Source organism: Lissotriton vulgaris, unplaced genomic scaffold, assembly GCF_964263255.1.
Source record: "Lissotriton vulgaris unplaced genomic scaffold, aLisVul1.2 SCAFFOLD_922, whole genome shotgun sequence".
In the NCBI taxonomy this organism is placed as follows: domain Eukaryota; kingdom Metazoa; phylum Chordata; class Amphibia; order Caudata; family Salamandridae; genus Lissotriton; species Lissotriton vulgaris.
In genome coordinates, this window is record NW_028254908.1 from 236,945 (window position 1) to 525,302 (window position 288,358).

At 47.1% G+C, this 288,358-nt stretch overlaps 1 protein-coding gene across 1 annotated transcript; it reads left to right on the plus strand.

The window, feature by feature from the left end:
* The first annotated feature begins 40,126 nt into the window (after positions 1 to 40,126).
* Positions 40,127 to 174,310, plus strand: LOC147659375 (E3 ubiquitin-protein ligase TRIM11-like). The gene is made up of 6 exons (XM_086951791.1): positions 40,127 to 40,545; positions 49,633 to 49,728; positions 70,767 to 70,997; positions 111,547 to 111,569; positions 135,747 to 135,871; positions 171,273 to 174,310. The coding sequence occupies exons 1-6, from the start codon at positions 40,132 to 40,134 to the stop codon at positions 171,785 to 171,787; spliced, it is 1,404 nt and encodes a 467-aa protein (XP_086807917.1). The 5' UTR covers positions 40,127 to 40,131; the 3' UTR covers positions 171,788 to 174,310.
* The last annotated feature ends 114,048 nt before the right edge of the window (positions 174,311 to 288,358 follow it).

Genomic DNA, 288,358 nt, shown 5'->3' on the forward strand with positions numbered 1-288,358 from the left:
CCAGTCTCCCAAAGAGCTTCTGGGATATATCAATAAGACTGATTGGGCGGTAGTTGGCTGGGAGCAGAGGGGACCCCTTTTTGTAAATTGGGACCACCTCTGCGCCCAGCCAAGTATCCGGAACCTCCATACCCCCCAGGATGGCGTTAAATATCAATGTGAGGTATGGAGCCCATATCCCTGGTTCTTGCTTAATTAAGTCCCCAGGTACCCCATCAAGGCCGGGGGCTTTTTCAGCGGAAAGCCCAGCTATAGCCGCCCTCACCTCTTTTTCTGTAAAACGGTTGCCACATGTGCCTAGACCTGGCGTACTATTTGAGATGTTGGGAGACCTTTCTTCTGCTGAGTACAGTGCCTTAAAATGGCTCTGCCATAAGCTGGGAGCAATATTAGGCTCGATAGCTGAGGATAAATCCTCTGTGCCGTTTGAGACTAGGCGCCAGAATTTGAGCGAGTCTCGAGTGGTTAGTGACCTCGAGAGATTTTCCCAGTATTCCTGGTCCCATTCAGCCCTCGCATCCACCAAGAGCTTCCTATAAGATCTTCTCCTGGCTTGTATTTCCTCCCTATTGTTGCCACTCTTGATGGCAAATAGCAGTTTGGTCTTGGATTCCCTGCAAGTAGCATTGTACCAGGTCGTCTTAGCTGGGGGTCCTGATCTTTTTCCCGACTTTGAGAACAGATCTAGCTTTAGGGTACTAATTAGCTCAGCATGTGTGTGAGCGAGCTTTTCTCTATTAGCTGGCCCTTCCGCCTCTTTCCCTATCTGGAAAGCCTTCTCCAAGTGCGGAATAATCCTTGCATATAGTTTGGGTAATCTGTCTCCCCTAGTGACTAATTTCTCCCACCTGACTTTCCTCCGGTTATTTTCTAGTAGGAGCCCTGACTTGTCATTATCGGTGCCGGGCATAGTGGGCTCGTTCCCTGGTGAGATGTAGGAAAGTTCCAGGGCATTATGGTCACTATCCCTTCTCTCGATGATTTTAAAATCAACTACTTGTGGCCACATGGATAGTTTAACGAGAATGTAATCTATTCTCGATTCTCTGCCAGTTTTGTTGTAAGTACAGGTACTAGGTATGTCTGATTTACAGCGACCATTGCAGGCCCTTAATCCTTGGTTTAGGGTGAGGGCAGTAATCTGCAAGGCCAGGGGGGTCCAAGCTCTCGGGGGAGGTGCCACCGTCACAGGGACGCACCAACGTAAGTCTTCCTCAAGAGAGGGGCCATCACGAAGACCTGATAGTGGTTCATACTGTGAATTTAGATCACCTCCCACCAGGCATGCAAGTTCCCAGGGAATACCGTCAAGGAACACAGAGAGTTGCTCTATGGTGCTGGATTCCTTGGACATTGGTACCGGCCTGGAATATGTGTTTACAACCACCAATTTCGAGGAATTTGGCCACTCCAATAGGACAGCCAAAATATCATCTGAATCTGTTTCCAGGCAATTAGCCTGGCAGCCTAAATCTGTTGCTATCCATGTCGCGAGTCCTCCCGATGGCCTTCCCCTTCCCCCCCACTTAGCAGGTTTAAAAAAGGCTGCAAAACCCTGAAGTGAGATTTCCTCACGCGCCCAGGTCTCCTGAAAAAGTAGAATGTTTTTAGAACTAATAAAGGAGGCCCAGTCAGGAGAGTCAATCTTACTGGCTAATCCTGCAACGTTCCACGAAACCAGGGTTAAGGGGCTTAGTTTGGTAAAGGATAGGCCCGTAGTGGTGTTATTGTTAGATTCCCTGATCTCCGGAGTAACCATCTGTATTGGGGGTGAATGAGCCGGGGCAAATATTAGATTAGTATGGGTCGCATTTGGAGTCTCTGGAGAGGACTCCGGAGCTAGATTTAGTTCCAAAGGGTTGTGTGTCCCTGTGAGCAGAGTGGATAGTGAGAGTGGGCTGTTCCCCATCCCTTCTAATGCTGGCAGTTCACACCCCCCATTATCCATGCGTCAATCCACCATTTCCAAACTGCTATATCTGTTATAGACAGGGAAATGGGCTAGATAATGCATTCTGTGGGGCCCTTGGATACCTCTTGTAAATCCTCCCCAGCGGCCCCTCCTCCTTGTGATATTTTCCCAGCCTTCATCTTCCTCAAACGGCATGAAATGATCAGTGGGTCTTCCCCTATAATTGAGAGGACCGCTTCTCTCCCTTTGACCACTTCCCCATTCATCCAGTAAGTCTTGGTGATGTCCCCATCTTTGATCCTCCAAGATATATGGACTTGATGGATAAAAGAATGAGAGAGGGTTGGATGTTACTGGCTTGGTCATCAGAGTCCCAGGCACAGATGTAAGCAGCAGTGCCCGGTTCTCTGAAGGTGACCAAGACACAGTCTCCCCTTACTGATTTTCTGGAGTATCCCACCCATGTAGCCCGCCTAACCACAGAGATATCGCTGGTTATTCCTCTCGGAAGCGGTCTATATGTGGATAACCAGCTAATAACTTTATTCCTGAGTGATGATATTGATTCTATTGTTGTAGTTTTTAATTCCGGAACCCCTGCCAAAACTAGCGTGTAGGGGGCAGCCTCTGGAGGGAGGTTGACAGGTTTTGGTTTACGGTTGTAGTTGGGTTTCTCTCCCGTGAATGTTTGGTCACTCTTGGATTTAGACTGGGTAGGAGCAGTGTCTTTGGGTGTTGGGGTAGTAGTCGATAAAACGGTTAATGTTGGTGGCATTGGTGGTGATGCTTTGTTGGAGTTTAGGTTGGGCGGGGGTAGAGGAGTTTTAACCGAAGTGGGCGCTGGATTATGTGCGTCGGTGGAGGGTAAGTTATTCTTTGCAACTGTGGATACGTTACCCTTTTTGGACTTTGGATCAGGACCCCCTTTTGCTACTTTAGCTGAATTAGTGTCAAGTTTCTTTGAGTCAGCTAGTTGCACAGTGGATTTTTCAATATTAACTAGCCTGGCCTCAATCTTGATCAGTCGAGCTTCAAGGGGGCTCAATAGTGATCTAAGAAGTACACCAATATCCTCCAGTGTGATATCATCACCGGAGTTATCAGCTGGGGTAGTGGTTGTGGCCATTGATGGTACCTTTATAGTATGGGTTATGGGGGTAGTTGTTGTGCCCTGCTTTTCTGGGTTAGGAACTGTAATGCCTCCCTTTGCCCCTTTTCCCCTAGAAGGTTTAGATTTTGGGGATTTTGTCTTGTTAGCTTCTTTGGTGGGGCCCCCCCTCTTTTTTTGTATGGCACCTTCCCTGGTCCCCCTATCTCTATCGAGGCTAGACTCTTGGGCGTTGACTACCGTAATTTTTGGATCAAGCGGTAAGGGTGAAATTACAGGTGATGTATGTGGCAGTTGGGTGTTTGGGAGGGCCATTATACTCAAGTCATCAAATTCACTTGGGGCCTCGATTGTTAAATCGGGGTCAGTGATATTTGGGTTAAGTAGATGAAGTGTTACCTGGTTGGTCTTTTCTTTTGGTATTAGTTCGGTCCTCGCCTCCGGTGTTCTAGCTTGAGCCATTGGCCCAATTGAAGATCTTCTGACCCAATCTATTTCTTAGGAGATTCTTCTTTCCAAGACCTCAATTTCCTCAATTAACAGAGATCCAGCTTTAACAAAATAGTTGTCAATGGGGCCCTTTGCAGCTCCTGCCGCGGCTAATGTAGATTTGCTTCTGGTTTCTCTGGTACACATTATTCCGTATGAACAGAGGACCAGAAATGGCAATTAAAGAGGGGGGGCCCGGGCCGGGCTCTCACGTGCTCGAACGGCCTCAAACGGCCCGCTCTTTGCCCGGTCTTCGCCCCGAGCTCCGTCACGCGCGCGTCCCGCATCGCGGTAGTGATTGGGCCGGTATAGTACGAGGAGGCTGGGGGCGTGGCCGCCGGGGGAAGAGGCACCAGCTGTGTGAAGAGGAGGATGCTGGTCCTCGCAGTCCCCCGGTAGGCTCCACGCTCTGTACTCTCGCCAGGGGGCTCGACCTGGGCCGTCCTCTACTGGGAGCGCGTGTGCTCTCCGCCGACTGCGGAGCCGCTCACACCAGGGAGAAATGGCCTCAGGGAGCAGATGAGCGGCACCCGCGAAGCGGGTGTCGCGAAAGGTAGCGGACGAACAGGCAGCAGAAGTCTGTAGCTAACCACGTAGCAAGGTGAATTCGTAAATGAGGCACCCACTCAGCCGGTGTTCCCAAGCGCTGATATTGCTGGAGGCTGGGGGCGTGGCCGCCGGGGGAAGAGGTACCAGCTGTGTGAAGAGGAGGATGCTGGTCCTCGCAGTCCCCCGGTAGGCTTAATTTAAAACTAACAAGGGCAGTAGGACCTGATAATCTTCCAGCCTATATAATAAAGTCCCAGCTCAACTGGTGGGCTGATTTTTTATCCCATATGGTTTTAATCATCCTGGACACAGGAAAAATCCACAAAAATTGGAAGGGTGCAGTAATTAGACCAGTGCACAAGAAGGGTGATATGAAATCCCCGAAGTTATACTGTTGCTTTGTTGACTTCCAGGCCGCGTTTGATTCTGTGAATCGTAAGTATCTTTGGGACTCCTTGAAAAAATATATAATATACAGGCTTGCTAGCTATAATTAAAGAGTTACACAGAGGAAATTGGGCTCAGGTTATTAGGGACGTGGTGGGGTCTTTGACACCGAAAATAGCAATAGAGAACGGCCTGAGATATGGCTGGGTCTTGGCCCCCTTACTTTTCGCTATATTCCGAGCAGACTTACATGCAACCTTAGAAGTCGACAGAAGCGCCAGCACGAAAATGGAGGGCAATAAACTCTCATGCTTACTGTATGCAGAAGACCTGGGGATTCTCGATCAGACCGAGCTAGGCCTCTAAGGAAACTAAACACGTTTAGAGAATACTGTGAGTTTTTAACTGTAAATATGGAAAAATCCTAATTTTTATGTTTTGGGAAAAGAGTCACTAGATTTAGTTGGTTTCTGGGCCCTAAGAAATTGGAGATTGTGTGTGAGTATAGATATCTCGGGGTCTGGTTCGATAGTGCAGTAAAATGGCATACACACTTAGAAGCTCAGAAAGCAAAAGCCTTTACATCGATCTGTGGGTTGAAACAATTAAATCGAGAATACGGAGATATGTCCCACAGACCGTTGTTTAAAGCATATGCAAGCACTATATGGAGCTGAAGTCCTTTACCTAATTGGAAAATGCTGTTGGGACTTCGAAGAAAGGAAGTGTTTAAAAACGTTGTTGTCACTACTAAGCTCAGCAGTGACTCAAAGAAACTTGACACTAATTCAGCTTTCCAGATAGGGAAAGAGGCGGAAGGGCCAGCTAATAGAGAAAAGCTCGCTCACACACATGCTGAGCTAATTAGTACCCTAAAGCTAGATCTGTTCTCAAAGTCGGGAAAAAGATCAGGACCCCCAGCTAAGACGACCTGGTACAATGCTACTTGCAGGGAATCCAAGACCAAACTGCTATTTGCCATCAAGAGTGGCAACAATAGGGAGGAAATACAAGCCAGGAGAAGATCTTATAGGAAGCTCTTGGTGGATGCGAGGGCTGAATGGGACCAGGAATACTGGGAAAATCTCTCGAGGTCACTAACCACTCGAGACTCGCTCAAATTCTGGCGCCTAGTCTCAAACGGCACAGAGGATTTATCCTCAGCTATCGAGCCTAATATTGCTCCCAGCTTATGGCAGAGCCATTTTAAGGCACTGTACTCAGCAGAAGAAAGGTCTCCCAACATCTCAAATAGTACGCCAGGTCTAGGCACATGTGGCAACCGTTTTACAGAAAAAGAGGTGAGGGCGGCTATAGCTGGGCTTTCCGCTGAAAAAGCCCCCGGCCTTGATGGGGTACCTGGGGACTTAATTAAGCAAGAACCAGGGATATGGGCTCCATACCTCACATTGATATTTAACGCCATCCTGGGGGGTATGGAGGTTCCGGATACTTGGCTGGGCGCAGAGGTGGTCCCAATTTACAAAAAGGGGTCCCCTCTGCTCCCAGCCAACTACCGCCCAATCAGTCTTATTGATATATCCCAGAAGCTCTTTGGGAGACTGGTTCTGAATCGACTACAGGAATGGGTAGACGAGATGGGCATTCTGACTCCCTTTCAGGTTGGATTCAGACAGGGAGTGTCCACAACAGACCAAATTTTTAGGCTGAACCTGCTATACTGGAGGACAGCTATAATCGAGGGCGGCACCCTGTATACAGTCTTTGTAGACTTACGTGCCGCCTTTGATTTGGTACCAAGACTGAAGTTGTGGAAAGTTTTGGAGGAGTTGAATGTCCCTGGAGATATTTTGGGCATCCTGATGAGATTGCATCATAACAACTATGCCCGCGTTAGGTGTTGCAGAGGAGGCAATCTAACCGAAAGGTTTCCCGTTCGCAGAGGGGTAAGACAGGGTTGTGTGCTCGCACCGACCCTGTTTTGCCTCTTTGTGAACGGGATAGTTGACCATCTAACCAGGATTCCCAACATCGACGCCCCAAAGCTGACTGGCAGCAGGGTGCCTGCAATCATGTTTGCAGACGACACCCTGCTGCTGTCCAAATCCCCTATGGGCATTCAACGTGTCCTGGACGGGTTCTTACAGTTCTGTCTAGATCGGGGACTTGAAATCAACCCACAAAAGACCAAATATATGATCCTCAACCCGAAGCCGCATAATCGAGCCCCACCAAGGTTGGGAGAAGTCCAACTGGAACGGGTGTACACAGTTGAATACCTGGGGATCACTCTCAATGAACACCTAACGTGGTCATCCCACCAGTCGAAAGTGAACATCAAACTGGCACAGTTGGCGGGTGGCACTATGAGACTGGTGAATAAATCCCCCTTCCGTCCACTTAGCCCCATTATTCACATCTATAAAGTCCAAGCCCGAGGTGGTGTCACGTACGGGGGTGAGCTGTGGGGGCACATTCCATCGTCCACATTATTAACAACTGAAAATAAATTCTTGAGACAGATGAGAGTCTCATGGTTAAATGAAGCTTGGTATCCGTATCTGGATACATTACCCAACTATTGGTTTAGATGCGAAATCTTAAGATTAAGAATTGACATCAATCCTTGGCTGGTAAATGAGAAAATAAAAGCAGAAAGGATTCAGCCTGATGGAAACTGCAAATGTGTGTTGGGAACAAATAGCGATATTTTGCACATATTAGTAGAGTGTGTCTCAGTTTTAGCCCAGCGGAAATTATTCCTATGCCCAATCTTTTTAAAATATGAAATAAAGACACAGGACCAGGCAGTAGCATTACTTACAGAGATGCCTAACCTTGAGATTGCTATTGCACTTGGAAACTATATTAAAGCCATACAAGATCTCTTGTAGGGAGTAACAGAAGGTGTTTTAATGGTTTTAAAAGCTGAAATTTATTAATATGCATTTTGCTTTTTTAATTAATATAAAATTAATTTAAAAATGACTTTTATCAATGTTTTAGGATTGAATTGAACTGGATATAATTACTATTCTTTTCGTGCCATCCTGTGGGATATTTGTGCTGCTACCATTTTGCTTATAGGTTCTAATTTTAATGGAATTGGTGTATGAAATTGCATTGTTTTAATATCTACAAAAGTGTTTTACAATTGTTTAAAGACTACGGTCTAAATAAACGTTACTTTTGACTTTGACTTTGACAAAACGGCAAAGGGTAAACACCTAAGTTGTTAATAATTAACAAATCCCGGTTCTAAAAAGGCTTAACCGGTTCAAAGTAGGAAGTTAACAAGACCAAGGGGGATTGCCCTGTCCTGCCTCTTTCTGTTGCTTATGGGTGCAGATTGGCCCGCCCTTTGCTTGAACTTCACCCGGGCGCCTCCCGCACGCATCCCGCCAGCGGGACTGAGAGGCAATTATGTAGGTGATACTGGATGCAGCTGGTGGTGCAGCAGGGAGTTCTGGTAGCTGAAGTCCCCAATGGCTGTGAAGTGCAGTGGCTCACCCCCTATTTGGCTGGTGTTATCCAAGGAAGAAGTAAAACCAATTCCCCAGCTTACGCAAAAGATTTGTGAATATAGGTATTCCCCAGCAACAATGCTCTGGCAAGGACGAATTCCAAAGAAGTTCTCGAGTTCCTTTTTGGCGAGGTAGGAGAAGGAGCACACTCTGCTGTGGTTTCAATGTAATGCGGGTTGTGTGAGCAAGGGAGGCGGGGAGCAGGTGTCTGGAGGGATTGTGGTAGTTCAGGCGGTGGTTGAAGCAGGCTGGTCCTTGGTTATGAGGGGCCTTGTAGGCTTCTACCAGTAAACTGAATTGGCATCTTTTCTGGTTGGGCAGCCAGTGGAGGTTCCTGAGCTTGGGGGTGAAATGAGTCCATTTGTTGAGGTTGAGGATGACTCTGGCAGCTGAGTTCTGTATAGTCTGGCTTCTCATCGGAAGTTGGGTGGTAATTCCTATGGAAAGCGCATTGCCATAGTTGAAATTGGCTAGTGATTAGGGCTTGGATGATGGATTTTCTAGTATCAACAGGGAGCCATATGAAGATGTTTTGAGGCATGCAAAGGGTGTTGTAGCAGGCGGAGGTGACTGCATTACCTGGCGTTTCATGGTGAGTTTGCTGTCCAGGATGATGACAAGCTTTCAGGCATGGTCTGTCGGTGTGGGTCTGAGTTTGGAAGACCACCAGGCATCACTCCACAGTGGGGTGTTGTTTCCAAAGATCAGCACTTCAGTCATGTCTGTGTTGAGTTCACAGGCAATTAGTATTCATTCATTCCGTTACTCTCGACATGCAGTTGTGGAAGTTGGTCCTTAAGGTAGAGGGGTCTGCTGAGAGTGAAAGGATGAACTGGGTGTCATCTTTATAGGAAATGATACTGAGACCATGATTTCTGATGATGTTGGCCAGGAGCATCATGTAGGTGTTGAACAGAGTAGGGTTGAGGGATGAACCTTGCAGGACGCCGCAGATGATGCTTTTGGATTCTGATGTGAAAAGTGGCTGGCAGATTCTCTATGTTCATCCTGTGAGGAAGGATGCAATGCATTTAAAAACATATCCCTGGATCCCAACATGGTGGAGTCTCTTGATAAGGGTGTGGTGTCATACTGTGTTGAACGATGCTGAGAGGTTGAGTAGGATCAGAGCTGCTGTGTCTTCCCAGTTGAGGAGAGTTCAGATGTCGCCAGTGGCAGTGATCATGGCAGTCTCAGTGTTGTGGTTGGCGCGGAAGCCGGTCTGGGAGGTGTCCAGTAGGTTGCTGTTCTCCAGTGTTCAGTGAGTTGTGGGTTGATAGCCTTCTCGAGGACTTTGACGGGGAACGGGATCAGATAGATGGGGCAGTAGTTCTTGAGATCGCTGGGTCAATGGAGGGCTTCTTGACGAGGGGTCTGACCTCCGCGTGTTTCCATTGTTCGGGGAAGGTGGCTGTGGTAACAAATGGATATCACCAAACCAACATCAGATGCTTCCAAAAAGTGGCAAAATCTACTAATTTCCTTTTACAATTATGTGGTTATTGTGAACCATTTGGAATTATTCATTCACAACACAATAAGGCACGCTTACCTGACAGACAGATGGTAGTGGGTCTGATTGCTGTAGCGAGAATGTTTTCCAAATCCCTGGATGAGGTACTTTGGATCATTGAGGAACTCCTGACTGCAGCTGTAATGTACCATACATATCCATATTTCAATACAAATGATAACGTGAATCATTTACATGTATATGTCATAGTTTTACACTTTCTCCCATAATTGTTGAGTTCTGTATAGGTTGCCCCATGACATATCCTTCCTGCAAATACAGTGACCTCTGCTCCAATTGGGCAGATCTAATCGGGCTGCATTTGGAAATAAATAGAAGAATTCAACAGACAATACCGACAAATTATGATTATGTACAACTTGCATTTGCAAGGCAACTGTGGTGGTTACTAATTCATGCACATTTTAATTTGCCATATACCAGTGTAAAATTAATTCACCAGCAGTGTTGGAATACTGTTTGTGAAAAAGAAATTGGAAGTTAACATTTCCATCACATAGGATTCTGGGACTTGTAGTGCAATAGTCAAATAGACAAAATGCGACACATGAGAGTCTAAATCAACATGAATATTTCCACATACTTGAAATGACTTCCCTGGTCACACATGCCATTTATAGTACACATTTATCAAATCAAATCATTGTTTCAATCATCACATATTACCCGGCACTACATTAAGGTAATCATTCGCAGGCAGCCTATACAGCAGGTGAAATCCTTCTCACGTGGGGTGGGACGGAGACGGGGTCAACTTTGTCCACTACGGAGAGCTCTAGCCACCTCTATCCTGGTGAACTTCTCCTTTATCCGCCTTCTCTCATCCTGCCACTTCTTCTTGATATTTGTGATATTTGTGATCAAGCGGACATACTCCCCCAACACACTTACTGAAGGAGCCAAGGGGCAGATGTATCATCCGTTTTTTTTTGTCGCAAACGCTGCGATTCGGAAAATAGCAGCGCTTGCGACAAAAAAAATGAGATTTGAAATGTATGATTCAAAAAGCCTCTCAATATTAAGGAATCGCTAATTTAGCGATTCCTTAACATTGCGAGGCTTTTAAGAAAAGGCAAATTGCGATTTAATATTTGAAATGTATCAAGCATTTCAGTGTTGTGATTTTTGACTAAGAATTCGCAAATTACCATCAACTTGTAGTTGGTGGTAACTTGCGAATTCTTTTCAAAAAGCACTTTTTTTACATTCTAAAAGTGCCATATGACGCTCATACATGCCCTTAGGGCATGTATGTGCGCCATATGCGTACACATATCAAATTCAGGGGTGCAGCAGGGTGTCCTTAAGACACCCTTGCACCCTTGAAATTATTCTCAATTTGCGATTAGCTAATTGCTAATCGCAAATTGAGTATAATTTTACATTCATTCCTATGGGCCTCCTGGCCCATAGAAATGAATGGGAAATTATTCCTTAATTGCGATTAGCAATTTGCTAATCGAAACTAAGGAATTCTAAGGAATCGCTAATAAATAGCGAAATTCTACATACATACCATTTTGCACTTCTCAAATAGCGATTCCTTAACAATCGCTATTTGAGAAGTGCAAAATGGTATCTTGATGCATCTGCCCCCAACTGCTGCCAAAGGGCTGCCTTCTGTATTGCACTGCTGATATATGGAGGCAGCCAGGCAGCTTTTTAAAGTTCATCACTGCAAAACTAACAATCAACTGGGTCTCCTCCTAAGTAAAGTTCTTCTTCCTCCTCACATTTAGCATGCTGATGGCAAGCCAAGGGTCAGAGCAGGCAGGTAAAATGTAGGTGTGGAAAAACCAGAGCCTTGGACGTGTACTGCTTTTGTGTGGTTTGTAGAGCAGGGTACGCCAGTGGAATTAATTGACTGCAGGTATATGAAATTAGACTTATTCGACCTCAAGACTGGAGAGTACACCCTGAGTTGGGAGATTGCGCACTCTGGGCAGAGATTTATCTCTGAGTGCAGAACCTCCCTACTTAGTGCAGAATCCCTCTCCTGAGTGTGGAACCTCCGTTCTAAATGTGGAACCAGCAAAGAAACTACATGTAAATTCTTTTGTGAATACTGAAATGTAATAAAGTTAGACTTTTAGTCTAACTTAACCTTTGTAAATTTGCCCCTTAATGTTTAATGGTTTTAAAGAAATGCTACATATTGCAGTGTAATTCTTTAAGTTTTATTACGAAATATTGTATTTTACTTTTATTTGTATGCAGTAGAAATACATTAAATTATTTTAGTAGTATGGTTGATAATGAGAAATATTATAAAAACAAATTGTTGTTTGTTTGTACCAATCATATTATTCAATTCGCTTTTTGTATCATAAAGTCATGTGACAGATTTTCTAATTTTATTTGTTTAAAAGTTTATTTATTGTTTATACTTATATACGTCAAGTTAAAAATAAACATGTATATAAAGTTAAGTATATAAACCTTTCTAAACATTTTTGTAAAAAAAAAAGTAAATTATATCCCAAGTATGTTGTATATTTTCAACTTTAATTTTCCATTGTTTAACAGATTTTAAAATTTTTGAACTTTTTATATGCATTTTTCAACTTTGTTTTAAAATATATATTTCCAGTATGTATTGGTTAGATGTATATATTTTATACTAATAATCAATTTGAAATTTACATTTTTTAATATTTTATTGCAACATCTTTTGACATGTTTTACATGTTTAACAATTTTTAATATTTCTTGATACATTTTTACAATGTTTCTTTTATTTCTGTCGGGAGATAGTCTTGCTTTAGTAGCACTTAGCAGCCATTGTTTTACTGCTAGCTTTTGTAACCTATTTGTTTTATTATTATTTTTTTGATAAACAATGGTATTGATTTTTGAGCAAACAAATAACAACATGGCAGATTTGAACACTGTTCTATGACATTTCAGAACAAATTTGCATTGGTTGGATCCATGTAAGCGCATCAGTCTACAACCAGAGTACATAAACATTATATTTGTGTATATAGGCGGGTCTCGTTTCTAATCAATCTAACTCATTTGTCCATTTGCCCCAGACCTTTTAGTACTTATTGGGGGATCCCCGGGCCTCAAATAGGGGTTTTTCTTGTGCGACGCACCAGTCCACTCCCTGGTGCCATTTGGTTATACTTGGAGGTTTAGATATGGGTTGAATTCATCATTTTTCTTTAGCTCACTTCGCCACCCCAGTTCAGACAAAGCTATATGCAAATCAGTCTTGACCCTGTGCCTCATGGGAACAGAACAGCCCGATTTGCCAAGCCATGTCTTCCCTGTACCGCAAACAAGCATCCTGGGACTGGTTTCAGGCTAACAGCCCTCATCAGCCAGGCTAGCTTGAATCCAATGGCAAAGTGAGCAAGGAACCCACGTCTGGGCATACCCTGCCAACTTAGGGCAAACAAAGCAAACACAAAGACATGATGGACGGAGCGCTGAAACTTTTCAGACACTCACCCCCAGTCACAGATCTAGGTTGAATCCATTATCGCTCTTTAGCTCACTTCGCCACCCCAGTTCAGACACAGCGACATGCAAATCAGTCTTTACCCTGTGCCTCATGGGAACAGTCCAGCCCGATTTGCCAAGCCATGTCTTCCCTGGACCATAAACAAGCATCCTGGGACCAGTTTTGGGCATACAGCCCTCATCAGCCAGGCTAGCTTGAATCCAGTGGCAAAGAGAGCAAGGGACCCACGTCTGGGCATACTATGCCAACTTAGGACAAACAAAGTGATACCAAAGGGGATGATGGATGGAGCGTTTGAGCAAATCAAACACTTACCTCAAGTCAACTGATCTGGGTTTAATCCATCATCATTCTTTAGCTCACTCTACCACCCCAGTTCAGACATGGCCATATGCAAATCAGTCTGACCCTGTGCCTCATGGGAACAGTACAGCCCGAAACAAGCATCCCAGATATTTGAAAGATTGTCGCCTAATGGGGATGGATGTTTTCCAGTCGAATCATTCCCTGGAGGGATGAAGGGCACTATGGTCAATGTTAACGGTTTGAGCCGGAGTCCTGAGATGCTCTCAAAGGTTTGGAAGTCCCGAAGACATCTAGGGCATGAATTGGCTGGGTCTGCCAGGAACCGCAGGACATCGTCCGCGTATAAGGCGATTTTGTTGATGTGGTGGCTCCCCCAAGCCCAGCTCTTGATCAAGTCATCCGACCGAATAAGGCATGCCAGGGGCTAAATTGCCAGCGCAATTAGGAGGGGTGAGAGGGGGAAGCCCTGTCTCGTGCCTCTTTGAATGAAGATCGCCTTTGACAGGGCTCCATTGGTGACACTCTGGCTTTGGGGTTAGAGTGGAGAACCTGGACGAAGCATCTGAATTGTTGACCCAGGCCTATTATCTCCAAGACCTCTTCCAGGTAGATCCAGTCGACCGTGTAGAAGGTTTTTCAAAGTCTACAAGGAGGAGCATCAGGTAGGGTGTGAGAAGTCGACGATGCGCAAGAGCCAGGTGGAGGCTACGTGCTTGCATGAAGCCGCAGTGGTCCGGGTAGAATAGGACGCAGGCGTTGGGCAATATAATGGCATAAATCTTTACCTCTGTGTTGATTAAGGAAATGGGGTGGTGGTCCACGCAGGATGATGAGGGTGGTTGGGTTTTGGGGATCACCACTATGGTTGTCACGTTTGTCTCAGTGGGAAAGAACCCGGTCTCAGCAACGTGTCGATACAAATGAGTAAGGTGTGGGACCAGTAAGTCGTGATAAGCGGCGTAGTACTACTGTGGGAAGCCGTCCGGCCCTGGCGTTTTCCCAGCTTTCAGCGAAGAGATTGCGTTATGTATTTCCTCTGGGGTGAAGGGAACTTCTAGGTCTGCCTCCTCAGTCTCCGTGAGGCAGGGGAGCCGGACCCTTGCTTGGCTTAGCATGTCTGGGTGGGAAGCTTCAGGATTATGAGCCGAGTACAGTTGGGCGTTATAGTCTGCAAACGCCTGTGCGATTGCAGGTGACGTGTGCTTGGTGCTCTCTGAGAGCTCACGGACTCTGGGAATTATTTGGTTGGCCAGAGGATAAGAGACCAGGCTATGCAGTAGCCTCCCGTTCTTATCACCCGAGCCATATATTCAGGCCACAGAGGAACACCACAGCATCTTGTCCGACTCTAGTGAAATATATAGCCTCAAGCCGCAGGCCGCACCATGCGCCACCAGGGGGACGAACAAGTAAGGTCCACTGTCTCATTGGGTAGGCTGCGGCGTGTCTCGTGCCTTCACAACAGTCCCCGACCCACAAGGGGGTCGGCAGTTGGGGTCTGCTCAAGGCAGCGCGGGGGTCACGAGTCACCTCCAGTATCCTTGAGGGCCGATGTGCCAGGCCGCAGGCGCCCGCCAGTCCCCAGCTTCGGTGGGTGTGCTGTGGCCTGTTGTAGGCCTCTGGTGAGATCCCCAGGCGTAGAGATGATGCACAATGCTGGTGGGTCACAGCGGAGGCTCTGGTCGGCGGCAGGTGGGCGCTCTGGGGATTTCAATACCTGACTAATGGCGCCGCAGTCGGAGATTGATTGCTGTCGTTGGGGCATAAATGTGACTGCCAATGGCTGTGGATTGTGGAGCGGATGACAAAGGGGTCTGGAGCACTCTTAGAGTGCAACCGCCATCTTGACGCTCCAAGCCACGCCCCATTTGTGTTATTTTTTTCCCGACAGCGTCACAGTAAGGTGCTGCTTCAATGGAACAGGAAAGTCCTTTTTAAAGGTTTTTTTTTGTCTTTTGAGGTTAAGGGTTTTGGAAGGATGCATACAAATTAGATATAGTGCTGTTTGTTGGTTTTTCTAAATGTATATGTATTAGTGTAACTGTTGCACACTAATTTATAATTTTGACTATTCATATAGTACTTGATTAATATATCCCTATGTCATGAAAACGTGTATTATGTTAGATATATTTTGAGAACTAGCTGTTATGTATATGCATGTTGGAAATGCAATGTGTTTTGAAAGCAGGTTATTACAGGTTTTTGTCAATAAACATATGTCATGGGAATTGCAAGCTTATGTTTTTATTTTAGGTAATCATTTTTGTTTTATTTTGAACCAATGCTTATTCCTTTGAGATCATTTTTGGGGGGTTTGTTGGAGCATTTCTTTTTTTCAAACACTTTTTCTGTTGTTTTTTTATGGTGTCTAGATACTTTCGGATTGCTTTGAGGGATACCTATTGAATTCATTTTATTTTAGAATTTGTTTGGGACTTTTGGGACAATATTGTTCCCATTTTTGGTGGATTTATATTTTGATTACATCTACAAAACAGTAAGTTTTATTTGTTTAGTTTTTCTGAGGAAAATGTGATATTATATTGTTTGTGTGAACATTAATGTGATTGTTATGTGGAATAGTTTTATTTACATGTTGCAATTATGTTATATGATGGATTGAGTTTGTTTTTAACTTTTTTGGTTGGTGATGGTTATATTTAAACAATGTATATACATTTATTACATTAGTCTAATTTGATATTGGAATTTTAGTTAATATTTTGACAGATGTAATCAAATATTATATTTAATATTTTAAATGAGAAAAAGATATGGTATGTTGGTTTGTAATTTGTCATAGTTTTTGAGAACTTTGGTAGGTTACCAATTATTTTCTATTAATCTTTTGGCTATAATTTCTAAGTAATCCACTCCTTGCTATTTATGAAGAGTTTGACTTTAAATTGTAGCATCTTGTAGATTCTTTTGGTTTATTTGCTAAGTTTACTGTCAATTTGGCTAACAAAGTGCTCCATTCGTAGTTCTTGGCAGCTTTTCTCTTTTTGTAAAACTTCTATCAATCTGTAGAGTGTATGCTTGGTTCTGCCTGGTGAGTAATGGAAGAGATTGTGCCATCCTTTCACTGTGTTGTTTGTTTTGGCTTCTTGTGCCAAAGTCCTGTCATGGATATTCAACCATAGAATTTGGAATTTGTGTTGGCCTCTGTGTGGAGAGTGATGCAATCTGCCGACCCAAATGTATTCGAAATAGTCCATTAGGGGACCAAGTTTGTCTTTGTTTTATTGGCAGAAAGGGCTTTCAACTTGTATATTGTTGTGGTTGACTACTTCTGTGACAGGGACTTAGACTAGTGCTATCTTTTTTTTTTTAAATTCAACGTTTGTGAAATATTCTACACTTAGTGCAGATTTTTGGAGGTATCTCCATACACTTTGATTGAACTTATAGTAAAAGCCTTGTATGGATGTGGGGAGGGGGGTACATTTTAGAATGTTTTGAATTATGGATTACTCAAAGTCCATGAATATTTTTGGGGGTAGTTGGTATTTGTTTCATGTGTTATATTGCCTAGGAGTTTGTATTAAGTGCTGCGTTGTTTATTTGGCTGTGGCGATGTCGGGCGCTGAGGAGGCGTTCATCCAGGTTTCGGTGAGGAAGGCGACGTCCGGTGCTGTCGCGTCGAGCAGGTCCCAGAGTTCTACGGCGTGCCTGTGGACGGAGCGGGTGTTCAGCAGGATGCACCTCAGGTGGTTGCTGCTGGTGCTCGGCTCGGCGGGGGTGGGGCAAGTCCGGAGGCAAGTGAATCGGCAGGCTTGGCAGGCGAAGGGGCCGTGGGTGCCTCTCGGGGTGGCTCGGTAGCAGGCAGGGTTCCGGCCGGCGTTGAGTGCGTGGAGGGCGGCGGCGTTGTAGGTCCATCAGGTAGTCTTGCATCGGCGGGGGCCTGGGGTCCAGGGCCTGTAAATTAAATACTGCTAGTGAGCCTGCACCACTGATTGTGTCACCCACTTAAGTAACACTTAACCGTGTCTTAGGCCTGCAATTGCAACCTGTGTGCAGTTTTAAACTCCCATGTGGACCTACCAAAATAAACCTTTTGCTGGGCCCAATCTTTCCTTTTTAATACATATAAGCCATGCCTAGGGTAGGCCGTTGACAGAACAAAGGGCAGAGTACAATGAATTAAAAAAGTAGGACATGTACTTTAAGTTTTACTGTTTTCACACTGGATAACATTGGAGTTACCTTATTATATTTTATGTGTAATTTCCAAATGGGAACAGGTACTCAGTCCATGTTTGGTGTATTTTGAATTATAATGAAAAATCCTAACTTATGGTGAAGTTGGCTATTAAATTACAATTTTGAAAATGCCACTTTTAGAAAGTAGACATTTTCTTGCCCAAGACATTTGGTGTCTGCAGCCTACCTCTGGGCCACATGACTGAGAGTAGTTGAAATTTGGGTTTTGTGTATATCTCCTAGGCAACCACATCCAATAGGGAGCTTTGGTGTGTCTGGATGGGCCATCACTGGCAGGATAAGAGGGAGGATCTGGGCACACCCCACTTACATTTCAATATGCTGTATCCTACCTCCAAACAAAGGAGTGTATACCCCCTGTAAGTAGTCTGGAGCCAGGCCAGGGAGCACGGGACACTAATGCATTTCAAAGGCATGCCTCTAGAAGATTTTCCCCACTTTAAAAACATAACTGGGCGTAAATGCTGGCCCTCAGACACCAACTCTATAGTATCCTTTTGGACTTGTGGATACTCTGCAAAAAATAAGCACTGCTCTGATTCTGAAAGGACTGCTACTCTGCTGAAATGCTGCCCTGCTGTGCTGACTGGCAGCCTGCTACCCTCTTGCCTGGGTGAGAAGGACTGGACCTGCACCTCTTGAACCCAGAACCCCAGAGTGACTCCAAGGGCTAGACCCCTGGCCTCTTGATCTAAATTCTCAGGGACACAACAGGCTTCCAACAACCTTGCACCTGGGCTCTGCACTCTATGTGTCTACCCTGCCAAGTGGTGCCACCTCTGTCCTGGACCCTTAGAGGGCTTAAGCAGCTCTGCCATCCTTTGTGGGTCCAGTGGAACTGACGCATCTCCTCTGTTGTGCAGCGCAAACCCATGCGGAACCGACACATCGCAACTGCTGCATGTATTGGACCTATCGCAAAGACCTGTACCGCCTTCCCAGCCCATTCGACATTGCCACCTCGCAGGCCCATGCATCCCTCCTCGGTGACTGTGTCAACGATGCCAGTCTTCGCATCTCAGCCTCACAGCTCCTCGGAAAAGACGTATTACCCCGACTGCATGCTGCATTCTTGATAAAGGACTTTGTATCACAAGCCCCGTTGTCAGGATCCCCCACATCTATGCAGGCCTTTGCATCGCAGCCTCACTGCATCTCCGAACCGATGTCTCACTTTGGCTGAGTGACGTATATCTTCAAAGCAGAACCTCTCAATGCTCCCAAATCAGGAATCAAGGTATTCTGTTCAACGGGCCTAACTACGTCCTTGTAGCTAGCCCAGGCTCCTCTACAGTCTGGCCTAAATTTGTCCGAGTCCGGCGCAACCAGATATCCACAGTTAGCGCTTTGTGCTTTTTGGCTCTATTTTCAATATAATCTTTTAAATTGCATATCTCCGGTTCTACTGATTAGATTTTTGTGGTTTGGTCTTGTTTTATTCATTAAAGAAAGTTCTGTTTTTTAAACTAGGTGTGAGACCCATTTTGTGTGGTGTTTTCACCGTATTACTTTTTGAAGTGTTGCACAAGTGCTTTACACATTGTCTCTAAGTTTAAACCTGACTGTTTTGTGTCAAGCTAACAGAGGGTTAAGCACAGTTTTTTTTTTTAATGGAATTTTATATAGCGCAAACTTGACCCGAAGGTTTAGGGTATCAGAGCGCTTTACATAGCACCAGTTGCGTTACAGGAGGGCACATTCATTTTTGTTAGGCACAGGGAGATTATGTGATTTGCCAAGAATCACAGGATGTTCAGCGTCATTGCTGAGACTCGAACCCGGTTCCCCAGATTCGAAGTCGACCACCCTTGCTGTGACAAGGATTGTGGATGCTGCTTGACCAAGGCTTACACCCCAGTCAACTAACAACCCAATTTCTTACGGTTACCACTCCATGTAAGGGACCCATAACTTGTCAACAGTTTGTAACTCCAATTGTGGTGGCGGAAAACTGTTAAATATTATTGTAATGAGCTATCAGGAGGGGGTGCCCTTTTGTTAGACCTAGCAGCCTTGGCGTGGGTTGCCTACACTCTTTCCCCCTAAAGTCCCCAGATCTGTTCCCTCCTCCCAGCCAAACTCCTTCGGGCCTCACCCCCGAGCCCCGTGTGGAGCCGCATCCTAAGCAGCGACCCCGGACCCCACACATTCAACCAACCCCGGGGAAGGGAAAAAAATGACAGTATCTCCAGAATAGCGCCCCTTCCACAGGTCCCAGAGAACCACATAGTATAGATCCATAGCACCCCCCAGCAAAGGGAAACCCGGCCCTGTAAAACACCCGATCACCCCCAACGTGCTCCGGGCCATGAGAAACATAAGGCCAGAAACCCCCAGCCCAGTCATCCCCTAGCCTGGTGTTAGCAGTTAGGCGCTAGTGAAGGGGGGTGGAGTTGTTTCGGCAAGACACCCTGCCTCCCCCAAGGCTGGCACCGCTCCCCGCTGGCCGTCTGACACCCCTGCCCCCAGCTGGAGAGAAGCCAGAGGACATCTGGCAGGAAGCCCGGGCCGGAAGGGGGAAGACATCAAGGAAACCCCTGGCTGATCAAAGAACTTCAAAGGGGAGAGGCTCTATAACTGAAGCCCCTCTCCCCATTGGCGGGAGTTGACCCTTGGGAACCTCGAGAGCCCTGCTGACGTTGTCGCGGCTCTGTCGACTGAAGACACGGACCCTCCAGAGCCCTGCTGACGCTGTCGCGGCTCATGCCCTGATACCTCTTGGGTACCCCGGACCATCGAGAGCCCTGCTGACGCTGTCGCGGCTCATGCCCTGAAACCTCTTGGGTACCCCGGACCATCGAGAGCTCTGCTGACGCTGTCGCGGCTCATGCCCTGAAACCTCTTGTGTACCCTGGACCCTCCAGAGCCCTGCTGACGCTGTCGCAGCTCATGCCCTGAAACCTCCTGTGTACTCCGGATCCTCCAAAGCCCTGCTGACGCTGTCACGGCTCATGCCCTGAAACCTCTTGTGTACTCCGGACCCTCCAAAGCCCTGCAGACACTGTCGCGGCTCCTGCAACTGGGTACACTTGGTACGTCCTGTACCCCTGGCCGCAACGGTTAGTGTGCCGCAAGACTCGCCGACCCGCCGGTACGTCCCGTACCCCTGGTCACACCCGTTGGTGCGCGTCGAAGTCTCCCCTCTGCTGGTACGCTCCGTACTCCTGCTTGCCCTGCCAGTGCGCCAAAGGGATTTCCACCTGAGAGTACGGCCCGTACTCTGGCCTGCACCCGCTGGTGCGCCTCCTACCTTCTGCACCACGAGTACGACGCGGACTCTGGCACGCACCCTCTGGTGCGCCTCCTATCTTCCGCACAGCGAGTACAACGCGGACTCTGGCCTGCACCCGCCGGTGCGCAGCTCCACTTCCCAGGTAGCCGGAGACGATATTCCAACCAAGAGGGGCGAGTCGTACACTGGGTACGCCCCGCACTACAGCACCATCGTACCCCGTGGCTCAAGGATTGGGAGTCGTTCGCTGGGTATGCCACGCACAGAAACCCCGCATAGTGTCCGGCTCGAGGATTGAGAGCCACTTGCGGGGAACACCGTGAACCAATCCCCCCTCGACTTCCTCTGTGGCTCAAGGATTGAGAGGCGGATGCCAAAGACCCTAAAGACTTTCCACCCCTATCCGGAAAGACCGTGAGTACTGCCCCCAGCTGACCAGGCCGAGCCTGACGGAATTGTCCCTACGAACCAAAGAAGAGCCTCACCCTCCATTTTTTCTATCTGGTCAAACGAGTGTACTGTTGACCCTGAGTTTTAAGTGTGAGATAAAGAACCCTTTAGATATCCAACAACTGTGTGGTGTCTCTTTGTGGTGTGGAGGGATCTCACTCGCTGTGTGCCCGACAAATGCTTAGCCCTCCCCTCTGAGGGTCGGACTCTAAACACTCGGCAACGTTCCGGGAGAAGGTGGGTCCCTCGGCGGCCAGAGGTAGATACCCCTGACCTCGAGGGAACCACCCCTTTCCTACACCTTTTTTATTACTTTAACACAACTATGGCAAATTAGGGAAAGGGCCCTTTCCCTATGCCGTAAGGGCTGAGAGGGAATTTCACAAAGGAGTACAACCTCCCGTGTATACAACACTAAATCACAATAAGTACTCCTTGGGTATGTGGATGTGCACCACGTTTTTCTCTATAGGTAGCCCTACTGAGGGACCAGTGGGAAGTCCTAGGATGAAGAGACCCACTAAGGAAATGATTCCTTTTGTTTTAATTACCCTCACACACCGTAGTGGCATCATGCTTCATCATCGGGTCACCCTGACACCTAAATGTCAGGGTGGGCTCAAAAGTTTTTCAAGGAGCTCTTTGTGATAATATGACCAGGGGGAATTAAAGATTAAAAAAACCACAAGCAAATCCCGGCATCCCTTTATTTTTTAATTGGCTTGGGTTGTTAAAAATGTAAAATAGGAGGTCAAATGGGAGTATTTATGGTCCTAAGACCCTAAGGCCAACATGTTTCAGTCCTGCAAGGGCCTCAATAGGTCAGGTATGTCGCCTTAGGGTTGATACCTTGCCAAGAGAACAAGCATTTACAATGCAATGGTTTCGCCTTTGGAAAAGTTAGAGCTATTGGCATTGTAAATGACAAAATGTGTATTTATGTGTTGGTTTTGAAAACAGATAAATAAATGGCATTGTCATTTACATTGTCATTAGCTTAATCTCTGCAGTCACTCTGCAGTCCCTAGCACTCCATAGCACTCCCTAGTCACTCTGCACTCCCTAGCCCTCCCTAGTCACTCTGTACTCCCTAGCACTCTGCACTCCCTAGTACTCTGCACTCCCTTGCGCTCTGCACTCTCTTGCACTCTGCACTCCCTTGTACTCTGCACTCCCTTGCACTCTGCACTCCCTAGCAGTCCCTAGTCACTCTGCACTCCCTAGTCACTCTGCACTCCCTAGTCACTCTGCACTCCCTAGCACTCCCTAGCATTCTGCAGTCACTCTGCACTCCCTAGAAGTCACTCTGCAGTCACTCTGCAGTCCCTAGCACTCCGCAGTCACTCTGCACTCCCTAGCACTCTGCAGTCACTCTGCACTCCCTAGTCACTCTGCACTCCCTAGCACTTCCTAGCACTCTGCAGTCACTCTGCACTCCCTAGCACTCTGCAGTCACTCTGCACTCCCCAGTCACTCTGCACTCCCTAGCACTCTGCAGTCACTCTGCACTCCCCAGTCACTCTGCACTCCCTAGTCACTCTGCACTCCCTTGCACTCTGAACTCCCTTGCACTCTGAACTCCCTTGCACTCTGAACTCCCTTGCACTCTGCACTCCCTAGCACTCTGCAGTCAATCTGCACTCCCTAGCACTCTGCCGTCACTCTGCACTCCCTAGCACTCTGCAGTCACTCTGCACTCCCTAGCACTCTGCAGTCACTCTGCATTCCCTAGCACTCCCCAGTCACTCTGTACTCCCCAGTCACTCTGCAGTCACTCTGCACTCCCTAGCACTCCCCAGTCACTCTGCACTCCCTAGCACTCCACAGTCACTCTGCACTCCCTAGCACTCTGCAGTCACTCTGCACTCCCCAGTCACTCTGCACTCCTCAGTCACTCTGCACTCCCCAGTCACTCTGCACTCCCTAGCACTCTACAGTCACTCTGCACTCCCTAGTCACTCTGAACTCACTCTGCACTCCCTAGTCACTCTGCACTCCCTAGTCACTCTGCACTCCCTAGTCACTCTGCACTCCCTAGTCACTCTGCACTCCCTAGCAGTCACTCTGCAGTCCCTAGCACTCTGCAGTCACTCTGCACTCCCTAGCGCTCTGCAGTCACTCTGCACTCCCTAGCGCTCTGCAGTCACTCTGCACTCCTTAGCACTCTGCAGTCACTCTGCACTCCCTAGCACTCTGCAGTCACTCTGCAATCCCCAGCACTCCCCAGTCACTCTGCACTCCCTAGCACTCCGCAGTCACTCTGCACTCCCTAGCACTCCCCAGTCACTCTGCACTCCCTAGCACTCTGCAGTCACTCTGCACTCTCCAGTCACTCTGCACTCCCTAGCACTCCCCAGTCACTCTGCACTCTCTAGCACTCCCCAGTCACTCTGCACTCCCTAGCACTCCCTAGTCACTCTGTACTCCCTAGCACTCCCTAGTCTCTCTGCACTCCCTAGCACTCCCTAGTCACTCTGCACTCCCTAGCACTCCCTAGTCACTCTGCACTCCCTAGCACTCCCTAGTCACTCTGCACTCCCTAGCACTCCCTAGTCACTCTGCACTCCCTTGCACTCTCCAGTCACTCTGCACTCCCCAGTCACTCTGCACTCCCCAGTCACTGTGCACTACCCAGTCACTCTGCACTCCCCAGTACTCTGCAGTCACTCTGCACTCCCTAGTCACTCTGCACTCCCTTGCACTCTGAACTCCCTTGCACTCTGAACTCCCTTGCACTCTGAACTCCCTTGCACTCTGCACTCCCTAGCACTCTGCAGTCAATCTGCACTCCCTAGCACTCTGCAGTCACTCTGCACTCCCTAGCACTCTGCAGTCACTCTGCACTCCCTAGCACTCTGCAGTCACTCTGCATTCCCTAGCACTCCCCAGTCACTCTGTACTCCCCAGTCACTCTGCAGTCACTCTGCACTCCCTAGCACTCCCCAGTCACTCTGCACTCCCTAGCACTCCACAGTCACTCTGCACTCCCTAGCACTCCCCAGTCACTCTGCACTCCCTAGCACTCTGCAGTCACTCTGCACTCCCCAGTCACTCTGCACTCCTCAGTCACTCTGCACTCCCCAGTCACTCTGCACTCCCTAGCACTCCCTAGTCACTCTGCACTCCCTAGCACTCCCCAGTCACTCTGTACTCCCTAGCACTTCCTAGTCACTCTGCACTCCCGAGCACTCCCTAGTCACTCTGCACTCCCTAGCACTCCCTAGTCACTCTGTACTCCCTAGCACTCCCCAGTCACTCTGCACTCCCTAGCACTCCCCAGTCACTCTGCACTCCCCAGTCACTCTGCACTCCCAAGTCACTCTGCACTCCCCAGTCACTCTGCACTCCCCAGTCACTCTGCACTCCCTATCACTCTGCAGTCACTCTGCACTCCCTAGCATTCTGCACTCCCTTGCACTCTGAACTCCCTTGCACTCTGAACTCCCTTGCACTCTGCACTCCCTTGCACTCTGCACTCCCTTGCACTCTGCACTCCCTTGCACTCCCTAGTCACTCTGCACTCCCTAGCCAATGCAACGGTCTTGCCTTTGCAAAAGTTAGAGCTATTGGCATTGTAAATGACAACATTTTTATTTATGTGTTGGTTTTCAAAACAGATAGATAAATGGCATTGTCATTTACAATGCCAATAGCTCAATCTCTCGCAAATGCGAGACCTATTGCCTATACATATATGTATATGTATGCATGTATTTATATAGATATACAGATTATATATATATATATATGTATTTATAGACACATACATATATATAAATGCATATACTTTGCAATATGTAGGTTTAGCACTTTATCCCCATTCCCCTCATTCCCTTATGCACTTTAATACACTCCACTTGACGCAGGCTTGGAACCAGTCAAATCTGTATATATTTGCACTTCTGAATCAGCCTTAGATCCTCCAGTCACTTTAAATACATCATGTGTGAAATTTACGTTTTTTTTAACAGATTTATCCTGGAATTGAGTATATGAAATTCTTACAAATAATATATGTGGGACTATATTGCACAATTATTGCATAGTGTTGTATTTCGCTGTATGCTGACTTGAAGAATGATTTTTTATTTTGATATACACACTATTTGCTAAATGTAAAAAGTCTGTATGTAGCACTAGACTCCTACAGACAGGAGTAGTATGTCTTTCATTTCTATGACACTCTTTTTTTTTAATTCAAATCTTTTTTATTGAAGAGTAAAGATGAAAATAAAAACAATACAATAAATCTTCCAAGGTACAAATGGATAGAATGTTGGCACAATGACACTTACAATAATCAAAAGCAAGTCAAGGAAGAGAAGAGAAGAAAAGGGGGAGAGAGAAAGAGAGGAGAAAAGAGAGAAAAGAGAGAAGAGGAGAGAAGAGAGAGGACAGGTGTATCCATAAAGCAATAGCAATCGGTTTACCCAGACCTGGTACGCTGTGCGCGCAACAGGAAATATACAGTAAGCATACACAATCAAACACACCAAATTCTATATAGATTCTATATAGCAAAGCTGACCGTTGAGATGTGCGTCATGGGGGCTCAAAGTGGGAGGATGACGCATCCAGGGATGACCAGAGTTTGTTGTTCGAAGGCTTCCAAGTGGCTGACTGTAGCGCAGGATTGTCCGCCCCTCTTAAGAAGGAAAGCCATTCTAGCCACATTTTAAAGTTGACTTCAGCAAAATTTTTCCATTTGTAAAGTATGACCTTGCACGCCAATGTCAACATGATATCAAGCAATTGTCTGTCATGAATGTCCGGCAATTGTGCTTCTAAAGGACCCAAAATGACATATATAAATTTCTGGATAGGTGTGATTCCAAGTACTTGCTGAATATATGTAAATATTTTACTCCAAAATGGTCGTAATAGGGAACAGTTAAAAAGCATGTGTGCCAAGTCACCAGGTGCTTCCTGGCAGTTCCAACAGTTAGGCGTATCCCTCAGTTTACATTTAAACAATTTCTGGGGGGTCCAGAACACTCTGTTCAACAACATATATTTCGTTTGACATAGGATCGGGGATACCTTGTTTGTTAGTGCGGTGTTGTGTATTACCTCCCAGTCTAACACAATGCCTGTGGAGTTAGGCTCTGATTCCCACTTACTTTCGGTCAACTTATGTGGCTTCTTGGGCAGGGGGAGGAGCAGTTTATATATTCTGGATACAAAATGATCAGCATGGTACAATATTCGGAGACGAGTCACCAGCCAAGGCAAGTCTGTAGTGAGGGGACGTTTGGAGATAGCGACTTTCAGTTTCAGGAATTGGTAGCATTCTATGGGTGGTAAATTAAATTTCTCTTGCAATGTCGAAAAGGGTAGGGGCCTGCCATTTTCATAGAGGTCATTCACTATATGTATACCCTTTGCAGCCCACAGTTCCCAGTAAAGGGTCTTCCCCTCTATCCGGAGCATAGGGTTATGCCATAATGAGAGTAGGGTAGATCTCTTAATCACCGAAGCAGTTTTATGGGACTGGTCAAGTCGGAGGAGTGCTCTTCTGGTATTTAGTAGAATGTATTTAGAGTGAGGTACATGGGCCAAGTCCATGGTGAGGAGAGCCGAGAGGGGTGCACGTGCCATTAACGACCGTTCGATAGTTAGCCACACTGGAGTGTAGGATGTAGCATCAACCAGACAAAGGGCCCCTTGCTTACAGAGGAAGGCTGTTTGGTAGTTCCTGAACGAGGGCAGGCCCAGGCCGCCCTTTTCTTTTGCTAATTGCAGCTTTTTTAGTGATATCCTGGCTTTTTTCCCTCGCCACAGGAACTCTCCGAACAACCTGTCTACCTTCTTGATGAATTCGTCTGAAAAAGTCACGGGGAGCATGCAAGCTAGGTAGTTAACTAGAGGCGTGCACATCATTTTAAGAGTCTCAACCCTACCCCACCAGGACAAATATTTTGGTGACCAGCAGTCTAGCAGCGTTGACATCTTTTTTAACGTTAAGTCTTCATTTAATTTCAGAGTCGTAATCAAGTCCTTCTCAAAATCTAAGCCCAAATATTTAAAAGCTTTTGGTTGCCAGGTGAGGCCAGATGATCCCAGAATTTCTTTGCTCCCGATGTTGTTTAGTAACTTAACTTCTGTTTTGTCCTTATTCAGTTTATACCCTGAAACTCTAGAGAACCCCTCAATTGTGTCCATCAAGGCCGGGATAGCCTCGTCGGCTTTTTCCGTCAGGATCAGCACATCGTCGGCGTATGCAGTCAATTTTACAGTGCAGTCATCAAATGGAACACCAGCAATGGCTTCATTATGTCTAATATGCCACAAAAAGGGTTCTATTGCTAGTAAGAACAGAGATGGTGATAACGGGCAACCTTGTCTCGTCCCTTGTTTCAAGCAAAAAGAAGAAGAGAAGGAGCCACCCGCTCTGACCTTAGCAGTAGGGCCGGCATACAAAGCCATTACAAGTTTAGTAAACGTCTCTCCTAGGTTAAAGTTGTGTAAAACTGCCTCAAGGAAGGACCAATCTACCTTGTCGAAGGCTTTTTCCGCATCTAGTGCGACAGCTACCGTGGGAGTTTTCAGAAGTTTTGCTTTTTCTAGGGCATGGGCTAGTACTCTGGTGTTATCACTAGACAGTCTATGTTTTAAGAAACCCGCTTGAGACGGGTGTACGAGAGTAGGAAGGACTTTTTGTAAACGGGCTGACAAAATCATGGCTAGCAATTTACAATCCAGATTAATCAGGGAAATCGGCCTATAATTATTTGGTAACGACGGGTCTTTGCTGTCCTTAGGCAGAACTGCAATAGTCGTTTCTGCCAATGTGCCCTTCACCTCCCCCGACTCCGTAAATTCGTGAAAGAGGTTCAGAAGAGGTTCAACCAAATCCGTTGTGAAGCTTTTATAAAATTTGGCCGTAAAGCCATCCGGGCCTGGTGCTTTCCCACATTTCAATCCCCTGATCGCTTTTTCCACCTCAGTAGCTGAGATCGGCTCATTAAGACTAAGTTGTTCTTCAGGCTTTAGCTTTCTATGACACTCTGACATCATGTGACTGGGCGGGCTGATTGGGTGTGCACTGCATTATAAAATCAAAAAATTCTAACTGGCTCACTTGCATGTGAACAAGGGCTTTTCAAGCCCGAAACGCGTAGTGCCCTCTTGCCTACCGACAATTTTGCAATAAAGAACCTGTGAAGCGCATTTGGTGGTCCGTCTCCTCTGTTACCTCGCCGATCTGACTCCCGTCTGACTCGGAAGTGGTGTTTGGAGTTTCCGCATATATATATATATATATATGTGTTTGCATATGTGTGCGGGTAGAGAGGTAGAGAGTAAAGAGTAGTAGAAAGAGAGGCTGAGAGAGAGGTAGAGCGAGAGGTAGCGCAAGAGTAATAGAGAGTGAGTAGAGAGTAGTAGTAGAGAGTAGTAGAGTGAGAAGTAGAGAGTATTAGAGAGTGAATAGTAGAGAGAGTAGTAGTGAGTAGTCGATAATGAGTAGAGAGTTGTAGAGAGTAGCAGAGAGTAGTAGAGAGTGAGTAGTAGAGATTAGAAGTGTTGTAGAAAGTGAGTATTAGAGTGAGTAGTAGAGTGAGTAGTTGAGTAGTTGAGAGTAGTAGAAAGTAGTAGTAGAAAGTGAGTAGTAGAGAGTGAGTAGTAGAGAGTAGTAGATAGGAGTGAGTAGTAAAGAGTGAGTAGTAGAGAGTGAGTAGAGTGTAGTAGAGTGTAGTAGAGATACACCCGGTGGCTCACAAGCACAGGACAAGCCCATACTCCCTGGAGGGGTGTCACACGCACAGGAGGGGCAGCACACGCACAAAAATGGTCTCATCTGCACAGGAGGTGCTCATATGCGCATGAGGGTTCATATGCAGGAGGAGCTCATGCGCACAGGAGGGGGGCATGTCCCCATCTCCTACTTCATCCCAGCAATAGGTGCCACATTATGAATTCTGTGGAGAGTGCGTGGGTGGAATTCATTTGGGCAAACTCAATCATCCACAAGTTTACAAGCTGCTAAGTCTCCCTCCTCCTAGAACTGTTGGAAAATATGCTTGGTAAATAAAGGAGACCTGATGTTTACATTGCTGCCTGGAGCACAGGCCTGCTGTCAATACTGGAAGAAGATGTACAACAATGTGCAACCCAAAAAGTGAAAAAATGTAGGACGGCTGACAGTAGGGTGCTCCAACTGTCTGCCGAGCTAAGTGCAGGTGTTTGATTTTCTATCCCCTCCCACAAAGTGTCCTTCACTAAGATCTAAAAAACTCCAGTACTGTTACCCCTGGAAGAGCCTCGCTCCTCTCATGGCCCGAAGACTGTAACTAATGGTCAATGTGTGAGTCTTTCTGAACCCTTTTTTCATTCAAAGTCCCATACAGCACTGAATAGCGCATGACAATGTAGAGGACTACATGGGTGGCGGCCCGCTGGGCTCTAAGAGAGAATGACGGAATAATGTACGCCTATCCCACCTGTACTCACAAGTAACTCCTACTGGGACCGGTATTCCACAGCTCACTGTAAGTCAGTGCACCATTTATTTATTAATAAATATGCCGAGGTCATATTGGATAACTGTTAAATATTCAACACTGATTTTCGGGTGTTTTTTTTTTTCGTCACATCAACGGAACACTGCCTTGACTTTGAATTCCAACATACTACAATTAGTCATGTTCGTACATCGGCTAATGTGTACAATGATGGAAGTGGAGCAGCATGAGACTCACAGTGGGGCTGAGGGAATAAATGTCAGGGGCTGGAGACTGGGCCTTGACATTCTGAGGTGACCCAGTGTTTCCTGATCAAAATTAACATTCAAGCGGTTTATCCAACGTAGAGCCTTTTACTCCATTTAACATGGTGTCCCTGATCCAGAAAACCGCAGTCTGCGATGAATATTAGCAAGGTCAGTGTCAGCGGATTAAGCAGGTCAGCTGTGCTTATCATTAGATCACTATTTTAACAAGAGATTACAATAAAACATAGTGCCATTAATTGTAATGCATTCCAAGCATTTCAACTAAGCACTCCCATTTTTACTGTAATTATCTTAAAACAACTCCTCCACATATTAATAAACCAAGGCTCCAGTAAAACAATATTAGCAGGACAGCGCGGCACAAACGCCATCAGAGAGGCTCCCTTGACTTAACTCTGAGCTGTGACAAAAGCGAAGTGTGCCCCAATGCAAGCGAGGAAATTGTTTCTCAGTTCCCCGGTTTGGTAGTTTAAACAAGGCCAAATTATTTATCATGGGCAAAATTAAAGTTGCAGGAGCTCCTTAGAAGATTATTGTAACACTGCCAGTGCAGTGATAAGTGCTGGAAGGCATGTGTGCAGACCGTGGAGAGTATGTAGGGTAAAAGTATTTTGCTAACGGCAAAATGCAAAACACAAAAGCCTATTAAAACAAGCCTTTGCAATGCAACGGTTTCGCCTTTGTAAAAGTTAGAGCTATTGGCATTGTAAATGACAAATTTTGGTTTTGAAAACAGATAAATAAATGGCATTGTCATTTACAATGCCAATAGCTTAATCTCTCACAAATGCGAGACCTATTGCATTTGCACACACACACAGAGCACAAACACACACACAGAAATGGCGGGGGGACGAGGAGCAAAACCAAGGCCCAAGTGATTGGTTCTTTCTGAAATGATAGTGATGAGCTAAAACGATAGAGACGAGCTCTATCACTTTAAACGTTGCATACTTACGGAACAAAATGTGAGCATATTACTGTAAACAATTACTGGTCATTGATGGTATTGCTTGTAAGGGCAGGCACTTTTAAAATAAAATAATCATCTGGGGATAGTTTCAAGTAAAGTCAGAATAAAAACAACAGGTTCCACTAGCAGCCTCACAGCTATGTTCACACGTGATCCTTTGTTCATGCAAATAACATCTGCACGGAAGAGGGCTACGTGATAATAATAATAAGTAATAAGGAGCACAAAAGGCAAAACATGAAAGTAAATAAAAATATAATCTGCTATTGTGGTGTATAATGAAAATATAAAAGTTTCAAATTGGGTTTTTTGTATAAATTATTCTCAAATATGGAACTTTTGACAACAAAGCATATTGTTATATTTTTACAACCCTCAACCGTAAAGTGTACTGGCTTAGTGGAGTAATGCCTCGACAATACGGGCCTGTGTTTCATCTTACAGTCACAGGTTCAAATCCGGTTATGTGAACTTTAGACTTTCATCCTTATGTGGTGGACAACATTAATAATTTCAAAAGGATGAATAAGCCTGTTGTCCAACTAAGGTTAACACAATGAGTACTGCTGTGAGAATTACATATGTTTTATATACCCAAATATGGCCACAGATAAATACACGTTTTATAAATAAAGAGTGCAACAAAAACTTGCCATTCTATTCTTTGTTTAAATTGCCGAAATTATAGATTGTGATCGGTAATTTAAATTTTTTATTATATATGAATGCTGCATAAAAGGGAGGCATGCTGCATTAGTATTTTTGCAGCTTAATGGGAACGGAGTGTTATAACAAGCAGTGGTCGGAAACTAATTAAAATGAATCAATCTGTGCTTGGTCTGTGCTCCACACATTGAAAAGGAAGTGATACCAGATCCACGCTGAGCAATTAGGAATCAGCAAATAAGACTGACAAAAAAGGAAACAAATAATAAGCAATGGGCGGGCTCCAAGCCCTTTATTGTAAGCAACATCCCTTGCAGCAACATGCATGTGCGCTGTCAGGTGAGACCTCAAAACTGGCTACCTTACCCATTCACACATAGAATCTTGAAACTGCAGAGCACTATCCATTGTAACAGAGGATTAGCTGTGTACAATAAGCAGTGACCTCCCCCTCTCCGAGTTGCTGCAAAGTACATTTGGGATATATCTATATATGTAATTATAATATCAAACCTTAGCTCTCAATATGCATGCATACACTTCTCATGTAAGGTTTTTGGGACTAGAAACGGAGGTTAGGAGGATAACAATGAGTTTTTCTGCACACAACCAACTCTCTTTTTATGTGATTCATGTACTCTGAAGTCCTTATGTAATATTCTATTGTAAAGCGCTCTGACACCTTTGGGTAAAGTTTGCGCTAAATAAAAACGCATAAACACATTTGCTCGCATCACTTTAACTTCTGGAGTGAAGTAAACCCGCATCCTCGGCTGTCCATAACGCGGGTGGGGTTAACTAGCAATAGAGTTCTCTTCCCATATTAAATGGGGGAGGTGTGGGGTCTTCAAAAATATTATTATTGTTATCAACCCTCTAAGAACTCTGAGTGTCTAACAGTAGGGTCTCTTGCATCCAGCTGCCAAGGAGGAGTGGAGCAGCTCTTTGGACACAAACAGAACCACTCTGTCAGCAACACGATCTCAAACGAATAGCAGGCCGACGCTACATACATCCCATGCTTGCATTAACCTACAACCCTCTTCTCTCACCTGCAAACGCCACAGCAACAACCAGTGTTGGACGATCGTTGCTGCTGCCGAGGACGCAGAGCGAGGGCGGGATGTTCATAATGGAGAGAGGACTAAGGAAGCCTCCTTTACATGGCGGCCATATTTGAGAGGGACCTCGTCCAGCTAACAAGCACAGAGCTTCCACGTTTACCCACAGTCTGAACTCAATGGTTAGCCAATCTACTAGAGTCCGGTTAACTTTAAGAGTACAGACATTTGCTTAAATATGCCTTTTCAAAACAAACTACGTACAGGGTAAATCGTTTAGTATTGCCGCATTCTCGTACATAAAATTACCACGTCTATTTGTTTTGCTGTTTTACATGACTCACGGTCACATTCCTTTTTGATGCACGGGGTTGGAGGGGGGGGGGGATTTTTTCAGAAACGCTGGATTTTGTCCTAGTAATTTGCCTTTTACAACGAAGTCCTGCCCTTATCTGTCCTCGTAATTCCAGTCTTGACCAACCTCCCAGTCCTAATGCAAATATCCACGCTCAGTTATTAGCTCTATAACCAGGAATCTACATTTCCGTTTCCGCCAATATGTGTTAATTCTTAACTATGAGTTATCACCCCAGCTTTTTGTCACTCCCCTTCGCGACAGAAATAGCACCCGCTAGTTATTATTCCAGTTTTTCTATATTTCTCCCTGCCTACCATACTAACATCTCTATCCTCTTGCCACCCAGCTATTAACGCCCGCCATTATGTTCTATTAACGCCCCCGTCTCCCATGACCCTCCCTTGCATCTAACGTATCTCCAGATGTTTACAGCCACTCTCCTATCAGTCAATAAAGCTCTATATTTTTTCTTTCTAATAATCTACCACCAATAAATCCCTTTTTCACTCGTTTCTCCTTATCCCTCTGCCCCTCCGCTGGCACTTCAAACTTCTCTTTCCTCTTACAGATGCTTTATTAATGCTTCGCCTGTTCGTAAATTCCACCTTTCAGTGCTGACGCCCTTAAGTTGGTCCTCCTCTTCTTTAACTGGGGATAACCGTTCTCGTTACTTATCAATGCCCCTCCTTTGGTCCTATCCCTGAATTTAACGTCCCTTCAGTCTAGTGGCCCCGCCCTCCCCTCCCTAAAGCCTACTTAGATGATCCCGCTTCTGTGCCTTGCGCGTGCTCAAAACCCCCGTAGCGCCGCGTGTTCCAGCCAGTTAGGTCACAATGCTCCTGCCATGCGCTGTCGTGCTGCCACAGAGACTTCACAGGACCGAAACGCCCGTCTGAAAGTAAACGAAGGACTATGGTACCGAAGGGCTCGTCTGAAGGTAAACGAAGGACTAAATTATGACAGAATTTCGTAAATGACAACGAAACAGAAGAAGGACAACAGCCCAACTTGAGCTGCGAAGAAACGTTTAAGCCATGTTAGAAATAAATCTAAAATGTATTTAAATCTACACATCAAAGCAAACAAGCACAACATTGAAAAAAATAAGTGTCCTAGAAGAAAAAACTTTATTTTTAAATATATTTAGTAAATATAGCAGTCTACTAATTTCGATTAGACTTTGAATATCGATATGTATTTACAAACCAAAAGCAAAACATCATATTTAAATTAAGTCAAATGAGCAAAAAGTGGATATATATCCTATTAAAATAATAAATAACGAACACACGGAAAGAGCCTGTGCTCTCCCCTTCCCATTGGCTGGAAGGTAAAATTCCAGCCAATGGGAATAGGAGACGGTGGGACTTAAAAAAAGACCCAGAAATGCCCCCGAATCGCGTTTTCACGGGGAAATCGTGATTGACAGCCAATCTCTTCCAATGGCTAGCCTCCATTTATGGAGCTAGCCAATGGAAGACAGAGGCGGGACGAAGCCCCATACTGTAGGATCATAAGATTTCGCCCTGGGCGGAGCACCTGCTTCGCAGGTGCTACGGCCAGGGCGAAACCTAACAAACATTTACAATGCAACGGTTTCGCCTTTGTAAAAGTTTGAGCTATTGGCATTGTAAATGACAAATTTTGTATTTATGTGTTGGTTTTGAAAGCAGATAAATAAATGGCATTGTCATTTATAATGCCAATAGCTTAATCTCTCATGAATGCGAGACCTATTGCATTTGCACACACACACAGAGCACAAACACACACACAGACCCACACACAGACAGAGCTACACACAGACAGAGCCACACACACAGACAGAGCAACACACACAGACAGACATTTTATGTGCCCAGACACCAACTGGTGGATAATATATTGTAAATAGAAGCTTTTTCGTTTCTCACAGTTTTTTCACGACACACATTGGCTTTAACCCACAATGTACTATGTAACATGCCTTTATAACCCACATTGGGTGGGTTCAAGACTGTATCTTGTTACACATAGACTACTACTTGCACTCCAAACTTTATTGGTTTGTAAATGGCCCACAACATAATTTTCAACATGCACAACCACACCTGTCTCCAGTTATTCACCTATTTCCATTCTATACACCGTCACATGTACACACAGTAACTCAATGTTGAATGTGGTGTAGTGGCTTACCTGTCAACTTTTGACCCAGGCGAAATAGGGGCAAATAATGGCACTTGACCAAAACCTTGTTGCTAGGTGATGTAGGTGAATTAACTCATCTCTCTTTGCTTCAGCCCAAAACCAAAAGTGCTTAGAATTAGGTTAATTGCCTGTATGATGCACTACATAAATACATGTGTATCAGGGCATAAATAACTTCAATGGTGATCTCTCACGAGTTCTATGCCCACAATATCTACACTGATTGGCAGGGCAAGACAGAATCTGTATCCTTCATCGTTTGCTTTTACACAATGAATGTCACTTTAAGGAAGCAGTAGCGCCGCCATACACTCTGCACCCAGGATAAATGGAGGCACCGAACCAGAGAATGGCAGGTAGTCTTGCACAGGCGGGGAGCTTAACCTATCGTCGGGAAACTCTGTTAACTCACTCAAGCCCTTGAACGCCACCCCTCCTCAACCGGCATACCCTAGCAACCCCACTATCTACGCCATTCCGATCATCACCTCTGTCAGAACAAAGCATCCACCTAAACCCCCCCCCGAGCACCCCCTCATAAGTACAATATCCCGATCACCCTTCAAAGCCCTAGTGCCCCCGTCACCAAAACAGTCTTGACAGAGCTGCGCTGCATGCTTCACAACTGCAGATCTGCAGTAAAACACAAACTTGAAATGTCCGATACCATCACCCTTCATAATATTGACATGCTCTTCCTCACAGAGACCTGGTTCAAAGATACATCTCACTCTATATTTGATCTCCTATTACCCACAGGCTACTCTTTACTTAGGAATGACAGAACTGACAACACGGGGGAGGTGTTGCAGTCATCTTTAGAAACACCCTCCAACTCAAGGCCTCTCCTAACAGCTCCTCCAAAACCTTTGAATGCCTTTCTCTTGAGCTTCAATTGCAACACCGTTCACCCCTCAGATTCCATGTCATTTACCGCCCGCCTCGTAGTGGCCCTTCGTTTATGGATGAACTCACCAACTTCATCAGCGACCAATACTCGCGAAGTGACAATCAGACCTTCGTGGGTGACTTCATTCTCCACTGGGGAGTACCGCAAGACTCCTCTGCGAACTCACTGGCCACTTTCCTCTCTACTAACGATCTTATCCAACACTGCACTGAATCAACCCATTCTAAGGGCGCAATCCTGGACCTTGTTATTTCTAAAGCAGGCATGCTTTCTACCACCACCCCAATTCATGTAGATTGGTCTGACCACCTTCTCATCCCATTCTCTCTTCAACTTTCACACTCTATAACTCTTGGCCAACCCAAGAGGGCCATCTCATGGTTCCGGGATGCTAAAAATATTGATGTCGGTCCCCTCTGTGAATCAGCTTTGTTATCTCTTCCAAGGCTCGACCTGAACCTAGATGTTGACGAACTCACCTCTCAAAGCCTCATAGTTCTTGCCGCTAAAATTAATAAAGTTGCTCCACTCAAAAGCAAAAGGTTAAGGCCCACTCCCTCAGCACCTTGGTTCAACAAATCCCTTTATGAGGAAAGGAAGCAGCTAAGATCCCTGGAGAAACAATGGAGGCAAGTGCCCTCCTCCGACAATTTGGCCAAGCTTCGCTCAGCAAGATCCAAGTACCACAAACACATCTTCCTTGGGAAAGCGACACACTTCAAAACCCTCTTGACTCCGCCAAAAATAGACCCAAAAAACTATTCGATCTCATCAAAATGCCTAACTGCTCTCCCCCAACCTCCAAGGTGGATGATTCTACAAAGAGAGCAGCGGATTTTGCTATTTTCTTCGATGAAAAAGTGAAATCACTTGTGGATCAGGTCGCTCATCCTACCCCTCCAGAGGAGCGCAAATCCTTAGCCATTTGGCAGAGCTTTGACCCCATATCTGAAGATGCCCTTCTCAAGTGCATACGAGAAACGAAGCCATCCAACCACTCTCTTGACCCTATCCCCAGTGCCATTGCCATTGACTTCTATACCCATTCCCTCTCCTATTGGACCACTCTGATCAACCTCTCCCTCTGGCAAGGCTCCCTTCCTGCCTCCTTCAAAACTGGGCAGGTCACCCCTCTTCTGAAAAAACCCACTGCTGATGCGAATGACCTCAACAACTTCTGCCCCATCACTAACCTTCCCTTTCTGGCGAAGATCACAGAAAGATGTGTAGCAAAACAACTCTCCTGTCATATCAAGGACAATGATCTTCTAGATCACTGTCAGTCCGGCTTCATCCAAAACTGCAGCACTGAAACAGCCCTACTGCAAGTGGTTGATGACGCGTTGAGGATACTCGATTCAGGGGGGTCCTGTCTTCTAATTCTCCTTGACCTTTCCGCAGCCTTTGACACTGTCAATCACAACACCCTCCTCAATATTCTTCAACAGAGAATGGGCATGGAGGGCACTGTGCTTAAATGGTTTGCATCCTTCCTTTCTGGCAGATCCCAAATGATCAAAATAGCGAACAGTCTTTCACCCCCTGTGGCGGTAGGTCAAGGTGTTCCCCAAGGCTCGATACTTGCTCCCACACTGTTCAATCTCTATTTAGAACCACTGGGAAATCTCCTAAGTAAATCCGGGATTCACTATCATCTTTATGCTGACGACACTCAACTCTACCTCAAGATTGCCTCTACTCACGATCTCTCCATCCTAAGCTCCACTCTCGACTCCATTCAAAACTGGATGTCAACTCATCAACTGATTCTGAATCCCTCCAAAACTGAATTCCTCCTCTTCTCCTCCTCACTCTCTCCTCCCCTGGTTCAATCATGGATGGATCAGATGAATCTACTAAACAATAAACCCGTCATTGTCGACAGCGCCAAATCCCTTGGTGCCATACTAGACAAAAAACTCAATCTAATTCCCCACATCAATTCCATTGCGAAATCAGCTCGATACCAACTGAGCCTTCTTTGGGGAATCCGTCGCTTCTTCGCGGAGCGGGACCTTATAACCCTGGTGCAAGCACTGGTCCTCTCCAGACTCGACTACTGCAATTCTCTTCTTACTGGCCTCCCCAAATCCCACTTGTCCCCACTTAAGTCTGTTTTCCACTCAGCAACTCGTTTCATTTATGGGGCCAAAAGAAGCGATCACATCACACCGATGTTATCTACCCTCCGCTGGCTTCCCTTTGAGGCTAGAGCTATCTACAAGACCGCTTGTATCACCCACAAAGCCCTGCACTCCTCTTCTCCTCTCTACCTGGCGAATAAACTGAAACTCTCTGGAGGTTCTAGACCTTCACGCAATGCGGAGAATCTACTGCTTGAACCTCCCACTTTCAAGAAGGAAAGAACGATGGCCCAATCCCCGGTAGCTTGGCTCCTTTCTGGTAAAGAATTGGCTTGGTAGTTTAGTCTGCCCTGTTCCCATGATGCACTGGGCCAGGGACAGACTGATTTGCATATAGCCAGGTTCTGAGCTGGGATGGGGCAGTGAGATAAATAACGGTGATGGATCAAGCCCTGATCTTTGGACTGGGTAAGAGTGGTCTGCTCAATTCAGACACTCTGTTCATCACCACCCCCTTTTGTAAATCAATTTTGGCCACTATAGGTGTGGCAGGGTATACTCAGACATGAGTCCCTTTCTCACTGCTCCATCAGGATTCAAGCAAGCCGGGCCGAAGAGGCTGAAATGCCAGAAACCGGTCCCCGGTAGCTTGGCTCCTTTCTGGTAAAGAATTGGCTTGGTAGTTTAGTCTGCCCTGTTCCCATGATGCACTGGGCCAGGGACAGACTGATTTGCATATAGCCAGGTTCTGAGCTGGGATGGGGCAGTGAGATAAATAACGGTGATGGATCAAGCCCTGATCTTTGGACTGGGTAAGAGTGGTCTGCTCAATTCAGACACTCTGTTCATCACCACCCCCTTTTGTAAACCAATCCTTTTCAGGCAACGCAGTGAGAATCTGGAACTCATTCCCGCCTCAGCTCCGGACCACCGCCTCCTCCCAGGCCTTTAAAAGGGACCTCAAAGCTCTCCTCCTCCAGAGACACCTCCAAAAGTAACTCTCTTTTATCTGAAGGAAGATCTCCCACTACTGATAATTTCTACTTCTCATGTCCATGGAAGTGCCTTCCCAGTGTGTTCTTGCGGTTAGAGTGTTTGCCTTTTATTGCAGTATTATCCATGTACTTGTGTTTGGTACCCTCTTGCAACTTGCACTCACCACTTTGCCCCTGTAACACACGGTTTGCTTCCTCTCACATGTTTTTTACCTTTGATACTTGCACAAGTGCCACTTTTGCCTTCGTAATCGTTTGTTCTTGTGCTTGAGTGTCTAACATATATTGCAGTATTATACCGCAAATTATACTCTATTTTCTCTTGTAGCCTGCACACTTGTCACTTTTTCCTCCTGTGCACTTTTTACTACCTCATGTATTTTTGGTAGCCCACATTTTTACTACCTCATGTATTTTGTTTGCTCACAAGTGTCACAATTACCTTGTCTACCTCATGTATTTTTGGTTTCTCACAATTTTTACTACCTCATGTATTCTTGTTTGCTCACAATTATCACTTTACCGTATGTAACGTAACGTATGCCTCTGCAATCTGTTGCTCGTGTAATGTTCTCAGTTTGTATAATTTCTGTTCCTATTGTGAAGCGCTCTGACACCTTCGGGTAAAGTCCGCGCTATATAAAATTGCATAAATAAAAAAAAATAAAACCGATGTTTCTTATCATGTTGAGGGCCTCTCTCTCCCACCGCAGACAGTCCAGTTGTTCTTTCCAGCCAATCATCATATGCTGCTTTAAAAAAGGCGCCAATGTCTCCTACCTGCTGCGGGTGTTGCCCCGCCCCACAGCAGCTATTACAATGGCATAGTTACAGCCAATCATAGGCTGTCTCGCAACCTTGACCCTACTGTAGCCAATGGGAGCAGCCATATTCTCAACCAATCAGAGTCCGCGCTGCCCTGGGGGCGCATTTGAAGGCAACGCTACACAGACACGCCCACTTTAAACAAACAGAGAAACGAAACTTAACTTTACCTTCCTGCATTTCTGGGATCATGGCCGCAGCAGCTCAAGGCAGGAATCTCAAAGACGAGGCCACTTGTTCCATCTGTCTGGAATATTTCACTGATCCGGTGATGATCGACTGTGGACACAACTTCTGCCGCTCCTGCATCACTCAGAGCTGGGAGGGGAGAGATGGAAACTTCCCCTGTCCGCAGTGCAGAGAAATATCTCCAGGGAGAAGCCTCCGACCCAACAGGCAACTCGGAAACATTGTGGAAATGGTAAAACAGCTTCACCTGCCCCCCGTGGACCCCCCACTGGAGAATCTGTGCGAGAAACACGAGGAGAAACTGAGGCTGTTCTGTCACGAGGACCAGACACTCATCTGTGTTGTGTGCGACAGATCCGAGGAGCACAGGACTCACCGGGTGACTCCCATAGAGGAAGCTGCCCAAGAGCACAGGGTATGTATGCGGCGGCGCTTATGTTACTTGTCACATTCAGGGATTGGTGCATAGGAGGCCCTAGAAGGGCCCACGCTGCGTGTCCCAGGCACAGAGTCGCACAGAGGCGACTGCAGAAATATTGTATTTATATCTGTCTCCATCTGGGGTCTCGAGGCACTGGGTGAGTCAATGGAAATGGCTGTTTAAGATCACAAGGCGTGTGTGTGGATGTTCAGCGATTATAAGTGAAGCCACCACTCCAGGAGTCCATACCGGGGGATGTGGATAATCACAAAACATTTTTATGGATAATAAGGCAATATCCATTGTCCTCATCGATGGCAGACAAAGATAAAATATTATGACTCTGGGTGTTCAGGGATCAAAGGTCAATGCACTCCTTGAACCCTTACCAGAAGCTACAGAAGAGCACACGATGAGTGTGTGTGTTGTGGGAAGCATAAACAGACAATAGAGAAAATGTACAAGGTCTGTCTATAGGACTTCAGGCAGAACTCGGTGGAAAGGCTGCCCAAGAGCACACTGTGTGTCTGGAGAAATTCGGGGATCACTCGCTGCTTTCTGAGGCCTCCATAGATAATTCTGCCCGAGGGTTAAAGTTGTGAAAACCTCATAGAAGGGACTTCAGAAGTGGGCTTGGCATGTCTGTCACTGTCCTGGATCACGGGTTACGTACCTCACGAACCACAGCAGAGGCTGCAGACGCGTACTAGGTCTGTCCGGTGGGGGCTGCCTTTACAATTGCGCCCAGGGGCAGAAGATGTCAAGTACACAAAGAAGGGGCTTCTAAAGACTCGATCCTGGAGTCTCATATCACACCCCTTGGGACTCATAGAAGAGGCTGCAGAAGTCTATACGGTATGCTTGTGGTGTATGAGCGTACCAAGACACTCCATTCATCCATACAGAGGGATGCACAAGAGCACACGGTGTGTCTGCAAGAGTTTAGTGATCACTCATTTCATTCTTTGGGTTACAAAGAGAATACCGCCCGATTAGTCTTGCTGTCACATGTTCACATCTTCACCTCCTCAGAGGAGGCTGCAGTAGACCACAAGGTATGTAGGTGGCATTATAGGCTCACACGGCTGCCAGGTGCTCAAATAAAGAGGAACTGCCCAGATCATAAGGTTTGTGTGTGTTAGGTGTTCAAGGATCATAGTCTCATTAGCCGGTAGAGGGAACTGCGGATGAGCACAGCGTTTGCCTGTTTGGTTTTACAGCTTGCAAGGACAGGCAGATCACCAAGTATGTCTGAGTATTCAGACACACATTTCCACATTAGTATCTGGAACCGAACAAAATCACTGCTTGAGAAGGAGCCGAATGCTGTCACTCACAGTGAAACCCGCCAAGAGATCGAGAGAGTGAGAGGGAGAGAGAATGCTATTAAAAACTAAAAGGTCTTGGTTAATGCCAGACCTAATTTGAGGCTCAATGCTTAAATAAAGTCACAAACCTGCACCCACCGTATACGTTGTTGCATTAGTGCAGAATCACACCTCTCACAAATTCACAAGAATTTACAGAAGTAGGGCAGGAATTTGTACTCCTACAAAATATTATGAACTGCATTTCAGCAAAAGCAAATATACATGTGTAGATTTGCTCATGTTTTCTCCTACCACTTTTCCCCCCAGCCCTTGTCAGGAGGAAATTTCCAACCTTCTCTGTATGTAAAAAGATTTGAGAAGAGCTGGTGAAAATCCATAAAACATACAAGTTAGGTTTGCACAGACGCAAAAGGTCATTCCAACCTTGGAGCTATTGCTTCCCGCTACCACCAGCCCCAGCACTTAGGTCTACAGGAATATGGTTAAATATGTGCAATGTGCTAGTATTCAATTCAAACTCTACTTACTATAGTATGAGCCTTGATATAATCAGAGAGACTATTATCAGCGCTCTTATTTAATGAAATTGCTGCCATAATTTGTTGCCGCACTACGTGTCACCATTGGGACAAGTGGATTTTTTTACAGGACAAGTAGAGTTATGAAAAAATGTGTCCCATAGGCAAGCAGATATTTTATTATTTCCACACCCCTGTAAGTATTATGCATAGATATGTGTGTCTACTAGACACCATCTCGCCGGACGTCGCCTTCTTAACAGAAACATGGATGAATGCCTCTTCAGCCCCAGACATCACCATTGCCATCCCGGAAGGCTATAAGATCATTCGCAAGGACCGTACCGGCCACACAGGAGGAGGCATCGCTATCGTCCATAAGAAATCCATTCGCATCTCAACCAGCTCAGACGTCAATCTCGCCAACTCTGAACACCTTCACTTCCAGATCCACACCGACCCCAAGACCACACTCAGAGGCACCCTCCTTTACAGGCCACCAGGACCCCGCGCACAATTTAGTGAAGACATCACGGACTTCATCACTCCACACGCGCTCCCCTCCGAGGATTACATCCTTTTGGGAGACCTCAACTTTCACCTTGAAAAGAATAACGACTGCAACACCACCACCCTTCTGGACAACCTCGCCAACCTCGGACTTAAACAACTTGTCACTACCCCCAACCACATCGCAGGTCACACACTCGACCCTATCTTCACCTCCAGCAAACATGTCTCCTTCAGCCACACCACAGCTCTCCTTTGGACTGACCACAGCTGCGTTCACTTTACCTACAACAAGCCCACATCCAACAACCACCCCCAACCCACTCTGCAAAGAAACTGGAACAAAGTCACCATCGACCAGATCTCATCGCTTCTTCAAAACCCCCCAGCCCACTCCTCAAACCCAGACCAAGCAGCCACCAACCTCACCCAATGGTTATCCAACAGCGCCGACATCCTAGCACCACTGAAAAAACGACAAATCAAACTAGGCAGCAAGAGGACCTCCTGGTTCAACGATGAGCTTAAGAAATCCAAGAAACTCCGTCGATCCCTTGAGAAGGCCTGGAAAAAAGACCCAACCACCAGCACCAAGGACGCCTTCAAAAACGCCACCCGATTACACCACCAACTGATCCGGAATGCCAAGAAAGCCGCTTTCAAGGACCGACTAGATAACAACGCCCACAACAGCAAGGAATTATTCAACATCGTCAAGGAATTTACCAACCCCTCCGCCAACTCCAACAACATCACCCCCTCTCAAGCCCTCTGTGACTCCCTAGCCTCATTCTTCCACAACAAAATTGCAGACATCCACAACAGCTTCGACAACCGACCCGAAGACCAACCCACCCAACCCCCTGCTGGACCCCCACCCCCCCTGAACATCCTCCCCTGAACATCCTCAATGACTGGAAGCCAATCTCCACTGAGGACACCATCCGTCTGATGAACTCTATCCACTCAGGATCCCCCACAGATCCATGCCCCCACCACATCTTTAACAAAGCAGACTCCATTATAGCACCGCACCTCCGAGACGTCATCAACTGCTCCCTCAACTCCGCTACCTTCCCGGAAAGCTGGAAACATGCCGAACTCAGCGCCCTCCTGAAGAAACCCACAGCTGACCCCACCGAACTCAAAAACTACCGCCCTATCTCACTCCTTCCATTCCCGGCCAAAGTCATCGAGAAAGCGGTCAACAACCAGCTCGCTGCATTCCTCGAAACCAACAAATCCCTCGACTCCTCACAATCCGGCTTCCGAGCCAAGCACAGCACTGAAACCGCCCTCATCGCAGCAACAGACGACATTCGAACTCTACTGGACAATGGTGACACAGTCGCCCTCATCCTCCTCGACCTCTCCGCAGCCTTCGACACGGTCTGTCATAGCACCCTTTTACAACGCCTCAGAAACGTCGGAATCCAAGGAAAAGCACTGGAATGGATCACCTCGTTCCTCACCGGAAGAACCCAGAGAGTCCGCCTCCCACCATTCAAGTCAGAGGCCACTGAAGTCATCTGCGACGTACCACAAGGATCCTCACTCAGCCCCACCCTCTTCAACATATACATGAGCCCCCTTGCGGCCATTGCACGCCAACACAACCTCAACATCATCTCCTACGCCGACGACACTCAACTGATCCTATCACTCACCAGAGACCCTAACACTGCCAAAACCAACCTGCATGAAGGAATGAAAGAAGTAGCCGAATGGATGAAGCACAGCCGTCTGAAACTGAACTCAGACAAAACTGAAGTCCTCATCCTAGGCACCTCCCCCTCCGCCTGGGACGACTCCTGGTGGCCAGAGGCCCTCGGAAAAGCACCCATCCCGACGGACCACGCACGGAACCTGGGCGTCACCCTGGATTCTTCACTCTCGATGAACAGACAAGTGCACGCCGTTTCTTCATCTTGCTTCAACATTCTTCGCATGCTCAAAAAAACATTCCGCTGGATCCCCACCGAAACTAGAAAAACAGTCACCCACGCTCTGGTCACGAGCCGACTGGACTACGGAAACACCCTCTACGCCGGTACCACCGCAAAACTCCAGAATAAACTCCAACGCATCCAGAACGCTTCATCCAGGCTCATATTAGACATCCCGCGTAAAGAACACATCTCTGGTCACCTGAAAAACCTCCACTGGCTCCCCGTCAATAAGAGGATTACTTTCCGGCTCCTAACCCACGCACACAAAGCACTCTACGAAATCGGACCCGAATGCCTCAACACACGACTGTCCTTCTACGCCCCCTCCCGCCAGCTACGATCCTCCAACCAAGCCCTTGCCACTGTACCTCGCATCAACAAAACCACCATGGGAGGTAGATCCTTCTCCTACCTGGCAGCTAAAACCTGGAACTCACTTCCCACTCACCTTCGCCTTACTCAGAACCACCTAGCATTCAGAAAGCAACTTAAAACGTGGATATTTGCCAAGTAATTCCCCACCCTTCTTCAAGCGCCTTGAGACCCTCTGGGTATGTAGCGCGCTATATAAATGACCTGACTTGACTTGACTTGGTACTTATGAACTAGTTATGTATGGCTGGTACTTAAAGGTCAGGATATGTGTGTTTGGTGCCTATAATTTAGTTATCTATGGCTGGTATTTATGGTCTGGTTATGTGTGACTAGTTCTCATGATCTAGTTATCTCTGGCTGATACTTAAAAACGGAATATGTGTGGCTGGGATGTATGACCGGTACTTATGATATATTTATCTGTTTTTTATTTAATGTCGGTCATGATTGACTGGTACTTATGATCTAAATATCTCTGTCTGCTATGTGTCGATATGATTACTCTTTGGGGTGGCGATTTTAACACTGGGATTTGTCCTCGGGCAGAATGTGGGCGGTGTGGTGTACACGAGGAGGAAAAAGATCCTATGTTATATTTTGTGCATTCAGGGAGGGGGGAGAAGTTTAATGACATAATGGCTCTACACGATTTGGGTTTGGCAAATATGTTGTGCTCCCCGCCTGTCAATTTCACCCATACATTTATCGGAAGGGGTTCTGAATTATTATATTGATTTTATAATTGTACCCAATTGTTACTTAACATGGACTGACAGTTTTAAAACCCATTTTAATATTTTGAGTGACCATTTACCTTTGAGTATTGATTTAGTTATACCGAAACAAGATAACTATCTGAAAAATAATATAGCATGGATGCAAAATATTGTCCTAGCTCGTCAAAATGGGTATTCCCTGCCATGGGGCAAGATAAACCCCAAGGAGGTCAATAAACGCATAGTTTGTAATACTTATGAACACATAGTAGCACGCTTACAAGATAGTATAGATTTTGAGGGCCTTTTCTTATATTACGTTAGAGATACAAAACTCGTTAAGAGCCCAAAATAAGGTCCCCCTGGCTTGGAACAATGGTTGGTTCGACTCAAAATATACCAAAGCCTACTCCCAGTTGAAAGAAGCACTACATAGGACAGACAGAAATCAAGAAGAAATTAGTGGCCGGAGGAGGGCTTATAATTTAGCCAAGAAAAATAGGAAAAAGGAACTGAAAGATCAAGCATGGGATACGTTCATAATTGAAGAAGGATTGCGCTCCATTGTGGCAGGCAGTTAAAGGTCCATTTTTTTTCTTCTAAAAACGATGGTGCTAGGGTTGAAATTGCAATCGATGAAAAAGTATGGGTTGACTTTTTTTTCGAAAGTATACAGTGTTAAGGGGAGCGAAGAATATTCGACTGGTGCAGAACAAATAAAACAGGAAGGCACGGTAGGCCTTGTCCCCATTGAGTTACATATAAGACTGGATGACGTTACAGCAGGAATAAATGCTAGTAAAGGATGTAAAGCCCCGGGCCAGATGACGTACCAATAGATCTATTTAGATCCATACCATCACTGTGGTGCCCGCTGCTGACTTGGGTATTAGAGGCGTACTGCGCGAGGGGCTTCATAAAGTCGTGGTCAGAATTGGTGATTGTTCCGATTTTAAAAAGAAGGGAACATGGTAATCATGCCTACTACCGACCTATTTCGGTTTTAGATTCGTTCGTTAAGGTAGCAGGCAGGATTGTGTTGAATAGATTACAAACATGGGCTAAGGACAATAATATTTTAAGTACGGTACAATATGGTTTTAGTCAGGGGTTAGGGACTATCGAACAGGTTTTAAATTTTACTATTCTGATGGGAAAGTATACTCAAGCCAATGAGGGGAAACTGTATATGGCATTTGTGGACCTCTCGGCCGCATTTGATTGTGTCGTGCATAACAGACTTTGGGAAATCCTCGTGGATCTAGAGGTTGACCCTCTATTAGTGCAATTCTTGAGACAGATGTATACTGGGGCATGTGCTAAGGTGATGTATGGCTTGAAGGGTGAATGCACTGCGCCTTTCCCCGTGGAGAGGGGAGTGAGGCAGGGCGGTGTCCTGGCCCCATTTTTGTTCTCCTTATATACCAACGCCCTAGAGGAGGAACTGGTGGCCAAGACAAAAGACCCTCCACAGTATAAAAATAAGTCGATTGTGTCCCTGTTTTATGCGGACGACGCAGTGCTTATGGGCAGGACCAAGATGGGCTTACAGAGCGCTCTTGCGGCATATATTTGTTTCATGGATGGTCGGGGGTTAAAACTCAACATCAAGTAAACCTTCGTAATGACATGATAGATGCTACTGATACATTCTCCTATTTAGGTGTTTTACTGGAACACACTGGCTCCTGGCACCCAGCGGTCAAAAGTAGGACTCTCCTTTTTAAAAGATCAATTGGGGCTGTGATTAACTTTGCAAAAAAAATGGGCAACAGACCTCCGGGGATCTTACTTAAAGTTTACCCGGCTAAATATATAAGTATTGCGATGTACGGGGCAGTAGTCTGGGGTCACTATGATGTATCCCCAATAGAAATTGTGGATAATATGTATTTAAGGTTCATTTTAGCAGATCCGCAGAGCACCTCCGTTTTTAAATGCCACAATGAATTGGGGATCCCTTATATCTCTGACATGATTAAAATCCAACCCCTGCTACTATGGCATAGAGTTTGGACGTCCGCAAATTCAGGGTTGAACAGGGAAATCATTGGAGACGCCATGAGCCTATGCTATGCAAATAAGATCCCCTGGTTGAACTATATCAGAAGATTTTTAAAACACTTGGGTAGACTTGATTATTTTACTCATCCTGATACTTTGAGCTCTATTTCCAGGAAGGACTTCAAACTGTTATGCCTGACGCACTTGGAATCCTTAAGAGTTGTAATGGAAATTAGGAAAAATACTGTGACTCAGCACCAGCTAATTTTGACAACCTTTAGTATACAACCGTATTTGGTTTGGTGCATAGGAGGGTACGACAGGTATGTCCTTACCAGATTAAGGTTTGATAATTTCCATAGGTTAGTTAGCTTTCCCTTGGCAAATGACTGGACTAGAGATTTATGTCAATGTCCATGTGATGAGATGTCTACCCAATCAACAATTCCTCTAATTTTATTTAGTAAATTTTATCATTGTGAAAGAGTAAGATGGATTTTACCGGTTTTGAAGAGAGGGGGTTGGAAGCAATGTCGTCCTGCTTTTTTATACTTACAAAAGTTGGAAAATGTTTACTGTGTGGGAATTATGGCTAGATTTCTGAAAAGCGTTTTGAGAAAAAGAAAAAGCATAACCGCCTAAAATAGGAAGTTGGTTTAATATACATTAATCTTTGTATCTATTTCCTATAGATTGGTATGAATCTATAGATTAAATTAATCTTCATACATGCAAAAGTATATTTTAACTATGTTACTTTTATGATTTGTAATGTGAAAAATCGAATAAAGTATATTTGATTTGATTTGTGTGGCTGCTAGTTATACTCTACATACATGAGGCACAGGGTCAGACTGATTTGCATATAGCCATGTCTGAACTGGGGTGACAGAGTGGCCTAAAGAACGGTGATGGATTAAACCCAGATCTTTTGGGTGGGTGTGAGTGTTTGATTGATTGAGATGCTCCGTCCATCACCACCCCCTTTTGTACCGCTTTTGGCCGCCATAAGTGTGGCAGGGTATGCTCAGACGTGAGTCCCTTGCTCACTTTGCCACTGGATTCAAGCAAGCCTGGCTGAAGACGTCTGGAATACCAGAAACCGGTCCTCGGAAGCTTGTTTCCGGTCCAGGGAAGACATGGCTTGGCAGTTCGGGCTGGACTCTTCCCATGAGGCACAGGGTCAGAGTGATTTGCATATAGCCATGTCTGAACTGGGGTGGCAGAGTGGGATTAAGAACGGTGATGGATTAAACCCAGATCTTTTGACTGGGTGTGAGTGTTTGATTGATTCAGATGCTCCGTCCATCACCACCCCCTTTTGTACCTCTAGTTATACTCTAGTCATCTATGGCTGGTACGTAAGATGTCGGTATGTGTGGCTGCTAGTTATAATCTAGTCATCTGTGGCTGGTACGTAAGATCTCTGTATGTGGCTGCTAGTTATACTCTAGTCCTCTGTGGCTAGTACGTAAAATGTCGGTATGTGTGTCTGTTAGTTATTTTCTGTCTAAGGGTGGCGGATATTCCCAATCTGAATAGGTGCAGCAAAAAACATCAAGCGATGTGACTGTTACTTAAAATCTGCATGTATGTGGGCGCTGCTGCAGTGATTGTTATTGTATGAACTTCACTTTACAGATCTACAGTTATCATGTGTGTTCTTTCCTCTCTGCAGGTGAAACTCCAGACCTGGCTGCGACCTCTGAGGAAAGAGATGGGACACATTCTGGAGTCCAAACTCAAGGGGGAGGGACATTGTAACACCCTGAGGGTGAGTGGCAGCCGTGAGTCCTGTGCACTTAAAGATCTGCCATTGTGTATGTGTCGGTCTAGATTCGAGGCCACCTCTCTCGCTCTAGTGCCGCCCTTGAACCCACCGGATCTTGGGCCAGTGACGCCTCCTTAATCACAGTGGTGCTCATAGGTATCACTCGCTGCGCTTTCAAATGATCAGTCTATTTGACTTGACGCACTCCATGCAAGAAGAAATGCAATATCCAGACCATAGTGTATCGTACATAACTTATATTTATTAGCATAAATTGGTCTTTATCACAACATACATTTAGTGCAGTGTGTTCCAGTGAGAAAGAAACCCCCAATCCAAAGTGTAACAAGACCGGTGAGAACGTGCATTCCAAAAAAGCTTGTTTAAGTGTTTTTACAACACAATCCACAAGCGTTGATGGTTTTCATGAGAACCGCTGTGATTAAGAAAGCAGAGAAGCCAATGGTTCACCCTCCAGCCTCAGTCATGGATCCACCAGGTGAATACACTGAAGGAAGAGTCCATGCAGAACTTCCCGACCTTAAGATAGTGATCGCATACCTACACAGTCTGTGTCAGAGTACGTATGCACAAGTCTTAGTCATCTTACTCTGAGCGTGTGCATCTCTACACTTTTCTGTCGGTGTGTTTGTGTGCATGCCTTCAGTCATCTGTGAGAGTGCACACACTTGTGTGTGTGTGCTTTGATTTACCTCTCCCTGGGAGCTTTCGCCTGTCTATAGGTTTGTGTATGCTCTGGTGTGAAAGAACTTGTGCATGTGCGTTCATGCGTGTCTCTGTGAATGTGTGAGTTTGTGCGGGCATTTGTGCTGCTTTGTTTGAATTTATTCATGCATATTTGTCTGTGTGCCTTTGTACTATCGCTCAGCAGTTATGACCTGAACCACCCAGAAACACAACATTGATCCCAGAATGTGGCTGTCACACAGTCGAGGTGAATTTAATACACCTTCGCCCCCAGCATAGCCTGTCTGTGTGTACACTGGTTTGGACAACTACATATATTGACCAATAACCCTTTTGAACTTCAATTGCGAGTATGGCGTCAGTACATCGTAAACACCATTATTTAGCATGAAAATACTGGTAAGGCTACACAGTTTGTGGAATGGTTAAATACTCAAAATCAGTTTGTGAGCTTCATCATGACCATTAACAGCACTGAAGTGTCACTTCTAGATTTGACCATCAAAGCGGAGGGACGAAGACTGTCCATTAACTTATATACAAAATCCGGAGGTAAACTCAGCCTTCGGCACTTTGACAGCCCTCGTCCCTGTGCCCTTAGGGAGAATCTCCAGTGGGTAAGTCGTCCACATAAGAAGGAACTGCTCTAATATACAAGTGTACAAAACAGAGGATATTCTAGAGGGCGTGGGTTGGACACTGAGCTAAGATGGCTCCTAGCGGGTGAACCCCAGGTCCTAGCTGCCTGCTGCGGCAAATATCCAGCCCCTCGAGGATTACTTTTGATGGTGAACTCTCTTTTCTGTCACATGTTAATGCAGGAGTAGGGACCTGTTTTATTATGTTACAGGTGCTTAGGAAGTTCCTCTATTTTCTCTCTTTTGCTCCCTCGCTCCCTCTCTCCCTCTCATAAATGGAGGCTAGCCATTGGAAGAGAGATCTGTCCGTAATTGTCGGAGCAGATTCGTGGGCGTTCCGGCGATTTTTACTCATCCCGCCCCTTTTTGAACGTCATGCGGTGTTGGGTGTTGTCTTATTTTTTTTCCCCCAGGATGTTTGCGGCCGCCATTTGTTTCTAGGAGCTGAGGCGGGTGGGTTCACGTATTGGCTTGTCTTGTATTGTTTTCATTGTTGGATTAAAACTTCCTTGTTCAGTTATCTGGCTGAATACGGTCGCTGTGTGGAGCAGACAGTAATTGAACTAATTGCCGTATTTATCCTCTCGCATTATCCATCGCTTGGTGTGCGTCTGGCTAAGTGTGTGCGCCAGTTTGATACGCGTTTGGCAGGCAGTGGGCGCTTGTCTGTCTGTGTCCCTGTGTTTTCTGCATCCTATATTGTGGTACGTCCGATACAGGTCTGTCCACACTTTGCTGTGCGTCGGCCCAATTGCGTGCCCATCCCAAGGTAGCTGTGTACCGGATAGCAGGGGTTCAACGCATTGCTGGGGGAGAGGGGGTGAGTTTAAGATGGAAAGGGAAACTGCACACAGTCGCAACAAATCAGTGGGTCAAAGCGTGTGCTGCAGAGACCAGTGCACAACCTTATAAGTCAAATGCCAATGTCTAGTCGCCCCCCTTCGCTTCACAAGTGCAGGCTCCAGGATAATGGATTTGTTGCAATCTGCAAAGCTCATTCGGACTCAGGAGGGAGTTAGTAGCGCGTGATCTTTGGTTGCAGCAACGGAGTAGGTGTTATGCACGGAGTAAATCCACCATTGGGCTGTGACACTACATTAATTCCAAACCACCGACCCCGGAGCAGGGCGTGACCAGTTCATAGCACGCCACTAAGGTCAGGGCCGGGTCCGCTGCGGCCGACAGCCCTTGAAGCGTGCAGTAAACAGGAGAAACTGAGAGCAGAGCTAGAGACTGGTTTTACAAGCCGGCAGCAGGCTGTATGGACACTGCTGCGGCATGTTTTGGAAGAGAGATGAACCCCTTGGAATAATCAAGGGAAATGGGGTATTCAACCCGAAACTGAACTAATTCCCTTGAGATATATACAGGACAAGCTAAAACATAGCCTCAAGTCGACATATAGAGTCAAAAACTAATGCAATCTTAAAAGTAAAATACAGCAAAATTTATTGAAGAAGTAAGTAATAAAAACAATTCATATTTACCTATAAATCACAAAATTCTCCAGACATAATAGTAAAAACTAAAATTACAATTAATAACACAATCTATTGTGACCTGCACAATACAAAAGACAGACAGAAGTTTGTAAAACATAAAAATTGTTCAATACAAATGGTACATTCAAAGCTATATTGTAGTCACACCCATGTTTTATAACACACAATTTCTATATCAACATGGGAGGAAAGGGCTTGAATTGTACATAAGATGAGCGTCAACGCGTTTCGGTGGTTCTAGGCGAAAATGGGATCCACCTTTATCAAGATTATCGTTGAATGTCTGTCGTGTTTAGGGGTCTGAGCAGATACCCTATATCGGTTGGTCATGTGAAATTTTCAATAAGTTTTAGAGACAGAATCTCAACCGCATCTGTAGGGTCTCTTACAGTGTAGTATTGGCTGGTGCTGTTTGTTAAAAAGAAGTTTATTCAAAGCATCTGATCTGTATTTGATATATTAGATGTATCAATGGTAAGTATTAAAGGAAAGTACGATGGTCTTTGGTTCCTGGTACGTTTGGGTCGAGTTCGATCTCCAAAATTGGAAGCTCGTTCTCACCGGTTGTAGGTAGAGAAGAGTGTATAAACGGGTTTTCTTATTTTAAAACCTGGAGGCTGTATGGGCTTGCAGAACCTGTTGCTGCTATAGTCCGAGGTACCCTCAGGCGGAGCCCTGTTATTATGGTAGATACAGCCGCCACGAAAGGGAGTGGAACGAGACCTCCTCTTGCGGATTAATCACGCTGCCTCTGGGGGTTCTGCTGCGGCATGCCTGCACTGTGGGCTCAGCGCCTGCTGCAGCGGCCTCTGTACCTTTAAGGTCCGACCCCTCCTCAGCCTTTCAGCCTGGTATGTTTGATGAAGGGAAGACGGTTGAAATGGGTTATCATGTCAGCGCGCAACGGCTTCAGGGGTGTCACGGGTCCTAGTGCAAGCAAAATACCGCAATTCTCCAGTATTCAATCTTTCATAGATTCACATGCTTGTATCTTCCCCGTCGTCATGGTGGGAGTCTCCCGGTAAATAATAACCATAGCAGTAGAAGAAAAAACTGCCTGAAACCTTAGAGTAGTGAAACCAGAGGGTAACCTCTCCTCCTCATTATGTGGCCCAAACTACAGCCAATCAGCAGCCAGCCCCAGCCTACACCATTCCCAGCAGAGCCACCATACCTCAGATTTCTAACCGCCTTCGTGTGAGAAGGAGTCTCCCTGAGCTCTGCTCAGTTTATTCTCTCTTCACTGAACTTTTGACCTTTTTCAGTTGGAAGTCAGGTACTGTTCTCTTTTCTTATAAAGGATTATTTCATTCAGGATGTCTGAAAGCTCCAAGAAGAGCCTTTTCAGAGCTTGCAGATCCTGTGGCAAGGCCAGATTATTTTCTGAGGATCCTCACAAGGAGTGCTTGTACTGTCTGTACCCAAAGCATATCCCTAAGGACTGCAAGTATTGCCGGACCTTCTCTGCCAAAACTCTGAAGGATAGAGAAGCGCGCCTCTTATTATGGCTTCGGAAAAGGAAAGTTCAAGACTCGGAGTCTGAAGGAGAAGCCAAGGGACACACCTCTAAAAAGCTAAAAAGAGGGTCCTCTGAGGAACAGGGAGATGTGAGGAAGCAAAAAGCAGTTAAAACTAAGGAAGGTGAACCTTCTACTTCACTCCCTCCAACTCCTCTTAAGCCTTCCTCAGAAAAGAAGGCTCCGTCGTCGCTTCCGTCGACGAAATCGGCTGAGATTCCAGTCAGATCGCCGACGAGGCCGTCGACAACGACCATTCCGTCGACGACGACAGTCTCGTCGACGACAGCTTCGTCGACGTCGACGACAACGACGACTCCGTCGATGGTGAGTGCCAGACCTGCGTCGACGGCGAGAGCTTCGTCGACGAGCATCCCGTCGACGATGCGGATGATTGTTCCGTCGACGACGAAAAAATCGTCGACGATGCCATCTCCAACTAAGATAACCTCAACTTATATTTCCATATAGAGGATTGCTCCGTCGACGGGGGTGTTGACGAGCAAGAAAGGGGAGTTTTCCACGCCAAAGATTTCACCTCTGCTGCCTTCCACTATTCTGGATTGCCAGGAGTCAAAGGAGGAAGGATCCTTTGGTGCTGCTTACAGTCCTTCGCAACTCCATATTAAACATCAGGAGTCTGACGAGGAAGACCACCAGGAGGCCCAGGAGCACTTCGCTTTTACCGACCGGCCGGTCAAAGGCCAGATGAGATAAGTCATTTCACCAGGCTTATCACTATGATGATGATGAGGAGGAAGTGGATACGCCTGCGAGAGAAGAGGCAATGTCGGTGCCTATCTCTTTGATATCTGACCTGAGAAGTATGATAGACAGCTATTATCGTCGCTTTCCAGAAGATAATGCTTCCGCGGCCTCAGAGAAAGTCTCTCAATCTGTTAAGGAGACACCTCTGGCTCAGCCGCCTCCTCCTCCTCGGACAGAGGTCCAAAAGGTTATTACGATTCGTGATGACTTAAATGAGTCCGATCGGGATGAACAGGAAGGGGAAATTCCTCAGGATGAGGAAGTTGGAGATGAATGGGACCAATATATTGCTCCGACGTCCCCGGTGTCACCTTTGCCTCAATCAAGCTCTCCACCAGAGGACATAGCCAGTTTTCATGACTTGATGGAAAAAGCGGCTAAAAGATTCAAGCTTGCTATGCCAGTCAAGGAAAGCGATTGTTTCCTTTACGACTTTAAGGAGTCCTCCAGGAAGTCAGTAAGAGCCATTCCAATGATTGAACATATCTGGGATGAAGGACTCAAACTGATGAAGAATCCAGCCTCAGTCCCAGCATCCATACCCAGGCTGGACAAGAAGTATCGTGCTGTAGAGAAGGCTCCAGCATGTCTTATTGGTCATCCTCGACCGGACTCGGTCGTGACTCAAGCAGCGCAGAAGCGCTCCAAGAACCCGACGGCAACATGTGTGGCGCCCCCTGATAAGGAGGGCAAGAAAATGGACGGCATTGGTAAACGCTTTGCAGTCATGACAGCTGCTTCCATCAAAGCTGCCAACGCAATGGCTCTTTTGAGTCCGTTCAATAGGCAGATGTGGTCTGACATTGCGCCTTTCCTGTCACACCTCCCGGAAGACAAGAAAGAGGAGGCGACTACCATTCTACAGGATGGAGCCAGAGCAGCATCGGAGTCCATAGACGTGGCAATGGACATAGCATCTATAGCCTTTCGCCAGATGGCTGGGGCGGTAACCCTGCGGAGGCAAGGCTGGCTCAAGGCTACGTCTTTTCGACCGGAGGTCCAGGCAAGAATATTGGACATGCCATTTGATGGAGAAAGCCTCTTTGGCAAGCAGATCGACGAGGCTTTACAGGGGATGAAAGCAGATACCGATACTGCTAGATCCTTGGGTTCATTGCAACAAGGCCGTTATCAGTCCTTTCGCGGCCGAGGTTCCAGAGGACGCTTTCAGCAGCAACGTTCTTCATACCAACCTAATCGGTACCAACCTTACAACCAACAGGGTTACCGTCAGTACTCCTCCAACCAGCAGTATCGGTCCTCAAACACTTCCTTCCAACAACAAGGGAGAAGAAAGTCCGCCGCCAGAGGGAAGCAAGACTCTGGTCGCAGACAGTGATGTTCCTCAGGCGCCTCCATTACCACTTCAGATCGACCAGTTCCACTACCTCTCTCAGTTTCTCCCGCATTGGCAGTCCATAACATCGGACAGATGGGTATTAGACATCATTACACAGGGTCACACCCTGGAATTCTCGCAAAGGCCTCCAAATCGTCCACCTCTCTGCAGAGTTCATCAACACCTAGCGGCTCTCAAAGCAGAGGTCTTATCACTCATACTAAAAGGAGCGATAGAGGAAGTCCCATCAGACCAGCGGGGAACAGGTTTTTATTCACACTTCTTCCTTATAAGGAAAAGGCAATCATCAAAATGGAGACAGGTGCTGGACCTCAGAGATCTGAACACATACATAAAGAAGATTTCTTTCCGTATGCTGTCCTTGCAGGAAATTCTGCTACTGCTCCGCAAAGGAGACTACATGGTCTCTCTAGACCTGCTGGAGGCATACTTCCACATTCCGATACACAAGAAGCACAAAAAGTATTTGCGATTCATGGTGGCGGGGCGCCATTACCAGTTCAGAGTTTTGCCTTGCGGCCTGAAGTCTGCCCCCAGAGTTTTCACAAAATGCATGTCTCCTATAGCGGCGCATTTAAGGCAGCAAGGTCTACAGGTTTTCCCATACCTAGACGACTGGTTAGTGAAAGGGCCATCGTTCCAATCAACGCAGAGACCTCTGCGGACCTGCACGGATCTCTTCCAAAGGCTAGGCCTTCGGATAAACAAAGAAAAATCATTTTTTATTCCGACTTGTGCTCTACAATTCCTAGGAGCAATCCTGAAAACACAGGAAATGAAGGCTTACCCTTCAGAAGAAAGGGTAACAAAAATCCTGAATCTGACTGCTTCTCTGGCAACAAAAAAGTTCACTTCCATCAGAATATTCAAGTCATTACTGGGGATGATGTCCTCTTGGATTCCACTGATCCCCAACTGCCGTTTACAGATGAGACCGCTGCAAGAAGCCCTGGACAAGCAATGGGTCCAAGCCCTGGGTTCCTTCGACGACAAGCTGGTCTTAACCTGTCAGATCAAACGTGCAATGTCATGGTGGAGGAGCAACCTAACGAAGGGCCTGTCATTCGAACCTCAATCACCAAGCTACGTCATGACATCAGACGTTTCATTACGAGGTTGGGGGGGGGCGCATCTGCAAAACCTGGAGATTCAAGGCCTTTGGTCTCCTCAAGAGGCGAAGCTTCACATCAATCTCTTAGAGTTAAAGGCCGTCTTCCTGGGCCTTCAGGCTTTCCTTCCCAGGATCCAGGGTTCATCGGTCTTGGTGCGGACAGACAGCACAACAACAATGTTTTACCTGCGCAAGCAGGGTGGAACAAGATCAAAACCCTTGTCGATTCTGGCACAAAGAATTTGGAAATGGCTATTGTGTCGAAACATATCACTGCAAGTGGAACATGTTCCAGGGGTAGACAACACAAAAGCGGACCTGTTAAGCAGGTCATCCGACATTTGCCACGAGTGGGAACTATGTCAGGTCCAGCTGAAGCGGATTTTCAAAGTATGGGGCAAGCCAAGTCTGGACTTGTTTGCAACTCAGAGCAACAAGAAATGCAAACACTATGCCAGCAGGTTCCCTCAACAGGATTCGAGGGGAAATGCTCTTCACCTCCGATGGACAGGGATGTTTGCCTATGCCTTTCCTCCCTTTCCCCTAATTCCCAGATTACTGAGGAAAATGAGATCAGAACCTTGCCAAATAATACTGATAGCCCCAGCCTGGCCGAGGCAGTTTTGGTATACGGAGCTTCTGGAATTGTCGGTGGAACCAAGAATACAGCTCCCAATAACCAGGGACTTGATTTCTATGAACGGAGGCCAAGTACTTCATCCGCAATTGACCTCTCTGAAATTGTCCGCTTGGAACCTTTTGAGCACGAATTCCAATCTCTAGAGATCTCTCCGGAATGTCGTGAAATATTACAAAGTTCCGCAGCGCTGTCTACCAACAAGACATATACTGCAAAATGGAAGCGATTCTGTAGTTGGTGCGTTGCTAGTGCAGTGCATCCCTTGACGTCCTCTGCTGAGAAATTTCTCCCGTATTTACTGCATTTAGCCAGATCAGGACTGGCGCACTCATCCATTAAGGTCCATCTAGCAGCAATTTCCAGATACAGAAGATCCCCAGGATGCCCGTCTTTGTGGTCTAACAGACTAATCAAAGAATTCTTGAAAGGGCTGTTCAGGAAGTTTCCTGCTGTTAAGCATCTTCCACCTTCATGGCAGCTAAACACAGTCTTGTCACAGCTTATGAAAGCTCCGTTCGAGCCCATACACAAATCGGAACTGCAATTCTTGTCATGGAAGGTAGCATTACTGCTGGCGCTCACATCAGCCAGAAGAGTGAGCGAGATCCAAGCTTTTTCTATTTTGGACCCCTTCATTCAATTCAGGCCGGATAAGGTGATGCTAAGAACTAACCCTAAATTTGTGCCTAAGATACCCACTTATTTTCATCTAAATGAACCTGTGATCCTGCCTACATATTTTAAAAATCCTTCCACAGTGGCTTAAAAAGCTCTACATACTTTGGTTATTGGCAGATGCCTAAAATTTTACATTGAAAAGACAAAAAATTTTCGAAAATCAAACCAACTGTTTGTCGCCTACTCGGGCCCAGAAAGGGTCTGGCCCTGTCACGTTCTCCATTTCCAGATGGATTGCATCCGCGATTGTCTTCTGTCATGAGAAAGCAGGAAGGCCTCTCGACAGGAAAGTCCGTGCCCATGATACACGGAAAATGGCGACTTCTTCTGCATTGCTAGCAGGAGTACCCCTTCCAGACATATGTAGAGCAGCAACCTGGTCGACTGCTCATACATTCACCAAACATTACTGTCTGGACACGGAAAGGAAAGCAGATGCAGCAGTGGGACAGGCAGTTCTGCGACATCTCTTTAAGGTACATGTTAATGAATTGTATTCTACTAATTTTTTCTATATGATATGTTTTTTCTCTTTACGCTAATAATTATAATGGCAAAGTTTGATTGCTCATTCCTTTGGATTTGTAATAAGTTCTTTTTAATAGAAGCAATTTATGGCACACAGCCCCGGGAAAGGAAAGGGGTCTAGCCTAGAAACGCTCTAACTACAAAGACTGCTATCTACTCTGATACAAGCATGTGAATCTATGAAAGATTGAATACTGGAGAAAGAACTAGTTACTTCCCTGTACACTATGGTGCTCCAGTATTATCTTTCATAGATTCACATGCGCCCGCCCGCCTCCCCGTTTCCATTAGGTAGACCACCTTTTATCCCTGGTTTCCTGCATAGCTCACCCTTGGGCGGTAGGAAATCTGAGGTATGGTGGCTCTGCTGGGAATGGTGTAGGCTGGGGCTGGCTGCTGATTGGCTGTAGTTTGGGCCACATAATGAGGAGGAGAGGTTACCCTCTGGTTTCACTACTCTAAGGTTTCAGGCAGTTTTTTGTTCTACTGCTATGGTTATTATTTACCGGGAGACTTCCACCATGACGACGGGGAAGATACAAGCATGTGAATCTATGAAAGATAATACTGGAGAACCATAGTGTACAGGTAAGTAACTAGTTCTTTATCCACGTTCAGTGCTTCGGCGCCAGCCCACCTGGCGCACTTTTCGTAGCTCCTTAGAAAGATTTCTCTTTTCGGGGGCGCTATAGGGCCGGGATCCGGCCGGTGTCAGCAGATAACTAAACCAAGGCGAGATTAAGCGCGCAGTTACATAAAAGCCCGGGCTCCTGGATGTGAAACTCTATAATGGGGTTAGACAGGAAAGCTCATTGCTCCGCGACCTCGCTTAGTTGTAAGACTGCCAGAGACTTGGATATAATGAAGGGGGCTCGAGGGAAGCGGTGGAGGGGGAGCGGGAGGGGTGCTGGCAGCCGCCGAACCAGGAGCACAGAGGGAGCCGCTCTCTGGCTGTGGGATGTCCCCCGACCGCCGCCCGCTGGAAGAAATCGTCCAGAAATCGTCCTCGGGTGAGTGCTTGTTGTTGGAACTGTTTCCCATTATTTTGCCATTATGTCCTACGAGCAATGTCTTCTGTTTAAGAGCCCGATGTGATCTAGAAATAGTTCCCAGAAAGCAAACCTCAGTGAGGCACTCAATCTACATTTCCCACCACGCAAAGGGATTCGACAGACTACGCAAAGGATCCTGGGATAAGTACTTTTTGTTTCTGACGGTGCCATTCACAGGGCAAAGGCTCAGCCCTCGCTAAGGACTTCATTCCCACGAGCTCCGCGACGCGGCCTACTCCACGGAGACATTTGCGGGCCGACTCTCCAATATGGCAGCTTGAGGAAGAAGGCGGCTGGGAACGGGCGGAAGGGAAAGGTGAGGTGACGAGTGGTAGTGGATTAGGGAGGCGTACAGCACTGGCATCCGGGGCTGGGGGTCTTCCGCTTGTGTGCATGGTCGAACTTTAGGGACTTAAGGTTAGACAAAGACGGACACTTGTGGCCAAGGTCGTCTCTTTCTCTAAGGGCTGCGGGGGTGGGATTGTATGCCCTTGTAGTGTAGTTCCTATTTTCCCAATAGGCTCTGCGCATTGGAATAACTTAAACAGCAGTGTAGACGTAGGACTGAGGTCATCTAGGTCTCTACTGACTATGTTAGACTTAATTTAGGTTTGCGCCAGCTAGCTCAGAGGTCACTAGAAACTTTCTTGAATGAATAGGGAGGGGTGAACTTCCCTGATTCAGACAAGAAGGGATTCAGCTTCTGACAACCCCATAAACATGACAACTTTGCTCCCTCAGAATAAAGAGTGTATCTCTAGAGTCGTGTGAAAACAATAGGCAGCTATTTTACTCAGTCAATCGTGCATGCTTAATTTCACCAGAGTGCAGAGAAATGGAGAGACAGGCGTTTTCAATAAAATGTGTTATTTTATTGAGCAGTCTTCTTTCTCATGCAAGAGAAGTGAATTGCCACAATTGCAATACTTATCATAAAGTAAAGTGCGTACAGTAAAAGTAATATTATGAAATAATACTGTAAAAGCATGGATATGGTTTCTTAGCCATATGATACTTTAAAATGGATAAAATATATACATACATAAAAAACATTGACTAACAAACTCAACTGGTGCTTCTAGATACGCCTACCCCAGTGTACCTGACCTAAGCCTAATACGTGGGAAGGAGTAAGTAAGTTGCAGTCTGAAGTTAAGTTAGGTTTTGCTAAGTATCGGAATCAAGAATTCTCTCTAAGGTTTTAATCAGCTCTGTACCTTGGTTATAGAATGGAGGACGTCTTGTATCTCGCTTCTCAGGACTCGATCTCCCAGCAACCCCGCGAGGGTAACTTGGCAACAACAGAGCTGGATTTTCTCGGCGTGAGAAAAGCAGCTTCTCCAGCGCGTCAAAGCGTAGGGGCGGCTTCCTCTGGCTCTCGCATCAGCTTCGGATAAGTAGATAGCCGCTCTGCTCCACACCACTGTGTGTTTGCTTAAGGCAGCGTTGGTATATTTATACCTGAAAGGTGCCGGGTTTGACGTAAGGTTGGACATAAGACGTCACTAAGAACTAACAGTTCTTTCTGGACTCCAGGAGTTCTTGTGCAAATCAAAACAAGAGCAGGGGGGGATTCCCGGGCTGCTGGAGGCTTGGTTTGTTTAAAGAACGCGTTGTGCTTTCTAGGAGTCTATGGGAGTAGCCTTGCCGTGCTTTGGACTGCATGGGCTATTACTAAATATAGATATGATTCTTATGCCTTTATAAGGATACTATTTATTATAATCTAAACGACTAATACGAGATGGTCAGTCAGACTGACCATCTCCTATTAGTCGTTTAGATTGTCATTGGGGAGCAGAGGTGTTTTCAGTCATTAATCAATTCCCCCGAGACCCTCATTTACTTTGTGTCTTTTACTATTTATTATAACCACATAAGGGCATGAATCGGGAATATCGAATTAGGGTCCTAGATAGAAATACAACACCCTGACGGGAGAGGTACTGCTTGACCCTCACAGTACGGTGTCCTAAAGGGACTGACAAACGTGCACTAGTTCGATCGAGGGTTGTCCTTTCCCTTGGTACTCCCCTCTTTCTTGTCTGTGGCCTCCTTCTCCTACTACTGCCGCTCCCCTTTCCTTACTTTGTGCACCCCTCTTCCTCCAGTGCCATTTCTCCCCACACCTGAGAAGTTCCTCGTTAAACCCTCGTCTATTTCTAGAAGACCCACTGTGCCTCAAACCGCAGCCAACTTTGGAACGCACTTCTCAATATCCCACACTTCTCATGTACCATTTTATATATCCAATGTCTGTTGTCCAATATATGTCCTGTTTAATCACAGCGTTTACCCCTGCCTTTTTTGGTGTCACTTTTCTCGCTCGTCAATTTTCGGTCTCCCCACTTAAGTGGTGTCCTCTTTTGATATTTCCACACCCTCAATGTTAGTGTGGCTCTGAACCCCTGAATCACCCCTCATTCAAGCTGGACCCCTTCTCGGACGCTCATGAAGCTGGGTCCCATGGCGGGCTCCTGGTTTCTGTTCCCCGGTGCCGGGACATACTTTAAAAACCCTGCCCAGTGGTGCATCCGCAGCCTCGCCCCTTCTTTCTCTGCCTGGCACACTCCCGCAGGGACCATTGCTGCAAAACACGGCTACTAACCGCTGCCAGCTCCTAATGTGCGTCATTTTCATTTTCATTTACATTTATTTAATCTAACAGCCCCCACCAGAGCCCTCAATGACTCACCCATCAAATGGCTTCATTTGAATGTTTCTCGGCTGTATTGGTCAGTTGCCTTATACATCAACGTGTCCGTATATGTTGTAGAAGGCACAGCTATTTAATAGCCCCACCTGCAGCGGTGAGTGAGTATGTGTACTCAGAGAGTAGAGAACAGCTATGGTAAGAGTCAAGATTTCTGCTCTGGATGACAGGAAAGGTGGCTGTCTGTCAGTGTGTGTGTGTGTGTGTGTGGGGGGGGTCTGTCTGTGTGTGTGTGTGTGGAGGGGGGTTCTGTCTGTGTGTGTGTGTGGAGGGGGGTTCTGTCTGTGTGTGTGTGGGGGGGGGGGGTTCTGTGTGTGTGTGGGGGGGGTCTGTCTGTGTGTGTTGGGTTCTGTCTGTGTGTGTGGGGTTCTGTCTGTGTGTGTGGGGTTCTGTGTGTCTGGGGTTCTGTGTGTCTGTGTGCGTGGGGTTCTGTTTGTGTGTGTGGGGTTCTGTGTGTGTGTGGGGGGTTCTGTGTGTGTGTGTGTGTGGGGTTCTGTGTGTATATGTGTGGCTCTGTGTGTGGCTCTGTGTGTGCGTGGGTGCATGTGGCTCTGTGTATTGCTCTGTATGTGTGTAGGTGCAAATGCAATAGGTCTCGCATTTGCGAGAGATTAAGCTATTGGCATTGCAAATGACAATGCCATTTATTTATCTGTTTCAAAACCAACACATAAATAAAAATGTTGTAATTTACAATGCCAATAGCTCTAACTTTTGCAAAGGCGAGACCGTTGCATTGTAAATGCTTGTTATTTGTGGAACCTTCCCTTTGGAATAAACTCCCTTTGGAGTTAAGCTGCATTTCAACCCCAACCCCCACAGTTCCGTAAGACATTGAAAACATAACTTATTAAGTGTGATTAATGTTGCTTCTCTCACCTACTCGGCTCAGACAGGATTGGAGATGCCTGTGGACTAGGGTGTTTTTGGTGCTTATTAGGCATCATCATTGGTGTGAGGTGCAGTACAGTTTCTCCGGGATGTTCTGTCATTCTGCTATTGATAATTGAACATAAACTCGCTCCTGCATGTAGTGCCATCGCAGCTTAATAGCAGTGCCAGTTACACCTGGATACCTGCACGGAGTGGCGTGAAGGCACTGAGCGCCCCTTTCCACTTCTCATATTGTTGCCGTACACCTCACTTTGTGACACCAGGAAGAGTGTTGAAAGGGACTGCAAAAGGCAGGGCCTAGGGCTCCCACTCGTCCTTTTGGGCCTTTCTCCCTACAGTGCATACTTGGGCTCCTTGGCCACCAGTGCCCGTGATCAGCCTATGCATGACTCTGAAAGACCTGGCAGTGCCAGCAGCAGCTGACCTACTCTGATACAATAAGGGAATGCATTGGAATTGGGCACCCACATCCTGATGCCTCTCGTCCATGATGTTGGATTCCTCCCCAGAGGAGGGCACAGATTTCTTGCTCTTGGGCAACTGCTGGCTCATAGTATAGTTTACCACATGACACGCCCCTTCCCAGAGCACTCTAGGAACTGTTGATCAATCCAGGTACCATATCCCGCCATTGGTCCACGTCCTTTCTGTCATGGGTGGACACCGCCAAAGAGATCTGCACTAAATCAATAACACTGATGACCCCCAGTGACCAGGAGGAGATCCAGACTGTCTGTGCCGGAGGTCGACTGCACCAGGATCGTTCTCCCTCTGGAACTGGCAGATGCCAAGGATCAACTGCGCGCCAGCTCAGGGTGGCATCCGGGAATCAACCAGGCTGATGCTCATCACAGAGGTGGTCTCTCAAACTAAACCTTCATTCTCTCCGCAAGGACTTTCGGAGACCACAATGGACTCAATACTCAAAGAGGTAACTTTGGTGGGTCCTAGGCTGGAGGCGATGGACACGGAAATGACGGAACGAATCAATGTCAATTCTAATTGATATTCATGGTTTACAAGACAAGGTGGAGGTGCGGGACTACTGCTTGTCCTCTCCCGAATCCAGGGTTCTGCTCCTGCCAGACAGAGACCTGGAATTTCACAGCTCTCATGACAACATTGTGGATGTTGAGGACCGAAGCCATCGGGATAATGTGCGCTTATTTGAGACCACTTTAAACAAGGCAGAAGGTGTGGATTTTAGAAGCTTTCCTCGTGATATCCTGCCAACCCTCCTTGGGATCACATTCTCAGCTCCACTTAAGGTGTCCTGTAGTGCAGAGTCTCCGGCGTGTATGTAATAAAGGAATCCTGTGGAAAAAGTCTTGCTGAGCTGCTTCTCCTTGTTCGACAGCGCGACAGGCAACAATTTGACAGTTTTGAGAGTCTCGAGCGCCCCTTCTTATAGTCTATTTCCAGACACAAAATGAGTTTTAGTGTCTGAGTCTTTGAAGTTTGTGTTCAGGGTCTATTTCTAGTTTGTGTTAAGGGTATATTTCACTCCTCTGTTCTGTCTTTCCTCCAGGAAGCAGTCTATCACAGCAGGAGTGAGTCCAAATCCGACAGCCGCACAGCCCAGGCCATGGACATTGCTAGAGGTTCACACCTGGATGTGCATGAAAAGGTTAGCAAAGGGTCCTTCCCTACTCTTTACGTTTCTCTTATCAGCCCGTATACTTCCTGAGATGTGTCCAGGTCCCTTTTGTCCAGTGCCCTCTCTGATAGCCCCTTTGAACTGCCACTGTGAGCCTGCCTCTCCCATCCTCCAGTGTATATCCTGCCCAGCTCTCAGGAAAGGGGCAATCCACAAATCAGTCTGGGGGAGTCTTCTATCCCCCATTCTCCTGCTATGAGCCCTGGGTCTCCTAAAATGGAACCCAGAGTCTCCTGTGTACTGAGGTATTCACAGGTACGCATGCACACGCCATACCTAAGCAACCACATGCTGCACAACAATACATACTACTCGATGTAAGTTAAGGGTGCACAGCAGCAGAACTTTGCATGAGTAAGCCTGTAGGCCTCACTCCAGTGACCCAGGTAAAAAGGCCTGTTCACTGCACTCCGGAGGAGAGGCTAGCGGTGTGCGATCCATTGTGGTATTCTACTTATAACGCTCCCATGAGCCCCGAGCTGACGAGCTCCTGGAGACGCACCTGCGCGCCAGAGAGGCATCAGGGCCTGTGACGGATACTTGGCAGCCTTCTCATCCACCCCAAATTCTTCTCTACTGATGAGGGAAACTATCCCGAAAAACGGGCCATGTCTCGGGTCTAGAGATCTTGGGGACAACGAGTAGCTACTCGCACCAACTTTGGTGAACCACTTACAAACTTTGTTTCTACTCTTCAAACTACACGCACTTTAAATACCAGAGTGCTTAGGGGCGATCCGGAGGAGAGGCTAGCGGTGTGCGATCCATTGTGGTATTCTACTTATAGCGCTCCCATGAGCCCCGAGCGAACGAGCTCCTGGAGACGCACCTGCGCGCCGGAGAGGCATCAGGGCCTGTGACGGATACTTGGCGGCCTTCTCATCCACCTCAAATCCTTCTCTACTGGTGAGGGAAACTATCCCGAAACCCGGGCCATGTCTAGAGATCTTGGGGACAACGAGTACCCACTCGCACCAACTTTGGTGAACCACTTACAAACTTTGTTTCTACTCTTCGAACTACACGCACTTCAAATACCAGAGTGCTTAGGGGCGATCCAGAGGAGAGGCTAGCGGTGTGCGATCCATTGTGGTGTTCCAATAGTATGCAAATGTAACCCTGTCTCCGCAAACGGTCCCTGTGTGATGACTGTCTGGAAAGTATGCACAAGTGTAGCTGTCACCCAGCCCTGGATGTGGTCGGAGTCAGGCTACAAAGCACAAACAGATATTAGCACAGAGAAATGTCACTGATTAAAAGTGGTATTTCTAAAATAGTAATGTAAAATAGTAATGTGAAACCCAACAACACCAGTAAGCTGAATTAATCGCTACCATTCTAAACTTACCAAACATAGAAATGCTACCTGTTTCAGATTAGGAATTACCACTTAAACACATATAAGAGAATTCCCAATGCTAGCCTTATGCACTCCTTGCTTACACAGCTCCCTTCACAATTACACACTGGGCTGTGCATGCCGACCCACAAAGAATGCCCCTGAGCTGTGCGCTTCCCACTCACACAGACCCACACTGATTTCCACAATAACTGCTACAGAAATTGCAGACTGTTCAGATTGCAGCTGCTCGTCAAGTACTCCATCCATCCATCCAGACGAGCATCAATGTCTACCCAGTGAAAAAAAACTTGCATTGATTACCTGTCAGAAAATGCCATTGTGGATCACCAAGAGGACACTGACTGAGGCTGTTGGGTTTCGTGTTCAAAGAACCAAAGAGATGGTTGGGGGTAAGCCAAATCCCATGCTGCTGCACCCTGTTCCAGAGACTCAAAGTGGAGGGCTATGAGGGATGTGCACTGATCAGTGTGGTGGAGTCTGTGTGTAGTGATAAGGATTCTGAAGGCTTTTAAATCAGTTAAAGCTAGGTGCACTGCCAGTTCATACGCACACAGGTTTCAGAACAAGTTTATCATAGGTGCAAATCAGCGAGTGGACAAACCGTAAACCACTCGGATTGAGTAGAAAAACTACCACTTATCTAAATGAATGGGTTGCCGATGCACTCAAAGAAAAGTAGTATATAGATTGTTAGGTAACAATATTATAACAATTCGACACAATAAATATTTTGACAGAACTCCAGCTGAAGAGTAAATCTCGGAGTCTTTAATGTAGTATACAGCCAGCCGACACGTGTTTCATCGCACTCGCGATTCCTCAGGGCTAGATGGCCGTGTAAATGTCCGAAGGTCGCTCAGCTGGTGATAATTCCGACCCAGCCGGGCCCGTGACCGATGACACTCTGTATGAGTGTGTGTAACGAGGGTTATTATCCTTGATTCTGTAAATATCTGCAGTATCGCCAAGTTTAAGAGGCTCGAAGGTGACAAAAATCTCGTGATTCTGGGTTATCGTGCCATCGAACAAGGTGCTGATTCTATTCAAATGTATAATTCCACGTTTTCATGCCGGTTGTGGTTCACAAAAACGATGAAGACCCCAGGCCGTGTGCAGCTCTGAGATGCCGTACCGCGCGTCCTGTCCTCCGAGCTCAGTTCCTGTTTGGACGGTGGAGTCTGTGTGTAGTGCACAGCTCCGTGGAGGAAAGTGGATGGGTAGCTCACAGCTTAGTGCATAGCCGAGGTCGGGGCTGTGTACAGTGCACAGCTTGTAGGGGGTCTGTGTGAGGGAACAGCGCACAGCTCAGTGGGGGTTTGTGCTCTTCCATTGCACAGCTCCGTGAAGGAGGTGGGTGGTCAAAGCACAGCTAAGCAAGAGGCTTGTATAGTACATAGCTTTGTGGGGGGTCTTTGTGTGGGCAGTGCACAGCTCATTGGTGGTTTGTGTGTGTGGGCAGTGCAGAGCTCAGTGGTGGTTTGTGTGTGTGGGCAGTGCACAGCTCAGTGGTGGTTTGTGTGTGGGCAGTGAAGAGCTCAGTGGTGGTTTGTGTGTGTGGGCAGTGCACAGCTCAGTGGTGGTTTGTGTGTGTGGGCAGTGCACAGCTCAGTGGTGGTTTGTGTGTGTGGGCAGTGCAGAGCTCAGTGGTGGTTTGTGTGTGGGCAGTGCAGAGCTCAGTGGTGGTTTGTGTGTGTGTACTGTGCAGAGCTCAGTGGTGGTTTGTGTGTGTGGGCAGTGCACAGCTCAGTGGTGGTTTGTGTGTGTGGGCAGTGCACAGCTCAGTGGTGGTTTGTATGTGTGGGCAGTGCAGAGCTCAGTGGTGGTTTGTGTGTGTGGGCAGTGCACAGCTCAGTGGTGGTTTGTGTGTGTGGGCAGTGCACAGCTCAGTGGTGGTTTGTGTGTGGGGGCAGAGCTCAGTGGTGGTTTGTGTGTTTGGGCAGTGCAGAGCTCAGTGGTGGTTTGTGTGTGTGGGCAGTGCAGAGCTCAGTGGTGGTTTGTGTGTGTTGGCAGTGCAGAGCTCAGTGGTGGTTTGTGTGTGTGGGCAGTGCACAGCTCAGTGGTGGTTTGTGTGTGTGGGCAGTGCAGAGCTCAGTGGTGGTTTTTGTGTGTGTACTGTGCAGAGCTCAGTGGTGGTTTGTGTGTGTGGGCAGTGCACAGCTCAGTGGTGGTTTGTGTGTGTGGGCAGTGCAGAGCTCAGTGGTGGTTTGTGTGTGTGTACTGTGCAGAGCTCAGTGGTGGTTTGTGTGTGTGGGCAGTGCAGAGCTCAGTGGTGGTTTGTGTGTGTGGACAGTGCACAGCTCAGTGGTGGTTTGTGTGTGTGTGGGCAGAGCTCAGTGGTGGTTTGTGTGTGTGGGCAGTGCACAGCTCAGTGGTGGTTTGTGTGTGTGTGGGCAGTGCACAGCTCAGTGGTGGTTTGTGTGTGTGGGCAGTGCAGAGCTCAGTGGTGGTTTGTGTGTGTGGGCAGTGCAGAGCTCAGTGGTGGTTTGTGTGTGTGGGCAGTGCACAGCTCAGTGGTGGTTTGTGTGTGTGGGCAGAGCTCAGTGGTGGTTTGTGTGTGTGGGCAGAGCTCAGTGGTGGTTTGTGTGTGTGGGCAGCGCAGAGCTCAGTGGTGGTTTGTGTGGGTGGGCAGCGCAGAGCTCAGTGGTGGTTTGTGTGTGTTGGCAGTGCAGAGCTCAGTGGTGGTTTGTGTGTGTGGGCAGCGCAGAGCTCAGTGGTGGTTTGTGTGTGTGGGCAGTGCAGAGCTCAGTGGTGGTTTGTGTGTGTGGGCAGTGCAGAGCTCAGTGGTGGTTTGTGTGTGTGGGCAGTGCAGAGCTCAGTGGTGGTTTGTGTGTGTGTGGGCAGTGCAGAGCTCAGTGGTGGTTTGTGTGTGTGTACTGTGCAGAGCTCAGTGGTGGTTTGTGTGTGTGGGCAGTGCACAGCTCAGTGGTGGTTTGTGTGTGTGGGCAGTGCAGAGCTCAGTGGTGGTTTGTGTGTGTGGACAGTGCACAGCTCAGTGGTGGTTTGTGTGTGTGGGCAGAGCTCAGTGGTGGTTTGTGTGTGTGGGCAGTGCAGAGCTCAGTGGTGGTTTGTGTGTGTGGGCAGTGCAGAGCTCAGTGGTGGTTTGTGTGTGTGGGGAGTGCACAGTTCTGTGGTGGTTTGTGTGTGTGGGCAGTGCAGAGCTCATTGGGAGGAGTGTGTGCACAGTCAGGCTGGTGAACTGCATTTGGCACGTCTGAGCTCAAGTCCCTTGTAAGGCCTGTCATTTTTAATTGTATTTCTAACTCTCCCGCTGATTGGTCCCATTCTGAGAACGTTTTGGGGAGAAATAAACGCAACAGAAAGGATGTGTTTTGGGGCGGTTGTCACACATTAGATGACAGAACCTGACTGGATTTATTGAATTAACGAGAGGCATGGGAAGAGCTGGACCAGGACCCGCTTGCTTATGTACGATTGGGTGATGTATAGTGTGTTATTTTGACTTCAGTATTTGCATCTCTATTCCCAAGGTATTTGGCTGTTTTAATTGTTTGACCAACACTGAATACATCTATATTTACATCTCAATGTAGCACTCACATCCCTAGAATCTCCCAAACACCCGCCTAGTCCCTGTTCCTAAACAGCGAGCACTGATTCTCTATTGTTCGGCGTCCATCTTTCCAACCAATGGGCGGACTGACGGGATGGCAGAAAAAAACAGTAGAAGGGAAAGTAGCAAGTGTGTGCCGTTTGAAAAAAAACAAAGTTTTTCTTGCTTGGCTTTAGTTCAGCACCTCCTGTGCCTTCTAATATGGCAACGTTCATTGCTTTAATTTCTGTCAGAATGCCTTGTTGCAAACTACCCCCAACCCACCTTTGCATGCACCCTAAGATGGCAGTGCTCTTTGGAATCTTCCCAGAAACTAACTATTATTTATTTGATGCTGACAGAACAAAGTGAGAGCTGAGAAGCAGAACATAGCATCAGAGATTGAAAACCTGCGCAAATTCCTGAGAAGCAAAGAACAGACCCTGTACCAGAGACTGGAGGAGATGGAGAAGACCATTACCATGGTAGAAAATGCAAATATCTCCAAACTGTCCAATCAAATCACTTCTCTTAATGCCCTGATAACAGATCTGGAGAAGAAATGCATGGAGCCGGCTTTGGACCTCCTGAAGGTGAGACACTGCTTGGTAAATACAAGACAATACAGAAGAGCTACATTCATAAGGAGTGTGTGGTGTTGAATGTAAGTGGGGAACGTGCATGATCATAAGGAGAGGGGAGACCCAGTTATTTGTGAGTGTCTGTCTTGCCTGTATCAGAGACAAGTGAGCTTAATGCACCCAGGTAAATCGGTGCTTGCTTTTTGGACAGGCCCCAGGAAGGGCTCGCTCCCTCCCCGCATGACGGAGCCAGGACACCGGCTCTCCAGGTGCTACCCACAGAAGCAACCCGCAACCCGTCCCCTACGGGACGCCTGCCCCCGAACATCTCTGCTTCACTGGCCTGGGCCACTGTCAGCACCATTGCCCGGGCCCAGCCGCCATCTTGGACACTGCACCACGAGGCCGCGTGGCCTCAGCTCGACCCTAACCCTGGGCCTGGCCAGGCCCCGACATCCCAGCACCACCATCCACCCAGGAGGTGAGCGGACCACTTGGCAGGTCAATGGGAGCGAGGAGTGTCGATGGCTCGCCCCCGCCAGGTGCCGATCGCCCCCAGCCTCCCCAGGCGCTGGCTCCACCCCCCTGCTGGGTGTCTGGACTCCCTCATCCCGGACCTCCCGACCTCCAAGTGCGAGGGTCCGGACATCAAAGGGCGCCAGACCTATAACTGAGGCAGCTCCAGAGCAGGAAGGCAGTTGTATCCTGGAGTCGAGAGACACTTTGAAGAACTCATCCTTGACGGACTGCTGGCGCTGCCGCAGCCCTGCCTTGTAAACTGTCGTCCTGCCTGCTGGCGCTGCCGCGGCCTTCTGCAACCTTCATCCTCGTTGGGACCTGCTGGCGCTGCCGCGGCCCTTTGCAACCTACGTTCTCGTCGGGACCTGCTGGCGCTGCCGCGGCCCCTTGCAACCACCATCTTCGTCGGGACCTGCTGGCGCTGCCGCGGCCCGTTGCTACCTACGACCTCCTCGAGACCTGCTGGCGATGCCGCGGCCCGACCTTCTAGAACGCCGAGCTCGAGGATTGTGAGCTACCCATCATTCCATCTCAACTACCAGATTGGTAACAAGACTGTCCCGCTACCCCCTTTCCCTTCCAGAGACTAGAATTGAGAGGACCCTCGTGTCTTGATCTCCTTGTACCGTACTACCTTACTTCAAGAACTGCTTATAAAGAGCGTTAATCCTTATCTTTGTGTGGTGTCCATCTGTGGGGGGGGAAGTTACTTGTCTGTACGATCGCTAGGAGACGGCTCTCCCCGGAGGCCTCTCCCCTTGTCCTCGGCCGACCCTCCAGGTCCCGTCTAACATTGGTGGCCAGCGGCGCGATCCGAACCAACGCGTAACCGTACAGAGAGTAACTCACCCCACGACTAAACCACAATGACAACCAAAGAGAGCGGATCCACAGAGAAATTCCAGATGGAAAAACTAGAAGATTACAGCCATCGAGAGCTAAAGGAATTTTGCATAGAACTAGGCATTGCTACCACCGGTCTGAGCACGAAAGAGGACTTCAAACACGCCCTAGAATCTTGGGCAGAAACAGGTGCCGCCAGACCCCGGGACCAAAACGTCGAAGCACCAGAGACAAACGCCACTCCGACCGAGGAAAGAAGAGCGGGTCTCTCCCGGGAAGAGATCCAAGAACGAGAAAAAAGCAGACTCCACGAATTAGAGTTGGCACGGCTCAAGTTGGACGGAGAGCTGAAACTAGCTGAACAAAAGATGAACTTAGAACACTTACGGCTCCGAGAAGAGCGGGAAGAAAAGCAAAGACAAAGAACTCGAAGAGAAAAGACTGGCATACGAACACGAGCGCAAGCTAGCAGAGATCGAAATGCGAAAACAAAACAAAGAACTAGGGGTGCCCGAGCAACCGCGCACCCCAGGCGCTACGGAACAAAAGGTCCACATCCCCAAAGATGTCGTCCGAGAATATTATCGGAACGACGACATACAACAGTGGTTCAAGGCCTATGAGATCGCCATGACCTCCCACCGGATCGATCGAAGTGACTGGGGAGCCGGTCTATGGGGGAGGTTGGTCAATGAAGGCCGCGATGCCCTGCTACAGCTCCCGGACCATCAGATGACGTCCTATGACCACATGAAGGCCTCCCTCCTCACTCGATATGGGCTCACGCCCGAGATGTACCGCCAGAGGTTCCGCGACTGCACACGGATCCCGGGTACGACTTGGGTAGAATATGTGAACTATTTCAGCCGAGCCTTCGAGGGATGGATCAAGGGTAGCCGCGTAACCACCTACGAGCAACTCTTCAACCTCATTGTGTGGGAGCACCTCTCCAACAACTGCTTCGTCGAGCTCAGGCAGCACCTCCTCGACAGTAAATTGACTGACCCTCGGCAGCTCGCCGCTGAGGCTGACCGATGGGAGAGCACCCGAGTGGCCCGGATTGGGCCAAACGAGCAGAACCGAACCAACCAAGGTCACCATCGTCCCCAAGGAGGAGGAGGAGGCCAGGGCCGGGGCAGAGATGCCGTCCCGGCAGCTCCCGCCAACAACACACCGCCCCCGGCTGGTCGGGGAAACCCCCCGATGCGCCCAGGGTTCCGAGCCAACGTTACTTGCCACCGGTGCCAGCGAATCGGCCACTATGCCAGCGACCCGAACTGCCCAAAGAACCAGACTCCAGGGCCCCGCCAGGTCGCGGCCGCCGCCCTAGGAGAAGAGCAAATTTCCGAAGAGCATGAAGAATACGAGCAGGAGCAGCCCGAGTGGGAACCTGCCGCCATGGTCCTGGCTTGCCTAGGGGGAAGAGACCTGATCCCGCGGGTCCCCCTACCCGCAAACACCAGAAAATACAGCCAGTGGGTGAACATAAATGGGCGCAAGGCCGAAGCCCTGCGTGACACGGGGGCCAGTGTGACGGCCGTCCGCTGTCACCTGGTGACCCCAGAACAAATCCTGCCAAACGTTCTTTGCCCCGTCCGATCGGCCGACAATTCTGAGATTTCTGAGAGCCTGTGTCGGATGGCCTATGTCCCCTTCGAATGGGGAGGAGTGTCCGGCATGCTAAAAGTGACTGTCCGCGATGATGCCCCCGTGGACTGCCTCCTGGGAAACGATCTCGAGAGTTCCCCGTGGGCGGCCGTTGAAAGAAGAGAACACCTGGGGATGTTGGGCCTCCCGGACCCTGCCTTCGCTCACTGTACCACAAAAAAAGCTCCACTAACAAATGTGTCAAGCCTATCCATTCACATTTAGTGTCTGGGTGAGGGTCAAATGAGGAAACATGCCACATGTGGTACCTGTTGGTGAGGAATACCGGCGGTCGCCAGTAGGTAGTTATAGTTAAGACCTTGTTTCTATTCAAATAGCGCTTTTTCTTTTGCCAATATCTTTGGCGCAGTTTGACAATTCTTTGCGAAATTTTCAAAACTAATAGCCGCTCAAGTCAGCTCCTTTGTTGAAAGTTTCGGGGTGATTCGTCAAGTAGGGGCCGAGAAAAAAGGGGTGTCCCAAAAGTGCATTTTCCTCATGTTAATTTCCATAGGAAACTTTAGACAATGCTACAGCTCGAACTGCTGAACGCAATTGCACCAAATTTGGCAAAAAGGTAGCTCTTGGTTCAAAAAGTGCCCTTTTTTAAATGGTGTAAATCCGTTAAGTAGTATTTTTAATATTAAAGGAAATATAAATGTATATATCTGGGCAGAGCCTAACCACACATCTCAACGTGGGATCTGATTGGCTTTTAGTACTTCATCCATGAAATGTTGGCAGCCAACTTGGGACCAGAATACATGATAGCACCCCATTAAAATGCACTGTAGTGATTGGAAGGTTTTGAGGGTCACCAAAAGGAGAAAGTATAAAGGGTGATAACATTTTAGTTACATTCTAAATCATTTGTTGGTGGTGCGATACTAATTTTAGGACTTGTGGTGTGTTCTAAGGTTATTTTACCCTTTGAAAAAGCCTTCTGCTGGGATATCATGAACCATGTTTCAGATAGAACTTTTTTCTCAAACTTTTCCCAAAAGAAGGTTTGAAGGTGATCTAGGAGCTAATTCTCAGTAAGACATGTACATCCAACAAGGGAAGAGACTGTCAGTTGATTTCTTTGTGTTCTGCTGCATCTTCCCAGAGTGTTCTAGAGTGCCAACAGTCTTACTTATGACAAAAGTATGGCACACCTGAAGCCATCTTGATTGGAATAAACTGGTAACACTTAAAACATTTAATTTAAAAAAGAACAAAATGAGGAGGTTCGTTTTGCCATAGAAATTATGATTAGTGCTGAAGAAAGAAAAATTAGGGCACATTTTGAGTGACTTCTCAAAACATGCACTTTCAATACCAGCAGCAGACTTCCCTGGTGAGCAGAAGCTTTACTACAGTGATCTAATGAGCAACTAGAGTGCTAACATTAAGAATTCATGGCAAATGTGGGACACATCGGAATGCCTTCTGATGGATTCGAAGTAAAAAACTGAAAGCATTTCCTACTGAGGAGACTGCAGTAAATAAGGAAATTATGAAACCTCATAACCTAGAAATCTCCCTAGATGGCCACCAGAAACAAAAGAACCCAAATGTACCACAAATATCACCCAGATGTAGCCCACGTATAGCCCAATGACAAAAGTGTCCAAAACACTTTTTTTTGTTGATTTGCAGTTTTATATAGTGCAGACCGGTTAGGTATTGGAGTCCTTTACATGAGCATTAGTTACATCACACAAGGACAAATTCATTTTGGTTGTAGACAGGGGGAGATTAAGTTATTTGACCAGAATCACAGAATGTCGAGCTGAAACAGAAACTCCAACCTGGTTCCCCAGTTGCAAAGTCAGCAGCTCTGGAAGTAACACCACATCCTCTCCCATAAGTGCAACATTTAATCAAGTGGTCAACTGGAGAAAAAACATGTAGAGAACAAATAATTTAAAAGTGCTTTGTTGCTACTTGAATACTTGAATTTAGAGCTCTAACCATAATTTTGATGCAAATAAGACACCCTCACTTCTGTAATTACTGAAGGAAATGCTCTAGGTATTAGTTTTGATCACATCAAGATGGCGTCAGGCGTGCCACACTTTTGTAATAAATATAGAATGTTGGTAATTAGTTGTCCATTAGGATAGTGTTGAGAGGCAGAAGCCAGGGGCACGGACTCAGAGAATTGAAGGCAGGTAGGAGGGTGCAGAGGCAATAATCTGACCACACCGGGCAGGCAGGAAGGGCAGTGGCTGCACAACAGACAATGGGGGGCAGTAGAAAGGGAGGTAGAGGCAACGAACCAACAATGCAGGACAGGCAAGAGAGGCTGTAGCAATATAACAGACAATTGTGGGAAGAAGGAAGGGGCAGTGGTAGTACAACCATACATGCCAACAGACCCGATTCAGCCAGGAAACGCCCAATGTTTTTTAAGCCCAAATGGGCTTTATTCGATCTGTCCCTTGCCTACAATTTCCTTTTTTCATCGTAAGTCAACGGGAAAAATCAATACCCCAGTTGTTGTTTTCGAAGTCTCCCTCTTAACAAGTTCAAAATGTTGGCAAGTATGGTACGTTCGGTCATGGAAGGCCGGAGGAATTGGGGTAGGGTCATGGACTCGGATAACAAAGGACAGGAGGGACATAGACAGGTGTACCAAACTGACCTTACAGGGCAGGCATCAGAGTTTGCAGCAGCACAATACACCACACAGGGCATGTGGGACAGGAGTGCAGCACAACAATCCATGGAAAGCAATAGGGAGGGGACAGGACCATGCACATGGACAACAGAGAACAGAGGGGAAAGAGGCAATGGCAGCAAGCTGACCATAATGGACAGACTGGAGAGAAAGCTGCAGCATAACAGACCATAAAGGGCAGGAGGGACGGATCAGGGGCATTACAATGGAACAGTCAAGCCAGGTAGGAGGGAATAGGGGTCTGCACATGGAAACAGAGGGCTGGGGGCAAGGGGACTGGGCAGGAGCAGCAAGATGACCATGGAGGTCAGGCAGGATGGGCACTAGAAGCAAGACGCACCATGTAGAGCAACAGTGAGACTATAATGGTACACACACCCACATACCATGGAGGGTAGGTGGGAGGGGGTCAGGGGCAGCTAGCTGACCACACAGGGCACGGTGGGATGGGCTGTAGCAGCACAGAAGACCATGCATGGCAAGCAGGAGGGTTAGTGGCAGTACAATGTCTGTGATGGGCAAGAAGGAGGGTGCAGGGGCATGCACAAAGGACCATGGAGGATAGAAGGGAGGGGTTGGAGCTGAGCATAGACAAGAGCGTTCAGGGGAAGGGGCCTCACAACAGACCACGTGGGGCAGGCAGGAGGAGCAGTTGCAGCACAGCAGAGCAGGAAGGGCAGAAGGGTGTGGCAGTAAAATGGACCATGGAAGACAGGAGGAAGGGAATAGGGGCATGAAATGTGGACAGGCAGGGTGGAGTTGGCAGGGACAAGTTACAGTCATCTGACAATGCTAGGCAAGTGGGAGGGGAGTGGCAGCTCAACATAGCACTCAGAGTAGATAGGAGGGGCAGGTCCATGGAACATGTTGGGCAAAAAGGATGGATCAGGGGCATGCACACAGACATCATAGGGCAGGGGGAAGGAGAGTAGGGGCAGCAAACTAAGCACAGAGGCTAAGCCAAGGGCAATGACAGAGCATAGAATTGGGCAATGGAGGGCGGTGGAGTGGTCTGGGACATCATGCTAAATGGAGGGCAGGGGCAGCACATCAGACCATGCATGGGAGGAGGCTAGTGCATGGATTCAGACAACAGAGGATAGGGAGGAGGTGGATGGGGCAGCAAGCCAACTGTTCAGAGAAGGCGGGAAGGCCAGTGGCAGAACAACAGCCACACAGGGCTGTAATGAGGGAGCAATGGATGGCAAGGAGAAGGGGAGGCAGGAGCAGCAAGCCTGGGTGGGGGCAGCACAATTCCACACCAGGTCCCGCTTCCAACCCCCACCATCCATTGTGATAGGCATCTTACTTAACGTTAAAAAAACCTAGAAATGTGCTGAAAAAAACAAAGATTACAGGACCCTAGTTAGACTTCACACGTACAAAACCAGTGAAATTCAGCAGTTATAGTTACCAGAGTTAACTATAAATTATGCTCCCGCAATGCACTGATTATGACTTCGGACATTACATCATTCATGACATGGTCAGTGACATCATTCATGACATCTCAAATGAGCTGTAAATTGAATGGAAATATAATCGCTAGAACTTTATTTAGGGATAGTGTGTATATTAACACCCTTTTTTAGGTCTCGGGCTAGCGTACACTGCGCCGCAGTGTTCGCGCAGCCAGAGTCCTTTTTGCTCGTGGTTTTGAAAATGGACCTTGAAATTCCACACAGCTCGTGCGTATGCATTTCTTAGGTCCATTTTCATTGGGCTTTGCATGCGTGTACTTTTTTAACAGAACACGCAATAGGCCATGGGCAGTCGCGTAGCTCCGCCCATGGCCTATTGGTGTCTGTTACGCGCACCAAAGCCCATATGTATTCACTCATCGCGGCCAGACACGGGCACGATAATTGAAGACATATGCTCGCAGTAGCACGCGCGCGCGCACCACTCGCTATTTTTTTTTTTTTACAATAGGATCGCTTTCGCGAACGCTAGAAGTGGCGCTTTTTATTTTTAATTTTACAATAAGAACGAGATAGCTTGACGTGCTGCTTGTTTTTTTTTTTTGTTAGTTTTCAAGGACTGCCCCCACCCCCGGTTCCGTTTGAAGCATTCCATGCACACACTAATTCTCTGCAGCGTTTCCTGCAGGCGGGCCTCTGACAGCTTTTTGATGCAGCTGGAAGTTTTGAGTTTGCAGATGCATGGGCAATGGTTGTGTACATCTGACGGTAATTGGAAATATTCAGCCAAGCATGTCACAAACTTAAACCCCAGCCCCTGAAACCGCTGCCTGGGAGCTAATCCCGCTACCGCTGAACATCGCAGATCTGCTATGCCCAGGTTCCCCTCCTCGCCGGCTGCATCTCCAGCGCTGGCCATGTCGGGCCCATCCAGGGCTGCTTCCTCAGTCCTGCTGGCCACGCACCAACTGCAGCCACGGGCAGGGCACCGATAGCGCCTAACAGCAGTGTGAGCGCCGATGTGTTAGGCACTATAATAAATGTTTTCTCATGGCCGAGCTTAGCGATGACCATGCCAGGTGCTGTGCTATACCAGAACGGGTCAATAATTTGAGTCAATAAACAAACTGTTTTAAAAAGAGAAAAAGAAATCCACAGGGGTAGATATGAGACCTCAATTAAGCCCAAGGCCACACTGCTGCTTCGGGTTGGGTTTGTTACTGCCACAGTCCACGTAAACGATATTCTGCCTCGTTAGACAACACCCCCTCACTCTGGAACACTACATACATAAAAGAAAGACATGCCTTCCGTGGTTATTTTACAAAACAAGGGAGAAATCTGTTTGAAGAAGGGCATTTACCACTCCTAGTGAGTGGTAGGTCCAGCCTCAGTAGTGCCCTCAAAGAGGAGTAATTACGAAAAAATGCTGGGCTGATCCTTATGCTAGCGGAATGTGCGTGTCCCTGTGATGTGAAGGATGTTGTGGGGTCCCAGGGGATCCTACAGTTGGGCATCCATTATGTTCGATGTAATCCCCTCACACACCCTTTCAGGTGTCATGCTTCATCATCTGGGCTTGCTTCTCGTTGGGTCGGCGTTGCAATACCCAACGGGCAACACTTCAAAGAGGGGCTCTTTGGCGGAGATCTTTTATTGAACTGCCGTTTAGATGAAGTGCGGGTGAGGAGCCAGAGGTGCGTAGACGTGGTACTGTGAGTTAAAATAAAGCTCGGAGTACCAAGAATGACTTTATTCTGGCGGTCCCCTGCTCTAATTAAAATGAAAACTATCCGGTACTCGTTGGAGTATTATGCTTCCTGTTTACGAGTCGCGGATTAGTATGTGCTGTGGTCGGTCGACATGTTTCTCGCTCTAAAGCTGTTGGCTAGCGATTTTTCAGGACCCATCAGTAGAAAGTGTATCTATGGTGTTAACTGTCTACGTCAGTGTGGTGTATGTCTTATATTCAGACAAACATTCAAGTGTGTGTAGCTCACAGAAAAATGAGTGTTTCCTGCGTGTTATCTCTGTCGGACTGCATCTACCTGGATTGGGAGAAAAAGAGCAAATCACTACAGGAACAGATAAAAACCAGAGGGCAATGGATGGACATTCCTTGTGCCATGCTAGAACAGGTGCTGCTAGCATGTGAGTTAAACTGTAAAGAAATTGGTGTTTGTGCAACTCCTTAGTGAGCATTTTCGTGGGCATGCTCATGTGGGCAATCATAAACAAACTGTAAAAAAAACTTTGTTGGTTAAAATTGTTTAAAACAATACAAGACACACATGTACAGCGTCAACATGTCAAGGTGGTGTGGCATTTGTCTCACCTAATAGGCTAAGTATACAGACCCCAACAGAGTCCGGCGGGTTGTATGACATGTAGAACCTTCAAGTATCTGGCGGGTCACAGGAGGAAATCATAATGTAAATGTAAAGGCATGTCGCTGGTGGTGTGAGTCATAGGCTACTGGGTAAATTACAATCATGGCATGATATCCAATCGAGCCTGATTATTATTAGAAACAGAAAAAACATATAGTCAGTTCAAACCCCAAGGGTCATGGGGCCCTGGGTCATTGGCCCGTTTATAATAAACCAAGGGTGCTGATCCGTTAGCCCCCGTCTCTAGATTTAAGTTGCTGGCATCACAGCTATTGCGATGTGGCAGAATGTGGTATCTGGCTTAAGAACGTGTGGGCTATGCAAGTTTATCATGCGTAGGCAGAGTAAGTTTGTAAACAAGGATAATTAAGTACAGAGCATGGTGAGTACTGCTCGCGGTGTCGGCTACAGTTGCTAGAGCTTAAGACACCTTGCGGTATGTCCGCTTGTAGTTGAGTGTTATTCTCGGGGTAAGCCTCTTAGTGCCTGGTATCTACAGACTATACTGCAATATTATAACAGAAGCGGCAGGGTGGGGCGCCTTACTATATTAAGCCCTCCATACACAGTTCGCGTTAGCGAGGAGGCTATGTGAGGGAGCAGAGAAGGGCGGGTCCCTATCCTTCTCCATAGGTTCTAGTAGGACTCTTTTCACTTACTTGGTTAATCATGCGTCGTCTCTTCGAACACCTACCCCTCGCTGCCGGACCCGGGTGGTGGTAAGCGGTCCAGCGGCTTGCCTCAAGTACACAAACCCGCGGTCACGTGGTAGCGTGACTAAGCGGAAGGGAGCATTCTATGGTTTCACTCGGGGATCGTGGCGCCCATCTTAGAGTGGGGCCCTGTCAATAATTATGCGGTGTTTCTAGGCCTCATCATAAGTTATTACGAGTCCCAGCCGTGCCTAAGTGAATGCTGAAGCCTCTTACGGTTTAGTTTGGGCTCAACATAGGGTCAGGGATTAACATATAAGTACAAGGTGGTTGCAATAGTATTAACCAATGTCGTGTCCGTCCCCTACAGTATGGTTAGGCCATGTTCATGTCAATGGGTAGGACATATTATGCCAAGTATCGTGATGCTGTGCAAGAGATATGGAGCTTAATTGGTCGCGCTAGTCCAAATCCCTTAACGTCAGTTAGGGTTACCTGGCTGTATTAAGTCACATGATAAGCAGGTGGCCATGACACAGAGGTGTTCTATAGTGGGAAATATCAGTATTGGTGCATACTGGAGCTATAGGTTCACAGTGTACTCCATGGGATTTCTTCGTTCAGGCCTCTACTATCAGTAGATAGCCTATGTATCCAGGGCTGTTCTTTGAAGAACAGGTTCTGTTTTGATGTTCTAGTGCTGGCTTCAAGAACCAGCCACTGTAGTGAATCAGGTGTGTGGTTCAGTTTAAGGTAGTGTCTACACACCTTTGTGTTACTCTTGTTACAATGAATGCTGCTTCTATGTTTTGAAATATGTTTCTTGATTGGGCGGGTCGTCATGCCAATGTAGTACAGGTCACACGGGCATATTAAGAGGTAAATGCAATTGGTACTATTGCAGTTCGTGTGCCCCCTCATCTCCCAAGTGAATGAATTGGACAAAGTGATGGTCTTATGAATTTTAGTAAATGTGCACGGACTGCAGCCACCACATGGGTAGTGTCCCTTGACTGAGGGTAGTTGCCACAACGTGGTTTGAACTCTCGCCTTCTGTTGCATCTTGGGTCTAGTGTGCACCAGCATATCCTTGATGATTTTTGATCTTTTGAATGCGAACCTAGGTGGTTCTAATTCCAAAGTCCCTGTGTTTAGAATCTGCCAGTGTTTTTTCACAATTTTCCTCACTTCGTTAGAGGTGGGTGTGTAAGTCGTGACGCATGTCATAGGTCGGTTTTCTAAGGGTTCTTTTACCCTGTGTTTAAGCAGACTCTCCCTATGGTTGTTTTTTGCCCTTTTCCTAGCTCTGCTGATTTCTCTTGTGGGGTAACCCCTCTCTTCTAGGTTCCTGGATAGGATTGAGGATTCTGTTTTGTAGTTCTCAAGGCTACTACAGTTACGTCTGACCCTTAAAAACTGCCCAAAGGGTAGATTTACTCTGAGAGCCCTGGGATGGTGGCTTGTGAAATGCAGAAGACTTTTTCTGTCGGTATTCTTCCTGAACATGGTAGTACTTAGTCTCCCATCTGTCCCTCTCTGAATGGTAAGGTCTAGAAAGGCGATCTGGGAAGCAGATGCTGTCATTGTGAAGTTCAAGTACGGATTCAGTGTATTGAGCCAGCTGAAAAATTCAGTATATGATTCTCTGTTCCCTTCCCAGAAGACCAGAATATAGTCTATAAATCGTTTCCAAAGTTTGATATTGTTCTTGTAGGGGTTTGTCTGTGGCGAGATGTATTTGCCCTCAAAGTCTGCCACATATAGACAGGCCACGCTTGGGGCAAAAGTGCTACCCATCGAGGTACCCTGTGTCTGGTGGTAGTATTGGCCCTTGAACTCGAAAAAGTTCTCAGTTAAGGCTTTTTCTGCGCATTCCATAATGAATGTTGTGGGTGTTGGTGATTCCCATGAGCCTGTATTTAATGACTCCTCAATCACCCCGAGTGTGGCCCTCTGTGGGATGTTAGTGTAGAGGGCCTCCACATCGAGCGTGATGAGGAAGTCGAACTGGGTACAGTCCTGGAAGTCTTGCAGTAAGCGTAACATGTCCGTGGTGTCCTGTATGTAGGAAGGGATGTTTTTTACCAGTGGCTGGAGGAAGTGGTCGCAGAATTGAGACAAGGGCTCCAGTATTGAGTCAATCCCAGAGACTATCGGGGGGGCCAGGGACTGGAATGATCTCCTTATGAATCTTTGGGAGAATATAGAAATATGGGACCTTGGGATCTTTTTTGACCAGAAAGTCTGCCTCCTTCTTACTAATCCACCCTTGGCATTCTGCTGACTCAACCATCCCTGAGATGGTATTCTTTAGATGTTCAGTTGGGTTCAGGGGAATGGGTGTGTAGTAGCGTGTGTTGCCAAATTGTCTCTGGCACTCAGCGTCGTAGTCAGTCGTGATCATCAACACCGTAGCACCCCCCTTATCCGCCTGTTTGATCGTGATTTTAGGGTCATTGGAAAGGGATTCTAATATCTCCAGTTCTTTCTTGGAGATATTGGTATGATTGTTGCGTACAGTGATAGTTTTCAAGTCTTTCAATACTGCCTGTTCAAATGTCAATATTTCATTTGGGACCATACCGGTGTGAAGGTAGAGGGATTCCGGAGGCCAGAGTCCTCCTCCGTTTCCATGGGTTTCCCCTCAAAGACATTTAAGTGCAAGGTGGAAATCATCCGGCGTTTGTAGCAGAAATGCCACTGAGGAAGGGAGTCTCAATCTCCTGAAACGCGTCTGGCCTTTGAAAGAAGGAAGAATGCTGTGCGCTGCTGGCTTGCGTTATTGTCACCCAATAAAGCGGAACGAATTTCTAGCTGCCTATGGTCTCTCTCATCTTGGGCGAAAACTCTTTTGGATGTTAGCGGCTCTGTCCGGCCGCGAGAAGAGACCCCCTGTGAGTGCGCAGGCCGGGGTACCAGGTAGAGCTGACTCTGCGGGAAGGCAGAATTCCCGGTGGCAACAAGAAGCAGAGGCCGTGCAGCCGAACAGTTATCGACCTTCAACCCACTGGGGTGTTATTTGTTTTAATTCACTGAACTTCACGACGGATACTCACTGCAGTTACACCTACCTGCACTACAGGAACTATGATGCCACGAGGCTGGCTACGCCCATCTGGGCGGGACTCATTGACATTTAAGTGCAAGGTGGAAATCATCCGGCGTTTGTAGCAGAAATGCCACTGAGGAAGGAGTCTCCATCTCCTGAAACGCATCTGGCCTTTGAAAGAAGAAGGAAGAAAGCTGTGCGCTGCTGGCGTGCGTTATTGTCACCCAATAAAGCGGAATGAATTTCAAGCTGCCTGTGGTCTCTCTCATCTTGGGCGAAAACTCTTTTGAATATATATATATATATATATATATATATATTTCACTGAAAAAAACACAGGTTTCAGGGACTTTATAGTTAGTCTGACATTTCACTCGTACAAAACCAGAGAAATTCAGCCGTTCTAGTTAGCTGAGCTAACTATAATTCACGCCCCCGCAATGCACTGCTGATGCGTCACATATTAATTACCTCACTCATGACATGGTCAGTTACATCACTGACATCTCAAATTTATATCACTGATTACATCATCCAGTGACTGTGAGAGTTTCTAAAAAGTTTAAGAATGTGATATATATATATATATTTTCACTGAAAAACCATAGGTTTCAGGCCCTATATAGTTTGGAATTCGCATTAAAAAAACCTTTAAAATTCACTCAAAAAACTAAGTTTTAGGGGTGTTTATAGTTAGCTGGACATTTCACTCATACAAAACCATTGAAATTGCTCCTATATAGTTAGTTGTACTAACTATATTTCGCGCACCCGCAATCCACTGCTGATGATGCCACATATTACATCATTCATGACATGGTCAGTGACATCACTGATGACATCTCAAATGACATCACTGATGACATCATCCAGTGAATGTGGTTTGCTTCGTTATTTAAATATGCATTTATATATATATGTATCAATTTGCATTGAAAAATGAGTGAATATATATATATAAATACATTTTTGGATGGAGGATTTAGTAGCAGTGTAATTGACTGTTTACTTGACCAATTTATAGTGTCTCACTAAATATAGTGGATAGTGACTAAACTGTTTGAATATCTGTATCACTTTGTCAGTTGTTGTGTAAACTGGTTCTCCAGTTGGTTACTAGCTATGTGAAAATCTATATTAGTTATTGATAAGTTAACTGAGTATTTGTATGGGAGAGTGAATGTGTGTGTGGTTCGGTGGGATTGTGTGACTGCCCAAAGGTGTGTGAATAGTTGATTCACTAGATATATGAAGTTCTAACAGTTGTTTGGGTGAGTGAATATCTTTATGGGTGTGGTGATGAGCAAATATATTTCTCAATGGTACATGTCCAACAAACTAGAAAAATAAAAGGCAGTGTATGTGTCAGTTGTTGTATATAAATAAGTATACATAAAACTCAATGATTGTGTGAGTGACTGTATGGAAAACTTTATACTTGTAATAAGGATTTTATAATTCACTTAGTATGACTTACTATCTAAATGAATAGATGACGTGTTTTTATAAGTGTGTAGCTAAGTAAGTATGATCCATTGTTTGCATAAGTGAGTAGGATGACTTCATATGTGAATAGGATGTGTGCTGGTGTGTAATGTCGATTTAGGTGTATAAGTATTTTTGATAGTGTTCTATTGTTCATTGACCGCATGTATGAGTGAATCTACAGGTAAGTGATTATTTATTTATTTATATTTCACATTTTTAGAGCGCACTGTTACCCGGAGGTGTCCTGGCGCTGACTGTCTGCCCATAGTGCGTGAGAGCTGAGAATTTAGTGCGTAAAGAGCCAGGTCTTTAAAGATCTTCTGAAAGATAGGTCAGACATCTGTCTGAGGTTTAGCGGCAGTCTGTTCCATGCTTTCGCAGCGCCCAAGGAAAAGCTTCTGCCCACCCCCCAACGCCCTTTCTGAACTCTTGGGACTGTCAGCAGCGCCTGCTCAGCTGACCTTAGGGATCTTACCGGCTTGTACCAATGGAAGAGCAGCTTCCTGATCTACCGACCCCCGGGACCACGCACACAATTCAGCGAGGACATCGCCGACTTCGTCAGCCCGCATGCCCTCCCCTCCGCTGACTACATCCTCCTGGGGGACCTCAACTTCCACCTGGAGAACAACAACGACCGCAACACCATCACCCTGCTCGACAACCTCGCCAACCTCGGACTCAAGCAGCTGGTGTCCACCCCCACCCACCTCGCCGGACACATCCAGCAAAGACATCGCCTTCAGCCACGCCACTGGACTCCACTGGACGGACCACAGCTGCGTCCACTTCACCTTCAGAAAAACGACGATCCACCACCACCAGCAACCGGTTGCTTGAAGAAGCTGGAACAAGATCACAGCCGACCAGCTTGCCGCTTCCCTGAGCCAGCACCCCCCCGCCAGCTCAGCGAACCCCAGCCAGGCCGCCGACAACCTCAAGAAGTGGATCAACAACTGCGCGGACGAACTCGCCCCACTGAGGACCCCGCCCAGCAGACCCGGTAGCAAGAAGGCCCCATGGTTCACCGACGAACTCAAGAGCTCCAAGAAGAACTGCCGAGCCCTCGAGAAAGCCTGGAGAAGGGAACCAACACCGGACAACATGACCGCCCTCAAGCTTGCCACCCGGAAGCACCACCAACTGATCCGCGCCACCAAGAAAACTGCATTCAAGGACCGGCTGGACAACAACGCACACAATTGCAAGGAACTCTTCAACATCGTCAAAGAGCTCTCCAACCCCAACGCCGGAAACAACAACATCACCCCATTGCAAGACCTCTGCAATTCCCTCGCCTCCTACTTCCACAACAAGATCGCGGACATACACAACAGCTTCAGCACTCAACCGACGCACGCCACACCCGAACCACCGCCCCCCACCACCACCCTCCGCGCCTGGACTCCGATCAGCACCGAAGACACCATCCGCATGATGAACTCCATCCACTCCGGATCTCCGACCGACCCCTGCCCTCACCACGTCTTCAACAAGGCCGACGCTGTCATCGCACCCCACCTGCGGGACATCATCAACACCTCCTTCGATACCGCCAACTTCCCGGAGAGCTGGAAGCACGCCAAACTCAGCGCCCTACTAAAGAAACCTACAGCGAACCCCACCTAACTCAAGAATTACCGCCCCATCTCGCTCCTCCCGTTCCCAGCCAAAGTCATCGAGAAGACCATCAACAAACAGCTGGCCGCCTTCCTCGAGACGAATGGATCCCTCGACCCCTCACAGTCTGGCTTCCGAGCCAACCACAGCACCGAGACCGCCCTCATCGCTGCCACCGATGACATCCGAGCCCTGATGGACAACGGAGAAACAGCGGCCCTCATCCTCCTAGACCTCTCCGCGGCATTCGACACTGTCTGCCACCGCACCCTAGTGCAGCGCCTCAGCAACGTCGGAATCCAGGAGAAGGCACTGGAATGGATCATCTCCTTCCTCGACGGAAGAACACAGAGAGTCCGTCTACCACCGTACAAGTCAGAGGCCACCGAAGTCATCTGCGGCGTCCCTCAAGGATCCTCGCTGAGCCCCACCCTCTTCAACGTCTACATGAGCCCCCTCGCGGCCATCGCACGCCAACACAACCTCAACATCATCTCCTACGCTGACGACACCCAGCTGATCCTCTCCCTGACCAACGACCCCGCCGCCGCCAGAGCCAACCTTCACGAAGGGATGAAAGACGTAGCCGAGTGGATGGCGACCAGCCGCCTGAAACTGAACTCAGACAAGACGGAAGTCCTCATCCTGGGTTCCTTGCCCTCCGCCTGGGACGACTCCTGGTGGCCCCCCGCCCTGGGCAGCGCACCCAAACCGACAGACCACCCACGCAACCTGGGCTTCATCTTGGACTCCTCCCTCACCATGACCAGACAAGTCAACGCCGTCTCCTCGTCATGCTTCAACATCCGCGCGCATGCTACGGAAGATCTTCCGGTGCATCCCCACCGAGACCAGGAAGACGGTCACCCAGGCCCTCGTCACCAGCCGACTGGACTACGGCAACGCCCTCTACGCCGGAACCACCGCCAAGCTCCAGAAGAGACTCCAGCGGATCCAGAACGCCTCAGCCAGACTCATCCTCGACATCCCACGACACAGCCACATCTCCGGACATCTGAGAGACCTGCATTGGCTCCCCGTCAACAAAAGAATCACCTTCTGCCTCCTCACCCACGCACACAAAGCCCTACACGATCAAGGCCCGAGCTACCTCAACAACCGCATCAACTTCTACGCTCCCAAACGTCATCTCCGATCAGCCAGCCACGCCCTCGCCGCCGTCCCCCGCATCCGAAGAACGACAACAGGAGGAAGGTCCTTCTCCTACCTGGCCGCCAAGACCTGGAACTCCCTCCCGACCGACCTGCGCCTGACCCAAGACCACCTCTCCTTCAGGAAGAAGCTCAAGACCTGGCTATTCGAGCAGTAGCAGCACTCCCCCTCCCCCCCCCCCCCGCCCCCCAAGCACCTTAAGACCCTCCGGGTAAGTAGTGCGCTCTATAAATGTCTGATTGATTGATTGATTGATTGATTGATTCATACATTGGGGGCCTAGGCCGTGCAGTGCCTTAAAGACCACGCAGAGTGCTTTGAAAACTATTCTTTTATGAACTGGTAGCCAGTGTAGCTTCACGAGATTAGATGTGTGTATACATCTACGAATCACTGAGTGGGTTTTTAGATACTTGTATTGCTGTAACAATGGATTCAAATATGACACTCTGTATTTTACAAAGAGTGATGAAAGATTTTACTAGTGTATGAAAAGGTGTATGTGATTGTCACGTGGATGATGTCATCAGTGATGTCATTTGAGATGTCATCAGTGATGTCACTGACCATGTCATGGATGATGTAATATGTGACATCATCAGCAGTGGATTGCGGGTGTGCGAAATATAGTTAGTACAACTAACTATATAGGAGCAATTTCGATGGTTTTGTATGAGTGAAATGTCCAGCTAACTATAACACCCCTAAAACTTATAGTTTTTTGAGTGAATTTTAAAGGTTTTTTAAATGCGAATTCCTAACTATATAAGGCCTGAAACCTATGTTTTTTTTCAGTGAATTTCAAAGTTTTTTTTATGCTAATTCCTAACTATATAACGCAGATGATACCCAGCTGCTTTTCACCTGCCGGAAAGGAGAGGATTTTGATAGAGAGAGCATCCGTGAGTGCCTGAGTGCTGTTTTTAAATGGCTCCAACTGAACAGCCTCAAGTGCAACTCAGATAAATCGGAGGTGCTCTTCGGTTGTCAATCCGATCCAGACTGGCAGGTATGGTGGCCTGCTGACATGTCTCCTCCTGGGCGATCGTCTCAGTCAGCTAAGAATCTGGGGATCAAGATTGACAACGGTCTGACTTTAAGATCGCAGGTCCTTGACCTTACTGGCACTTGCTTCGGTCTTCTCCGCATGCTCCGGAAGTTTTTCCCTCTGCTCTCTGAGGATCACAGGAGGATTACGGTACAGGCCTTGATTGGTTCAAGATTGGACTACTCCAACGTCAAATGTTATATCTTGGCCTGACGGAATATCTCCTGCAACGGATGCAGGTGGTCCAGAATGCGGCAGCCATTTTTGGCCTGCATAGGCGAACCAGAGTCTCTGGCTTATTGCAGTCGCTTCACTGGCTGCCTATCCGTCAGAGGATAGCTTTTAAAGCCTTAACGCTTGCTCACAAGGCCTCTATGCCACAGGGGCTAAATACCTGCAGAAGAGGTTCGTCTCCTATCGTCCTTCCCGATCTCTGAGGTCTGAGTCGTTATTCCTGGCCACTGTCCCTCGTGTGAGGAAGGCACGTATGGGGGGTCGCTCCTTTATGCTTCGGGCCCCTCAGCTCTGGAACTCTTTGCCCCTGACGTTACGTAGTACCTCAAATCTGCTGGCTTTCAGGAAGGCCCTGAAAACCTTGCTTTTTGCCTCTTAGATTTTCGTATTCTGCTGACCTTGTTTCTTTTAATCTGTTTGTTGTGTTTGGCTTTTTCAGCTTGTCAATAAAGCGCCGGGACACTCTTTTGAGTAGCCGAGCGCTATAAAAGACACAAAATAACATAACATAACCTGAAAGCCCACCCGGAATCTCCAGTATGCGCGAGGGGACTGCATTGCAGAGAGGTGTAATAAAGCCACGCCCCTTTTTACACCTCTGCAACGCAGCCCCCGTGCATGTTTGAAGAGGGGGAACTAATTCCCCTTGCATACTGGGGGCCCCTGCGGGCCAACTAGCCCACCTGGAACCTCCAGTATGCGCCAGGGGGCTGCATTGCAGAGAGGTGTAATGAGGCCACACCCTTTTTTACCCCTCTCTGCAACGCAGCCCCCATGCATGTTTGAAGAGGGGGAACTAAATCCCCTTGCATACTGGGGGTCCCTGGGGGCCAACTATCCCACCTGGAACCTCCAGTATGCGCCAGGGGGCTGCATTGCACAGAGGTGTAATGATGCTATGCCCCTTTTTACGCCTCTCTGCAACGCAGGCCACTGGCGCGTTTGCAGAGGGGGGACTAATTCCCCTTGCATACTGGAGGTCCCTGGGTCATATCTGCCCAAACGCCTATATTCCGAACGATTGAAAATGACTTTTCTTGAGAAACATTTGGATTTGGATTATCATGTTCTATACTTTGGAATTTTTGAAAGACTGACTTTGAGGATGCTATAAATTACTCAAGTCTGCCCGAATTGTGTGGGTAAAATTGATACCTAGTCACTTTGAATAAGAATGTACTTACGTCTCGTCTAACATTTGGAAGAAATATCTAGTTATATGACAACAGGATACCGACATAACTTGAAGGAAATAAGAACGCCCTGAAGAAGTTCTGTTGTACAGAACGAAGCGCGCCGGCTGGCTGTGGTACATAAACTTAAGGACAATAAAAGCATTTGAATATACACCAAGATTCAGTGCTTCAATAAGGACTCTAAGTGATATGATTTGATTGGACGTATTGTGCAAGTGGTGCTGTGCCAAACTTTGGAATATTCTCCACTACTCTACTACTTACTCTCTACAACTCCACTACTCTCTACTACTCACTCTCTACTACTCATTCTCTACTACTCATTCTCTACTACTCACTCCCTACTACTCACTATCTATTACTCTACTACTCACTCTCTATTACTCTCTACTACTCACTCTACTACTTTCTCTACTACTCACTCTTTACTACTCACTCTACTACTCTCTACTACTCACTCTCTACTTCTCACTCTCTACTACTCTCTACTACGCACTCTCTACTACTCACTCTCTGCTACTCACTCTACTACTCACTCTCTACTACTCTCTACTACTCACTCTACTACTCACTCTACTACTCACCCTCTACTACTCTACTATTCTCTCTGCTACTCACTCTACTACTCTCTACTACTCACTCTTTACTTACTCTCTACTACTTACTCTCTACTACTTACTCTCTACTACTCACTCTTTACTACTCACTCTCTACTACTCTCTACCACTCACTCTCTGCTACTCGCTACCACTCACTCTCTGCTACCCTCTCTACTGCTCTCTACTACTCACTCTCTACTCTACCACTCACTCTCTACTCTACCACTCACTCTCTACTCTCTATTACTCACTCTCTACTCTCTATTACTCACTCTCTACTCTCTACCTCTCTCTACTTCTCTCTCTACTAGTCTCTACCTCTACACCTCTACCTCTACACCTCTACCTCTCTACCTCTCTCTACACGCACATATACACATATATATATGCATATATATGAATATGCATTTATATATGTATGTGTGTATATATATATATATATATATACATACATATATAATCTGCATATCTATATAAATAAAAATATAAATGCATGCATACATATACATATATGCATACATATGCATGTTATTTACATGAAAGTTTTAAAAACACTAATAAAAGCAAAGCTAAAAAGCCACCTCATTACAAACAGAATGGCTTTAACTTAAACAAGGGCGAGATCTATTGCATTTTCAATGCTTGTTTACTTTGGTTCCATCAAGAAGGCATTCAGATGTGTCACACATTTGCCATACATTCTGAATGTTAGCACTCTAGTTGCTCATTAGATCACTGTAGTAAAGCTACTGCTGACCAGGGAAGTCTGCTGTTGGTGTTCAAAGTGCATGTTTCCGTCTGCATGTCAGAATTTTTTTAATGAAATAGAAGAGGATTTGAGAAGTCACTCAAAATGTGCCCTAATTTTTCTTTCTGCTGCACTAATCGTACTTTCTATGGCAAAATGAGCCCCCTCATTTTGTTCCTTTTTAAATTAAATGTTTTCAGACTTACCACTTTATTCCAATGAAGATGGCTTCAGGTGTGCCATACCTTTGTAATAAGTAGGACTGTTAGCGCTCTAGTGTTTCTTTAGAACACTCTAGGAGGCTGCAGTAGAACACAAAGGAATCAACTGACAGTCTCTGTCCTTGTTGTATGTGCATGTTTTACTGAGAATGTCAGACTTCATTCTCACATGACTGAGAAAGATAATGTGAATTTACAGAAAATATGCTTTCAGTTTAGCTTATAGATCCCCTTCCAAACCACTGTGGGAAAAGCATGAGATAATAGTTTTCTTTCAAACATGATTCATGATATCCCAGCAGAAGGCTTTTTCACATGGTAAAATCACCTTAGAACACACCACAATTCCTAAAATGAGTATGCTACCATCAACAAATGATTTATAATGTAACTATTAACTGCAATGCTTTTTAATGAGGTGCTATCATGTAAATTGGTCCCAAGATGGCTGCCAACACTTCTTGGATGAAGTGCTGACAGCCAATCAGATCTCACGATGAGATGTGTGGTTAGGCTCCGCCCAGATATATATGTGTTTTTGAAGTTAATTTTCGAAAAAACCACTGGAGCAATTTTCACCAAATATAGCAAAGGCACATCTGCGTACCAGTCCCTATAATTTTGCAAAGTTTGGTGTAATTCCGTTCAGCGGTTCGGGCTGTAGCCTTGTCAGAACGTCCTGTGGAAAATTGCATGGGGAAAACACGTTTTGGGACCCCCCCTTTTTTCTCAGCCCCCACTTCATGAATCTCCCCGAAACTTTCAGGGAAGGAGCAGAGCTGGCCAAAATTTTGGAAAATTACACGCAAATTCCTCTACTGGCGCCAAAGTTATTCCCAATAGAATGTTACGGATTTCCTATGGTAGCCAGGTCCTAACTATATATACCTACTGGCTATCGCCACTAGGTAATATATATATATAAAATCTACTGCCCGTCGCCAGTAGATAGTTATAGTTAGGACCTATTATCCATAGGAAATCCGCAACATTCTATTGACAATAACTTTGGCGCCGATTGAATCTGCGCAAAATTTTCCAAACTTTTGGCCAGCTCAGTTCCGCTCCTTCCCTGAAAATTTGGGGATGATTTTTCAAGCGGGGGCCGAGAAAAAAGGAAGGTCCCAAAACGTGTTTTCCCCATGCAATTTCCCATAGGCCCTTTAGACACGGCTACAGCCCGAACGGCTGAAAGGAATTACACCAAATTTGGCAAAGAGGTAGTCCTCAGTTCAGACTTGTGCCTTTTGTTCATTTGGTGTAAATCCGTTCAGTAGTTCTTGAGAAAATGACAGTTAAAATCATTTATATAGCTATGGGCGCCGTGGATCCGAAGATCTATCCGCGTACCCTAAGCGCAGCCTAAAAGCACCCTGCCGTGCACAAGCTGAATGCTAATTGGCTGACAACTGTCAAAATCAGGAAGTGTTGCAGCCATCTTGTGAGAAACCAAAAACAAACGCCGCAAAACGCGAAAAGGAGGCAGGGTAGACACACCCTGCCCCTTAGGCCTGCTCAAGGGGTCCCACAAGGACCCCCAGGGCCAAAAAAAGCATTTTTTTTAAAACGGCGAGATTCACGCACCCAGCGCGAATTTCGGCCGAAATAAAAAAAAAACGCTGTCCCCCTCACTTTGTTGCTATTTAGCCCTCGGGTGGGCCAAATCCCGGGGGCAATGTTTTAATTGTTATGGGGGGGCCCAGAGGGGCCCCCAGCCCCAGGGACCACCACCCCTTGGGGCTAATTTTAATTAGGAGTGGGGCGGCTCTGAGGCCTCCCCAACTCCGGGGACCGCCGCCCCTGGGGCTAATTTAAATTAGGAGTGGGGGGTTCTGAGCCCCCCCCCCAGCCCCAGGGACCGCCACCCCCGTGGCTAATTTAAATTCGGATTGGGGGGCTTTGAGGCCCCCCAAGCCCCGGGGACCGCCATCTCCCGGGGCTTAGTGAAATTCGGTGGGGGGGGGGGCTCTCAGGACCCCCAGCCCCGGGGACTGCCACCCCCAGGGCTAATTTAAATTAGGAGTGGGGGGCTCTGAGGCCCCCCAGACCTGGCGACTGCCACCCCGGGGTTGTAACAAATGTGAGGAGGGGGGCCTGGAGCCTGTCATGGCCCTGGGGACCGCCACCCCCCCCCCCCCCCGGGCCGTCTCCTGCAGTGTCCCGGGGTGTCCACCCCCGGGACACTGTAGTTTGCATTGACAGGGCGGGAGCCTCGTGGCTACCACCCTGTCATTGCAAACTGCTTTCCTATTTGGAAGAGAGAGCAGGAAACCTGCTCTCTCTTCCAAATAGGAACGCAGATTGCTTTTCCACATGGGTTATCTACGAGGGTTAGCTGCTCCCCATGTGGAAAAGCAATGCCGGCTCCCGCAGGTCCCCAATCCCCCCACGGCCCTTAACGAAGAGGGCCAGCCCCTGGGGATAGGGTCACCGGGGCTAGTAGTGGCCTGGGAAGGGGGCCTGCGGCCCCTCTCCAAAAGAATAAATTAATAAAAAAATTGAAAAAGAAACGACCCGGGGGATGGTGTCCCCGGGCCAGAACTGGCCATAGGAGGGGGGCAAGGCAGCCCCCCTTAAAAATAAAATTGTTTTTAAAAAAGGGCCATACCACGGGGAATGGGGTCCCCGGGGCGAAATATGGCCTCGGGAGGGGGGCCACGCGGGTTCCTTCCTGATAGTTTTTAAAAAAAATTTTTATTAAAAATTGGGGCAGGCCCTGGGGGATGGGGTCCCCAGGGCCAATAAATTAGAAAAAGAAGGGGGGCCCCCCTTCTTTAAAAAAACAGGACCGGGCCACGCCCGGCGCGTTTGCAGAGGGGCGTTTTGTGGGAGGTTGGGTGCGTGTTTTAAACTTGGTCTGTCTGTCTAACGTCTGGTCTAGTGCCATGTTGAAGTCTCCCGCCACTACCATCATTTTATTTGGGGGGCTGGATTCTAGCTCTCTAGTCACCTCTTCCCAGAAAGGGGTGTCATCTGTATTGGGCGCATATATGTTGGCTACCACTATTCTTTCCTCTCCTCTTTTCATCTGCGTGATTAGTAGTCTATCCTCCTTGTCGTGCTGGACACTTTCAATGGATATGTTGGATCTGCTGCTGATTAAGGTAACTACCCCTCTTTTTTTCCTTACCGCTGGTGAGCATGCAACCGGGCCAATCCATCTCACCTTGATTTTGTCTGCTTCCTCTAGGGATAGTTTTGTTTCTTGTAGTAGTATTATGTCTCCCTTAGTTTTTGCTAGGTAGTCTAGGGTTTTCTTTCTCTTAACTGGGTGGTTGAGCCCTTTGACATTGAGTGAGATCATCTTGAGGTCCGCTAGAAGTGTTGTGCTACCGGTTTCTGTCTATGTTGGCTGCTTCTAGGGCGAAGTATAATGTGGTCTCTGATGGCCCTACCCTCTTTACCCTGCTCCCGTGTACCAAGGCCGATCTGTATGATATGCTGACGGCCTCGTTACTGGAGACCTGGACAAGACGAACACTACTGATCTGACCTACTAGACAGACAAGACATACATGACACACAGGATTATTCCACTCTTCTGTCCCATCCCGCCTCCCACCCTCAGTCCAGTCTTTCCTCGTGCTGTGGGCGTGCGACAGCAAGATCCCCCTTCTCCCGCTGAAACCCCGGGTAGACGGGGCCTTGAAAAAAGTCTTGACTCAGGTATTTTCTACTTTAAAGGATATATACATGATGATTGGGCCATCCGTGATGGGCCTGAGGTAGGTTGTCGTGCTGTCTGCAAGGCAAGGCTGATCATGTATATTATGTTGTGATGTTCCTTTGGTGTAGTCGTTTGCGCTACAGCCGCGTCATATTCCTTGTAGTACCTTTTTTTTTACGTTTCTTCTTTCGGTTACTCAGAGGTAGCTTTGTTGTAGTGTCTTTGTTACGTGGATTATTTCGATAGTTATTATTAATTTGTATCTCTTGCAACGTTTGTTCCTTCGAGATGGAGATGGAGTTGCGTGTTTCGTGAGCTTAGCCTCTTTCTGCTGTCGTTCCTGGTGAGGCGCACCTTTTTGCCATTGGTGTCGAGTCCTCCATATGCTGAGTTGGCGGACCTCTTAGGTACCTTGCGAGCTCTGCTGGGTCTTCGAAGATCATGACAATCCCTTTGCTGATTATCTTGAATTTAGCTGAGCCCGTGAATGAGAAGGCAATATTTTCTTTCCTTAGTTTGTCTTTTTGGGCTAGGAATCCTTTCCTGATGTCTACAGTCGGTTTTGAGTAGGCCTGCGTTAGAATGATTTTGTGGCCATTCCATAATAGGTTGGGGTTCTTTCTTGCTAAACCAAAGATGGCATTGGTATGATGAGAGCGTAGTGGTTTGCAAATTATCGGTCTGGGGTTCGGTCTCCCTGTTTGTCTACTGGCAGGAACTCTGTATGCCTTGTCTACTTCAAAGGGGCCTTCGAACTTCAAGTTAGTTAGTTTTGGGATGAGGTTTTGTATAAGTGCCACGCACGATCCAGCTTTTTCCTCTTCTCCTTCTGGTATTTCCAGAATTCTGATGTTGCCCTTTCTGCTGTGGTCTTCAAATTCTGCTGCTTGCCCTCGGAGTTCTGTGGTTGCTTTGGCTATGTTGCCTATGGCTTTGCCCGTCAGTTGCGCCCGATCCTCGATGTCGCTCACTCTTAGCTCGATCACCTCCACCTTGTTGTTTGTGGCGTGTATGTCCGTGCCCGATCCTCGATGTCGCTCACTCTTTGCTCGATCACCTTCACCTTGTTGTTTGTGGCGTGTATGTCCGCCCTGATAGCTGCCAGCTCTAGTTCGATTTTGTCTGTCGTTTTTTTTGTTGATTTGGCAAGTTCGTGCTTCCTGAGGATGCTTTCCAGTGTGCTGTTTATGTCTGTTTTTTTGTTTGATAGGCGATCCATTGATGCCCTCCAGTCTGTTTTTCTTTAGTTGCTGTGATGCTTTGCTGTCTCCACCTGCCATTTTGTTCTGGTTAGTGGGCTAGTTTTCCTTTTTTTTTTTTTTTTTTTTTTTGGTAGTTGTGGAGCTACCTGGGGTCCTTATGATGTAAGGGGCTTTCTATGTTTGCGCGATGGCTTTATGTCCTGTTCGCATGAGCCAATTTGGAATTGTCGTTATATTGCTGCCTGTCTATTTCGATCTTTAGCTGTGTGGTTGCTTATGTGCTTATGGTTTGTGTTGTCTGCCTTTTTGCTGCTAGGCTCGCCTTATTCTATGCGCTCTTTAGTCGATATCGTGGTGCGGTGCTTTTCCTGTCTGCGCTCTTTCTCCCTCCTTAGCGCTGCGATTGTTGTTGCGCCGGACTTGCACAATTACGCCCTTTTGCGGGATAGTATTGTTCCTCTCACTTTTGAAACTTCCTTTCCTTCTGTTGTCTCAAGGCTGGTAGTGCACTGGTGCTGCACTTCCGCGCTTTCTTGTGGGATATTTGTGGGATATTTGTTTTGGCCGCTTTCGCCTCCCTTAGCTCGGCTCTCCTGACTTCTGCGCATGCGCCACCTCGCTTGTTGTGAATTTCGATTCTAAGCCAAGATGGCAGCGCCCATGGATGGTTTCAGTTTCGGCATGAGGGATTGTTCCTGAGCCCTCCGCTGTATTATCCCTTGTTAGTGCTTTCTCCCCTTTTTTTTTTATTCAAATGTCTGGCGTGGTGCCGCTTGGTTAGTGCGCACTGACCTTAGCCTTCTTTGGTGACTTTGATGAACTTTCTTTGCGCTCGGCTCTTATTCAGCTTTGTACGCCTGCGCCATCTTGAGTGCTGTCCTGTTCTTCTTTCCTGTGCTGTTTGCAGCGAGGGAACTGCTCTCTGATGGCTCGCTCTCAGTTCTTCGTCTGCGCGCTGCACTCCTCTGTTGTTCCGATGTGTGTTGATCCGTTCCTCGGTTAATACCGGCCTCAGTTCTGGCGTTTTTTTTGGCTTTTGGTCCCGGGGTCTAGTGGAGCTCTGGATTTAGGCTGCTGCTCCCCGGGCCATCCAAGCCACGCCCCGTAACTTGTATTTCCTTCCATAGGAATCCATTGTCTGGTTTTCACCAGAAAAGTTTCTGTCTATTTTCACAAACTAAAAATATTCCTTAAAAATTGCCTGTATGACTTAAACGCATTCTATCAACTGTTTACAGGAGATGCACCCGTGCTGGATCTAGGACTGAATCTAGGATCCAGTCCTGTGGTTAGAAAAGTAATTCAAAAAGTAACTAGTTGCATTTAACTAGAAATTTACATTGACCTCAATGTTGCATTGTGTCTGAAATTGTGTTGCAACTGTAATTACTGTACTTGGAAGAATATTGCCTATTTGCAAAGTATTTAAACTAAAGTAATTCATTCTGAGAAAGTATATTTTATAATGTAATGTATAATGTAATTATATTCTAATTTAAAAAATAAAATATCTAAAAATAAATTGTTTAAAAAAAATGTAGAAAATCAGTATATAAAAATAACAATTAATACATTTATAAATTGTCATTTACAAAAAACCTTTGAAATTCACTGAAAAACACATAGGCTTCAGACATGTTATAGTTAGGAATTAGCATTTAAAAAAACCTTTGGAATTCACTGAAAAAAACATAGGTTTCAAACATGTTAGAGTTAGGAATTGGCATTTAAAAAACCTTTGAAATTCACTGAAAAACCATAGGTTTCAGACAAATTATAGTTAGGAATTAGCATTTAAAAAACCTTTGAAATTCACTGAAAAAACCATAGGTTTTAGGGGTGTTATAGTTAGTTATAAAATTTCACTCGTATAAATCCATTGAAATTCCCCAGTTATAGTTAGTTGTACTAACTATAACTTGCGCTCCTGCAATCCACTGCTGATGATGTCACCTATTACATCATTCATGACTGGTCAGTGACATCACTGATATCACTGATGACATCTCAAATGACATTACTGATGACCTCATCCATGTGACAAACTGATACACCTCATCATACAGTAGCATAACCTTTCATCACTCATTATAAAATATGAAGTACCATATTTGAAACCATTGACACACCAATACAAGTTTCTAAAAACCCACTCAGTGATTCCTACATCTACACACAAATCTAAACACTTACCTATAGAGTCACTCATACGTGCTAACAAAGATCAATAGATTCACTCCTACATGCTAACAAAGATCAATAGAACACTATTAAATATACGTATACACCTACATCAACATTACACACCAGCACATATCCTATTCACTTATGCAGACATCCTACTCACTTATGCAAACAATTGATCATACTTACATTTACTAAGCTACACACTTGCACAAACACCACTTTATTTATTCATATAGATAGTAACTCATACTTAGTGTGTTATAAAATCACTATTACAAGTATATAGTTATCCATACTTCACTCATACAATCACTGAGTCTTATGTATACTTATTTATATACAACAATTGTCACATACATTGCCTTTTATATTTTTAGTTTGTTGGACATATATCATTGAAAAATATATTTACTCATCACCACACCCATAAAGAGATTCACTCACCCAAACAACTGTTTCCACATACAGTCTTAACCTCATATACCTACTAAATCAACAATTTACACATCTTACGACAGTCACACATGTCACACCCAACCACACACATATTCATTCACTATCCCTTACAAATACTCATTTAACTAATTAATAGCTAATGTAGACTTTCACATAGCTAGTAACCAACTTATGTAGTAGTTTACACAACAAGAAATAGATGATACAGGTATTCACATAGGTTAATCACTATCCCATTTAACCTCTTCGCTGCTGATGACGAGCTCAGCTCGTCATCAGCTACGGCGGTTGTGTGCTGATGACGAGCTGAGCTCGTCATGTAACGCGACTTTTGAAAATTGCCGCACACAGCGGGAAAAGCCGCCGCAGCGATGCGGATATTTAGTGAGACACTTTGAATTCGTGACTTAGCCAGTGAATCACATTGCTACTAAATCCTTCATTCAGACACTTATACATGCACTCAGTCTTCAAGGCAGATTGCTATATATATATATAATACATATTTAAATATCGAACCAAACCACATTTACTGGATGATGTCATCAGTGATGTCATTTGAGATGTCATCAGTGATGTTATCATCGATATAACTGACCATGTCATGAATGATGTAATATGTGACATCAGCAGTGGATTGCGGGCGCGCAAGTTATAGTTAGTACAACTAACTATAACGGAGGAATTTCAATGGTTTTATACGAGTTAAATGTCTAGCTAACTAGAACACCCCAAAACCTATGTTTTTTCAGTGAATTTCCAAGGTTTTTTAAATGCTAAAAAGTGACTAATCTGTGTGAATGTGTGTATCAGTCTGTCAGTTTGTCTGTAAGTGGCTGCATGTGTTGGTGAATGGGTACATGAGCTTCTATATGGGTTATTGATTGGTTGTCTGAGTACCTGAATGGGTGCCCGAGTGTCTGTGTGTTGTGTGACTACCTGCATGGATGTGTGAGTGGGTGATTCACTAAGTGTATGGGTTCATGAGTGCATCTGCGAGGGGCTGTATGGGTGAGTGAGTGTGCATATGGTTTTTCCTTTTGGCATTGCCCACGGGACCTTTCCCACCCGGGGGGCCACATTAAAATGAAGCACGAGAGCCAGCGCTTCATGTTTTAAAAATGTTCTGCAGGATTCGCTACCCCAACACGAATTCTGCAGTTAAAAAAAAAAAAAAAGAAAATGCTTATTTTGGCCCTGGGGGAGGGGGGTCCTTGTGCGACCCCCTGAGCAGGCCTAGGGGGTCAGGGTGTTTCTACCCTGCCCCCTTTTCTTCTCTTTTTAACTTCTTTTTCACTGTTTTTTTTGTGACTTCTACTGAGTCATAAGATGGCTGCCAGCGCTTCCAGCTTCTTGATCAATGGCATGATGATACTGTACAGAAATGGTCAAAAGGCACTCCCTTTGCCCGTCCATTTAATTAGCCCTCAGTGGACCTCACAGGTGAAATCAACTAAGTGTTGCATGCTGGGATCAGTAGTGCACTTTCAAAATTCCTTTACCTTTTGTAGGCTTCTGTGCTATGTCAAAGTGTTCATTACATTAAAGAGCCCTTTAAAGTACACACATTCACTGGATAATGTCTTCAGTGATGTCATTTGAGATGTCATCAGTGATGTCACTGACCATGTCATCTGTGATGTAATATGTGACGTCATCAGCAGTGTATTGCGGGGGCGCGAGCTATAGTTAGCTCTACTAACTATACCAGCCGAATATCTCTGGTTTTGTATGAGTGAAATGTCCAACTAAGTATAACGGAGCTGAAACCTATGTTTTTTTCAGTAAAAAAAAAGATATATATATATATATATATATTGACGCTCCTGTGTTAAGAAAACTTTTTAAACATGCCTCCTCCGGTGTGTCATCAACACGAGGTAGGCTGTTCGCCGAAACTCGTTTGTTTGCTGTTGGTTGCTGAATAAAGTTTTCAAGCGCCGCCCATGAGTGCGGAGTTCTTTGACATTGAAGGAATCTAGCGTATATATATATATATACGCTCGATTCCTTCAATGTCAAAGAACTCCGCACTCATGGGGGGCGCTTGAAAACTTTATTCAGCAACCAACAGCAAACAAACGAGTTTCGGCGAACAGCCTACCTCGTGTTGATGACACACCGGAGGAGGCATGTTTAAAAAGCATTTCATTCGTGCACTGAAATCAAGAAGGGACTAGCGCGCTCCTTCTAACATGAGTGCCATCTTGAAGTTTTGTATAAACATTTCATATTGAAATGCACAATTAATCCATAATATACTTCATTATTCACATGATTGTTATCATAATTATAAATAGTGCTCATAAATCAGCATCTTGCAAATTCATACAGCCGTGTATTGGCATATAAATCACTATGTGATATAGCATGTTACCGAACCTAGCCGTGGATCGGCAAAGGTCCCTTCCTTTTAAGTTCTCATATTAGTGCATTCATTCATTTACAATATATGCATCTGTTGTCATAGGTTCAGGAAACATTTAAATTACTTAAAAAATGTAAATTTTTTACTTTCAAACTTTTAGAATTCAATACTCAAGAACTCAACAAACTCATGAATTCACGGTTATCATTCTATTACAATTACAGTTTAGGTACCTAGATGTACGGCTAATTCCTCCCCACTGTTGAGGCCTCTTGGACATTTTTTGAGTAGATCTATAATATACTGTGATTCTAGTCTCCGTAATTTGCGTAACTTGTCAACCCCGGGTGATATTCATTGGAACTCAATCTAAGCCAAAATACTGTAATTTATTTCTATCACTCTGATGTTTTTGGGCGAAATGGCGTGCCACAGGATATGCAGCATCCAATTTGTCTATGGCTCTCAGATGTTCCAATATTCTGCTCTTCAATTGATGAATAGTGCTGCCTATATAGCGTAACCCGCAAGGGCACACCAGGCAGTATACCACATACGGCAGGTTATAAACGTAGCTATTTCCTTTGTTTTCCCCGTATCTGGTATCTTATACGACAGAACCCTTCTGCTGTTGGCGCACGCTTTGCACCTACTGCAGGGAAAGAATCACTTAATTTCTTTCAGAGTGCTCATTCTTTGTGGTACTTTCTCTAAATGGCTTCTTACCTGCATATCTCGTAAGGACTAGCTTTCTTGAAGGTCACTAGGGGATAGGCTGGAATGTCATTGTGGATAACACTGTCCGTTTTCAAAATATGCCAGTTTTTTTTAAGCATATGTTTCAAATGATTAGCTTTTGAAGAGTATGGGGTAACCATCCGGAATTTACCCTTATTGTCCTTCTCCATCTGTTTTTGCTTATCCATCAAGAGTTTATCTCTTGGGATCTCTCACCTTCTACAATGTTTTTGTCAGGGCTGCTGGCTTATACCCCCTCACAGTAAATCTGGCATACACTCTGTGGCAGTCGCCTCAAAGTCCTTCTCTCTAGAGCTATTTCTCTTTTACCTGAGAAGCTCGCCGTACGGAATGCTTTGAATGAGTTTGCGTGGGTGATTATTGGAGGCAAACGGTGTTGAATAGCCCGCTGTGGACTTACAGTATAGTGCTGTGTGTATATTTCCATCCTCTACAAACACCCTAAGGTCCAGGTAGTCCACTGCCACCGGACTCACTGTCCCGAGAAGTGTAGGTTAAGCTCATTGTGGTTGAGGGTTTCAATATATCCAAGAGCCGAGTCCATTGTCCCTTGCCACACAATGAACAGGTCAACCAATATATTGATACCGTGAGTGAGTGAAAAGGCTTTATTTCGATACGTAAATATCTTAAAAGCAATACATTACAAACATGCAATTTCAAGAATTAAGAAAAAAGACTTGGTTATAATTTCATAAACCAGTCAGATAAAAAATGCAATAAATAATTAAAAATAGTATTAAATTGAGATGGAAAGCCTTTTAGTTCTAATCATCCAAGCCCATTTTAGGAATTTGGAGACAGCACAAACTATAAAAGGGGAAATATCGGTTAATAAAATGCGGAGGGCCACCAAATGTTGTCTGGTGCCGAGGAGCCTGCATAGAGGTGCCAGCCATCGCTTCCTTGGGGCACGGTAATCGGGACATTCGAACAGAAAGTGTGCCACTGACTCGACCCTTGTAGGACACGCCGCACTGAAAGCAGAGGGCTGAGCCGTTGGTGATCTCCACCTGGACACCAAATCGGCCAGGGGTAAAGTGCCCACTTTGAATTTAAAATAGAGGGCCCTATCCAGGGAGATGGAGATTAAATCCAGGTAGGGCTCGAATGCTACAAAGTCTTTAATTTGTAAAAATGCAGTGGTTGAGTTGCAGTGGCGGGGGTAGCAAATGAGTTTGTTGGTTACCCAGTCCCAATATATCTTTTTCAGGGTGACTTTTGGTGGGGCAGAACGGGTAACCCAACAATTTTCCAAACCCAACTCCACCAGGAGGCTCTTGATGTCTCTTAACCATTTTATGCGATGCCATCCTTCCATTGCAATTACTTCGGACAGACCAGCTGCATAGGAGGCTAGCTCCGTTACCCTCCATAAACGGCCCCAGAGGAGCAGCGGCCGCAATCATGCCTGGTCCATGATCGATTTGCAGCCCGTGTCGAGAAGCACTGGGATAGTAGGTGTGCTTGTTGGGAGTAGCAAAAGGTCTTTCCTCTATCCGGGCCCTTTTCTTGTGCCTGCATTTTGCTGTATACCAGCCCTGTTTTGTCCCGGAGTCTTTCCTGCTGGACGTGGTCCGGGCACCACTGGGTAAAACAAAGAGTTTGCCCAGTGCACCAGTTAAGGCACAAAAGACCTTCGTGGCCTCCTCCGGTGCACTACGCAATAGACCCAGTTTGCTCTGAGCCTCGACCAGCAGGACCCCTATAGTAGAAAGTTTCTCGGTGGACAGGGCGATCTTGGACCATTTTAACCGTCTCTCACAGTTAGGTACCGTGAATCTCTGGATATTTGGTGCCGGCAATGAACGTTTGAGCCTATCCATATCCCCAAGCCACCCTGCGGTTAGATCAAGTGACAGAAGATTACGGTCACTGTCAATACTTTCAATGATCCTCATGTCGCGCAGGGTACTCCACAGACATACATCGAGAAGAATATAATCTATTCTCGATGTATGGTTTGGCCTATTGTATGTGTGTGCGCCCTGCACATCCGATTTTGACCTCCAGTTTACCGCCTTTAGGTCAAATTCCAAATTTAGTGCGTTGATCTGTAGTGACACTTGGGTCCATTTCTTGATGGGGGGCAGGGCCAGGGCCGGGATCCCTCTTTTCGCGTCCTCCTCCTCCACGCCCAGCACATCATCAAGACCAAGGGGCTCGAACGTGCAATTAAAGTCACCCGTCACCATGGTGTTAGAGTGCCTAGGCCGTTTTCTTAACAGGTCTTCCAGGAGTGCTATGGTGGCCGATTGTACTCCCCCCCCCCCCCCCTTGTGCCTCTGGCATAGACGTTGTAAATGTCTAGCTGGATACGACCCCGGGAATCCTTAAGCATGATGTTGAGTATATCAGGGGAGTTTGTAAGGTGCTCCTCCACCCTGCAGTCCAAGGAGACTGGAACCCAGATGAGGAGACCCCCTGAAGGGCGCCCCCTCCCTGCCAGGGGCTTGACCGCAGGGATAAAATGTGATGAATAGCCCACCTTGTGACGGGGCTCCCTGGCCCATGTCTCTTGGAATATACAGATGGAGTAGCCCTCCACGAGGGCACTCCATTCTGGCAACTCCATCTTCCTGTCAATTCCTGCGATGTTCCAGCTGAAAATCCTAAGAACTGGATCCGTCACTGCTGGAGCAGCGCCGGGGATAGGGTCGTTCTCACCCGCCACAGGTTCCTGTATCACTAGGGTACTAACCCCATCTTGCTCAGCTCGGGCCTGGCTTCTCTCATACGTGGGTGTGGGGATTTTACTGCACATAAAGGGAGTGTCTGGGACAGCAACCAGACTGCTCAGGTCGAGGTCTCCCGCAGCAGTGTCATCTACCACCAACTTCTCAGAATTTGATTCGGTTCAATATCCCAAAGGGTTCCGCCCGGTTGATTGCCAGGCTGCCTGAGGATAGAACAGAGGTTTGGTAGGGAAGTCAAAGTAGTTTGTTGTTGTTCTGCTCAGAAACAAAATCTCGACCATTCATAAGTGGGGTTGTTCTTGGGTAGAAAAATGTTAGATCCACTATGCTGATTCCCTGCCCATCAAGATTAGGATTGGAGTCGCAGATGGATTGTGCTACTCTAATGTCTCTAAAGTTTACCACCAAACATTCACCTTCCACTTTCTTGTGCCCATAGCCCACCCAGTTCACCCTTCTTGCTCCTATGATATGGCCTTCTAGGCCCCTTGCTAAGGGTTTGTTGGAATTGAGCCAGTACATAGTTTTATTTGTTAGTGCCTGGGGGGTTTCGTTGGTGCCAGCCTTTAGTATAGGTACGTTAATCAGGACGGCAACATTTGGGTGGCAATCTGGTGGCAAATTGACTGGAGGAGGTTTCGGGGCAGTTTTAGACAGAGCGGCCTTATGATTAACCTTAGGAGTTGGAATTTGCGGTCGCATTGGGGCATTGCTAGTATGTGAGGTAGTCACAGTATGGGCATTCGGGATGTTTTTGCTTGTTCCCTTAGTTGATACTTGATTTTTCCTCCCCGGAAGCTCTGCCCCACCCGATGGTTTTAAGTGCTTGAAGGTACTTGGAGCAGCTTTCGCTGCTTGACCAGTGCTACCCGCAGAAGAAGAAGCTCTCCGTGGCTCTACTAGTACAATATTGACCGGGTCCGAAGTTATTACATTGGGCGTGGATGTTATATCGAGAGGGGCGAGCTGGGGCACCTGGGTGGAACCATTAGGGGGGTCACTCCCTGCACCTCCTCCCCTATCTTAAAATGTAGTTTAATCAGTGCTTTCAGCGAGAAAAAGCTGTCCCGGGTCGATTGTTCGAGCCTGTCAAGCCTTTCTCCCATCCCTGCCACTTTATCAACAATCGGGGCCAAAAGAGATTTCAGCAGCCCCTCCATCTGGACATAAGTAACCGGGGCACAGAGAGGCACAGGCTGAGGGGCTATGAAGGGAATAGCACTGGCATTATCAGCAATGGAGTCTGCCCCCTTAAAGACAAAAGGGGCATTGGTTTGATGCTTGGAGGATGAGCGCTTTGGACCCCTTTTCCGCAGAGTCCTGTAACGTTTCATGGAGTTCATTTTAAACGGGCTGGCATATATTGATACCACTCCATCACTCTGCCACTAATCTGACCCATATAGGTTTTGGGCACCTGCTCCTACCAACAGCTAACGAACAAGTTAGCATAACTGGGGGCAAAGCAGGTGACCATCGCCGCACCAGATGTCTGTCTGAAATATTGATCCTCAAACAAAAAAAATATTGTTTGTAAGACAGAACTCTATAAACTCTATCTGCATTTGATTATGTTCAGAATAACGTAACTGACGTTTGTCCAGGTAAATCTGTGTGGCCCTTAAACCATCCTTGTGTTCTATACAAGTATAAAGGCTAGTAATGTTCAGCACCTTTAATAGGTAAGTAGGTTGACATGTTATCTCAGTGATTTTATTCAAGAAGTCCTTAGTGTCTCTTTTGCGTATAAAACTGAAAAGGTCAATTCTGGTTTGCGTATACTCCAGATGATTGCTAGGGCAAAATGTTAGTCCTAGGCTCAGTACCTTTATTTCCATATCAGTGAGAGATTTATTTGTGGGATTTACCACCGTTCGATTTGTGGTCTCTATTGCTGCTTGCTCGTTTGTTTTTTTAAATTATTTTTTTGTTGCGATTCACCCATGTTGGTGCTTTTCCTCTTCCTGCCCCCACCTGCTCGTTGCGTTTTAATGGGTTTCCTTCTGGTGAGCTTAAAAGGGTTTTTCAAAGGGCAGGGCATTCCAAGCCAACGCCGCTTTAACCGAAAGAGAGCTACCGCCTAACCTAGTCTGGCGGAACCTAGAAACCACAGCAAGGCATTGGCCTGTAGAACGAAGATGTTGAAACGGCTCATAGAACGAAAACTGTCTCCTAAGGTATTGAGGCCTACCTTGTAGAGGGCGCCATGGACAAATGTAAGAGCCTGGAACCGTACCCGCTGCTCAACCGGGAGCCAATGCAGATCTCAAAGGTTCTGACTAGCACTGGATCTGCCTGGCATACTCAACATGGCTCTAGCCGTCATGTTCTGAACAATTTGTAGCTTTTTTAGCTGATGTGCCGGGAGACCAGTGTACAGGGCATTGGCATAATCTAACCTTGACAGGATGAGTGTGCGGGTCACCATTTCCTTAGCCCTTTTAGGTAAAAGAGGCAGAAACTTCTTTAGGCGTTTCAGTGTGCCAAAGCACACACCCGCCAGTTTGTTAATCTGAGGCAGAAATGTCAAATCCTCACCAAACCAGACCCCCAGATTTTTAGCTGGACACCCGGAAGAACTGGGCATAGGATAGCTCACAGGCCAAATATCCTCTCTGAAATGCAGGGGGAAAGAACCATAGAGGAGCACTTCTGATTTCTCCTCATTGCACTTCAGTTGAGCCTTTGCTAGTCACTTAAAGACCTCAGCGAGACAATTCTTCCCAATGGTCGGAGAGAAGTCAGTTTTGTTCCACGTGAAGAGGAGCTGGGTATCGTCAGCACAGGCTATGATTTTAGCACCCAGCTCCTCTGCCAAGTAGACCAGGGCGTCATGTAAACATTAAACAAAAGTGTGCTCAATGTAGAGCCCTGAGGGACCCCCGTATTCAGACTGCTAGGAGTAGAAGAAAAAGGAGGCTAGCATACTTGCTGTGATCTATTGGCTAGGAAGGATTCAGTCCACTTCTCTTCATACCTGCCCAGAGATGCCGATGTGAGACAGCCGTGCCAGAAGTTGTTGGTGAGGCACGGTGTCAAACGCGGCAGAGAGAGATCTAAAAGCACTAATGCTGCTCTGCCGCCTGCATTAAGACACTCTCTAATAGCCTCCGCCATCTCAACCAAGGCCGTCTCCGTGCTGTGGAACGCCCTGAAGCCCGACTGGGTCGGGTGGAGGGCGCCCGAGGTCTCAACAAACTCAGAGAGCTGCTTATAGACCGCTTTCTCACACACCTTTGCCACAGCCGTGAGAAGTGAGATTGGACGGTATGGTGGGATTAAGTGAGGGTTTTTTCAGCAAGGGGAGCAGTTTTGCCTGTTTCCACTCAGTTGGGATCATAGCGGTCCGAAGGGACATATTAACAATGTTGTTAACTTCTGGGTTAATTATATCTTCAACTGCCGCCAGTAGCCTTGCTCAACAGGGGTCAGTAGGAGAGCCTGATTTGACCGATTTAAGAATAGTCAGGGTGTCTGACAGCGGAATAGAAGAAAATGTAGCCAAAGAAGGGCACACTAAACCCGACATTGTGGTTTTAGAATGGAACTGGATCTCCTGAGGCTGTTTGATGAACCCAAAGCTATCCTGTATGGCTTTAATTTTATCAGTAAAAAAACTGAAAGCTGTTCACACCAATCATTAGATCCAGGAGAAGTCCTCTGTTCAGCCCCGGGATCAAGGAAGCTTTGAACAATTGAGAATATTTCTTTTGAATAATTTTTTGATTGGGCAATACGCTCTGCGAAAAAGTGGCCTTTGGCAACCTTCACCATAGAGTAATAATTGTTCTGAGCTTTCCTAAGGGCTGTTTTAGCTAGAGGACTGTAGGCCTGTCTCCAATCCCGTTCTAGCTTTTTACATGCAGATTTTTTTTCTTTTAACTCCTTAGAAAACCAGGGTTGGGACGGGCACATTCTTGCTCTTTTGTGACCTAGAGGACCAGAGAAATTCTCCACTGCACCAGCCAACCAAATCTTGAGTCTGACAACTGCTTCCAGTAAATCCCCTGACATACCTGAGCGAGTATCGGCCAGGACCCCACCAAAAGCAGCCGGCTCAATGCGAGGAGGAGGTCTGACCACAGGAGTATTCGTAGCGCAAGTGGAAGGCTGAATGGACCAAGAAAATTTAATGAAAAAATGTTCCGACCGGGAGAGGGTCAAATACCATTAGCAGAAAATTAGAGCAGATCCCGTCAATAGTATGACCACCACTATGAGTGGGGGAGTTGCTCCACTGTGTCAGTTGGGCAAGTTCCAGTGACTCATTAAGAGTATGTGTATCGGGAGCTTCTCTACAATTAAAATTAAAATCGCAGGGCAATAAATAATTAGAGCATTTTAAAGTTCTATGCACATTGGCTTCATCCATCATTTTGAGAAAAGAACTAGGGGACCCAGGGGGGCGATATATAAGCGTACCTCCCATCAGAAAATGTGGAGAAATAGTGAGGGAGAAATCCAACACTTTGCCCTCCATAAAATCATGGGAATTCCCCTGCGTAAAAATCCAGCTTTCCCTGTAAACTACCTCGACCCCTCCCCCGCGCCCTGTTTTTCGGTTCACCCTGGCAATTTTAAACCCTAATGGGATAGCCAATGTAATAACCGGGGCGGAGCAATCATTTAACCAGGTCTTGGTTATAAATAAAAGATCATGCTGGTTATCAACCACAAGCTCAAAGAGGTCTGACACATGCTTCACAAAAGACCGCGCATTAATCAGGGCTGCTTTAATATTTTGCCCAACCAAAGGGGTAGAAGGTGTATGGTTGGGTAAGGGTGTAGAAGGAGTGTGGTTGGGTAAGGGTGTAGAGCCCCCCCGTGCGAAGAAATCTAAAATTACAGTTGGGACAGATACTATCTATATTTTCGAGCACGGTCCAAACGTGAGCGCACCTGCTCAGGGACTCACCAATGAATCCCAGTTTCTCCCTGCTGCCATGACTTGCGTTCCGCATGCACCTGTGATGGAAAGCGGGCAGCGTGGCTGGCGCTGGGCGCTTCCGGGGCGCAGACGGGCTTGCCTTAGGCACGCCGCGCAGCACCCATGCTTTATGGCGAGTTCCCCCGGTTCCTAGAGCGTGCCCTTCCCAAGATGGCAGCCAAGCAGGAAGTGTCCCTCCAAGATTTCAATGTGTGTGGAGCAAAGTGCAGGTGAGTGGTCCGTTTAAAAAAAAAAGAATCAATGTAAAACAATCAGCTTCCCAAATACTATGAAAGTTTAGGAAGAATTGCAGCAGCAATAATGTGTTAAAAACGAAGAATTAAGCAAAGTTAAAACATGGGTCAAGTTTAAATGAAAGCGAGTGGCAAGAAATGCTCAATTGCGCATAGCAAAACAATCAATCCCAGGGAGACAGCAACTAACCTCCCTACTCCCATTTATAGTATCACTCAGCGCTCTAACCTGTTACTCCATTCAGGATATCACAGACTGCGCTGCCATATACCATGATTCAGATTTTAAATGTTCTGCTGCCTTTGGTCCCATTTGGGATATTACAAGCTGTGCCTTCTCATGTGACCCTATTCAGAATACCACAGACTGTGTGTGTGTTGAGGTGTTAGGTCGGCACCCTAGTGTCTGCTTGCGTTAGAGGCTTTCATGTGTTTAACTTAACTAGCATTTTACAAGTTATATTACACTTAAACTGCTTCCTGATCTTTAAAATCTATCATTGAAACGGATGTCCTTCTTTTGTTTTGCAGGATGTTAGAAGCACCCTGGACAGGTAAGGCTGATTTATTGTCCTCCTCTCAGTGTGTAAGGAGCAGGTCTGGCTGCAGAGTGGAAATGTCAGTACTGGGCTCACACAGATCCTCTCTGCTGTCAGAGCAATATTACCTGATATTATAAGTAGATCACCTCATAATGACTCTTCAGTTTTTCAAAAGCTCCAGACATTGTTGAGGCCCCTCGCTTTGTTCTCAAAACATCCAGTCTTTTTTAATTCTAAGAAATAGTTTAGTTCTCAGAGTGCGGCCTTGGAACTTTAATAAACTCCTAATCTTATAAAAATACAACATGAGACCAGGAAAACTCCTTTGGTTCCATAAAAAGCCCCTTTTTTGTCAGAAATTACCTCAAGTTTTCCAAAAACTCTGAGTATTCTAAACCTCCTTCATGAATTGCTGCCCCCGCCAATCCTCAGACGTTCATCAAATGCTTAGGACATCATTGGAATTCTCTGAAAACCCACATCCTCCCCTAAACCCGCCTCATCCTTCAGTACTCGAGGGCTGCAAAGGTTACAGCCCCTGTGTTTTGCTCCAGTTCAAGGAGTGGGTGTGACCCAAGAACCCAGTGTTCATTTAGTTATAAAGATGAAAGTGGGCACAATTTGTAAAGGTATTCTTGGGAATTAGTAACTGTATGAACTCTTCTAATGCACAGACAGTGGCTGGTACAGGGGATAGAATTTTACTACAGTTCTTCAAACTGAGACAAAGTTCTAGAGTTGGTGAGGTATGTTAATGTAACACATTTGCTATTCAGGCTTAATATTTCACATTCAGAGGTTTAAGCATAATTGTCCATTACACCGTGTAGCTGTATGATCAGAAGATTTTGCCAACACGTTTCACCCACTTGTGATTAACTCCAGGGCCTTCCCAAGGGAAAAGCTTTAGAGCAGTTATAACAATTTAAAGCACTGCACGTCAGGCAGTCTGTTTCAGTCACCATCTCGGTGAATGCTTGGAGAGAATAATAAAAATTAGAAATGTGTGGAGTGCAGCAGTTGTTGAAAAAGAGACAAGATAGAATGAGAATGGATTGCATCTGTGTCATTCAGTGTCAAAAAGTTGTACTTAAAGGAAGAAAGTTGTCAAAAAGGAAAGCGGCGTCCCCACTAGAAGGACAGAATGAGGGTGTGTCCAGTCTTAATGAGTGCTCACTATGGCGAACCTATACTACAATTTGCAGCATACCATCAATCGGGCGGGAAAGGTAAAGGTACAGAGTGTAATATTCTGCTTCTAACAATATGCAACCACAAAGCAATAGTTAATCTATATTCCACTAATGCGATAGTTACCCAGTGTTAAAGAAAGAGATAATTAAAACAGTATATTAAACTAAATCCGTCGTGTGTAAAGTCTGCTATATTTAATAAATCACACAATAGAAAAAAGAATGTAATAAAAAAGAGAAATGATCCCCACACCATATGTTTGGTAAACCTCTGTTTCAGATTTATTATAAGTCAAAAAAACAATTAAAAAAACAATTGGTCATTATGCAGTATTACAATATTTAAAAACACATGTTATACATTTTGATAAAAGTTGTCTTAAAAACACAAAGAATCAACAAGTCGACGCGGCGTTTTGGTATTCTGTTTGTATACCTTCCTCAGGACTGATTCTTATTCCAGATAGAGTTCGTATCCCCACTGGACAATGTTGCTTCTTATAAAAATCCTGGGGCTTCGCAATGGTGGGTCTGTTCCAGGGTTCAGTGCTTACTTTATGATGTCACTGATTCCCCGCATGAATCTGCTGATGTTTGACTGCCAGGAGAAGCCACCGTTTTTAGAATTGCGGATATCTTCATTCACCCATTTAAATTTAGGTGATGGTATATTTTTCTTGGATGCTCCCTTCTGGAGCACTCTGTTTCCAGAAGTTTGGTCCGTTCTCCGGTTTTGTATTCGGCCTCCCTGCTCCTTTCTTCCTGGCAGTCCGTCACTCGTTCTATCGACCGGTGTGTTCCGGATTTGAGTGTGTGGCTCGGAACATGGCTGGTATTAGCCAGCTATAGGCCACATCTGGCCATTAAAGAAATGTCGGATGAGGAACTATTAGTTCAACTCAAACTACTAATAAAATCTGTTCATGGATAATCTTCCTTGAAGCAAATGCAGTATCAGATCTGTTTCACTTCTACAAAGTAGAGGAACATCCAACGGAATACTTTCCTTTCGAGGACATTGCAATTCCACTAACTTACCATGAGCATGCGCTCTGGTTTAAAGGCGCCCTACAACATCGAAATCACATTACCAGGCTCGGTCCACTAGGTAGACAAGGAGCAACATGGCCAGTATTAGCCAGCTATACACCACATCCTGCCATTGAGGAAATGACAGGTGCAGAACTATTAGTTCAACTAAAACAATTAATAAAAATATATAGACAATTGGTTCAATATGTCATGCGGACTCTAAAAGTCCAACCTCCTATAAGGATTCCACAGCAAACCTCTCACCAGTGGAACACAAATAAAATCTCACCACAGACTATACAATCAGTCATTGGTAAATTGCCCGCAAAAAGGGAACAAATTCCATTCTGGATAGCTAAGAAAATTATTCAAATCGAGGCAGTATTTCCCGATACTACCCCTCATGAGAAACCCAGAATTCTAACAATCTGTTTACCGATGGGGATTGCACCACATCTGGAGGACCGTGACACCTGGGGTACAGTCTTTGCTGCAATCTACACCAAAACAAATGGTGTTCCGTCTATGGCGGTAATACCAGACGTCCTGAAACTGATTCAAAATGAATACGGGGCGGAGCCGGCTTTAAATTTAGGTATGAAATTACGGAAAGATTTCAAACAGGTCTCAACAATAATATTAGCTAATGTTAAAGGTGAAGCAGCATCCGTGGCGATCCGCCAAATGTTAAGGGAATTTTTATGTAACTGAGCAACCACACGAATTGGCCAGAATAATTGAAAAATCCTATGAAGAACTAGGTAGAGACAGTTTGGGTGATAAACCAGTGAAACCCCAACTGACAAAGTCCTGAAAAGGTCTTTATTAAAAACACTCCTACTACTCCTAAAAAGAAGTGGGAGAACACTAAACAAACTTCTAAAGAGAAGCGTTCTCAATCCAGAGGTAGGTCTCCTCAAAAGGAGCCCTCTGAAAAGAGGTACAACCTCAGGAATTGGGATAATTTGAGAAAACCTGATAGAAATCAAGACACTGATACACGTTCCTCTCGTACCTTTCAGGCTTTGTCACAGAAATCCGAAAGAAGAGGACAATCAGAACATAAGGAAGAATGCATGAAGTCCAAAGACGATCAACACGTTGAGAAAAATAAGAAAACTCAATTCACTAAAAAGAAGGTAGCAGGTCTAAAAATCAGACATGCCGAGGATCTTGAGGACACAACTCAAGAACGTGGAGTGATCTCAGACAATGTTGGACAGTGCAGCAGAAGTCACCATAGCTCGCAAGAACTTGAAGGATCATCTGGAGACAGTGGACTTGAATGAGTACATCCAAGTTGAAACTGCGGATACCAGGGTTCGTGTCCCACACAAGTTATATGAAGTAACACTCCGGATGGAGGGGGACATAACTAGAAAAAACAGAGCACTTTTTTGTGACCGGCTCTCTCAGGTTTATGACATTCTTGTAGCTGAACAAGACTGGCCACCTGAATTTTTCAGGGAGTGCCCACATGGCGAAGACATCATTATGCCAGCCTTCTCCAATCATGTTCCAATTTATTTAAAATATCAACCAACTCCGCAACGGCAGTATCCCATTAAGCAAGAAGATAAACAAGCATTGGAAATGCAATAGGTCTCGCATTAGAAAAGTTGGAGCTGTTGGTCTTGTAAATGACAAATATTTTATTTATGTGTTGGTTTTTAAAATAGCTAAATTGATAGCTTTGTCATTTACAATGCCAATAGTTATAACTTTCGCGAATGGGACACCTATAGCCTTTGTAATGCAACATGTTTTGTATTTACGTGACTTAGATGGCAGCTCTGGTCGTTAGGCCACATCTCTAGAGAGATGTACGAAGTACTGATGAAGACAAGATAAACTGCACTTCGATAATGATGTCGAAATTAAGTTAGTACCTCTTTGATCGTTTTACTGCAAAATTTTGAAAATTATGAGATTCTATTTCAGAACAGTTTGAATTTAGCTGTAGGACAAGAAGTGCCAGTGCAAAGTGTTGGAAGTAACTGTGGCCAAGCATCTACTGTAAACAGAGGCCACGTTGTCAGTAAACTTGGGAAAATATGTAGCCTGGCCCAACATTAAAAGTGTTGCAGTCACTGGGTGTAGGCCGTTAAAAAAACAAGAACAGAACATCTTTTTGTGACATTTGTAATAAAGCTTGAAACATTGAGAGAACATATTTGAACCAGTTGTTGAAGGGAGGGCGATAGAGTGAGGGCGATAGATAGATAGAGTGAGGGTGATAGATAGATCGATAGATGGTTGTGTGGGGGGGTTGTGTGTGTGGGGGGATGTATGTGGAGGGGGTTGTGTGTGTGTGGGGTTGTGTGTGTGGGGGGGTTGTGTGTGTGTGGGGTTGTGTGTGTGGGGGGGTTGTGTGTGTGTGGGGTTGTGTGTGTGTGTGGGGGTTCTGTGTGTGGGGTCTGTGTGTGGGGGTGTGTGCAGGGGGGTTTCTGTGTGTGGGGTTGTGTGTGTGTGTGGGGATGTGTGTAGTAAAGAGGTAAACTGGACAACAGGTTTGCTTGTAGGTCAGGTTTATTCAGCTTAGGAGAAGCACAGCGACAGGGAGCAGGCAAAGCTATCAACTGCCAAAAGGGAACATTCTACTACAAAGCCATAGAACATACAGGCACAGAGATTCTAACTACAGGTGCCAGGGAGGCACAATACAGAGAATACTACATTATCCTCCTTTCTGTAAAACAAAAGAAGCAGCGTTCAAACCTGGAGAAAGTAGGGAGAAGAGAAAGGAAAAGAAAAGAAAAGTGAAAAGAGAAGAGAAGTGAAGTAACCAGAAAATAAGGATGGAACGTAAGGGGAAAAGGAAAATACAACTGGCAGTGAAGGAGAAAGACCGAAGCAAAAGGTTATCTGAACCTGGCAGGAATCTTACACACTCTATGACTCCTGCGAGGTCCAGGTACAGAAACATCAACAACATTTCTGCCATTTTCGTTAATAGCAACAGAACTGAAACGTTTGTCATTTGAAACAGAGCTGGGATTGGGCTGAGAAACACCAGTGAAAGCATCACCACTAACTTTAACAACTTTACAGACGTTCCACCAATCCTTATTATTCACACGTACAGCATTTCCACAGATCTTATCAACTACAAGTGGCTGAGAGAATTTGCTCCTACCCTTAGTGACATGAACAGGATTTTTGATCCGAACCACATCACCAGCACAAATGTCATGGGCAGCAGATCTCTTCCGTTCATCAAAATAGGTTTTCTGTTTCTTTTGAGCTTCAGAAACATTGTCTCTGACAAAATCATCAATACCATCCATAACATTCATTTTTACCCACTTTGACATCCAACCCGGACAAATTTTGGTAGAAGGTTTCCTACCCCTCAGGAGTTCAAAGGGGGAAACCCCAGTAGAAGAATGAGCAGTAGTACGATAAAACCATAGCATGGAACGCACAGCATTCTCAACCACACACTTGCTGGCAATGGCCCACTGGACACAGTTGTTGAGAACGCGGTTCATCCTCTCAACGGGGCCATTGGCCTGGGGGTGGTAAAGGGAACTTTTCTTATGTGACACACCTCCTTGTTTAAGGAAAGACTCAAATTCACAACTGACAAATTGGGCACCATTGTCAGTCATGACAACTGAAGGAAACCCCTCTCTCAGGAAGACATCTTTCAAAAAGGAAATTACGCTGGCAGAGGAGGCTTCACTGATGAAGCGAATTTCAGGCCATTTGGACTAGTAATCAATTGCAACAATAGCAAAGCGGGAACATGGAGGTAAGAGGTAAAAAGGCCCAACCAGGTCAACCCCAATCTTTTCCCACGCCCTTTCCGGAAGTTGAACGGGCTCCATAGGGGGAGACCTAACCTTATGACTTTTGTCTGAGGACTTGCAAATGACACAGTTGTCAACCAGAGAATCAACAGACACATCCATCTGCGGCCACCAGAACACATCTCTCAACCTACGTTTGGTGAAAGTCTTCCCTAAATGCCCTTCATGTGCACCATCCACCAGACGCTTCCGCAAGCTCTCAGGGGGAATAAGCCTCCCACACCGCATGAGAATGCCATCTTCAACAGTGAGCTCATCAGCAACCTTGACAAAAGTTTGGAAAAGACCAGAAACATTCTTTTCTTTGGGCCACCCAGACTTCAGATAGTCGACAACCTGTAGGAGAACCGCATCCTTCAATAACTCTTTTTTCCACTCACCCTCACTGATTGCACACATACCTTCAAGATCCAAACCCGCAACAAAACAATCCTCAAGATCTTCATCTTTTTCAACCTCGGAGTCATTATCAGTTAAAGGAAAACAAGAAAAATAGTCGGCTCTGACATTCTTTGAGCCCGGCAGATAAACAACCTTAAAATCATACTGAAGAAGCTTAGTGGACAGCCTCGCAATTCTAGGGGTATGCTCCTTAATCTTTTCCCCGGACAAAATAGAAACTAGGGGACTGTGATCAGTGCGAATAGTGAAATGACTACCCCAGAGATAAGGATTGAACTTCCTGACCGCCCACCAACAAGCCAAAAGCTCTTTCTCAATAACAGAGAAGTTAACTTCAGCCCCACGCAGTACCCTTGAGGCATATGCGATGGTGTTGTCAACTTGTCCATTCCTCTGAGTAAGAACAGCCCCAAGTCCAAACCCACTCGCATCTACAGTCACAACACACTCCTTGTTGGGATCGAAGGGTTTGAGAATACTTTCCCCAACAAGCTGTGATTTGATCCACTTGAAAATTTCTTGGCAATTTTCATCCCAAACAAAAGGCACACTTTTCTTTAACATGTTAGTCAAAGGTTGAACCTTTGACGCATAGTCTTTGATAAATCTTGAGTAAAATTCACTGAGACCAATGAAAGATTTAAGCCCAGATTTGTCGGCAGGTGGAGGAGCATCAACAATGGCTTTCACTAAGCCAGGACGTGGTTCCACACCTGCATGAGAAACAACATGCCCCAGAAACTCCATCTTTTCTTTTAAGAAGACACATTTCTCTTTCTTTAAAACAATACCCTTTTCTTGCATGATTTCCAGGACCTGATTCAAGGAAAAGTCATAATCCGACTTGTTCTCGCCAAAAATCAAAACATCATCCTGGAAGACAATTACTCCAGGAGTGTCCCTAAACATCTGACTCATCAACCTTTGGAAAACTGCGGCCGCTGACGCAAGGCCAAACGGCATCCTACAGTACTGAAAACTGCCAAAGGGGGAGACAAACGCAGTCAGATGTCTAGAAGATTGACTCAACACCACCTGGTGGTAAGCAGAGGCCAAGTCCAGCTTTGTGTACCACCTTGCCCCTCTGGTAAGAGACAACAAATCATTGATTTTTGGTAAGGGGTGTGAATCAATCCAGATGTTCTTATTGAGACTGCGCAAATCCACACAGACGCGCAAATCCCCATTCCTTTTCCTGGCGACAACAAGAGGAGACAACCACAAGGACGACTCGATGGGTTCTATGACTCCTTTTCTGCACAACCCCATCAACTCCTTTTCTAAATCATCCCTCACACTGAAAGGAACACTCCTCACCTTATGTTTTACGGGGATGGCACCATCCTTTACTCTAATTTCGTGGTTGAAACCCTTAATGATGCCAAGGCCATTTCCGAAGACTCTGGGGAATCTGGAGATTAAACTCTCAATATTGTCACCTGAGACAATAACAGCTAAACTCTCTACATTGTCACAAGATTCCTCAATACTGATCTGTTCTTTGGTCCCGGGTCTAAGGATCATTTTGAACAAACCCTGGTGGAACCAACCCAAAATGTTTAGGCCCTTCAGTGAAACCTATACTTTACCAAGGATCCTCCTTCCCCTGAACTGAATAATGTCTTCAAAAAACCCAAGAAGAGCAATTCTACGCCCTTCATAAGAAACAGGAGTCCTGTCGGGAGGTAGGAGGTTCCTTTCAGGCCAAGTTACATCAAACAATTCTTGTGTAATCATAGTTACTCTGGCCCCAGAGTCTACTAAAAGGGTAATTATCTTGTCACCCACACCAAAGTCTTCGAGAGGATCAACACAATCAGACGGATCTCCAATAATGACCCCATCGTCCCGAACTACTACGACCATGTCTCTAAGGTCATCTTGGATGCCGTTCATAGAGTCCGAGTCATCATCAGTATTTCCATAGGACTCTGAGACATTCCCAATGGTGTTGACGGTACTCAGACTCTGGGACTTGTTGCTAAAAGTAGGATTTCCCTGTTTAGAGACTTGGCAAATTTTCGCGAAATGCCCAAACTTCCCACAGTTCCGACATGTAGAGTTCCTGGCAGGGCAAAACTTGTTGTTTTTATTATGGGAAGGATTTCCACATCTGTAACAAATGTCATTTCTTGAAAAAGCATTTCTCTCAAAACGCTGAGAACCAGGAGTGTTGTTTCTGTCAAAACGTTGACTGCCAACCACTTTACTGTCTTTGTGCTCCTTGGTTCTAACTATTGAAACTCCCTCATCACATTTCTTTTCAAGTTCCTTTACTTCTTTTTTTGACAGTTCTATACTCTTGGCCATACGAATAGTCTCTTCAAGTGTGGGATTGCCCAAAGTAAGAAGCTTTTGCTGAATAGACTTATCGGAGCACTTACAAACATATTGATCCCTAATTAATTGCTCTCGGAAGCCTTCAAATTCACATTCAGCACTTAGTTGTCTAAGACAAGAAACATACGTCTCAACATCCTCCCCAGATAGTTGTTCTCTCTTGAAAAATTTGTGTCTTATAACGACAAGACTTGGCTTGACATCAAAACGTAACTCAAGCCTTAATCTTGTCTCTGTGTATTCATCTACATCCTCTTCAGCGTTGTTTCTTACTAAGGGAGGTAAATGTTTGAAGATTTCTCTTCCCTTGAAACCCAAAGAATGGAGTAGAAGACACTTCTTCCTTTCTGCGCGATATCTGGACGCGCCTATAGCCCCCAAATAAGTCTCAAAGGCATCAAACCATTTTCTCCAGATTATGGGAGGATTGCCTGGGGTCTCGAGAAAAGGAGGAGGAGGAGAAACAGATTGCATACTGGAAAAGATTGGAGATTTCCCTCTTTATAGACTCTATCGCTGTGCAAAAGAAGTTCAGTATGCAAAAAAAATGGATTTTCCTTGAGAAAGGACCATGTGATAATTTTTCCCACCACTAGATGGCACCGACGTGTAGAAATAAAAGTCAAACGAACACCTTTTCTAAAGAGAAAGCAGAGTCTGTGTAACTGAAGATTAAAGACACTTTTCTTTATGTTCAGGTGTTTTTATTTCCGATGGAAATGGTACCAGAATGTGGATGATGCAGACCGCTTTCAAAGACTTGAAGCTGGAAAGACGCGAACAGGCTCAGAGACGCGTTGCCAGGGAGACGCGTCTGGTTGGAGGAGCGCATGTCAGGCGATTGTTATGGATTGCCATGGAGACGCGTCAGGTCTGAGAAACGCGTGTCAGGTGGTTGCGTTAGCAACAGAGCCTCGCGCTGATACTAATGACGTGGCGCGCTCGCGCTGGGAATGACGCTGCAGCTTCCTCGTCTAGCAATCTCGCGCTGACACCAATGACGTTGTGCGCTCGTAAATTAAGCTGATTAATAGGCTTAAAGTTAATTTAATACGCGCAGAAGGAAAGCGGACCACTTATCTTCACTGAAGATCTTCACCAGAGAGTCGAACAGCTGCACTTCAAGTACACTCGATCCACAGTGTAATCTCGGCAGGAATACGAGGAGAAACGAGATAAGGCAGGTTCTTTTATCTTCTCCTAAGCAGCATCGTCGCCAACAAATTTGTAGTAAAGAGGTAAACTGGACAACAGGTTTGCTTGTAGGTCAGGTTTATTCAGCTTAGGAGAAGCACAGCGACAGGGAGCAGGCAAAGCTATCAACTGCCAAAAGGCAACATTCTACTACAAAGCCATAGAACATACAGGCACAGAGATTCTAACTACAGGTGCCAGGGAGGCACAATACAGAGAATACTACAATGTGTTTAAGGGGTTGTGTGTGGGGGTGGACGATCAACAGATGAGAAAGGAGAGAGCGAGAAAGAGAGAGAGAGAGAGAGAAAGGGGGGGGGAGTGAGAGGAGAGGTATAAAGGGAGGGAGGGAAATAGAAGGAGGGGGAAGAGAGAGTGGGAGAGAGAGAAATAGATAGGAGAGAGACAGAAAGAGAGTGAGGAGAGATGGAGAGAGGGAGGGAGAGAAAGGGAAAGACTGAGAAAGAGAGTGGGGAGGGAGAGCGAGAGAGGGGAGTAGAGAGAGCCAGAGAGGGGGAGAGAGAGCCAAAGAGAAAGAGAGCGGGAGAGACAGAAAGTGTGAGGAGAGATAAAGAGAGAGAGAGGGAGGTAGAGAGAGAGAGAGATAGAAAGGGGAAGAGTGAGAGAGAGAGGGGGAGAGAGAGAAAGAGAGTAGGAGAGACAGAGAGAAAGAAAGAAAGAGACTATGCGCCCTGGTGGGAGCTGTGGGAAATAGGTTCAAACAAATTCTGTTGAAAAGAAAGGGTGACATACGTAACATTATTAGATGGATTCTTGAAAAGCACCCCGGCTTCTTGCCTGGGCTCTCAGCAGGCATCAGCTTTACACAGCGTGTTTTTTTTTAGCCTTCCTAACACAGAGCACATAAGGTGTTCAAATGGGGTAGGTGATGTTGTTTAAAGGGGAAAACTGCCAATGAACGAGTTTGAAAACTAGATTTTAATGTCTGATTGTGCTTAATAGCCTGTGATTGTGGACGTATTCTTATACACACCAAAAATAAATATGACCTAAAGTGGAGCTACGCTACTAATTTTATTTGTGTATAGCTGCAAACACGCAGTGACAGCCGCCGTACTAGTGCTTAATTTGTAACAAAGGAAGTGCCGGTGTTGTGATCAGGCAGCAGCTTCATACTCTATAATTCTTTTGTTAGTTTGCGTAACAGGGAGAGCGCACATAAACTGAAATTTAATAATGACTTGGCTACAGCCGCTTTCAAGTGGCTGTAGCCAAATTACTAGTAAAATTCGGTTTATGTGCTCTCTGTTACGCAAATTAAAAACGGAAGATGGGGGGGGAGGGCGGTTAGAGAGATGCGTGCGAGAAAAGATGCCGGGAAACAGAAGGAAAGAGGGAGGAGGGTAGAAAGGAGGAGTCGAGGGAGACATGAGCGCCTGGAGCGGGGCGGCGAGGCAGACATGCACGAGGGGCACGGGAAGAGGAGACGAGGGGTCAGAGAGAAGTTAAAAGTAAAATTAGAGATAGGGTGAGGGTGGGAAGAGAGGGTGAGTGGGGGGAGGGCGAAGGAGACGTACACAGAGCACATAAGGTGTTCAAATGGGGGAGGCGATGTTGTTTAAAGGGGAAAACTGCCAATGAACGAGTTTGGAAACTAGGTTTTAATGTCTGATTGTGCTTAATAGCCTGTGATTGTGGACATATTGTTATACACACCAAAAATAAATATGACCTAAAGTGGAGCTACACTGCTAATTCTATTAGTGTATAGCTGCAAACACAGAGTGACAGGCGCCCTACTAGTGCTTAATTTGTAACAAAGTAAGTGCCAGTGTTGTGATCAGGCAGCAGCTTCGTACTCTATAATTCTTTTGCTAGTTTGCGTAACAGGGAGAGAGCACTTAAACTGAAATGTAATAATGGCTTGGCTACAGCCGCTTTCAAGACTTATCTGCTGCCTTAATGCCTTCTAGTATACTGATGCCAATATCCAAGTTTCGTTGTTGTTGGAATAGATGCAAGTTCAACAAGTGAATTAACAGGCAAGCTTCTGTGTTCTGCGACACGGCGGGAGGGGGCGGAGCGGGGAGAGGTGCGACACGGCAGGCAGGGGAGGAGAGTAGGAGGAGGAAGGGGGAGGAGAGTAGGAGGAGGAGGGGGGAGGAGAGGAGGGGAGGCACGGCCTAGCGGCCGTGCAACCAAGAAGTGAGGGGGCGGAGCTGGGGGAGGCTGTGAGAGAGAGAGTGGGCAAGGCAGGCGGCTGGGGGCATGTGCACGCGCTTTTAAGCTCAATGCGCATGCGCATTGAGCTTAAATTTCACGGGCACTGCAAGGAATCGCCACGATTCCTTGCAAGTTGGTTAAAGACTGTTTAAGCCCCCATAGTCTCGCAAGCTCGATGCGCATGCGCATCGAATAGCGAGACCTAAAAACAGTTCAGGGAGATTTTAGATCAACTTGAATACCACGGGGTGATTGAAACATGCACCTCGTCAATGAACAATCCTTTGTTTCCCTTCTCCAAACCAGACAATACATATTGTCTAGTTTTGGATTACATACATCTAATCTCTTGTTGCAAAACCTTTGCAGTACAAAATGCACACAGTACAGCATTAATGAATAACATTGTGCGTAAAAAATATGAAACCACATTAGATATTTCTAACGGTTTCTTCTGTTTCTCAATTATGGGGACACAGCGTCACTTCCCCCCAGGGATTCAAGAATAGTCCTGGGTTATTTTCAGCCAGGGTAACGGAGTTACTACAAACCTATGATGAAGGATTCTCATATGTCAATGACATCTGTCTAGCAGATGAGGACTTGGACAGGCACTTGAACAGGGTGAACACCATCATATTGGGCTTTGCCTCTGAAGGGTACAAATCCAATTTCAAAAAATCAAGAATTGCCCACCTTAACGTCCTTTTCATTGGGATATGAGCTTTCAAGTGAAAGCAAAAGCCTGGCAGCAAACTTTATAGAGAAATGTGCGCTGCTCCAACCTCCAAAAATGCTGAAAAACTTAGTCGATTCTAGTTTCCTAAACTTTGGAAGAACATACATTCTAAATTACGCAGAAAGGGTTAAACCTCTCTACAAATTAATCAAACCTGATTTCAAAACAGTTAATTGGACTCAATAACACACAGAAATTTTGCGTTCATTGCAAGCAGACATGTTAGCAACAAAACATTTACAAACACGCGTAAACGTACGCAACTTAGTGATCCGAATCATTCCAGGACAATGCGGATTCCCGTACTTAACTTTTAACGAAGGTGAAAAAGTAACAATAGCTTACAAATCACACTTGTACACACATGCAGAAATGAAATTCACTTCTACAGAAAAAATTCTGACAGCGATTCAAACTGCAGTAGCAAAAGAGAGAGCCCTCGCACAGGGTAAGCGCATAATGGTCGTTACTCCTTTACCTGCCTTAGAGGCAGTGACCAAAGCAAGCATTCCAAATGCAAAAGCTTTGCATCCGAGATGGATCCAATGGGTAATTCTCTTGCTGAAACAGACTTTGAATACGTTTTTGACCCATATTTGAAAACACAAGAGTTTCTACAATATGAACAGGAGTGTCCTCTGCCTACTGAAATTCTGCCTCTAGAGAATTATGAATGTATAATTTATACGGACGGATCAGCACAGCCCACTACGGGGGGTAAACAAGCGTATAGTGCTGCGTGCGCGATCGTTAAAGGTTGCTGGCGAGATGGCAAATTCCGACCTGTGGTCACTAAAACACAATCTCTAGGAGATTGTACAGCTCAGCGAGCTGAACTACAAGCATTCAAGATGGCGCTTGTAAATACTGATCGCGAATTCCCCACACTCACAGTGTGCGATTCCTATTACTGCGTTCAATCTTACAATGAATACTTGCAGAACTGGATTCAAAACGGTTTCAAAGATGCAAAAGGTGGCACAATTAAGCATAATTTGCTTTGGGAACAAGTAGTTCAGTTAGAACAAGAATGACAGCAGGCTCACGTGATACATACACTGAGTCATCAACGTGATGGCATTCACATGGCAGGGAATTCTTTGGCTGATGAAGCCGCGAAGGCAGCTGTGCAAACGGCTTCCATAGCTGCAATCACTCGCTCAAAAACAAAAATGGACGGCGAAATAATGCAAGCTGTCAATGCTTCAAGCAAATACAGTGGTAAAACATTACCAAAAGGCTTTCCACTGAAATACTCCTATATAATTGATGCAAACTCCGTTACTTTTGCTCGTATCCCTGGAGTGGGGGATAGAGTAATTCCAAACAGGAAAAATGGTTAATCTGGCCCACAGACACAAACACATGTCAAGATAGATTCCTGAACAAAAGCAAGGGTTTCAAATTCACTAGGCCAGATCCAAGTTATGTTCAGAGACCGCATCCAGGAATAGTAACAACATACAGTGTAGGGAAACTGTGCCTTGAGTGGCTGCAAAAATCTACACTAAAGGAAGTAAAACAACACTTATCTTTACTTAAAGATGTAGAGTAGCTTTGATACACAAAGCACATTTGGGAGAGGGTCTGATACATCAGGGATCTCTTATACGATATTAGAGTTAAGAGTTCTACTGGTGACCAGGAATGAATACTCACATTCATGTTTGTCATTGACTGCATAGGCTGCAATAGAGATCGCAGCACAGAACGCCGCCAGATACCTGACTATAGCATAGCCAGCCCAGTACAAACACCATCGTTGGACAGCATTAGACTTTCTACACGCAGACGTTCCTGTGGACAAATGCAATCCCACAAATATTAAGACAAGATTCATTTGGATGTGGCCTCATCGCTCGGCTGACGCCCGAACTGTTATAAAAGATTTGCGAGTCTTTATCGGCATATACGCAGTCGGCACGCTACATTCTGACCAGGGTCCTGCGTTTAGCTCTCGAGCTTACAAGGAGGCCATGGCCAATTTGGCCGTTCCATTGCGGTACTCTAGTCCATTCCATCCTGAGGGAAATTCGGTAGTAGAGAGAAAAAACCGGGACATAAACCAATCTATAACAGCTAGGGTATTTGGCTCGGGTGACGGGTGGGTCAAACAGCTAATAAGTGTCCATCGTAGTCTTAATCTGCCAAGAAGTTCTCTAGGGGGAATTACTCCATATGAAATCCTTTTTGGTACCAGAATGATTGTGTCGGACCTCGATTGTCACACTTCAGTGGTAGAACAAAAACCCTTTGATATCAAAGACCGTTTGGCTGTTTTGCAGGACTTAAATGAAATTTAAAAAAGCCAAAGTAATGTAATCCTGAAGCCAACGACCACATAAGAGAAAATGACCGTCCCAGCAAGGCCTGTCTGGATTCCAACGATTGGGGATCTAGTCAGAGAAAAGATCGCGGACAAGAAGGAATTTGGGCCTTCTTACAGACAACCATTACCTGTCCTAGCCATCCACCTATCAAGAACAGTGATACTTTCGCCCCTTGCTGGTAAAAAGAAGAGGTTCGTGTCCATCGACCTGGTCAAACCACATCATGTGGCCGATCATAAGCAGTAGGCCAAGTGGACTCCAAAGATGTAGCAGACGCCCGAATCTGGCTACTATCCAAGAGGCTCAAACTGAGAGACTCATCACCTTTGAAGAATCTGCAGTGCAAAATGAAGGACTATGCAACAAAGCAATGGAACTTGCACCTCTTGAGACCCAAAGAACAGTTTGTCAAGAAACGCCTGTCTACAATGAAATAGCATCTGACTATACAAATGTAACAAGTGATCAAGTGGTTCCAGCTATTTCAACAAATCCTGATGCAATCCCTACAATTGACAGGACTGCCTCTGGCTATATTCATTAACTTTGATACGTTTTCCGAGGATCTCCGCGAACCTGAAGCAACGCCAGCTAAAAGAACTTTCATAACCACAAGCAGCAGAACTTTCGCATCAACTGGAAAAGACTTATCTGGTTTCACCATGGACAGAACTTTGGATTGTGTTGGGTGTACTTTTTCTTCTACTTTGGTTGACTCTGGTAGTAACTTTGGTGTGAGAAGTTGGCCTGATATATGATGTTTCCAATTCTGGAACCACCTTGTATCAGTCCAAACAATCCCTTATGGTGTCTGGTTGTAAGTCAACCTTATTAGACAAGCTATCTTAAGGGTAGCATAGACTAAGCAGCCTTAAAGGCTTAACTCAAGAGGTCGTGTTAAGCGAGCTGTTTTACCAATCACAGCCCTGTAATATCAAATGAAAGGACACCACACAAGTATATATTATAAAAATATATGTATTTATTTCTAAATTAATCCCCAGTACTCTTTATGAGCAAAGGGGCACAAGCGTTAAATCAAAAGCACAGTATAACATACAAAGTTGCACAATTATGGATGAGGGCAGGTGGCCACTCAAACCATATATTAAAAAAGTGGTATAAGAGATACCAATCGAACAGTGGTTAAGCCTAGGGCCTTGGGAATCGCTGGGAGCAGTCGGGACAAGCAATGCTGAAGTCGGTAAAAGCCTGCGGGATTCGGGTGCAGCACTTAAAGTGCGGCTTGCACCAATGCAATGTCAATGGTGCGTAAAAGTTACACAAATAGAGTTTAAGGACACTTCCGCTGAACCTAGAGGAACCAAACTTTAGACACAGACCCTAGAGGTGTGTACCAGTGTGGGAACACCGGCGTTGCAATGTTACCTCACCCACAGGAAGCGGGTGCATAGGGTCGAAGTGGCGTCGGGTTTTGACACGCAGGCTCTTGGTGCTTGAAGCTGAAGATAATGCAGGCGATGTGAAGGAGAAGTGTCCGGTGTGATCCAAGGGCGGATCAGAGTAGAAAAGTACCTGAAAGCAGAGGGGACAGAGTCTGGGTCACTCAGCAGTGACCAGGGTGGAACCAGGACGGAACCAGGCAATGTCGGGCGCAATCAGGTGGTTGTCGAGGAGCTTCTCTCCGCTGTCACGTGGGCTCTGGGGCATCTGCGACGTCCAGGAGCGGGTCATGATCTGTCCCATGCAGGCTCTCACCGTCGGCGCAGTCGGCTTCAAGATTGGAGCAAACAACACTTGGTAAGAGCAATCCACGCAGGACCGGAAGATTGCTTCTCACTCGGACCAGGAGGGTCAGAGTGGGTGCTCCTTTTCAGAGGAGCTGGTGCAAGTCTGGAGCTACCAGAATCTCAAGTCGGTTTTAGGTTTTCGTCGGCACAGGGGCCACCAGCCAGCTGGCAAGTGACCAGGCCAACGCGTCGAGCCAAAGCAAGCAGAAGGGCCCCAAGCAGCACTCGTCGAGTGTAGAGGGGTGAGCTTCGGTGCAAGAGTGGCTCAGGGTTGGGGCTTCTCAAACCCCGGCGTACAGCTTCGAGGGTCACTCGTGGGCTGCACGGTCAGCGTCTCATGGTCTTTTCAAGATGGCGTGCCCCGCGCTTCCAGTCGCCTCCACGTGTCTCAGCTCTGCAGGGACTGTGGATCGGGCTGTAAGAAGGCAGGCAAGCTTGATCTCGTCGATCTCTGTCGCTCGAGTTCCGGCAGGAACTGCAACAAAGCAGACGTCGAGGTGCTGGATGGTGCCTGTTTGCACAGGGTGGTCACTCCTTGACCACAAGGGAGATTCTTCAGTCTTCTACGTTGAGTAGGATGTCGAAGGGTCCGGACTTTTGTTTCAAATGTTTCATCAGGATAATCTGAGTGCGTTGACACTGCTCCCATTCTTATACCAATCTAGGGGGCTGGATTACCTGCTAGGTCCCCTCCTATGGGTGGGACCCAGGAAGGGGGTGGATACCCCCCTTTCCTTTGATCCAGGCCGCGCTGGGACTGGGGCTGGTGTGCCCCAGAACCGGTTTGGCCGGATTATGCAAGGGGCAGCCTTGTGTTCCCCAGGCAGTGTCTGGTTTCTATCAAACCTCCCTGCTACAATCCACTATCTCCTGTCTGGGGTGGTGTAACACCGCCCTGTGACAGGAAACCCTTTGTCCAGGCCTCCTCTGCTAAGTTTCGTTCGGCAGCAGAAGGTCAGACTTGTGTCTGTGGCAGAAGCATCCATTTTGTGGATCTGAGGCTCTTTTAAAAATCAACCGCGTTTTAGCAAAGTAACATGTCGTCTCTCTCTAGAGGGGTGGAATGCTACCCCCGTCGCCAGGACTGGCGAGGGGGTAGTATTCCAACTCGTATGACACCTTACACGACATGTTTTGATAAAGCCAAACCAAAGTTACTGTATAACCGCGAGGATTATAAGGCACTTAATAGTATATGGTATGGCATTATCCCGGAACAGCTTAGGGAATTGTTCCCGACAGCTGCAGACAGGCTCAGCTCATGCCAGAGCTCCATCTCACATTAAACCACGCACTCTGCCTTCAGGATTGATAAGGCCTTCCATAGGAGTGGCTCACAGGTTTATATGTGTCCAGATAGGTTTAGATATAGGCATACTATACCTAAGCAAGGGGTGATTACACCACCTTGCCCCAACTGAGTGATCAGCCAGTTGTGTCAATTTTAGATAGCCAGCCAGGGGTGGCAAAAGATATGCTGCAGCCCCTGGTAGGCCTTGGATGCACCTATGCCCTGGGCACCTATAGTGCTCTGTACAGGGGCTGATAAGGTGACCCAAGCCAATCTAGTTTTGCACCTAGGGTACATGAAATCCATTTTACAGAGATAGCAGCTAGCCTGGGGCCCTGATTAGCAGGGAGCCAGGCCAACTAAGTCGAAAACCAGCTAAACACAAGGCAAAAAATCTGGGGTAACCATAGTCAGGTAGCCACCTTCCTACATTTGGGAATACTGATAAATGGAAGATATGTTAAAAAGGACACAGCAAGTAAGAACATCAACTTACTACTCAAGCCACACAATTCATCTCCTCATGAACAAAGAGACTTGTCATCAGTGAACATCCCAGCCGTTCCTATACCTGGTGGTATAGCTTGGGACAGAAATGATTGACATTTTTGGCCCGGCAGAGCTGTTGAAGATTCTACACCAATTCAAGATTTCCTTGAGTGACTTTTTTATCTAGTAACTTTTCTGATGATTGGGACTTCGAGACTGTTAGTAATATGATGTCAGACTTAGAAATGTCTGCTAAATTTACAAATCATGAATACTTAGAAGGTTCATCAGATTATGAACAAATGTATTGTTATAATCACTATGGTCATCATTTCTTGCACAATTCTGCAACCTCTAGAAATGTACTAAAATATAACCAATGGGAACATTGTCCTACTCCGCCAAAGTGTAGCTCAAAAACATTTTATGGAAAATTTCCTTCGATTCAGCCTTCAATGTTTCAAATCCAGAATCGTTTTACTTTAAAAATGTAAACAAGACAGGAGTGAAAAGTATGTTGACAAATACCAAGCAAATTTATTCTGCGGCCTTTTAAGCTCCGCTGTCTTCACTAGGTTTTGACTTTTGGAAAGACCACATTGAGACAAAAACTGTCTGGGGCACAAAAGATTGGCAAGTGCAGGCTATAGAAGCTTTGTTTCGCGCCTGCATCATCCCAGAACAAATAATGTTTTTGAATGACACTGTCCAACAGACATCTTGTCTTGGGTTAGCCAAGATAAAAGATTTAAACAAACCGTCCATACCGACACTTACACCTGATAGTAACAACATTACAGAGGGGGTGGTCGACGTACATACTATTTTGCATCACAACCGAACAGATCCAGATTGGAAAAAATGGTTAATCTGGCCCACAGACACAAACACATGTCAAGATAGATTCCTGAACAAAAGCCAGGGTTTCAAATTCACTAGGCCAGATCCATGTTATGTTCAGAGACAGCATCCAGCAGTAGTAACAAAATACAGTGTAGGGAAACTGTGCCTTGAGTGGCTGCAAAAATCGACACTAAAGAAAGTAAAACAACACTTATCTTTACTTAAAGATGGCACTGATCTGAGGGACTTCTTGCAAGGACCTACTAAACCGCGTCGTAAACGTTTTATATACGCCGGTATCTATGCCTTGTATAATGAAGCATGGAAGATTACGCAAGCAGAGACTGCAGAACAAATACGAGAAATTGATCGTATTAATTTAGAGAAATCTCTCTCTGTAGTTGACAGTTGGTTAACGACTCTGTCGTCCAGGATATATTCTTTAGACATAATGGAACAGGACTTGGTCATGTTGCAACATGGTCAGTCGCAATTACGTTCTATAATGCTATTAGGCTGGACGTTACAAAACCTACGTTCAGGCTATGTGCCTTGGTGTCTAATTAACACCACATCACTGTTTTCAGAATTCAATCTCACTGATCAACAGATCACACTGGCACAGAGGGGAGCAGACTATACGGTGCTGAGCAATGAAAAACTGGAAAGATTGCCATTAACTGTCTCTGAAAAGCCAGCGACGGAATGGATAATACACGGTACAATCACTCTGCCTGTTACAATTTTCCATTTTCAATATTGCTTAAAACATATACCAGCAGGCATATATTAAAGGTTGGGTAAAGAATACATCAAAACATCCTGGGATTTACCATACACACACAGATGTTGGAGTGGGGGGGAAAGAAGTGTTTCTTTGTGGTAGAAATTGTGAAAACACACTAAGCGGTTCTCTCCTTTGTCAGGGTATTAATTTACACGGGGCCTGCAATGGTTCCTCGAACAACTTATCCTGCCACCTGCACCAGCTGCAGTGATTGATCCAATTTTTGGACAACTTTCTAATGGAAGTTACCTCATATTAGATGATCACAGCTGTTGTGGCATGTTGCCAGGTTTACCCTATCTCGTACCTGTGTCAGCCAGGGTCACTTGCTGTATGCAAGTATTGTTTCCAAAAACCAATTCAGGCCGGGAGTCGCAGTTATGGCCTTCACCGAACATCTCTTCAATACCAATTGATACTTTAAGCAGAATGAAAGCCATTCTTTTACAGAAAACTGTGCCACTGATCTCGGCCAAAGAGACGTATGGTCTGCAAGTCGCAAGGACTTCTGCAGAGATACATGCCCTTTTATCCACATATTGCCCTGTACATTTCTCAGAAATGTTAAGTCGTATCTTAAACATGTCTGATACGAGTGGTATTGAACATGTATTTAAGACAGTTTTTTCGAGACTGTTAGCACCTTTTCAAGCAGTCCTAGGCATATTTCCAAACTTCGTGCACAATTAGTTTGGCGGACTGCCTCTCGTTTTGGGACTCGCCACAGGGATACTATTTTTGCTTCTATTGCTCCGATATGGCACGCCAAATCACCAGCGATACCCAGTTCACCATGGAGAATACTCTTCTGGCGATGAAGTGTCGTGAGCGCATCGTCCAAATTTTGGGATTAACTTGTTTAAGAGAATTAAATACCACATGGTTTCTATCATTCAGACCAATCTGGCAATATTTCATCTTACCTGTTCTGCGCTGCTTGCTATGTAGAGAAGAATGCGTGCTAGACCTCTCTCTGACACTCCCATCAGTCATGCCAACGGATGTGACGGTTCATGCACTCTGTTGTCCCCAGCGGCTACTGATTCTGATGACAGCATTCATTGAGATCTCACAGATGCAAAATGCTGACGGTGAGGTACGAGAAGCGACAGGCGCACAGGTACCATCTAATTTGAACATTGCTAATGCGACCAATGCTGACAACGATGCTTCACATCTATGTGCGGTTAATCTTCTTAACGAGGTAATCCAACTTTCACCTATAATGGTTGACAAATTCTTTACAGACTTAGAAGATTTGATGTTTTCTCCCAACAATAACACTGACTTTTGATTTTGGCACGCAGTGTTCGAGGAGACTCTGAATTCGACCTTCATTTTTTCAAAACAAAGTCCTGACTTTGAAACTCTTTTTCCTATGATTAATTTTTGTTTTCAAAATTTGTATTTTTTCATTTATTGGCAAAAAGTAATTTGCTTAAAGTAGAACTATTCATAGAGAACTAGAATTCTTTGAAAAACTTCCAAGAGACAATATTTGACCTTGTCCACATTCAAACAGTTTATTGAAATGTTCTCGACTTTTTCTTCTGTATTTAAGAGCCATTTCATAAATGTATTTTCGTGATTCATTCGGATAGCATTTCAAATGTCAAACTTTATGCGTTGAATGAAACATTGCTTTTAATGCGTACAGCACAAATGCTCTTTTCATGTACAACCAGTACCAATGCATTTTTATGTATTTTGGGTGGGTATTAACACATCATGTTTAGATATGTTTTATGTGTTTAGAACTTAGTAATATCGTACATAAGAAAGTGGAATGGGTGTTGTGTGGCGTTTTAGGTTCTGAGTGAATTTTCCCGATTCATGCCCTTAAATAGGTAAAATTCACATTGCACTAATATAGGCATAGAAATCAAGCCCTTATTTAGGCAAAGTCCATGCTACCCAAATACAGGCATGGCTACTTCCAAACGTCACAACGATTTCTTGGAAAATCAGCTTAAGCAGTCAGGGACTTCCCCTTGCTTGAATATTGATTTCTCCAAGAACTCAGTTAGTTTTACAATGAGCAACTATTCCCAAGGGGTTCATTATGGCGTTCTCATGCCCGACTTTACGTCAAACTATGGCATTCCTAAACACCTTCAAGGTATAAATATACCTTCACTTGCTATAGCAAACTACAGTGGTTCTGAGCAGTCTGCAGACCTACTTGCTCGCTACAGCAAGTGCCGAAGGAAGCCGACTCTCCAGCTGACGCACTGATCAGGAAGCTGCCCTGCTCTGCTGAGAAATCCATCTCCAGGGTTTCCGGCTCCTCTTGCGGGGTGTTGGGAAATCGAGTCCCGAGATTGAGATACCAGACCTCCTTCATTCTCACTAAGGTATGGAGCTGATTAGAACCTAGAGAAACTTTTGCTAGATTCTTGGCAAAGAAAAATAAAACCTCTGCTACACAATACTTACTTCTTCCCGCGTACTAGACTTATGTTAGGTACATTGGGGTAGGTGTATTTTTGAAGCACCAGTTGAGGATTTTAGTCTGTATATTTATGTATGTATTTTTATATGGCTTAGAAACCATACAATGCTCTTACAGTATTATTTAATCATACTGTTCTTGCTGTTCACATTATACTTTGCAGTCTGCAAAGCGATTGTATCAGTTCACTTCTGTTGCTTGAGAAAAAAGACTGTTCAATAAACCTTTTTATTGAAAACGCCTGTCTCTCTATTTCTCTACAACTCTTTAGAAACGAAGCATGCACGATTGACTGAGTGAAATACTTATCTATTGTTTCTGCGACTCTGAGAGATATATTCTTATTCTTGGGAAACAAAGTTGTCATGTTTATGCGGTTGTCAGAAACTAATCCCTTCTTGTGAATTCGAGAAAGTTTCTAGTGGCCTTTGAGCTAGCTGGCACTCACAATTAAGTTTAGTATATTCGATAGAGACCTAGTGGACCTCAGTCTTACGTCAAATCTATAGGATATATTATTCCAATGCGCAGAACCTATTGGGAATATAGGAACTACACTACAAGACGGCCCCTGGCTGTCTGAAGTCACAGTAGGCGTGTGCGGAGGACTGTCTTGGGCCGTCTGAACCGCGCACACGTGGAATTCTTCAGCACCACGGGGGAATTCTGGCCGCAGCGAAGTGGTTAAAAAAAGCCTACGAAAGAGCAGGCACTATACAAACCTCTATCATCTCAGAAGCCAAGCAAGCAGTATCCTATAAAAGCAGAAGAGGGAGGAAAGAAAGAGAGAGGGAGACCCACATAGAGACTCTGCATCTTAACATACAGTGACCGGGATTGTTCTGTTGGAGAGACGGTTGCATAGAGAGAAAGAGTGTGTTTGTTTCCTGACAGTGTTTGTTTACAGTTATGTTTCTGCTCTTAGTCATACAGAGAGCCCAAAACATTAGGAGAAAGAGAGCAAAGCAAACAAAGTAGGATGTGTGTATGTGTACGTGTGCGTGCGTGTGTTTATAGTAACAGGGGATACTCCCAGGTACCATTGAGATCATAAGTGTTTTAGAAAGAGAAGGAGATAGGCAGAGACACTCAAAGTCAGACAGAGGTAGAAACAGTCAGAGAGAAATAGGGTGATATAGACAGACAGATAAATAGTGATAGTGTGTGACACTTTTGGAATACCCATAGAGCTGTCCTCATATTGTGTGTGTGTATTAATACAAGCAAAATGCTGTCCTGCAAGAGCTCCTGGGAATTCAGTATTTTATTTCTAATAACAGTGTGTTTGTGCTGTTCCTTTTCAGATCCTGTAATCTGAGTGTTCTGGAAATGATTTGTGTGTCCTTCCAGGTGTAGGATGGTGAAGCTTCAGGGTCCAGAGCAGGAGGTGAAGAAAAGAAAAGAAAAAGGTGCAAATATTGAAATTGAAATTGCGAAAATTCAGAAACCGAAAGAAGAGATAAAAAAATATAAAGGTAAATAGACTTGAGCTGAGTTTAATTATGTTTTGTAACCCACACTGAGACCTTGAGCGGCTGGCACGTCTACAACTATGGGCCGACAGATGCTAATTTCACCCCACACAGATCTGTGATAAGACCCCTTCCGAAACCACTTGCTGTGGCCCAGAACAGGAGTAAACTAAAATGAGGGTCAATTCAGGGCAGAGCATGTTCATGGACACGATGAAACTACAGTGTGTCTGATCTGTGAGCCTGTATGTGCCGTAGTAGAGTTTGCTCACTGGGAGGCGCTGCATAGCGTGAACTCCCAATCAGAAAAGTCCTGGTCTGTGTATGCAGCCTCCTATACATGCTGTCCTGGGAGGGTTTCTGCAGCCTTAGACCCTGTGTGTCTGATCCTGGAACCTTGCATATGCCTCAGTAAAGCCCTCTCACTTTGAGGCACTGCCTGCATAGCGTGAACTTCTAATCAAAACCATTCCTGCTCTACCCTATGTACTACATTTTGCTTTGTAGTGCAGTATAATCTCGAGTGCAGTGCATTTTTTAGTGCATTGTGAAGTTTGATATGTTGTCTAGTACAGTGGGTGTGTTTAACTGTGGACAGTATGCAGTCTGGTGCAGGGTACTGTTTAGGACAGTCTAGTACTGTGTTTGCTGTCTAAGATGATGTGCTCTTTAATGCATGCTGATACTGTGTGCTCTGTTGTGGTTTTTGTTCTAGTACAGTGCGCTATCTGTTGTTCCTGTGGACAGATATGCGCCATATTTGGCAGGTGCTCTGCGTAGTCCGCTCAGGTCCAGTATTCCACATTTCTTGCAGATCCGTTGAAGAGTAAACAAGAAAAAGGTTTAGGGGAGGATCTAAAAAATAATGCTTTCCTATTCCAACTCCTATTGGAAATGTAGCTTTTTCCTACTGCCTAAACCACTGAACCCATTTACTCCAAATGTGGCATTATACCAGAACATTACTCGCAAATTGTGCTTTTGTTTGTTTGGTGCAATTTTTTGTTGTTGTAGCGTAAGAGATAATAGATGTTAGAAATTGGGTTTCTGGTAGGCAGAGGTATGCACCCTGTCCAAGTTGGAACAACAATCCTAATCAGGGTAAGTAAGCTACACACTAAAAGTTAACCTGTGCTCATCTCTGGCAGCTAGGCACAGAGCAGTCAGGCTAAACTAAGAAGTTAATGTGTAAAGTGTTTGTGCACACACACATAGTAATATAAACCAAACAACGAAAAGCAAGTAATCACAAGTCGAGTTATGAATTTTTAAAGATTAAACAGTTCTGTAGTGCTTGGAAGCAGATAGCGCCAAGTGGGGCTATCTGGTCACGATTGACAAAAGCAAATCCTACAATTCAGGCTGACCACGGTGGGAGTCCCCGACCTCTCATTTCAACGTTAGGCTAATTAAGGGCACAGTCTGCAATAGCCCTGCTCACCACCTTAGTAGCTTGGCACGAGCAGCCAGGCTTATCTCCAAGGCAAGAGTGTACAATATGTGCAACCACACTCACAGTAACCCAATGATGTCACCACAAATGTACTCCACACGAGTTTTGATAAAATTAGTATAATCTTTATGTAAGAAGTTATACGATATGACCACAAGATACAAAACCAACATATAAGAATGGGTAGTGTTCCTTCCGGTGGGTTGGTAGGTTCTAATCTCAACCACCGCTTCTAACCAACAGTTAAGCTCACTTCTAATTGTTTCGAAAAGGTTAGGCAAGTCATATTGCTAGAATCACACACATTGCAAAAGAAAACAAATTCTGCAATGCGTAACGATATTCTACTGTACTGTGCAATAGAGAAACAATGCCATACGTAGCGCCACAATCATGAAATTTGCAATAGAAAGAATAATGCAATGCGTATCATTACAAGCACGCCCTGTGCAAGGAAGAAACAAAGCAATGCGTCACACTACAATCATGTACTGTGCAATGAAGAAATAATGCCCTGCGCCACGTTATAATCAGATAATGTGCGATGAACAAATAATGCAATGCACCATGTTACAATCATGTACTCTGCAAGGGAAAAATAACACAGTGCGAAGTGCACCTAGCATGTAGTTTGTCAGGCACAAATAAGGTCCAGCGTAATTCGATAGTTCGTTAGCAGCACTAATGCAAAGTGTAATAAAACAGTTTAGGTGCTCCGTTAACAATGCCCCCAATATGGAACAATGATGACACAAAAGTACCGCTTCTCACTCCGTCCCCAGTACTGCCCGTCCTTGGGCCAGCACGGGCCTAGATCCGAGCAGAAGCAACAGGCTCGTGCGGATGACAGAAGCGAGAGGCCGAGAGAGTGTCGCTCCGGGCCTGCACCCCACCCCAGGTGGTGATCCACGTTACCGGGGGGGCGACCCCACTCTCCTCCAGAAAATTGGGCCTTGATCCAGAACTCCGTCCAGGGGTACGGCAAGCTTGGGCCGGCGGCTCTGCTCCTCTGGGGCTACCGGTCCAGCCTGCTGTTGTTTCACTCCGAGGGCCCAATGACCTGGCCCTCCTTCCGGCCGAACACCGAGACCCGACCTCAGCACTGTGGAGACTTACCTCGAATTCGGTGCACACCCTACTCAGTCACCTCTGGTTGCACCTCGAGACTCGCCTCTTCTCTGGTCCTCACGATGACCCGGCGCTCTTCACCAACGCCTTTTCTTGCACCTCGCATGCACCCTGCGTGTCGGAGTCTCACCTCTTCTCCCGATGCACAAGATGACCAGGCGCTCCTCACCGACGCCTCTGCTTGCACCTCGACATGCACCCTGCGCGTCCGAGACTCACTTCTTCACTCTGTGCACACCACGACCACATGCTCTTCACCAATGCCTTGGCTGCACCACGACACGCACCCTGCGCGTCCAAGTCTCACCTCTTCTCCCAGTGCACACGATGACCAGGTGCTCTTCACCAACGCTCTGGCTGCACCACGACATGCACTCTGCACGTCCGAGTCTCACCTCTTCTCCCAGTGCACACGATGACCAGGCGATCTTCACCAACGACCTGGCTGCACCACGACACGCACCCTGCGCGTCCAAGTCTCACCTCTTCTCCCAGTGCACACGATGACCAGGCGCTCTTCACCAACGCTCTGGCTGCACCACGACATGCACTCTGCACGTCCGAGTCTCGCCTCATCTCCCCGTGCACACAACGACCAGGCACTCCTCAACAACGCCTTGGCCTGCACCGCGACACGCACCTTGCGCGTCAGAGACTCTGGTTAATCATGTGTGCCCACAATCACAAGGTGCAACTTCTGAGGGTCTCAAGCTGCAAAGCCAGCGCACACAGCATTGCTTGGGACTTCTCCAGAAACGTTTATGTTCCTGTGTTTCCAAACAGGGACCCAGCTCACCTCGGGCCCTTGGGGTAACAAGACACAGCACAAAGCACAGTCTTCTTCAAGCAGGGGGATCCAGCGCCTCAAAGCACAGTCCCAACAGCCTCCCCCTTGGTTAGAACAGCAAACTGCAGACCAGCCCCAGATTACAAAGCAAGAGTTGGTCTTTCCACAGCAGTCTCTTCAGTTGCTCCTTCTTTAGCAGAGGTTCCTCTTGGCCACAGAATGGGTCCAAGCCTTTTCAGTCTCAATCCATTTCTGTTTCATTCCAACGTTCAGGGGTTTCAGCTCTCATAGTTATACCCCTTAATGTCTGAAGTTCGTTTCTGCTCAGGGGTCCCTGACCCCTCCCTAAATCAGTTCTGGGTGTCTCCCTCCCAGTGCCACCTTTTATTAGGTCTCGCCTTGGCGAATGCAGCGCATGGCCGCTGCTCGCCTTGGCGAGACTTATTGTTGTGGCTTTACTGTGCGAAGGGAGACAAATCATGTTCGCGCACGGACAGCCGATGTGCGCGCGCATGGCATCTCCTTTCTGCCGTCTCCTCTGAAGGGGGACAGGAGATGTGCACTCCCTAAACATGCACATCTCCTGTCCCCGTGTAGGGTTTACATAGCGCTCGCATCTCGCGCTTTCACTTTCTCTTTCCACGGCGACAACTTGTTTTGTTTATAGTGGACTGAGAAGCTTGCAACTGTAATCAGAAGGAGCCGTGCCTAAGTGAGTTAACAATACGAGATACTCATGTGTTTACCATGGACAAACACGTGTGTGTGCCTTTTATTCAACTGCAGCAGCAGCGTAACCTCAATTCATGTCTCCTTGTAACTCTGCTGCACACCAGCTTCGCTCTACAAACTGACGAGGAAGCCGCAAGGCTACACTTATTCAAAGAAAGGGATATTTGGACTTTTTTTACCTAGCACTTGTTTTTTTTAACTTTTCGCCTAAACAAGACTATAAGAAAGGGTGGGCTGTTTTGATCATGCCTTTGGAGGACAGAGACAAGAACTTTACATTCTCCCCTACTGGAAAGCGTCACAAGAACAAACACACAGAAGGATGTCAGTCCGGACCCACGTAGGGTCAGAGAGAGGTTGGAGGGGGTCACAGAAAGGTCAGAGGGTGGTTACAGACAGGTCAGAGCAGGGTCAATGGTCTACTGTAAAAACTGCGGAGGAATTTTCGGTATAGCTTATCTGACGCTTATGGACAAGCGTGTCACACTTACCTACGCATTTTTCGAAAAAAGCTCTCTTTTATTTATTTAAATTTTATTTAAAACATTTATAAAGCGCAGCTATCACCTTGGCGCTGAGAGTTTGGCAGCTGCAGATGTAGGTGAAATTAAGCCAGGCTTAAAACTTCAAACTCCTATGGAAGACATTAAAATGACGCTTCTTACTTAGTCTAGAGCCCCTCAAAGTTCAGGACTCATAAAAAACAACACAGCTTCTCTGCACAACTGTGTCTTCTTTCAATATGCGGGTGGGGGGTGAGTGTGTGTGTGTGTATAAGTTGAATGACATGACCACTCCCAAACATCTTCAGACATATCCTCCGAGCATCACCTATCTCAGAGGGGAGCCTTGGAGTGGACACAGCTGCTAGTGAACATTGCTGCTGAATTCCAACATTGTTTACAGCACATCCCGCATGTCCAAGGCCATTTACAAAGTAGAACCACACACACTCCCAAACCTGCTGGATTTTTGTGCAGTGGTTTTAGTACAGCACCCAGTAATCCTTCAGTGTCTAGGCATTAGAGATTATGTACCAGTACCTCCCCAACCAAGAGTTAGGAGTTGGTCTGCAAAAGTAGAATGTATTTCCAAAAGTAGCTACACCCACAAAAGAGGAGTAGTTTACACGAGTAACAACGCACCCGATTCACAAAATAAAATAGGATGGAAACTGCAAGGTAATGGGGATCTATACTACAGGCCTAAATGAAGGCAAAGCGGGGGGTGGTCGTGGCAGGCAATGCATATGAAGCTACAAAGGGGGAACTTTTCAATCAAAAAGACCACTGCAAGAGAAACAGTAGAAAAGTTAGTTTATTCTACTCTTAAAAGTGGACTTTTGAAATGGGTTAGGAAATCATCTTTTAGAAAAGAAACAAAATAATCCAAAGTAGTTTCTTTAGACATGTGGAGCTTTGGACTTCCAGAGGTACCTCTTGGAAACAAGCCAAACAAGCATTTGCAATGCAACAGGTCTCGCATTTACGCAAATATGAGCTATTGGCATTGTAAATGATAATGCCTTTTATTTATGTTTTCGTTTTTGAAACATAAATAAAAAGCATTGTCATTTACAATGCCAATAGTTTAAACTTGCGTAAATGCGAGACCTATCGCATTGCAAATGCTTGTCTTCATACTGGGGGTGTGGATCCTTAATCACTCAGCAGGAGATGGGTCAATTGGTTTATAGCAGCAGAAAAGGCCTTTTCACCTCCCGGGCTACTTCCCCCCCCCCCCCTCCCCCCCCTACTCTCCAGATGCTGGGCAGCCTGGTGTCATCTCCACCCCTCCCTTGGTCAAGACCTCTACCAGCTCCTCTCACCTTCCAGATCCAGACAGTCAATCCTCATTTCAGCAGAAACGCACAGAAATGCTTAACGCACAAAACTCAGCCACTTTGTAAAAGAGTGGTTTATGAACACACAGTGACAAAACCACCTTCATGGAAAGATGGGTTATAACTCTGAGTTCATACATACTAAACTTCATCTCTCCATTTTCAACTTATAGGAAACTAGGCTACCAAACACAATGCCCAGCCTCCCCCATTATGTCCTATGGGCAGGATGGCCTTTCAGCAATGAAAAACGAAATGGAGTGTTTTTCACTGTCAGGACATAGCACACACCTTAGTATATGTCCTGCCTTTTACCTACACTGCACCCTACCCAGGGATTGCCCGAGACCTACCAAAGGGGTGCCAATGTGTATGCAAAAGGGAAAGGCAGGCCTGACAAGTGGGTGCTCTTGTCATGATAACATGCTAACTTAGCAAATTGCTCGCAGGCCCTACACTGCAGGCCTGAGTTCCCTTCTCCGCACGCCCTTGCATTACCAGCCCTGGCACACACAGTGCACATCACTAGGGACTTTACTAGTAAGGCAAACATACCAATCATGGCCAACCAATCGCCATTAAACTTTACGTAGGGGAAAACTTGTCAGGGGCTGCTCTAGGCACTTGTACTTTGAGACTGATCAGCATTGGCAAAGTACCCTAAGCATCCAAATTGGCAACTCTATCAGGAAAACGGTCTAGGAGGAAAGCAAAAGGTTTAGGGAACGTTAGCCAAAAAGGCCAAGTCCTACACTGCTCTATTGATTACAAGGGTTCAAGGTCCCAGAGCTATAACGTCCTGTCAAAGGGGACTCGATGTAGTACCTTCCCTACTACTGTCTCCCATGTCTGCCGTGTGTGCTGTACCAGGCAGAGAACTGGCATGTCGGATCGGCCACCCCTCATCAATAGGCACGCCAGTGTATCCTCCCCAATCATGCCCCATAGCAACCTCTTTTCCCAATTATCAGTTTCCGTCAGCCTCAGCCATCAGGCTGCATGCTTTGTGCGCTGCAAAATAGTAAAGTTGCATGTCTGGGAGCGCCAAACCTCCATCCTCCATGTCTCATTTTAGGACCGACGAGGCTACCCAGCTGCGCTTCCCCATCGATGCCAGAGAGATCAGCAACTGTCAAGTTGTCCATCTTATCTATACCGGCCCGTCCCATAACCAACAAGGGTAGCGTCCTCCAGAACTCAATCGACCCGGTCAGGCCCCCTAACACTCTATCCACATTCAGGCACCTATGCGCAGCCATCGTGCGCATGACCATCAGCCCCAGTTAACAAAAACTCTCACCCTCCCATCGGAGCACAAGTTTGGGCAACTGTTCAGGTGACACCACAGCTAGTCTCCCTGGAGGAAATATTACGGTCTTCCCAACATTGACCCATAGGCCGAAAATAGGCCGGAAATGTGATTAAAATCTGCCATATGCAGCATCAGTAGGGGCATCGATTCTGCAGGCTGTTTGACATAAATCAGCGGATCATCTGCACATGATGATTCTGCTCTCCTATCCGTATTCCCCATGGCTCCAACTCACTGCGCAGCAGAATTGCCATTGGCTCCACTGCCAGGGCGAATAGTATTGGCGAAAGGGGACAGCCCTGTCGGGTGCCCCTCTCAACAGCGCATGCCTCCGAGATTCCCCCCGCACCGTGATCCAGGCCATGAGATTTGTATAAAGTAGTCACACCCGGTCTCGAACGACTGGGCCAGAGCCCATCCCTCGCAGCACTGCCACAAGATAGCTCCAATTAACAGTATCAAAGGCCTTCTCTAGGTCAGTCGGTACAAATGATATGTCTTGGTCTACTACCGTAGTCTCATGCAGTATGTGAGTTAGTTGACAACGGTTAAAGACCGTGCTGCATGCCGGCATGAAATCATTCATCTTCATGAACCAGGTCCCACATCACCTCCTGCAAGCGTGTCTCTAGTAATTTGCAGAGGACCTTAACATCGGAGTTGGTCATGGTGAGTGGGCCTTATGAGGAGGGGTCCTCTGGGTCCCCCCCAGTTTTAGCATTAGGCATTTGATGCCCTCACACATGGTAGTGGTCAGCATCCTATGCTTCTGTGCCAACAAGAAAACCTCCAGGAGTTTCTCTGTGGTCGTTGTGGAGTAGGCATGCAGGAATTCAGCGGGGAAGTCATCGCTCCCAGGGGCTATCGTGTTATTCAGCACTTGCAGGGCAGTTCTTAGCTCTTCCAGTGTTAGGCCCTCCTCTAGATTGTTCGCCCCATCAGGCGAGAGATGCAGCAGGTTTGTCCCCGCAAGGAACTCCTCTGCCATATCTGCTCGGTCATCCTCTCTGGTGTGATATTTGCCCGGAAAGTGTCTGTCACAAGGACCCTCAGAATTTCCTTCCGGCTCGTCACATACAGTCTGTGTGATGTTCGTAAATGCAGTAAGTATGGGATCTCCAGTTCGGTTTCAGTATCCAGGCCAGGGGCGGATCTTATTTACCGTCTTCCCTATGCAGGCGCTGTTGGTAAAGCTGTGCCTGTCAAGGGATTCCTACAACTCTGACAGGGATCGCTAGGCATACAGAATCTCACTGTGCATGACCGCCGACCCTGCCTCATCCCCCTGAAGAACTGCCAGTTGTCGTTCTGGGCCCTAATATCCGGTTGTCTCTGGACTCTGCATGTGGTCCATTCTTCGAACCCCAGGATCACTCGGTAGCTCTGGGAGCAGTTTTGCCCAGTTGTGCTGTCAGTAATTGTGAAGTGTGGTTGCCAGTGTCTTCCTGCTAGCCGGGTCCGTTGGGAGCTCGGGACGCCAGCACCGAACGGCATGCACCTCCCCATCTCCCCACCCCTTCACTGCAACCGGAGCAGCACCGGTGCATGATCCAAGAGTAATCTTCCCAGATGGGCAACCATCCATAGCTTCTCTGGGGCTATGCCTGCTATCAGCAGTCAGTCCAGTTGGCTACATGTATTGTGTGGGATGACATGTAAACTCCCTCGACGGAGGGTGGGGTTGCACCAGCTACCCAGAAATCCTATGTTTTGCATGACCAGGGTGAGGGACTCTTAACCTGTGGGGCTTTGTACCCAGCCGTAGTGGGTGCTGGTCCCTATCCCCATCTAGGATGCAGTTGAAGTCTCCCGCCTAGACTTTATGCTACCCTCGAGCAGAGCCTCTATTGTCCCATAGAATTTCCCATTATCAATGTTCGGGCCATAGGCGTTCAAGATGGTAATGTCTTTGCCATGCAGCGTACCCTGAAGAACCATATAGCATACTTCCATATCCGCCTCACTATGCACATGGTGAAATGGAACCCCTGAAGCAACAGCCCTCCTAGCATATGATGAGTAGATCTCTTTAAAAAGCTGCACTCTTCCCCTTTTAGCTAACTTTTAGACTTCATTGCCCATCGGATGCAAACAGGCTAGCTGTGCCCGGTTGGTCCGGAGGTATGGATGGACTCCATATCTTGTTGTGTAACCCTTCAGCCCACTGACATTCTAGTTAATAATATTGGTACAGTCAACCATAAGATGGCTTTAACCTCCACCCAGATCCCAATCGTCCACCCCCAGGGGGGTGGAAGTACACCTGCGCCACACAGAGAGGACTTTGCAGCCTGCACACACATTGCAACTATAAAACCAATCCCAATAGGAACCAGGGGGCTGAATCAAAAACAGTCAATCCCTCACCTCCCCCCCTGAACAAACCACTACGTAACAAAACTGTGTGTTTGCCCATTCTGTGTCTTGCGGTCAGGACCTACAGCCTAAACCAAAACATACCCTCTGTCTCTGCCGGTCTCCACCCGACACCAAAAACCCCAGTCAGTCAGACCTCTGGATGCCCAGCTGGGGTGTCACTTGGCTCAGTGTCCATCGTTGGGGTACATGCAGCACCTGGGGAGCTCAGCCAGAGGCGGCCTGTGCCATGTTGCCACGATCCTGGCGGAGTCTCGACTCTCACAGGCCCCTCCGAGCTCGAGTCACACTCTCCAGTCCAAACGATTCGGTGCTGCCCCGCTGTGTGTACCTTCTCCAGGAGCCTCTTTTTTCCTGTGGCACCTTGTTCCACCTCTCCAACCTTCTCCAGGCGTCTTTGGCCGTGTCGTAAAAATGTGATTTACCTTCCAAAATCATTTTCAGTCTGGCAGGGTACAAGAGCATATATTGGAAACCAATGGCCCTCAAATTCCTCTTTGCCTCATAGAAGGATTTGCGGTGGGCCTGCACTTTTTGAGTATAGTCGAGGAAGATGGAGATTTTATGATTCTCATAATGACAATTATCTGTTACAAGGACCGCCCGGTGTAGACCGTCCCGGTCACTGTAGTTGAGGATTCGTGCTATGATAGCACGCGGTAGGGCCCCTTGTTCACAGCAGGGAGTTGAGCTTGTTGGCCCACTCAACTTCAAAAAATGTAGTCAGACCAGTTGTTTTCATTGTGTCAGGGATCCAGGTCTCCACAAACTGCTCCGCTACACTCCCCTCATCTCGCTGGGGGAACCCAAGCAGGCGGATGTTGTTTCGGCTTGATCTCCCCTTTGCGTCCGTAGCCCAAGCCTCCAGAGTCTCCGTCTTCGATGTGAGGATGGCCACTTGTTTCTTGAGTGTTGTCACCTCCGACTGGAGCTCGATGATAGAGCCCTCTGCAGTATGAACCTTGTCTGACATAATTTGCAGATCTGTGCATAGGAGAGTCACCTCTATGGATACAGATTCTATCTTCCCTTCTGATGCCAGTCTGGATCCCTGGATGGCCACCAGGATGTCCTCCAGGGGTGACGTCTGCGCCGTGTCGCACGCCCCAATGCTGTATTTGTCATTGGGAGATGGCCTTGGGGTGGTATATTTCTCAATAGTGTTCCACTGGGGGGATACAGGGGGCCTCTCCTTCCCCATGAAGAAAGATGACGATGAGCTCCCTAGTCAGAATGCAACAGCAAGAACGTCCACCGTTCTCCGAGATTGATGTCCCCTCCCTTTCCTGCATCCCTTTGGGCCAGGCCCTCTTCACACTGTCCAGTGAGCACTGGGTTATCTTTGGCCACCCTTCTTGACGTTGCTGCTTTTGAAGGCCCTCCGTTTCGACAGGGCCTTTTTGTCGGTAAGCCCCACCTCCCACACTCCATCCGGGCTTGCAGCCCCCTCACGGTCATCTCTGCCGGGCCAGGGTGCATCAGTGTTTCCTGGCCGGCTGTAGGGAAATGCAAGGCCATTGCACCCAAGTCAGGCACTCCAGTCTCAGGGAAGGCTTTGCCCTGCGAGCCCCCGCTCCTGTGGTGACCTGATGTAGATGAAAAGAAGGGGGGAGGAGGGGGGGTGGGGGGGGGGGTGTCCACTCACTCGCACATGAGGCCCTACGCCACTCAGCACCGCTTCGCAGCACGGGCCACGACTGCCCCGCCCAGCCCGGCCCAAGCGAAGGGGGACGCCTCGGACCACGTGATGCCCCCAGCAGCCAGTCCACCACTCCTTCCGGTGACTATCAGGGGCAGGATGAAATGCAGTAGGAGTGGGGGGGCACGAGACCGCGCAGGCCACAGGCATCCAGGCCCTTCTCCTTCCACCTCAGGAAGCAGCCAGTATTCAGGAAATCTAGGCCCAGGTGGCCCTCCACGGTCTATATGCACACGGAGCCCGTCAAACTCCCCGGGGCCCCCAGGATCTGGTCTGCTCAAATCGCCCCAGGGGGCACACCAGATCAAACGGCGGTAGGGGCCTTGATTCAGTAACAGCCATGTTTAAAGGGCTTCTGGAGTGGGTGGTACAATGAGCAATGCAGGCCCACTAGGTTATTTGATTTATAGGCCCTGGGCACACAGAGTGCACTGTACTAGGGACTTATAAGTAAATCATATATGCCAATTGTGAATAAAATAATTGTTGTCATGTTTTAGGTAATTACCACATGCACCTTAGCACTGATCAACAGTGGTATAGTATCCTAAGTCCTAAATCCAGCAAAAACTAAGGCAGCACTGCAGTCAAAAACAGGAGGTCAGAAAGCAAAAAGTCAGGGGAAACATGCCAAGGATGCCAGGTCTAACACTAAGTTAAAAACTTTTCCGATCTTGTTTGAAAGGGTTAAATAATTTGTATTATTTAGCCATTTAGTATTGTCACATTTCCATTTTTCTTAAAATGCGATTGGCTCTGGAAGCCACCATTTTATAAAGCAGACACCTCTATTTTATGAAGGCCTCATTTCATGTTTGACTGGTGATTTTACATACAGAAATGGGGGTTCACTGAGGCATGTGAGCATGATCCCCGTCATTGATTCAGTGACACTCCAGTAAAGTCAAGGGCACAGTGACCTATCCGGAGTCATTCGCTTTGTTAACTCCTAGCCATTCACTCCGGGGCACACCGAGGGACCTGAAAATGCTCAAAGTCACTGACTCGATGATGGAAGCAATGGCAGCGTATCACATCTTTAGTCACACAGAGGGGCATGTGTTCACCCACTGTCTCACTCAGATGCACACTGAGGGGCACAGTGAGGGACTTGAATATGCTCGGAGTCACTTACTCTATGACTGAGGCAATGGCACTGTGACATAATCAGAATCAGACAGAGACGCATTTGCCTACCACCACTCACTTTAAGTGGTTAGTGGAAGGAGATATGATTGTTCATGTAGGTGGGGCCTAAGTTGGGTTGTGCCTTGAATGTATTGTAATTGTATTGTATTGTAATCGATTTATATAGTGCTTACTACCCCTGACGAGGCGTCAAAGCACTTTTTCGGCGCGTTTCACGCTACTCCGGGACCCATAGAGGATTAGTGTTGAATTAGTATAGTGAAACATGCAAGTAAATTTTAAGTGGTGGATAGGTTAGTCAGTTTTTGGGATTTGGATTGATAGCAGAAGGATAGAGGAGGAAAAAGGTTTGTATTTATTTATCGCTTGTTGACGCACGCTATTCAGGAAGCCTATAAAGGATTAGTGGTGAATTAATATTGTGAAATATGAAGTAATTTCAGTGGTGGATATTAGTCTGTTACTTGGAGTGAGAAGGATAGCGGAGGGATAAAAGGGGAAGAAAGATTTTCATTCATATAGCACTTGTTACCCCTGATGGGTGTTGAAGCGCTTTTCTGGCTAGTAGCACGCCACTCCGGAACCCGTAATGGATTAGTGTTGAAAATTAGTAGTAGTATGAATATGAAGTAGTTTGAGTAGTCAATATGTTATTCAGTTATTTGGGCAGTATATTACTATAGTTGAATATAGAATTTGAGAAGTGAACATGTTAGTCTGTTAATTTTGATTGAAAAGGATAGTGGAGGGATAAAAGAGTGAAGGATTTTTTTTGTAGGTCTTAGCAGTAGGAACAGGCTTTTGGATGAGTAAAAAGGAGTTTTTATAATTGTAATACTTTATTCGATAGATGTATATCATGAAAGTACAAACATTTTAAAAAAAAAAAACGTAAAACAATCCATCCAATAGTACTACAATTCCATCCAGAACAGCAAGGGTAAAAACAAAGTTAAAAACAGTACATTCTTTTTAAAAAGAGAGTTACACATTGTCCAACAACCTTGAGCGAATTAGCCAGGCACCCGCTAGATATTTGGCGACCCCACAGATAATAAACATGGAGACAGTGTTGGCGGAAATAATACGCAGGGCTGATCTTCACTCCCAAATCCCTGCATACTGGTTTCAACCATTTAGCTTTAACATGCTTATAGGCTGTACATGCAAACAAAAAGTGGCCGAGGGTTTCCTCTGGACATGGGCAGCCAGGGCAGTTTAAGTCATGCCCTCCCTTGGTCTTCCACCCTTCCAAGAATTTTTTAAGGGGCAGGGTACCATATCGTAATTTCAAAAACAAAGTTCTATCTCTGGGTAATTGGATAAAATCCAGGAAAGGTTCTAGCTTCCTTGAAGGTTTATGATCCAAAAAGTTGGATGTCAGGGTTCCCTGGTTTGAGTTAGAGTTAACCTTAGCCTCAACCCAATCCCAAAAAAGTTTTTTGACAACTTGTTTGGCGGGGGTGGGGGGGCATTGTGAGACCCAGGCCTCTCCCAAACCTATGGATATTGCCAGCGTTTTGAGGTTTTTTAGCCACTTTATTTTGTTTGTGACATTTAGGGAAATTAACTCGTCCAACACTCGAGCGTATTGTACTAGTTCTTGTGTCCTTCTAAGGCGCACCCAGTATAACAGCGGCCTTAGTTGGACTTTATCTGTGATTGGTTTTTTACCCATAGCAAAAAATAGTGGTATCAAAGGGGTTGAAACTGGGAGTGAGACTAAGTCCCTAATGAACTTGTTCTCCGCAGTAGCCAGGGCCTTGGTGTTTTCGGCACCCCATAGCTCGAAGCCGTAGACTGCCGAAGCTAAAGCCTTCCCTTCGTAGACTGCCAACGCAGAGGCCACCGGTCTGCTAATGGAAAGGCGCTGGTTCTTTAATATAGCTCCAGAGACCCTTTTGATATTTAATACCATCTTTGATATATGGGAATCCTAGCTCATATTGTTGGACAACCTTACCCCAAGGTAGTCCAATTCACTCACAACCTCTAAAGGGGACCCATACAGTGTGAGATGAGCCTTCCTAACCTTTCTGTGTGTGGATAAAACCATTAACTTTGTTTTCGAGGTATTTACTGTTAGCCCACGATCTTTACAGAAGAGGGGAAAACGGTCAAGCAGTTTTTGAAGACCCTTAGGGGTCTTGGACATCAAGAGGGTATCGTCCGCAAAGAGGAGTGTGGGGGTTTTCTGCCCGGCAAGGACAGGGGCATCCGCAGGGTCCTCCCTCAAATGGTCCACCACCCCATTTATAAAGAGGGAGAACAGTGTCTGGGCCATCACACGTCCCTGCCGCACCCCTCTGTTAACTGGTACCCTCCCTGTCAATTGGCCCTGACTCCCCCACCGTATCCTTGCATAGTTATTCTCATGGAGCTTGATTACAAATTGCAGCAAATACCTAGGAAACCCCAAGGCCAGTAAAATCTCCCATAATTTGGCGCGTGGAATAACATCAAACGCAGTTTTCAGGTCTATGAAAGCCAAGTAAAGGCTGCCCTTGGTAATTAATACTGACTTCCAATAGACCGCACAAAACCGGAAGACCTGATCCACTGCCCCAACATTCCGCCTAACTCCGGCCTGGAAGTGGGTTAGAATACCATTGTCCATAAGCCAAGTCTCTACTCAGTTTATAATGACCCAGCCAACTACCTTTTGAATGGTGTCAATTAAACTAATTGGTCTGTAGTTGGCAGGGTCCTCTCTATCACCTTTTTTGTGTATCGTGATCACCTCCGCCCCTTTCCATGATTCCGGGACGGGGTGGCCTTGCTGGATTAGGTTAATTAAGCATGCTACAAAATCAGCCCAAATTTTGGGGTCGTGTAATAGTAGGTCCCCAGGCAGACCGTCTGGGCCGGCTGCCTTACCTGGAAGAATTTTTAAGATGGCATCTCTAACTTCTCGCGGGGTGAATGAATCCGCCTTACTGGCCAAGTCCGATATAGGGTTGCTCCGATTACCCACGGATGGTGGTATTGAGGGGGCTTGGGCACCATCCTCCCAATACAGTTTTAAAAAATGGGCATACCATTGCTGTTCATTAATGTGGTTTAAAATAGGGTCAACTCCCCTGCGATCTAAGACATTGATTAATTTCCAAATAACAGTTGAGTTCTTTCCACAGGCAGCGACCTTAAGCTGTTGCCAATGCTCCTCCTCCCAATTTTTCTTGGCTAAGGTTATGGTGCTGCGGTACTCACTGCTATAGGGTCTTTCGATTTTATGGCCAATGCAATAACCTTCCTCTTTTCTCTACAATTCACTGTGTACCATGGATTAGCCTTCGGGGGTCTGAGATCCACTTGAGTGGGCCCCTGGGGGGTTTTAAGAAAATACTTTCCTATTTTAACAGTTAGGTTTTTGTACTGGGCTAGCAAGTTAGGCCCTGAAAAGTGGGGATCTGCCAATTCCACCGCTGAGAGGCTGTAGGTTTCTGCTGTAACTAGCTCCCTAATGCTGTTAATTTTCCCCTCTTCACATTTTACCACATCCCATCTTAGTTTCCGGTTACAGTTAGAGGGGAAGACCTCCTTGGTGATCAGCTCTAGCCCCCCACTCTTACAAATTCCATTAGCCCAGTTGATTTTCATACATAATGGGTTGTGATCACTGTCTGAGGTCTGTCTAACCTCCATGTCTACTAAACTGGCCCAAGATTGTACATCTAAAAGAATGTAATCGATTCGTGATGGGCAGCCTAGCCTATTGTAGGTCATTGCCCTGTCACGATCGGAAATAGTCCGCCCATTTAGAGCCCGTAAGTTGTGTTCCAGGGTGAGGGCATTCAACTGGATTGCTCTGGCAGACCATTTCTTAATAGGAGCCAATGCTAAAGGGGGAATTGTCTGTCTCCAATCCTCAGAACTCAAACCCAGTACATCCTCATCATCCAAAGGTTCAAATGTACAATTAAAATCACCCCCCACCCAAATTTGGAACCTGGGCGGCAGTTCTGAAAGCTTAGCATCCAGCAGCTCAATTATTGGCGAGGTTAAACCACCCTGAACCCCTCTTGTATAAACACAAAAAAGATGTACAATACCCCTATATGGACTTTTCAGGGAAATGTGCAAAATATCATTGGAATCAACTTTATGTGTAGTAACAGTGCAGTTTAGATTAACCTTCACCCAGATGAGCAAACCACCGGAGGGGCGTCCTTTCCCTGAAGACACTGCTGGGACAAAATAGGTAGAATACACGTTTTTGTATTGCAGGGACAAGGACCAAGTTTCCTGAAACATACAAATTTGAAAGGAATCAACAAAGTGGCTCCATTCCAGGTTAACAAGGTTTCTCCTAAGCCCTGCTATGTTCCATGAAAGGATATTAATCGGGGTGAGGGGTACAGATGGTGCCTTAGTTGTAACTGTAAGGCTATGTTCAGATTCACCCAAACTAGGGCAAATAGTTTCCATGTTCGCTTGACCCCCCATACCACTTCCAAGTACAACCAATGGAGAAGTTACCACCTCCCTCATATCATCATCACCAGATGAGTGGGTTGGATGTCAATCAACTGCTTCCAGACCACTATATCGATTGAAACGGGGTATTGGAAGAGGATTGTGCTGTTGGCCAAACCATACCCCATTAAACTGGTTAGCACCAAAAGGGGGCCTACCAGCTCTTCTTTGTACTGTGTTCCATCCTCCATCAACACCCCCATCCCACTGGTTTGTTATGATCCAACAGCGGCTCCCCTCTCATTCCCCCTCTCATATACTTAGAGGCTCTCAATCAGCTCCACCTATTACTGCGATGATCTGCAACCATATAAAAATAGGAAAGGGTTTTAGCTAAAATTGAAGAGTTGTTGTTACAAGGGGGCCCAGCACAAATATGCTCCACCGAACGGGAGTCCTCAAATGTCACAACCACACAGTCGCCCTGGATGTTTTTTTTACTCTCACCAACCCACGGTGCTCTCTCCACCATAAGCAGATTACTATGGATATTAGGTGGAAGTGGGTAGTTTCTATCTAACCAGTGGCAGACTTTGTTTTTTAGAGCCCAAAATGGTTCTGATGTTGCGGGGGCAAGTTCGGGGACACCTGTTAGAACTATAACATAAGGGTAGGCGTCAGGTGGTAGACTAATATTCCGTCGTACCTTGGGATCCACTGGGAGTGATGTAAGGGATTTAGGAGCAGGGATGATGGGACCATCTTTTTCCTGCGATTTGCTAGGGACATTAAAAGGCAACTTAGTGATACAATTTATATTGCTCTTAGGGGTGGGGGTTTTGGGCAAGCACGTTTTAGGGGTGGGATTTTTCCCTTCAGACTGTTTAGTAGATTAGGCGGTTTTGACCCAGCCAAAGCTAGTGTACCAGAAGCTTTTTGGGTAGGAGCATTAGGCCGGGTTTTTAGCCCTCGGTTTAAAGTCTGGAGCTGATGTTCAATGCCCTGTAATCTGATCTCCAGAGGAGAAAGTAAAGACTTAATAAGATCAGATAAGGAGCTCATAAATATACCGTTCCTATCATCTGTACCATCTGAGGTTTCATCCAGGCTGCTCGCCTCAAGGATGCTTTCCAGACTAATATTTGAGGCTGTATCATCAGGAATGCCCATCGATAGGGGGCGGGATACATGAAGCGCCTCTACTCTCCCAACACTATTACCCAAAGTGTCCAAATTAGCTCTCCCCTCCTCGAGCCCACCACTGGTACTGGCGGCCCCACTGGGGCCTCCTGCCTCATCATAAATAACTATGCGGTCGCCATTGTCCTTACAATTTAGTTGGGTGCGTTTAGGGATAGCACCCTCCAGTATGCCCCTTTGTGAAAGTGTCATGTCTTGATGGTCAATAGCTAACGAGGGAACCAAAGAAGGAGTAAGGGAGACTGCTAATAAGGGGGTAGAGGAAGGGTTGGATTCAGGAATACATTGGGATTTAATTGGTGTGTGTACAGAGGCTATAGGGCCTAGTGAGGACCTTCTCGCTTGTGCGAGACCCTGGGACACCCTTCTTCCCATGAAGGCAATTCCCTCATCAATTAAAGAGTTAGTGCACACAATGAAATTATCTAGTGTGCCTGTCAATTTTGAAGCTCCAGCCGCAGCTTTGCTTCGTGTTTCACGAGTGCACATCACTTTGGCTGGAGATTAATACCTGGAAGAACTGAGCACAACCCAAAGACCCTAGTTCCTTAATACCGCAAATAAAAATAGTGGCACACAGATTTGCTCACGTTACTAAAGGCCCCTGTGATTATGCATAATACAATACAGTCACCTGAAAAAAAAAACAAGAGTTCTGGCCCAGACCAGACCCTACGGGCCTTGGAGGGCCTAAGAGGGCCCGCCCTTTGCCCGGGCTTAGCCCAGGGCGCTCCCGCGCAGCGGTGTAACAAGTCAGTAAAGTAGGGAGGAGAGGCGGGGGGCGTGGCAGGCAGGGACAGCGGCCCAGGTGTTGCAGGTCAGTTACTCACGCAGAGACTACTGGGAAGTTGAGTCCCTGTGAGACAGCTCGCAGCTCTGCTGCCCTATCAGCGCTCCCCACGGCTCAACAAGCAGAAGTCCAAAAGCCCTCAGACGCAGTCTCTGCCTCAAGGTCCGACAGCGATGCGGGACCCGCGAAGCGGGTCCGGCGAGGTGCTGGCTTCCTTCCAGGGGTCAAAGCAGCAAACAAAGGTCCGTCCCGTGGCTCCAAGAACAGCACAAAGGGAATCCCACATGTGAGGGCGAAATGCAGGTATTTGAAACACCGAGGCGGGGGCGTGGCAGGCAGGGAGAGCGGCCCAGGTGTTGCGGGTCACTTACTCACACAGGGACTCCTGGGAAGTTGAGTCCCTGTGAAACAGCTCGCAGCCCTGCTGCCCCATCAGCGCTCCCCATGGCTCAACAAGCAGAAGTCCAAAAGGCCTCAGACGCAGTCTCTGCCTCAAGGTCCGACAGCGATGCCGGACCCGCGATGCGGGACCCGCGAAGCGGGTCTGGCGAGGTGCTAGCTTCCTTCCAGGGGTCAAAGCAGCAAACAACGGTCCGTCCCGTGGCTCCAAGAACAGCACAAAGGAGTTTCGGAGGGGAGGACTCAGAGGAAAGAGTTTTAAAAAAGTTTGTTTTAGGAAATCCGTATAGTAAAAATAGGTGTCAGATGATGCAAGGAGGGGTAGAGTATGAGAGAGTCTAGAAATGGTTATGTTGGCGATCATAGTAGTGGTATAAATAGGAGAGTGGATGTAGAGGATATATTGATAGATGTATAGGATGAGAGATAGGGTAGTAGAAAGAAGTTTGAGATGAGTCAGAAAGTTGGACTAGAAGATATATTGATAGATGCATAGGCTGAGAAATAGGGCAGTGCATTGGAAATGCTAAATTAGAAGAAAGTGATAAATATATAGATCCAGAAGTACATTGAAAGTATATAGATACATAAAGGAAGTAAGTATATTTAGATTAAATATATTGATAGAGGCACAGGATGAGAAATAGGGTAGTGCATTGGATATGCTTTTTCAGGAGAAAAGTAACAGACACACAGATCCAAGTACATGGAAGGTGCATAGATGCACAATGGACGTATGTACATGTAGACCAAAAGATGATTTTTATTTATTTATTAATATTATTATTTTTTCTTCTCTTAACAACATAATTATTTTACATGTTTTATAAAGTAATACACAAAGATATGTACATATCTATAGTGAAAACAAATGCTTATATACAGAGGGATATGCTGTAAATTTCTGTTTGCGTATGGTGCTTATGTGGGGAAGAGCCAAATCTTGAGTAGTTTTCTGAAGATAAGGTGGTTGTCAGTGGATCTTATGTTTGGGGGTAAAAAGTTCCATAGTTTGGCTGCTTGAACAGAGAAGGATGTGCCACCCGTGGTATTTTTCTTGTATGGTAGGATTTTGAGGCGAGATGCTCCTTTAGAGAGGAGCTTCCTTTGTTGAATGTGTTTGGTGATTTTATTGCTGATGAAGAGTGGTCCTATTCCGTGTATTGCTTTGTGAGTAATACAAAGCAGCTTGAACGTGGATCCTCTGGCAACCAGTAACCAATGCAGGGCTTTCAAGGCAGGGGAGATGTGGTCTCTTGGTTTGATATGCAAATGTAGTCTGGCAGCCGAGTTCTGAATTCGTTGTAGTCTTTTCATGGTTGTTAAAGGTGATCCGTGGTAGAGGCTATTGGCGTAATAGAGTTTGGATAGAACAAGGAGATGGTAGCTTGGACCTTGTGTGAAATCCCAAATGAGGGAAAATTTATTGCAGCGTTTTTATAGTAGCAAAGCTTGATCTTGCTAGTTTATCCACTTGGGCATTCATCGACAGCTTGGATTACATGGTCATTCCAAGGTTTCTTACTTCCTTCAATACTGTAGGCAGTGATCCCAGTTCATCAGGCCATGCGGCAAGCGGGTTGTAATTTTTCCAATCTCCACACGTGAGTATTTCAGTTTTTGAAGCATTCAATTTGAGATGGCTCCAAGTCATCCACTGACCCACGGCTCTGAGACAGCTGAAAATTGGTGATTTTCCAATGTCTTTGGGGCATTACAGTTGAAGGAGTATTTGCGGGCCATCTTCATCGTTGTTGCACGTGAGGTGAAATTTATTGATCAGTACTGGTAAAGACTTCATGTAGATGTTAAAAAGCATGGGCCAGATGATAGAACCTTGAGGGACCCCTGCTTTTGTGGAGTACTGTTTGGACGAGAATTTGGGGTATGGATGACATTGGTTCTGTTTCGAAGGTAGGACTCGATCCAGTCTAGAGCAGTTTCCTCTATGCCGGCTTCATAAAGTCTTTGTTTCAGAGTGTCATGGTCAACCGTGTCAAAGGCAGCTGAGATGTCCAGGAGGAGTAGAGCAGCAACCCCGTTGCGGTCAACTGTAGTCTTTAGGTCATCCCAGATGGCAAGGAGGGCAAATTCAGTGCCTCTTCCCGAGCCCAATCCTGTTTGGAAATCGAAAGTATGTCATTCTCTTCAATGAATTGTGACATCTGGGTGAACGCTGCTCTTTCTATCAGGTTGCCCAGGAAAGGTCCAATTGTAATGGGTCTGTAGTTGTCAGGGTTCAGCGGGTCCAAGTTTGTTTTCTTCTGGAAATATTCCAGTAGTTAAGAAATGGTTGATGATTCTTCTTACTGGAATGGCAGCAGTGGATGTTAAAAGAATTGTCTTGAAAGTTTGTGGCGGACAGGGGTCAGAAGGGCTGCCGGCAGGGCTGCTTGCTTTTATCAGGTCCATAAATTCATTTTGTGAGATGTGTTGGAAGGAACGGAGAGGCTTGATTAGAGCATTCTTAGATAGTTGTTTTGTACAAGGGTTAGTGCTGGTGTTTTGTTTCTGTTTTAAGTACGAGTCCAACGTGTCTGCTTTGTCCGTGTAATAATTCGCCAGTTTGTCTGTGAAATCTTGAGTAACTGGATGAGTTCCTTCTAGGCAATTTGGTTTCCGAAATTCATTGAGTATTTTATAGAATTCTTTATTTGCACATTTAGCGTTTAGAATTCTGTCTGAATAGTACCTTTTCTTAGCTTTTTTGATAGCCAACTTATATAATCTGTTATTTTCTGTAGGTGAAGTTTGTCTTGTTTGGCGTTTGTTTTGAGCCAGGTACGTTGCAGCTTTCTAATTTACTGTTTTATGTCTTTTATTTCTATGTTTTCTTTTGTTCTGTTGTGTGGTTTTGAGTGATATCAGGATGTCAAAAGCTTCCTGTAGCCACTCATATAGATTCTGAACTGAATTTATGGTTTCCAGATTTATACTGGATGTTAGTTGTGTTTCCAAGTGTTCCAAATTGAGTTTGTTCCCCGGCCGATAGGTGGATGGATGTAAGGTAGTTTTAGGTTCGTCGCTTAGTGTTGTTCTATGTTGGAAAGCAAGCAAGTGGTGGTCTGACCATGTGACTGGAGTTATAGTTTGAAAGGTAACTAGTTCAGTATTAGCAAAAATGACATCTTGGATATGTCCAGCTGTGTGGGTCGGATTGTGGACAATCTGATGCAGGTTCAATGCATCTAGGCCGGTGATTATTGTTTTTGGATGGGTCATATTGGGTTTGTCAAACCAAATGTTAAGGTCACCCAGAACGCATAGGTTGGAGTGTATTGTTATCAGGTTTGAAACTGTGTCTAGAAGTGTGTCTGAGAATGTTGCCTTGCTCGGTGGAGGTCTGTAAAGGAGCAGGAAGTTACAGGTGGAAGACGGTGTAGGATTGCATCTTGTTAGAAGAGCCTCACAATTCTTTATGGAGATGTTGTCAACTTTAGTGATATGTATTGTTTGCCTGAATACAACAGCTAGACCACCTCCTTTTTTGGCTATACGATTTTGGGTGATTATTTGATAGCGTAGAGGAATGGCTTCATGCAGGACTGGAGCCATATCCTCTCCCAACCATGATTTGGTTATGAATAGTTTGTCTGATTTTGCATCGGTGATAAGGTCGTAGATGTGATGCTTGTTTTTAGAGAGGGATCGAGCATTTATTAGTAGACCGTGTAGAGAGTGGCCTTTGATGATAGTGGGACTTTGTTTTGTAGAAGTGTGATCAGTATTGTGTGGGTGCGTAGCAGGTGTGTTTTTAGTGCTGGTATTAGCTGTAATAGGATAGCAATCGTGTAGCTGTTCTGTATCGTGTTCCTCATCCAGCATGCTAAGAAGGCATTTTGATGGGTCTGCATGTGTATGTGTTGGAGATGGTGTTTGAGAGTGAGTTGGAGCGTTGTGTTGCTTTTGTGGTGTAACATTGTTGTGAGGTAGACATGGGGAAGCAAAGTTGTGAGGTGTGGCATGTTGCTTATATTTTTTGCGTGTGTTTAAGGCGGAAGGTGTATGAGTCAGGGGAGGTGGTGCAGCATGTGGGTCATGTCGTAATGTTCTAAATTGTCCAATGGATGAGAGGCGGTTAGAAGAGCGGTGCTGTATTGCTGTATCTGTGTTAGGTGTGGTGGAAGAGTGAAAGCTTGGCATTGGAGTTTGTTCCTTTGTGTGGTTTGAAAGGTGGATATATGTATGTATTTTGTGATGGTAATTATTATGAGGTGTTGTGCTCTGAAGATCTTGTTGTGCTGGTTTGTGTGATATGTTTTGCTTTTGAGGTGTAGTTAAAAAGGGGCGCTGATGTATATATTTCATGCACTGGATTTGGTTGTGTAGTATTGTTTGAGAGGAGGTTGTGACGTAGAGGGGTGGTGATGTGTTATGAGTAGAGTGTATGTTGTGTGTAGGAGGGAATTAAGTAGAGGTGAGAGTGTTTATCTTAGACTGGTTTGTTTCAAGAGTTACAAAGTGTGGTGGTGTGCAGTGTGTGTTGTAAATCAAATCAAATCAAAAATCTTTATTCGATTGTAGATTTTACAATCATAAAAGTACAGTTTTAAGTACACATTTAAAAACATAACAAACAATTCATTTCATATGGCAAATAATGACACAGTATACAGTACGAAGAAAAGGGTGGTACATCAGACACAATGAGCATGAGCAGTATTTGGTTAAAAACATAAATAACTGTATTCTTAAAAAGGCACCTAAAACGTTTGCAGCATAATTAACCATCCATACTTTTCTTAAAACAGATGGCTTTTAAAAAAAAGTTACAGACAAATAATGTACAATCGCTATTCAGTAGTTGTAAATAGTAAAGTGCAGGTTTAATTTGTGCAAAACTCAATTTTTTAAGGCACGGTTTAAGATATAATTTCCGTGGGATGGAATAATAGGGGCAGATAAAGAGAAAGTGTGCCAGATCTTGAGGAGACTTTCCGTCGCAGCCACAAGCTGGCAACACTTCACCCCGTTGAGCCCCACTTGATACTGCCAGTAGAAGATGATATAGATCAAAACGGAACCTTATTAGCAGAAACCGTTCATAGCTAGTCATGGGCCATGTCAGGTAAGGTTCCATTTGTGGACATGTTTTTAATAGTAAGTGTTTCCTTACACTGACCTTCTGTATGTGTTGTATGTTAGTGTTATTATGGTAGAAGGGAGAGGAGGGTGTTTGTTGGACAACTGATGGAAGGATGATTATACGTTTGTTAGTGATAACAGGTGGTCTGTTAGGTGTAATTACAGCAGGGAGAGAGTGTATGAATGGGATGTAGTTATGTATGGTGTTTGGCGTTGTGTTAGTAATGAGTGTATTGGTTAGTGGTATAGGATAGAGTTGTGTACTGTTTGTGGGTGATGGTGGATATGTGTGGTAGTTGGGATAGTAGGGTGTGTAGATGTGGTTTGGTTGGGTTTGTAGTGCAGGCTGGTACATTAATCTGTGCATAGTGTTGTGCGTGGTGTACATTTGGTGTGAGTGTGTTGCTCTGTTTGTGGATGGTGTGGGCTGGGTATTGCTAAATGAGAAAAAGGGCAGCATTTCTGGCCCTGGTCCTGGTCAGTCTCGAATAGGCTCAAACAGGCAACTGCCCTTGTCCGCTCCGCCCTTCGCTGAGACGCCATAAGCCTGGCCTTATATAGCCCTAGTAATCAGGTGACCCTTTCAGTCAATGGGAACCCTAGCCCTAACACTATCCAATCACAAAACTAGCCCTAAAATCTAGAACCAATAGGAGACCAGGACCTTACAGCCAATCTTAGCCCTAGTCCAAGCACCCTGATCTCTACGTCCAATAAAGGCCTTAGCCCTACCAGTAGTCCCGACCCAAGTCCAAGCAGCTAATGGCACCATGGTGCAAGGATGCCTGCGTTGGCGCAAGGCAGCAGTTTGTGTGCCAGCACAGGGGGAAGCACAGAGATGCCACATAGTGTTGTAAATATGTCTCATCCCTGTACTTTGAAAGTGACTCCGTGCGGCGCAGCCAAATGGCTTGCAGCACGCACTGAGTCACTTTCTTTGTAAATGTGCCCCAAAGTGTTTTTCCAGTGTTTATGGAAAGTTTTGCTTTTATTATTGCTTGTTTTCTGCACTGCATGGTATATAGACAGTGTACATAGAGTATATATGAGGTCCAAATACATTTCTACAAATCAAACACCATACATACTTCTTCAGTGAGTCTTAGTTCATGTGCACTCACTCTTACCTTCCCATGTAAACTTTGATCTGTGAAAAGGCCCTCTCAACATTGGCACTTGAGACGGGCTACGCCAAAACAGCCAGTACACAATTTGCTAAATATGGCCACTGACATGGCTTTCCATGCCAATACTGGTGCACCTGAAGAATGCGATTTTCTGGTACAGGTTCTGCAACATATGAGTTGAACTGGGCACATATTACGTCAGAGTTATTGAAACCATCAAAAATGAAGCTGTACTTTTCAAAGTCCTAAGAAATTCCCCTTTACGGAAGGGATCTAGAACCTGGGCAGAGTACCACAGTGAGGCTTCATGGACTTCAAATGCCATGGTTGGTGAAAGGACATGTCTATGCATCATTGCAAGGCATTTCTCATGCATTGTTAAATAACATTTCCTGAATTGCTCCTCAACATTTTTTGCTTGTCAAGTGGGGAATCCATTTGCCCGCCCATATGGAGGAGATGTTTGCAAGTAAAATACACTTGGGGCGCAGACACTCCGGCACCAAAGAAGGTTTACAATATGGTACTGGAGGAGAGAGTTGGAGTCGAGGGTACATTGTGTAATGTAACTGTTGCTCATGCAAAGCACTCTTATACTTTCTAGTTGAATTTGTGCCCTATAAAATGTTGGTCGGATGGTGGTGAGATATTAACCACACCCGGTAAATACTGACACCGTAGGGTGAGGTATTTACTAGACTTTGCTAAATACCTCATAGTTCAAGTGTTCTCAACTAGAAAATGGGGGCTAACGTGGGAATTCAGCACTTAGTGCACCAAAGTCTGCATGTATCAGAATTTAACAGGTCATTTTCACAAGTAAATTATCACAGACCATTAGATAATAATAATAAAACTACAGGTGCAGCATAATTTGCCTTTTTTGCCACATAAATAATGTATTCCACCTTGCTGGTTCAAATTCATAGGCACAAATTCATAGGGGTCCTGAGCATAATAATTTGATAATATTACTTAGTATAAATTTTTGGTTAAACAATACTCTTAAGAAGTAACACCTTATAAAAGAGATAGGAGATAGGAGGAGAGAGTCTGCCTGTGTGTTGTAAAACCAAATGTGTGACCTTCCTTATAGTGTCAGGATGCCAGAGACAAGTAGGGATAGTTAAGTATATCAGGACTGCTCCTTGACAAAATAAAATGTTTTAGCAAATTTACGTAGAAATTGTGTTTTGAAATGTGCTGTTGGCCACATTTTTCAATGTTTCCTTGCAAACCCCAGTGCAAATCTGACTCTCTCACTAGCTGGAATTGCAGACAACATTTACACCTCACCACTATCAAGATCACAAGCAGCAACTGGTGAGCAGGTGGGGCAAGAGCAGAGAGGGCAGTGTGCAGAGGAAACGGGAGCAGAGATGTTAAAATTAAAGGCATTGCCCATTCTTTAAATGTGGCTACGCCCGCAGCACTTCTGTCCTACCTTCGATTCTTCTCAATTTATATTCAGGTGCACGTGCAGCATCCTTACTGCCCCATTGCATCAGGTGAGCGCATCTGTTCGATTAACAATGTTAATTTTATTATTGATAATCATCACGACCCCCATCCTTGTTACAATACTTAAAAATAATACTAATAGTGCTTAAAGGATGGAATGACACTCACCTAAATAGCGCCACTTTTTATCGACCTTGGAATGGTGAAAAGCAGAGTAGACCCTGTCCATCACCGATATACTGGCCTCTTGCACCTGTGTTTGAAATGGGGCACTGTTTTCTGACAGTTACTGAAGTGATGGACTCGACCACAACTCTGTCGGGCTGTAGAAGCAGTGGCCTGCATCACAACCACAGCATTTGCCAGTCCTCCTCTGTTAGCGGATTCACTGTGTCCACACCCAGATCTATGTAGGCGGCTCATCCACACTGTTAGCTTTGTGGCTAACGGCTCTAGCCCCAGAATAAAAATGAGGGGCGATAAGGGGCATCCCTGTCTGGTCCCTTTATGTATGGTGTATTCCTCCGAAATGTGTCCTCCTGTTCTTGTGCGTGCCGTTGTGGCGTTCTACAACAATCGTAGCCATGTTATGTACTCTTCCGGTATCCCAAATTTCGATAGCGCCTGAAACCTGTACCCCCAGTGAGTTGAGTTGAATGCTTGCCGGAAATCCAGCGAGACGCAGCCCGCATGTGGGTCTCATCAGGTAGTGCAATTTCCTGATGTTGAGTGAGGTACTGCGTGCCAGTAAAAATCCAGTTTGATCCATATGGATCAATTTCGATAAATGCGGAAGTAGTCTGTTAGCCAACACTTTACTCAATATTTTGTATTCAGTGGGTAACAATGATAGTGGCCGATAGTTAGCCATGTCAAGCAATCAATCAATCAGTACATTTGTAGAGCGCGCTACATACCCGTGAGGATCTCAAGGCGCTGGGGTGGAGGGGGGCTGCTACTGATCGAAGAGCCAGGTCTTGAGGAGTCTTCTGAAGGCCAGCAGGTCTTGGGTCTGTCGTAGATTGGTAGGGAGAGTGTGCCAGGTCTTGGCGGCGAGGTAGGAAAAGGATCTGCCGCCAGCGGTTGTTTTCCGTTTGGTGGGAACTGTGGCGAGGGCAAGGCTGGCAGAGTGGAGGCTGTGGGTGGAGGTGTAGGAGCTGAGTCGGTCGTTGAGGTATGCTGGTCCGGTGTTGTATAGGGCTTTGTGTGCGTGGATGAGGAGTTTGAAGGTGATCCTCTTGTTGACGGGAGCCAGTGTAGGCCTCTTCGCGGGGTGTGATGTGGCTGTGACGGGGTACGTCGAGGATCAGTCGTGCCGAGGTGTTCTGGATGCGTTGCAGCCGTCTCAGGAGCTTGGTTGTTGTTCCTGCGTAGAGGGCGTTCCCGTAGTCCAGTCTGCTGGTGACGAGGGCCTGGGTGACGGTTTTTCTCGTGTCGGAGGGGATCCATTTGAAGATCCTGCGGAGCATTCGAAGGGTGTTGAAGCAGGACGCGGAGACGGCGTTGACTTGCTTGGTCATGGAGAGGGCGGATTCTGGTCATAGAGAGGGCGTATGTCCGTATGGTCTCTTTCCGGCTTTGGCAGCGAAATAACCAGGGCTTGTGCTGTTGTGATGGGTAGAGAGCCCTTCTCCCATATTGTTTTGTATAGCTCCACTAGTTGTGGCACTAAGGCCTCGGCATACGTGTCGTAGAACTCAATGGGGAGTCCATCCATGCCTGGAGTTTTATTTTGTGGTAGCCCCTTCATTGCAACCTTAATCTCATGTGGTGTGATGTGTCCTATAAGGCCCTTTCGGACGATGTTGGAATTTCTGGGAATGTTAAGGTGGACAGGAAAGCCTCCATTTGTTCCCTAGTGGAGGAGTCAGATGCCCCGTATACTGTGGCGTAGTAGTCTCTGAATGCAGCATTAATCTCTCCTTGGCTAGTGACTATATCCCCATTTTAGTTTACAATCCGGGGTATAACCACTGGTGGGGGGGTGTCGCGTATTAGACGAGCAAGTAGTGCTCCCGCTTTGTCTGCCTCACTATGTGCACGTTGCGTATATGTCGCGTAGTCTATTACCCTTAGCTATTCTAGTAATTCAGCATGTCTAATTCTTGCCTCCTGTAGAGGGCCCTTCTGCTCTGCATTATTTCTCACATCTTGTTCCAGCCTGCCCATTCTCTCCTCAACCTCCAATAGAGACTTATGTAGTTCCTGTCGTGCCCCCACTGTCGTGCTAATTGCTTTCCCCCTTATTACTGACTTAAAGGCGTCCCCTTCCACCAATCTACTTGTGGCTGCGTTGCTGTTTTATGTAAAGTAATGGTCTATAGTGTCAGAGAGGGCACTGCAAAATACCTGATCTTCAAAGAGCTGCGGCCAAAGGCTCCATGTTGGAACCGGTGGGGGCAACCTGCCCCATGTAATGAGTAGCTCTAGTGGGTTGTGATCCGAGAAGGTCTTGGGTAGATATGTGGATTGGATCACTTGCATGGCTATCCTGTCTGAGCAAAACACTCTATCTATTCTCGTGTGGAGATCGTGCACCGCAGAGTAGCACGAGTATTCCCTATTTGCTGGATGTCGTAGTCGCCACACATCTCGTAACCCCCATCCGTCCGCCCACCTTCTTAGTGCCTCGACCTGCTTGAATACCCCAGCGCCATGTAAGGGTGGGTGCGATCTGTCCAAGGACACATCCAACACTACGTTGCAGTCTCCCCCCACTATCCAGGGGTGTGCCTCCCAACCTGCCAATGCCCCACTTAACGTATCCCAGTATTGATCCTGGTCATAGTTAGGGGCATAGATATTGCCCAACACCACCAACTGACCATCTAACGTTCCCTTTAACTAATACATATCTTCCCTGTTTATCAATTCTCTGTTCTTTGCTGCAAAGGGTACTCCATGTCGTATCCAGATTGTGGCCCCCCTCGCATAATTGGAGTAAATAGTGGAGAATACCTGTCCCCTCCATTTCTTTCGGAGTTTTACCACTTCACTTTCCACCATGTGCGATTCCTGTAGCCTGTCTTGCTGGTGGGCAAAGAAACAACTGCCTGGGGGAATAGCTGGTGGCCAGAGACCCTCGGCCAACCATCCGAGGCTAAAGACCACGTAAAAAATCTGGGAGTCTGGGTGGACTCTGCCCTGAACTTCACCCACCACACTAAGACAGTGGCAGCAACTTGTTTTGGAATTTTAAGAAATCTCAGACCGATTTTAAAATTCTTTGACCACCAAACCCGCCAACTGGTGGTTCAGTCAGCCATCCTCTCGCGGCTGGACTACGCCAGCTCTCTTCTGCTAGGGGCAAACGTAGCAGAGAAATCTGGACTCCAGCGAGTCCAGAATGCCGGCGCCAGAGCTTTGACCGGCCTCCCCCGCCATAAGTCAGTGACCAATGTCCTTACAAAACTCCACTGGCTTCCCGTGGAAAAAAGGATCCACTAAAAAAAATGTATGCCTAGCATTTAAAATCCTGAAAACTGCCTCCCCCCCATGCTATGTCCACTCCTCTCATCCTACGTTCCTCGACGCACCTTGCGTTCTGAGGGACAGAATCTAGCTGCAGTGCCCCGCATTAAAATAGCCAGGATGGGTGGCCGTTCATTCAGATATCTTGCGGCTAAGCTCTGGAATGAACTCCCAACTCAAATATGGGGAATGAAGGATCTGCTATCCTTCAGAAAAGCTATAAAAACTCATCTCTTTTGTTAGTCTGCAATATCCACTAACTCACCTCTTCAGCATTTCTTCCCTCTCAGGTTCATGCAGCCAGCGCCGGGACGCCCCTTGGCTGGGGCAGCCGTGCGCTATACAAGCTTATATAACATAACATATACGATCTGTGCCTTAAGGCGCTGTAGGTGCGCATTTATCCTGTGGCGTTTGTGTGTTGTGCCCATACCTCTTATGTTCCAAGTTATGATTGTGTACTTCCCTAATGTATGCATCATGATACTAACCATATTAAATAACTGAAACAGTATGTCACACGGGCTGGCCAACAGATCATTAACAACAGACATTTTGAGACCGTTCCCCTCCCAACTTTCCCAATACTCGGTCCAGTCGTTGAACTATACCGGACCACAAAAAATGCTAACATAACCAATACGAACATAATAATCATAAAAAGAGCCTTCGCCTTGTGGGGGATCGCGCTAGCGCTTTGCATGTGGGTGGTACGAGTTACCTCTATAACGTTAAAGCTACAACGGCATCCTGGGCCATAATACCATTATGCCTACCACTGCGCAGACATTAATGCCTACAATGAGTCAAACATTAATTACATTATACAATTGCAAGGAGAGAAAAGATACTTGCACGTGTCCATTTAGCCAAATAAATTGGTAATCAGTTGCGGGGTGGCCGAGGGGAACAGACCCACACTGCCTCCAGAGTCCGATTCACTTTGCGTATCATCTTCCGAGGAGGAGTGAACATCCAATCTGGGGATGTTCGTTAAGGTGGGCGTAGCGATGATCGCTTGGGATTTGTTTCGTCGTGTCTGTTGTGATGTGATGAATTTCCGCGCTGGAGTACGGCGTGTCCTCCCGCCCCCACAGTCCACTGCAGTGCCGATGGTGGATCGGTTCGTCTTTGGCCTGTGTGGGATTCGCTGTAGCGCTGGTTAATTCCATCACCTCTAGCCAGTCCTCGACGTCTCCTGGGCTTTCGAAGAAGTACGTTTTCTGCTCATACATTATTTTTAGCTGTGTAGGAAAAAGTAAGGCATATTTCTGTTCCAAATCCCGCAGTCTCTGTTTTACAGCCATAAAGGAGGACCGCCGTCGCTGTACTAGCATTGTGTAATCTGGGTATAGCGAGATCCGCGCATTCTCAAAGCTTATTGGCGCCAGGTCTCTGGCTTTCTGTAGGAGCGTGTCTCTGTCTCGGTAGTTCAACAGTTTAAGGATAAGTGGTCGTGGCGGGCCCCCCGGCTTCGGGCGTCTCATTGTTATCAGGTGCGCGCGTTCTATACAATATCGCTCCGAGAGGCCCTCCGTCGTGATGTGTTCTCGAAGCCATTGTTCCATATAGAGTGGTGCATCAGTTCCTTTGCTTTTCTCTGGCATACCAATCACACGTATGTTATTCCTCCGCGCCCGGCCCTCCGCATCCTCTACACGGTCAAGCAGAATGGCCACTTGCATTTGCAGTTGTTTTACGTCCATCTCAATTTGTTTCTGCTTCGGCACCACCTTGGCAAGCGTCGTCGTATGGTCCTTCACCCTGTCCGATGTTTTAGTATGGTCTGCCCGAAGCAGGTCCAGGCCAGTAGTAAGGGCTCCAATTTGGAGCTCTATCGCCTTCCTGGAATCACGTACCTCTTTCAGGATGAGGTTGAGTTTGTCCATTGGCTCCGCGACAGCCGTCGGCGGGACGCAGCTAGGCGCAGTTTCGCCGTCCGTATGCTCCACATTTGCCGACACGAAGTCTGCTCCACTGTGGTTCTGCTGTTTAACCCTGTTGCGCCCCATTGTCCGTGATCGAGGAAGCGTCAGGGAAGAAGCTCACTGTCCACCCAAGTGCGTACAACCCTGGGGTCTCGAAGAACACAGTTCCAGTTAGGGCGTGTGTGTCGCAGGTACCCTTGTTATTCGTACCGCATGTAGGCGCCAGGGTGCGGCATCAGGCAGATCCTGTACTCCATCACAGCGCTGTGCCACAGTATGTAAAATGGCGTCTCCCCCCCAGCTGGTATCTTTTAATGGCTGCCTGGGCTCAGGACTCCCCACTGCTCAGGTCCATCATTTAGTCACCTTCATAAGACCAGATAGGATAACAAGGGGTCAAAAGTCCCGGCTCCGCGCTTTATTCAGTGCATGGTACAGGCCACCGGCATGTCAGGGCTAGGCAAGAGACACCCCGTGGGTTCCAGTCCTTGGTATTCCAAGTTCGCGTCGCCCTAGAGATCTTGCAAGGTCCACTCGTCTCTTGTGCACCTTGCAGAGGTGACTCTGTTTTCAGTGCCCGTCCCGAGGGAGCGCCAGACTCCAGGCCTCGCGGCGGGAGACCGCCCCCACTGCCGCCAGTGGCTTCAACTCCCCATGGCAATCAGGAGTACTTCGCAGTGTATCAGCACCCCAGCTAGGAGGAAACCGGCAGAACTTTGCTTCATAGGGCGCAGGCACCTCGCCTCACCGGGCTCTGACGCCTCTCCGGGTCCCAGACCGACCCCAGTGCTGCCACCAGTTAAGCAGTTCAAGGTCGAGAGGGGGGCCCGGCGTTGAAGGCGCCTCTCAGACGCCCCACCGCTCAACACAAACAACCGGACCAGGGGCAAACCGCCTTCACTTATCGGCCTCCGCGACCCGAGGCTCCGGCATACCACCACAGAGGGAGAGGTCAAGGGGCGGGATGCGTAGGCCTCACCACCGCTCCAGTCTCACCTCTCTCTCGCCAGTTGCCGCGTAGGTGCCCTTCTCCACCTCGGCAGCCCGCGGTTCGGTGTCTGCTCTGCCGTCACGTCAAAACGATCAAGCGCCGGTCTGCCCTCGGACCGCAGCCACACCGGTTTGTCGCAGCTCCGTAGCGAGGGTCAGCTTTCTTCTACGCACTTCTCTGTGGCAGGAAAATGGCGTGTTCCAAAGGCGAGGGCTCCAGGTTCTCACCCCGATCCACGATTTCCAACGGCGCACCGTATCTGCAACGGTATGGCCGGAGCCCGCTACCTCTCCAATAGTCTGTGAGTAGAGTATGATCTTGGGTAAGTGGTTTTGGCATGATTATTGCAGGATAATTGCAGCCCAGGGCCAGAGCTCGCCGATCAGACGACCGCCATGTTCAGCGCGTAGCCACGCCCCCAACCCTTGTTTTTATGTTATGCGCATTAGTTTTACACAATACATAATTATTAACATGGTAGACAGTTACACGAGAGGATTTCTTCGATGCAAGTCTCTTTTCTACGAGTCGCTATCAGTGTCACTTATGATGTCATCATTGATGTCCTGTGAGGACATACACAGCGCAAGGGGGTTGCCTGAGTTATGACATGCCTTGCAAGCTAAAACAGGTGACTTTCAGTGGTTTTAAACGTTTGAGGCAGAACCACAACTCCGTTTCAAACTCCATATGCAAACTTGGGCCCTCCCTACATTCATTGATCCCTACTAAACCATGGTATCTAGTGCAGTGTGCTCTCTGGTGCAGTGTGCTGTAGAGCCCACAGTCCTCTCTAGTGCAGTTTACTATCTAATGCAGTGTGTAGTATTGTACAGTATACTCTCTAGTGCTGCAGGAGGGTATTCAGCACAGTATGAAGTATACTATTGAGTCCGGTCTACATTGTGGATTGTAGTTGTTAGTCCGTTGTGCTTTCTGGTGCAGTGTGCTGTATAGCCCGCAGTGCTCTCTAGTGCAGTGTGCTGTAGAGCCCACCGTGCTCTCTAGTGCAGATTACTATCTAGTGCAGTGTGTAGTCTTGTACAGTATACACTCTAGTATTCAGCACAGTGTGAAGTATACTGTAGAGTGCGGTCTACTGGGTGGATTGTAGTTGTTAGTCCGTTGTGCTCTCTGGTGCAGTGTGCTGTATAGCTCACAGTGCTCTCTGGTGCAGTCTGGTATTTTGTTAAATGTAATCTCCAGTTTTGTGCGTTGCACCATTTAGTATTTAACATGGACTCTAGTGCAGTATTCGGACTAGTGCACTGTGGTGTCTAGTTCGGTTTACTCCCAATACATTGTTCTCTCTTGCACTAAGAGTGACCTAGTGCAGTTTGGAGTTTAGTCTACCATCAAGTAGAAAGCAGTGTATAGTATAGTAGGCAGGCGTGTGCAGTGTAAAGTCTAGTACAGTAGTGCTCTACCACAGAGTACAGTGAGCTTATTAGTGCAGTCTGCCATCTAGTACAGTGAGAGCTCTACCACATTGAGCTCCGCAGCGCAGTGAATTGTTTAGTGCAATTGCGTGCAGTACAGAGACCTCTCTAGGGCAGTCTGCCATTTATTATGGTGTACTGTCTACTGCAGTATGCTATCTAGCACAATATTATATCTCGTACAATGGGCTTTCTACCACAGATTGGTGCTGCCTAGTGCAGTGTACATTGGTGTCCTCCTTTCAGATAGATGTGAACTAGTTCTGTACAGTATTGGGTGCACCTTCCAGGGAGGTGGTGTATGGTGCTGAATATTGCACAGTATATTGTGCTGCTTCCAGATAGGTGCTGTTGTGTAGAGTGCAGTCTGTTCTTTCCACATACATGCTGTATAGTGATGTATATTGTACAGTCCTGTGTTCTCCTTTCAGGTAGGTGCTGTGTATTGTTTTATAAAGTGCAGTGCGTCCGTTGAGATATATGGTTTCTGATGCAATGTAAAGTACAGTGCACTACTTCCAGATAGAGTTGCCTTGTGTCAATTACCTAAAAATAAAATAACAATTATATCCTTTATTTTTCACTTTAAATCTCTAATTCTGAATCTCTTCTCTGCAGTGATGGTGACTCTGGATCCTGACACAGCCAATCCTTCGCTCGTCTTGTCTGAGGGTCGGAGGCGTCTGAAACGGTCTAACAGAGAACCACGTCTGCCTGACACCCCCAAGAGATTCACCGGCTCCACTTACGGTGTGCTGGGGAGGCAGGGTTTCACCTCCGGCAGACATTACTGGGAGGTGCAGCTGCTGCGGGATGGGGAATGGGCTGTGGGGGTCGCAGCAGAGTCTGCTAAGAGGAAGGGCGGGATCACATGGGCACCTCATGAGGGGGTCTGGGCTGTTCAGGGGTGCAATGGTCAGTACTGGGCTCGAACGTATCCTGACACCTCCCTGTCCCCTTGTGAGGAACCCCTGAAGCTGGGGGTGTATCTGGACTACGAGGGGGGGCGGCTGTCCCTGTACAATGCGGACTCCATGGAGCTTCTCTACACTTTCCCGGAGACCGCCTTCAAAGAGAGACTCTTCCCGCTTTTTTATCTATTCTGTTCAATAGTAGAGCTGAGGCTGGTGTAGGAGCTGTAAACCCCCCACCCTCTTCCAGACCGTCCTGCCAAGTACCACACATCAGGGTTTATTGCATAGCAATTTAGTGCAAATTACTGCATTCAAATGTATCTTTCATGCATATATTTTGCTTTCAGCTTACTTGTGTACAGCTAGCAGGTTTTTTTTGTTTTTTTTTAAAATCTCTAGGCAGTGTGATCTAGACACAGACAACAGGGATCTGTTGTTGCCATGGAAACCTTCTTAGTTTCCAGTGTGTTACAATTTATATAAATAGTTTCTGACGCACGTCCGGATGCAACGATCAAAGTGGCATAGTTACTACTAAAGTGGCGAAGCGTGTCATTAAACCAAAAAGGCTAACGATGCGCTCCGTCACTTTAGAAACGCAGGGCTGCACCATATTTATAAAAAGTACGGTGCAGCTCTGTGTTTCCCCCTGAGCTGGCGCTAAATTTAGCAGCCTAGCGCCAACGCAGACACCCTTGCATCATAGTGAAAGGTTGCCTGCATAGCAGGGGAAGATTTTTATGTGCAGGATGGTGTCCCTTCCTGCACATAAACAATCTTTAAATGGCGTTTGTAGCTTCTATGTCATTGGTGTTTTGCTGTTTCCATGTGTGCTGCACAAATCAGCACACATGGAAACAGCAAAAACGAGGAGAAATTAAACTTTTTATCAGGGCAAGGCCAGGTTTTCCGTCATCTTAATTTTGACGCTGCACAATATTTATGCCACCCTTGCAAATACGGGGCAGCGTCAAAAACAAAGGGTGTTGCGGTGGAACGCCCACAGCAACACCCATTGCCCTCCCCTTTCACACTAAGTATAGCGTGAAATTGTGCCATATTTAAAAGGTAGCGTTAAGCCATGTTAAGTGGTTTAACGCTGCCTTGTAAACAAGGCAAAGCACATATCGCCACCCTAACGTCCTGAAAAATATGCCCCATAGTATCTGCAGAGAGCCACAGACAGACGTTAAGCTTTATACAGCACCTGAGAACAAGCGTCTATGCTCTGTCCTCAAATCCTGGGACGGACTGGCTTTAAGGGTAATCGGACAGTGCCAGTAGGGTCAGTTTGACAAAGTCGGTGTTGGACGGTTTTCTGTTCGTGGGCCTGTTTTACAGATTACTAGAGACATTTCTTGTATTGTTGATGTCCCTTTTATTGCAACTTTGTCTGCAGGAGGCACACATGTATGTAGTCTCCCATACCCTACAAAACACCTGTAAAGCTTTTCTTAACAACTTTAAAACTGTCCTGATTTGCAACGTGGTCCACTGTTTTACCAGTCTAATTTGCTAATGGGTGCCACTTTTATTTTGTTGCCTGAGACCTTCTCTCTGTCCTAGTCTAGACTGAGACTTTCGGATCACTCGCACAGAAGCAGCCAGACTGTGCAGCTTGGATTTTTAGCCGCCAGCACAGCGGCCCCAGGTAGATCTTTCAATGCTAAAACCAGGTAATGCATCTAAGTCCTGTTACTTAATTTTGAATTCCTTGTGAATATATACTTTTACCAGATGTCTCTGTAGTTTATTTCCATTCAATGTATGACCCTCGTATAGTGTATTAAAGGTGAACTGAGCTGCGTCTAAATGTGTGCTTATATTTACGTTACCTGTGATGCAAGTTATGGAGCACGACTGAAAGATCTAGAGTAAGGATTAAGGCAGTGAGATCCTCCGTTGCTCATGAATGCGTTCTGACCACATGTTCATCCAAAGATTGGCCTCTAGGGAGCACAGAAAGACACAAGCCTCCTCTCTTCCGATAATCCATGTCAGTCCCTGTTTAATTTTTACTCAATCTTACATTCCTGAAGAGTGTATCTTTTTCCAGATATTGTGTTTTTGTAGTTTTTATGTATAGTGCATGCTGTGTACAGAGTTGCCTGTAGGTATCTGGGAAAATACAGGTTATGGATGGGTGTGGATGTTGGTGCATGGTTGATTGCGCCATGTGTTGAGGCTGAGGTCAGTGAAAGTTTCGTAAAGAGACTCTCGATGGGTCAATGACCTGTTTTGACTACTGTAGTGACCACTGGGCCTTGTTTGCGCACATTACCATGTTAGCATAGACTTATTAGAAGTTTAAACGCCATTTTACATTTTGCTGCTTTTGCACACGACACACCATATAGCTGTTGTTGTAAGTTAGGCTGCGTGAATTGCTTCACATGAGAATGACTTGTTTTCTGCATCCCTAGACTTACATCGCGATCTTAGTCTGCACAGTGAGTGCTAAGGGCTCCAAGGTTATCCTAACTCTGTAGCTGTTGTTCGGGCTGATCGGCTCACGTTTTAGACATAACATACAGGCAGCTGCAACCAACTGCGATTCTGACACCTTTAATATTGCACTATAGGCATGAGTTCAGGCACTTGGAGAAAATCCGTTACCAGAAGGCTTTTGGCAGATCCTGATGTGATCCACTCCTGCTGATCTTGGAGGTATAGGGTCCCCTATTCAAGCCTAAGAGACCTTCTATAGTTTATAAAAGCTGGTCCTAGCTAGGGAGGGTGGAATACTAGGCATCATAAAACCTGTTTCCATTATCATATGATTTCTCCTTTTGTGTTTTATGGAATTGTAACAATGCTGATCATATTATTTCTAATAATATGTCTGCGTGTGTTAGTTACTGCATCTTAGAGCACATCGTTAAAATAAATATTTTAAACTTTCATGTGTCTCTTTTTACTCCTGTTGTGGACTGGTATGAGAATAAAATGAGTGTTCTTGATTCCCACCATTCCTGAGAGTAACCTAAGTCGCATGCTCTGGGTTGTCTAATCATTGGTTCCTTTGCTATCGGACGAAGAGCTAATAAGACACTGATGCTAGTCAGTTAGGGGTTTCTAGGTACTGAGGTGAGTTTCTGGTCCACCACAATTCACTGGGGTCCTGGGTCTCTGTGCACAGTTCTGTGTCTGAGCAGAACCCCTGCAACACTACATGTTTATCAAATCCGTACCCTTCTACAGAGCACACAGACTGAATGTCACACATGTGGAAGTTGTAATTACCATAGCTGTTAAACGCAGAAATAAAGACATCTGGCTTCACATGGAAGAGTAGTTCCATTGTTCCAGGAAGGCATGCAGATGTTGGTAAGTCCATTTAAGAAATGTGGAGGGTATTTCCAGTGCTAAGATTAGCCTAGATGGAGGACGGGAAGGAGTGTTTGGAGGAGAAGCGAGAAAAAGTATTGACGCTCTTATTATGTTTATATATTTTCTATTACTGTGCCTCATTCCTGCGCCACTATCTTATTTTTGCAATAACATATTGTATGCACAAGAGTACGTTTCTGATTTTAATAAAATCCTAAAAGTATATTTGTTGAATGGGTTCATAGGTCTGAGCATTACGCAATACGCACTTTCCTCGCGTAAAGGTTTGGTGGGTTGCTGTCGTGGGTGGTCGGAATATTGGGGATGGAATGCTGGGATATATGTGGAGGAGACTTCCACGGGCGGCAGTTGCTGCCAGGACTCCAGTGCCTTCGATTATGTGAATAAAGTCTGGGACCACTTACTGGTTTATTAGCTTGTTTTCTGGCCTTTCTACCCGCCTAACCTTGATGTCATTTGTATTGCCTTTATTTCCTGATTGTGCTTTTGACGACCTCAGGCCTACTCCGCCAGTTGAAATGCTTGGTCGTCATGCACTGCACAGACAGGTGTGTGTCGCAATTGTCACTAAAAGATGCATCACAATGCGGTACCACGCAGGTGGCTGGTATTTTGCAACTTTGGGATTGGTTGCATTCACTCTTACGGTCTCCACGGAACATTGTTTCAAGAGTGTTGGTGCCGGTGTTGTATAATATCTGGTATCCCCCTGGGATCGTGTATCCCCTGCTCTTCGGATGTCTTCGGAGAATTAACTCAGCCCGGGCAGGATCAGACAGAAGCAGTCGATCTCTGCTCGGGCTGAGATACACGATTTCTTGGGATACCAGCCAGGCTCACACTATACATTATCTGACGTTGCTGCACAGAAGACAGGAAGCAGGTCGCAAGTAGTTTAAAGACCGAAATGTTAAATAAATTAAAATTATATGCGTACACAGAGTCGAATGGAAGGTTTATTTTTCAAGCAAATCGCAACTAGTACAAACAAAGAAAGGTGAAATTAATGAAAATTAAACAAATGCACACATGGAGTCAGAGTGAATGAATAACTTTTTTATTTTTTAAGCAAAGCGCAAGTAGTATAAAGAAGGAAACGTAAAATATATAAAAATTTAACATATGCATGGAGTCTGAGTGAAAGAATGGAATTTTTATTTTTGAAGAGTTGGAATCTCATTGTAAATTAAAACATGAGGAGAGAGAGTGACAGAAGAGGGAACACAGCTGCCAAGTTTTTCAATTGCTATGTGTGACATTCGCATAATTTCAGTGTAATTATGAGTGACATTTCAACAACGGTGAGTGACTTTCTCGCAAGCAAAGTCAAGTGATAAATGAGACAAGCATATAAATATCCGAAATTACACCCATTTCACCAAAGAGAAACTCAGTTCTTAAAATTACTGCAAAGCACCATATATCGAAGGGCACTAACCTAGTCCTTACGAGCCGCCCCAGACAGCATCACGGGCATTGGCAAGCCTCAGGAGAGTGATGTGCACACCTTACAGCCAGCCAGGAGGCTGTTTGTTTCAAAGACAGTACGGTTTAATCAATCCTAATAAAAATGATAACTAAGGAGTGCAGGTGAGCGGTGCCAGCCCGGTTGGCACGCCACTACCTGCCCCACCCGCAGCGCCAGATCCCACTCAGCTGCAGCTGTACCAGAGCTTCTGAAAACACCAGGCTACTGGCCATGCTGAAAGTTCGACCGGCACCATTACCGCTGCGCCTCATTACCATAACCAGGTATCAAGTTGTCAATGCTAGGAGCGGGCCTCACTCCGCTAGGCAGGCGCCAACAGACTGAGGCTGTAGGGAGGCTGCATCCATCCTGGGGATTGCTCCCTAGGGCTCAGCTTCCAGCTTGTTTATGTGTAGGCCGCACTCACCTGCGGCGGTCTCGTGTGCAGGGCTGTGACTGGGCAGTCCTATGTGAAAGGGAAGTTTGGAAGCGGGGATGCTGGGTGGATAGTGGGCAAGTGTATGGGTATACCTGGTGTTTTTGGAGGGTGTGGGGGAAAGATTCCAGGTGCAGGCAGGTGTCTCAGGCAGGGTCCCTTCTTGTTGCGCTGCAGATAACTGCTATTTATCTGCTGTGAAGCGCTTGCGGTGCAGCATGCCATATGTGGAGTTAGGTGCTAAGTGCAGACCCCTTCATCCCTGTGGCGCCCATTACCTGCTGTGTGCGTGAGTATAATCCCTAACTTGTTTTTCTGCCCTGCTCTGTGGAAATTCAAGACCACACTCACTGGAGAAGCTAGTACTGGCTCTTGTGAAGCAAGATTAAGTTTCAAGGTGGGGGCACAGGTTCCCTTACCTGCTGCCGGTGTAGGCACACTCTCTCCCTCTAAGGTTGCTAGAGTCTGCTGCAGCCGTGCACCTCCAGGAGTCGAGTTGACGACTACTTGCCGTCTGCGCAACAACATGCAATCGGAGATGAGCTCAGTGCTGCTTGTCAGACATCACCAATCCTTCGGCTGTCTGTACTGGGACAGGACTGGCCGCGTGTCAAAAGACTTTCACATTATTCCATGAATGTCGCGTTTTTTCGCTCGCACCGCGCCGGCTCGCCAATATATAAAGACAGCGAGTCTCTTGATAGAAGCTATGGGCCATAATTTTAACACTGACTGTCACGTGATGAGTCACACAGTTAACCTGAATGGATTGTCAGTGTCGAGGGGAAGTGAATAAACCTGCTTACATTGTAGTCTCAACCTGCTTTAAGACAGCCGCCCCAAGCCTGCTCAAGCAGCGCAGACTGTGCGCTGCAACCTGGATTTCAGTTTCGAACCGAGCACGAATAGCACTCTGAATTGATACTGAGGTGCTACAATTGCGTGACTTTCCATTTCAGTGCGGTGATGCGGACCACCACACTGAAATGCGTTAGTCTACGCCTGATGCGTTGTACTTGGCAGAGCTGAGGGAAACAATGGCAGAGGTAGAAAAACTAAAAGGATAAAACCCATCAATATGGGAGAAATATTAAAGTGTGAGGTATAGAAAAAAGGCAATGGGAAAAAGCAGGATAGGAAAATGGAGACATAAAAACATTTCGGATTATATTTTATTTCATTTATTTGTTTTATTTCAAGTGTTTTCTATAATGTGAATAAGACCCAACCCTGGGAGTCAGAGCGCTTTACAGATCCGCCACAAACAATTTCGATCACAGTTTACAAATTTACAACTAATAAACATCTTCAGTCTTACTAGGCAACCACTAGGGTTATAGTAGTAAATGTCATGACATACTGGAGAGGTGTGGTGCAGCGGCCAGGGCAGCTGACTTAAGAGCACAGAGTTCACCGTTCGATCCCTGGCGGCAGCTCAGCTCAGCACCATGTGACTCTGGGCAATAGTTCACCTAATTTCCACGACGGCCCCCAGTGCCTTGAGACCCGTAAGAGTGAGTAGTTTGTGCTTTGCAAATACGGATTTGCATTTACATTTTTTTTTACTTGCATATAAAAAGTAATATAAAATGGAATATCCTTTCTAAAGAAAACCTCGTTTCAGAACTGGATGCACAATTACAGGTACAGATCAATAACCATGTGGATTGATAGAGGTATCTTCATTAGCTATCGTCCTTGAATCTTGCATATGGACTTGGGTATCCATGCCGGTCTGACTGAGGCCCATCAGTGAGACTCGATGAAAACACAATGACTTGTGCTATCATGGAGCCAGTACTCTGATATTCGCAGTACAGTCATCCTGTTATCGCCACCTATTAACACATCTGAAAATAGTAGATTCAGGGATGAATAAAGGTCTCAAAGGAGTCACAAGAGGGCCGGAGTTAGTTACGGGAGAAATTTACTCATGAGAAAGGACTTAGCCTCTTTTTTGAATTGCGAGACAGAGGCGATTCCTCTAATATTTGGTGTAAGTGCATTCCAATTTATTGGTGCCGCTCCCCAGAATGCTCTATCGTACGTTCTCTTCTTACGAAAAATTGCTAGTTTCAGAAGGAAATCTGCTGCCCCCCTCGATCTAAGGCCTTCAGAAATCCTACTTTTCTGGGCAAGGTAAAGTGGTGTTCTGTAGTGTAAAGGTTTGTGTGTAATACACGCCATCTTTAGCTTAATTCTTGCCTCGTACAGTAGCCATTTGGACACTTTGAGATATGGAGTGATGTGGTCAAATTTCCTAGTACCCATTACAAGCCTCGCTGCAGCATTGAGGCAGGCTTTTATTGGGGCTGTTGAATTCTTAGGAACCCAGCTAGAGTTGGGCATCCATACTCCATCCTTGAGATAACCAAAGCTTGGACAGATGTTTTTGGGTCAGCAGCGTCAATAAACGGTTAAAATTTTCTGAGATAGCTCAAATGGAATCGGGCGTTTATTGCCATAGTGTTGATGGGAGCTCTCATGTTGAAATCCTTATCCAGCGTGATTCCAAGAGACTTGGTAGAATCAACTAGAATCAGAGTACCATTTAGCGCTGTGATCAGTTTGGTCCATTCCTTGTTCATCGTGGATGATTTACGGGGGGAGATCAGAAGGAATTCTGTTTTCTGTGAGCTGAGTTTAAGATGATTGCTAGAAAGCCAATGTACAGTCTTTTGTAGTGCTAGGTTAATTATTTATTAGCCTGCTGCAGTATTTCCGTGAGTGGCTCAATGTACAGATTGAATAGGGATGGGGATAGCGTTGAGCCTTGAGTGACTCCAATCTGATTTGGGGATGGAAGGGATAGATTATGGTTCACCAAGAATCTTTGCAATCTGTTCTCTAAGAAGGCATTAAAACCATTTTAGGACTGTCCCCGAGAAACCCATCCTATTCTCCAATTGGTCTAATAATTTGCCATGATGTCAAATGCTGAAGATAGATCGAGGAGGACTAGTAGACAGGTTTCGTTACGGTCTAGAAGCCAGCACAGCGTCATCAGCTATGTGCATAATTGCTGTTTCCGTGCTGTGGTCTGGTCTAAACCCTGATTGGCAATAGCTTATATTCACAGATGTGAAGGTTCAGTTGTTTTTGAGCAATTTTTTCCAACACCTTAGCCAGTAAGGGAATGTTTATTACCGGCCTAAAGTTGTTTGGGTCTGATGGATTCTCTGTAGGTTTTTTTTAGAAGGGGAATGACCTGGCCTGTTTTTTGACAGTCTGGAAAGGAACCTTGGGAGAGCGAGGCATTCTTTATTTTAGTCCAGCTAGGGATTTGTTTGACTGATCCTTTAGTAGATCGAAGAGTTTTCTTCGTCTGTTCTTAGCATTATCAAGTTCATTTCTAAAAAAGTATTTTTTTGACTAAAGTACGCTTTTATTGTAGGCTTTCCTAGCTGATTTAGATGAGGGGATGATGGGAGCTGTCTTTATTTCCTTTCTGTGATTCTGAGTATCCATCTTTCTTCATTCAAAGAACCGTTGAACCATGGGTTTTTATCTTTGACTTGAATACTTTTGAGTTTTAAAGGGACTATGTTATTGAATATTTTAGACATCGTACTGTTGCAATGATGCGTAAACTCGCTGAAGTCCACCACTCCAGGAGGTTGAAGTTCGTTCTCGCAACTTGCTGTTAGCAACTCCATGTTTAGACCTTTAGTATCTCTGACCCATTGCTTAGGCTTGACTGCTTGTGTGGCTCTTTTCTTCTTAAAGAATGTTATTTGGAAGAGGATGATGTGGTAATCTGACCAGTCGCGGGGTCCAATATCGATTGAATCTACCTAATTTTCTTTGGAGATGATCCAGTCTAATGTAGCGCCTTTTGGGTGAGTTGGAAGACAACATGCCTTGTCATTCCAATGTAGATTGAAGTCCCTCTAGAAAGATACTGTTGGAGTGTGGATCAGAATTTCCTGTGATAATTTCCATAAGTTGGTCTACGAACATTGCACTTTTACCTGGAGGGTGGTAGAAAGAGTATAGTATAAAGTTTTGGTTATCTGAGAGACGTAAAGAGAGTCCCAGATATTCACAGGACTCGAGAGGGTCAGAGTGGGCTTTAGAGATTGAGATGCTTGATCTGTGTATACAGGCCACTCCTCCACCTGTTTTGTTTAGCCTGTCTAGTCTCACAATATTGTAGTTTGGTGGAGCCAATAGGTCTAGACATGGGGACAATACATTATTGAGCCAAGTTTCTTTTAGTATAGCTATGTCAATACCCCGGTTCAGGATTATGCCGGCAATGTCCGCTGCATGTTTCATAGCTGATCGGCAATTCAGTAGTAAGCACATAAGCGGTTTCAGAGGGGTATTTAGAATTGAATCTTGCCTTAAAGGTATTATTGTTATTTCTTTCAGGTTGTTAGTAGCTTTCTAGGATTCACCTATGTTATTCTGTTTACATTGATCGGAACTGCTCTAATTTGTTGATCATTTCTCTTACGGGTGGAACTGAGTGACACTCGTATGATAGCATTAAAGATTGTGTTTCGAGTCTGTCAGATAACTTAGAATTTTGTGAGGATGAAGAATCCTATTTGACAGACGCAATGGGGTCATGTTAATCCTAATAGCTAGTGGAATGCTGTTCCTCGTACAGTGGTGCCTAGTCATTAAAAGTTAGAGAACCAACTGTGCGATCATTGGGAATGATACTAGGGGTGGAACCTAATCAAGGAGAGGGATTCACAGGGGATCCTGCTTTTTCGGAACTAGGGTCCTCACCCACCCAGCAAGCTAGGTGTCATGCTTCACCATCTCGACCTGCTCCTCGTTGGGTCTGCGCTGCAATACCCAACAGGCACCCGCGAAGGGGCTCTTTGTTGGAGATCTTTTGTTCCTTGCCGTTTGATGAAGTGGGGGGTGTGGCCCGTGGTTGTGTAGCTAGAATGAAGTGAGTGGGTTAAAAAAGGTTGGATAGTCCAAATAACGCTTTTATTCAGGCTGGTTATCCACCTCCGTAAAAGCATAAAGAGTGGCAGCTTCCCTGACGTGAAGGTTCAGTTGAAGCTATGCTCATCTCATGGGGTCAACATTTTTCTTGCCTAGTGGTTAGAATAATCTGTGGCAATTCTACAAGACCTAATCTGTGAATAGTGAATATATCTACTCTCAGTGGTGAGGCTGTTAGCTATCTACCACAAGTAAAGTTTACGTCATATTTCTTCAGTAGTATGGTTCAGTAACCTGGAGAGAGGGATATAAAAAGGTACATATATATCTATACACTGCTGTAAACACCCATGTTATGGTCACATACTGCTCTAATCACAACTCCTAATTCCTAATATTCTCCTTTCCCCACATTGTGAGAAATTGCAACGAAGATCTAGTCACATTAAAACCAATTAACAAGGTGTCCGTGATATCTAGGCATATTAGAACCAATTAACAAGGTGTACGTGATATGGGGTTTAACTATTATCCCCTGGTGCATGTTAAAATATAGTCGGACACTTTCCAGCTGTACTTAGGAAGACTGACCTTCCACTAGGAGAAGCGATGATCATGAGGAATATATGGTCGCTAAAAAACAAACAAGGTGAGGTGTACAAAGCTTTAACTGTCAGCGTGACATATCGCATCAATGGTGGAAAGAATATGCAATTTGTCATGCTATAGCTCACCTCCCATGTCGCGTTCTAATCTAGGACCCCGATCAATACTGTGACCTTATGCCCCTATACGGCTATAATCCATTCATACCCCTATAATGGCATAAACGATCAAGAGCGATATTTCAGAAACTCGTCTCTGGCCTAACACAATCAGAGCCACATTTCAGAATCTCTTCCTCTGCAGCTCATTAGAGCAGATGACACAGCAGAAGCCACTATCTAAGATTCCTAGATTACTCTCCGAGTTCTTCAACAAGATAAAACTCAGCAACCTGGGAAAACCCCGCTTGCTATGTTTTGATCAGTAATAGAACTCTAATGAGCACTGAGAGACAATCACTTCCTAGTGACATCTTTATTGACTTCTTATGTCCAAAACCTTACGTCAAACAAGGCACCTTTCAGGTATAAATATTACCAACGTTCCCTTAAGCAAACGCTGCCTCAATGACATCGATGATAGCGATGGTGTGGTGAATACAGGAGCAGAACAGCTGTCCCCTGCAGAGCCCAGCAGATGCAAGTTGCCCACGGACGCTGCCCCTCCTCCTTGATGCGCTGAGAGAGACGCTGTCTTTTCTCCTGTCGAGAAAATCCAGCTCCGGCGTTTCCAGCCTACTCTTGCGAGTGACTGGGATATCGAGTCCTGGAAGGAGATACAAGACCTCCAACATTCTATTTCAGAGGTATGGTGTTGACTAAACCCTTAGAGAGAATTCTTGAAGCAACCCTTGGCAAAACCAACTTAACTAAAACTGCTACTTACTTACTCCCTCCCAAGTATTAGGCTTAGGTCAGGTACACTGGGGTAGGTGTAGTTAGAAGCACCAGTTGAGAACATTAGCCAAATGTATATATGAATGTATATATTTTATTCATTTTAACCATTGTATTGCTAAGAAACCATGTCAATGGTTTTACAGTACTATTTCGCAATCCTCATTTTACTGTACGCACTTTTTATAATAACTAGTCTTGCAATTGTGGCAATTCACTTCTCTTGCATGAGAAGAAAGACTGTTTAATAAATACTACCTTTTTTATTGAAAACGCCCGTCTCTCTATTTCTCTGCATCTTAGTGAAAGTAATCTGCACAACTGACTGAGTAAAATAACTGTCAATTGTTTCACACAACTCTAGAGATTGACTCTTATTCTAGGGAGCAAAGTTGTCATGTTTATGCGGTTGTTGGAAAACTGAATCCCTTCTTGTCTGTACCAGGGAAGCTGATCACTTCCTATTCAGTCAAGAAAGTTTCCAGTGACCTCTGAGCTAGTTGGTAACAAACCCAATTAAGTTTAGCATAGTCAGTAGAGACCTGGAAGACCGCACTTCTACGTCCATACTGCTGTTTGTTATTCCAATGCGCAGGGCCTATAGGGAAAATAGGAACTACACTACATGGCGCCCAACGTTTGGTAAGGCGATAAAACTAACGCAAGACGTTAGAGTAACTCAGTCGTGCATTTTTCACACAGACCCCTTTTTACCGTAAATACGCCAATAGACGTCTGGAGTGGGTAAAAGGTTAAAATCCGCCCGAACTTAGTAGGAAGAGATTCCTATGTAAAGCTCTGGTTTATTCAACGTTGAAGGATACAGTGTTCCAAAATATTGTGCACCTAATCTTTGTCTCCTTGGAGACCTGCTCTGCAAAAAACCTGCATTTCATGAAATGTAAGATTTAGAAAACGATACGCTGCACCCGCAGTAAATGCGACTGAGCAGGGTCCCGACGGTTTAATGAACCGGGTGCGATAATCATCCCAGTCAACATAAGAAAATCTAGAACGTCAAAACTTATAGAAAATGGACTGACCACACAAGGTGGCACAGTCGTCTTTGTGATAGAGGCACACGAATATCGGCAGACCGAGATATTCTATTCTTGGATAAAATTTCCAGCGGCAAACACTGCAACACACGAGTTCCACTATTACAAAATAGGGGATCCACCGGAAGAGTACGCTCCTTTCGAGGAGATTGAAATACCATTAAAATTCCAAGCGCACCTGCTCTGGTTTAAAGGCGCCCTAAAACATAATGATCATAATACCAGGCTCGGTCCACTAGGTAGACCAGGAGCAACGTGGCCCGTTCTAGCCAGCTACACACCACATCCGGACATTGCAAAAATGTCGAAAGAAGAGCTGTTAATACAGCTAAAAACTTTAATCAAAATACATAGACAATTAGTCCAATATGTAATGCGGACTGCAACAGTCCAAGCAGCTGTTAATGTTCCACAGCTGACCCCTCATCAGGGGAACACCAATAAAATTACACCACAGAACATACAATCATGTCTTGGTAAAACACCCATAAAACGGGAACAAATTATTTTCTGGTTAGCGCAGAAAATTACTCAAATAGAGGCAGTATTTCCGAATACTACCCCTATTGAGAAACACAGAATCCTGACAATCTGCCTTCCAATGGGGGTCGCACCACACGTGGAGGACTGTGACACTTGGGGTACAGTCTTTGCTTCCATTTTCACAAAAACACATGGTGTTCCGTCAATGGCGGTAATACCAGAAGTACTAAAACAGATTCAGAATGAATACGGTCCAGAACCTGCTTTAACTCTTGGTATGAAATTACTGAATGACTTCAAGCAGGTCTCGGCTATATTACTAGCCAACATAAAAGGAGAAGCAGCATCTGTGGCGATCCGCCAGAAATTGAAGGAAACAGATATAACAGATCAACCAATTGAGCTTGCCAGAATTATAGAAAAATGTTATGAAGAATTAGGTAGAGACAGCTTGGGTGGGAAACCTGTGAAACCCCAACTGCTTGAAAATCCTGAAAAATTAGTTATTAAAAATAATTCAAACACTCCTAAAAAGAGCTGGGATGGAAATAAACAATCCACTCCCAAGGAAAAAGTTTTCCAGTCCAGAGGAAGGTCTCCTTGACGGAGGGAAAGAACTCCGACTCAAGAACACCAGTCTCCCCAGAGGGAGCCCTCTGAGAAAAGATATAACCTTAGAAATAGGGATAATTTGAAGAAACCTGATAGATATCAAAGTATTGATACACGTCCCTCTCGGTCTTTTTCGCAGAAATCGGAAAGAAGAGGACGGTCAGACCCAGGAGAGCACACCAAGTCCAAAGACAAGGAACCTGCTCAAAGTAAAAAAATCTCAATTTCCAAGAAAGAAGGTAGCCAGTATTAGAGTAATCGAACATGCCGAGAATACTGAGGACACAGTTGAAAAACGGGGAGTGGGCACAGACAATGCTAGACAGTGCAGCAGAAATCACTATAGCTCGAAAGATCCTGATGAGTCATCTGGAGACAGTGGACACGAATGAATACATTCAAGTAGAAACTGCTCCCCAGAGTTAGCGAGCCCCATAAGATATACGAAATAACACTGCATATAGAGGGTGATAAGACTAGGAAAATAAGGGGTCTATTTTGGGATAAACTCTCAAAAGGCTATGATATCCTGTTAGCTGAAAAAGATTGGCCCCCAAAGTTTGTCAGGGAGTGCCCTCGTGGCAAAGAAATGATTATGCCTGCCTTCTCGAATCACATTCCGATTCACACTAAATATATATATGCAAGGAAATGGGCAGTAGCCCAGGCACCAGCACTATATAAAAATCATGTAGGATGGGATGAGGACTCTCCTCACAAAATCCAGTTAAAAAGTCAAGCGACTGCACAAAGGCAGTATCCCATTAAGCAAGAAGCTAAAAAAACAAGTCAGGGAGATTTTAGATCAACTTGAATACCAGGGGATGATTGAAACATGCACCTCTCAAATGAACAATCCTTTGTTTCCTTTCTCCAAACCAGACAATTCATATCGTCTAGTTTTGGACTACAGACACCTTAACGCATGTTGCAAAACATTTGCAGTACAAAATTCGCATAGTGCTGCACTAATGAATAACATAGTTAGGAAAAAATATAAAACGACATTAGACATATCGAATCGTTTCTTTTGTCAAAATATTGCACCAGAAAGCAAATACTTGACCGCTTTCTCAGTAATGGGGTCTCAGAAAAATTTCTGTAGGCTCCCACAGGGATTCAAGAACAGCCCAGGACTATTCTCAGCCAGAGTAACAGAGTTACTACAAATGTATGATGATGAGGCATTATCTTATGTAGATGATATCTATCTCACAGACGACGACTTGGAGACTCACTTGAAAAGAGTTAACACCATAATACTTGGGTTCGCAGCAGAGGGTTACAAATTCAACTTTAAAAAGTCCCGAATTGCCCATCTGACAGTATTATTTTTAGGATACGAATTATCAAGTGAAGGAAAAAGCCTAGAGTACAACTTCTTAGAGAAGTGCGCTGTACTCCAAGCACCGAAAACGCTGAAGAACTTGCAATCGATTCTAGGCTTCCTGAATTTTGGAAGAACTTACATTCTAAATTATGCGGAGAGGGTTAAACCTCTCTACGAACTAATTAAACCTGATTTTAAACCAATCAACTGGACTCAAAAACACACAGAAATTTTGAGATCACTGCAAACAGACATGTTGGCAAAAACAAAATTAGAAACACGTGACAACACACGCAATCTTGTAATCCGAGTCATCCCAGGAAGATGCAGATTCACGTACCTGACCTCTAATGAGGGAGAAAAGGTACCAATTGCTTGCAAATCACACTTGTACACACAAGCAGAAAAAACATTCAGTCTCGCAGAAAATACTGTGAAAGCAGTAGAAACTGCATTAGCAAATGAACGAGAACTAGCACATGGCAAAAGGATCAATATCCTCACAGCGGAATCCGCCTTCGAGGCGCTATTCAGCCCAGTAAACCTGCCTACAGTGTCACTGGATTCGAAATGGATACAGTGTGTAAAATCTCTTGGAGCGGAAGATGTGAAATACTATTTCGCCCGCAACTCGAAAAACTGAATGATTTGACTTATGAAGAAGAATACCCTCTGCCAATCGAGCTTCTGCCTCTCCCACAGTACGCCTGTATAATCTATACAGATAGATTTGTACAGCATTTCAACGTAGAGAACAAATCCTACGATGCAGCCTGCGCGATTGTTAAAGGTCGCTGGCTGTGCGGTAAATTCTGACCGAAAATAACAAAAACTGAATCAGTAAGAAACTGTTCGGCTCAGCGAGCTGAAATCAGATCTTTAAAGATGGCGCTTGAAAATGCAGAACGTGAATTCCCGACACTAATCGTGTGCGATTCGCATTTTTGCGTCAACTCTTACAACAATAAGTTGCAGAGCTGAATTCAAAATGATTACAAAGATGACACAGGTGCCACAATCAAGCATACAGAAAGAACTACAAAAGACTCACGTGATACACACTCTGAGTCATCAACGTGATGGCGTTCACGTTGCAGGGAATTCATTGGCTAACACAGCCATATCGGAAGCAACTAAACCGGCTTCCGTAGCCACAAAAAAGAGTTCAGAAAAATACATAGACGGGGAAACCATGATGGCAGTAAAAACGTCCTCAAAAAGGCGACTGTGCAGCACTACCCGTGAACTATCCACTCGATTATGCATACGTAATTGATGCAAACTCCGTTCCTTTTGCTCGAATCCCTGGAGTGGTGGATAGGGTAATTCCAAACACGAACTGGAGAGGTTTCCTTACACAGGAAGCACATATGGGGTTGGGTCTGAGACACCAAACAATCAGGGACTCTCTGAAAGAATTACAGTTAGAGTACTGGTGGCCGCGAATGAGCGTAGATATTCATGATTTTGCAAAAAATTGTGAAGACTGCAACAGAGATCGCAGTGGAGAACCGGCCAGCGTAGTGTCAGGAACCCTAATAGAAAGCATAAGGCGTTCTATACGCACAATCAAAAAAGAGAAATGAGTCCCAATATATGTTATTTAAGACTAAAACTCACTTAAAAATGTGGCCCCAGCACTCGGCTGACGCCAGAACGGTTATAAAAGATCTGCGAGTCTTTATCGGCACATACGCAATTGCCATGTTCCATTCTGACCAGGGTCCTGCTTTCAGCTCTCGAGCTTATAAGGAGGCCATGGCCAGCATGGGCGTTGGCTTGCGATACTCTTGTCCATCACACCCCAAAGGGAACAGTGTAGTGGAAAGAAAAAACCGGGACATAAAGCAATCTATAACAGCGAATGTATTAGGTTCGGGTGAGGGGTGGGTCAAACATTTAATAAGTGTCCAGCTCATTCTAAACAACTTGCCAAGAAATTCTCTAAAAGGTTTCAGCCCATACGAACTATTGTTCAGAACTAGAATGTACATTCAGGACTTAGATAGTCAGGTATCAGTGGTAAAAGATAAGAATAAAGACTTTGACATCAAAGACCGTTTGGCTGTTTTACAGGACTTGAATGAAACAAGAAAATCCTTAAGCAACATAAAGTTAAAGCAACAGCCGGCTACCACCGACGAGGCACCACCAGCCCCAGCAAGGCCTGTCTGGGTTCCAAAGATTGGGGATCTAGTCAGAGAAAAAATAGCGGTGAAGAAGGAATTTGGGCCTTCCTACAGAAAAGCAGTACCTGTCTTAGCAATCAAGGGAACAAGATCAGTAGTACTACCGCCCCTTGCTGGTAAAAAAAGAGAACAGAGTTGTATCAATCGACCTGGTAAAACCACAAGCATGTGGCCTATAATCAATAGTAGGCCCAGTGGACTCCCGAGAAACAACAGAATACCCAAACTTGCAACAATCCAGGAGGTTCCAACTGAAAGACTAATCACATTTGATAAACCTGCAGTGCACAGAGAGGGACTATGCAATAATGCCATGGAACTCGTGCCTCTTGAAACACAGATTGAAACAGTTCGTCATGAAACACCAGTCTACAATGATGTGGCATCAGAATGTGCTACCGAAAGACAAATTGAGAGACCAATTCCAACAATTGACAGAACTGCCTCTGGCTACTTCATTAACTTCGACAACTTTTCTGAGGATCAAAACAACGCCGAAGTGATGCCAGAAACTAAGACTTTTAAAGAAAAAGCAACAGAACTATTTCATCAAATCAAAGAAGTATATCTGGCTGCACCATTGATTGAGCATTGGATTTTTTCAGGGGTATTTATACTCCTACTATGCCTAATTTTAATTTTAGGAAAGTTTTAATATAGTTCAATGGACACAGCAAGTCAGAACATCAACTTAGTCCTAAAACCACACAGATCATCCCACGTGAAGAAAAGAGAACTATCAACAGTAAATGTCACAGCCATTCCAATACCCGGCGGGATAGTATGGGACAAATCTGACTATGAAGTATATGGTCCGGTCGAAATCCTGAAATATCCTCACCAGTTCAAGGTTTCCTTAAGTGACTTTGTAAAACCAAGTACATTTTCTGATGATTGGGATTTTGAAAGTATTAATAATATGATGTCTGATTTAGTGTTGTCAGCAAGATTTACAGAACATGATTATTTACAAGGTTCGTCTAGTTATGAACAGATGTATTGCTTCTCACATTGTGGAGATCATTACTTACATAAATCTGCACAACCTAGAAATGTTTTTAAATATAACCAATGGGAACATTGTGCTACTTCACCTAAAAGCAGTTCTAAAACATTCTATGAGAAATTTCAGTACTTCTCAGGGTTTAACACCAGTGATGCAGAAACATTTTATTATAAACTGTTGGATAAAACAGGGTTGAAAACAATGCTGACAAATACTTAATTGATATATTCAGAAGCATTTTATGAAAAAATGATGACATTTGGTTTTGATTTTTGGAGAAATAACATTGAAACAAAAACAATCTGGGGTACAAAAGATTGGCAGGTACGAGGCCTAGAAGCATTATTTCGAGCCTGCATGATCCCAGAACAAATAATGTTCTTAAATGACACAATTCACCAAACAACCTGTCTTGGCCTAGCTAAGATTAAAGACCTTAACAAACCGTCTATTCCAAAACCAGTACCTGATAATGCAACAACAGATATTGAAATAGACGTATCTAAAATTTTACTTCTAAACAGAACACATCCTGATTGGAAAAAGTGGTTAATCTGGCCTACCGATACAAACAACTGTCAAGATAGATTCCTGAATAAAACACAGGGGTTAACAATGACCAGACCAGATCCTAGATACTCCCAGAGACAACATCCAGGGATAGTAACAACATACAGTGTAGGGAAGCTGTGCCTTGAATGACTAGAATCATCCACACTGGCTGAAATTAAGCAACACTTCTCTTTACTTAAAGATGGTGCTGATTTGCGCGATTTCATTCTGGGACCTCGCAAACAGCGTCCAAAACGTTTCATAGCGACCAGTATATATGCGGCTTACAACGAGGCTTGGAAAGTCACACAAATTGAAACAGCTGAAAAAATATGAGAAATTGATCGTATTAATTTGGAAAAATCACTTTCTGTAGTGGAGAATGGGTTAATGACTCTGTCCTCCAGAATATATTCACTGGACAGTATTGTATCATCTGCCATAGATATAATAGACAAAGACTTGCTAATGTTACAGCATGGCCAGTCACAATTGCATTCTGTTGTACAGTTAGGCTGGACGCTGAAAAATCTTCGTTCAGGCTATGTGCCTTGGCGTTTAATCAACACAACGTCATTGTTTTCCATCTTTAACCTTACTGATAAACAAATCAGCTTGGCACAGAAAGGAGCAGACTATACAATCCTGAGCATCGAAAAACTTGAGAGATTACCATTGACAATTTCAGAAAGTTCTGTCATTGAATGGATAATACACGAGATTATCACTATTCCGATAACAACTTTCCGATTTAAAAATTTCCTTGAATACATACCGACTGGTTAGTATGAACGTTTGGGTAAAGGGTACATTGTCAACATGGAAATTACCATATACACACACATGCTATAGTGACAGCAACAAAAATGTATTTCTTAGTGGTGAAAACTGTAAACATTCACTAAGCGGTATACTTTTGTGCCAGGGTATTAATTTACACGGAGCCTGTGAAGGAAATTCAAACAACCTTTCATGCCACCAACATGTCACACCTGCAACACAGATAGAGCCTTTCTTTAAGCAACTCTCAAATGGGAGTTACATTCTAATAACGGATCACAGCTGTTGTGGCCTTTTGCCAGGGAAAGCATATATCATAAGCGTAACTTCCATGGTCAAATGCTGTATGCAAGCATTGTTTCCAAACGGCCCTGGAGACACGGAGACTCCCATATGGCCTCGTTTGAATGTCTCTTCTATACGAATTGATACTTTAGGCAGAATGAAGTCTGTGCTTTTGCAGACAACAGTGCCCATCGCGTCATCGAAAGAGACGTATGATCTCCTAGTTGCAAGGACAACATCAGAGATTCATGACCTTTTTTCAACAAATTGCCCCGTGCATTTCACAGAAATGCTTAGCCAAATTCTTAACATGTCTAGTGCCGTAGGCATCCCGGACGTATTTAAGACCATTTTTACGGGACTGTTAACACCATTCAAAGCAATTCTGGGAATCATTCCCAATTTTGTCCATTCAGTCTTTGGCGGAATACCCCTGATTTTGGGACTTGTAGCAGGCATTTTATTTTTGACCCTCCTGCTCCGATATGGCAAGCCAAAACTCAGACATGACTTCGGCAGGAATGGAAGAAACGATCCTAGCAATACGCTACCGGGACCGAATAACTAGAGTCCTTGGATTGGCCAGGCTTAGAGATCTGAACATGACCTGGTTTCTTTCATTCAGACCTATATGGCAGACCTGCATCTTACCTGTGCTTCGATGTATGCTATGCGGAGATTAGTGTGTCTTGGACATCTGTCTTGCACTCCCATCAGCAGTACTAATGGATATCGATACTTTGCTAAGTCCTGTAACGGCTCATGCATTGTGTTGTCCCCAGCGGCTACCAATCCTAATGACGGCATTCGTTGAGACTCCTGTGCTACGACTAGGTGGTGACAGTGGAGCGAGAAATAAAAGCAACATCACCCAGGTACGACCTTCTGTGAGCATTGCTGATCCAGACTTTGATGATAGCAATCATTCTCACACCTGCCAAGTTACAGCACTATCGAACTTGGTCGAACTGTCACCTGATTTTGTAGACCAATTTTTTGAGAGCCTGTCTGATATGATGTTCTCCCCTGAACAGAAACAATAACTTTTGAAAAACATTCCGACACACAGCGTTCCCATGAACTCTGAATTCGGCCTTCAGTTTTGATCAACAAAAACTACTGAAAAACGTTGGAAGTCTATTCCCCCGTTCACAAGAAAAAAAATTTGGGGGAATTGAACACTTTTTCAAAATATTTACCTTTTTCCTGGCACGAAATTCTTTGCATAAAGTAGACCTATTCATAAAGAACAGAACTTCTATTTTTAGGTAAATCTAGAGACATAATAACTTTACATCAGCCTCTAGCACATGTTACAGCAAATGCATTTATGTCATGAAATTATCTCGCCCTTCTTTTCTGTATAAAGAGATATTTCATGTGTCATTTTTTCGCAAAATCGTTCATTGATTACATATGCTATAATTTTGAATGATTTCTATGCTTAAAGACGTACAGTACCAATATTTCCATGTATTTCAAATACGCCATTTCAAATGCAAATATGTACTTTGCGGTGGGTAATGTTACACATGCATTTTATTGCTATAGTTTTTAGTAATTTGATGGACATAAATTCGTGGAGTGGGTGTCGCGTTCTAATCTAGGACCCCGATCAATACTGTGACCTTATGCCCCTATACGGCTATAATCCATTCATACCCCTATAATGGCATAAACGATCAAGAGCGATATTTCAGAAACTCGTCTCTGGCCTAACACGATCAGAGCCACATTTCAGAATCTCTTCCTCTGCAGCTCATTAGAGCAGATGACACAGCAGAAGCCACTATCTAAGATTCCTAGATTACACTCTGAGTCCTTCAACAAGATAAAACTCAGCAACCTGGGAAAACCCTGCTTGCTATTTTTTGATTAGTTATAGAACTCTAATGAGCACTGAGAGACGATCACTTCCTAGTGACATCTTTATTGACGTCTTATGTCCAAAAACGTACGTCAAACAAGGCACCTTTCAGGTATAAATATTACCAACGTTGCCTTAAGCAAACGCTGCCTCAATGACATCGATGATAGCGATGGTGTGGTGAATACAGGAGCAGAACAGCTGTCCCCTGCAGAGCCCAGCAGATGCAAGCTGCCCACGGACGCTGCCCCTCCTCCTCCTTGACGCGCTGAGAGAGACGCTGTCTTTTCTCCTGCCGAGAAAATCCAGCTCCGGCGTTTCCAGCCTACTCTTGCGAGTGACTGGGATATCGAGTCCTGGAAGGAGATACAAGACCTCCAACATTCTATTTCAGAGGTATGGTGTTGACTAAACCCTTAGAGAGAATTCTTGAAGCAAACCTTGGCAAAACCAACTTAACTAAAACTGCTACTTACTTACTCCCTCCCAAGTATTAGGCTTAGGTCAGGTACACTGGGGTAGGCGTAGTTAGAAGCACCAGTTGAGTACGTTAGCTAAATGTATATATGAATGTATATATTTTATTCATTTTAACCATTGTATGGCTAAGAAACCATATCAATGCTTTTACAGTACTATTTCGCAATCCACATTTTACTGTACACACTTTTTATAACTACTCTTGCAATTGTGGCAATTCATTTCTCTTGCATGAGAAGAAAGACGGTTCAATAAATACTACCTTTTTATTGAAAACGCCCGTCTCTCTATTTCTCTGCATCTTGGTGAAAGTAATCTGCACAAAACTGACTGAGTAAAATAACTGTCTATTGTTTCACACGACTCTAGAGATTGACTCTTATTCTAAGGAGCAAAGTTGTCATGTTTATGCGGTTGTTGGAAAACTGAATCCCTTCTTGTCTGTACCAGGGAAGCTGATCACTTCCTATTCAGTCAAGAAAGTTTCCAGTGAACTCTGAGCTAGTTGGTAACAAACCCAATTAGGTTTAGCATAGTCAGTAGAGACCTGGAAGACAGCACTTCTACGTCCATACTGCTGTTTATGTTATTCCAATGCGCAGGGCATATAGGGAAAATAGGAACTACACTACACCCACTGTCGGGAATGTCACATCAATCGGTGAGTGGAGATCTTATGGGACACCTGGAAGCATGGTATCCTGTAAAACATAATGTTAAGGAAGGTGGACAGGTCACGAGTTTGTGAGGCAGAGGTGCCCGACCAATCTCCGTATCATTGCCTGTCCAGTAGTGTAGACAAGCGGCCATTAAACAAGCTGACAAAGGGGGTGCCACAGTGATCCAATCCACTGACGACTATGACTGTGAGTGTAAACGCCAACTAAGCAAAACCAGATATTACACCCCTATCTCCATAGACCCCACTACCAGACTCAAAACTGAGATCAGTAGTATGGTGGTTGAGGATGAAGCCAATGGGTGGATATCGAAGAAAGAGGTTGACTTCTTGACTACGAGGGACCCAAGAGTACCCCATTCCTATGCACTCCCTAAAATTCACAAAGGCACTACACCTCTACCAGGGAGGCCAATAGTGTCGGGAATAGGGTCACTCTTGGAGCCCCTGTCAAGTTTCTGCAACCATGTTTTGCAGCCTATAGTGAAGAAAACTCCCTCATATGTGCGAGACACGACTGATGTACTACGCATCATAGAGGAAACACACGAGACAACTGAGATCAATCTTCTAGTCACACATGACACAGAAGCGTTGTATACAAATATTCCTCAGCAAGAGACACTGACTGCAATACAAACGTGGCTTAGGAAAGAAGACTAGAGTTCACTTACACCTATCCCCTTCATAATGGGGTGTGCCACACTGGCATTAACTGAAAATTACTTTGAGTTTCGGAAACAGTTGTTAAATCGGTTTCAAGGTACTTCCATGGGGAGTACCTTCGCTCCGAGTGTGGCCTGTCTTTACATGGCCACCTTCGAAGAGAACATCAGCAGGAACGCCAACAACCCCTACATCAATGACCTAACCCTGTGGAAGAGGTTCATTGATTATATTTTAGTTCTCTGGAAAGGTGATCGTTCGACCTGCGAATAATTTTGTGAATGAATGAATACACAAAATCAGTTCTTGAAATTCACATACACCATCTCAGAAACTAGTATACCTTTCCCAGACCTCAACCTGCAACTGACACACACAGGATCAATCACTTCCCTGTACAAGAAACCTACCAATAGGAACAGTTTATTACTATACCAGAGTCACGACCCGAGGGCACTCAAAGACAACCTCCCATTTGGACAGTTCCTACGCATTAGGCAGAATTGTAGTTTCACCACTGATTACAAAGCAGAGGCTAAGGTGCTTGAACAAAATATAACACAAAGGGGGTATCCAGAACGATTGGTTAGGGATTCTTCCACGAGAGCTCTGAACAACCCCAGAGAAGCACTGTTGCAAAGTATTAAGAAGGATCCCACTGATTCCATGACTTGTGTCACATCTTTCACACCCTATTCCACACACATTAAGGGGATCATTAGGAAGCAATGTGGCATCCTCAACACAGGTGAGATAGAGTTCCCCCTACCTAGATTCGCCTTCAAGAGGACAAGAAATCTGAAGGACGTGATTGTGCATTCCAGGCCTCGCCCTGTACAAAACGACACACAGAGAACACTCTGGGACCTCCCTCCCGCCACCGGGCATTATCCCTGTGGCACCTGTATAGTCTGTGACCAGACCAGAGTTGTCAAAACAATAGACACATTTACCTGGACTATGAAGAGCTACACTAATTGTAATACTTCCAAATGCATCTACCTGGTGACTTGCCCTTGCGGTAAAAGAAATGTGGGTATGACAATGAGACCAGTCAGGACCCGTATTACGGAACACAAGAGTAACATAAGATGCCAAAGGGTCACAACTAAAATGTACACACATTACCAAGAACAGGGACATAGCCCCGAATCACTACAGTGGCTGGTACTAGGATCCCATCCTAAAACCACCCAACAGGCACTATTTAGGATAGAACAACGATGGATACATCGCTTGTCCACATACGTCCTTGGCTTGAATGATGATATACCGTGGGCCACCCTGAATAACAGATGACCCTTGGCTGACCGTATGTATAGGGGCATCCAGACTTACATTTGGTATACAGGATGCATGAAACTGTATGGAAACAAACGTTTAATATCACTTTACAGTAAACTGACACACGCTTACCGTATGTATATGGGCATCCATACCTACATTTGGTACACAAGATGCTTAACACTGTATTGGAACAAAGGGTTAGCACCACTACACAGTAAACCAGTAGACGCTGTCACTCACCATATGTCCATCCTCACGTTTACCTAGAAGCCTTACCCAGATCCTACATAGGTCAGTATTTCGTCTACTGACTAGAGTACCTAATGACACATGTCTCCTAGTTTCTATAGTGAGCTTCACTCATGTCATGAGGGCCATTACGCCAACCGGGCACGCGACAAATACAATACAGGCCTAACATCCCGCATAACACACCAACGTATTTCTACCTCGAGTAGTACCGGAGGTCAAGTACATCCGCTATATTGGTACTCTCTAATATTGACCCATATCTCTATCTCACATGTATAACAGCACATGTTCAACAGCATGTGTAACCACCCGTTTATTCCAGCTCATACATAGGCCACTATTTCACTAGATAGTGCAGTGACCCGGTTGCTCTCAGTATTCAGAGTGACACTTACCACACTCTAAGATGGCCGCTACGTCGGCCAAACCTACTACCTAAGCAACCCAGAGGGCGGTATCAGAGATGACACACTGCCCCCCTCCGCTCACATGACCTGGAACCAGTACTTCAACTCCGCCTGGAGCTGACTGTTTCTATTCCGGTACCGGCAAGGAGTTTAGCTGAACCACCTTGGTCCCCCGCAGGATTGGTGAGTACTATTGACTTCTGGGGCAGGGGCCCGTGACCGATTTAGGTCACAACTTGAACATTGTTGGCATAGCGAGTGGTAACGCCGCTGTCTGACCCGCTCCCTGCGGGCCCTTCGATGTGCACTGAGGGGCAGACTGGGCTCTGCACGGTGTGGTCACATGGGCAGCTCAGGGTCTCCGCAGGTGGGGAGCTGCACCATTCCCCGACAGCGTCCGGATACGCCCTCCTTGTGCAGGTGAGGCTATGCGGGGGAATCGGGTTGAACTCGTGGGGGCTCGCCGCTTGTCTCCACTACTGGACAGACAATGATATGGAGATTGGTCGCACACCTCTGCCTCACAAACTCGTGACCTGTCCACCTTCCTTAACATTATGTTTTACAGGATACCATGCTTCCAGGTGTCCCATAAGATCTCTACTCACCGATGGATGTGACATTCCCGACAGTGGGAGGTGAGCTGTGGGGAAGTGTGACTCAATGATTAGAGCGGCAGACCCTGATGCAGAGGTCTAGCCCGGGACCAGGGTTCAATTCCCCGCCTCGGCGGGTCTTGGGCTCAAAATTCCCCGGACCTGATAATTCTCGCCTTGGTGCCTATTCTAATCATGGAGTCCCACTCTGCAACTCTGGGCAACAGCTTGCTTAATCTCCACAATGGCCCCCACAACGCTAAGGATGCCTGGCCTCCACCTTGGGGGTGCCCAGGAGTGGACGCCTCACAGGGAAAGCCAGGATGGGTTCCACAGCGGTATTCATACAAGCGCCTTGAGACCCTTGCGGGTGAGTAGTGCGCTATACAAGTATCAATTTACTATAGCATGACAAATTGCATATTCTTTCCACCATTGATGCGATATGTCACGCTGACAGTTACAGCTTTGTACACCTCACCTTGTTTGTTTTTTAGCGACCATATATTCCTCATGACCATCGCCTCTCCGAGGGGAAGGTCAGTGGTCCTAAGTATAGCTGGAAAGTGTCTGACTATATTTTAACATGCACCAGGGGATGATAGTCAAACCCCATATCACGTATACCTTGTTAACTGGTTTTAATGTGCCTAGATCTTCGTTGCACTTTCTCTCACAACGTGGGGAAAGGAGAGTATTAGGAACTAGGAGTTGTGATTTGAGCACTATGTGACCATAACATGGGTGTTTACAGCATCGTGTGTGTGTGTATATATATATATATATATATATATATATATATATATATATATATATATATATATATCTTTTTATATCCCTATCTCCAGTTTACTGAACCATACTACCGAAGAATTGTGACATAGTCTTTACTTGTGGTAGATAGCTAACAGCCGCACCACTGAGTGTAAATAGATTTACTATTCACAGATTAGGTCATGAAGAATTGCCACAGATTATTCTAACCACTAGGCAAGAAACATGTTGACCCCAAGAGATGAGCTTAGCTTCAACTGAACCTTCACATCAGGGAAGCTGCCACTCTTTATGCTTTTACTGAGGTGGATAACCAGCCTGAATAAAAGTGTTCTTTGGAATATACAACCTTTTTTAACCCACTCACTTCACTCTATCTACGCAACTACGGGCCACACACAACCACTTCATCAAACGGCAAGGAACAAAAGATCTCTGACAAAGAGCCCCTTCGCGGGTGCCCGTTGGGTATTGCAGCGCAGACCAAACGAGGAGCAGGTCCAGATGAAGAAGCATGTGTGGACCCTAGTTCCGAAAAAGCGGGATCCCCTCCGACTCCCTCTCCTTTATTAGGTTCCACCCCTACTATCATTCCCAATGATCGCACAGTTGGTTCTCTAACTTTTAATGAGTAGGCCACTAGCTATTAGGATCTTACAGGGCACTTATGCTGGACCTCGGATAAAAAGCCCCGCAGCCCCCTTCTTGATAAATACTGTCGTGTTAATCCTGTCAAGTTTGTTGTGTAGTGAGTATACTCATTTTTTAATCTGGATGATTTTAGAGAGATAGCTTTTTGAGATAAGTAAAATATTCTTCATGTTTTTGATGGCGTTTTGCATGTCTATTGCTATCCTATCCGCCTGGGCATCGAGCGATTCTAACTCAGTTCGTGGGGAGAGGAGAGAAGTGGAAATTGAAGCTTGTCGGTAGTCATGGAGATCTGAACGCTAGATGTATTTAGTTCCGCGTGAATGGTGCTATTTACGGTATCTTCAGATAATTTTTCCTTCCACTGTAAGGATAGATCAGAACTAGTATAGTGATCTAACCTATTGAAGTTCTGACCGCCTGAAGCTGCATCCGAGAAACCCTTGCTTTGCAGAGTATTAGATGTATTCGCCCGAGGTGTGTGAGGGCTGGACAATGGGCTAGATTTTAGCTAGATTGCTACTATGAGGTTATTGTTACCTGCTTTGGGTATGTTGAAAGAACGATTTGAGGCTAACCTGCACTTCTTAGCACTGAATCTAGTGCTGCGGGTTAAAGTATGGGAGCCATTGCCTTGGAGTAGTGATACTGACTCCGTCTGCTGTATCCTGTTGTCACTAGTTTGAGTGTTACTAAGCAAAGATGCTGTTATATACAATGAACAATTTACAAAACAGTTTTCAAAACATATAACTGACACTGTAAGTACAACAACAGTGATTATATCATTATATACATACAATTATAAGGCTGCCACCTTACTGGAATATCACCAGCCTGCATTATATTTATGTTTTCAAGTAATGTTGTGTAGAAGCATGGCTGAAGTGCTGTATGAATGAAAGTAAAACAAGCATTTACAATGCAAATTAGTATGTTTTTAAGTAATGTGTAGCAGCATGGCTGAAGTGCTGCATGAATGAAAGTAAAACAAGCTTTTACAATGCAAATTGGTCTCAAATTTGTGAGAGTTAGAGGTATTGGCGTTGTAAATGACAATGTCTTTTACTCTTGTGTTTTGAATTGGTGTGGAGTGGATATATGTGCTGTGGAGTGGAATTATGTTGGTTGGATTGGAACTATTAGTTGTGGAATTGTGTGGTGTGGAGTGGATATGGTAAGTGGAATTATGTGGAATGGTGTGCAGTTAAAATATGTGGATAGTAATTATGTGATATCGAGTTGAGTGTACTGAAATTATGTGGAGTGTACTTGTGTGCTATAGAGATTTTAATTATGTGATGTACTGTTGATTTTTGTGGTGTGATTTGGAATTATATGGTATGGTTTAGATGTATTTGGTGTGTTCTCTACTTGTGTTGTTGAGTTGAAATATGTGGTTTGTTGCCGAATTGTGTGGTGTGGAAGGAAATTGTTAGAGTTGAATTGTGTGGCTTGGAAATGTGCAGCATTGAATGAAATTATGCTGATTGGAATTATGTTGCATGGTGTGGAGTGTATTTGTGTGGATTGTGTTCCCAACTTTTAAAATGATGAAACATAATTACGAAGAAAAGCGGCCTTTCATTGCGCACAAATTTACAAAACCTTATTATATGCAAAGACTTGTCCAAATATCTTAATGAAAACATGTAAAGTCAATCCCCAGTGACATTTGTGTAGAATAATTTTAGGGTGGGCTTGAACAATGTGGAGCGCTGTTTTGGTTGCAAATGGTGCTAGGGCTATGCACACCTGCTGGGGGGCATGCACCATATTCATCTAAACTTAGCTTGGCACATTTGTCGGGGGAGTTCTGATTCTGGTGCTCCAAACCATGCACCCATAGATGTGTATGTGGTTCACAGGATTTTGAATTCACTGCTCAGTAGGCAACAATCTGGTTGCTTTTAAAATTGTAAACTTATCAAATGCCAAAAGCTACTGAGTGAGGTAAAAAACCAAGCATAAACATTTATGCCAAATAAGAGGGAAGGCTTGAGTTACTGGTATTCCTGACCTTTTCCTCGTTGCATTTTTGAGCTGTTCTTGCCTTGCTTACCTTATGAAACGTGAGATGGTGGTTGGATCTTGCTTGGGGCAGTCTTGTTTCTTTTATAATGATGCTGACCCGTGCCTGGCCTGCCACAACACCAATGTGATTGCTTCATGTGTTTTTAGCTGGTGTGTTTGGGATGGTCGTTTGCCACTGGTGACTTAGATAAACTTCCAAAAACAATGAATGCCACCATCTTCCCAAAGGCTCAGAAGAATGGCAATTTTAATATTATTGTACTTCGTAAGAAGTAGTTTTATTTAATCAGGATTCTAGTTTTTATGAACGATGATCCCATTTCAGCTGGTCTGCTCAGTAGGTTATGTGTTCCCTGCTGCTATTACTGTGCGCCAGCCTGGTTGAATTCCAGCAGGGCCAGTTCAGCCTTGCATCCATCCAACATAGATAAAATGAGTAGCATTAAATTGGGTAACGTGTTATTACAGCGCCTACAGCTGCAAACCTCTGGCATTACATACTATAAAATACTATTTATCATCATCATTATTGTTATAAACTTCCTAGTCACAGGTTTGATAGCGGCAGGGCCAACTGTATGTTTCATAGTTCTAAAATCAGCGAAGTGAGCTGGGCAATGATGACCACTTATTATTTACAGCGCTATCAATGGTAAACACTTGCAAGCACTGTAAAAATAACCAGCTTCTTATTTGATGGTAAGGCCAACGAATACAACTTGCAGGTCATCTGCTTTAGATACCACCTTTCCTCTTCTATTCGCAAAATCAAACAGAGAAGAAATGTGGGGATTTTTTTTGCTCACATGGCTAACAGGCATCAGTGCAGAAAGCAGATTATGAGTCACAGTGGTAACAGAAAGCACATTTGGGAAGAAGTGGGAAGGTGGGACGCCTGCCTGACAACAGACTGAGTCAAGAGCCACATCACCACTACTGCGGACAGATCACAGGCGTAGTGGAGGGCACGCTATGGAATCCGGGCTCATTGTGAAAAAGGTCTCATCTTCCAGAGTCAGTTTAAAAAAGCAAGGCTAGATCAGGCCTCTGCCTTAAGTCTAGAGGAGCAGGAGTCCATCAGCATTATCATAAAATTAGCAAAGACTACAGGGAGTGAAGAGGGGCAAAATATCACTTAACCAAGGTTGCCAAAAATCCATGCAACAGGCCTGGTTAGCTTTCTCTGGTACCCACTGTTTCCCTTGGAGAATTTTTGAAGGGGGGTGAGGCCTGCAAAGCATTTTAAGGTGAACTACACAATGCATCTTATATAGTGGGGTTTCAAAAAATTTCCCAAAACTCCACACTATAGCTTGGAGAAACAAGGGATCATGTGCGTTAATAGTTACAGCTCTGAAACAACGTATAGGATCACTTCTCTAGACGCAGTATATACTCACTAGCAAGCGAGGCACCGAGCGCACTCAGTCTGAATCTCGCGAGTAACATTTCTATTTGTCTTTTGTGCTTCCGGTGACCGGTCTTTCAGGTGTAAACATAAGACCACATTGGCAGATATCCCCGCCCCCCCCCCCCTGCAATAACGCTTGCTTGAGCAGAAACAAATACACAGAGAGACACGCAGCGGTCAAGATGTCAGTTTGTTTGAAGCATGCAGTTTAAAGTACAAATGAGTCCATGCTTAAAGTTGATGCTCGATGTGCCACACAGATAAATGGATAAAGGACTGCATCCTGTGCTTATCAAGTTGAAAAGAGCAGCGGAAGCACGCAAGGCGATTGCAGACCAGGAGGAACCATGAACATGTGATAGCCAATACGAAGGAACAATTAGTGAAATTGTCTGGGCGTGAACCAAGCATCCAAAGGAGGGACAATTGCAAGCAATGCACCAATAAAAAGGCAGCATTTCTGAAAGGCACAAAAATGAACAAATCGCAATCGATGGGCTTGGTTAAAGCCCATAATGTAGATACATCCTGCCTCGCAGAGCAGCGCATACACTCTCACTCTAGGCTTGACCTAAACAGGAGGTTCGAGGCATGTGGGCTGCTGAATTCATATCTGTGCATAGATCGCCGCCTAGTGTTGGGTCCGGATGATTGCACATTGTTGTCCTGGAAGAGTCTTCGAAGTATCACGAGATAGGTGGCTCCTCCCCTGGACTACAGTGCGCATGGGCATCGCCTCCATCCCCAGATTGTTTTTTTCCGCCATTGGGTTCGGATGTGTGTCGGTTCCCTCTGTCGGAACCGATAGTTGTTAACTCTCTTAACTCGAGACCAAAAGGTCTTTAGGCTGGGCGCCGGTATCGTTTGCGTTCGGGTTTACTGTATTCTTCAGCTCCGAACTCTCGCTGCCCTTCCGCGTGCTGTCGGCGCGGACGGGCCTACACGACGCTCCAGACATGGACCGGACTCCGTTTAAACGGTGCCCGGTGTGCAACGCGAAGTACTCGCACCTCGACGTGCACCCAGTGTGCAACACTTGTCTGTCGCCGGACCACGACGAGGCCAGGTGTATGGCCTGCTCGAAGTTCTGGTGCAAGAAGACCCTCAAGATTCGTCGGGCTGCGAGACTCCAGGCCAGACTGTCTGCGCCCCCGCCGGACGACATCTTCGAAGAAGACGTCGGAAGCGACAATGTCCAACAGGTTTCGGACTCTAGCCCTGCGTCCGAGGGGGAGGCCTACGACGCAGGAGACGAGGAGTTTGACGAAGCCGGCGACGAGGTAGGGGACGACGATACGGCCATTGCCACCGTGGGGGATAGCTCGGAGGAGGAGCATCCCCGGACTGACTCAGGGGTCGACCCCATTCCTGCGGCTCAGGTCGAGGGATCGCCTTCGGGCCTTACCCAAGACCATGTTATTAGTCCAGCAGCCCCGCCTACGGGCCCGGCCACGGACATTTTGGAGGTGCCACTCACATTTCCAAAAACGAAAGTGAAGCCTTCGGGTTCAACGCCTCCGGTTTCTAAACCGAAAGTGAAAGCAGTGCTAAAGGCTCTAGAGGCGTCAAAATCAAAGAAGTTCAAAATGGCCGACATGGACAGTCCCGCCAAGATGGCCGACCCAAAGGCCTCAGGGTCGGTGCCGAAGGCGAAGTCGTCCGACGCGGCTGCGTCGGCGCCGAAGAAGGTCGCGGTCGATGACCCGAAGAAGGCTTCGAAGAAGCGTCAAGGCGATCCCAAAGCTCTGGCTTCCCCGGCTCCGGCCGTCGGAGCCAAGGACGGTAACGCATCGACTCCGAAGACGGTGCCTCTCGCCGACACCACTCCCAAGTCAGGGAAGTCACGAGAGGCGGACACTCCCTCTCCAGCCCTTTCGAAGAAAGTCGAAGAGTCCCTGCAGCGGATTCGGAAGGTCGCGGAGCTTCCCGACCCTGAAGCTGGGGTGTCGAAGCCCGCGCAGAAGCCGTCGAAGGCACAAGCGCCTATCCGCTTCACCCTGCCGCCGAAGTCGACGCCGAAGGCCTTCGCTTCGAAGCAGGTAGCTGGGGTGCCCTCGAAGGAGGTGTCGACGCCCAAAGCGTCTCCGGTGGTGGCTAAGCCTCGGCTCCAGCCACTCGCGGAGGAAGAACGTCGTGAAGTCATCATCGACGCCAATACCGGGAAACTGTCCCTCCTCAAAAGGAAAATCACCACGGAGCCGGTGTTGGAACACTTTCGCATTCCTCTCAAGAACAAGAAGGACTCTGCGAGTACTTTAGCACCTTTGGCGCCGGCGTCTCCCAGTGACCTGCCGCGTTCCCCGACTCACTCCAACGCGGAGGAGGTCGAGTACAACTATCCGGCGTACTCGGATCCGGAGGAGGAACATGAACCTTGGTCTGCCGGAGGCGACCCTGACGACCCGCAGTCGGGTCAGGAACCGCAACTTTTTGCGGCAAAGACTTCGCCAACGAAGGACTCTGCTGCCTTCAACGCGTTGATCGAGAGAGCTGCGGCTAACCACGATGTCGAGCTGCACTCCGATCCTGTGGATGGGGACTTTTTATTTGCACTTTCTCTGTGGCCGAAAAGTCAATCAAAACTTTGCCAATGCTCAAGGGGGTGCTCAAGCACGCGCAGGAGGTCTTCAAGGAGCCCACTCGGGCACGTGTCGTCAACCCACGCATTGATAAAAAATATAAGGCAGCGCCCTCGGATCCAACATATATCAAGGGACACTTGCCACTGGACTCTTTGGTTGTGTCCAATGCTCGCAAGAGGGCGAACTCGCAGACGACTGGTGACGCTCCTCCCCCAGACAAAGAGTCAAAAATCTTTGAGGCCTCAGGGAAACGGATTGCTGCACAGGCAGCTAACATTTGGCGCATCTCAAACACGCAGGCCCTACTTGCACGCTACGATAGGGCTCATTATGACACCCTAGAAGCACTGCTACAGCACTTGCCTGACCAGTACAAGGAGGCAGGGGAAATGCTAATTCAAGAGGGAAAGCTCATCACAAACGCTTCCATCAAATGTGCGCTAGATGTGGCTGATACAGCCTCCAGGGCAATCAACACTAGTGTGTTGCTCAGAAGACATGCATGGCTTAGGATTTCAGGGTTTAAACCTGATATACAAACGACCATCCTGAACCAGACGGTTAATCCTGACCATTTGTTTGGCCCTGAGGTGGATGCGACGCTTGAGAAAATGAAAAAAGATACAGACACTGCTAAGTCTATGGGGGCCCTCCAGTCTCAGCAGTTTCGGGGCGGTTCCTTTCGCCGCTCCAATACCAGAGGCACCTCAAGGGGTCAGGCATCGCAATCCACCCAGTACTACAAGGGCAATACCCAAACCTCATACACCAACAAGGGTAGAGGTGGCTACAGAGGCAACAACATCAAAGGCAGGGGACGTGGAAACCACAGCTCCAGGTCCACCGCCGCCAACAAGCAGTGACGCCTTGTCACTGCCCCCCGACCACACAACACCGGTCGGGGGGAGACTCCAGCAGTTTCTGCCCGCGTGGAAATCCATCACCACGGACAGGTGGGTCAAGTCTCTTATCCAGTACGGTTACTGTCTGGAACTTACCTCCACTCCACCGAACATACCCCCAAGAAGCCGTCCTATGTCCGGCGAGCACTTGCTCTTGTTGCAGCAGGAAGTTCAGGTCATGCTGCAAAAGGGGGCAATCGAGCTCGTCCCACTGCAGGAAAGGGGTACAGGGGTTTACTCTCTGTACTTTCTGATCCCCAAAAAAGACGGTTCCCTGTGGCCCATCCTGGACCTCAGGCCCCTCAACTGGTACATTATCTCGGAGCATTTTCATATGCTCACGTTGCAACAGGTACTCCCTCTGCTTCAACAGGGGGACTTCCTGGCTACGTTGGATCTAAAGGACGCATACTTTCATATCCCCCTGCATCCTTCCCACAGGAAGTATCTCAGATTCACGATCCAAGACCAGCACTACCAGTTCAGGGTTCTGCCGTTCGGGGTCACCACAGCACCAAGGGTCTTTACGAAGTGCCTGGCGACTGTGGCGGCGCATCTGCGACGCCAGAACGTCCACGTCTACCCTTACCTGGACGACTAGCTCATTCAAGCAAAGACAGAACAACAGTGCGCCGACCACGTGTCCCGCACCATTCATCTCCTGCACGATCTGGGATTCTCTCTGAACTACCCGAAATCCCATCTCCAGCCCGCCCATGTACGACAGTATCTGGGCGCGACAATAAACACTCTGGCAGCCACTGCGCAGCCGAATTCAGTGAGAATCGCCAGTATCCAAACGCTGATCCAACGATTCAGACCCCAACACTCGCTTCCAGCGTAGGTGTTCATGCAGTTGATAGGCATGATGGCCTCCTGCATCTCCATTGTCCCGCACGCGAGACTACATATGCGTCCGCCTCAGGAGTGCCTGGCACGTCAGTGGACTCAGGCTCATGGGCAACTGACAGACCTAGTGTTGGTGAGCGGTCGGGCGTACAACTCTCTGCATTGGTGGAATCCACAAAACCTTTGCAAGGGCCGACCGTTCCAAGAGCCTGTGCCACAGATTATCCTGACGACGGACGCTTCTCTCCAGGGATGGGGAGCGCATGTACTCCACTACACAGTGCAGGGACTATGGACACTACAGCAAAGGAAGATGCACATCAATGTGTTGGAACTGATGGCAATCTTCATGGCCTTAAAGACGTTCAAAGTACATCTGTGCAACAAGGTCGTGTTGATCCGGACGGACAACATGACAGCCATGTACTACATTCAGAAGCAGGGAGGCACACACTCTCCGCAGCTGTCTCATCTGGCTCAGAGCATGTGGAAGTGGGCCATTCAGAGGAACAGCTTCCTCATGGCAGAGCATCTCCCGGGCAAGGACAACCAGATGGCGGACCTGCTCAGCAGGCACAGTCATCAAATGCACGAGTGGGAGATACATCCATCGGTACTCCAACCGTACTTCCAAAGGTGGGGTCATCCAGAGATAGACCTGTTCGCCACAAAGGAGAACGCAAAATGCCCAAGCTTCGCCGCCAGGTTCCCACACCCGCAATCACAGGGCAATGAGATGTGGATGAACTGGTCAGGCAGATTTGCGTACGCTTTTCCCCCAGCACCTCTGATACCGCTGGTGGCACGCAAGCTCAGGCAGCACTCGATGACTCTCATCCTGGTTGCTCCAACGTGGGCTCGCCAACCATGGTACACCACGTTTCTGGAACTCTCCGTGGTACCGCATCAAAGGCTTCATCTCACTCCCAGCCTTCTGACGCAGAGCCATGGCGACATTCAGCACCCAGATCCGCAACAGCTCAACCTGGCGATCTGGCTCCTGAAGTCCTAGAGTTTGGCTACCTCAATCTTCCTCCCGATTGCATGAACATAATTCGGGAGGCAAGAAAGCCCACTACTAGAGCTTGTTATGTGGCTAAATGGAAGAGGTTTGTTATTTACTGTGTTAACCACAATATTGACCCGCTAGATGCTTCAATTCAAAACATCATTTGCTACCTGTTCCACCTGTATCAATGCAATTTGGCGTACTCTTCCATCCGCATTCACCTGTCTGCTATGGCAGCATACCTCCAGAACAGGCAACACCTGTCACTTTTTAAGGTCCCTGCTATCAAGGCTTTTCTGGAAGGACTCAAGAGAGTCATTCCGCCAAGGACCCCACCAGCTCCAGAATGGAACCTCAATGTGGTTCTTACAAGACTGATGGGTCCTCCCTTCGAGCCACTGCACTCTTGTGAGCTTCAATTTCTGACTTGGAAGGTTGCTTTCTTAGTAGCAATTACATCGCTACGGAGGGTTAGCGAGTTGCAGGCGCTCACCATCCAAGAACCTTTCTTCCAAGTGCATGCTAACAGGGTTGTGCTCCGCACTAACCCTAAATTCTTACCCAAGGTTGTGTCTCAATTCCATATGAACCAGACAATTGAGTTGCCGGTGTTTTTCCAAAACCCAGAGACGCTGGCGGAGCGGATGCTCCACACCCTTGACGTTAAAAGAGCCTTGATGTACTATGTGGACAGGACAAAAGATTTTCGCAAAACTAAGCAGCTTTTCGTTGCTTTTGCCTCACACCACAAGGGAAACGCTATCTCCAAAGCTGGGATCGCTAGGTGGATTGTGAAATGCATCCAAATCTGTTACGCTAAAGCTAAACGCACTCTCACTATCCCACCAAGAGCCCACTCCACCAGGAAGTTGGGGGCCTCTATGGCTTTCCTGGGTAACATTCCCTTAGAAGATATTTGTAGAGCGGCCACATGGTCTACCACACATACTTTCACTAAGCATTACTGTGTAGACGTGGGATCACTGAAATAATATCGAGGGACAAAATATCGACTTGCCAAAATATCGTGGACAAAATATCGACAGTCAAAATATCGAGTTTGTATCTACAAACAGGTAAGTACAAAAATATCGAGTACAAAATATCGTTAACAATAATATAGATGTAAAAAATATCGACTTTATTAAAAACAGTGTTAAATTAAATTATTATTAAATTTTAATTACTAAAATATACTTAAAAATACTTAAATTAAATTATAATAATTAAATAATAAATAAAAATAATAAAAATAATTTTTTACAATCTTATTTGTTGACCCTGAACCCTAAAATATACCCCTTTACCCAAAAACCCAAAACTGACCCTGAACCCTAAAAATACCCCTTTACCCAAAAACTAAAAACTGACACTGAACCCTAAAAATGCCCCTTTACCCAAAAACTGAAAACTGACCCTGAACCCTAAAAATACCCCTTTACCCACAAACTAAAAACTGACCCTGAACCCTAAAAATGCCCCTTTACCCAAAAACTGAAAACTGACCCTGAACCCTAAAAATACCCCTTTACCCAAAAACTAAAAACTGACCCTGAACCCTAAAAATGCCCCTTTACCCAAAAACTGAAAACTGACCCTGAACACTAAAAATGCCCCTTTACCCAAAAACTGAAAACTGACCCTGAACCCTAAAAATACCCCTTTACCCAAAAACTAAAAACTGACCCTGAACCCTAAAAATGCCCCTTTACCCAAAAACTGAAAACTGACCCTGAACCCTAAAAATGCCCCTTAACCCAAAAACTGAAAACTGACCCTGAACCCTAAAAATACCCCTTTACCCAAAAACTAAAAACTGACCCTGAACCCTAAAAATGCCCCTTTACCCAAAAACTAAAAACTGACCCTGAACCCTAAAAATACTCCTTTACCCAAAATGTATCAATATTATTTAATTACCAAATAATTATTAATTAACAATAACAATAAAGTAAATATATTAGCACATTAGCTGTAATTATTTTAATAATTAATATTATTTTTTCCCAATTAATTACTTAACAATAACACAAAATTATATATATAAAAATGTACTCTAATTAATGTAATTAACTAATTACAAATAATTAATTACCAATTAATTACTAATACAAAATATGTACACAATTATTTTAATTACTTAACTAATTATTATTAATTAATTATCTATTAATTATAAATATTTACAAACATATATTAATTAATTAATTATTATTAAATTACTTCCCACCCTATTCCCCTATAAACCCACAACCCGCTACAGAATTACATTACGCAATTAATTAAAAAAACAAAATTCATTTAATAAAACATTTTATTACATTAATACACACTTTTCACACATATAATTACATAAAAAAACACTATAAAATATTATATATTATTAAAAATTCGATTATGTCCAGTCGATATTTTGTCCAGTCTATATTTAAAACTCGATATTATGTCCAGTCGATATTTTGGAGTCGATATTTTGTCTGTGCACCGTAGACGTGCACTCCAAACAGCAGGCAGCTGTTGGTCAGGCTGTTCTCAAAACACTTTTTCACACTGCTGCAGCTGGCACGGGCGACCGCCGCTAATGGAGGGACTGCTATGTATTCTATGCACAGATATGAATTCAGCAGCCCACATGCCTCGAACTGCAAATGCTACTTACCAGTATGCATCTGTTCTTGGCATGTAGGGCTGCTGACATTCATATCGCCCACCCTCCTCCCCGGTGCCTGTAGCAGCTGCAGTCTTCATATACATATATGCTCATAGCATGGTCATCACTCACATACTTCACTCCATCTCTGCCAATGGCTAAAAACAATCTGGGGATGGAGGCGATGCCCATGCGCACTGTAGTCCAGGGGAGGAGCCACCTATCTCGTGATACTTCGAAGACTCTTCCAGGACAACAATGTGCAATCATCCGGACCCAACACTAGGCGGCGATCTATGCACAGATATGAATGTCAGCAGCCCTACATGCCAAGAACAGATGCATACTGGTAAGTAGCATTTGCATTATGATACAGTCGTAACCCCTTTTTTAAAATTACTGGAGGGGTAGGAGGGAGAAAGCACGGGATACAAGGAGGGAGGTAAGGAATGGGTGTTGGGGGCAACATGGACAATGAAGGGTGTGGGAATTAAAGCAGTTTTTTGTTTTTTTTTCAGGCTGGAGGTACAGATCTGCCAAGTATCATGCATCAATGGTTAGACGAATGCAGTGGTGCACAGACAAAATATTGACTACAAAATATCGAATGGACAAAATATCGAGTTAAAAATATCGACAACAATAAAATATCGATTACAAAAATATCGTTGGTCAAAATATAGTTTAAAATAATGATAAAAAAATATCGAGTACAAAAATATCGACTCAAAAAAATCGATATGTAGAAAAAAGGTTAAAAAAATAAAAAATGTATTAATAGTAATATAAATTGTAGTTAATGTTTAGGAGCGGGATGTTGGGTTAATAGGGGATAAGGGTGGGGAGTAATAATAATTAATTAATTAATATATGTTTGTAAATATTTTGAATTAATAATTAATTGGTAATTAATTAATATTAATTAGTTAATTAATGAATATAATTTTGTTCATATTTTTAATTAGTAATTAATTGGTAATTAAATAATATTAATTAGTTAATTACATTACTTAGAGTAATTTATTTATATATATAATTTTTAGTTATTGTTAATTAATTGGGAAAAATATTATTAATTATTAAATTAAATTAATTACAGCTAATGTGCTAATATATTTCCTTTACTGTTATTGTTAATTAATAATTATTTGGTAATTAAATAATATTAATTAAAGGGGTATTTTTAGGGTTCAGGGTCAGTTTTCAGTTTTTGGGTAAAGGGGTATTAAGTATTTTTAAGTATATTTTAGTAATTAAATTTGAATATTAGTTTAATTTAACACTGTTTTTAATAAAGTCGATATTTTTTACAACTATATTATTGTAAACGATATTTTGTACTCGATATTTTTGTACTTACCTGTTTGTAGATACAAACTCAATATTTTGACTGTCGATATTTTGTCCACGATATTTTTGCAAGTCGATATTTTGTCCCTCGATATTATTTCAGTGATCCGAATGCAGTATAGCATGGAAGTCCTCATCACCACACTAAAATGCTTAGTCATGCATTTATAGCGCCTCCTATCACAGCGGCATTGCAAAAGCGGGAGCAGCGGGATGCCTGCTGGCAGTGCTGTGCAAACTGTGCTGCCAGTGAGCCTGCATTATACAGTGCCACCTTCAAGGTTGAGTTTCTTCACTACTAACAATGAACACAACTGGGGGGCGTGGTCGAGCGCGATCAGAAATGGCTGTAAAGATGTGAGCTCTGCCGCCCGAGTTTCCCATCGACTATCCTGGTAGCCCATCCGGCATTCCTGTGTGCAGCCCCTTGCCCCTGAGGGATCGCGGAGCCCGTCTGGCCTGCTCCTGCATTCGTGGCTCTCTTGACCGGGGAGTTTCGGCCATCGGAAAGTGCGGGCCGGTACGGGGCCTTGAAGCCAGGGCCCAGTGGGAGAGCTGGCCTGGAAGCAGGATCGTGACCGCTGTGGCCGTCTGCCCGCTGTCGGCCCAGTAGCCCTGGTCGGGGCTGCGACGGGGACAACAGTGACGGAGCGCTGAGGAGGTGGAGAGACGGGCGACGAAGCTGCGGCCGCCATTACGGCCGCGAGTTACGACGCGCTGGTCGCAGGCCTGGCGGCGGCAGACAAGCGCATTCTGTGACCTCGTTGTCCCCCCCCCTGACTTTTGTGCAGACCCGCGGCGCGACGGAGAACTTCACCCCACATTTATATAAAGGCCCGAGGCGGTTGGAGTGGTGTGACATGACCCAGCAATGAGGAGGTGAGATTGGGCCTTCTCACGGTGGTGCCTTGCAGTGAACACTGGGGGAATTAAAGTGGCGGGTCTCGAGAGTGTGGCAGCACTTGCGTGACCTAATTGACTGGTCTCCCCCCCCCCCCCCTCCTCTGCCCCTGCGGCAGGCTCTCTACGCTGCTAGAGGCAGAAATCTTGGCTTCGGCTGTGATGCGTGAAGGCCAGGGGGCGGTGATACTGCGGCGACCAGCTCTCCTGCAAAGAGGGACAGCGTCCATTGATACCGCGTCCGTGGAGGTGGAAGTTACGAGGAAAAACTTCCCTGGATGGTTACACGATAAGGGGTGTTGGAGGTGAGGTGCCCCTCACTGGGATGGCTCATTAAGTACGGACTTGCTGACGCTGAGCCATAGAGTTTCTCCATCCCCACAGCGAGGTCCACCAGGGTGCGAGACTGGGCCGCCGGCCCTAGGCTCGGCACACTAAGCACGTGGGAGCGTACTGTACCACCCCTAGCTGCTTGCCCGCGACTGAGGCCTGCCTTGGCTGGTATGATAGATCGCGGCAAAGGGTTCTGGTGCCAAGGGCTCGAAGACGGTCCAGTCAAATAAACTGGATGGTTACACGATTACTAAGGAGGCTCAGCGGGGCAGGTTGTCTGAGGGGACGGCGTGGGGGAACCCCAGTGAGGAGGAGCCAGAACTTTCCCTGAAAGACGTCATGGAAGCCATCACTGGGGTGAAAACCTTGTTGGAACACAAAATGGACTCAATGGCCATTGACAATAATCTTATTAGGGCCGATAAGGGGAAACTCAATGAGAAGGTGAAGCAAGTAGAAATAACAGCCACAAGCCTGGTGGAGGACGTCTCGCAATTACAAAAAGAGATCTACAGTACTCCAGCAAATCAGTTGAACTCAAACTGGATGATTATGAGGGCTGCCTCTGTCGTAACAACCTCCGTATCCTGGGAGTGCCGGAGAATTCAGAGGGGCAGGCTCCTGACCTGTTTTTAGAGGACCTCATCCTCCAGCATCTAAAGCAGAAGGCCCTCAGTACGTTTTTCGTGATAGAACGGGCACACAGGGTCCCGGGCGGCTGTACCAGACCAGGCGCCCCCCCCCGCGGCCTATGTTGGCCCGGGTCCTAAACTACCGAGACAGAGACGTAATCCTCCAGCACTCGAGGGCCAACGCCCCACTCAGGTATGAGAATGCCACTATCTCCCTTTTCCCAGACTTCACACAGAGAGTGCAAAAGCAGAGGAGATCCTTCCTGTCGGCGAAGCGCGACCTAAGGGAAAAGGGCCTGAAATACTCAATGTTGTTCCCGGCTCGTCTCAGAGTTGAGGCGGAGGGCCGGGCATGGTTCTTCGATCAACCGGAGGCAGTGGAGGAGTGGCTCAAATATCAAGGAACTCTGGTCCCAGCAGACCGTGGTGATGGTGATAAGGCGGACGGTCAGCCACTCTCAAGCTGAGGCCTGGTGAACACTTGATTTGCCTGCATGGGGGGACTTTGATTGTTGTGGGGTTGGAGGGGTGGGACATTTGCGCTTGGGTTAAAAGGGTTGCAAGATGCTTTATAGTTTGCTATTTATCAGGTTATAAGGCGAAATATTGAATGGGTTTGGGGCGCGGGCTGGAGCTCACGACCTGCTACCCCCTAATTTTAATCTTTCTTTGAATCTTTCTGGGGCGACAGGCACTCTACGTTTTTCGATGGATAGTTTGGAGCCCGGAGGGCAGGGCAGCGGGGTGGGGGGCGTTGGGGAGGGGTGTTTGGTTCACCTGTTGGCTGGTTTGTTGGTTGCATCAGCACAGTACATTTGGCTGACAGAGGAAATGCGGAGGTTTGTAAACTGTACCATATAGACGATGGGGGGTAGGGAAGTGAAGGTTCTGAGTTGGAACCTTAACGGGTTGGGGACAAAATCAAACGGAGTGTGGTTCTTCAGATCAAGAGGCAGGCGCCGGATGTGGTCCTGCTTCAGGAGACGCATCTAGTTGGTAACTCGTGCAAAACACTGCACAGAATGGGGTACAAATTGGTTGCACACTCAGGGTTCACATCGGGTTCCAGGGGGGTGGGCATTTTGATTTGTAACGCGTTTCCATTGGCAGGGACTTCCATGTTGGAGGACGGGAGAGGCAGATACACTGGAGTTACGGGCATGTGGGAAGGTCGACACATAACATTCCTATCCATGACATTTGCCGATTTGGGGGCGGTCCTGCTCGCTGTCCCTGAGGGACTTTTAATCCTGGGAGGCGACTTTAACGCAGTCATCTCTGGTATGGTGGACAGACATCCCCCACGGGAGACAGTGTGGGCGGCACAATGGCTACCGGACTTCATGGATGCAATGGGCCTGGTTGATAGTTGGAGGTTGCTTCACCCGGATCAAAAGCAGTATACATTCCACTATGGGGCGCATCATAGTCTCTTGCGACTGGACTACTGTCTGGTCCCCGCCGCACAAACATCCTACATAACAGAAGTCACGCACTTGGCCAGAGGCATCTCAGATCACTCTCCCCTGTGGGTCCACATAGTTGTAACTCGGGGCACTGCGGGGAGGGTGGCCCCATCAATCCTTGGTATCTGCGTAATCCCAAAATTCGCAAAGACCATTGCAACGCTAGATGAATACTTCACCAATAATGTGGGGTCGGTATCCTCTTCTCGGTCCCTGTGGGAGACCTTCATAACTGTTATCAAGGGTCAGGCTCTATCTTTGATAGCGGGCTCTAAAAGGGAGAAGCAGAGGGAGGTGGTGGAGCTGGAGACTGAAATTAGTAGGTTTGAGGAAGAGTTGGAACCGGGGGTATCGCAGGCTAAACTTTATCTGTTGAACCTGAAACCAATCAATCAATCAATCAAGGCATTTATATAGCGCACTACTCACCCGGAGGGTCTCAAGGCGCTAGGGGAGGGGGGGGGTCTGCTACTGCTCGAACAGCCAGGTCTTGAGCTGCTTCCTGAAGGCAAGGTGGTCCTGGGTCAGGCGGAGGTGGGTCGGGAGGGAGTTCCAAGTCTTGGCGGCCAGGTAGGAGAAGGACCTTCCTCCTGTGGTGGCTCTTCGGATACGGGGGACGGCGGCGAGGGCGTGGCTGGTCGATCAAAGCTGGCGTGTGGGAGCGTAGAAGTTGAGGCGGCTGTTGAGGTATGCTGGGCCTTGGTTGTGCAGGGCTTTGTGTGCGTGGGTGAGGAGACGGAAGGTGATTCTCTTGTTGACCGGGAGCCAGTGCAGATCTCTCAGGTGTCCGGAGATGTGGCTGCGACGGGGGATGTCCAGGATGAGTCGTGCTGAGGCATTCTGAATCCGCTTGAGTCTCTTCTGGAGTTTGGTGGTGGTTCCGGCGTAGAGGGAGTTGCCGTAGTCCAGTCGGCTGGTGACGAGGGCCTGGGTGACCGTCTTCCTGGTCTCGGTGGGGATCCACCGGAAGATCTTACGTAGCATGCGCAGGATGTTGAAGCACGATGAGGAGACGGCGTTGACTTGTCTGGTCATGGAGAGGGAGGAGTCCAGGATGAAGCCCAGGTTGCGTCCGTGGTCTGTTGGTTTGGGTGCGCTGCCCAGGGCGGGGGGCCACCAGGAGTCGTCCCAGGCGGAGGGTGAGGATCCCAGGATGAGGACTTCCGTCTTGTCCGAATTCAGTTTCAGGCGGCTGTTCATCATCCACTTGGCTACTTCTGTCATCCCTTCGTGTAGGTTGGCTCTGGCGATTGCGGGGTCTTTGTTGAACGAGAGGATCAGCTGGGTAGGAGATGATGTTGAGGTTGTGTTGGCGTACGATGGCTGCGAGGGGGCTCATGTACACGTTGAAGAGGGTGGGGCTGAGTGAAAATCCCTGTGGAACGCCGCAGATGACTTCGGTGGCCTCGGATCTGAACGGGGGGAGGCGGACTCTCTGTGTCCTTCCGGCGAGGAACGAGATGATCCATTCCAGTGCCTTCTCCTGGATTCCGACGTTGCTGAGGCGCTGCACTAGGGTGCGGTGGCAGACAGTGTCGAAGGCCGCGGAGAAGTCTAGGAGGATGAGGGCCACTGTTTCTCCGTTGTCGAGCAGGGCTCGGATGTCATCGGTGGCTGCGATCAGGGCGGTCTCGGTGCTGTGGTTGGCTCGGAAGCCAGACTGAGGGGGTCGAGGGATCCATTCGTCTCGAGGAAGGCGGCCAGCTGCTTGTTGACGGTCTTTTCGATGACTTTTGCCGGAAACGGGAGCAGCGAGATGGAGCGGTAGTTCTTGAGGTCGGTGGGGTCGACTGATGGCTTCTTTAGTAGGGCGCTGAGTTCGGCGTGCTTCCAGCTCTCCGGGAAGGTAGCGGTGTCGAAGGAGGTGTTGATGATGTCCCGCAGGTGGGGTGCGATGACAGCGTCGGCCTTGTTGAAGACGTGGTGAGGGCAGGGGTCGGTCGGAGATCCGGAGTGGATCGAGTTCATCGTGCGGATGGTGTCTTCGGTGCTGATCGGGGTCCAGGCACGGAGGGTGGTGGTGGGGGGCGGTGGTTCAATCGTGGCGTGCGTCGGTTGAGTGCTGAAGCTGTTGTGTATGTCTGCGATCTTGTTGTGGAAGTAGGAGGCCAGGGAGTTGCAGAGGTCTTGTGAAGGGGTGATGTCATTGTTTCCGGCGTTGCGGTTGGAGAGCTCTTTGACGATGTTGAAGAGTTCCTTGCTGTTGTGTGCGTTGTTGTCCAGTCGTTCCTTGAATGCAGTTTTCTTGGTGGCGTGGATCAGTTGGTGGTGTTTTCGGGTGGCGAGCTTGAGGGCAGCCATGTTGTTCGGTGTTGGGTCACTGCGCCAGGCTTTCTTGAGGTCTCGGCAGTTCTTCTTGGAGCTCTTGAGCTCGTCGGTGAACCATGGGGCTTTCTTGCTGCCGGGTCTGCTAGGCGGGGTCTTCAGAGGGGCGAGGTCGTCTGCGCAGTCGCTGATCCACTTTGCGAGGTTGGTGGCCGCCTGGCTTGGGTTTGTTGTGCTGGTGGGAGGGTTCATGCTCAGGGAAGTCTGAGCTGGTCGGCTGCGATCTTGTTCCAGCTTCTGCGTGCAACCTGTTGCTGGTGGTGGTGGATCGTGGTCCTTCTGAAGTTGAAGTGGACGCAGCTGTGGTCCGTCCAGTGGAGTCCGGTGGCGTGGCTGAAGGTGATGTCCTTGCTGGATGAGAACACGGGGTCGAGTGTGTGTCCGGCGTAGTGGGTGGGGGTGGTCACCAGCTGCTTGAGGCCGAGGTTGGCGATGTTGTCCAGCAGGGTGGTGGTGTTGCGGTCGTTGTTGTTCTCCAGGTGGAAGTTGAGGTCCCCGAGGAGGATTTAGTCCGCGGAGAGGAGGGCGTGCGGGCTGATGAAGTCGGCGATGTCTTCGCTGAATTGTGTGCGTGGTCCCGGGGGTCTGTAGATGAGGGTGCCTCTGAGGGTGGTCCTGGGGTTGATGTGGATCTGGAAGTGCAGGTGTTCGGCGGGTGCGAGGGTGTCGTCGGAGTTGGTCGTGATGCGGATGGTGTTCCTGTGGAGGATGGCGATGCCTCCTCCTGTCTGGTTGACGCGGTCCCTCCGGATGATCTCGTAGCCGTCCGGGATGGCGATGGCGATGGCGATGTCGGGCGCTGACGGGCGCCAAGGAGCTGGTCACTGACAGGGCAGGCTCTATGACCTAGGGGATAAGGCTGGGAAGCTTATTGCATGGCTTGACAAGAAAGAATGGGCAAGCCGTCTTGTCCCAGAGCTCCTAACGGGGGGAGGGGTATCACTTACCGAACCGCAGGACAAGTTCAAGTTCAAGAATTTGTATAGCGCACTACTCACCCAGAGGGTCTCAAGGCGCTTGAGGGAGGGTGTGAGCATTACTTATGGAATAGCCAGGTTTTCAGCTGCTTTCTGAAGGAGCGGTGGTTCTGTGTAAGGCGAAGGTGAGTGGGGAGAGAATTCCAGGTTTTGGCTGCTAAGTAGGAGAAGGACCTTCCTCCCATGGTGGATCTATGGGTGCGCGGAATTGCGGCGAGGGCTTGATTGGATGATCGTAGTTGGCGAGTAGGTGTGTAGAAGGACATTCGTGTGTTGAGGCATTCGGGTCCTGTGTGGTAGAGGGCTTTGTGTGCGTGGGTGAGGAGACGGAACAATATTCTCTTGTTGACGGGGAGCCAGTGGAGGTCTTTCAGGTGGCCGGAAAGGTGGGCTTGACAGGGGATGTCCAGTATGAGTCTGGCTGAGGCGTTTTGGATGCGTTGGAGTTTTTTCTGTAGTTTGGCTGTGGTTCCGGCGTAGAGGGTATTTCAATAATCCAGTCGGCTAGTGACCAGTGCGTGGGTGACTGTCTTTCTTGTTTCGGTGGGGATCCAACAGAAGATTTTTTTGAGCATGCAAAGGATGTTGAAGCATGAAGATGAGACGGCGTTGACTTGTCTGGTCATCGAGAGGGAGGAGTCCAGGATGAAGCCCAGGTTACTTGCGTGATCTGTAGGTATGGGTTCTGTACCCAGGGCCGGTGGCCACCATGAGTTGTCCCAGGCAGAGGGGGATGATCCCAAGATGAGGACTTCCGTTTTGTCCGAGTTTAGTTTTAAGCGGCTGTTCTTCATCCATTCGGCTACTTCTTTCATTCCTTTGTGTAGATTGGTTTTGGCGGTGTTTGGGTCTTTGGTGAGGGAGAGGATCAGCTGGGTGTCGTCTGCATAGGAGATGATGTTGAGGTTGTGTTGTCGTGCGATGGATGTGAGGGGGCTCATGTAAACGTTGAAGAGGGTGGGACTGAGTGAAGATCCTTGTGGTACGCCGCAGATGACTTTGGTGGCGTCTAATTTAAATGGGGGGAGGCGGACTCTCTGGGTTCTCCCGGCGAGGAACGAGATGATCCAGTCCAGAGCTTTTCCTTGTATTCCGATGTTGCTGAGGCGTTGTATGAGGGATCTATGGCAGACTGTGTCGAAGGCGGCGGAGAGGTCAAGTAGGATGAGGGCAACTGTTTCTCCGTTGTCCAGTAGCATTCGGATGTCGTCTGTAGCTGCGATGAGGGCTGTTTCGGTGCTGTGTTTGGCCCAGAAGCCGGATTGTGAGGGGTCGAGGAAATTGTTGGATTCAAGGAAGGCGGCGAGCTGACTGTTGACGGCTTTCTCAATGACTTTGGCAGGGAATGGGAGCAGTGAGATGGGGCGGTAGTTCGTAAGTTCGAAGGGGTCTGCTGTGGGTTTCTTCAGAAGGGCGCTGAGTTCGGCATGTTTCCAGCTTTCTGGGAAGGTAGCGGAGTTGAAGGAACAGTTGATGACATCGCGGAGATGGGGTGCGATGATGGAGTCTGCTTTGTTGAAAATGTGGTGGGGACATGGGTCGGTAGGCGATCCTGAGTGGATGGAGTTCATCAAGCGGATGGTGTTTTCAGTGGTGATTGGGTTCCAGGCGCAAAGGTTGTGAGGGTGCTGTTTAGGTTCGGAAGTGGGTGGAGTGGATTGTTCTTCGGACTGGTTTTCGAAGCTGTTATGTATGTCGGCGATTTTGTTGTGGAAGAAAGAGGATAAAGAGTCGCAGAGGTCTTGGGAGGGAGTGATGTCGTTGGTGCCGGTGGGGGGGTTGGTAAATTCTTTGACGATGTTGAATAGTTCCTTGCTGTTGTAGGCATTGTTGTCGAGTCGATCCTTGAATGCTGATTTCTTAGTGGATCGGATCAATTGGTGGTGTTTGCGAGTGGCGTCCTTGAGGGTGGTCAGGTTGTCAGTGGTTGGGTTTTTTCTCCAGGTTTTCTCGAGGGTACGACATAACTTCTTGGATTTCTTGAGGTCATCGTTGAACCAGGGGGCCTTTTTGCTATTTTGTTTGTTCTGGTGGTTTTTCAAGGGTGCTAGTTCGTCAGCGCTGTGGGTGATCCATTGTGTGAGTTTGGTGGCAGCTTGGTTTGGGTCCGAAGATATGGCAGGAGGGTTTTTGTTAAGCGATGTGAAGAGTTGGTCGGTGGTGATTTTGTTCCAGTTTCTTCGAGGAATAGGTTGTGGGGGGTTGTGGGTCGAGGTCTTTTTGTAGCTGAAGTGAACGCAGCTGTGGTCCGTCCAATGGAGAGCTGTGGTGTGATCGAAGGAGATGTGTTCACTGGAGGTGAAGGTAGGGTCGAGCGTGTGTCCGGCAAGGTGGGTGGGGGTGTCAACAAGTTGTTTGAGTCCGAGATTGGCCAGGTTGTCCAGAAGGGTGGTGGTGTTGCTGTCGTTGTTCTTTTCCAGGTGGAAGTTGAGGTCTCCCAGTAGAATGTAGTTCTCGGGGGTGAGGGCATGTGGGCTGATGAAGTCAGTGATATCTTCGTTAAATTGTGTGCGGGTTCCTGGTGGTCTGTAGATGAGGGTACCTCTAAGTGTGGTCCTGGGTGTCGGTGTGGATCTGGAAGTGAAGGTGTTCGGCAGTAGCGAGGTTATCATCGGAGCTGGTCGTGATTTGGATGGTGTTCTTGTGGACGATGGCGATGCCTCCTCCTGTTTGGTTGGTGCGGTCTTTACGGATGATTTTGTAAGCGTCCGGAATGGCTATGGCGATGTCGGGCGCTGATGAGGTGTTCATCCAGGTTTCTGTTAGGAAGGCGACGTCCAGGGATGCAGTGTCGAGTAGGTCCCAGAGTTCAGTGGCGTCTCTGTGGACTGAGCGGGTGTTCAGTAGGATGCATTTCAGGTGGTTAGAGTCGGGCTGTATTTGGAATTAGTGGGTTTGGTGTGGGTCCTGGTGCAGGCGAACTTGCAGGAGTGGCAGGTGAAGGGTCCATGGTGTGACCTGGGGCGGCTTGGTAGCAGTTGGGAAGTCGGCCGGGGTTAAGGGCTGAGAAGGTTGCGGCGTCGTAAGTAATGCGGGTGGAGTGGGAAATGCGTGGCCCAGGGGGTATGGCGCTGGGCGCGGTCCAGGCGCTGACGGGCGTAGACGGGCTTACCTTTGGCGCACCTTCGGCGCGCATGGGGCGCGACCGCTGCGCGCGAACGGTGCGCGCGGTGACATCTGTCATATGAGGATAGAGGAAGGGGAGGGGCGAGGGAGGAGCAGCTGAGAGGCGGGAGCGAGGTGGAGGGGACGGTCTCCGAGGCACAACAACAACAAAATGGCTGCGAAAGCGAAACTACTACAGGTTGTGGCACACACAGGGTTACGCTGTGGGCAGGGGCACGGGCACAATCAGGCTACGCACTCGGGAAGTAAAGCGGGCTATTACCACAATGATACAGGTTTTTAGACAGGCAATGCTATTTAAATGACTCAGAACAAGGCGAGCAGCACACGATTTAAATCCAGCTGATCAAAGCGAGTATGCGAGCAGCGCAGGCACCAGATAAAATTAATGCAGCAGAGCAATAATAGCAGAGCAAGCAGCAGTATAACGATACCCAGCAGAAAACAATGCGAGCAGCGCAGACACCAGATCGAAATCGATGCAGCAGAGCAATAATAGCAGAGCAAGCAGCTGTATAACGATACCCAGCAGAAAACAATGCAGCAGGGCAAGCAGCAGTATAACGATACCCAGGAGAGACCAGGGGTCGTGGGGAGCGACCGCTTCCGATGTAATCGGGGCGGACAGTTTGCGGACCACTTTCACATGGTTTACAATTCGGTCTCCCCTCACTCAGAAACTGACTCCCAGGAATTACTCTGTGACATACAACTCCCATGTCTTTCCCCTGAAGATCGTGACTATATAGACAGCCCACTAGCAGCGGACGAGATTGCCCAAGAAATCCGTTCATTAAATTCTGGTAAGGCACTGGGCCCCAATGGGCTTCCTATCGAACTCTACAAACTCAAACCGGACAAACTAGCACCTTATCTGAAAGCGATGTTTTTGGAATCTAGAGACAAAGGGATGCTACCCAGGGAACAGAGAGTGACGACTGTGGTCGTGATTCATAAGGAGGGCAAGACTAAAACGGACTGTGTCTCGTACAGACCTATCTCTCTCTTAAATGCTAAACCAAAGCTCCTAGCCAAGCTCCTAGAAATTAGACTGGTGAAAGTGATCAGCAACCTGGTGCACCCAGATCAATCGGTCTTTATGCACATGGTGATAGACAGAGTTCCCACCCTGCGGGAGCCAGCCATAATCGTGTCGATCGACGCAACAATACCTTCAACATGATTGAATGGCCCTATCTGTGGGCTATCTTAGCCAAATTTGGGTTCGGTCCCAAATTCATCAGGTGGGTGCGTCTGTTATACAGGGAACCACTCGCCCAAGTAGTGGTAAACAACAGAGTCTCAACTCCATTCTTGCTGGGTCGGGTCACCCGTCAGGGCTGCCCGCTGTCCCCCCATCTCTTTTCTCTGGCCTTGGAGCCTCTTGCCGCCTGGATACGTTGGGAACCATCGATCAGGGGCATGCCGTGGTCTCACGGATAGGAGGATCGCATATCTTTATATGCAAATGATTTTCTGCTTTACCTGACCTCCCCCCGTAGGTCCCTTATTGTGATCATCGATGGCCTGGCCTCCTTTGGGAAAAATGTGTGACTCCGATCAATAGGGGAAATCCTTATTGTTTGTGTTGGGGGGGGTGGGGGTCCCCTCCCTCTGCCAAACTGTCCTATACAGATCAACACAGAAGGGTTCAGGTATTTGGGAGTCTTTGTCTCTCTGGATCCCTCGGTTAGGTATGCCCGGAATCTCCTTTCCCCCCCTGCAGAGGCTTAAGAGTGATATTGCCAACTGGAGGAAGCTTCCTCTTTTCCTGTTGGGTAGGGCAGCCCTCTATTTCTATATGCCTTGCAGAATACCTTGGATGTTGTGCCAGCTGGCTAATTCCGTGAGATTGAGAGCCCTCAGCAGAATCTACTGTGGGATGCCACGCCCCGAATCGCTCTGAATAAACTAACACTTACTTGGTATGATGGGGTCATTAACCTCCCGGATACCAGAAGATACTATTGGGCCTCCCAGCGGGCTGCGATTAATCACGGCACATATGGCCGGATTGATGACCCCTGATGCGCCATGGATAGATGGCTTCTTTCCGGGGGTAGGTATAGCAGGGCTCTGTATTCCCGACCGAAGAAACTGGCATTAACAGGGCCAACGAAACATGGGTTGGAGAGACAAATTGACCATGGCCACCCCGCTCTGGGATGCCGAGAGACTTGGTAAGCTCTGGAGGACAAAAGGTTTCGACAAGTGGGACCTTATAGGAATCTCCACTGTCAAGGATATCTGGGCGAATGGGAGGATTAAATATTTCGAGGAAATGCAGGAGGAATATGAACTAACAAAGGCCGAATACTTTTGCTATGTGCAAGTCCGGCACTGCTTCTCTCAGCATTGCCCTGGGGTACGGAGCCCCCAAAGGCTTCCCCTTTGGAGGATAGAATACTGGATGGTCACCTTCCAGATAAAACTATCTCCTTGATATATGAAAAACTAATCAATTACAAAGCTGATCCCCTTGAGGCGTTAAGGGACAAATGGGTACAAGATGGGATAGAGCTGGATGACTAAGATTGGCAGACAGCAGTGTCATCCCCAAGGGGAGTTGCCTTCCCAGCTCACCTGAAATGAGTCCAGCTTAAGATTCTGCATAGGATTTACATCACGGGACCCCGACTGGTACGCATGGGACTGTCGGACACGGGGCTATGCAAACTACAATGTGGTCTTGTGGGTACCTTTATGCATATCATCTGGGAGTGCACACACATTGCCACTTACTGGCGCAAAATACATGACACACTACATAATGTACTGGGGGTCTCCCTGACTCCGGAGGCGAGGAGGTACCTCTTAAATATCTGGGAGCCCACTGACTTAAACACCTCACAGACGCAGTGGGCCACTCTGGGTTTCATGTTAGCCAAAAGGAACATAGCCCAATTGTAGGGAGCGGAGCAACCTCCCACCCTGGAACCGTGGGAAAACAATTTAGATTGGTGTATGTTTAGGGAGAAACGACATATCTTGCGAGGGGATATCCTCGAAAGTGTTCACTGGTCTGGGGGCCCTGGAATCGCCACAGAGGAGAAATCTGTACGCCACCGAGAAATGCCGTTCTCGACAACTTCCCCTCCCCGTGAAGTCCCTTTCAATTGTATGTATTGTTTATCCCATGACCCCCTGATGTAGAATCTGCAACTTTGAACGAACCTCTGTATTGTGTCTCTTTGCTGGTGTTTTATTTCAATAAAAAGAATTATGAGAAAAATAAAAAATTGTCATCACACAGCATAGGGCAGCCTCAGGCTCTGGCTGCAGTGCAAAATAAAGCTGAGCCTCAGGAACCAACCCATGTGACATGCCGTGGTTAAGTGTGGGAAACAGACTCTTACAATTACATCCTCTCTGGAGAGTAGTAATCACCCTTAGCCTGCCCTCCAGTGCACTGCCCTTGCTCAGACTGAGAGTGATGATGAATCCAGGGGGCGGCGACTTGCCCTGTTGTATTTCGAAAACCGGCGCCACCTGCACGGCACCGTCCACAAAGTCAGTGATTGGATGATAATTGGCCAGTGACCCAGCAACTGGTGGGCGAAATTATGTTTTTGTGTTACTGCACAATGTGTGCTCTGCTGCAGGCATAGAGTGAGTGGGGCTGTCGGCACCTCTCAGACTACTCAGCGCTATAGACCCCCGCTTCATTGGCAGTGCTTTGTTTGTACTACCTTTTATTTTATAGCAGATTACAGTGTCTTTTCAGATTTTTTACATCAATCCCAAAAGATTTTACATCCGGTTCCCCTAGGGGATACCATATATAATGGCCTATACCGACTATACTATCTGGTATTCCCTCTGTTTCTGCTGTTGGAAATTACCAATATTCAAATTGACATGGTCCTATGTTGGATGGGTAAAGACAGTGTTTCTATGCCAAATAGCGATCTTCCTTTTGCTTTCCAACATGGTTTACTATGGGGATACTAACTATTATGGCTCACGCATTGCTGTAATATCTTTTATCCCCTGCGTTTCATGACTTGCGCATTACCCATTGGCCACTTGAAATTGTATTTTATTTGATAGCAGACTACAGTATCTTTTCCGATTTTTTTTTTTTTTTTTACACCATTCCACAAAATTGTACATCTGCTTCCCTTAGGGGATACTAAATATGATGGCTCACACATTGGTGTGATCTCTTGTGTCCCCTACGTTTCATGGGTTACCCTTTAGCCATTGACCTCTTGAAATTGCCTTTTATTTGATAGCAGACTACATTAACTTTTCACAGTTTTTTACATCATTCCACCAGATTTTAAATCTGGTTCCCGTAAGGGATGCCAAATATAATGGCCTATAACGGCTATAATATGTGGTATCCCCTGTGTTTCTTGGTTTCGAATTTACCATGATTAAATGAGACATGATCTTATGTTGGATGGGTGAGCACAGTACTTCTTTGCCAAATAGCAACCTTACTTTTGCATTACAATATCGTTTACTATGGCGATACCAAATATTATGGCTCACGCATTGCTGTGATATCTCGTACCCCTATGTTTTATGGGTTAGCCTTTAGCCATTGACTACTTGAAGTTGTCTTTCATTTGATAGCAGATTACGGTATCTTTTCACAGTTTGTACATCATTCCACATGATTGTACGTCCAGTTCCCTTAGGGGATACCATATATCTTGGCCTATGCCAGCTATAATTTTATTATCTTTTGTGTTTCTTGGGTTAGAACTCGCCAAGATTCAATTTGACATGGTCTTATGTTGGATGGGTGAGCACAGTATTTCTATGCTGATTTTCACCCCTCCTTTTGCTTTGAAACATCGTTTACTATGGGGGATACCAAATAATATGGCTCAAACATTGCTATAATATCTTGTATTCCCTATGTTTCATAGGTTACCCTTTAGCCATTCACTGGTTGCAGTTACCTTTTAATATATAGCAGATTACAGTATCTTTTCAGATTTTGTACATCAATCCCACAAGATTTTACAGCTGGTACCATTAAGGGATACCCCATATAATGGCCTATACAGGCTATAATATCTGGTATCTCCTGTGTTTCTTGGTTTAGAACTTACCAGGATTAAATTAGACATGATCTTAAATTGGATGGGTGAGCACATTACTTCTATGCCAAATAGCAACCTCCCATTTGCTTTACAATATCGCTTACAATTGGGATACCAAATATTATGGTTCACGCCTTGCTCTAATATTTCCTTTCCCCTACATTTCATGGGTTACCCTTTAGCCATTGACCACTTGAAGTTGTGTTTTACTTGATAGCAGACTACAGTAACTTTTCACATTTTTTACACCATTCCTCAAGATTTTACCTCTGGTTCCCTGTGGGGATACCATGTATAATGGCCTATACCGGCTATAATTTCAGGTATCCCCTGTGTTTCTGTGGTTAGAACTTACCAGTATTCAATTTGACATGGCCTTATGTTGGATGGATGAGCACAGTATTTCTATGGCAAATATCAAACTTCTATTTGCTTTCCATCATCGTTTACAATAGGGATACCAAATATTATGACTCACGCATTGCTGTAATATCTTGTATCCCCTACGTTTCATCTGTTACCCTTTATCCAGTGACCACTTTAAGTTGCCTTTTGTTTGATAGCAGGCTACAGTAACTTTTCACATTTTTACATCATCCCATGAGATTTTACAACCGGTTTGTTTAAGGGATACCAAATATAATGGCCTATTACGGCTATAATATCTGGTATCCCCAGTATTTCTTGGTTTAGAACTTACTAGGATTTAATTAGATATGGTCTTACATTGGATGGGTGAGCGCAGAATTTCAATACCAAATAGCACCTTTTCTTTTGCTTTCCAACATCATTTAGAATGGGGATACCAAATATTATGACTCATGCATTGCTGTACTATCTTGTATCCCCTATGTTTCATGTGCTACACTTTAGCCATTGACCACTTGAAGTTGTCTTTTCTTTAATAGCAGACTACAGTATCTTTTCACATTTTGTACATCTTTCCACAAGTTTGTGCATATGTTTCCCTTAGGTGATATCATATTTTATGGTCTATACCGGCTATTATATTTGGTATCCACTGTGTTTCTTGGGTTAGAACATACCAGTATTCAATTTGACATAGTCTTATGTTGGATGGGTGAGCACAGTATTTCTATGCCAAATATCACCCTCCCTTTTGCTTTTCAACATCGTTAACTATGGGGATACCAAACATTATGGCTCAAGCATTGCTGTAATATCTCATATCCCCCACGTTTCATGGGTTACCCTTTAGCCAACCAGAAATCTAACGCAACGGGGAGCAGTCCTTCCCATGATATACCACCATACAGTGTATGTGGGTCAGAGGATGTGGGGGTGAGGAACCTTAATGCAGTATAAAGAAGTGGGAGGAGCAACCGCCATCAAGGGCAGTAGGTACCACACCAACTAAATACTTCTGGCTGGCATGGGAAGGGCAAAGAAGGGAGAGGGGGAGGGAAGGGGGTGAGGGGGGAATAGGGGGAGGGAGGATGGAGGGGGGGAAAGAGGGGGAGATTCATAACCAAACCAGTGAGGTCAATAATGTGCAAGGGACGTGTATGTGGTGCTACATGTAACATATACTAACGTGAGCGTACATTCAGGTGCAAAGTATGTGTCGCAGTCCAGCCTGAAGCAGGGCATCAGAAACTGCCAGGAAACAGAGGAAGCAAACTATACGTATAGGGAGTGTAGGAGAGTAGGGTCTGCAATCCTATGATCACCCAGATTTTTTGCTTTTGTTTCACTGGTTTACGACTTTCTCTGGCTGTGGGCCTGCTAATCAGACCCACAGCCTAGCTGTTCTCTCGCTAAATTACAACGTGTACCTTAGGTGCATTTACCAATTGGTACTGGGCCACCTTATCAGACCCTGTAACTCAGGGCATAGGTGTACCCAGGGCCTACCAGGGGCTGCAGCATGTATTATGCCACCCCTGGCTGGCCATCTAAATCTGACACAACTGGCTGCATGACAGCTGGGGCAAGGTGGTGTAATCACCCTTTGCTGTAGATATAGTATACCTATATCTAACCCTAAAATGGACACATAGATTCCTATAAGTCACTCCTATGGCAGGCCTTAACAATCCTGAAGGCAGAGTGCTTGGAATTATGTGAGATGGTGCTCTGGCATGAGCTGAGCCCGTTTGCAGCTTGCGGAACCAATCCTAATAGCTGTTCCATGATAACGCGTACCATATACTCTTAAGTGCATTATAATCCTCGCGGTTATATGCCAACTCTGGTATCGCTTTATCAAAACATGTCGAGTAAGGTGTCATACAAATTGGAATACTAACCCCTCGCCAATTCTGGCGACGGGGTTAGCATTCCACCCTTCTAGAGGGACACGACATGTATGTAACTGTGAACCCCGGTTAAAGTTAACTCGAGCCTCAGCATCACAAAATGGATGCTGCCACCACAGACACAAGTCTGACCCCCTACAGCTGGGAGTCCTTCCAGCGAGGGGAGCTTGGACAAAGGGTTTCCTGTCAGGGGCGGTGCTAGCACCATCCCAGACAGGGTTTTGTGTATCCTGGGAAGGCAGGGCTTTACAGGAAGGTGACTGCAAGTGGCACCCCAGTGCTCACTATGCATAGGCCGGCTAGAACCAGTTCCAGGGGCACACCAGCCCCTGGCCTGGGGAAAATCCGTCATGGGAGAGGGGTGTAACAACCCCCCTTCCTGGTCCCACCCCTAGGGCAGGACCTAGTCACGTACCCACCCCTTTCTTTAGGATAAAGGCAGGAGCGGGGACCCTTCCAAATTAGATCATCTTTGAATCAAGAAACTACTTTCTACGAAAGGAACTCTCGACTTCTTCTCAAGATTTCTCCCTTGTGGCTAAGGAGTAGTCACCCTGCATCCGCAGGCACCATCTAAGAACACTGCGGTTTGCTGCACATCCTTCCTCTGGAATCCGACTGACCAGCTCGACGAGACCCGGCTTCCCTGGCACCTCTGACCTCTACTCACCTCTACAGCAAAGCTGAGAACCGTGGGTGCGACGAGACCTCGAGGGACCGGCCATCATCAGAACTGCACGACTTCTTTCCAGCACGACCGCCGAGGGATCCTCTGGTGAGTGCTTTGGGGTCCGAGAAGCCCCGACCCTGAGCAGCTCCAACACCGAAGTCCAGCCCCCCAGCATCTGCACCCGAGTCCCCTAGGCCTCCTACTAGTAATCTGAAGGTTTAGTAACGTAGTCCTAGCGATTCCAAAGCCTATTAGTCCAGTACTTACCTGCTAGTAATTTGCATTCCACTTCCATAGTATATGGTTTTTCGTGCCCCTCGGGCATTTGTGTAAATTGTGCAACTTAAAGTATTTTCGTAAGAGTTTTGTTTTGTGCTTAGTACCCTGTCCTCATAAAGAGTACAGGGCTGTTGTGATCTAAATAAATACCCTGTTTATTTTCATAACACTTATGTGGTGTCCTTTCACTTGGTATTCAAGGGGTATATGTGATGGTATAACAGCTGGCTTAACACGCCCTCTAGAGTTTAGCCCGAAGACTGCTCGTATTCATGCTACTAGGATAGCTGGTCTATAAGGTTGACTTACAACCAATCATCAATAAGGGTTGTTTGGACTGATACAAAGTGTTCACTAGAATAGTGAACATTATATATCAGGCCAACTTCTCACATTGGTGAGCAGCGGTTGGGATTTGAGCTTGCTGTTGTTTTACCACACGTATCCTAAGAATATCATTGTGAAAGATCACATAGGTATATAGGTACATATAACTTAGCTTAGAATACTCTGAGTTCTACTGAACCAGCTGTTGTAGTTCAACAAGGCTTAGCACACCTTGACTACAACTCTTAGCAAGGGATCAGTAGGCAAACATATAGTGTAGGTAGGTGCATCACTTACACCACACTAGAAGCATGTCTGTCCACGGAGAGTCTTCAGAGACCCCTCTTGTGGTTGTGGACCTTCCACAGGTCACTTCCAGATATGCTGCTCTTAGCTTCCAGGAGATGAGGCAAATCTGCACATCCAGGAAGCTAAAACAGGGTTCTAACCCTACAATTCCCTTTCTGATTGGTCTCTTAGAGACTTATGATGCCAGGAGGGCTGGTAACCCAGACCGTTCTAATCCAGATGAGAACATGCCTCCCCTAGAGGGAACCAGAGGTGACCCTGACCTTATCCATCTCTCTGCAGAAGGTGAAGAGCAGGACGAGGATCAGGAGTTATCAGATGATGAGGCAGACAAGGGTCAGGTAGAAGTCAGTAGACTCTCTAGGACCAACTTAAGCAGGCATGAGAATGGATTTGGGGGACCCCCAGGGCCACTCTCAGGCAGACTTAACATTGGGAATGGACGAGATAGGTCTCTATCCAGAGGCTCTAACAGATCCATTCGAACCAATGGCTCTCAGACCTCTTCTCATAGAGGGATGTCATCCCCTAAGAGGAGGGAGCATGAAGCTAAGATGAGGGAAGCCAATCTGAGGATTGAAAGGGAAGAACTTGCCCTGGCCAAAGAGAGGCTTGCCTTTGCTAGAGAGCAGAAATTGAGTGGGGTAGACCTCACTGGTGGCAGCATTTTACCTAGCAATAGGGACAGGGGTTTAGACACTAGATACCTGAGTAAGATAGTGCCCCCCTTCAAGCAAGGGGATGATATCCACAAATGGATGACTGCTTTGGAGAGGGCTTGCACTGTACAGCAGGTTCCCCAGAGTCAGTGGGCAGCTATCTTGTGGCTCTCCTTTGAAGGCAAAGGTAGAGATAAGCTCCTCACTACTAGAGCTGAGGATGCTAACAATTACCAAGTCCTGAAGAATACACTGATTGATGGGTTTGGCCTAACCACTGAGCAGTACAGGTTGCTGTTCAGGGATACCCAGAAAACTCAGTCTCAGGATTGGTCTGATTCTGTGGATTGTGCCACTAAGGCTTTGGAGGGCTGGTTGCTGGGCAGTAAGGTTACTGATTACACAGGATTGTATAATCTGATCATGAGGGAACAGATTTTAAACAATTGTCAGAACCAGTTGTTGCATCAGCATCTTGTTGACTCGGATCTGACCTCTCCCCAAGAATTGGGAAAGAAGGCAGACAGATGGGTCAGAACAACAGTTAAGCAGAACCAGGGCCAGAACCAGGGTGGTCAGAAGAAAGCAGACCAGAAGGGTAAAGATACCAAAGGTGAACAAAATGACCAGAAGTCTTCAACAGGTCCCCAACAAAACAAAGAGGGTGGGGGTCAGGCTTCCCAGAAGAAGAAGACTCAAGAAGGCCAGTCTAAAAGGTGGTGCCAGTACTGTAAAAGTAAAACTCACTGGTTTAGTGAGTGCACCAAGAAAGGAGGAGGGCAGACTCCTGCCACTGCAGCCCCTAAGGCACCTGTGCCCCCTAATACAGTCAGCAGTGGTAGTGCACCTCCCAAGGGATTAGTTGGGTTAACCTTGGGTTCTGAGGGGTATGACAACTTAGTTGGCACACTCACTCAGGCTGTCCTTGTCTGTACAGGGGATGTGGATATATCCCCTGATGTCAGTCCCAATACTTTGGGCAAATACAGGCAGACACCTTTGATAAATGGCAAAATGGCTCAGGCCTATAGGGACACTTGTGCCAGGGTCACCATGGTGACACCTAACTTTGTGGACCCTGGACAGATCATGCCCGGTACAGATTTCCTGGTGACCAATGCCAGCAACGTCACTACCAGTCATAGTATGGCGATTGTTGCTTTCTCCTGGGGAGGGGTAAATGGCCAAAAGAAGGTTGTAGTTAGTTCAGACCTCCCAGTGGATTGTTTGTTGGGCAATGATTTGGAGTCATCACAATGGTCAGAAGTGGAGCAGAGGACTCACATGGAAATGTTAGGCTTGCCAGCACATGTGCTTGCTGTGACTAGGTCACAGGCCAGAAGATGCCCCACTGAACAGGTGCTGGATCCTGGAACAATGGACCAGCCACCCTCCAAGAAGAAGAGCAGTAGGGTTAAGGCATTGCCTTCCCCCTTGCCCCAGGTTGAGGATCAAGTCTCAGAGGAGGCTGACCTACAGGAACTGAGGGAAACTGAGCCTAAAGAGTTTGAACTTGATCAAGTTAAATTCCTGGGCTCAGGGGGACCCTCAAGAGAAGACCTGGGGAAGGAACAGTTAGACTGCCCTTCCCTTGAACCCCTCAGACAGCAGGCTGCTGCTGAGGCTGCAGGGAACGCCACAGGGACCCACAAGGTATACTGGGATGATGGACTCCTGTACACTGAGGCAAGAGGCCCCAAACCTGGCATGACCAGGAGGCTGGTTATCCCCTTGTCTCAGAGAGGTTTCCTTCTTACCTTGGCCCATGAGATGCCCTTAGCAGGACACTTAGGCCAGGCAAAGACTTGGGACAGACTTGTCTCACACTTTCACTGGCCTCATATGAATGAAGATACCAAGGAGTTTTGTCGCTCCTGTGTCACTTGCCAAGCCAGTGGTAAGTCAGGTGGCACAACAAAGGCCCCCCTTATACCAATGCCAGTGGTGGGGGTACCCTTTGAAAGAGTGGGGATTTACATTGTTGGTCCAATGGAACCCCAGACAGCATCAGGGTACAAGTTTATACTGGTGGTAGTGGATCATGCCACCAGGTATCCTGAAGCTATACCACTTAGGACCACTACAGCACATGTAGTGGCAAGAGCCCTAGTTGGAGTGTTCTCCAGAGTGGGCTTCCCTAAGGAGGTTGTCTCTGACAGAGGTACAAACTTCATGTCAAGCTATCTAACTGCTATGTGGAAGGAATGTGGTGTCAACTACAAGTTCACCACACCCTATCATCCACAGTGCAATGGACTTGTTGAAAGGTTCAACAGGACCCTAAAAGGGATGATTCATGGACTACCTGAAAAGCTCAGGCGTAGATGGGATGTCCTGATTCCCTGCCTTTTGTTTGCTTACAGAGAGGTCCCACAAAAGGGGGTTGGTTACAGCCCTTTTGAACTTTTGTATGGACATCCTGTAAGAGGACCCCTGTGTTTGGTGAAGGAAGGATGGGAGAGGCCTCTCAAAAAGCCTGCAACCAACATAGTGGACTATGTACTTGGTCTCCGCTCCAGGATGGCTGAGTATATGGAAAAGGCATCTGAAAACCTTAAGGCCAGCCAAGAACTCCAAAAAGCTTGGCATGACCAAAAGGCTGTCCTGACTGTGTATCAGCCTGGACAGAAGGTGTGGGTGTTGGAGCCAGTGGCCCCAGCAGCACTCAAAGACAAATGGTCTGGGCCCCACACAATTCTTGAGCAAAAGGGAGAGGTCACCTACCTGGTGGACCTTGGAACTCCCAGGAGCCCCCACAGGGTGCTCCATGTCAATAGGCTCAAAGCATATGTCGACAGGAAGGACATGAGCTTGCTCATGGCCATAGATGAGGGACAGGAGGAAGAGAGTGACCCTCTCCCAGACCTGCTCACTCAGAATCCTGATGATGGATCAGTAGATGGTGTTGTCTTTTGTGGCAGCCTCTCTGAACATCAACAGAAGGATTGCAAACAAGTTCTTCAATCCTCCAGGCATATGTTCTCTCTGACACCCAGTCAAACCAATTGGTGTACCCATGAGGTTGACACTGGTGACAGCCTGCCAGTCAAGAGTAAAATCTACAGGCAGCCTGATCATGTTAGAGACTGCATCAAAACTGAAGTGCAGAAAATGTTGGAGCTGGGAGTCATTGAGCCCTCAGATAGCCCTTGGGCTAGTCCAGTAGTTCTAGTGCCAAAGCCTCACACCCAGGGTGGTAAGAAAGAGATGAGGTTTTGCCTAGACTACAGAGGTCTCAATGCAGTCACTAAGACTGATGCCCACCCAATACCAAGGGCAGATGAGCTTATAGATAGATTGGCTTCTGCCAACTACTTAAGTACATTTGACCTGACAGCTGGGTATTGCAAATCAGGTTAGCTGAGGAAGCCAAGCCCAAGACAGCATTTTCTACCCCCGGTGGGCACTACCAATTTGTGGTAATGCTCTTTGGTTTGAAAAATGCACCTGCCACCTTCCAAAGGTAGGTGAATCATGTCTTTAGTTCCACCTGGGAGGATCACCTGGTCCACCTGAGGAAAGTGTTAGAGGCACTGCAAGCAGCAGGTCTCACTATCAAGGCCACAAAGTTCCAGATAGGGTAGACACAGGTTGTATACCTGGGCCACCTTGTAGGTGGAGGCCAGGTTTAGCCACTGGAGAGCAAGATACAGTCAATCAGGGACTGGGCTCCTCCAACCACCCAGACTCAGGTTCGAGCTTTCTTCGGCCTGACTGGTTACTATAGGAAGTTTGTCAGAAATTATGGATCAATTGTGACTCCACTTAATGAACTGACAAGTAAGAAAATGCCAAAGAAAGTTCAGTGGACAGCAGGCTGTCAAAAAGCATTCGATGACCTAAAGCAGGACATGTGCACAGCACCTATCCTAAAGAGTCCAGACTACTCCAAACCATTCATTGTCCAAACAGATGCTTCTGAGTTGGGTGTGGGAGCTGTTCTATCTCAGCTGAATTTTGATGGTCATGACCAGCCAATTGCTTTTATTAGCAGAAGGCTGACCCCCAGAGAGAAAAATTGGTCAGCTATTGAGAGGGAGGCCTTTGCTGTGGTTTGGGCCCTGAAGAAACTGAGGCCATACTTGTTTGGCACTCATTTCAAGATTCAGACCGACCATAAGCCCCTCTTGTGGCTAAATCAGATGAAGGGTGAAACCCCCAAACTGCTTAGGTGGTACATTTCCCTACAGGGGATGGATTTTACAGTGGAGCATAGACCTGGCACTGATCATGGCAATGCAGATGGGCTCTCCAGGTATTTCCACTTAGAGCAAGAAGACTCATCTGGTCAAGGTTAGTTTATTGTCCCAAAGTTTGGGGGGGGGGGTCATGTAGGAGAGTAGGGTCTGCAATCCTATGATCACCCAGATTTTTTGCTTTTGTTTCACTGGTTTACGACTTTCTCTGGCTGTGGGCCTGCTAATCAGACCCACAGCCTAGCTGTTCTCTCGCTAAATTACAACATGTACCTTAGGTGCATTTACCAATTGGTACTGGGCCACCTTATCAGACCCTGTAACTCAGGGCATAGGTGTACCCAGGGCCTACCAGGGGCTGCAGCATGTATTATGCCACCCCTGGCTGGCCATCTAAATCTGACACAACTGGCTGCACGACAGCTGGGGCAAGGTGGTGTAATCACCCTTTGCTGTAGATATAGTATACCTATATCTAACCCTAAAATGGACACATAGATTCCTATAAGTCACTCCTATGGCAGGCCTTAACAATCCTGAAGGCAGGGTGCTTGGAATTATGTGAGATAGTGCTCTGGCATGAGCTGAGCCCGTTTGCAGCTTGCGGAACCAAGTCCTAATAGCTGTTCCATGATAACGCGTACCATATACTCTTAAGTGCATTATAATCCTCGCGGTTATATGCCAACTCTGGTATCGCTTTATCAAAACATGTCGAGTAAGGTGTCATACGAATTGGAATACTAACCCCTCGCCAATTCTGGCGACGGGGTTAGCATTCCACCCTTCTAGAGGGGCACGACATGTATGTAACTGTGAACCCCGGTTAAAGTTAACTCGAGCCTCAGCATCACAAAATGGATGCTGCCACCACAGACACAAGTCTGTCCCCCTACAGCTGGGAGTCCTTCCAGCGAGGGGAGCTTGGACAAAGGGTTTTCTGTCAGGGGCGGTGCTAGCACCATCCCAGACAGGGTTTTGTGTATCCTGGGTAGGCAGGGCTTTACAGGAAGGTGACTGCAAGTGGCACCCCGGTGCTCACTATGCATAGGCCGGCTAGAACCAGTTCCAGGGGCACACCAGCCCCTGGCCTGGGGAAAGTCCGTCATGGGAGAGGGGTGTAACCACCCCCCTTCCTGGTCCCACCCCTAGGGCAGGACCTAGTCACGTACCCACCCCTTTCTTTAGGATAAAGGCAGGAGCGGGGACCCTTCCAAATTAGATCATCTTTGAATCAAGAAACTACTTTCTACGAAAGGAACTGTCGACTTCTTCTCAAGATTTCTCCCTTGTGGCTAAGGAGTAGTCACCCTGCATCCGCAGGCACCATCTAAGAACACTGCGGTTTGCTGCACGTCCTTCCTCCAGAATCCGACTGACCAGCTCAACGAGACCCGGCTTCCCTGGCACCTCTGACCTCTACTCACCTCTACAGCTAAGCTGAGAACCGTGGGTGCGACGAGGGACCGGCCATCATCAGAACTGCACGACTTCTTTCCTGCACGACCGCCGAGGGATCCTCTGGTGAGTGCTTTGGGGTCCGAGAAGCCCCGACCCTGAGCAGCTCCAGCACCGAAGTCCAGCCCCCCAGCATCTCCACGATCTGCGTGGGGCCCTTCTGCTTTTTGCTGCTCACCGCGTTGTCTGGCTACTAGCCCGCTGGTTTGTGGCCTTCCCGACGACGACCGACGACATCACCACTGCTGGTCTGGTTGCTCCAGACTGGCCCTTGCTCCCTTCCAAAAGAGGAGCACCCCGGACCCTCCTGGTCCACTCCAGACGCCATTTTAGGTCCACCGCGTGGGCTTGAATTTGCCAAGACTTGTTGCCCCAATCCTCGGTCCAGCGACGTCGACAGCATCAACCATCGTGGGACAGCTCGCACCTCCATCCTGGTCGCCGACAACGCCTCCTGGTCCGTGAGACTGCAGAGCCCAGCGTCGCCCACTCACCTGGTCGAGGTGACTCCATCCGGTGCCATCCTGGTGCCCATCTGATCACTGGCTAGGGATTAAGAACTTGGTCCCCTCTGCTTTCAGGTGTCATCCATCTTCGATCCAGGCTTGGATCACTTCGAACAATCTTCACTGGTCGCCTGCCAGCAACTCTTTCTTCAGGCTCCTGGTTCGTCAACGAGGATTCCCGATGTCTTTACAGACCTATGCAGCCGCAGCCCCTGGGCTAGGTAATTTCGGCATTTCGGTGCCCCAGCATAGCCTCACTATCCAAGGGTCCAGATCCACTTTCGTTTTCGACCTACCTAGTCGGGTTCGCCCGAGAACACTAACTTTGCTTTTACTAGCTCTCATAGACTTTGTCCCGCATCCCGCGTGAGAGTGCACACTCTGCACCCGAGTCCCCTAGGCCTCCTACTAGTAATCTGAAGGTTCAGTAACGTAGTCCTAGCGATTCCAAAGCCTATTAGTCCAGTACTTACCTGCTAGTAATTTCGCATTCCACTTCCATAGTATATGGTTTTTCGTGCCCCTCGGGCATTTGTGTAAATTGTGCAACTTAAAGTATTTTCGTAAGAGTTTTGTTTTGTGCTTAGTACCCTGTCCTCATAAAGAGTACAGGGCTGTTGTGATCTAAATAAATACCCTGTTTATTTTCATAACACTTGTGTGGTGTCCTTTCACTTGGTATTCAAGGGGTATATGTGATGGTATAACAGCTGGCTTAACACGCCCTCTAGAGTTTAGCCCGAAGACTGCTCGTATCCATGCTACTAGGATAGCTGGTCTATAAGGTTGACTTACAACCAATCATCAATAAGGGTTGTTTGGACTGATACAAAGTGTTCACTAGAATAGTGAACATTATATATCAGGCCAACTTCTCACAGGGAGTGGTAAGAGAGCAGAGGGGGGGAGGATAGAGTGTAAGGGCAGGGATTCAGGCGTCAGAATGCTCCTCACTCTGTTGTCAGAGGAGATAGGCCGTCAAGGGACCCCAGATATCTTTGGGACGTGACTTATGTGGTAAGAGATCGGCGTAATTGTGGAGGTGATTCTGCCAAGTTGACATAGTGACGAGCCAAGTTTTGAATTTAGGAGCACGGCCTCTCCCCCATCTACAGGCCACATGGTGTAATAAGAGGCCCAGTGCAAAAAACGTTCTCTGTGATTTCAGTGCAGGGACCGATTGACCTAACAGGGCCGTCTTGGGACAGGGATCAATAGCGACCCCAACCATATCCAAAAGGGCACGAAAAATGTCCTGCCAATATGCTGCAACGGAGGGGCATGTCCACGCCAGGTGGAAGAAATAGGCACCCTCCACCCCGCATCTAAGGCAATGGTCAGTGTCACGTAGGCCAAGCCGGAATAGTTTGGAAGGAGTAAAGTAAATGCGATGTAAGAATTTGAAATGTATCAACCGGAGCCGAGTGTTACCGGTTACTGCATTAGTGTGTGAACAGCTCTCCTCCCATTGATCGCAGACAGTGGTGAGCCAAGATCATCGTCCCATGCACTGCGGACTTTGAGCGGAGGCGGCGTCTGGGCTGGCTGGGCATGCTTGTACAGCATGGACACCACATGTTTGGGGTTGTCTGCTTGTAAGAGCAAGTGCAGGGGGGCCAGTGTGTCCGGCTCGTCAGGAAAGTTCGGAGTGACTGCCTTAACATTCTGTCGCAACCGGACATAGAGGAACGTGTCCATGACTGAGGCGGCGTTCTCTCCGAAGAATTGCACCGATGTTCGGAACTGCCCCTGGATGTATAGGTCACCCCACGCGTGAATCGCCAGTTTCGAGAGTAGTTAACGACCAATCTCCTCACAGGCGACTCGTAACCTAGGGTCATGTGCTAGCGGCATGCATGGAGAGTACAAAAACTCTACCTCCATATGATCCGCTATTCGCCTCCATGCTTGCACCGTGCAGTCGACTGTGGTGGGGTCCCGATCGGAGACGCTCGGAGTAGTGTAGAGGTATCCCGACGGTTGCACAGGGCGCATGTATCCATCTTCCACCGCTAAATGGGCCATGAAGGGAGGGGGATGGAGCCAGTACGCAACAAAGTGACCCTGGGCACAGTCGTAGTAACGCTGGAAGTTAGGAACGTCGAACCCACCCTGGTGGTACGGTAACATGAGCGTCTTGAGACTTATCCTGGCCTGTTTACCACCCCAAATAAGTCTCGACAATTGGGAATTGAGTGCGCGGAAGAAATGGGGACCGGGATTGTATGGAATGTTAGTAAAGAGGTATAGCAATTTGGGGAGGACCACCATCTTTATAAGAGAGATGCGTCCTGCCATCGAAAGTGGGAGGTGGATCCACTTGGTGATGGTATCGGTCAGTTTGTCAAGCACAGTACCGTAGTTGGCCCGAATGAGGGTCTCGCGGTTCCGGGACACCACAATTCCGAGATATTTCTGATCCTCCGTTTCCCAGATCAAGGGATAGTCCAGGGGGAACTGCATGGTCTTGTCTGTTAAGGGGAATAGAGCCGACTTGGACCAATTAATTTGTATTCCTGAGATAGCGCCGAATTTGGTGATTTCTCGAAGTATGGCGTTAAGGTTTTCTTGAGGTTTATTCACATATAGGGTCATGTCGTCAGCATATAGAGCTATTAGGAGCTGGCGCTCCGGATAAATAAGGGAGCAATGGTTATGATGCTGACGAAGTTTGGCTGCCAGCGGCTCGATGGCGATCGCAAAGAGGACAGAGGAGAGGGGGCAGCCCTGTCTGGTGCCTCTATGTATGTTAAACGGAGCCGATTTTACCCCATTGAGTAAGACTGAGGCACTTGGGTTGTTATATAACAACTTTATCCAATCCAAAAAGCTGAAGGGGATCCCCATGCGCTCAAGGAGGGCCAACAGGTAATCCCACTCAAGGGAATCGAACGCCTTGGTAGCGTCTAGGAACACTGCTGCAGCCTCGGATTTGGGATTAATATCTTCTAGTACCGCCTGAAGGGTGCGCAAGTTATGTGAGGTCGCCCTATTGGGGACGAAACCCGCCTGGTCGGGTAGGACCAGACGCTCCATCAATAGGTTAAGGCGAGCTGTCAGTACCTTCGCTAGGATTTTAACATCGGTATTGAGCAAAGACAGGGGTCTGTATGAGTCGCAGTGCTCAGGTGGTTTGCCCAGTTTCAAGAGAGACGCAATAAGGGCCTCGTGCATCGAGGGCGGGAGGGTTCCCACTTCGAGCACGGAATAGTAAACTTGCTGCAGTATTGGGGCAAGGATATGGACATATGCCTTATAAAAATCAACTGGCAACCCTTCAGACCCAGGGGATTTGCCCGATTTCATGGACATGATGGCATCCTTTATTTCATCAACCTCGAGAATGTGATGGAGGAATTTTTGTTGGGATGGGCCAAGCCACGCTATGGCAGTGTCTTCCAGATAAGGATGCAGGTTAATAGGAGCCGACCTTTGAGAAGTGTAGAGGGTGGAGTAGTGTTTTGTAAGGATGCGGAGTTGCTCAGGGAGATTTTGTTGTGGGGTTTGATGTTCATCAAGTAAGACAGCAACGAAATTATTGTATCTCGGGGGCCGGACCGCGGAGGCGAGGGCCCTGCCAGGCCTATCCTCCTCACCGAAAACCCGCGCACAGTGTTGTTTGCCGAGGAATTTGCACTCCCTATCAGCCGCCTCCGAGGATTCGTTCAGCTTCTCCCGAAGGAGGGCATTCGTAGAATGGTCTTGGGCCTCTCGAGTACCAATCCGTTCCAAGCCCCGGAGTTCGGATTCTAGTTTACGAAGATCTCCCGTAAGGTTTTAAGTACACCGCCCCCTTTAGAGATGCACCATCCCCGAACGGTGACCTTAAAGGCTTCCCAGACTACAGAAAGGTCCTACACTGACCCAACGTTTCTGTTGAAAAAATCTTGGATGTCTTGCTCGAGGTCCGCCCTGAAGGCTGAATCAGTAAGATGGGAAGGGTTGAGGCGCCAACTCAGATAAGGGGAGGTCTCAATTGGATTGCGTAGTGATATGAGGACCGGGGAGTGGTCAGAGAAAGTCCTGGCCAGGTGTCGGGCTGCGATTAACCAGGGAGTGAGGCCTGCCGATAGGAACACAGTCAAGCCGAGCCCAAGTGGAATGTACGGCGGAGTGATGAGTACCCTGTTGAAGGGACGGGTGGAGGTGTCGCCATGAATCAGTGTAGTGGTGTTCGACAACAATGGAGGAGAGGATGCGCTGGGTTTGGGAGTAGTGTGCAGGCTGGGGGTGGGATCTATTGATACTCGGAGCCACGGCAGAGTTGAAGTCCCCTTCCAGTATCACATGGCCAATGCCCAGAGTCTGAATTTTACCCCACAGCGTGAGAAGCGAGGAAGTGTCATCTACATTGGGGCCATAGTAGCAAGCAAAGAGGACCGTATGTGAATGTAGTTTACCCAACACCATACAGTATCTGCCGCCGGAGTCCACTTCCGTCCCAGCAGGCATGAAGTTCACACCGCGTCTAACTAGAATAGTGACCCCCCTTGCATAGTTGGAGTAAGAGGAGAAAACCTTGCAGGAGGCCCACCTGGACGCAAAGAGAGACGAGTTATCAGGCAAAAAATATGTTTCCTGCAGCATAGCAATGGAAACGCCCTGCCTATCGAGGTAACCTAAGATTTGCCTCTTTTTTCTAGGGTTATTCATCCCCCGAATGTTCCACGACATCAGCTGAAGTTGGTGAGATGGCGGTGGATCGCCTACGTCACCCATTCATACACGGGAGTCATCTTGTAGCTCACAATTACACACACGACCATTAAAGCACATTGTACGTCTAACATGATACAGTCTCCCCATAAAGAACCCCCACCAACCCCACTTCGAGTCAACGCAAAAAACATTAAAATGACAGTGGTAGCATAGCAAACTTCCTTCCCACCCACACCGGCTACCCCAACTGGCCGGGAATACAGCCCCCACCCTACATCCCAAAACTGAAACCGAATATAACCCAGATAAGGCATAATACAGAACCCAACCCACAGGGGGGAAGGGGTATTAGGGGGTACGCCCATTTGGGGACCAGAACTACGGGCACCAGACCTGCCAATCCACCTCCCTACTTACACCCACAGACAACAGGACGAAATCCTAGTCGTTGAAAGTGGGACGGAGGTGGGTGACCGAGCACGAAGGAGAATCATGGACCGATAAGCCCTGTGTCGGTCATGCTTCTAAAATAATACAGTAATACATAGACATCTGTTAGAGACTGACCAGTGCGCTCCTTATGACAAGGGAATGATACCACAAAGTAGTCTCTCAGTCCTGCTGCGACATCGGTGAATGCGACCTAGATCCGCGTTGTGCTGCCTCGTCACCGCTACGGTCCCTTCTGCAATGTTTAAGGAAATCCTCAACCTGTTGCGGGTTTAGAAAGAAGTGAGTTGTACCTTGAAATGAGACCTTCAACTTCGCAGGGTACAGCATGGCATATGGGATTTCTTGTGCCTGAAGTTTCTTTTTAACCATATTAAATTTGCGCCTAGCCTCCTGGACGGAGGGGGTGAAATCAGGAAAAAAGGAGAGGGTAGTATTACAATAGTTCACAGTCCCCATAGCTCTTGCCCGCTGGAGCACCGCATCACGGTCTCTATAGTTCAGGAAGCGCACTATAATAGGGCGAGGTTGGGCTCCTGGAGGAGGGCGTGCTGCTAGAGATCCATGGGCACGCTCGATGATGAAGTGTGGGGAGCATGATTCCTTCCCAAATAGTTCCACAAGCAGGTTTTCCACGAATAACTCCATTTTACCAGTGTTGGTGGATTCCGCAAGGCCCAAAATTCTGACGTTGTTGCGACGAGACCTCGCTTCCAAGTCCTCGTTCTTATCCGCAATAAGTTTAAGTAACCTGTCCATTTGATTGACTTGTTTACTCGTGGAAGTGGCCCCATCTTCGAGAACCGAAACTCTGTCCTGTTTCCTTAATTCGGGTGTCATGTTGCTCCAGTTTAGAGACCACGCTGTCCATGCGTACATTGATGGTGTCTATTTTGGCGTCAATTGTGGATAGACTTTGTTTCATCCCCAACAGTAATGTCTTCCAGTCCTCCTCCGGAGGGTCCGGAGCAGGGGGGCTGCCGTCAGGGTCCAGCGTTGTTTTGGACTGTTTTTTGGATTCAAAGGGTATTTTGGACTGGCGTGCATCATTGCGGCTCATGTCTCTTCTGGGCGTCCGCGACGTAGTGGGGGAAGTGGACGCCAGAGCACGGGGGGGACCAGCAGAAGAGGGAAAGATGAGCACCCAATTGATCCAACGCAGTGGGGTCTGAACAGGAAGGAGTCGTGGCTAAAGGTTCAGTCTGAATGCGGGGAACCAACAGGAAGCGGCAGCGTGAAGAGCTAGCACGGGGGGGGAAACAGTAGTGCTGCGGACCGATGTCCCACGCAGAGATCTCAGGCAGCTATGGTCTCGTGTCAGGCCGCGTCCATGCTTAGGGTGGGGCGCTCTGGAATACACCAGTGTTGCTTGCAGAGTTCCGCAAACGTGGATGGGGGGTGGGGAAGTAATCAATCCGACATAATCGGGCCTCCTTGATGTGGACGGGACAATGCGCAGTCGGGATTAGCAGCGCCAAATTACAACAGGATGCGTGGGCAAGGGGCAGAGAGGTCCTCCCTCGACCCCCGAATGGCTGCCTGAGAGCGTGGGGGGGCTGGTGGTCAAGTCTTTTAGGAGGTTACCCCCTGCGCCGTGAAGACAGCAGAAGCAGCCCAGTTGATGCAGGCAATGTAGCGCTTGCCACTTGAAGGAGAGAGGCTGGCAGGTGGTGGTCCCAGAGCAGTGGGAGGCAGGCCGCAGCAGGAGCGGCAAATAGCAAAACCGACCCAGCAGCAGGGGAAGAGGCGCCCTGGAGGGAGGCCGGCAAACCCGACCTGTAGATGACCAGGAGGTCGGTCCAGGCAGGCTGCAGGGTAGAGCTCCTGTAGGAAGGTGTGTCCAGCAGGCAACAGGGGCAGCCCCGGCCGGCCGGGGGGTGGGGGGGAGAAGGAGGGCTGCGGAGGCTCGTAGATGGAGAGCAGCACTCACCCGCTGCGATGTCCGATGCCCCCACCCCCGCCACCCCCCCGGGCGTGTAGGAGCAGCACAATGTCAGGCTGGGAGGCTCCAGACAGCGGTGGCTGAACACTGCAGGAGGGCCGGCACACACGGCCCGCTGAACGTACAGTAGGGCGGCACAAGATGACTGGCCAACTGGCGGATGCAGCAAGAGTCAAGGTAGCGCTGTCCGGAGGGAGAGAGGCGGCCACTGAGGTTCGTAGAAATCGGGCCGCCCTCACAGGCACATCGGCTAAAGCGATCGCCGGGCGTGCAGGGGTGATCTGGTGCGAGGCAGGGAGAGCACACCACAGCGGGTCAGGCCTCACGATCCGGCCGGGAAGGCCGCGAAGCACCCGTGGGAAGAAGGGGCAGCGCCGGCCGCGGGGGAAGGGGGGAAGGGGGGGAGGGCTGCGAACGCTCGTGGATAGAGAGCAGCACTCACCCGCTGCGATGGTCGGCGCCCCCCTCCCCCCCCCCCCCCCCCGGGCGTGTAGCAGCACGATGTCTGGCGGGTAGGCTCCGGACGGCGGTGGTGGCGCACTGTAGGAGGGCTCGCTGAAAGCCCAGGAGGCTGGCACTAGATGGCTGCAGGACAGCGCGCCGGCAAAATGGCGGGTGCAGCAAGAGTCTAGGTCCGCGCCGTCCAGAGTGAGAGAGGAGGCAACAGAGGCTCGCAGCAATCAGGCAGCCCTCACCTGGCACATCGGCAGAGGCAACCACCGGGCTTGCAGGAGTGATCCGGAGTGAGGCGGGGAGAGTGCACCACAGCGGGCCAGGCCACAGGTCCGGCCGGGGGGGCCGCGAAGCACTGTATTTTCCCGACTAGGCAAGTCCGCCCAGGAGTGCACAGCCATCCGCTCCCCGAGTCGCACAGGTTTCTTCTGGCCGCCAACTCCGCCAATCCAAGGGTAACTGGGGCAGATGTTGTATCGCCGTGATCAGCACGGAGAGGAGCAGATGTAGGAGGCGGTTTCTAGCAGATTCTTGCGGTCAGGATCACTGAAGGATAGTCAAGCGAAGTAGTGTGGCTCACTGGTTAGAGGCGGCAGACCCGAGAGCAGAGGACGGCCCGGGACCAGGGTTCGATTCCCGGCGCGGCAGGTTTCTGGACCAGGGTCAGCGGACTCGATAATTCTCTCGCCTCGGTGCCCACTCTGATCAGCGGTCACACTCGGCAACTCTGGGCATTAGCTTGCCTCATCTTCACTAACGGCCCCCCAGACCGCCGGGGATGCCTGGTCGCACCCTGGAGATACCCATTAAGGGACCATCTCTCAGGGAAGCCAGGAAGGGTTTCGCAGCGGTCGAAGCGCCAGGACGCCTACGGGTAGCAGTGCGCTATATAAATGCCAACACACACACATTTACACACAAAGGGGCTCGGTCGCTTGGGAGCCTCACACTAGTGCGGCCATCTTGGTCTGGCGCCACCTAGCGCCCCCCACTTATCACTTGAAGTTGTCTTTTATTTGATGGCAGCCTACAGTATCTTTCCACATTTTTTACATCATTCCACAAGATTGTACATCCGGTTCCCTTAGGGGATACCATATATAATGGCCTATACCAGCTATAATATCTGGTATCCCCTGTGTTTCTCGGGTTAGAACTTACCAGTATTCTATTTGATATGGTCTTATGTTGGATGGGTGAGCACAGTACTATTATGCCAAATAGCGGCCTTCCTTTTGCTTTACAACATTGTTTACTATGGGAATACCATGGCTCACACATTGCTGTAATATCTTGTATCCTCTGTTTCATAGGTTACCCTTTAGCCATTAACCAATTCAAGTTACCTTTTATTATATAGCAGATTATAGTATCTTTCAGATTTTGTACATCAATCGCGCAAGATTTTACATCCGGTACCCTTAAGAGATGGCCCATATAATGGACTATACCGGCTATATTATCTGGTAACCTGTGTTTCTGGGGTTAGAACTTACCAGTATTCAATTTCACATAGTCTTATGTTGGATTGATTAGCACAGTATTCTTATGACAAATAGCACCCTTCCTTTTGATTTCCAACATCGCTTAAAATGGGGATACCAAATATAATGGCCTATACCAGCTATAATATCTTGTATACCAGGTGTTTCTTGGTTTAGAGCTTACCAGAATTAAATTAGACATTATTTTAAGTTGAATGGGTGAGCAAAGTACTTCAATGCCAAATAGCGACTGTCCTTTTGCTTTCCAACATCGTTTACTATGGGGATACCAAATATTATGGCTCACGCATTGCTGTTACATCTCGATTCTCCTACGTTTTATGGGTTAGCCTTTAGCCATTGACCACTTGAAGTTGTCTTTCATTTGATAGCAGGCTACAGTATCTTTTCATATATTTTTACATCATTCCACAAGATTGTGCTTCCAGTTCCCTTAGGGGATACCATATGTAATGGCCTTTACCGGCTATAATATTTGGTATCCCCTGTATTTCTGTGGTTAGAACTCACGAGGATTCAATTTGACATGGGCTCATGTTGAATGTGTGAGCACAGTATTTCTATGCTGATTATAACCCTTCGTTTTGCTTTCAAACCTTCTTTACTATGGGGATACCAAATATTATGGCTCACACATTGCTGTAATATCTTGTATCCCCTACATTTCATGGGATACCCTTTAGCCATTGACCACTTGAAGTTGCGTTTTACTTGATAGCAGACGACAGTAACTCCTCACATTTTTTAGATAATTCCTCAACATTTTACATCTAGTTCCCATTGGGGATAACATATATAATGGCCTATACCAGCTATAATATCTAGTCTCCCCTGTGTTTCTGGGGTTAGAACTTACCAGTATTCAAATTGGCATGGGCTTATGTTGGATAAGTGAGCACAGTACTTCTGTGCCAAATAGAGGCCTTCCTTTCACGTTTACTATGGGGATACCAAATATTATGGCTCACGCCTTGCTGTAATATCTCGTATCCACCACGTTTCATGGGTTACACTTTAGCCATTGGCCACTTGAAATTGTATTTTATTTGATAGTAGGATACAGTATCTTTTCAGATGTTTTACATCATTCCACAAGATTGTACATCTGCTTCTCTTGGGGATAATAAATATGATGGCTCACACATTGCTGTAATATCTTGTATCCCCTACGTTTCAGGGGTTACCCTTTAGCCATTGACTACTTAAATTGGCCTTTTACTTGATAGCAGACTACAGTAACATTTCGCAGTTTTTACATTGTCCCACAAGAATGTACATCTGATTCCCTTAGGGGATAAGATACCATGTATAATGACATTTACCGGCTATAATATCTCATATCCCGAATGTTACTGGGGTTAGAACTTACCAGTATTCAGATTTACATGGTCTTATGTTGGATGGGTGAGCACAGTACTTCTATGCCAAATAGCGGCCTTCCTATTGCTTTACAGCACCGTTTACTATGGGGATTCCAAATATTATGGCTCATGCATTGCTGTAATATCTCGTATGCCCCATATTTCTTGGGGCACCCTTTAGCCATTGCCCACTTGAAGTTGTGTTTTATTTGATACCAGGCTACAGTATCTTTTCACATTTTTCGCATCATTCCCCAAGACTTTACATCCGGTTTGTTTAAGGGATACCCAATATAATGGCCTATAGCGGCTATAATATTCCGTATCCCTGGTGTTTCTTGGTGTAGAACTTACCAGGATTCAATTAGACATGGTTTTACGATGGATGGGTGAGCACAGTATTTGTATGCCAAAAAGCGTCCTTCCTTTTGTTTTCCAACATAGTTTAGTAGGGGGATACCAAAATGTATGGCTCACGCATTGTTGTAATGTTTCATAGGTTACCATTTAGCCATTCACCAGTTGAAATTGCCTTTTATTTGATAGCACAACACAGTATCTTTTCCGATTTTCTTTACATCGTTCCACAAGATTTTACATTCAGTTCCCTTAGGGTATACGAAATATAAAGACATCTACCGCCTATAATATTTGGTATCCCCTGTGTTTCTCAGATCAGAACTTACCAGGAATCAAGTTGACATGTTCTTATGTTTGATGGTTGAGCACAGTATTTCTGTAGTGATTATCACCCTTCCGTTTGCTATCAATCATCGTTTACTATGGGGATACCAAATATTATGGCTCACACATTGCTGTAATATCTCGATTCTTCTATGTTTCATTGATTAGCCTTTAGCCGTTTACCAGTTGAAGTTGCCTTTTATTTTATAGCAGATTACAGTATCTTATCAGATTGTTTACATCAATCCCACAAAATGTACATCTGGTTCCCTTAGAGGATACCATATATAATGGCAAAAACCGGCTATAATATCTGGTATCCCCTGTGTTTTTGGGGTTAGACCTTATCAGTATTCAAATTGACATGGTCTTATGTTGAATGGGTAAGCCCAGTACTTCTATGCCAAATAGCAGCCTTTCTTTTGCTTTCCAACATCGCTTACTATGGGGATACCAAATATTATGGCTCACACATTTCTGTAATATCTCATATCCCCTGTTTCATGGATTACACTTTAGCCATTGACCACTTGAAGTTGTCTTTTATTTGATAGCAGGCTACAGTATCTTTTCAGATTTTTACATCATTTCACAAGATTTTACATCTAGTTCCCTTAGGGGATACCAAATATTATGGCTCAAGCATTGCTGTAATATCTTGTATCCCCTGTGTTTCATGGGTTACCCTATAGCCATTGACCATTTAAATGTGCCTTTTACTTTATAGCAGACTACATTAACATTCAATTGAAATCCCATCAGGCCCAGATACCTCACAGCTCTGTAGACACTTTATTACCTCTAGTAAATTCTCAAGGCAGACATGTGAACCTTTCCAATCATGAAAGGGCGATATCAAGTCAAGCCAAGATAAATTGTATTCAGTGAGAGGCCATAAAAGCACACAGAAAGCAGATCACATATTTATAAAAATATGGTAAAGAAAAACATATCACTGAGTCAAATAAAATCAATAATATTCAGTACAATTCAATATAATTCATAACATTTCATAAGATTAAAAAGCGTTACCGGTAACTGATTTATACAGAAACTGCACCTTTTAAGGTTCATAAGCCCTACTAATTTGAAATGCTGATTTGATAAAATTGAGTCCTGAACACCAAACTTCGAAGAACCTGTTGCCTGTATAAACAGTAGCCCTTCCTTGTACTGTCTCACATTGGCCTTCCGTAAAAGGGATGACGAGGATCAAAGTCTTGGCTCCTGGTACAAGTGGAAAAACAAAAATAAGTGGCTGATACTTTGAGTTGCGATATTGTTGCACCCGCATGTGGGTAAGTCTTGATGCCAGGCTCCCGTTGAGAGAGAGACCAATTTAAAGTGCAAAGTCCTTAGTTTAAAAAGGGTAAGCCATTAACGATAAGTAGGGGATATAATTCATCCCAGGTAAGGCTCTAGGCAAGAGGTTGTTTTTACTTGAGCTTATCTTACAATACTCTGCATGTTTTGGGATGCATCTAATAGGTATTTTTTGCAGTGCTCAAAGTATGCTTTTCAACACGTAGCTTACAATTTGGGCCAGTTAAAAAGGGGGAACTGTAAAAATCGGACAGACACAAGCACACAAAAGAAACCTTCATATACTTAAGCAGTGGTATTTGTTCTGCCCCATCTAATAGCAGGCAATCGCAGATACAAGATCTTGTTAATTCAGCCTCTTGTGATGACCACATTTTTGTCCAGAGTAATAGACGTACTAGCCCTATCACATCTTTCAGAAACCGCATGCCAAGCTCTTCGTGACAAATTAAAGAGGGAGTGCTTCCTGACTCTGATAAAAATCTATGCATAAATGGATTCTCTATGCATTGTAAAGTTTCTATGCTAATATACCCCCAGTGGCCAGTACCATAAACGCACGCTAACATACACTTACTCTTGCAAATATTCAGCACTTCCTCAATTGGTTTATTTTGAAGCTTACTGGCACCTCTAACGAGCATTTGCAATGCATCGGTCTCGCCTTTGGGACCTTATATGTATTTAACAATGCAGCTTATTAGCCTGGGTGCTGAAACATCTACTATTCTTTAATATGGAGGGAAGGTAAACGCCAAACTGTGTGGCACACCAGGTATGGGAACACATGTAGAGAAATATTGCCTTTCCTCAGGTAATGGTGTAGGCCAAAGCGCAGTTTTTAATATGAAATCAGGGCCTTTGGTGGTCATATCGCAAAAAATACAAGATTTGAAAAAAATATTATTGTCTATGGGTGCTCCTGGAGGACAATTTATATGGAATGGTATCTAGAGAATGTTTGCTACAGTGATTCTGTTTTTTACTGACCTCTGCTGGTCGTTTTCTATTAATAAAGTTAAATAGAGGCAGTTGCCAGAAAAATTTAAAAAAGGAAGCCGTCAGCAGAAAGCAATTCTGGTATTTTAATGACCTCTACTGGTCGTTTTCTATCAAACAAGCTTTTATGACACGAGCTGTCGAAATAAAGCTTATACAACAACAACAACATAAGCCTTTAGGTACCTCCTTAGATTGCCCTTATATACTTTCTTAATTTCCCCTGGCTGTATCAAATCCATCTCTACTTAAAGGTGACACTCTCATCCTCAACTTTCTCTCTATTTTAGTCCCAACATGATCTGGTTCTCTTGCGACTACCAATAATCCTCTCTATAGTTGCCACAAGAACTTTTACTGCACTGCAACCAATTTCGCTATCAACTTCTGCTCCTCTATAAGATTCCCTTTTACATTCACTGTTGCTTCTGTCCATTCACTGGTGCTTCTGTCCAGATACCCTCCTGCTGCTGCTATGGAGTGCTACTGCTATTGCGAGAGTCTGAGCTATTGGCATTGTAAATGACAAAGCCTTTTATTTATGTGTTTTGAAAGCGTGCTAGCGGCGCGTAAACATGTACTTTGTACTTATAGTCCTTGCTTACGAGTAGCAAGGCTGTCAGTAAAAGAGGTGCAGTTACTGCCAGCCTTGCTTTTCCTAAGCAACGACTAGAAGTACAAAGTGTCTGTTTACGCACCGCTTGCAGTTTTTTAAAAACATAAATAAAAGGCATTGTCATTTACAATGTCAATAGTTTGTGTAACATGCTGTGTTTACATTTAAACAAATGCATTGAAAACAATAGCTTAAGACTCTTATGCAAACAAAAAGTCCAGTGTGTACGAACGGTTCTTAGCCCCTTGCATGCTCATGAGCTCGTCATGAGCTACAGTGTTCCGGTGCTCATGACAAGCTGAGCTCGTCATGGCCTTTAGAACGCTCGCACGCTGGGATAATTCCCCTGCTGTGCTGAACGTTCTAAAGAAACGGGTGTGGCCATGACGAGCTCAGCTCGTCAGGAGTACAGGAGCACTGTAGCTCATGACGAGCTGAGCTCGTCATGAGCATGCGGGCGCTGCGCGCGCCCCCCTCCCCCCCGCACAGCGGGGGAATGTACCCAGCAGGGAAGGGGTTAAGGGAAGTGCTATTTTTTGGCTTGGGGCGCTGATGGTGAGATTTCAGTGAGTGATCTGGTACAGCACATTGTGAATAATTTTTTGTGAGACTGAACAAAAAAATTAGCTATGCGGAAAAAATTACCGTATTTATTAATTAATTTTGCAGAATATTTTGAGTTAAGTATGAATGCTTTGAAGACAAAGTAAAATACATACAAAGTAAATTGGATAAAATTAAACATAGTTAAATGTCCCTGTTGGACAGGCCTCGTGAATGGCCCGCTCCCTCCCCGCATGACAGAGCCCGGACACCGGCTCTCCCGGTGCCACCCGAAGAACGACACCGACGACCCACAGAAGCAACCCGCAACCCGTCCCCTACGGGACGCCTGCTCCCGAACATCTCTACATCCCTGGCCCGGGCCACCGTCAGCACCAATGCCCGGCCCAGCCGCCATCTTGGACACTGCACCACGAGGCCGCCTGGCCTCAGCTCGACCCCAACCCTGGGCCTGGCCAGGCCCCGACATCCCAGCACCACCATCCACCCAGGAGGTGAACGGTCCACTTGGCAGGTCAAGGGGAGAGAGGAGCGTTGATGGCTCTCCCCCGCCAGGTGCCGATCGCCCCCAGCCTCCCCGGGCGCTGGCTCCACCCCCCTGCTGGGTGTCTGGACTCCCTCATCCCGGACCTCCCGACCTCCAAGTGCGAGGGTCCGGACATCAAAGGGCGCCAGACCTATAACTAGGGCAGCTCCAGAGCAGGAAGGCAGTTGTATCCTGGAGTCGAGAGACACCTTGAAGAACTCATCCTTGACGGACTGCTGGCGCTACCGTAGCCCTGCCTTGTGAACCATATCCTGCCTGCTGGCGCCGCCGCGGCTTTCTGCAACCTTCATCTTCGTCGGGACCTGCTGGCGCTGCCGGGCCCTTTGCAACCTACATTGTCGTCGGGACCTGCTGGCGCTGCCGCGGCCCCCTTTGCAACCTCCATCTTTGTCGGGACCTGCTGGCGCTGCCGCGGCCCTTTGCAATCTACGTCCTCATCGGGACCTGCTGGCGCTGCCGCGGCCCGACCATCTAGAACGCCGAGCTCGAGGATTGTGAGCTACCCATCACTCCATCTCAATACCAGATTGGTACCAAGACTGTCCCGCTACCCCCTTTCCCTTCCAGAGACTAGAATTGAGAGGATCCTCGTGTCCTGATCTCATTGTACCGTAATACCTTGCTTCAAGAACTATATATAAAAAGCGTTAACCTTATCCTTGTGTGGTGTCCATCTGCGGGGGGGGAGTTACTTGTCTGTACGATCGCTTTGAGACGGCTCTCCCCGGAAGCCTCTCCCCTTGTCCTCGGCCGACCCTCCAGGTCCCCGTCTAACATTGGTGGCCAGCGGAGCGATCCGAACCAACGCGTAATCGGACAGAGAGTAACTCACCCCACGACTAAACCACAATGACAACCAAAGAGAGCGGATCCACCGAGAAATTCCAGATGGAGAAATTAGAAGATTACAGCCATCGAGAACTAAAACAATTTTGCATAGAACTAGGCATTGCTACCACCGGGCTGAGCACGAAAGAGGACTTCAAACACGCCCTAGAATCTTGGGCAGAAACAGGTACGGCCGTACCCCAGAACCAAAACCTCGAGGCACCAGAAACGAACACCACTCCGACGGAAGGAAGGAGAGCGGGTCTCGCTCCTGACCGGTTGCTCCCTCCTCGCTCCTCTCCCAGTACTGCTGCTGCCTGCCTGGTGATCTTCGCACTCCTTATTGGACATCACGGTATCGCCTGCATTTAGTTAATTAGCGTTGTGTTATCTGAAAGCTGCTCACTATAACGCTGTCCCCGCATGGTAATTGACCGGCTCATAGCGCATGTAATTGTAGCGCCGCCCGCCCTGCTTTGCAATTAGCTGTGTTTGCTTACTTCTGCACTTCTGCCAGCAACTTAAAATATATTTATTCTGCTTTTCGGTGTCTCAGGCGATTTGCTGCCCCTGCCTCGCCTCCCCTTTGAACTCCATTTTGTTTGCTGTTGTTGTTGTTCCCAGCCCCTCCTCCCCGCTACCGCCTCCCAGCTGCTGACCCTCCCACCCACGTTCACAGAGCTTTCCTCCTCCTCTCAGCCCCTGTGACCGCCCGGACTCGCTCCTGACCGGTTGCTCCCTCCTCGCTCCTCTCCCAGTACTGCTGCTGCCTGCCTGGTGATCTTCGCACTCCTTATTGGACATCACGGTATCGCCTGCATTTAGTTAATTAGCGTTGTGTTATCTGAAAGCTGCTCACTATAACGCTGTCCCCGCATGGTAATTGACCGGCTCATAGCGCATGTAATTGTAGCGCCGCCCGCCCTGCTTTGCAATTAGCTGTGTTTGCTTACTTCTGCACTTCTGCCAGCAACTTAAAATATATTTATTCTACTTTTCGGTGTCTCAGGCGATTTGCTGCCCCTGCCTCGCCTCCCCTTTGAACTCCATTTTGTTTGCTGTTGTTGTTGTTCCCAGCCCCTCCTCCCCGCTACCGCCTCCCAGCTGCTGACCCTCCCACGCTCCGCCCCCTCCACCATCCATTTATGGCCAATGCCCCCACGCGCAGCGTCCACGCGCTACAGCCACGCCGAAGGTGCGCCAAAGGTAAGCCCGTCTACGCCCGTCTGCGCCTGGACCGCGCCCAGCGCCATACCCCCTGGCCCTCGCATTTCCCAGCCCTCCCGCTTTACCTACGATGCCTACACCCTCCTAGCCCTTAACCCCGGCCGTCCCCCCAACTGCGTCCAAGCCGCTCCTGGACACACCCATGGACCTTTCTCATGCTACTCCTGCAAATTCTTCTGCACCGTCAACCACTCCGCTACGATCACACCTCAGATTCCCGACACCAACCACCTACAATGCATCTTGCTCAACACCCGATCGGTCCACAGGCACGCCATTGACCTATGGAATCTACTAGACACCATCTCTCCGGACGTCGCCTTCCTTACTGAAACATGGATGAACGCCTCCTCCGCCCCAGACATCACCATTGCCATCCCAGAAGATTATAAGATCATACGCAAGGATCGTACCGGCCACACAGGAGGAGATATCGCTATCGTCCATAAGAAATCCATCCAAATCTCAACCAGCTCTGACGTCAACCTCGCCAACTCTGAACACCTTCACTTCCAGATCCACATCGACCCCAAGACCACACTCAGAGGCACCCTCCTTTACAGGCCTCCAGGACCCCGCGCTCAATTTAGTGAGGACATCACGGACTTCATCACTCCACACGCGCTCCCCTCCAAAGATTACATCCTTCTGGGAGACCTCAACTTTCACCTTGAAAAGAACAAGGACCGTAACTCCACCACCCTGCTGGACAACCTCGCCAACCTCGGACTTAAACAACTGGTCACTTCCCCCACCCACATCGCATGTCACACTCTCGACCCTATCTTCACCTCCAGCAATCATGTCTCCTTCAGCCACACCACGAATCTCCTTTGGACTGACCACAGCTGCGTTCACTTTACCTACAACAAGCCCAAACCCAACAACCACCCCCAAACAACTCTGCAAAGAAACTGGAACAAAATCACCATCGACCAGATCTCCTCATCGCTTCTTCTAAACCCCCCAGCCCACTCCTCAAACCCCGACCAAGCCGCCACCAACCTCACCCTATGGCTATCCAACAGCGCCGACATCCTAGCACCACTGAAAAAACGACAAAGCAAATTTGGCAGCAAGAAGGCCTCATGGTTCAACGATGATTTTAAGAAATCCAAGAAACTCTGCCGCTCCCTTGAGAAGGCCTGGAAAAAAGACCCAACCACCAGCACCAAGGACGCCTTCAAAAACGCCACCCGCATACACCATCAACTGATCCGAAAGGCCAAGAAAACCGCCTTCAAGGAACGACTAGATAACAACGCCCACAACAGCAAGGAACTTTTCAACATCGTCAAGGAATTTACCAATCCCTCGGCCAACTCTAACGACATCACCCCCTCTCAAGCCCTCTGCGACTCCCTAGCCTCATTCTTCCACAACAAAATTGCAGACATCCACAACAGCTTCGACAAACAACCCGGAGACCAACCCACCCAACCATCTGCTGGACCTTCACCCCCCTCAAACATCCTTAATGACTGGAACACAATCTCCACTGAGGACACCACCCGCCTGATGAACTCCATCCACTCAGGATCCCCCACAGACCCATGCCCTCACCACATCTTCAACAAAGCAGACTCCATCATAGCACCGCACCTCCGAGACGTCATCAACTGCTCCTTCAAATCCGCCACCTTCCCGGAAAGCTGGAAACACGCTGAACTCAGCGCCCTTCTGAAAAAACCCACAGCGGACCCCACCGAACTCAAAAATTACCGCCCCATCTCGCTCCTTCCATTCCCGGCCAAAGTCATCGAGAAAGCTGTCAACAACCAGCTCGCCGCCTTCCTCGAAGCCAACAAATTCCTCGACTCCTCACAGTCCGGCTTCCGAGCAAAACACAGCACTGAGACCGCCCTCATCGCAGCAACAGACGACATTCGAACTCTACTGGGCAATGGAGACACAGTCGCCCTCATCCTCCTCGACCTCTCCGCAGCCTTTGACACAGTCTGCCATAGCACCCTTCTACAGCGCCTCAGAAACATCGGAATCCAAGGAAAAGCACTGGAATGGATCACCTCGTTCCTCACCGGAAGAACACCGAGAGTCCGCCTCCCACCATTCAAGTCAGAGGCCACTGAAGTCATCTGCGGCGTACCACAAGGATCTTCACTCAGCCCCACCCTCTTCAACGTATACATGAGCCCCCTCGCGGCCATCGCCCGCCAACACAACCTCAACATCATCTCCTACGCGGATGACACTCAACTGATCCTATCACTCACCAATGACCCTAGCACCGCCAAAACTAACCTACACGAAGGAATGAAAGAAGTAGCCGAATGGATGAAACACAGCCGTCTGAAACTGAACTCTGATAAAACAGAAGTCCTCATCTTAGGTACCTCCCCCTCCGCATGGGACGACTCTTGGTGGCCAGAAGCCCTTGGAAAAGCACCCATCCCGACAGACCACGCACGGAACCTGGGCGTCATCCTGGATTCCTCACTTTCAATGAACAGACAAGTCAACGCCGTCTCCTCATCCTGCTTCAACATTCTTCGCATGCTCAAAAAAACATTTTGTTGGATCCCCACCGAAACTAGGAAAACGGTCACCCACGCTCTGGTCACGAGCCGACTGGACTATGGAAACACCTTCTACGCCGGGACTACCGCTAAACTCCAGAAAAAACTCCAACGAATCCAAAACGCCTCACCAAGGCTCATATTAGACATCCCGCGTAAAGAACATATCTCTGGTCACCTGAAAAACCTCCACTGGCTTCCCGTCAATAAGAGGATCACTTTCCGGCTCCTAACCCACGCACACAAAGCACTCTACGAAATCGGACCAGAATGCCTCAACACACGACTGTCCTTCTACACCCCCTCCCGCCAGCTTCGTTCTTCCAACCAAGCCCTCGCCACTGTACCTCGCATCAACAAGACCACCATGGGAGGTAGATCCTTCTCCTACCTGGCAGCTAAAACCTGGAACTCACTTCCCACTTACCTTCGCCTTACCCAGAACCACCTAGCATTCAGAAAGCAACTTAAAACGTGGATATTTGACAAGTAATTCCCCACCCCTCCTTAAGCGCCTTGAGACCCTCTGGGTATGTAGTGCGCTATATAAATCCTTTGACTTGACTTGACTTGACTGGAGGAGATCCAAGAACGAGAGAAAAGCAGACTCCACGAATTAGAGTTGGCACGGCTCCGGTTGGACAGAGAGCTGAAACTGGCGGAGCAAAAGATAACCTTAGAACACTTACGGCTCCGAGAAGAGCGGGAAGAGAAGCAAAGGCAGAGAGAACTCGAAGAGAAAAGACTGGCATACGAACACGAGCGCAAGCTAGCAGAGATAGAAATGCGGAAACAGAACAAAGAACTAGGGGTGCCCGAGCAACCGCGCACCCCAGGCGCTACCGCACAAAAGGTCCACATCCCCAAGGATGTCGTCCGAGAATATTATCGGAACGACATACAACAGTGGTTAAAGGCCTACGAGATCGCCATGACCTCCCACCGGATTGATCGAAGTGACTGGGGAGCCGGTCTATGGGGGAGGTTCGTCAATGAAGGCCGCGATGCCCTGCTACAGCTCCCGGACCACCAGATGACATCCTATGACCACATGAAGGCCGCCCTCCTCACTCGATATGGACTCACGCCCGAGATGTACCGCCAGAGGTTCCGCGACTGCACACGGATCCCGGGTACGACTTGGGTAGAATATGTGAACTATTTCAGCCGAGCCTTCGAGGGGTGGATCAAGGGCAGCCACGTAACCACCTACGAGCAGCTCTTTAACCTCATTGTGTGGGAGCACCTCTCCAACAACTGCTTCGTCGAGCTCAGGCAGCACCTCCTCGACAGTAAATTGACTGAACCTCGGCAGCTCGCCGCTGAAGCTGACCGATGGGAAAGCACCCGAGAGGCCCGGAGTGGACCAAGCGAGCAGAACAGAAACAACCAAGGTCCCCATCGTCCCCGAGGAGGAGGAGGAGGCCAGGGCCGGGGCAGAGATGCCGTCCCGGCAGCTCCCACCAACAACACCCCGCCTCCGGCCGGTCGGGGAAACCCCCCGATGCACCCAGGGTTCCGAGCCAACGTTACTTGCCACCGGTGCCAACGAATCGGCCACTATGCCAGCGACCCGAACTGCCCAAAGAACCAGACTCCCGTGCCCCGCCAGGTCGCTGCCGCCGCTCTAGGAGAGGAGCAAACCTCCGAAGAGCATGAAGAGTACGAGCAGGAACAGCCCGAGTGGGAACCTGCCGCCATGGTCCTGGCTTGCCTAGGGGGAAGAGACATGATCCCGCGGGCTCCCCTACCCGCCAACACCAGAAAATACAGCCAGTGGGTAAACAGCCGCACTGTTCATTTCTTTTATCAGCTTTGTGCAGCGCTTTCTTTACTGCTAATCAACTGCCACACTGTTCATTTCATTTTTCAGCTTTGTGCAGCGCTTTCATTAGCATTGTGTTCATCTAATCAGCCTTGTGCAGCGCTCGTGACCCACGCGCTTGTTTACATTCATTAGCATTGTGTTCATCTAATCAGCCTTGTGCAGCGCTCGTGACCCACGAGCTTGTTTAAATTCATTAGCATTGGGTTCATCTAATCAGCCTTGTGCAGCGCTCGTGACCCACGCGCTTGTTTACATTCATTAGCATTGTGTTCATCTAATCAGCCTTGTGCAGCGCTCGTGACCCACGCGCTCGTTTAAATTCATTAGCATTGTGTTCATCTAATCAGCCTTGTGCAGCGCTCGTGTTGTTGAACAACTTCCTTTGGAAATAAGTAACTCTGGGTGCAGCGCTCGATAACGCTACTTGGCATACACTAATCACCACTAGCGCTTTCACTGCGGTGCACACTGAGGTTTGTAGCGCTTTGGATAATTTACCTTCGTACATTTGTTTACCCTGCAGCCATTTTGCATTGACCCCTTGGCCCGTCCCAGACCCTCCCTGCACCTAGATCCCGCCTCCCAGCTGACCCTCCCACCCACAGAGGTAGAGCCTACGCTTGCCCTCGTGGAGAGCTGTGGCCATCCTGCTCTGCGCAGAAACGGCTGCTCCCCTCACCTCCCTCTCCTATTGGTATTGTAATACTTACTGCTAATCAACTTGCCGCACTGTTCATTTCTTTTATCAGCTTTGTGCAGCGCTTTCTTTACTGCTAATCAACTGCCGCACTGTTCATTTCATTTTTCAGCTTTGTGCAGCGCTTTCATTAGCATTGTGTTCATCTAATCAGCCTTGTGCAGCACTCGTGACCCACGCGCTTGTTTAAATTCATTAGCATTGTGTTCATCTAATCAGCCTTGTGCAGCGCTCGTGACCCACGCACTTGTTTACATTCATTAGCATTGTGTTCATCTAATCAGCCTTGTGCAGCGCTCGTGTTGTTGAACAACTTCCTTTGGAAATAAGTAACTCTGGGTGCAGCGCTCGATAACGCTACTTGGCATACACTAATCACCACTAGCGCTTTCACTGCGGTGCACACTGAGGTTTGTAGCGCTTTGGATAATTTACCTTCGTACATTTGTTTACCTTGCAGCCATTTTGCATTGACCCCTTGGCCCGTCCCAGACCCTCCCTGCACCTAGATCCCGCCTCCCAGCTGACCCTCCCACCCACAGAGGTAGAGCCTACGCTTGCCCTCGTGCAGAGCTGTGGCCATCCTGCTCTGCGCAGAAACGGCTGCTCCCCTCACCTCCCTCTCCTATTGGTATTGTAATACTTACTGCTACTGCTAATCAACTTGCCGCACTGTTCATTTCTTTTATCAGCTTTGTGCAGCGCTTTCTTTACTGCTTATCAACTGCCGCACTGTTCATTTCATTTTTCAGCTTTGTGCAGCGCTTTCATTAGCATTGTGTTCATCTAATCAGCCTTGTGCAGCGCTCGTGACCCATGCGCTTGTTTAAATTCATTAGCATTGTGTTCATCTAATCAGCCTTGTGCAGCGCTCGTGTTGTTGAACAACTTCCTTTGGAAATAAGTAACTCTGGGTGCAGCGCTCGATAACGCTACTTGGCATACACTAATCACCACTAGGGCTTTCACTGCGGTGCACACTGAGGTTTGTAGCGCTTTGGATAATTTACCTTCGTACATTTGTTTACCCTGCAGCCATTTTGCATTGACCCCTTGGCCCGTCCCAGACCCTCCCTGCACCTAGATCCCGCCTCCCAGCTGACCCTCCCACACTCCGCCCCCTCCACCATCCATTTATGGCCAATGCCTCCACACGCAGCATCCACGCGCTACGGACGCGCCGAAGGTGCGCCAAAGGTAAGCCCATCTACGCCCGTCTGCGCCTGGACCACGCCCAGCGCCAGAGCCCCTGGTCCTCGCACTGTCCTCCCCTCCCGCATTACTTACGATGCCACCACCCTCCTTGCCCTTAACCCCGGCCGCTCCCCCAACTGTGTCCAAGCCGCTCCTGAACACACCCATGGACCCTTTTCCTGCAACTCCTGCAAGTTCGACGGCACCAAGAACAACTCCTCAACTACGAACACACAACAGATATCCGACCCCAACCGCCTACAATGCATCCTGCTCAACACCCGCTCGGTCCACAGGCACGCCATTGACCTCTGGAATCTACTAGAAACCATCTCTCCGGACGTCGCCTTCCTAACAGAAACATGGATGAACGCCACATCAGCCCCAGACATCACCATTGCCATCCCGGAAGGCTATAAGATCATTCGCAAGGACCGTACCGGCCACACAGGAGGAGGCATCGCTATCGTCCATAAGAAATCCATCCGCATCTCAACCAGCTCAGACGTCAATCTCGCCAACTCTGAACACCTTCACTTCCAGATCCACATCGACCCCAAGACCACACTCAGAGGCACCCTCCTTTACAGGCCACCAGGACCCCGCGCACAATTTAGTGAAGACATCACGGACTTCATCACTCCACACGCGCTCCCCTCCGAGGAATACATCCTTTTGGGAGACCTCAACTTTCACCTTGAAAAGAACAACGACCGCAACACCACCACCCTCTTGGACAACCTCGCAAACCTCGGACTTAAACAACTTGTCACCACCTCCACCCACATCGCAGGTCACACACTCGACCCTATCTTCACCTCCAGCAAACATGTCTCCTTCAGCCACACCACAGCTCTCCTTTGGACTGACCACAGCTGCGTTCACTTCACCTACAACAAGCCCACATCCAACAACCTCCCCCAACCCACTCTGCAAAGAAACTGGAACAAAATTACCATCGACCAGATCTCCTCGTCGCGTCTTCAAAACCCCCCCGCCCACTCCTCAAACCCAGACCAAGCAGCCACCAACCTTACCCAATGGTTATCCAACAGCGCCGACACCCTAGCACCACTGAAAAAACGACAAATCAAACTAGGCAGCAAGAAGGCCTCCTGGTTCAACGATGATCTTAAGAAATCCAAGAAACTTTGTCGCTCCCTCGAGAAGGCCTGGAAAAAAGACCCAACCACCAGCACCAAGGACGCCTTCAAAAACGCCACCCGCACACACCACCAACTAATCCGAAATGCCAAGAAAGCCGCTTTTAAGGACCGTCTAGATAACAACGCCCACAACAGTAAGGAACTATTCAACATCGTCAAGGAATTTACCAACCCCTCAGCCAACTCCAACGACATCACCCCCTCTCAAGCCCTCTGCGACTCCCTAGCCTCATTCTTCCACAACAAAATTGCAGACATCCACAACAGCTTCGACAACCAACCCGGAGACCAACCCACCCAATCCCCTGCAGGACCCCCACCCCCCCTGAACATCCTCAAGGACTGGAAGCCAATTTCCACTGAGGACACCATCCGTCTGATGAACTCTATCCACTCAGGATCCCCCACAGACCCTTGCCCTCACCACATCTTTAACAAAGCAGACTCCATTATTGCACCGCACCTCCGAGATGTCATCAACTGCTCCCTCAACTCCGCAACCTTCCCGAAAAGCTGGAAACATGTCGAACTCAGCGCCCTCCTGAAGAAACCCACAGCTGACCCCACCGAACTCAAAAACTATCGCCCTATCTCACTCCTTCCATTCCCGGCCAAAGTCATCGAGAAAGCGGTCAACAACCAGCTCGCCGCATTCCTCGAAACCAACAAATCCCTCGACCCCTCACAATCCGGCTTCCGAGCCAAGCACAGCACTGAAACCGCCCTCATCGCAGCAACAGACGACATTCGAACTCTACTGGACAATGGAGACACAGTCGCCCTCATCCTCCTCGACCTCTCCGCAGCCTTCGACACGGTCTGTCATAGCACCCTTCTACAACGCCTCAGAAACGTCGGAATCCAAGGAAAAGCACTGGATTGGATCACCTCGTTCCTCTCCGGAAGAACCCAGAGAGTCCCCCTTCCACCATTCAAGTCAGGGGCCACTGAAGTCATCTGCGGCGTACCACAAGGATCTTCACTCAGCCCCACCCTCTTCAACGTATACATGAGCCCCCTCCCGGTCATCGCACGCCAACACAACCTCAACATCATCTCCTACGCCGACGACACTCAACTGATCCTATCACTCACCAGAGACCCTAACAATGCCAAAACCAACCTGCATGAAGGAATGAAAGAAGTAGCAGAATGGATGAAGCACAGCCGTCTGAAACTGAACTCAGACAAAACAGAAGTCCTCATCCTAGGCACCTCCCCCTCCGCCTGGGACGACTCTTGGTGGCCAGAGGCCCTTGGAAAAGCACCCATCCCAACGGACCACGCACGGAACCTGGGCGTCATCCTGGATTCCTCACTCTCGATGAACAGACAAGTCAACGCCGTTTCTTCATCTTGCTTCAACATTCTTCGCATGCTCAAAAAAACATTTCGCTGGATCCCTACCGAAACTAGAAAAACAGTCACCCACGCTCTGGTCACGAGCCGACTAGACTACGGAAACACACTCTACGCCGGCACCACCGCAAAACTCCAGAAAAAACTACAACGCATCCAGAACGCCTCAGCCAGGCTCATATTAGACATCCCGCGTAAAGAACACATCTCTGGTCACCTGAAAAACCTCCACTGGCTCCCCGTCAATAAGAGGATTACTTTCCGGCTCCTAACCCACGCACACAAAGCACTCTACGAAATCGGACCCGAATGCCTCAACACACGACTATCCTTCTACACCCCCTCCCGCCAGCTACGATCCTCCAACCAAGCCCTCGCCACTGTACCTCGCATCAACAAAACCACCATGGGAGGTAGATCCTTCTCCTACCTAGCAGCTAAAACTTGGAACTCACTTCCCACTCACCTTCGCCTTACTCAGAACCACCTAGCATTCAGAAAGCAACTCAAAACGTGGATATTTGACAAGTAATTCCCCACCCTTCTTCAAGCGCCTTGAGACCCTCTGGGTATGTAGCGCGCTATATAAATCTATTGAATTGACTTGACTTGACATAAATGGGCGCAAGGCCGAAGCCCTGCGTGACACTGGGGCCAGTGTGACGGCAGTCCGCTGCCACCTGGTGACCCCGGAACAAATCCTGCCCAACGTTCTTTGCCCCGTCCGATCGGCCGACAATTCCGAGAGCCTGTGTCGGATGGCCTGCGTCCCCTTCGAATGGGGAGGAGTGTCCGGCATGTTAAAAGTGACTGTCCGTGATGATGCACCAGTGGACTGCCTCCTGGGAAACGATCTTGAGAGTTCCCCGTGGGCGGCCGTTGAAAGAAGAGAGCACCTGGGGATGCTGGGCCTCCCGGACTGGGCGTGCGTAACAACCCGGTCCATGGCCGCCCGCGCCATCCCCCGATCCGAAGAACCCGAATGGCCAGCACCTCCTTCCCCGATCACTCCAGAAGACACCCTCCGTACTGACCCCCCAGAGCAAACCCCAGGCGGGCCCGCTCAGCTCCAAGACCTTCCAGAACTGGCTCAGTGGCGTCAAGAGGGGGGTCCCACCCAGGAACAATTCCGGCAAGAGCAAAAGACCTGTCCCTCCCTCGAGGGACTCCGACAGCAAGCCCTCGCCCAGAGCACGGGAGACACCGCAGGGGCCCACTGGATCTATTGGGACAACGACCTACTGTACAGCGAACAAAGAATCGCGGAGTTGGGTGCCAGTCGGGTGCTGGTGGTGCCCCTCCGCTTCAGAGACTTCCTTTTGAACTTGGCACACGATGTCCCCCTGGCTGGGCACTTGGGGCAAGACAAAACGTATAACCGCCTGGTAACCCACTTTTACTGGCCCAAAATGCGAAATGACGTCTCCAACCACTGCCGGGCCTGCCCCACCTGCCAGGCCAGCGGGAAGAGCGGCCGAAAACTCAAGGCACCCCTGCAATCATTCCCCGTCGTCACCACCCCGTTCGAAAGGGTGGGAATAGACATTGTGGGGCCCCTGGACCCCCGAACAGCACAAGGGCATCGATTCATCCTGGTCCTGGTGGACCACGCCACCCGCTATCCCGAGGCCATCCCCCTTCGAACCGTAACAGCACCAGTGGTAGGCCGAGCCTTAATGGGGATCTTCTCTCGAGTGGGCTTCCCCCGGGAGGTCGTCAGCGACAGGGGCACGAACTTTATCTCCAAATATATGAAATCCCTCTGGCAGCAGTGCGGAGTTACATACCGGTTCACGACACCCTATCACCCGCAAGGAAACGGACTGGTCGAGCGGTTTAACCGCACTCTCAAGGGGATGATCATGGGACTGGAGGAGCCCCTATGCCGCCAGTGGGACGTGTTGCTCCCGTGCCTCCTCTTCGCCTACCGAGAAGTCCCCCAGAAATCCCTCGGTTTCAGCCCCTTCGAGCTCCTGTACGGACACCCTGTCCGAGGGCCCCTCAGCCTGGTTAAAGAAGAATGGGAAATGCCCCCCCAGAAGACCCCTCCGGACGTGTATAAGTACCTCCTGACCCTCCGCAACCAGACCAGACGATTCAGGGAAATCGCTAAAGCCAATCTTGAGGCCAGTCAGGAGGACATGAAGAAATGGTACGATCAACATGCCTCCTCCATCGAGTTCGAGCCTGGTCAGCAAGTATGGGTGATGTCCCCCATCGAGCCTTGTGCCTTGCAGGACAAATGGATGGGGCCCTTCAAGGTGGTCGAACGCAAGGGCCCCGTCACCTATCTCATCGACATGGAATCCCCCCGGAACCCCCTCCGGGTCCTGCACGCCAACAGACTCAAACCACACTTCGTGCGCTCAGAACTCAGCCTACTGATGGCCACAGATAGTGGGGCAGAGGAAGACTCCGAGCCCCTCCCTGACCTACTAAGGACCCGTGAGAGAGATGGCTCAGTGGACGGTGTTCGACTCTCCGAGGCCCTAACCCCGGAGCAGCGCCAAGACTGTCGGACTCTCCTGCTGCAATTTGCAAACCTGTTCTCCCTCACCCCTGGGGTCACCCCCTGGTGCCTTCACGACGTGGACACCGGGGACAGTCCCCCTATCCGACACCGGGCGTATCGAGTACCAGATCGGGTGCGTGCCTGCATCCAAGACGAAGTCTCCAAAATGCTCACGCTCGGAGTCATCGAACCATCTGACAGCCCCTGGGCCAGCCCAGTCGTTCTAGTCCCCAAAGCTGCTGCCCCGGGCACCACCCCGAGCTCCGGTTCTGCGTCGACTATCGGGGACTGAACGCTGTCACCCGAACTGACGCTCACCCCATTCCCCGAGCAGATGAGCTGGTTGACCGCATGGGGGCTGCCCGCTACCTGAGCATCTTCGATCTGACAGCGGGCTACTGGCAGATCGGCCTCACCCCCAGAGCCCAAGAACGATCCGCTTTCTCTAATCCGGATGGTCACTACCATTTCAAAGTGATGCCATTCGGCATGAAAAACGCTCCCGCCACTTTCCAACGACTTGTGAACCAGGTATTGGCGGGCCTCGAAGGATTCAGCGCCGCCTACCTGGACGATATCGCGGTGTACAGCCGCCACTGGACAGACCACCTTCACCACCTCCGAGAAGTCCTGCACGCCCTCCAACAGGCCGGCCTCACCATCAAGGCCAGCAAGTGCCAAATTGGTCAGGGATCCGTGACCTACCTCGGACACCAGGTGGGGAGCGGTCTGGTAGCCCCTCTCCAGCTCAAGATCGCTGCCATCCAATCCTGGCAGCCACCCGTCACCCAAACCGAGGTCCGAGCCTTCCTGGGGCTCACCGGATACTACCGGCGGTTTGTGAAGGACTATGGCAGCATTGTGTGGCCCCTCACGGAACTCACATCCAAGAACCGCCCAAAAACAGTCAACTGGACCCCAGAATGTCAAGCGGCCTTCGAGAAGCTGAAGGCCGCCATGTGCACCGCCCCTGTGCTACAGGCCCCCGACTACAGCCGTGAGTTCATCGTCCAGACTGACGCCTCAGACCATGGCATTGGGGCCGTCCTCTCCCAGCTCAACCCCGAGGGAGTCGACCAACCGGTGGCCTTCATCAGGAGACACCTGCTGGCCCGAGAACAGCCCTGGAGCACCATCGAGCGGGAGGCCTTTGCAGTGGTGTGGGCCCTCAAGAAGCTCCGGCCCTACCTCTTCGGTACCCACTTCCGGGTACAAACAGATCATCGACCCCTGCAATGGTTGATGCAGATGCGGGGGGAGAATCCCAAACTGTTGCGATGGTCCTTCTCCCTGCAGGGGATGGACTTCACTGTGGAACATCGTCCCGGCCAGGACCACGCCAACGCGGACGGCCTGTCACGCTTTTTCCGCCTCGACGAGGAGAGTCCCCAAGAGGATGGGTGACTCTCCCCGCCTTCAGCTGGGGGGGACGCATGTTGGACAGGCCTCGTGAAGGGCCCGCTCCCTCCCCGCATGACAGAGCCCGGACACCGGCTCTCCCGGTGCCACCCGAAGAACGACACCGACGACCCACAGAAGCAACCCGCAACCCGCCCCCTACGGGACGCCTGCTCCCGAACATCTCTACATCCCTGGCCCGGGCCACCGTCGGCACCATTGCCCGGCCCAGCCGCCATCTTGGACACTGCACCACGAGGCCGCCTGGCCTCAGCTCGACCCCAACCCTGGGCCTGGCCAGGCCCCGACATCCCGGCACCACCATCCACCCAGGAGGTGAACGGACCACTTGGCAGGTCAAGGGGAGAGAGGAGCGTTGATGGCTCTCCCCCGCCAGGTGCCGATCGCCCCCAGCCTCCCCGGGCGCTGGCTCCACCCCCCTGCTGGGTGTCTGGACTCCCTCATCCCGGACCTCCCGACCTCCAAGTGCGAGGGTCCGGACATCAAAGGGCGCCAGACCTATAACTAGGGCAGCTCCAGAGCAGGAAGGCAGTTGTATCCTGGAGTCGAGAGACACCTTGAAGAACTCATCCTTGACCGACTGCTGGCGCTGCCGCAGCCCTGCCTTGTGAACCATCGTCCTGCCTGCTGGCGCCGCCGCGGCTTTCTGCAACCTTCATCTTCGTCGGGACCTGCTGGCGCTGCCGCGGCCCTTTGCAACCTACATCTAGAGCCGTTTTGGCAGAAAATAGACATTTTACTGCTGTGGCTAAATATGTTCGCAATGGAAAGGAATCATAATGACACTGAAATAATGTAAATGTTACATATAACCAATTTTAAACCTTGTCAGCTGTATTGAGCCTGACTATATAGGGACATCTAGTAATGACCTGAGGTACTGCACCCTCACACATCTAACAGAGTTATGCAACCATAGCCTTCCTGAGAACGCGACGCGTGGAGATTGACGAAGATGATCGGGCCTTTCCCTATCGAATGATGAGATCTTTGGAATACTAATCACGAGTCTTCAATTTACTCACAATTCGCACACGAATATGCATACTTCTACAACATACCAGATGTCGCACTGAACTGCAGTGGACGTATCCGCGTTTGATAACACCAATCCTAGTTTGAACACACAACATTCTGACTATTAGTGAACTCCTACTTTTAGCGTACCAGAATACGGGTTTTTACGCACCCTGAATATCTCTCTTTGGATGCATCATACCTAAAGAAGATCGTTGGTGTCATTGGATTGATCCAAGTTTACTCAAGATCCCTAGAAAACTCCACGGGGTCTTTCAGAAGAACTTTCCGAGCCACTGTTGTAGAAATATTTGCAAGCCTTGAAAAAGTCTTACCAACACGACGAAACACATGTCGGCTGTCTGCTTGCTCTTCCAACTTGCACTTCGAGTCATCTACATCAAGACTCTTATGGACTTTCCAGTTGTTTACTAAATTGCCACTGACATATGTTTTTCTATCAATTTTTACCTTTATTGTATTTGCATTTGGGTTTATTAAAACCGTACTACCTACTAAGTCAGATATTAGACACATAAGTGGTTGTGCACTGTAATTCATATTAGCTTTAAAACTTATTGGCCCCTCAGAACAGGAATTAATTCTTTTTGCAGCGACACATTTTACAGCAATTCAAAAAGAGAGGAGCAGCACTTTATGCCGCTGATATAGGTTTTAAATCACTAAACTTTTCATTGATGGTAATCTTTTTCCCTTTGTTCACTGTGCTCTGTGTGATAGTGAAGGGGTAGACACTGTGTTAAAATTTTGGAGGATTCCTGCGGGGATCCGATAATCAGCTTGCTCGCTTGCCTTACATTTCAAACATCCATATTACAGGGTTGTGCATGTCAAATAACCTTCAAATAAATTCCAAGGAGTGCACACAGAACCAGGAAAGCAGGATAAGTGCGACTTTGGGAAGGGCCCAAGAGCACCGCTGTCTGAAACCAAATGTGCCCGAACTGGGGTCTGCGTACAAGACCTGACCATGCGCCACAGGAGGCTCTCGCAGTCCTGTCCTTTTCTGGGGCTCCTTTTGGTTGCTTGCATACGAGCACCGCAAACACGAGGACCGCCCTCGGAGGGCTAAAAATATGACATCTATGTCGTTTCAACAAGGGCCGGCTTTAGACTTCAGCGACAGGTGTGACCTAGGATCCTACCGAGGCACCACATATACATCTAGGGCGCAAACCTGCATCTGTTTAGAGAGGAGAAAGCGGACACTGCGCCGACTTTGGACCTATTAACCAAGCTTCGAGCCTCGGAGTCCACTCCACATCCTGTGATCCTGGGCAAATCACTTAATCTCCCCGTGCCTATTAAAAGCTGTCTCTTCTAACAACAGCAGGCATTTCAGCATGTAAGGAGATTATTGTATATTTATACTTAAAACATACAAATGTAGATAATGGGTTTGCTTGAATTGAGCCGCACATCAAAATGTTATGCCATTTATAAAGAGCAGCATCTATTAGTGACAGAAGGCAACTATAGCCGGGGTGCTCTGAAGGTATATGACACCTACCCACCGAAGTGTCAGTCAGTCCTTGGGTTCAGCCGAACCCAGGTCATACATGTATATACAAAACACCTGAGCACACCAATATCATTATTTCCAAAAAGTCAATCAAATGTATAGGTATTTCTCCAAACAATCCAATGACGTCCCAGCACATTATGTATCCTAGGTCCATACTGTCTTAGAATAGAGAATCAAATAGTCCAAACAAGATCTTCTTTGATTGGGATCCGTGTTTTAATTTCCACAATTCACAAGCGGTAAACATCAGCCAATGCGCGTTTCGCCCACAGGGCTTTCTCAAGGCTGCAATGAAAGATGTTTGTAAATGTCCATCAATTAGTATAAATGTTTACAATCTAGTTGAAACATTTCTAATCTCTATTTGACATGCATAATCCCTTGTGACTAGGCATATTCAACCTAGTTTCCATGTAAATATCACATGTTGCACTAGAAAGAATTCTCTAGGAGCCGCAATCCTGATACTTTTAGATCTGTCCGCAGCCTTCGACACGGTCGATCATGCCACTCTGATCGACCGTGTCGCGGCCATAGGAATAAAAGACAAAGCTAAGGATCTTCTCGCCTCATTTCTGTCCAACCGCCCACAAACGGTGAAGCTAGGCCACTACACATCCCAGACCTTTTCCCTGCCTTGTGGAGTACCACAGGGATCCTCGCTAAGCCCAACACTATTCAATATATATGTGTCTGACTTAGCGAGGGTCATCAAATCCCACGGAATCTCCCTCACTACATACGCCGACGACACCCAACTGGTGTTGTCCGCATACGATGATGGCACCTCTGTAGCTGCTAATTTCCAAATTGGAATGAAGGCAATAAGCTCCTGGATGTCATCCAACTGTCTTAAACTAAATTCTGATAAGACAGAAGTGATGACATTCGGGAGATTGCAACCAACTTGGTCCCCGCAATGGTGGCCACATCAGATGGGACAACCTCAGAACCAGTAACTAAGGTACGAAACCTAGGTGTTATCTTTGATAACAAGATGTCCTTCCAGCAGCATGCTAACTCGGTGGTTTCATCTTCCTTCCACATACTAAAAAGGATCAAAAAATTAATCCCGTACCTACCATCATCCGCAGGCAAAACCTTAGTCAGCACATTAGTCTTTTCCAAAACTGACTATTGTAATGCCTTGCTACTAAACACACAACAAAAAGTCCTTAACAAATTACAGACAGTGCAAAATGCAGCGGCCAGGACTCTGTTATCCATTCCCAAATTTGCATCTGTCTCCCCCTACATCCGACAGCTACACTGGCTGCCGGTGAGGAGCCGCATTAAATTCAAAGCTTTATGCATAGCTTACAAAGCTATCCATAATCACGGCCCTCTATTCCTAAGACAAGCCTTCCGCCCGCTCGAACACCCAAGAACATTACGTTCATCCTCGGCTCACCTGCTAAGAGTCCCTCGCACAAGAAGGGCTAACTGGGGCGACAAACGTTTTTCTGTTGCCACAGCCAAATTGTGGAATACGCTCCCTCTCCACATCAAATGTGCTCCAACTCTGCTCAACTTCAGAAAAAAACTGAAAACTTGGTTGTTCCCAGCATAATTCCCCCCTATCCGCCAGAGAGTTCTGCAACTATAGCGCCGAGACACCCTTGGGTATTTGCACGCTCTAAAAATCGCCAAATAAATAAATAAATAAAATATATATATACACACAATCACCCTTGTGGACCAAGTCTCCCAGAGACCATCTGTTTATGTAGGTGGAAGAGCCAAGGAATTGAAAAAATTCACATTCCCAAAGTGGGAGTATTGACATGATAAAATTCATGGAAGGGTGAAAACCTCCTTTTTATACGCACATTACTAAATTTATTTTAATTTTTACAGAGTGAGATGTATTAAAAAAGTGTGCACCAAGCCCATCACCCGGTGTGAATAACACGCACCTGTTGATATGATATTTCTCACCTTATTGTTAATTTATTCCAAAGGTATATGATTATAGATATTCTCTAGGATAGCACTTCTCAGTGACGAACGGATGATAGCCTGGATGTTTAGCAGCACATCTGCAGGTCAATATTGAAAGTTTACGCTCCTAATATCCTTCTGTAAGAATGATGCCATCATAAATGTTTGCAAGCACCAATCAACTTCAAGAAACAAATTCCAGCTATAAGCCCTAATCTGTGTTTGTGACCCATGGGTGATCTCCACTCTGCTCATAAAGATAAGAACGGCCAAATAGTCAACCAACTGTATCGGTTATCAAGATAGGGGGTTAGGATAAGAACGACGTGGTAAACAACATGGTGATAACATAATTAATTATGATTAATGCGGGCGCATAGACTTCAGTCTCATACAATCTTGTGTTTCTTTCTTTCTCCCCCTACTTACATGATTGATGTGTTTTATATCGCATGGCAGTATATCATTGGGATTTATCAAGATCCGAATGGATAATACCATCCCACAAATGGTGGGGCTTGGATTCTAAAATGGAATGACTAATGTCTAAAAGGACGAGATTTCATACATTGGGGCCGCAACTACTACGATGTTGGTAAGGCCCTTTTTTTAAACTTAACATAATTTATAATACCTGGTTATAAAGCATTGGTAGACTCAGTGTGTGGGACACTTGAATGCTTTTTTACAGATTAGCTCCTAAAGGTGTGGTTGACTGATTTCAAAATATGCGATGCCATACAAATGAGATGGCCATGGCCCTTAGTGTTGAATAGAGCTATATATCCCTAAACAAATGGGGTACTATTGGTAAATAATATTATTAACACTATAGCAGTAAAATGAGGTTTATTGCACAAACACAGATTAGGGCTAATAGCTGGAATTTGTTTCTTGAAGTTGATTGGTGCTTGCAAACATTTATGATGGCATCATTCTTACAGAAGGATATTAGGAGCGTAAACTTTCAATATTGACCTGCAAATGTGCTGCTAAACATCCAGGCTATCATCCGTTCGTCACTGAGAAGTGCTATCCTAGAGAATATCTATAATCATATACCTTTGGAATAAATTAACAATAAGGTGAGAAATATCATATCAACAGGTGCGTGTTATTCACACCGGGTGATGGGCTTGGTGCACACTTTTTGAACACATCTCACTCGGTAAAAATAAAAATATATTTAATAATATGCGTATAAAAAGGAGGTTTTCACCCTTCCATGAATTTTATCATGTCAATACTCCCACTTTGGGAACGTGAATTTCTTGAATTCCTTGGCTCTTCCACCTACATAAACAGATGGTCTCTGGGAGACTTGGTCCACAAGGGTGATTGTGTATATATAGAGAATTCTTTCTAGTGCAACATGTGATATTTGCATGAAAACTAGGTTGAATATGCCTAGTCACAAGGGATTATGCATGTCAAATAGATGATTAGAAATGTTTCAACTAGATTGTAAACATTTATACTATTTGATGGACATGTACAAACATCTTTATTGCAGCCTTGAGAAAGCCCTGTGGGCGAAACGCGCGTCGGCTGCTGTTTACCGCTTGTGAATTGTGGAAATTAAAACACGGATCCCAATCAAAGAAGATCTTGTTTGGACTATTTGATTCTCTATTCTAAGACAGGATGGACCTAGAATACATAATGTGCTGGGACATCATTGGATTGTTTGGAGAAATACCTATACATTTGATTGACTTTTTGGAAATAATGATATTGGTGTGCTCAGGTGTTTTGTATATAAGTATATTTATACTTACTTCGATATGACTACTTGGTGTCTGTAGTCCTTGCTTAGTGTTTTATCTTCTCAACCTCCCACAGTACCTAAGTGTGTTCTATCTAGTATGTGAAGATTCCAGCCTTGGCAGTTGATGGTCTGGTCAGCTGTGAGGTTTACTGCTCTGCTGTCTTATCTTAATAAACCTATCTTAATAACCTGAAGACGTGTCCTGCTACCTACCTAAACTATTTACAACAGAGATGCTTACGGCATTCTCGCCCTTCATTTATATCTATGCCGTTTAAATTCGCCGAATGAGTGGATCTGTGTATGCGGGCACTGCACCCTGAGACTGTGGACATGCCGCCAAAAGGGAAAAGTGGTGCAAATGTCACATATAAGCAATTTGAAACCTTGCCAGCCGTGTAGAGTCTGATTCTACAGGGATATCTAGTAATGACCTGAGGTACTGCACCCTCAAACATCGAACAGGGATATCCAACCACAGCCTTAAAACTCATTGGCCCCTCGGAACAGGAATGAATCCTTTTTGCAGCGACACGTTTTATAGCAATTCGAAAAGAGAGGAGCAGCGCTTTATGCAGCTAATTAATAAAGAGAGCTAAGTCCCATTACAAGATAGTATTAAAGGAAATGGCGTCTGCAGGAAGCACAATACTCGAAAGAAAATTTGCATTCCCACAATCCTTTGCTACACAGCAGCCACTGTTTCATTCTCGCATGATTACATTCTTTAAGAGTATATTGTCTGATAATTTTGCTTTCAGCTTTGTTTATCATTTATATTTGAGAACGTTTAAGGTGCATTTATACCCCGTAACATTGGAGTGATTTAAGTTTTATTTTTAAGTCTCGACTATTCTATCCCGCAGGGATAAATAGACGAGAGTATAGAAGGCAAAACAAACTTGACCAAGTGCGGATTTAGTACAGTTCATGTGAACACAATCACGCGCATTCTCACCACGCGCATTTATTTAAAGAGCTTTTATTGGCTCCTACACACTTGGTGCGCGCGGCATTCAACTGCACATGCATCCCATCCCCTCCCTCTCCAGCGCGCGCCTCGCTAACCCCTCCTCCCTAAGTTTCTTCGTTCGAGTTGCAGCCAGGCCACCACCTCCCTCTCCATACGGGCAGCCCACCCCCTCTCTCTCCAGCACGCGCCATTCTCCGTTGCCACACAACCCCTCCTCCCTATGTTCTTCTTTCGAGTTGCAGCCAGGCCACCCACTCCCTCTCTATATGTTCGCTCTAGTTGTATTTTTATTTTATTTTTTGCAGGTTTTCACAATTTCAAACTTACTTCGATGCATGCTTATTTACTGAAAATACACTTTCATTTTACTTTGTGCGCGCGCGCCGCGCTCTCTCTCTCTCTCTTGCCACACGCATTCAACTGCCCATGCATCCCACCCCTTCCCTCTCCAGCCCGCGCCTCGCTCTCCGTTTGTTGACAAACGCAAACAGTCAGCTCACACCTTCTCTTCTCTCTCCAGCACGCGCCATTCTCTGTTGACACACTGTCATATAGATATACTTTGCCTATATGCTGTGTTAAGTTAGCATGAGCTTATTAGGAGTTTAAACGCCATTTTACCTTTCTGCTGCTTCTGCACACGACACATATCTGTTGCTTTAGCTTTGAGCCTAGTAGAATGTTTTGATTCACGCGAGAATAATATGTTGTTACTTTGATATCAGCCTTGCTCTGTGAGCTGTGTCTGTACAGTGAGTGCTGAAACCATCAAGGATATCTCAACACAGTGGTTGTTTTAAGGTCTGATCTTCGCACGTTCCTAGACATAACATACATGCAGCTGTGGCCAAATTCTGGCTTTAGGTGAGTTTTATATGGCTTTGCACAGAGCATACACACACAATTGATGGTGCTTCGCATGCAGAGAGCTGGTGGAAGATGATGTGATCCCTTACCACTAGGATCTTAAGCTATGGGGCCGCCCTGCTAAAAACCCAAAGAGACCTTTTTAGATATAATATAATATACTAGCAAGGGAGGGTGAGAATTAGGTGTTACTGAACCCTATTCATTTTAGCATTTTACCATGTTTCACCATTTGTATTCTATGGACTAGTGACTATGCTGATTACTTTGTTTCTTATAATATGTTTGCTTGTATTAGCTAAGATACTGCGTTTGAGAACACTGCATTAGTGAATAAACATTTCAAATATGCAGGCGTCCTCATTTACTCCTTGTTCTGGATTGAAATGATTGTATAACGAAAGAGTGTTCATGTGTTCCACGTTACCTGAGGTGTACTAAGTCCATGTTCTGGTTTGTGTAAGCATTGGGAGTCTGTGATAACCAATGAGACACTGTAGCTAGTCTGGTAGGGGATTTTGGGTACTAAGGTGAGTTTTGGTACACCCTAATTCACTGAGGTTCCAAGTCTCTATGCACAGTTCTGTATGAGAACGGAATTCCTGCGACATGGCGCCCAATGTTGGTTGCCTTCTTACATGACACTTGAATAGTACAATATTCAGTCCTTAACCCCTTCACCATTGTTTCCGGTTAACGGTGGTGTCGGACAAACCTACCTATATTTACATAGGTCTTTTCAAGCTTGAATCTTTTGAAGCGGTTGTAGGAAGGTACCTCCTGACTATAGTTGCCCCCAACTTTTTGCCCTGTGTTTTAGCTGGTTTTTGACATAGTCGACCTGGGACCCTGCCAATCAGGACCCCAGGCCTACTGCTTTCTCTGTAAAATGGATTCCATGTACCCTAGGTGCATTTCCAATTGGTACTGGGCCACCTTATCAGACCCTGTAACTCAGGGCATAGGTGTACCCAGGGCCTACCAGGGGCTGAAGCATGTATTATGCCACCCCTGGATGGCCATCTAAATCTGACACAACTGGCTGCACGACAGCTGGGGCCACGTGGCGTACTCGCCCGTTGCTGTAGGTGTAGTATCCCTATACCTAACCTTAAAATGGACACCCGAGTTCCTCTCAGTCACTCCTATGGCAGGCCTTGACAATCCTGAAGGCAGAGTGCATGGAACCGTGTGAATTGGGCTCTGGCATGAGCCGAGCCCGGTTGCAGCTTGCGGAACCAAGACCCAATGGCTGTTCCATGATAACGTGTATCATATCGGTAACTTCGGTATCGCGTTATCAAGACATGTCGAGTAAGGTGTCATACGAATCGGGCTGTTGCCCCCTCACCAATTCTGGTGACGAGGTTAGCATTCCGCCCTTCTAGAGGGACACGACATGTACGTAACTGTGAACCCCGGTTAAAGTTAACTGAAGCCTCAGCTCCACAAAATGGACGCTGCCACCACAGACACGAGTCTGACCTCCTGCTGTTGGGAGTCCTTCCAGCGAGGAGAGCTTGGACAAAGGGTTTCCTGTCAAGGGCGGTGTTCACACCGTCCCAGACAGGGTTTGTGTATTCTGGGTAGGTAGGGCTTTGCAAGAAGGTGACTGCGGAGTGGCACCCCGGTGCTCACTACGCATCTGCCGGCTAGAACCAGTTCCAGGGGCGCGCAGCCCCTGACCTGGGGAAAGTCCAGCAGGGGGAGAGGGGTGTAACTACCCCCCCTTCCTGGTCCCACCCTTAGGGCAGGACCTAGTCATGTACCCACCCCTTTCTTTAGGATAAAGGCCGGAGCGGGGACCCTTCCAGATTAGATCATCTTTGAATCAAGAATACTTTCTACGAAAGGACTTCGAGACTCTTCTCAAGATTTCTCCCTTGTGGCTAAGGAGTAGTCACCCTGCACCAGCGGGCACCATCTAAGAACTCTGCGGTTTGCTGCAAGTCCTTCCTCAAGGAATCCGACGGCCCAGCTCGACGAAAACCGGCTTCCCTGGCACCTCTGACCTCTACCCACGTCGTCAGCTCAGCTGAGATCTGTGGGTGCGACGAGACCTCGAGGGACCGGCCATCATCAAAACCTGCACGCTTTCTTAATCAGCACGACCATCGAAACAATTCTCTGGTGAGTGCTCTGGGGTCCGAGAAGCCCCGACCCTGAGCAGCTCCAGCACCGAAGTGCAGTCTCCCAGCATCTCCACGATCTGCGTGGGGCCCTTCTGCTCGCTGCTCAGCACGTTGTCTGGTCACTAGCCGCTGGCTTGTGCCCTTCTTTGACGACATCCGACAACCAACGCTGCTGGTCTGGTTGCTCCAGATCGGCCCTTGCTCCCTTTTCCGAGAGGAGCACCCCGGACCCTCCTGGTCCACTCAGGACGCCATCTTAGGCCCACCACGTGGCCCTGAGATTTGCCAAGGCTTGTTGCCCCAATCCTGGGCCCAGCGACGCCGACAGCATCAACCTCCGTGGGACAGCTCGCACCTCCATCCTGGTCGCCGACAACGCCTCCTGGTCCGTGAGACTGCAGAGCCTAGCGTCGCCCACTCACCTAGTCGAGGTGACGGCCAACCGGTGCCTTCCTGGTACCCTCTGACTACTGGCTAGTAGTACGAACTTGGTCCCCTCTGCTTTCAGGTATCAACGACTGATCCAGGCTCGGATCTCTACGAACTATTCATCACTGGTCGCCGGCCAGCAACTCCTTTTCTTCCGGCTCCTGGCTCGTCAGCGAAGACCCCCGACGCCTGTAAGACTTGTGCAGCCGCAGCCCTCGTGGCTAGGTAACTTCGGCATTTCGGTGCCTGCATAGACTCCTTACTCTAGGGTCCCGAGTCCCTCGCTTCCGACTTGCCTTATCGGGTCCGCCCGAGACCACTAAACTTTCCGTGCCCTCGGGCACTTGTTTTAAATTGTGCACTTGAAGTATTTTCTAAGAGCTTTTGTTCTGTGCTTAGTACCCTGTCCTCATAAAGAGTACAGGGCTGTTGTGATTCTTAATAAATATACTGTTTATTTTCATAACACTTGTGTGGTGTCCTTTCACTTGGTGTTCAAGGGGTATGTGATGGTATTACAGCTGGCTTAACACGCCCTCTAGAGTTTAGCCCGAAGACTGCTCGTATCCACGCTACTAGGATAGCTGGTCTAAGGTTGACTTACAACCGATCACCATAAGGGTCGTTTGGAACGATACATAGTGGTCGCTAGAATAGCGAACGCTGCATATCGGGCCAACTTCTCACATTGGTGAGCAGCGGTTGGGATTTGAGCTTGCTGTTGTTTTACCACGCGTATCCTAAGAATATCTTGTGAAAGATCGCATAAGTACTCCAGGTACATATAACTTAGCTTAGAATACTCTGAGTTCTACTGAACCAGCTGTTGTAGCTCCTCAAGGCTTAGCACACCTTGGCTGCAACTCTTAGCAAGGGATCAGTAGGTAAACCCATAGTGTAGGTAGGTGCATCACTTACACCACACTAGAAGCAGCATGTCGGACAAAGGAGGAAACTCTGAGTCTCCCCTTGTGTCAGTCGACCCTCCACAGGTCACCTCCAGATATGCTGCACTTAGCTTCCACGAGATGCGACAGATCTGTACATCTCGGAAGTTAAAACAGGGTGCAAACCCTACCATTCCGTTTCTGATTGGTCTCTTGGAGACTTATGATGCTAGGAGGGCGGGTAACACCGACCCTTCTCATCCAGAAATGGAGATGCCTCCCCTCGAGGGAACCCGAGGTGACCCTGACCTTATCCATCTCTCCGCCGAGGGCGAAGAGGAGGACGAGGAACCAGAGACATCTGGGGACGAGGCAGACGAAGGTCCAGTCATAGTTAGTCAGCTAACTCAGGACAACTTAAGCCGGCACGAGATTGGTACTAGGGGACCCCTGGGCCCTCTCTCGGGCCAGCTTAACATTGGGAACGGACGAGTTAGGTCTCTGTCGAGAGGCTCTGACAGATCCGCTCGAACCAATGGCTCTCGAGGTTCTGCTCGAAGAGGGATGACATCACCTCAGAGGAGAATGTACGAAGCAAAGGAGAGGGAAGTCAATCTGCGGATCGAGAGGGAAGAACTTGCCCTAGCCAAAGAGAGACTCGCCTTTGCTCGAGAGCAACAGTTAAGTGGGGTAGTCCCCACTGGTGGCAGCAATATACCTAGCAATAGGGAAAGGAGTTTTGATACAAAGCACCTGAATAAGATAGTGCCCCCCTTTAAACAAGGGGATGGCATCCACAAATGGATTACTGCTTTGGAGAGGGCCTGCACTGTGCAGGGTGTTCCCCAGAGTCAGTGGGCAGCTATCTTGTGGCTCTCCTTTGAAGGTAAAGGTAGAGATAAGCTCCTCACTACTAGAGTGGAGGATGCTAACAATTACCAAGTCCTGAAGAATACACTGGTTGATGGGTTTGGTTTAACCACTGAGCAGTACAGGATGCTGTTCAGAGACACCCAGAAAACGCAGTCTCAGGATTGGACTGACTTTGTTGATTATGCCACTAAGGCTTTTGAAGGCTGGCTACTGGGAAGTAAGGTTACTGATTTTAAAGGATTGTACAATCTAATTATGAGCGAGCAAATCTTAAGTAATTGTCAGAACCAGTTATTACACCAGCACCTGGTAGACTCTGATCTGACCTCTCCACAGGAATTGGGTAAGAGGGCGGACAAATGGGTCAGAACCAGGGTCAGGCCTAAGAACCAGGGTGGTGACCAAAAGAAGGAATCAACCAAGCCTCAAGAGAAGGGTGGGAATAAATCTGCTGATCAAACCACAGGGCCCCAAAAATCCTCTGACAAGGGTGGGTCCCCTACTTCTCCCAGAACCCAAAAGAAACCTTATTGCCATACCTGTAAACAGGTGGGCCATTACAAAAGTGATGTCAGTTGCCCTAAAAATAGCAATAAGGAAAACATACCCCCAGGTAATACTCCCAGACCTCCTGTTACCACTAGTGGTAATCCCCCAGGTGGTGGGAGTGCCCCCAAGAATGTGGTGGGCATTACTTTGGGAAACCAGGTGGACTATGGCCTAGCCAGGTACCCTGAAACAACTCTTGTCTGTGAGACTGGCTTGGGGTTTGCCAACTTCACTACTGGTTCCCACATTTTGGGAAAGTATAGACAAGAGCCCTTTATCAATGGTCAGAAAGTTGAGGCATACAGAGACACAGGGGCCAGTATCACCATGGTGATTGACCATCTGGTCCCCTCTGCTCAACTGACCCCTGGTTTCATTTATCAGGTGATAGACGTTCATGGAGTGAAGAGAAGGCATCCCATGGCAGTAGTCGAGCTCAGTTGGGGTAATGTCACAGGGCCCATGAGAGTGGCAGTGATAGACACCCTACCTGTAGATTGCTTACTGGGGAATGACCTGGAAATCTCAGCATGGGCTGAGGTGGAGCAAGAAACTCACTCCAGAATGATAGGCCTACCCAGAAAGGTTAGTGGGGCAGTAATAGCTACAGCCCCAGTCCAAGCACCATTCCTCCCTGAAAAGGTTGGAAGAGCAGTGGTAGCCACTGCCCAGGCTCAGACAGACTTTCCTGAACAGGATAGGAGGGCTGTGACAGTCACAGCCCAAACACAAACTGAGTGCCCTCCTGAAAAGGTTGGCAAGGCTGTAATGGTCTCAGCCTCTACTCAGACAGATAGTGGGGTTGTGAAGCCTGAAACAATGGATCACTCCACTCAGACAGAGAGTATTGAGGAGGAAGAGAAGTCTCCCTCCCACCAGACTCTAGGAAAGGATCAGCCTCCTCAGGGAACTGATCTGACCCCTTGTGAAGGAACTGCCCCAGAGGTAGTCAGGCCTAGCCTGGCAGAGCCCCTGATGTCAGTGGACCCTTCCAAGGTGGGACCCAGTCTGGAGCAGGTAACCTGCCCCTCTCTACCCTGCCTCAGTCAGCCCAGGGCTGTGGAGGTCAGGGAGGCCAGTGGTGGACCCCAAAGGGCCCCCTGTCCAAAAGAACTCCTTAATCAGCAGATTAGGATCACTGAAGCTGGTAAACCTAGCCAAGTGAAAAGAAATCAGACTCCTGAGGGATCCCCCTTAAAAGTAGTTAGGGACCTCCCACAGCTGGACACTGTTGGGCACAGCCAAACATGGGGCCTAACAACCCCAGACCTGACCTGTCCCTCCAGTAAGCCAAACAGAGGGACTCAGCCTCCAGCTTTAGGTAGCCTTTAGCTACCCTGCCGTCTTGGCACACTGGATCCTCTTAGTGGGCCTTTTCAGTGCCTTTCTTGCTCGTTTAAACTACCTCTACCTTTGCCCATTAAGAGTTTGCAAGCTAGGCCTGTAGCGGTCTGTAAACTGGATACTGCCGTAGTTTCATCTACTCAATCTTCTCTTAAAATCTTTCATTTAAATGTCAGATCATTGTCTTGCCACGCTCTTGAAGTTTTTACCCTGATAACGGACGAGGCTCCGGACATCTTTTTCTTTACAGAAACTTGGCTGCAGGACCAGTCCATGGCGGTCATGAACTTAGCCTTGCCTGTGGGATATACTATGCACTCCCTTCCCCGCAACGCTAGAGGTGGAGGTATAGCAGTTGCGGTGAAATCATGCTACCCCTGCATTTGGAAACCCATCTCATTGCCAGGATGTGAGAGTGCCCTTTGTAACATCTCAGTTAATCCCCATTTTACGTTCACGGGACTTCTAATCTACAGGCCCCCTGGTCCCGATGGCGCTTTCCGCCAAAGCCTCCCGGAGGTGATCTCCTCCCTAGCTTTGAAAACGGCTAATCTTACAATCTTAGGTGATCTTAACCTCCATATGGACGTTCCACTCTCCAACTCGGTACATACCCTATTGGAGGATCTTGAAGCGCTCCAAATGACTCAATTGGTTCAACTACCGACCCATACGGGTGGCCACATATTAGATCCCGTTATAACGAACCTGATAACCAATATTTCAGTGTTGCCCCCTAGACCAATGGCATGGACTGATCACCACTTGATTGAGATCCGTATCGCCACTACTCTATCTTTCCCGGAAAAGAACATTCCAGCTAGTTTCAGACGTCCCTGGAGAAATTTAAATTTAGAGCATTTCCATCAGCTACTGATGAAATACCATCCTTCACCTCCTACTGAAGTCTCCCGGGGCTATGATACTTTCTGTGAATGGCTCAATCAATCTTTAGATATGCTCATTCCGGCCAAGTGGAGTAAGACCAGATCGAGTCCTTCAAGCCCTTGGTACGATGAATCTTTGAAAGCTCTTAAAGTCTCCTGTAAAAAAGCAGAACGCGCCTGGCGTAAAGCGTATGATACTGACCTCAAGGCGGCCTATAGGGCTTGCACTAGAGTGTATCATCGGGCCATTTGTACTGCTAGGGCTGCTTTTTACGCTCAGGAGATAAAAAATAGTACTAACCCCTCTAAGGTCATCTTCAGGGTATGTAAGGACCTCACTAGCAAGAGGACGGACACTGTTACTATTGAGCCCTCCTTGGCACATTGCGAGGATCTAGCCTCGTTTTTTGTTGAAAAGGTGGAGGCCATTTACAGATCATTTTCTCAGCTTTCCATCAGGGAGGAAATGCCTACATCTATGGCTCCTAAATCATTGCTAACCATCCCCAGTCCGACCTGGGATGAGTTTCTAGCTCTGACAACAAAAGTCAAATCCGGCTCTCCGGATGATCCTTTGCGACCCGCTCAATTTCGGGAACTTGCTGAATGTTGCTATCCTGCCCTACATGATCTTATCAACTTATCATTCAGTTCCGGCAGTGTTCCCAAGGCCTGGAAACAGGCTATGGTCATTCCGATCCTTAAGAAACCTACCCTCGACCCGACTAAACCAGAACACTACCGGCCCATTTCCCTTCTTCCCTGGCCAGCCAAGCTAGCGGAAGCTCATGCTAACCGCATTCTATCTGCTTACCTGCAAGAAATGAATCTACTGGATATTTCCCAGAACGGATTCCGTGCAGGCCATAGCACCGAAACAGCTCTCTTGGCTGTGGTGGAACATATTAGGAAGATGTTGGATCAGGGTCAGACGGCGGCACTGATCCTTTTAGATCTCAGTGCCGCCTTTGACACGGTGTCCCATCAGATTTTATTACATCGTCTGATGGAGGCTGGAGTCGGAGAGACGGCACTCGAGTGGTTCCGCTCTTTTCTTAAGGATCGAGGTTTTAGAGTGTCCACCCCTCCTTTTGTTTCTGCTTCACGTTCTATTCTTCAGGGTGTTCCCCAAGGTTCGGCTCTTAGCCCCACTTTATTTAATTTGTATGTTCAGCCTTTGGCGGAGGTAGCCCACAGCTTTGGTCTTTCCTTAGTGTCATACGCCGATGACACGCAGCTGGCGGTGGCACTAAATGGAGACTCCAACATGGACGCCTCCACCTTCCAGTCAGCGTTAAAAGCTGTCTCTGGCTGGATGGCGGACAACCGATTACAACTAAATGCCTCTAAGACCGAGGTCATTATTTTCGGTAAGGAAAGTGGTCTATGGGGAGATCAATGGTGGCCTACTGATCTTGGCCCTGTGCCTACCCCTGTGAGTGAAGTCAGAAACCTTGGGGTGTGGTTCGATGACAAGCTTTCATTTATTTCCCATACCAAACGCGTGGCTGGCGTATGTTTTGGTACTTTGCATGGTCTGAGACCCATTTTTAAATTTTTCGATGCTGAGACAAGACAGATTATGGTCCAGGCTCTGGTTCTTACCAGACTGGACTATGCCAATTCTCTGTTCTTGGGCTTAAATCAGGCCGAACTGTCCCGTCTTCAGAGGGTTCAGAACGCGGCTGCTAGGATGCTTGTCGGCCTCCCGAAATTTGTCTCAGCTCGCCAAACCATCCGGAATCTTCATTGGCTTCCGATTGAGCAAAGAGTTAAGTTTAAAGCCCTCTGCTTAACCTTTAAAATTCTCAATCTAGCCTCCCCTCCGATCCTTGCACAGACTATTCTGCACTATGCTCCTGCTAGAGCTCTTCGCTCTGTTGGACTGAACCTCGCCATAGTGCCCCGCTTTAAAAGGGCTAGAATGGGTGGTCGCTCATTCTCAGTGCTGGCGGCTGCCCTTTGGAATTCTCTTCCGGCTCCACTCCGCTCAATCCCAGATCTGTTTCTTTTTAGGAAGACCTTGAAGACTTTTCTCTTTTCCACAGTCTAGTCTATTTCCTGTCTAGCCTTCTTACTCGTGTTGTGTTATTCAGATCTCCAAGCGCCGGGACGCCTCTTAGCTGCGGCATCCGCGCGCTATACAAAAAATAGATAACATAACATAACATAACATAACAGAGGCTGACCCTGAGAGCTCAGTGCATCTCAGCTAAAGAAAGAAAGGCACACATGATGGATGGTGATTGGAGGAAGTTGAGCCCAAAGGTAGAGGAGCCTCACTTCAGTACTCCATCCCAGCATCAGCCTTCTTCTTTCCCAAGACACACCAAAGGCAGAGATTCCCTATGGTGGAGACCCTCAGATACCCTTAGGGTGAGGGGTTGCCTAGTGGACCATGACACAGGGGGGAACCAAGCCAGAGCTGGTCCTTCCTTATATGGCCACTTAGGTAATAGAGGCTTACCTGGACAAGGATAGCCTTATCTCCTTTCGTTTGGGGGGCGGGGTTGTGTAGGAAGGTACCTCCTGACTATGGTTGCCCCCAACTTTTTGCCCTGTGTTTTAGCTGGTTTTTGACATAGTCGACCTGGGACCCTGCCAATCAGGACCCCAGGCCTACTGCTCTCTCTGTAAAATGGATTCCATGTACCCTAGGTGCATTTCCAATTGGTACTGGGCCACCTTATCAGACCCTGTAACTCAGGGCATAGGTGTACCCAGGGCCTACCAGGGGCTGAAGCATGTATTATGCCACCCCTGGATGGCCATCTAAATCTGACACAACTGGCTGCACGACAGCTGGGGCCACGTGGCGTACTCGCCCATTGCTGTAGGTGTAGTATCCCTATACCTAACCTTAAAATGGACACCCGAGTTCCTCTCAGTCACTCCTATGGCAGGCCTTGACAATCCTGAAGGCAGAGTGCATGGAACCGTGTGAATTGGGCTCTGGCATGAGCCGAGCCCGGTTGCAGCTTGCGGAACCAAGACCCAATGGCTGTTCCATGATAACGCGTATCATATTGGTAACTTCGGTATCGCGTTATCAAGACATGTCGAGTAAGGTGTCATACGAATCGGGCTGCTGCCCCCTCACCAATTCTGGCGACGAGGTTAGCATTCCGCCCTTCTAGAGGGACACGACATGTACGTAACTGTGAACCCCGGTTAAAGTTAACTGAAGCCTCAGCTCCACAAAATGGACGCTGCCACCACAGACACGAGTCTGACCTCCTGCTGTTGGGAGTCCTTCCAGTGAGGAGAGCTTGGACAAAGGGTTTCCTGTCAAGGGCGGTGTTCGCACCGTCCCATACAGGGTTTGTGTATTCTGGGTAGGTAGGGCTTTGCAAGAAGGTGACTGCGGAGTGGCACCCCGGTGCTCACTACGCATCTGCCGGCTAGAACCAGTTCCAGGGGCGCGCAGCCCTTGACCTGGGGAAAGTCCAGCAGGGGGAGAGGGGTGTAACTACCCCCCTTTCTGGTCCCACCCTTAGGGCAGGACCTAGTCATGTGCCCACCCCTTTCTTTAGGATAAAGGCCGGAGCGGGGACCCTTCCAGATTAGATCATCTTTGAATCAAGAATACTTTCTACGAAAGGACTTCGAGACTCTTCTCAAGATTTCTCCCTTGTGGCTAAGGAGTAGTCACCCTGCACCAGAGGGCACCATCTAAGAACTCTGCGGTTTGCTGCAAGTCCTTCCTCAAGGAATCCGACGGCCCAGCTCGACGAGAACCGGCTTCCCTGGCACCTCTGACCTCTACCCACGTCGTCAGCTCAGCTGAGATCTGTGGGTGCGACGAGACCTCGAGGGACCGGCCATCATCCAAACCTGCACGCTTTCTTAATCAGCACAACCATCGAAACAATTCTCTGGTGAGTGCTCTGGGGTCCGAGAAGCCCCGACCCTGAGCAGCTCCAGCACCGAAGTGCAATCTCCCAGCATCTCCACGATCTGCGTGGGGCCCTTCTGCTCGCTGCTCAGCACGTTGTCTGGTCACTAGCCGCTGGCTTGTGCCCTTCTTTGACGACATCCGACAACCAACACTGCTGGTCTGGTTGCTCCAGATCGGCCCTTGCTCCCTTTTCCGAGAGGAGCACCCCGGACCCTCCTGGTCCACTCAGGACGCCATCTTAGGCCCACCACGTGGCCCTGAGATTTGCCAAGGCTTGTTGCCCCAATCCTGGGCCCAGCGACGCCGACAGCATCAACCTCCGTGGGACAGCTCGCACCTCCATCCTGGTCGCCGACAACGCCTCCTGGTCCGTGAGACTGCAGAGCATAGCGTCGCCCACTCAACTAGTCGAGGTGACGGCCAACCGGTGCCTTCCTGGTACCCTCTGACTACTGGCTAGTAGTACAAACTTGGTCCCCTCTGCTTTCAGGTATCAACGACTGATCCAGGCTTGGATCTCCACGAACTATTCATCACTGGTCGCCGGCCAGCAACTCCTTTTCTTCCGGCTCCTGGCTCGTCAGCGAAGACCCCCGACGCCTGTAAGACTTGTGCAGCCGCAGCCCTCGTGGCTAGGTAACTTCGGCATTTCGGTGCCTGCATAGCCTCCTTACTCTAGGGTCCCGAGTCCCTCGCTTCCGACTTGCCTTATCGGGTCCGCCCGAGACCACTAAACTTTCCGTGCCCTCGGGCACTTGTTTTAAATTGTGCACTTGAAGTATTTTCTAAGAGCTTTTGTTCTGTGCTTAGTACCCTGTCCTCATAAAGAGTACAGGGCTGTTGTGATTCTTAATAAATATACTGTTTATTTTCATAACACTTGTGTGGTGTCCTTTCACTTGGTGTTCAAGGGGTATGTGATAGTATTACAGCTGGCTTAACACGCCCTCTAGAGTTTAGCCCGAAGACTGCTCGTATCCACGCTACTAGGATAGCTGGTCTAAGGTTGACTTACAACCGATCACCATAAGGGTCGTTTGGAACGATACATAGTGGTCGCTAGAATAGCGAACGCTGCATATCGGGCCAACTTCTCACAGCGGTTGCCTTGAATTACTACCCAGTTGTGCTACAAAGTTTGCTTGGTACCTCTTTCTTTCTGGGTCACTATGGCTGCGGTGAACATTCTGCAACATAGCCGCATTGCGGTGCGCAATCATTTGCAGAATTATAATGTTCCCTTGGATGGCATGGCCGGAATTATGGTGGTGAGTGTAGAGGTGGCTTACCCTTACGAAATCTTTTATTCGTGGGTGTCCTTCCCGGCTATGAACGTAAATACTAATGTGTTCGATACGTACACTCCCACTACTGTGCCACAGGAATATGCTCCATATAGGGCATAGGAAATTCCTATAGATACTTGGCAGCGCCGCGTTTGGTTTGATGGCCCCCTACCCCATTCTTTTGCAGCTCCGAGGTTAGGTCCTTTGTCCATTCCAGGCGCAAATTTGCCTGTTTTGGCTGGATTCACTCCTCATCCTGAACACGGGGCATGTACCGTGGTTGAGTTAAGACGACTACATGTAGTCGCAATTCGCGTGATTAGGTCGTTAGTGCAATACATAACCCGTAATCTCCAGGGCGGGGCCCCGGGTAGTGCAGCGCTTCCAGGCGGACAGGGCGGAAAGAAACTCAGTCCCGTTATGTTCAACGCTGTGATGGGCAAGCGCCCCCAAGATAAGGATGATTTTCCTTTCTGGCTTGCCGAGAAGTTTGACCAGCTGGAAGCAGTATTTCCTAACACGACTCCTGGTGAAAAACACAAGATTCTGACAATTAGCTTACCGAAAGACTTGACCCCTGAAATTGGTGACTGTGAGACCTGGAGTAAAACATTTGCG

Coding starts and splice junctions, on each gene's coding strand:
- LOC147659375 (XM_086951791.1), top strand. CDS start 40,132: ATGGCCGCAGCAGCTCAAGGCAGGAATCTCAAAGACGAGGCCACTTGT. Junction 49,729..70,766: donor GACATTGTAACACCCTGAGG/GTGAGTGGCAGC, acceptor TGATGCTGACAG/AACAAAGTGAGAGCTGAGAA. Junction 135,872..171,272: donor AGAGATAAAAAAATATAAAG/GTAAATAGACTT, acceptor TCTTCTCTGCAG/TGATGGTGACTCTGGATCCT.